This window comes from Rhinolophus ferrumequinum, chromosome 7, assembly GCF_004115265.2.
Source record: "Rhinolophus ferrumequinum isolate MPI-CBG mRhiFer1 chromosome 7, mRhiFer1_v1.p, whole genome shotgun sequence".
Taxonomy (NCBI): Eukaryota; Metazoa; Chordata; class Mammalia; order Chiroptera; family Rhinolophidae; genus Rhinolophus; species Rhinolophus ferrumequinum.
In genome coordinates, this window is record NC_046290.1 from 22905190 (window position 1) to 23193547 (window position 288358).

A 288358-nucleotide genomic window follows, 5' to 3' on the forward strand; every position below is an offset into this window, starting at 1 on the left:
GAGATTCTAGTGCTTGAAGCATGGACAGGGGGGCAAGAAAATATAAATGGTGTCCCCAGAACTGCTCTTGGGAGATTTTGTAATGCAGGAAAGAAGAGAAATGTAGCTTGAAGGGGAGACATTTCAATTTGCATAGTTCATTAGTTTGCAAAGTCCTTTTATGTCCATTACCTTACTCAAGTCCCAAGACAAATCAGCAGGTAGGAAGGGCAAGTATTGATATACCTGGGAACAAAATGAGATTCAAACGAGATTTTTAAGGCTTGCCCAAGGTCATCTATAGCAAATACGTGGAAGAACTGACTAGAATTCAGGTCATTTAGCTCTTAATCCAATGACTTTTCCACCGAGTCCAACCAGAGCATTCTAATGGGTTTGCAATACTTGCTTTGTTTTTGCTTTATTTTATTATTTATTTATTTGTTTGTTTATTATTAGTTTCAGGTGTACAAAACAACCTAATGGTTAGACATTTACATCCCCCACAAAGTGGTAACCCCAGCAGGTCGACTGCCCCTCTGACACGGTACACAGCTATTGCAATACCATTGACCATGTTCTCTATGCTGTACTTTACATCCTGTGAATATATGTATTTAAATTGTAGTTGACATTCAGTGTTATTTTGTATTAGTGGTATACAGGTCTACAGGTGAATTAGGTATCCAGCTCAGTGGTTAGGCATTTATATACTTTATGAAGTGACCCCCCCATAAGTCTAGTTGTTTGCTGTATTTGGATATTGGACACTGGAGGGCGTTGAGCGCCTTGTTGAGGGGTTTCGATCTTATCCATGGGACACGGGGGAGCCACTGAAAGGTTTTGTGCAAAGGAATGGCATGTTCAAGTCAAGGCCTGAGGGAGACAAAGCTGGCAGGGACGCACAGCATGTGCTAGTGAGACACCTCAGGGAGTAGACCTTTACGACATGGCTTCAAATTGGCTCACAGCTTAAATAAATATCGCATTGCACGCTGAGAAAATTATTTTCCTTTCAGTGCTGTGGACCCTCTTTTGTTTGTGTTAAGGAGAGACTCCCACTTTGCCTGTATCTTTTAGCAACACCCACACGCTCCCCCTCACCCCCCCCCCCCAATTCTCTATCTTCTCCCTTTTGAACAAAGAATTAGCCTCAGGCTGAGAACAGCTGCAAGCAACTGGATCTCTCTAGAACTGAGTTACATTGCTTTGTGTTCACTCTATTTCTATGACTACTTTCTAGTCCTGACAAGTAGTACTGATTCCTCATTTATTATAAGTATGGAAAGGTTTTGATCAAATACATCTAAGTGAACAAAGTCAAATTAAGGAAAAATATTAAGTCAATTCTAAGACAGTCGTTATACACATATGGGGGAAAAGTAAACATAATGAATGTGCATTCTAGTGACCAAAGTTTGGGAAATTCTTGTATCGGAGACAATTGCAATAGGAGTAATGAGGGTTTAGTCCACAACGGGATGATAGCAGTGGAAATGGAGAAGTCTCTGATAGGCAATTTTAAGGGAGTCAAAGGACGTGGGGTATTTTCTGCATCATTTCTCAGGATGCTTATGACTGCAATGACAGAAAACTTACATTGAAAAGGCTTGTGCAGCGCCGTGAATTTATCATCTCACGTACCAAGCAGCCCCAAGATAGGGTGACGTGGTTGGAGCAGTCCCATCATGACAAATGATGCTTCAGTGCAAGGAGAAAACCTCTTGTGGAGATGAAGAGCGAAGGATGAAGAGACCTTTCCTTGAAGGCACCTCCGCAAAAGATTTTACTTCAGGATTCATTGTCCTACAGTACATCCCACATCATGCATAAGCCAATCGCCACAAAGGGAAATCACGTGACCATAACTAACCTAGACTAATTAGGATTTATTCTCTGCACTAGTGATAGAGATCCTTCCCTGAAGGATGGATTTCTCAACAGCATAGAGGCTCTGTTAACAGAGATGGCTCGTAGGCGGTCACCTTTTACAACCTATACCGGTGCTTCTGAAATTCCTCACATTAACTCCTGAACAGAAGTGGGACGCTCTTGAGGCTTGTGGTTTTTTATTTTTCAAATTTTATTTGGCTCTTCTCTCCGTGTGTTGGATTAACGCAGAACGAAGTACTTCCGTTGCAAAATCAACTTCCGATTTAGTGACGCACATCGGGGGCGCAATGCGGAACGTCTGAGGAGACAAAGGAAAATGGAGCCACGATCCTCGGGGACTCAAGTGTGACTTCAAGGAAACGGACTAAACTAAGAATCCCCAAACTTGCGCTTATGGCATTTCTTGCATTTCCCTCATGGGTTGAGCTCCTTCCTCCCTAATGCTGTCCCCAGGCCATTTACCCCCCAGCCTCTTAAAATGTCTGGTATCATCAGGCTCTGCTCCTTTTTCTTTTTGTCACCTGCACGGTCCTTCCACTGTCTTCACTGAGGTCTTAGGTACCCACCTCCACTCCATTCCTACCGTCACCGAGGGTGACCTCAGTGTCTGTGTGTACCACCCAACAAACTAGCTTCTCAGTTTCTTGATGGCCACAACTCCCAGAACATACATCTTCGCTCCTCTTCATCCAGTCACACCCAAGGCCAGCGCCATGAGTCTCCTCTTCACTAGGAATAGTTCCAATTCTGATTCCCGTTACATGTGCCCTTCCCATGAAAACGTCAGTCTCCTCATCCCTCCACTGTCCTCGGATCTATCAGCACAATCAGATCTCTTCTACCCCAGCGTGGAGTGCATGGGTGATTAAACCACTCTCTCGTCTACCCCCTTACTTTGCTTGCATCTCCACTGTTCTGCTTCTGTACCCAAGCGCAACGTCCTGGCCCTGATCGAAGCTATAAGTGAACTGCTTTGCACCAACATAGGTAGTTGAGAAATGTTAAAGAAAATCAAGCTGCTGGGCAAACTGACACCACTGGATGTGCAGGTTCTCTAACTTCTGCTGGTCCCCTACATTTTTCTTGTTCTCTGTCAGCTTCCTTTCCCATACTAAACCTTTGTTATTCTCAATGTCTTTGCTTGACTCCTACGCATCTGACTCAATTTCATGGACAGTCTTGCTTCGTGCTTCTCAGAAGCTGTTAGACAATATCTTTTTATAAACTTGTTTGTTCCCACATCGGTTATTGTATCCTGGCCTGAAGGTTCAGAGAATGAGGTGTCTCTACTATTCAACTGCAATAATGTCATCTGTGCTCTTGACCTTGATACTTCCATCACCTTGACTCCAGGAAACATCCCCGCGTTCTCTTGCATCTTCAAATTCTCTTCGACCGCCCCTCCCGCAGTCTATAAGCAAGCAGGTTTCAGCTCTCACAGCCACCCAAATCCAAACCACACCAAAGAAAAATCTGTGGACTCCCCCGGGTCCCTTCTAGCTACCATACAAAGGCTATCCTCTTGTCCAAACTTTTTAAAAAGACTGGTTGATGCTTATTGGCCATCATTTTTCACTCTGCCATCCCTCTTCACGTCTTGACCCCCTGAGGCCTGGTTTCTGCCCTGACCCACCTTCTGATACCACTCTAGCTAGAGTTGCCAGTGACCTGCTTAGTGCAGAATCCAATGGCATGTTTCTCCCTTTGTCCTCCCTGGACTTCTCTGCTGCATTCGGCACTTTGGTCCATCCCTCTTCCTGACCCTCCCTACAGCCTTGTATCCATGACTCCACACTCTCCTAACTCTTGTCACACCTCTCCGCCCTTTGTTTTGTCACCAACTAAAGCACGTTTTCCTCCCCCTGCCCTTTAAATGTTGGTGCACAGGTTTCTAGACTCATCTCACTGCATTTTTCATCTAGACCCCCTGGCCCCCAGAGATGTCTTCAGTCACCACTTATATGGGGATGACTCCCGAATTGTGATCTTCCCCTCAATCCTTTCCTCTGAGCCACAGACTTGTCTGTAGAAATGGACGTCCGTAAACCCCTGAAATGGAGCATATTCAAAGCCGAACTCATTCTCACCCTCCGTCACCCAAGGTAGACGTGAGGGATTCGTCCTTGACTCCCCTGCATTCTTCATATCCGAGGCCTGTGCATTTATTTCACTTCCAGAGTCATTTTCAGAGCATCTCCTCTGTCACTACCACTACTGCTCAAGTTCAAACAGCATAATCAGCCCCCTGGACTCCCCGTCTCCAGTCTTGACTCCTCAGGCTTATCCTCTACAGAGGACATATTCAGAAATCAGACTGCCTGAGTTTGGATCCTGGTTCTGCCACTTACTAGCTGTGTGACTTGGGCAATTTACTTAACCTCTCTGTGTCTTTTTCTTCATCTGTAAAATAAGGATAACAATATTACTTACTTTATAGGCTTGTTGAGAACATTAAATGAGTCCTTACATACATAGAGTTTAGAACGGAGCCTGACAAGTAGTGAGGCTTCTTATTACCACTCACTGCGTCAAGCTGTATGCTCCAGCCACACTAGTGAGCGTGTAGCTCTTTGCATTCTGCCATATTTCTATGCATGCTTTGAGTGATTGTCTCATTGCTTAAGTCTCAGCTTAGCCAGAAAGCCTGGCCTAGGAGTCCCTTCTCATTCCCTCTATAATACGCTATTTCATAGCTATGGACGAGCTTACTATATGGTAATTTTCTGTTTGTATGTCTTTCTCTCCTGCCAGCTCCATGAAGGGAGAGACCAGGTCTTATCATTGCAACTGAGTATCCAGTATAGCAAGTGCTAATTAGCACTTAAGTGTTTGCCACATTACTAAGGAATAACTAAGCAAGTAAACTATTAATTGTTTTATATCTTTAGAAGTTGCCCATCTTAGGATTTTTAATCATTACTTTGTTTGATTTGTACAGAAAGATATTTGTGACCAGGATGAGGAAAAATCTCACCAAGTATGTCCCAGCAAAAGTGCTCGTATCAGTTTTGTGTGGTACAGTTTGATCTGGGCTGGGAGAGCTTTAAGCCTATTTGTTTCCAGGCTGAGGAGAAGTTGAGGAAAAGTTGCAGATACCAGAGAACACAGATGTTTCCTTGAGCAGAGGTGGGAGGAGTGTTGAGGGTCTAGAGCGGGTAGAAAATCTAGATCTGAGCAGGAGTGACACCTCATTCTCTGAAACTTCAGGAAAGGAGGCAAGAAATGGATGTGCGGACAGATGAATTTATATGGCGATCTTGCCTAATAGCTCCCATTTTCTCTGAGAAGTATAAGGCAAGAGTGTTCCCCAGATTAGAGTGAGATACAGGAATGGAGCAGGGAAGAATGACTGACATTTAAAATGGGAACGAAAGATGACAAACCACAAGATCAAATTAGGGGAGAAGCAGAAATGAAACTAAATCTTAAATCTCTGCCCCAGAGCCAGTCCCTGGTGAGGGATTTAGGGTTTGATGGCTTTACCAGCATTAGTAGCAGCCCATGCTCACGGGGCAGGGCCACACCATAGCCCTGACTTGGCTGTCGGGGGAACCGTTCTTGGCTTTCCCAGCAAGGGAGCACGGAGAGCTTGGTCTCCTGCGTCTCCCAACCTCAGGTGAAGGGCACTGGGAGTGGCTGATTTTGAATTCTGCATTAGGGACCGGACCGGGGTAGTTCCTCACCGCTCCTGCAGGGTCACCTGCGCCTACCAACCCCGTTAGGTTGCTCCTGGCTACAACGGCCACTCAGTTTTAGCAGGTTCAGGGGTCGCAAAGTCAGAGCCCAGGGCTCAGGTAAGAACACTAGGATTGCTCTTACAGGGGTTAGAATTAACTCACACATGAGACAAATTATTTACTGCATGACTGTTATGACTCTATTATGACCTATACTGTAAATCCTCTGGTTTATACATCTCGTGTATGCCTTGTGCCTCCTTAGCCTTTCTATCTAGTCCCCACAGAACTGCAATAACCAAACCATTTGAACACAGCGCCCCCTAGTGGCCAGAAGGCTTCATGGATACTTTCTTTTGAGAACACCTGCGAGCTATGCTTAGAGGAAGTGGGGCTTGGGTCTCTAAGAAAAGTGACCAGCATTGGGACATCAGGAAGATGCCTACATAAAGTGGTAGGTAAAGACCAACCTTTCTCTTACCTGGGAAAAAATGCCACCTCTGCCAATTATAAGCCCCATGTGTTTGCAGTCCTGGTGGATTTGATTTACTTCTTCACGGGGAAGAGGCTGGCGGCTCATCTGTAAATAAATTTAAAAAATATTCTTATTTGGTGTTTGAATAGTTAAAGACACTTCCAAGAGAAAAAATAAAAGCAACTCAAACAATGCTCTTCTCTCCCTCTTAACCCCTCTGTCTCCCTCTACAATTGAATAAAGGTATTAATTGCTTAACTGGATAGTTTTTTGGGGGCTATTAAATATTAATAATATTTATTATTGATAATATTCAATATTTGTTTTAATCCCAATTCATCCCAAATTCCCAAAGACAAAATGAAGTTGAATGCAGACAGCCAGTGAATCTTGGCTTTGCTAGGCTACCCTGGAGGCTTTGTTCTTTAATGGTTGAATTTGGAGTCTGCTTCATTTATGCAGAAATTCTCCTCAACTCTTCACTTTGTTTTGCTCGTGTGGGGAGCTCTTTCAAAGTCCAGGAAATGGCTCAGAAGTTGTACAAGGGTACAACAGCCAAGCTTCCCCTGAGCCCCAGCACGGCCTGGGCAGCTGGGGTGGGTCCATTTGTCCTTATTTTCCCTGTGTGAAGAATTTGCTTTCTCCCCCAAGACTCAGTCCTCCAGGGTTAGGAAAAGAAAGTGCTTGGGGAGCCAAGAGACTGTTTCAGGTCACTAGGAAGCTGAAGTTCGCCTGTACCTGTGGATCCAGACATGCCAGCTCCCCTGTGGTGACACTGGGCTGGGGGCTTGTGGGCTTTCTGTGTATCTCCTGTATTCTGAGTCTGTGAGTACAAGCTTCTCCCTCTCACTTAGTGGTTTCAAGTCTGACTGTGTGTCTACATTAGCCAGAAGATTTTTTAGACTGCAGGTGTTTGTGCCCCATGCCAGGCTTATCGGTTTGGAATATTTGCAGCAGGGCTTAGGCATCTGTATTTGTAAAACGCTGCTCAGGTAACTGGGCTGAGAACCACTGCTATGATCCTATCTTGAGCGCCCAGCGCTTTCACTGCAACTGGTCTCTGTTCTGGAGCACAGCTACCGTTGCTCTCCTAAGAGGGTCTAGGCTTTGCTTCTATGGAGGGGAGAGACAGTTTCCTCCTGACATGGATGGAAGGGTCACAGTAGAAACAATGGGAAGGATTTTAGAGAAATGGCAAAGAAACAATCAACAGCATCAGACATTAGAAATAAGGGGAAGAGACGGAGTCAGATTATTTTGTGGTATTGAGGGTGGGTAATTGGCAGAACAGTGAAGGGTAAGAAACAGAAGCAGTGAACTTGGGAGGAAGAACTGGTGTGGGGGGAAATGCTAAATTTAATTGTCATGTTGAGTTTGAGGTCACATTCCTCCCTGTTTACTTGGGAGATTGAAATCCATTCGCAAACAAACAAACAAACAAACAAAAAAACCCCCACAAAACCCTGTGGGTCGTTAACATCCTCACCCCAAACCATCACCCCAGCCTTTTTTCTGGCTCTTCTCTTTTATTTCTAATAGCTCTGTAGGCCACCATCTCCCTTCCTAAATAATTTCCTCCCTTCTCCATATCTGTAATTCTAAATATTCAGCCATCACTGATGTTCTTTGCCTAGTATGGCAAGAATAATAATACCAGTTCTCTTTTCCAAATGACCTCCCTCACCCGTCTAGAACTTTTGATGACCTGCTAGCGTTTTGTTTATACTCAACACGCTGGCTGGCCTGTGTGCTATCTCTCCCTGAGAATGAATGAAATGAGCTAGTGCAAATGCTTCCGACTTTAACTCCTGCTGTTTCACGAAGCCACAGACCAAACAGTAGCTCAAAACTTACCTTATCCTTCACCAGTTCTATTCCTACCATGAGGCCTTTGCCGCGGACGTCCCCGACAATTTCAAATTCATCCCGCAGTTTAGCAAACTTCAGCAACATATAGGTGCCAACTTCTTGACTGTTTTCCTGTAGATTTTCTTCTTTAATCACCTGTTGAGAGAAAGAACCCCCCCAAAAAATAAAGTTCTAAAATTCGTTAAGAAACATGGAGAAGTAAATATATATGACCTTCTTTACAGAAACTTGACCAGACAAATGGAACCTGAAGTCAAGTGTGGCCATATTGTGTCCTACAAAAAGTTTAGCTGCAAAGGGGAAAAAAGGCCGTGGTAGGGGGGATACTTTCCCCATACCATCCTCTTCAAGGGTGGGTAAGAATTTAGGAAAGAATAGAAGACATGTCTGAATGCAGGCTGCAACACAGATTCCGTAATCCTGAGGTTTAGTATTGCCTGGCTTTGCTAAGAACTAGGCTACAGTGGTGAATAAGACAAATGCTCCGAGGAAAGAAATGTCACAGATGTTTGTCCTACTGGGGCATGTTGGGCTTTGTGGGCTCCCAGACAGACAGGCTGTCATTGCCCACACGCCTCACTCTAGAGGGTCCTAGCCTCTTGAGCTGAGTGGAGCCCTGTGTGGGCCCAGAATCACGGCACCTGAAGACAAAAAAGGGTTTTCCCCTGGCACTCACAGCAGAGACCTGTGATTCTCAATAAGATACATGTAATGTACTACATTTCTATTTGGCTGATAATAATTGCACATCTCTAGTTTTGACCTTGATGTTTTTAAGATCTTTCCTGTTCACCTAAGTCCTCTCTACCGCCTTCTAAATTGGTTGAGGTGACATAGCACTTTAAAAAAAAAGTTGGCAATAGCTACAAAATGAAATAAATGACACATGTCTACCCACACTTTCTCATTTAATAATTTAATTATATTTGAAGGTACTTTTTAATTAGCAAGAGCAGCTTTTACTTACTTATTTTTTATTTAGAAATACTTTTAAATTTAAGTTTTTGAATAGATGAATCATGTGCCTGGTTCAAAAATCAGAAAGTATAATAGTGTTTGGAGGAGAATGATCTTTACTGACCCCTGCCTGCCAGCCTCCACGTCTCCCGCCCCACAAATAACTGCTGTGATTCGTTTCTTGAATAGCCTTCCAGAGAAACATTATACTTATTTAAGCAAACGCTATTATGCATATTAGCAAGGACATTTAAAAAATTATTTTCTACAAATAAAACCTCGGCAAAATCAATGGAGTGAGGCTGAACAATAGCTGAATTACCTAGCTGTAATAATGATGTAGCACTCAGTTTCTCTTTAGTCTTTTAACTTATGACAGTGCAAAAAAAAAAAAAAAAAAAAAAAGAATATATAAACAGAGCCAAAATTAAACTGAAATCAAGGGCAGCAGTTGATAACTATCCATAAAATACCCCTTAAATAACAAAGAAATTTCAGTGCTACTAGCTGGTTAGAGGAATTCTTACATTTCTCATGCATGTGAGGTTTACTATATATTTCTTATTCAGTAATTCAAGCACCAAAACCAGATCTTAAAAAAGGACAGGTGTCAGAATAATAACTGGACATCTAACTTAAATTCATGAACTAGAATTTACTCTCCTTTTTGATAATGTAATGATAGCGTTCTGATTGTGTTCTGATTGTGTTCTGATTGTGTGTGTGTGTGTGTGTGTGTGTGTGTGTGGCTTTGAAGTAGTCATTTTGCGACACGAGCGAGGTTCGTTTGGTTGCTGGGATGTACCTCGAGCACGGCTGATCCAATGGCACAAGCCATGGGGTTCCCTCCGAAGGTACTGAAGTGTAACAAGCATTTAGCCAAAGACTTGGCAACGTCTAGGGGGAGAAAATAAAGGTGGATAATGAGTGACAGACACATCATCTATAATCTCCCATCACATTTGGGTTCCATTTACTTTCATGTTGTAGGTGACATCATAGCCAATTCATTCTTCACTCACCAGATAATGGAATTTCTGGATGGAGTTTTGCCCTTCCCCCAATTCCTATGTGGTAGTCCTAACCCACAGTGTGAACGTATTTGGAGACAAGGCCTTTAGGAAAGCGTTAAGGTAAACGAGGTCATAAGGATGGTCCTAATCCAGCAGGACTGGTGTCCTCAGAAGAGGCCAGAGCTCTTTGTCTGTCTGCAGAAGAGAACATGCAAGGACACAGCACAAAGGCGGCCATCGGTAAAAGAGATCTCACCAGAAACTAATTCTTCTGGCACCTTGATCTTGGATTTCCAGCCTTTAGAACTGTGAGAAAATAAATGTCTGTGGTGTATGCGACCGAGCCTGTGGTATCTTGTTATGGTCGCCCTAACTGACTAATACAGTGGATAAGGAAAAATTGCTTATTTACTCAACGAGAAGTTTAATAAGAAAATCTTATGTGTTATGTGAACTGAAAAGTCCCTTAAAACTTGATTTATGGGAATTTACATGGAGACCTTCATTAGCTAAAATTCTATCTTTCTGTCTCTTGGGACTAAGAAGGAAATACATTAAAAAAATCACATCAAAAATTTAGTAACATAATTTCTGGATTGTCTTAGGGTTATATATTCAGTTAATTATACTTTACTTTCCATAGTACATCCATATTTTTGTACCTTTAATTATTCAGTAAAATACTGAGATATCACAAGGCACTTAAATATCTGTTAGCACCTCCAAAGTGTGGGAAACACTAATGAAACAGTTTTAAGATTTTCAACACTACATGGTTCATAAAAATGATTTTCTGTAAAACCTCACTAAAATGAAAAATTCAGTTAATTCTAATGTTCACTTCATAGAATGTTCTGACTAAGTGCGATAGTACTGTATTTGGCTGTTTTGTGGATAAGACATCAACAGAGAAAACTATCACTCTGGACCTTGAGTCTATATCTTCTTGGTGTGGCAAGACCAAGTAAAAGATTCTTTCCAGAATATGAATGGAAATTCCATGGAAATTTCAGGGTTGGCTTCAGGTTGGTTACGTGTTGGCAACGTGTGTTGGTCTTGTTTTTGTGGCACATTTCCTTTACCTCGTCAGTATGCTTGACCCTTGCTTTTCATTGTGGGGGCAGGAGAATTAGTCTTCCCTCCAGCAAGAACAAAAGGGCTGGCTTGCTTTCTTCTGCTCATGATGGGTCGGAGACAGTGATGGGAACTACACACACATTTCTGTCTGGAAGACAGACTGTTTCTCTTTTTCACTGCTTGCGAAATGCATGTGGAGCCCCCATCACTGTCCCCCACCCACACAAATTCCAATACCCATGGTTTTTTGTTTTGTTTTTTTACCATCGCTGATGCAGGAGGCTCAGAAGCAAACACAAATCACCCAGTAGTTCCTACCTGGAGTTGTCACAACTGCTGCCATGGGAAAGCCATTCGCAATCCCTTTAGCCATGGTGACAATGTCTGGCAGAACGCCGTGGGTTTGGAAGCCCCAGAAATGAGAGCCCAACCTTCCAAATCCTGTCTGCACCTGATGGAAGCAAATCCAAAATGATTGGAAATCTTTAAGAAATGCTGGTTTTTCTGACTCTCTGATCTCTTCACTTTCATCTTCCCCTTCTCCTTCTCAATGTCATCATCACAGCCACAGTCATTTCCGTCTTTGTACGATTATGGACGAAGCACTTTTTCTGTGCCTGGGCTTTTAGGCACCCAAAGCCATGTACTAGCTTTGTGTGATTCTGGATCTGCTTCTTAAGTCCTCTGAACCTATGTTAACTCTGTTAAATAGAAATATTAATAGCAATATATCTGTGAGGGCCATAGAAAGGATCATTATTATTAGCAATTATTAATAAGCATCTCCTGTGTGCAAGGCAGCAGGGGAGAAGAGTGGAGAGGCAGTGCCTGGCCAGCTGGCGGAGGCAAGGAGTTACAGTCAGTGGATCGGGGCTGTGGCACCTGCTGCCCGGCGCAGATAGGCTGGTCATACTCTTCCCTGGGACCTCCTCTTTCTCCCTGCGAGAGCCCCTTAACCCAGGCCTGAACTGAGTTGACCTCACTTGTACTGTGCATGCTGTTCCCTCTCCTTCCTGCTGCTTCATCTCACTAACTCCTCTTGTCCTTCGAAACACAATGTTTTCATCATTTGGTCTAAGAAGATTTTCCTGAGCCCCCGTAGGGCCCCTGCTCAAGGCAGCTAGACGTGCTGCCCTCAGAATCTCTCACCTTGGACTATTATCACCCGTGCACATGTCTGATGACAGGGCCAATATCTTGTTCCTCTCTCGATCTGCAACGACTAACAGAGTGCCTGATGACCATAGACGCTCAGTGTTTGCAGAGTGAACAAAGAAGTGGCAGAAGTGCCTAACTGAATAAAGCCACAGAAACATTTCCATGCAGATTTCTGCCAGAGCCTCTCTGGTGAAGGTCCCGTGATTTTTGGCTGGCTCTCAGCCCCTTGGTCTGTCTATCTATCTCTCTACACAGACACATGGCAGGTGGGGCACTGAGGTGTGAGCATTTGGAGCTGATTCTGAAATGTACTTGAAAGAGCAAGCTTCTTTCTCAGGCTTCCCTTTCACGCCCCCTGCTCTCTCCAGGGTGCTGCTGGAAAGGCGGATTTCAGGGGTTAGAATTAGATGATGGCAAACGATGTAGGAGAAGAGCTGAGACATGGGAGTCACACAGACCTGGCCTGGAATCCTGGGTCTCCTGATTCCTAGTTATGGGCCTCTGAGCGAGCTGATGAATTTGCCCAAATGAGATAATGTAGGAAGAGCTCATGGAAAAATCCATTCATTTTGTCTTCCTGCCTTCATTTTTTTACCCCATCTATCTAAGTATCATAAATAAATGGTAAAAAATCAGAAGGCTTGGATAATGCATAAAATTATGTAGGACAATAAACCATGTTTGGTCACCTGGGAAGTATCAGTTTTATAGACTCTTTCAGTAGAACAGAGAGGACTCATTCTAAGGTTCATAAGCTCAGATGTCTTCAAGGGTAAGGAGCATATCCTAGTAGAGGTGGGCCGGGTCTACGACGGTGACCAGGGCTGAGGACCACGGGTGTGCACGCCCTGCCTACAAGCAGTCAATTTCAAGTCTAACCCTAGTCCATGCCAGACCAGACTAGCAAAGACTGGCTTCCCACTTGGCCCCACAGGCAGCCAATTTTCTATCTTTGGTTCCAAAGCCCTCGTTTTAAAGAAGAGAAAAGCAAGGCTAGCTGATTCCGATGACTTGTGTAAGATCACGTGGAGGCAGCACTGGTCCTGCACTCAGGTTTTCCATCCTCTGCTCCCTCTTTTTGTGCCACCCTTTGCCTTTCTACACAACTGTTCTGTCATTGAGAGGCAGCTTGGCCAGTGGCTAGTGTGGCCTTGAGCCCGGGTTTGAGTTCTGGCTCTGTCCCTACTAACTGCAGGTGATTTACGCATCTTGGACTTAAATTCACTTCTCTATAAAATGGGAATAATATCAATGGTACTTACCTTCTAGAACGGTAAGGAGAATTAACAGTTAATTACATGCAGAGCAATATGAACAGTGCCTGCCACATAGTAAGTGCTCAGAAAGTTCCAGCTAGTTTTAGCTTTATCTAGTCGTTAGGACCACCCTCCTGAAGGTCACTTTGTGTTAGTTTCCAATTACGTTCTTGAAAGTGACAAAACCATATACCTTAGAAAATTCTGAAATCCATATTTTCTTTGAATTCTGTCTACCTTCCCTCTAATTAGTGCAACTGCGGCACCTTCACTCTGTGCTGATTCCGAAGGTTAAAGTTTATTTTTCTCACTGATGTAGTTCATTGTAAACTGAGTGAATATACTTTTCTTCTTTTTAAATAACAGACTAACTTTCTTCAGCTAGGACTTTTTGATTAGTTCATGTTCCCTAAATTTGTACCAGCAGGTTGGGGAAGGGAGGATGGGCTTGGAGGGGGAGCTGGCCCACACTTCCCCGTGCAGTGCACTGGGGGTTGTCCAGTGCCCCTGGGATAACAGAGACATGGCTGTACATGAAGACACTGCAGGTGGGAGGGGAGCGGGGAGAGCCCCATGTCTGCCATGGGGATGTTTCGTTGAGGAAAACTGTTCAGGCAAAGACGGCAGGACTGAAACTGGTGTGACACATAGAAATGCTCCCGCTGTTCTTTGTGGGTCTAACCGTGGTTAGAATCGTGATGAATGGGCCGTGATGAATGAGTTGGGAGCATTCTGGGGGCCTGACCATCATTCTCTGGCCTTTGATCCCCATTCCTATGCTCAGCAGGCAAAAAGCTTTCTTTGGTACATGCTATTTTGAGGTGTGATCAATACATGGATCCCTTTTTAAAAACACACAAGCTACAGCTCACAGAACCAGGGAATTTTATTCCTTTTAAAGTCACCCCTGTGGTGGTATTGTAGGCTTCTTCCAACAATGCTGACTGAATTCAAGCTATTTTAGAGTATTTTGGAAGCATTTTTTGGAATATCTGCAATGGTGGTGCTCTTCTAACTTAGAGGCTAATTTTTTTTTCTTTTTAAATATTATCTCCAAACAAATTTTGTTATTAAGGCGAGATGAATGCTGCCAGGTTGGATAATACTATTTTGGCAAAAATGACTTGATGAAAACTTGGTTGTGAGATTAAATTTCCTATGTGGTTTTTAAGCTGTTCCTGACGTACCCCCACGTAGGAACTTGAAAATTATGTTGAGCCGTGGAAGCATCACCTATGCCTGTTAGCACCTTATTTGATAGACTTCAATTTGCATGTTTAAGTTCTGCTGCATGTACTTGTTAAACAGACCAACTAACCCACTAACAATCTAACCAGCCAACTAGCAAAAGCTTCATTGACTTACACCCACCCACATCTTGAAATTTCCACACTAGGTGTTTTCTGTCTGGAATACGGAGAATCGTTTAAAGAGGCTTCTGCCTGTGCCTTTCCTGTTGCTGCTGCATCTCATCCCACCTATTCCATGGCCACTCACTTCGTCCGCGATGCACACGCCTCCCCGCTCTCTCACCAGCTCGAAGGCTTCCTTCAAAAACCCTTTCGGGTACTGAACAAATCCATTCACCCCCTGCAAAGGAACACACCAAGAATACCTATAATAATAGCACAGGCTTTTGAAAGTATTCAAACAAGGAAGGCCGGTTATCATCATTACCATTAATAATACTAGCAGTTTTTAAAAGTCTCTAGAACGGTTTCAACTATGGGTGACAAGAGAGGTCATCACTCTTATGCCATGTCTTCTGAGAAAAGGATGCACATGTGTTATTATATTTTTTTTCCTGAGATTAGAAAAAAAAAGTAGATTAAGGGGACTTAGCAAGATTATACAAAGGCTCCCCCTGACAGTGGGAGTATTATGCAACTAAAAATCATTGGGGATTCCCTTTGTTTAGAATTTTAGGAGTTCAAAACTTTCATGTGCATGTATTTATCTGTTCAGTCTGGGAATGCAGGAGATGGGTATTTTTTTTTTTTTTAAAGGTCAATTGAAAATCAAGGGCTCTTTTTTTTTTTCCCCAAGGCGACCAAGAGAATGAATTTGGAGAGGGATGCAGCAATGGTTACTTAAATCATTTTAAAATTCTCTAGAATGTATGAATTAAAATCTGATCATTTAAAACTCAGCTCAGTTAACATCTCAGGCTAATATATACCCACTTGAATTGGCTCTGCAAAAAACCCAGCGATTGATTTGGCCACCGAAGTGTTCAGAGTATCTTTGAACTGTTCAATGTACTGGTCTTTAGCTTGGCAGCAGTCTGCAAATAACAAACAAGCAAATAAACAAACAAATTTGAGGATGTGAGAATGGTATCCAGAAGAATGGGGAAAAAAGATAGAAAAAAGGAAATAGGATGAGTAAATTGACTAGAGTCTTTCAAAATACTGTAAACCAAGATATGAGGATATAGATTTCTGAAAGAGGGACTTTCTGTCAGAATGACTTGTATTGTGATTCAAGCAGCCACACTAGGACAGCCACAAGGACAGAAACAAACCACTTCAGTTGTTTCATCTGGGGAAGAAATAACCCCGAAGTATCATTGAGTCTGTTTCACCTAAGGACATGCATCCTCTCAATTGGATAAATTTAATTCAAATGTAATTGGGGTATGCATTTAATTTTTTTGAAAATAACTCTATTTACCTTGTATTGCTACTTAAGCTGGTATAAAATTTTTAAGTTACAAAGTGTCTCAGTCTTTAGAGTTAGCACACATGTTTGTAGAATGATTAAAATTCAGTCTATGGAGGAATGTACTAGAGCCAGATGAACATCTACTGTAGCAAAGGAGAGGAAACTTTCTCCTCTGGAATAGCAAAGGTCCCAGGTTGACGGTATCCACATAGGACCGAACCCTCAGAATTTTTATCCACACCTGTAATTTGGTTCTAAAGAGCACCACAGAGTCTTTGAACTTCAACCTATATCCATGGACAGCAGAAGGGGTCAAGAGGGAGATGTGGATGTGATGGAAGCCCCCAGTCCCGGGAACAGTGAAAGCTGTCTGGAGAGAGTCACCACCTACCATCTTAATGCTTGCATAGAGCATGGCTGTAGCTCTGTCTCCTGAAGACTAGAGATAAGGAATAGAAAGCGTCCGTCATCACCATCAAGACTGAAGCATGAATCTATTTTATTCTTCAGCTTTTTATTTAAAAATGGGAAAAATAAGACCTGGCCCCAAACATATTTTTAGACTACAAGTGATATTTGGGAAAGCTTGTTTGACAGAGATACCTGATATCTTTGGTTAGCTAGAGCTGGGGGTTGGGGTGTGAAGACGGAAGTAATGAAGTCTATTAAGCCCACAAAGCACATTTTTAGCATCAGTTACATTAGTTGCTGGGCAGGATAAAGTAGACAAATATATCTATGCCTCTAGAGATCGAAATTTCCTATTTTTATTAAGAAAGGAAGAGAAAATGGCCTAGGATGACCTTAAAGAATGGATTTGACACGTTCAAAAGGTATAATTTGGAAAGTTAGCAAGCCCATTTGCAACTAGAAAAATCAAAGAGTGGAGCAAAATCAACCCCAATGGCTTAAATTTGGACAAAACCAAACCAAGAGAAGCTTTTGCTTGAACCAGTGCTGGACCTTTCATGTTTTTTTTTCTTTCACTGCCCACACGTTCAGTGATCAGAGGGGTCTTCCACAGTTATCAGCTTTTTATTTCCTGTCGCATTTACTTCATTGGCTCAGTGCTGTAACTCCAGGTCAGGTTGCCTCTGGAGAGAGACATGGTGTCACCATGACAACACCAAGCCGGTAGAGAGTGTATGCTCTGCCGGGTGCTACCCAAGCGACAGAGTGGAGATGGAGAGTTCTATTTTAGCTGGCATAGAAAGAGTTAAGCAGAGTGAGGAGTCAAGAGAGGAAAAAAATATTTCAGGAAAAGGAAATTTGTCTTGCGAAAGGTGAAGAAGAATGACATGGTGGCCATGGGTTTGAAAATTAATCTGGGGAACGTAATTTAGTGGTTACCAGAGGGTAAGGGGGTTGGGGGGTGGGAGATGAGGGTAAGGGGGATCAAATATATGGTGATGGAAGGGGAACTGACTCTGGGTGGTGAACACACAGTGTAATTTATGGATGATGTGATACAGAATTGCACACCTGAAATCTATGTAATTTTACTAACAATTGTCACCCCAATAAATTTAAAAAATAAAATTAAAAAAAAAAAAAAAAAGAATGACATGGTCGGTACCACGTCCGGGACATTGTGGATGCAATGGGGGTTGAGAGGTGAATTTCATCTGAAATCCAGGGCCTGGAATGAACACTTGGAAAGAAGGGAGATAAGGAAATCTACCACATTAACATCTATATTAGGCTCACAAAATGGACCTATGCCTCTGTGGGGGGTGACGACATAATTCTGAGGTGAAAAAGCTACCAAGGTTGGCACTCGAATGAACCCTAAGAGGAACTGAGAACTAGAACCTTCTATACTCAAAGTACTTTACATGTTGGAATGCCTTTGTAAACATATATGAATACATCTTTTCTCAGACCCTAAGAGTGTTAGAAGAGGATGAAGTTCCTTTTTGTATTCCAATTCTGTTTAAAGGTATGATATCGGTCTTATCTCTTAAAGATATGAGTTAAGAGAACAGCTGACTTCAGATATACCAAAGACAGCAGTTCAGAGAAGCAGAAATGAATGTCTGTCACTATCATTTAGCCTCCAGATGCCACTAGAGAGATGACTGTGGGGTTCTGGTATTTTCTAGTTGGCCTAAGACGGAGGAGAAGGTCTCAAAGTGGGAGGAGGCAGAGAGGATGGAGAGAGAAGGGGACACAAAGTAGGGAGGGAAGGAAATGACCATCTCTTGAGTGCTTCTGCCTACTAGGCTCTGTACTGGTGGTTTGCAGTCAGATCAAAGTCTGTGAGATACGCCCGACTGATTTTAGTTCTTGATACCACACATGTAAGATATACAGATACGGCTGCATTTGGTGTTGCTGTTATCCATCCTCCTCTACAAAAAGTTCTCTTGCCTTGATCTCTTGAGCCCTGGGATAAAGGGTCAGGGAGGCAGGTATAGCTACCTCCATTTGACAGATGAGAAAGTGGAAATGAAAGATGGATCTTTTGCTCATAGCTGAATCACAGCAGGGCTGGGAGTAGAATCCAGGTGTCCTGACTTCATGTGTTGACTCAGTCCTGGCCAACAGAACAGAAGTTATTTCTGAGCTGGGGTTCATCCTGCTGCCACATCAGTGTGAACAAGGTGTAATCCTAGGTTAGGAACACTGGCTTGGGGTCAAGTCCTCGCTCTCCTGCCTCCTAGGTGTGGACTTCAGTTTCCTCCTCTTTAAGAGGGAGAGTTTGAAGGACAGCATTAAACTTCCTTATGGTTTTAAGTTCTGTGACCATGACATCTTGTTCCAAGGCTCATTCTTTCATCCTCCTACCTCCATGTTCTATTACCCACCTGGATTTGAAGATGACTGAATTTTCTTCCTTGCAAAGTGATTTTTAAGACTTCTATTTGTATTCTTTCTCTTCACCTAGTGATGCTACTATTCCATTCAAGATCTTTTGGCTAGAGCATCTAGTTCTTTTCCTTCAGCACTACTTAGGAGCAGCTATTCAAAAGGTTCTGAACTGTGGTAAAAAACATGAGGCGGGACTGAGCAAAAAACAGATGCTGTTTCCATGCCTTCTCTCCCTCATGTTAAGAACAGATAAAGAATGCAAATAAAAATGTGATGGATAAATGGAAGGTTTCCTTGTGAGAATGCCTTCCAAACTTTTGCAAGATGTCAGCAGCCTTCAGAAATGGCCTTGTGTTTTGACAGCATCTTTCAAAACATCTCATTTTGGCTGGCATTCTGCGCCCTAGGGGAGCCTCTTGACTGGAGTTTTGAGATTTCTGGAAGTATTGTTTTCCCTCTCCCCTCCTTCCATTGATATTGGTAAATAATTCCACCAACGTTGTTTTCTTTTCAGATCGATTGCAGAGTTACTGCTAATAGAGCTATAGAGCTTCTTTAATCACCAGGTGACAAGTCTGTTTTTAGCTTAGCTCTGACAGCATGAGGTGCTTTTCCCAACAGCCAAATAGCACAGTAGTAGGCATGAGAAATGATTCAACGAGGGGTTGCTTTCTAGTTTTGTTTCCTTTGGCTTTTTCCTTTCCCACTTCTTAAAATCTGTTCACTCAGGAATGGTTCAGCCTTTCTCCAAGTTCCTCATCCCTCCTGACCTTCCACCATGGACCGCCCTCCCTGCCCCATGGGACCTGGTGCACAGCTGCATTTCCTAATTGTTTGCACTGGAGAATCTCGGCAGTGACTTCCTCCCCAAGGGCCATGGAAAACATCTGGGCACATTGTCTGCAAATGGCAAAAGAAGAAGTTGGGCACAACGTGAACACAAGACAGCCAAACTGGGGGATTATGGTACCAATCAAGGCAAGAGGATTTCTTAATTTGATATTGATTTTCCTCCCTTGCTCCTTCCCCACTTAAGATAAAAACCTGTTATTCTGCTTTGAAGAGATAATTTTTTTTTTCTTAGAAAAAGTTATGTGGGCATTCTACAAAGGAAACTGATTTCAGTGTCTGCCTAGAAACAACTTGCTTAAGGGTTTGAAAGAATAAGACTAATTAGGTATCTGATTCTGATGCTGAAAAGGTGGGTACAGCATGTGAGAAGAGAAGCTGAGTACAAGGGTAACTCTAGAAGTTTTATGAATTCAAGGCTCTGAGAGCTAATTTCAATGCATTTATTTGCAGTTTACTTGATTTTATTTAAAAGTAATAAACAAAAACCTCTATTATTAATTTTTACTCAGACTCTGAAGGTTCTTCTAAGAAACATTCCTCCCAAATGGTCTTGAATACAATTAAGTCAAATTGAGCCTCTGATTAATGACAGGCTTTATATTAGTTTCTAATCCTAATGCCTGGAGCATCTGATCAATTATTCCATATACCCAGCAGCCTTTAAATCTCAAAACTCACTGATTGGCAGCCTAGCCCACTGGGCAGTTTCGTCTTGAAGGACATTATGTTTGACAAGCCAAGTGTGTAAGGACTGCAGCCATGGTAGGCACCTCTGCAGACAAAAACAGTGGGAGGACAGAGTTAAGTTCATTGTTCTTTGATCAATGGCCTGTGGAACACAGGGTAGGACAAAAGAGAACATTCATGAAGGCCCTGGAGATAAAATGAGCACCATTTACATGCAACTCCAGTGGTTTCTAAGAAATTTTCTAAGCCCATGTCAGGTGAATATATTTATTTATCTTTCCTACTGGTGTCATAGATTTGAAGTCGTGAAAGGAATTTTGGGGGCCATTTAGCCAGGAACTCTGACCTTAGCACCTACCCTACTCTGTTACTCTGAAGTGGTGAGACTCATCTTTCAGCCACATGCCAGAAATGATATATTTGATGAGTATTTGTCTTCAAAGGAGTTACCTTGAGAAGCCAAATATTCCCGTGATGCAGCTGTAGCTTAATACTTCTGGGTACACCCCTCTTTACATGTCTTATAGCTACCATATGTGGCATATAAGAGACAGGTTTTGTTTCATTTTGAAACTGAAAGTCATATTTAGTATAAATCGTTCTAAACACCAGTCTTGGCTTAAAATGAGTTTGGGCAATTTCCCAGATGAAAACAGCCCAAACTGCAGATTTAGGACTATGTATTAAGACTACGCAGTGGAATTGTCATATATCTTATAAGAGAGAAGACACAAGCACATGTGGAACCCCAGCAGCACAATGACTCTTTTGAATAGATTGATACTTATCTGGACATACGTCATCTGGAATGTTTATTTATCGTGTTTCCCTGAAAATAAGACCAGGTCTTATATTACTTATATTACTTATAAGTATATAAGACCAGGTCTTATATTACTTATATTACTTATAAGTAAAATAAGACCAGGTCTTATATTACTTATATATATTACTTATATTACTGCTCCAAAAGATATATTAGGGTTTACGTTCAGGGGATGTCCTCCTGAAAAATCATGCAAGGGCTTATTTTCCAGTAAGGTCTTATTTTCAGGGAAACACGTTAGGTAAAAGAATCACAATTCTTTATAGCCATATTTTATTGATAACAAATGTTTGCTCAGCCCTGTAGTCATTTCATGTGTTTTTTATACATAACGTGTAGTATTGGATGTGCTGTGGTAATCAAATCTTGTGGAAATCTTATCCTCTTTAGAATCCAGACAGAAATCATGGCCAGACAAGTGAACACATGGGATGATTTCTTCATTCCATCAACTTTTACTATAACTCACTACTGTCTTTTACATAAACCTTATTAGAAGAGTGTTTCAATGTGCTATATAAAATTACCCAAGAGAGGCAACTGTAAGCAAAATTCATAGTTTTCTATTATTTTAATGCTTATAATTTAGCCGTCATTGGTTTATAATTGCTATATTAAATTCTCAATTCTCAAAAGTCACCCAAAAGGAGCAGAAATATACAGGTTTAGATAGGCATCCTCTGAACTTAAAAAGAATAAAAGATGAAAAATGGGTGCAGCCGGCACTGTGAAATCGGTATGTGGCTCCTTATCACAAGCAGATGCTAAACTGGGCCCAGTGTCATATGGTCATCATGCGCTTCTGTGAGTGAAGAACCGTCATTTACCATATGTTGTAGTCAGTACCACTCCTGAAAAGTTAAAAAGCTGTCACACGACCTTTGATTGCATAGGAAATCTATGACATAACTAGGACTCCAAGAAGTTTGTTACCCTAGTCAGGGACCACGACCTCGGAGCAGGTCAGTTTGGATCAGGTTATTTCATCATATAATTCATTTGACTGATCCTGTCTTAAAACCAAAAATTAGAAACATGACCCTGGGAAATGCCCCTCCCTGGTATATTTTAAAGATAGGCATTTAGTATGGGGGTAAGCCACTGTTATGAAAACTGAATATTCCAAGGTGTGGTTACCTGAAAGAAATGATGTCTGTGTTATTTGAGTGAGCTCTGGCCATCAGCATGGCTAAGTCATTGGCTTCCGAGCCACTGTTCACGAAGAAAATGACCTGAGGGAAAAGGAAGACGCATGGCCTCATGTTTTAATTTATTTCCTTATTAGCTAATCGATTCAGAATTGTTAAGGACTGTATGTCCCAACCTCTGATTATTATTTTTTTTCTTTTCCCATTTTTTTTTATTGCTTTCAGGTACACAAAACAATATAATAGTTAGACATTTATCTTTTATATCCCTCACACAGTGACCACCCCCCTCCCTCCATCCACTACCTCTCTGACATCGCACACAACCATTACATTTCCACTGTCTTTATACCTAATGCTGTACTCCGCTTCTTGTAAAAAAATAAAAATAATATATATATATATATATATATATATATATATATATATATATATATATATATATAACAAGCCTCTGACCATTAAGGAGAGTTGCAGTCACTCCAGCAGTCCCATCATTTAATTCCCATCTTAATCCTATCCCTCTTCATTGGGTAGCTGCTAAGTGTTAGACATACAAAAATGGGTAAGTTGTGAAACATTCTGGACTTTCATTGGCTTTCCTTGATGCTCTGCTACATGCGAAGATGGGGAGACTTCTGAGGTGTACACAGTGGTTAGTGGTCACGTAGATGTGAGAACAAAGTGTCTTAGTTCCTGAACATAAACCTCCCCTTCTGAAGGCTTGAAACAGGCCGGCTCCCTGGTCCTGCAGCCCCAGAGGATATCCCAGCCTGTCTGTTCAGTGTGTGTACATGCTGATAAAACAAGAAAACAAACCAAAAATGTTGCTCATCTTGGCCAAAAGGAAGGGGAGATCGGGAGGGTACTGGGTTCTCCGGACTCGGGACCGGCCGGCAGGTATAATGCCCTTGCTGACTTCCTTGCTTCTGCTCTTCCATGAATATGACTGGGCTGAACTGAGGTTGCAGCTATTCCAACTGTTTTCATCTCTTCTAGATAATATAGTAAATAGAATATCTAGATAATGTAGTAAAATAATGGTAATAGCTAACACAACGGACTGTTCTAGGTATTACATATATATTAACTCATTGAATCCCTAAATGCAAATCTTGACCAACATTTTAACATCTCAATTCGGTTAAAAAATTCAATCATTTCAGAGGCAGAAAAAAATCTCATTTAGCAAAAATATCTAAATGCCTTTAGACTAAATGAACTGGGTGATATATTAATTTTTATTTTAAAATGGCTCCACTCTTTGTCAAAGAAGAAATGCAAATGACTTTGCAGAGGGGCTATGAAGCAAAGAGAAAAAAACCTCTTGAGGAACATAAAGGAGGGAATCAGGAGAGTGGGGGCTCCTGCCAAGTGATTTCTGCAAAGATTTGGTGGTGAGGAGAACGACCAATGACAGGCAGAGCTGGTGAAGTGAGTATTGGCTGGTTTCACCAGCAATTCGTAAATTCCTTTCTTCTTGATTGCTTTCAAATATGAGGATTACCTCACTATTTCAGTTGTTCAGTGCACAGACCAAATTCCCTGCCCACGTTCCTACTTCCCAGGACAGCACCCCTGGGATCACGATGTGACGCCTGTCCTTTTCATCCTGGAGCTTTTTTACCTTTAGAGGCTCAGGAAGAAGTGCTGAAAGCTTCTCTGCGTATTCATGGATTGGAGGGTGGACGAAGAAGGCACTTGTGTGCCACAGGCGGCCAAGCTGCTTTTGTGCCACTGCGTTTACCTTCCTGGGTAAACAGAAGAGCAGAGTTACCCACATTGCTGGTGGGCATGTCTTTTCCAACACACACGCTGTTCATTGAACCCAAATATATGGCTATTCCTCAAAGAGTTTCAAGAGGCTGATTTCATCCACACAGGAGAAAGAACTCTGACCACCAGAGGTGTCTGGCAATGGAATATGTTGCTCAAAAGATAATAATTACCTCACCAAGAGAAGTGTTTAAAAGGAGACTAAATGATTATCTCTTAGGGATTTTAGAAAAGAAATTCCTAGTTTAGAAGGGAGTTTGGACTTAGGATCTCTTCTAACCAGGTTTTCTTATTAACCACACTTTCAATAGTTTGGAAAATAATGTGACTCATTGTAAGCCTGTGTGTTCTAGATCCATCAAGCACGTGTATACAAGACAAGATCAATACTTTTTCCTTCGAAGGCGAGCCCCATTTCTGGGTCTTAGTGGTCAGTGTGGAACATTTTGTAACTTCATTATGAAACCACATTCTGAGAAAGAAGGTTCATGTTGGGGGACAGTGGGAACTCGGGGTAAATAGATATGTGGGAACTGACTAGGAATGCCTTGAAAAGACAGATCAAGATGTTTGATCTTGATTTAAAGGACAGCAATGACTAACATTTGGTACACAGCAGTCCGTTTGTTATTAATACCTGTCACTTCGAAAAGATCAGTTCAGTGGTTAAACAATTTTGAGAAATGCTAGCTCACATAGGTTGTCTTACGCCAGTACTTTGTAGTACCTTTCATAGTCTTATGTGCACTGTTGCTCCCCAGGAGGGAGATTTAGTTTAAAGTGTTTCCCACACTTATTTTTTCACAGGACTCTTTACTAATGGATCTTTCCTTTGATCAGTGTTCCATAGAACTCACTTTAGAAAATTGTGAAATATCAATAAACTCTTAAACAGAAGAGATACTTGACAAAAGCATTATTTAGTGAAATAAATCTGAGAGCCACATGAGGGTGGAGTGCAGGGGAAGACTGGTAATGGTGAGGCCAGCTACGAGGGCAGGGTGGCCGTCTAGGCAAGGAAGGAGGAGACCCCCTAGGAGGCTGTGTTAGTGGGAATTAGTGAGAGGGACTAGTAGGAGAGGCATTTCAAGGGAGGGAAAACCAGACTTTGGTTGACTATAGGAAATGAAAGGCAAGGAAGAGTCAAAGATGATGTCAACTCTCTTGCCCGTGATATCGGGAAAAGTCCCGGATAAGTTGAGAAATACAGCTAGTTGTTTAGCTACCCAGCTCCTACGTAGCAGAGAATTTCTGCAGAGTAGATAGCTCCCTTGTGCTGCTTGAGTAAATGAACAGTTGGCTAGAAACAGTATTGTGGAGCACATGGTGGATTTGGTCTTGATGATGTCGACTGTCAGCTGAGGGTGGGATGTTATGGGGTGGGGAGGGGAGTGTTCTGGAAACTGTGCGAAATATGGGACATCTTAATGCCCACTCTAGGTTTACTAGAGTTATTATCATAGCTTGGTTTGGGGCCACGCCTGAAGAAATAGAGTTGGGTAAGGCTGCGGAAAATATAGCAACTAGTAACCAGATGTCGGGAGATGGGATGGGGCCTATTCTGTGAAGGGAAATAATAGCCACAAAGGGGATATAGAAAGAAGAGCAGGGGGGCTAAGGAAAGAGCCTGGGAGACCCAGAGCTAGGGCTCAGAGGGACTAGCTGCAGGGTCAGAGGGAGATCAGGTGGACAAAGGTCGTGAAGCCAGTCAGAGCGGTCGATTAACCAGGGCAATGTCCAACTTTATTGGGAGGCTTCAATGAGAATGTTCAAAAATTTCTCCTTTTTTTTTTTTTTTTACTTCTTTCAGGTGGGTGTTTCCTATGTTTTAAATTACACTTGAAATTTATTCTGCATGTTCCTCAGGACCTTGCATGGGGCTAGTGCTTCCTGAAGACAGAAATGGGAAGGGGAAAGTTATGGGAGGAGAAGGTGAGGGCTGGACCCTGGAGGTAAAATTCACCCCTCACCACCTCACAGTTGCTTGTAGAGAATACCCTTTGCCCCTACTTTGACAGAAGGGCCCAAACCTATTCAATTTACTTAGACTTGCTGCTTAATTTTCGTCCCACTTAATGTCCATTTTATTGGCTAGATTACTAAAGGCAAGAGAAAAACAGACATTAAAATGAGATGGCTGCACTGAAACCAGGACCACAGAAGGACCTGCTGAGGGCATTGGCGTGAACGGGTTGATGACCAAGGTAGCAGAGGATCTCAGGATGAACAGGTCCATCCTAATGTAAATTCTCAGCCATGGTTACATCTTCCTCTTCTCATTCTTTCCTTCCTCATCCATCAGTCAGAGTAGGTGATGAAGATCCTTTGGCTAGAAGTGATTTCTCATCTCTTGTCATCCCCACCCCCCACACTCGCCCCTGAATTCTCTGAGAATCTCCCGTCTTCCTCTTCTTTCTGCCTTTTCCTCAGTGCGTTTCCTCTCTGTGGAAAGCTGTTACTAGTGAGGAGAAACACCCAGAAATGCAATACTCCATTCAGATGGTACATGCCATATTTCAGGTGCAATGAGAATGACTAAATCGTGTGTTGTTAAGAAAATGAAAAAACACAGTGTTAAGAATTTTTTGTTGTCGTCGTTACCCAGGAAGTAGCAAGGAGCATGTCAACCGTAAACTAGTATACGCCGAAGGAGAGAGAATTTTTAACCAGGGTTCTGAATCACTAACATGATCATTAGCCTGTTTTCCATATATTCTGGAGTGAGAAAAGCCCAGAATTTTAAGGATACTCACGGGTGGCAGTGACCGACACTGACAGTTACGATCCCAGAAAAGAAATCCAGGTATCTCTTTCCCTCATAATCAAATAGCCACTCCATGTGACCCTGGTGGAGCAATAAAGGCTCTGAAAAATACGGCATCAGTATCGGGGATAGATGTTGCTTGTGGATCTCCAGGACACGGTCATAGGCGAGGGACTGTGGACGACAACATTTCAGTATTGAAAATCTTGCCTTTCCTTGTCTCTACATTTCTTATGACAGCCAGTCACCAGAGCAGTGCCTCATGTCTCTACGGGCCGAGGGTGAGGCCCCTGTGCTATGCTCACACGTGCATGTGTTTGCTCGGTTTCTTCCTCGCAGGATATGAAGGTCCTTCGTCTCACATTGGGGTAATTGCTAATGCGGCCCTCGGATCCCTTTCTAGATCAAATGTGAAGGAGGGGACTGAAAATTTCTACCTCTCAATGGAAAGCCTTGGCTTTGAGTTGATTTTTGCTGTGAAAAACAAAACAAAACAACTTTGGAAGTAAATGTCTGAAGTAAATGTCAGTTTTTATTCTTTCTTGCAGTTTTTTTTTTTTTTTAGAATAAAAAATACAGTGTGGGTGGTGTTCGTGTCTTTATCAAACTTCTCTCCTACACTTCTCTTTGTGGGTCCCTCCTGACCACCTATTAATTCTACAATTTCTACCCTCTGAATATTATTACATGTAAAATAAAAAGCTTGGAAAGAGAGAGAGAAAAAAATACTTATTAGCTCGACAGCAAAATGATGACTTTATGTTTTTTTAGTGGAGAACTCCGGAACATCAGATCATGCATTGCCATAGGAGACCGTCAAAATCAGAACATTTTTTTTTTTAATTTTCTTTTTTCAACTTTTTAAAATTTTATTTTTAGTGTGTTTTTTCAGGACCCATCAGCTCCAAGTCAAGTAGTTGTTTCAATCTAGTTGTGGAGGGTGCAGCTCACTGGCCCATGTGGGGATCGGACCAGCAACCTTGTTGTGAAGAGTACTGCACTCTAACCAACTGAGCTAACTGGCCACCCCCAGAACAACATTTTTTAAAGTTAATGTGTCCTGTCACATTTTGTGATATATGTATTTGTGTATCTGTATATCTATATCTCTGTTCCTGGGATACATATATTGTGCTTTTCCTGCATTCTTTGTCTCTCTGTCTCTGCCTCTGTCTCTGTCTTTCTCTCACACACATGCACACCAATTCGTACAATAGCATTGAATGGAGTTAGAGGGTTCAGATGCTCCCAGTGACTTACAAGGATAGATTCTCTGGGAGGGGATGGCTCAGTGGCAGGCAGGGCCATTTGTGGGTCTTTTTGAGGAAACGATTAATTGAGCCCTTTAAGGAAGAACCACCTCTTTGGGGTTTTTCTAAAGCTCTGACTCTTACCTGGTATCTTTCGGGTGTGAAGTCACATGGAGGCATTCTGGGTTTTGTATGAAGACTGAGCTTGGCTACAGATGTCCAGAAAGCACCTGGTAAAAGCGAAGTGAGTTAGGATCCTCAACTAAACATCACACAGGCCCATTTGTAAAAATCACTCATGGTTACCCAAATCAAAGGCCTTAGGCATTTTCATTTCTTAGTTAAAAAAAAAAATCATTTCAGTCATCCTTTAGTTTGGATTTAAAAGCTGAGTTTTCTGGAGGAACAAAAGGGTTTTGTTCCTCGAATCTAGTCAGGAAAGGCATGGAGGGTGTTGGGAGAAGTTATGGTTTCCCCACCACAGTCCATCACAAGTTTGGGGAGCTCCTCCCCCATCCCCAATGTCAACGACATGTCTCTTTCAGTTGACCAAACTTCTTCCAGTGCCATGAGTTGCTGGAATAGATCCTCTTTGTAAATAGAGGTGCTTTCTGATCTTTGGGTTGCCCAACGCCTGAATCCCAGTACTCTCCCAGTTCCCGGTACTGGGTTGACTGTTAATAAACAAGAAATGAATGGCCATTGACTATCCTTGTAAGAATCAGGAGAGATAAGTACTAGGCAATGTATTATATTAACAAATGAATACTGCATTCAAATACATCTGAAAGACAAGCCTTCCTCCAAAACACAACAATACAAAGAGCATGATGTCACAAGACCATGACAAAGCAAAGATAAGCTGACCCAGAGGATCATTAAATATTTGGAGCTAGAAGGGACCTTAGATTTGTGTATGTCAAAATGCTCATTTTATAGATGAGGAAACCAGCCTAAAGTGGTTAAGTTAATTTGTGCAAGGTCCCCAAGCTAGTTAGCTGCATGCAGAACAAGAATAAAACTCCAAGTTTCTGATCCCCAGCCTAGTACTTTTTCACTCATTCATTGGCCACCTTCACCTTCCCCTGCCAGCACATATTCTGATCTCTCTATGGCATTGCAATGGAATAATAGAGCCAGAGATCAGAGCTGGAAGAGATGGCTAGAGACTTTTTAAGTACTCTTGGAAAAGAATGCTGCTAATTTTGAAGTCAGAGATAATTTTGCAGGTGGAGAGAGCTGAGAAAATGATGTCTCTTATTCAGCACAAAGGTTTGAATTCCTGGATGAAATGTTGGTATTTTGTGTGGTTATGAAGTCACAGTCCTGAGAAACACAATGAACAATTTTGTTTTTAAAGGAAGCTGAAAAGTAACAGCTCTAAATATGTTTTCTTTCAAAGAGATCTCATTCACTTTTCTGCTCTAAAGAATCACAAATGTCATTAATTTGTTCTTCCTTTAAAAGCAAGTGGCTTTTTGCTCTCCATGTGCAAAAATGACCAAAAAGTGATAACTTAAGTTTTCTGAGAATTTCACGTTTTGAAAAGCTTTTCACTGTGTCCCTCTACATTAGTTACACTTCTGAGATGGAAAAAAAAATTCTGAATGTGTTTCTAAGAATTCAAATTCCCTTCACTCTTTCAGGCTCCTTTTCCTATCTGCAAAATTGGAGTTGCCCATTGAGAAGGCCGTAAGCTCTCTTGACTTCAAGGTTATGAGAATTATGAGAGTAGGCTGGAGGGGGAAGAGAATTGGAAAGAAAGATTTGATAAAGGAAAGCCTGGATTTGAAATAGTCAAGGCAGACTCATTCATTCATTGGTTCATTCATTCATTCATCCATTAACTCAACTGAGGAATATGATGGTGGAATAGGGCTCCAAATAAAATACATAAAATCCTGTTCTCAGGAAGGAAGGAAGGAAGAAAAGAAGGGAAGGAGGAAGGAAAGAAGGAAGAAAAAAAGGAAGACAGCAGGCAAGTAGGAAAAATAATTAGTCAATAAGTAAAATAAGTCTAGATAACAGCTGAAAAGTCTATTGCCTTTCGTACCTCCCATCTCACTAAACAACCCAAACTTAAAAATAATAGTAATAATAATAATTGATGGCTAAAAAAGAAACAAAAATACTTTGGTTTTCATTATTTGCTAGGAAAAAAATAAAATCTAAATATATAGATAATTGTCTGCATTCTTTTTTAAAATTATATATATGTAAATATATATAAATACAAATATACATATATATTTAATTATAGTTGACATTCAATATATTCAGCTTCAGCTTCAGGTGTACAGTGCAGTGATCAGGCATCTACACTTTCCATGAAGTGGTCTCCCTAATAAAACATGTGCCCACCTGACACCCTACAAAATCTTTGCAACATTATTGATTTTATTCCCCAAACTGTCCTTCATATCCCCGTGGCATTATTGTGGCTATTAATTTGTACTTTTTAATCCCTTTACCTTCTCTCTCAACCCCACCCATCCAGCAGACATCACTTTTTCTCTATATCTCTGAGACTACTTCTGTTTAGTTTGTTCATTTATTCTGTTGTTTAGATTCCATATACCGTGTTTCCTGAAAATAAGACCTAGCCGGACCATCAGCTCTAATGCATCTTTTGGAGCAAAAATTAATATAAGATTGGGTATTATATTGTATTATATTATACCCAATCTTATATTAAAATAAGACTGGGTCTCTTATTAGTTTTTGCTCCAAAAGATGCATTAGAGCTGATGGTCTGTTTAGGTCTTATTTTTGGGGAAACATGGTATAAATGAGATCACATGGTATTTGTCTTTCTCCAAGTGACTTATTTCACTTAGCAAAATGTTCTCTAGGTCCATCCATATCGTTGCAAATGGTAAGATTTCATTTTTCTTTATAGCCGAGTAATGCTCCATTGTATAAATGTACTACAGTTTTTCAATCCAGTCATCTACCGCTAGGCATTTCAGTTGTTTCCATGTCTTGGCTATTGTGCATAGTGCTGCAATAAATATACGGGTACATATATTTTTTTCGAATTAGTATTTTGGATTTCTCTGCATAGATACCCAGGAGTAGAATTGCAGGGTCATGAGGTAGTTCCATTTTCAATTTTTTGAGATACCTCCATGCTGTTTTCCATAGTGGCTGCACCAATCTGCAGTCTCACCAACAGTGCACGAGGGTTCCCTTTTCTCCACATCCGCGCCAGCACTTGTTGTTTATTGATTTATTGATGATAGCCATTCTGGCCAGAGTGAGGTGTTATCTCATTGTGGTTTTTATTTGCATTTCCTTTAATGGTTAGTGATGTTGAACACTTTTTCATATGTCTGTTGGCCATCTGTATATCCTCTTTAGAGAAATGTCTCTTCACGTCCTCTGCCCGTTTTTTAATTGGGTTGTTTGTTTTTTTGGTGTTGAGTTGTATGAGTTTTTTTTTATATATAAATTTTGGATATTAACCCCTTATCTGATGTATCATTGACAAATATCTTCTCCCATTCAGTAGGATGCCTTTTTGTTTTATTGATGGTTTCCTTGGCTGTGAAAGAAATTTTTAGTTTGATGTAACTCCATATGTTTATTTTTTCTTTAGTTTCTCTTGCCCAAGGGGATATATTAGTAAAAATATTATTAAGGGTAATATCTTCAAATTTACTACCTATATTTTCTTCTAGGAGTTTTATGGTTTTGGATCTTACGTTTAAGACTTTAATCCATTTTGAGTTTATTCTCGTCTATGGTGTAAGGAGGTGGTCCAGCTTCAGTTTTTCCCATGTGTCTGTCCAGTTTTCCCAGCATCATTCATTAAATAGACTGTCTTTACCCCAATGTAAATTCTTGCTTCTATTGTCATTGATGAAATGACCATATAGGTATGGATTTAGTTCTGGGCTCTCTATTCTGTTCCATTGTATCTGCTATATATGTATCTGCTTCTTTGCTAATACCATGCTGTTTTGATTACTACAGGCTTATATTATGATTTGATGTCAGGTAGCATGATACCTCCCACTTTGTTCTTATTTCTCAAGATTGCTGTGGCTATTTGGGATTTTTATGGTTCCACCTAAATTTTAAGATTATATGTTCTAGTTCTGTGAAAAATGTCATTGGTAATTTGATAAGGATTGTGTTGAATCTATATATTGCTTTAGGCAGTATGGACATTTTAACTATATTAATTTTTCCTATCCATGAATTGCCTGCATTCTTTATTCAAAATAGCTTATGTTTTGAGAATGACATAAGTGTTCAGTGTTAATAAAACTTCTCTTGGGTTCTTGGAAATTGTGTGTGTGCATGTACACACATGCCTGTTTGCGTATGCATGCATGGGGGCTGTGTGTGTATGGGGGGAGACAGACCCAAAAGGAGTGGGGGAAGCGATAACTGAGATTTGAGTTAATAAAACTGAATCCCAGGTCTACTTCTGTATAGGCATTTTTTGTTTCTTTTTTTTTTTTTTTATCATTTTAATCGTCTGATGTTGCCTTTTTGGGCTGCTAAACACAGATGACAACTAATGATTTTCATCCAATTTACCAATGTCCACTTCAAGTCACCTGGACAACTCAACTTAAAAGTGACATTTAATTTGGGGAACCCCACCACTCTTACATAATAAATGCCAAGTGGGTAAGTAAATTTAGTTTTCCAACTGCATAATTCTCACAGAGCTCCACAGCAAGTAACCTTAACTTTTTCTTCTTTCCCTCCAAATCAATCAAAAAGTGAAAACTTGTTGGGTGATTAGTGAGAGAAATCGACTTTTGTGACGTTTGAAAATTCTAGGGAAAATTCTCTTTGTAATGATAAAGATTTTTCTAATATCCACAACCAGCTTTCAACACGGAGAAGGCATTTATCAAGGGCTTCCTTACTCATAAAAAAAACAAGGTTATAAAGTATTTGAAAATACACAATGGACGCAGTTAATGGAACATTAAGGAGATTTACTGAAATGCTTTACTTCTGCCTAGCATATTAGGCAACTTTAAAAAAGTTTGTCACTTTGGTTATCTCATTTGATACTTAGCATAGTCAAGGCTTTAGGAAGATTTTATCTTTCACCTTAGAGCTGAGGCTGAGATAGATTAAATGTGAGGTGTTTGCAGTTTTGAGGGTCTCCCAGAGGGTTAGGGGCTTGACATGCCACCTCATGGAGGCCTGTTGAGACAAAGGTGAGGTCTGGATAAGCGAGGGGCAGTGGTTAGTTAGGGAGAAATTTTTTCTCATCTGCACCCCGCTGGGCTGGAGCTGCCAGCTCCCAGACGTGGCGGGCAGCTTTTTTTCTTCATAAACTGTTCCGCAGTCAGCATGGTTAGAGAACTTTTATAGTTGCTATTCAGTATCAGCCGATCCCCCATCACAATTAATAGGACTCTAGTCTCTGTGGGGAACCACTTCTGCCAAACCATGTGTTCTGAGAGACAGGATAACCCCATCAGGGCTGCCAGGGTAAGGACAGGAAACCTATGATGGATGAATGAGATGTCCTTTCCTTAGGGCTTGAAGTCTCCTGAGGGCCCAAGAATACAACCGGATGGAGAGAATAGCTGGCAGCCTTTATCAGAACCATGACACGCTTACGAAGGATTTGCTGCCCAGCCTTCCCTCCTGTCTCTTCATGCCCAATCCTGCCCACCTCCTCACTCTTCTGTTGATTCTTTCCACCTTCCCTCCATAGACTTCCAATAAACAATCTTTTGCTTTAAGTCAACCAGGCCCAGTTGCTGTTGTTCACAAGTGAGAACTCTGCCTGATCCTGAGGCTGGCAGGTCGTCCTTCCTTTTGGCACTTTTGGGAGCAGGCCCTCTCTGAGGTCACCCCTCCTGGCCCTTGGCAAGGGTTAAATCAGTTTTGAGGCTCCTGCGAAGACTTCCTGGAGCAGTGTGGGCAGGAGACGTCCCTTCAGGGCTAATTTTAATGTTTTTCTCAGAAAAAGGGTTGCAGAAATCATGGGAAGCTTCTCAGGGACATGGGCTTTATTTGCCATCACCCGCAGCCCTGTGCACCCCTCCTTGTGGGCGAGAAGGCAGATGATAGGAAAATGGTACATTCGAGCACATACCACTCCTTCCTGGAAATGTTATACATTTATCAATTATTAGCTGCTTAGTAAGAAAGAAGGCACCGCTGAGATATTTTCTTTGCTCTTTTATACTGAAAATAAATTGCTTCTATAACTTGGCATACATATTTAGCCCTAAATGATTGTGCATACAAATATAGGCAAGGTTGAATATTTTATGTACTCATATATCATCCAGTGTATAGGTTGGTGTTATACAAGGATTGTGATGCATTTATATTTGTGTATCCGACAATACTTAACATCTGGTGATCTCCCTATCTAACATACCCCTGCCTCCTCCTCCCTCCATTTTATCTTTCTACCCCTTCACCCTTTGGCTTTATTCACGACATGTATCTCTACTGGATTTTTTTTTTAACTTATTTTTTTACCTGTTTATGCTCAGTCTCTCTCTGGGATACATAAGCAGTAGTTTTACTTTGCTTACTGTGGCTCTGCTTATGGTATAGGTGCACAGTATGTGCTCAAATACATTTTTTTAAAATAATTTTTTATTAATTACAATTGACATACAATATTATACTAGTTTCAGGTGTACAACATAGTAATTAGACATTTATACAACTTATGAAGTGATCACCCTGATAAGTCTAGTATCCATCTGACACCATACATTGTTATTAAAATTATTATCGACTGTATTCCCTGTGCTGTACTTTACATCCCTATGACTACTGTGTAACAACCAATTTATACTTCTTAATCCCTTCATCTTTTTCATTCATCCCTGCAACCCCTCTTCCATCTCACAACCATCAAAATGTTCTCTGTATTTATGAGACTGTGTTTTGTTTGTTCATGTATTTTGTTTTTTAAATTCCTCATATAAGTGAAGTCATGTGATATTTGTCCCTCTTTGTCTGACTTATTTCACTTAGCATAATACCCTGTAGGTCCATCCATGTTATTGCAGATGGCAAGATTTCATTCTTTTTTATAGTTGAGTAATATTCGATTGTATATATGTACCACTTCTTTATCCATTCATTCATTGATGGACACTTAGATTACTCCCATATCTTGGCTATTGTAAATAATGCTACAATGAACATATGGATGCCTGTATTTTTTTTGAATTAGTGCTTTAAATTTCTTCAGATAAATACCCAGCAGTGAGATTACTGGGTCCTTCATTGTTTCTTGTTATAGCCTTTATTTGTTAAGTATTGCTACCCCAGCATTTTATTTTCCATTTCCATTTTCATGAAATATCTTTTACCCATACTTTTAATTTCAGTCTGTGTATTTTTTTTAATTTATCTGAAGTGAGTGTCTTGTAGGCAGTATGTGTAATGGACCTGTTTTCTTATCCATTCAACAACACTATGATTTTTTTCTTTTTCTAGAATGCTCTTTATTTGGACATTCACAGGACATGTTCACAAGTATTTGTTTGAAGTTATGTGCAAAACTCATTCTCTCACTTTCCACCTGCTCTGCTTTTCCTTTGTACCTATGTACCTTAAAACCTACAGTTCTCAGTTATTGTGAACATGCAGACAATGTTTTAGGGACCTACATGGAGCATCTGCTTCCAAATATGGAGTAAGAGTCTAGGGACAAAGTCACTAAGACATTGAAACTCACAGGGGACCAAGGCAGAGAAAGGCGACAAAATCAGTTCATGAATTTGGGACTGTGAGCTTCCAGGGGAACAAAGAACACGCTAAAAAACATTGTTTGGATTCTTCCTGTTTGAGAAAAATACAATGAGCCCTGAATATATGTTTCTATATTTAGCACTGTCTATAAGTCACTAAAGATCATTCTGTCTTTTGATTGGAGCATTTAATCCCTTTACCTTTAAAATAATTGTTGATAGATATGTAGTTATTGCCATTTTATTATTTATTTTTGAAATCTTTCTTTTTCTTTGTCTTTTTTTTTTTTTTTTTTGTCTTAAAGAAGTCCCTCTAACAATCCTTGTAATACTGGTTTGGTGATGATGAACTCCTTTAGCTTCTTCTTGTCTAGGAAGTTCTTTATCTGTCCTTTGATTCTAAGTGATAGCTTTGCTAGGTAGAGTAATCTTGGTTGTATGTCCTAACTTTTCATCACTTTAAATATTTCCCGCCAATCCCTTCTGGGTTTCTGTTGAGAAATCAGCTGATAGTCTTCTGTGAGCTCCCTTGTAGGTAACTAACTGCTTTTCTCTTGCTGCTTTTAAGATTTTTTCTTTGTCTTTAACTCTTGGCATTTTAATTATGATGTGTCTCAGTGTGGGCCTGTTTGGGTTCATCTTGTTTGGGACTCTGAGTTTCCTGGCCTTGTATGTCTATTTCCTCTGCTAATTTAGGAAAGTTTCCATCATTATTTTTAAAATCTTTATTAAATTTATTGGGGTGACATTGGTCAGCAAAATTATATAGGTTTCAAGTGTACAATTCTACAATACATCATCTATATATTACCTTGTGTGTTCACCACCCAGAGTCAGTTCTTCCATTACCATATACTTGACCCCCTTTATCCTCTTCTACCACCCCCACCTCCCCTTACTCACTGGCAAACACTAAACTGTTGTCTGTGCCTATGATTTTTTGTTTGTTTGTTTAGTTCTTTTGTTACTTTCAGTTTTATATGGTACATAAGAGTATAAGTGAAATTTTTCTGTCTGACTTATTTCTGTCTGACTTATTTCACTTAGCATGATAATCTCAAAATCCATCCATGTTGTTGCAAATGGCAGTATTATATCTTTTCTTATAGTTGAATAATATTCCATTGTATGTATGTACCACATCTTCTTTATCCAATAATCTATCGAAGGACACTTTATTTCCATGTATTGGCCACCATTAATAATGTGGCAATGAACATAGGGGCACAAATATCTTTATGGATAAATGTTTTCAAATTTTTGGTAGGTATCCAGATGAGATATTGCTGGGTTGTATGATAATTCTATTCTTAATTTTTTTGAGGAACTTCCATACTGTTTTCCATAGTGGCTGTAACTTGGGTAACAACAATAAGTACCTTGTTGGTAACTGAGGGGATGGTTCCATCTCGTGGGGGCACGGTGGAAATGTGTGAGGATGCCTTATGTCTTTTAAAGTAGTCAGCCATAAATATCTCTACATTGCATTGAATACTTTACTTTGAATTGCTTTTCTTTTATTTCTTCTTTGTATTACAGCTAAGATATCATGCTGCTTTTATTTTGAAAATGTATATAGTCAGGTTTTATTATCCATGAATTTTATTTTGGGACAAAAAGGGACATTGGAAAATACTGGACATGAGGGGGGGCATTGGATCTGACAGGATGAGAACGGCTGGGTTAGATGACCTGTCTCTAAGACCCCATCCAGGTCTAACTTTCCAAAATTCCAGAACATAGTCCTTTCCCCTCACTGACCCTCCACTGACCCATGACTCCCTAGTTTCCACTCACCGCTCAGAGAAGGGTACTTCGTTTGGATCCTGAGAGAGGAAGTCTCCAGGCGCAAAGTTCTAGGCAAATGTCTCCAGGCTAGAGTCATGTCTCTTAGTCAGGAGGCAAATCTCTCTGGAAGCAGTTCGGAGGAAGGGCTCCAACTGCTCACCCACCAGCTGGACTTTGAAATTAGGATGGAAGGGGAGGAGCTCTAGAGGGGATCCTGGAATGGTTACTGCCACCACTTTAACAAACGCAGAGCTTCCAGGGCTGGCAACAGTGCCTTAAGGGAAGAGAAAGAAAAAGGGAGTGGGGTAACGGAAGGAGGGAGAAAGGAAAGAGAAAAAAGGCAGGCAGGCAAAGTGAAGGTCTTCTGGACTAGTTTGGTTAATTTTGTGTTCCATCAGGGTCTCATTGGTGTGGGTTTCTCTGCAGGAGGGTGGGGATGGGTTTGGGGGAAAGGTCAGGAATTGAGAAGGAGGCATGTGAATAGAGAGAGAGAAGGGGAATATGTAAGAAGTGAATGGATAAAAAAATTGGTATTGGTATTGGGGCATCTTAGAGAAAGGGAAGAGGGATTATTGGAGAAGGGGGCACTCCAAAGGGAAGGAGAGGGCCACCAAATAGCTAGGCAAAGCTCTAGATGCTGTGCATCCCCTTAGTTGTCTGAATGAGGCAAGAAGTTGAGAGCTGAGGAGTTAGGGCACTTTATTTTTATTACATTTTAATTTCTTAAATTCCCAGTTGTCATTCCTGCCTCCCCCTCCTCTAATCTCCATAAGCAGCTGTTTAGTCTGTTTAATACATATCTTTTTGTTAGTATATATTCGTGTAAAATGTGTATTGTTAGGGGTGAATGCATTTTTCATTTATACGTACGTATCCTATTTTTCCCACTCAGAGCTGTGCTTCTAAGATCCATCCAGGTTGCTCTGACTATATCTTTTCCAGATTTCCAACTGCTGCCAGCAGGAGTCAATGTGCCTTTGCATGACTGTGCTGAAGGGGGACAGTGACAAAGGCAATTGGAGCTGGGGGATACAGGGCGTATGGGTCAGTACCATACAAGGGGGACAGTTAACTTGGTCACATCCTCCACCAACATCTGGGAAACAACCTTTTACCCCAAATACCCACAGGAGGCAAGGGTACCAGCTAAGCCCAGAAAGTGTTCTAAGTTCGATGCAAATTGTCCCATGTTGTGTGGGCTCCCAGCTCCCAGCCCATTCTGCTGTGGGGAGTGGTTATGTGATCTGACTGGGGACAACCCATGTCAGTGAGACCAGGGATGACACAGCCTCTTACGGGGTGTCCAATCTGTCATGGCCTGAGGTGAGAAAATATTGAGTTCCTGAAGTTTGGCATGTGTTCTTCACCTCCATGGGGCTATGATCAAATTTGTCCTTGTAACTGTGGGCGGCCAGCTTCTGTGACTTGAGATTTTTCTGGAGCTGTAAGTTCAGAGATTGTGATGGTGCGAGGCACCCAGTGACATCAGTGGCTGCCTAGGGTGGGGACTGCAAAGCACTGCATTCTGAATAACTGCAACGTGAAAAATGGGGTCTTTTTCTTGAAAAAGAAAAAACTTTTTGTTCTGATTGCCATAACAATACATAGTTTTTATGAAAACAAACTGAAGTCTGGAAAAGCATAATCAAGAAAGTTAAAATCACAATAAATCTGACCATTATATTTTAGTAAAGACTCTTTCAGAAGTCTTTTTACGTGTGTATACCTGTGTATATACATGCCATTTTACAAACTGCTTAGTAATCCAGCTTTTCAAGCGAAAAATATAGATCTGAGTAATCTTTCCTAATTTTTTCATAATATTCCATTATATATTTTATTTAATTTTGGAAAGTTCTTGGCCATTACAACTTGAAATCTTTCTTCTTTTCTGTTTTTTTCTTCTTTTATTTCAATCACACATATATTACACCCCTTTTGAAATTGTTTCACTGTTCTTGAAGGTTCTCTTATGTTTTACTCCCTCTTTGTTCTCATTGCAGTTTCGTTTTGGAAGTTTCTGTTACCTATCTTCAAGCTCACTGATTCTTTCCTCAGCCTGTCCAGTCTACTGATGAGCTCATCAAAGACATTCCTCATTTCTATCACAATGTTTTTGATTTCTAGCATTTCCTTTGGACTCATTCTTAGCGTTGCCGTCTCTCGGCTCACATTATCCATTTAGTATCACATAATGCCTACTTTTTCCATTACAGTCCTTAACATTATCATAGTTCTTTGAAATCGGAGGGTTCTAGTATCTGTGTCATGTCTGAGTCTGGTTCTGATGCTTGCTTTGTTTCTTCAGACTGTGTTTTTTTCGCTGTCATTTTAGAATCCTTTGCAACCTTTTGATGAAAGCTGGACCCGAATTTACTGTTGAGGTAAATTCGTCTTTGGTGTGAGGTTTTATATTAATCGAGCTGGGAGTTGGATGTGTTTAATGTTTGCTGTAGCTGCAGGTGCCAGAGGATTCAGATGTCTTTAGCTCCTTCGCTTTTGTGTCCTCTGGTGTCTTAAGGCTTCCCTAAGAACTTCTTAAATAGACTCAGCGTCTGGCAGCTTCTTCCGCTGTAATCCATTTTAGTACCCTGGAGCCGTAAACTCTGAGGAGATCTAGGTCTTTCAGTGGGCCTGTGTCTCTTGGCTGTGACCTTCACAAATGTTTCTCCAGTAGTATAACTTTAAAAAAAATAAAAAAAAGATCCTACCCTCAATTCCCTCCTTTGGCTTCAGGTTTTCCAGTCTGTTTTCTTGAATCCCTTATCCCTGTTGAGTATGTTGTTTTTATTTTTCCCTCCCTTAGATGAGACAGGAAGACTAGAGGGGACTTTGGGGATAATGTCTTTCACGGAGCTGATATAGGGCCCTGGCAAAGTCATTTCCCCCAAATAATAACCTTTTTTTTTTTTTTTTAAAACAGGACTTTATTGGGTAACAGTGTGTACTTCCAGGACTTTTTCCAAGTCAAGTTGTTGTCCTTTGAGTCTTAGTTGTGGAGGGCACCGCTCAGCTTCAGGTCCAGTTGCCATTGTTAGTTGCAGGGGGCGCAGCCCACCATCCCTTGCAGGAGTCGAACCAGCAACCTTGTGGTTGAGAGCCCATTGGCCCATGTGGGAATCAAACCAGCAGCCATCGGCGTTAGGAGCATGGAGTTCCAACTGCCTGAACCACTGGGCCGGTCCTATATCTTTGTTAAAATGAAGGCTCTGAGCACATTTCCTAATAATTAGTTGTCCCCTTCCCCTGCCAGAGCTCCTCGCCATGAAAACCTGATGATATTCCTCTAAGTAAGGCCCATAAAGTTTGGGGTTCTCCAGAGGCTGTGGCAACCAGGGAGTTTCTCATTCTCACACTAGTCTACACCAGTCGTCCAGCACTTTGTCAAAATTACTGTTTAAATGTTCTTACCAGTTGTGGCTCTGGTGGCTTTAGCTCCAGGTTAAGCAGGTCTTGGCTGTGACTCAGGATTTGCCTGCATCTCCAGATTTTTCTGATAGGTTCAAGAAAAGCCCATTGATTTCAGTTTGTGCAGCTTCTTCTTGTAAAAATGGGAGTGACAACTTCTAACCTCTTTGCATGTTGAAGATAAAGCTGGAAGTCCCCATATATTTCATTTAATAAGTCCTTATTGATGGACAGCTATATTTTCTCCAACAGCCTAGGACATAGACTTTTGTACACTGTCCTAATTATGTTTTTCTTTGGATAAATTCCTTGAAGAGGGATTTCTAAGTTAAAAGGCATGTATGTACGTTTTAAATGCACTCCAGTATGATGACATCAATTTATAATTCAATGAATATTGCACAAAACTATTTTCTAAGATATTGGGTCTTTTGACCTTTTTAGAATTCCCATGATATTCTACTGAATCTTTACACCGGGATGGGAGGAAATTTAGCTTCCCCCAAGATCGTCATTCTCAGTCTAGGAGCCACCTGAAATATCAACCTAAGATCCTACCTTAAGTTCACAGATAACATTCCTGTTAAACAGATATTATTTGTCAGTGAGAAGGGGCTTTCAGAGACATCTACTCTGGATCTTTTTCTTCTCTCCTCATCAAACAGATCAGGTGTAATTTTCTCCATTTTACAGAAAAGTCGAGATGAGGAGCTACCCCAGTGTACAGTGTGGTATAAATAGGAGGCGCAGTACACCAGTCTCTTGCTATTTCTATTTCCCAGATAATGAATTACTTTGAAGGTACAGAATACATTTCACCAGGTTATTTCACCACAGGGACTTGGACTGAACTCATCGCCCTGTCTTTTCTCTGAAACTTACTTTTTGTTGTTGATGCAACATGTTTTATTTATTTATTTATTTATTTATTTATTTATTTATTTATTTTTTAAGGAGGGCGCAACTCACAGTGGCCCATGTGGGGATTGAACCGGCAACCTTGGTGTTATTAGCACCATGCTCTAACAAACTGAGCTAACCCTCTTATTTATCAGTTCTTCTGGTAAAGTCTAGCTCAAGGAATAGCTTTTCAGGACTATCTAAATACTGAAATCCACAGAATTGTCGTTTTTCTGTGAATTTGGTTGCAGTGTATCTTTAAAAAAGATAATTGGCAAGTGAGGAATCATGGAAATTCTGTTGTCATGTTAATGATTATAGAGGAGGATTTTTGTTTTTTTGCTTTTTTGGTTTTTTTTTTTTTAAACACAGGTTCGTCAATGATTTATCAGTTGAGTCCTGGGTATAACTGAACTTTGCTTTTTGCTCCCAGCTCTGCTGCCAGTAATAGAGCAGAATCTTGTAAGAGTTACTGAGAATAAATAACAGTTTTACCGAAGTGATCCTGTCCCTTTACTAACTCATTTAGAAGTCATGGAATTGAGGAAATGGAAAATGTTTACGAGGATTTCAGATGAACCCTACTTTCCATGAAACTGCTTGTTACGGGCATTGTCCTCCACAGGGAAAGCACCGTAAAGGGTGGCATGTGCAGGGTGTTCAGACCAAGGTGCAGGGATGGCAGGGGTGTTAGAAGAGAATAACTGCATAGAGATGTGCCTCAGGTACTGTAACTCTGTAATCAGTTTCATGCAGGCCTGATTTTCTTGAAAAATGGTGCAAAGTCCTTTCATTTATTTATTAGGACAAACTGTTTGGACAAGGCTCACCTGGAGTTAATAGACTTAATATTTTTCAAAAGTTAGTCTGGTGAGACCTGGGGGCACATGGGTTACCCAGCCTCCCCACTGCACTGTCGTCCTCAGGAGGGAGAAAGCATGTCCCTAATGCTGACTGTATCCTAGCACAGTGCCTGGCACACAATGCGTAACAAATGTTGTTTCATAATGGATGTGGTTGTATGACTGACAGTTAACTTAACTAGGACAGATTTGTATTTAAAAGGAGGCTCATGAATATCCAAGTCAGCCTCTTTTTGGTAGAATGTATGGCAGAAATATTTTTGTGCATAGTCTCCTCTGTTACCAGTTGGACTTCTCTAGTTGTTCACGCCCTTGAATTTCACAACCAAAGCACATTGTTTCTTCCAATTTCAGCAGGATGAGATTCCTTAGAATTTGGCTCCAGGATTGTTCCCATATGGGGAAAGAATTGCCCCTAAACTTGGGCCCTCAGATACAACAAATTATCTGACTAGGATCTTTAATTATATCTTGTTCCTATAATAATTATTGCTATAAAATTGGCTGATTTAAATTGCAAATTGCAAAGACATTTAGATTGCCAAAAAAAAAAAAATGAAGGAAAGGTACACCAGATGAGAGCAATGTAACTGATTTATCATCTAAACGAAAAATTTGTAAATAGAATGAGAAAACAAAATCTAACTACAGTAGTCCCCCTTCATTAAAAGAGGGATATGTTTATTACAAGATCCCCAGTGGATACCTGAAACCACAGATAGTATTGAAACTTATGTATAGTCTATGTTTATTTTCTCCAATACATACACACCTATGATAAAATTTAATTTATAAATTAGCACAGTAAGAGATTAATGACAATAACTAATAATAAAAGAGAACAGTTGTAACAATTATAGAAGTTATGTGAATGTGGTCTCTCTCCCTCTCTGATAACCAATCTGATAACCTAGACTGTTACTAAATGACTAACAAATAGGTAGTGTATATATACTGCATGGGTACGGTGGACAAAGGGATAATTCATGTCTCAGGCGGGTTGGAGAGGGATTGCGTGAGATTTCATCATGTTACTCAGAATGGTGTACAATTTAAAACGTGAATTGTTTATTTCTGGAATTTTACATTTAATATTTCAGACTGCTGTTGACTGCATGTAACTGAAACTGTAGAAAGCGGAACCATGGGTAAAGGAGGACTATTGTATATGCTGTGTGTAGAAGACACACTTAAAACATAATGACATAGAGCAGTTGAAAATAAAGGAATGGAAAGAGACTCATTAGAGAATTACCAACCATTAGAACGAAAGCTAGTGTAGTAATATTAATATAAAAAAATAGATCTTGAGACAAAAAGAATCATTAAGGATAAAGGGGATCATATTTACAATGCAAGGGATAATTCATTAGGAAGACTGAACACTTAAATTTATATACACCTAATAATAGAGCCTCAAAATATATAAAACAAGAATTGATAGAATTATGAGGAGAAAGAGGAATTTCCATAACCCTAGGAAAAGATTTGAATTTCCTTACAAATCACCTCAGAAAATTATATCTCAAGTAGCAAAAAAGATAAATCTCATAAATGCAAAAATCTTAAATAAAATTTTAGCAAATTGAATGCTGTAAAGTTTGCAAAAAATATATTATAATAAAAAAGAATCCATCCCAAGAATTTGAGGTTAATGTAACAAAGCATTTTCTCTAAATGAATTCTGTGTAATAATTTACATAATAACTGAATAACAGAGAAAAGCCACATCATCATATCAATAGATGTAGAAAAAATTTAGAGGACATTTAATACCAATTCAAGATAAAAAGTTACTAGCAAACTAGGAATAGAAAGGAATTTCCTTAACATTACTAAGGGTATCTGTAAAAACCTCCAGGAAACATTATACGTAATGGTGAACATTTAGAAGCATTCTCTTTAAAGTCAGGAACAAGAAAGAATGTAATGACTACTACTCTGCTTCTATTCAACATTGTACTGGAAATTCAACCCCAAGAAATCGATCAAGAAAAAGTAGTAAGAAGAATAGGGACCAGAAAGCAAGAACCAAAGTTGTTACATTTTAATCATATAATTGTAAAAATGGAAAATCTAAGAAAATCTACAAATTATAAGAACTAATAATTGAGTTCAATGAGGTTTTAGGATACAGGATCAATATTAAAAAATCAATAGTATCTACATACAAGCAAGAACCACTTAGAATAAGATAATTTTTAGAAAGATACCATAGCAACACAAATTAGATGGTGCCTAGGAATGAATCTAATAAAACACACTAATGGCATAAAGCTTTATGAAAGACTAAAGTAAATAAAGTGATATACCATGTTCACGATTAGAAAGACATGATATTATAAAGATGTAGCTTCTCCCAGAAGTACATATAAATTCAATTAACAGTGAGTTAATTCCCAGTACAAATTTTTAGGAAAGTTGGTAGGCCTATCCCAAAATTCATATGATGAATTTTCTAGCCAAGAATGACTAGAATAATTTTGAAGAAGGTACTGAGGTACGGGAATTAACTTACCAGAAAGCAGGACTGCATAGAATTAGGGTACCATCAGGGCAGTGATAGATAAACAGACCACTGAACTGGAATAGAAGCCCAGACATTGGATTCAGGCATATGCAGAAACTTGGACGATGACAAAGATGGCTAAAAAGATAAGCAGGAAAAGGATGAGTTCTTCAGATACAGAACGGATTCCTTAGGACAATGAAAATTCAAATAGCAACAATATATCATTTTACGATCAGCAAATTCTCAAAAAATTAAAATGTCTGACAGGTAATGATTAAGGAGGGAATGGAAACTCCTACATGAGGACAATTGCTTTGGGGAGCAATTTATCAGTATTGAGGAAATGTTGAGATATGTGTTCTATACGATCCGACAATTCCACCTCTCAATGTATATCCTCGAGAAAACTTTGCAAATACTCAAAAAGTGAGACTTGCACAAGAATGTTCATTGCAGAGTCATTTATAATAGTGGAAATGGAGAGTTGATCTATGGAGGGGTTAACAAATAATATGCGTATATGGGTACAACTGCACCTAGCAGATAAAACCAATACATTAGAATTTTTGAATCTCAAAACTCCAATGCAGAATGAAAAGAAATCAAGGTGCATAATAATAAATGCTGTTATCTATGTAAAATTCATAAACACCCAGAATAATTATATATGTTGTTTATGGATACATATATATGAGGTAAATGTATTTTTTAAATGCCAGGAAAGATATATAAAGGCTACCTGATTATGGTTACCACTGGAGAGAAAGATAGAAAATTTGGTTATTGAGGGATGTAAAATACTGCATCTATGATATTTTATTTATCTAAAAATAAAGGTATGGAACAGATGGTAAACTGTATGGTATAATGTTAATATTTGTGAAATTTGGGTGTTGGTAAAGGGAGCTTTGTTATAGTATTCTCTGTAGTTTTCAAGTGTGTATGAAATATCTTATGCAAGACATAAAAAATCGTAAATGAAAGATGAAGTCACAGCTGGAGATTTAAGTGAAGGCGGAAGGTAATTCTAGGTAGGAAGATGTGAACAAAATAAAGTGTGAATCCTTAGCAGTGAGTTATATGGCTTAAGCCTCATTTGAGAAAGTTAATTGTGTATCAGATTTGGAAAGTCTCTTTTTGATTGTTCTTGGTTGTTCCCAGAAGGCCCAAGGAAGTTCTGTGTGCTTCTAATCATGTTTGCGTTTTTAAGGCTCGGGTCTGGCAAATAAATAAAGACTAGGGGAAAGAAGAGATGTAGAACTAAGTTGGCCTGCAAGCAAGATGTCAGTTTTGATTTAGAATGAGTAGGAAAATAAAATTAGAGAGTGTGTTGAAAGACAAGCACAAAAAATGTGTGCCTGAAAAAAATGCCTCGGAGGAGTGTTCTAAAACAAATATTTTAGTATATGTCAGTGCATTTTATTTCCAGAAAAACTTAGAACGTTATTCTTTCCTTCTTTTAAACAATACACCCTAATAAGTTTGTTGAAGCAAAGAAAAAATTTCTCCAAGTTACATTTTTTTCAAGGAATACATGTTTCATATGTACATTCAAAGAACCTCCAAAAACCATTGCTCAGGGAGTAATTTATTAATTCAATTTAAATGAAGCATTGCTACCATTGCAAAAGCAGTTGTTTGAAAAAGAATTGAAAAATGCATCGTGAGGTTACATGGTTCAGTAACAACATCAGTATTGATTATGTGAAGTAAAACTATCAGCAAATGCCATTTAAGCTCATCTTGTCATTTTTTAATAACGTATGGAACGAATGAGTGTCACCCCTAAAAATGTACCTGTGACATTTACAAACTCTTTCAAACACATTTACCAATACAGTAATAAAAATTCCTGAGCTTCCTTTTCGTATACCAGTGTTCACCAACAGACACTTATGTGGTGTTTTACTTGCTTTATGTCTCTAGCCTTGTCTTAAAAAATATTTTATCACATTCATAAAAATATCTATGCTTCCAGTCAGTTTGCAAGCTCACGTTTTAATGTGACCCTGATCATAACAAGAGAAAAATACTTAACAGGACATTAACATGGGCAGTTGGAGTTTAGGGGGGGGGTGGGGGTTTGGTGGGGGAGGTTGTAGAGAGAATTCCCGTTTAGCATATATTTTGCAATATCCATCAGAAGCTCAGTTTCATCTGCATGGTTTGGAGAGTACTCCCAGAGGAAAATCTGCAAGAATCTGCCTCTGTGGTAAGGTCCCTGGGGCTGGGCTTTTCAATAGCCCCATTTCCTATACTCCCCTCCAGTCTCATCCTCCTCCCCGCCCCCAAGATTTCAAGGTTTTTACTAAATGGAAGTCCTATCTCCCAACCCCTAAAAAAATAGGGGAGATTTATAATGTATGAAACTTGGCTGGTAAGTCATAGGAAGTGGATGGGGTTAAAGTTTCAAATGCGATCCTGGCACGATGTGGCAGTATATAATTTCTGTTTTCTTTCAGAAAAGCACATGCAATGATTTTGGAAAACTAGCTGCATATTTGTACTTCTCTAGCTCCTCATAAATTATATGAATGTAGTGTCTGGTAACTGACACTCCCAATTTTGGAGCTTAAAAGTAAAAGTGTGCCCAAGTGTTAAAGGCGGATGGCACTAATGTAAGCACGGGAGACTCAGTGTTTCATGGACAGAAGCCAAGTTTTAGAGCATGACCCGTAAGAAATTTCTCATTGTCTGAAAAACATGGCATTAGAGAATTAGGAGGCAGAGACTTTGTAAAGCAAAACCCCATACCATTTCATAATTGTGTAATACAAGCATGAACAGTAGGGGAAGATTTCTAGCTCTAGATCAATTAAAAGTAAAAGGTTACCATTTTACACATAATCTGATGGATTTTGTCAAAAATGATGTTGTTCGTAACATGGATGATTTATACTGTTCAAAATAATCCCTTTATTATTTTTTAATGGTTTGGTCTTTCCTTTATTTCACAATATTTAAATGAGCTTCTCTGATTTGATCCCCCTATTCATGGTTCCATCTCATTTTTGTTTTAGCAGCTTTTCATGTAAAAGGGATGAGTAAAGGAGGGAAATTATGTTTGCAATCATATAGAAGGGTGAAGATAAAGGAGGAAAATAGTTTTGGTCCAATTTACGTAAACAATTTCTGGATTATAGATCCTTTTGCAGCAAAAATTCTTCAAGAAAGTTGCTTCAGCAACACACGTTATTCTGCTCATTTCCATGTCAAAAAAAAAAAAAATAGAGGAAGGGTAGGCAAGGAAAATAAACATTTATTGAGCCAGGCACTGAGCTGGGAATTTTCAACATGAATAGAAACATAATGACCATGTTATAGTGGGATATCTAAGATCTTGTTTGGCAAGCATTGTTTTTGGTGTGCAGTAAAAATGAAAATATTAGCAGAATAGCAGTTAGCATACTCTTCCATACTATTGACAAAGACTTAACTGTCCATATTGTCCCCTCAAAATGAAAGGAGTCAAATGAATAAACCCCTGGAAAACAGAAAGGATGATATGCAATAATCAAAGATTTACAGAATTAAAAATGCAAGACAAATCAGATGACTATACTCTTAAGACTAAAAAGAAAAAAAAATCAGCATTACAATAAGTACATGTAAAAATGAGTTTTAAAAATCAAAACAAGATCATTTCTGATACATGATCAATTGTTCACATACCATAATATATTTGATGGCTAAAATCAAATAAGGGAAAGATTTATTTCTAGGGAGGTTTAGGGAAAACAAATTGTGAGAGATAATATCATCATGACTTTCAGCATCCACCTTGAGGTGCTTTACAATTAGGAAAAAATCTGCACCCTGGTTTTTTGGGTTTTCATTGGTGACTATGTACTCTTTCTGATCCTTATTCCTCATCATTTTTATTAAATGTAAAAATGGTCATTGAGACAACCTAGCATAAACCTGCAAAGTGGTGAATTAGAAGGTGTATTCTCATGTAAAAAACAAAACAAAACAAAACAAAAAACATCCAACAACTTAGTGTAACAATCACTTCAAATTTCCCACTTACTGTGCAAGAATTTTCTTGTCTTTTCCTAGGGAAGAGAAAAAGCAGAGGTAGTGGTAGCTTTGAAAATATGTAACCTTATGCTATTACATATTACATAACCTTACATATTACATAGTCTTGACTTCAATATGGCTTTACAGAAGACACAGATCACCCAGCAGGTTAGTTCTAGATTGCTTTGGTTTCCACATGAAACTCTTACATTTTTAAAAATGAATGATCAAACACAAAAGCAAACCTCAGAATGCAAATAACACTCAAAAAGTATCAAAGGTTACATGAAGCAAAGCTGAAGGATTGACTTTTAAACACTTGTTGGTTGTACTTTAAATACATGACAGACCAGATCAGCTGTACAACGGCACATTACATACTTCTAGACAAAGATTAAGAAGAATTAGTACATTCACATATTTCCTTTATATGATTACATATTTTCTTTAGTTTTGTTTTACAGATATAGACACAATCATATTGAAACTACATATGGATAGATGTAAGTCATTAAATAATTATTTCATTTGTCTTACAATGAAATGCGATGAGTTTCACAATATGAGGATTATATAGTTCAATGAGTCATATATAGTTTTTGAACCACATAAAGTGATATAATATAAAATATAATAGTTACTTTAAAGTCAGGAATATCACACGGCAAATACAACAAATATGCCACTGAAAAAAGTTGTGAAAGCATGAGATGTGACATCTTTCATTCTAAACAACAAGCAGCTTTGAAGAAAGGACATTAGGGCATAAAGGGGAGGTAGTTACTTTGAAAAACTCAAAAGCATTTAATCAGAAATTTTATAGAACAAATTATTTCTCAGAGGTATCTCTGCCATGTAGTTTTTCAATTTCAGATACCATAACAAAAAGGTTTTTTTTCCCTAGGACTTGTGATATTTGCATGAAAAACTCAGACTAGACTGTATTTTGAACTTTATCCAGGTGAAGCATAATTTGACCACAAATTATTAAAGATGATTTTTGGCATTACTACTTCAGTAACCGAAGTTTGGAGAGTAAATTGTTTTTCTTCTTTTTAATCAGAAGGAGGTGAAAATTGACTAATACACTAAGACTACCTAAGGTTCTCTCCATTCATTGACCACAACAACATAAATGGGATATGTTTTTCTACTTGACACGTCCCAATTCTTCCTGACTTGAAATCAGAACATAAATCAAAGGAATCAAGGTGGACAAAACAGTGGTGTTTTGAGTTTACAGGTAAGAGATGTACAAAACTCACAGTACCATATGCCCACCACTGTCCAATAAAATTTAGGTTTAGCAGGCTACTTTCCACATTTTGTGGAATCCTGAGATGCCCAAACCTCTGGAAATGTCCTATTTTCCATCTTTTTCCTTTCATTGAAATAGATACCATGAGGGTCTCAGATCAAAACTCACCTTCCTGGAAAGCACAAGTCTGGGGAGAGAGCTCTTCTTTGATTTGCAGATGGTATATGTGCTAATCATGGAACACATCCAGGCCATAATTATAAATAGAATTTCTGGCGAGATCATGTGCTCTCAAGCAATTATTTTGTAATTTTAAGTTTCTGTTTAAGGCCTGCAAGACAGAGTCATCAATGTTGCTTGGATTTATTAATAGCCTTTGAATTTATTAATGAATGAATTGAACTGGAATCACGAAACATGGAAATCTCTGAATTAGGTAACTTGGGACCCTCAAACTGGGCCTTGATATCTGTGTGGCTGATTTAACATTTGATTCAATCTTTTGCAGGGCCATAATCATTGTTTAAGAATAATTTAGTTTCTTGCACGTCCTATGGTTGCTATAGCACATGATTAACTCTTAGGAAAAATATATGCCCTGGAGTGAGAGAATTAACAGCCTGTAAGTATGCACAGCTGTTATAAGAAGAAGAAAAGGAGGAGCAAGGATGTTGCATCTCTCTGACTTGGAGGAACGGATCTCTGGTTTTCTCTCCAGCACTGTTACAACCACACGCTGCACTACTTCAGTTTAAGGGCACATCAGCAGTGCTTTCCAGAGTGCGCTCGGGCCTTTGACCAGAACCTCTGGATTTTGCTTAGTTCATGAGAAATCAAAGATGGTTAGAGCTGTAAGAATTCTTAGAAGGATTTCAGGCCAACTCACTTATTTCACAGGTGAGGAAACTGGTGGCTAAAGTTTAAAGGACTTGCATAGTCACATAGCCCGGTTAGCAGCAGCAATGCGACCTCGACCTGGAAATTGAGTGCTCAGCCCACTGCCCTCGCAATGATACTATGGTGCTGAAGCTGAAAAGGCAGAGAAAGACATTTTTTCACTGAAGTACACAAGACTTTTATCAAGGGCAAAGCTATGTTAGCAACACTGGAGATGGTAATCCAGAGTCATTTACATTTTCTTGTATGAGTACAAAGTTCTGTGTGTGCATTGTCTTTTTCGAAAAGGCCCAGGCATGCAATTCAAAGCCATTCAAAAGTGCATCGGTATGTTTTTACGTTGAGAGATGGGGTAGCAGGCTGAGCTCAAAATCCTAGCTAGAGTCAATTTCTTTTCAGACAAAGTAAGTTACACTATTCACATCTGCTCTGTGGTAATTCAATAAAACACTGAATTTAAAAATCTGCTGCACAGTTGCTGGTTGGACCTTAGACCATTTCATCATTCTCTTCTGGCTTCTCCATTCATTCACACGCAAAAAAGTAAAATTTACTTTCCAATCAACACACTTGTCTTATAAAAAGGAAACTTTTTTTTTATATGAAAGTAAAGAAAGGCACTTTGTAAAATGTGTACAAATCTGTTTCTTTCTTGTCTATTCTAAGGACATAGGAAAGTTACCAAAGGCAGGGCCAAGTCTTTCTGCAGTGGGTTTCGAGAAAGAGCCAGATTTGCCCCCAGCCTCGGGTTGCTCGTGAACTTACACGGTTCTCTGATTCAGCTGGGTCACTACAGGACAAGGAGTCAAATTCCTTGGTCTTGTACACACGCTGAGGGATTGACCCACTTTGGACCGAACCGGTGAAAGCAAGTTTTTAGTACATACCTGCCTGTCAGGATGGGCCTTAGGCACTTAGATGAATGAAAAGTGTGTCAAAGGTCGTGACACAGCTTATAGTGACTTGTATTCATTTTGAGGTGCCTACTACCCATTGTAAAAACTGAGCAGAGAACATTTTGCACTTTAGGTCATAAGCTTCCATAAATCACCTTTTGGCTACCTCATTTCTGTGTGCTTTGTAATTTGAATATTTAGGTGTTTGTTTACAAAAATGTGAGTTTTTGTAATTCAGAGCATAAGGGTCTTTAAACCAACTGTGCAATGCTGGTTCATAATACAGGAGAGAAAAAAAACCTAGAATCAGCAGCTAGATATAAGAAAAGAGATTTGGGGCTGTCGGATTCAGGAAGGAGTAAGCATGGCTTGATTCAGCAAAAGATCATCTTTCTAAAAATTAGAGCCACTTTCAATATGTCTTCAAAAAACAACAACCTTATGCTTCTTCTCTCTACATATATATTTGCATATAATCTTGGACTATGATTCTGTATCTACATCATTTATAAAATGCATGTGCAATATGTTAGGGCTACCTGGAACTGATGATTTCAAAGTGAAATGCAGTAAGCACATTACTGAAGAGTACTTGTATTTCTATGATGAAGAGCAGTTATTTATCAGCTTCATTAAGATACAGGGTGTTGGTTAGATTATCTTGGCTGGAAAATACTCAGTGAGTCATGGAATTAAACAGTTGGATTTTAAAAGGACATTAGAGATTATTTGGCCCAAATTTTCCTTTAGAGGAAATTGAGGCCCAGAGAAGAGGGATTGATATAAGGCGACATAGTTAGGACTAGAACTTGGGGCTCTTGAACCCCTAAAATGCATCCTTCCGTTTGACTGGCTGTCTCCTTGATACGAAATAATTCTAGACCCTGAAAAAAACTTAATTCAAATATAGAGTCTTTATTAACCATAGAATTATAGTCTTGGCTTTACTTAAGGAGTGGCTAATTGGTGTTTTTTAGGAATTTACTTCAAGTTGAATCATAATTTTTTTCATATATGCCAAATTAGACATAAAAATAGATTATTCTTAAATTTTCGAACTATCAGAGTGATAGACATCTTGGCGAAGAATGGACTCTTTTGGAAAAACATCAGTCTGTATTGGCTTTGAAGGGCACAGTCTTTGCTCACTGCTGTTCAAGCTGGACTATGTCTCCAACCCTCTTGGAAGTTGCGTGTACATTTGCAGCTCATTATCTACCGTTATGTGGCTCTTGCACTACTAATAGATTTAAAAAGGTATGCCTTCTTCTTACATACAATGTTGTTCAGTGCAAGTCAAACAGACTTGACCCATTCTTTCCAAGAGAGGAATTTCCATGCACTAAACTAACCTTTAGTGGGAGTGACCATCTAGGGCAGTGCTTCTCAAACTTCATTGTGCATGTGTATCATCTGCTCTTAGTAAAATGAAGATTCTGATTCTGTAAGTCTGGCGCCTGGGGGCTGAGATTCTGCATTTCCAAGCAGTGCTCAGGTGGCGCCATTATAACTGGTCCTCAGACCAGATTTTGAGTAACAGGAATCTAGGGAATTGAATGAACTTGGACAACTTTCCCAAATATTTCCCTTACTCTTAAGATGTTTATATATTGGGAGAATAGAGCCTCAGATCTATTACTTTTGCAATCCTGGAAGCCCTGGCAATGTGTTCACTTTCAAACCTCAGGCTACCTCTGAGTCTAATTGCTGTCAACATGGGCTTATTGGGGTGGAATATTTAACTCACAGAGGTGAACTCAAATTCTCTATGTCCAGCTAGTGCGTGGATGTGGAAGATGGATTTGCCATCAGGTCAAATGAAAAATAGAGAAAGGCATTTCCATGAGTCATGGATGCTGTCTTTAAAGTAGAGATGCAGGCTTTTGATGGCTCCTGGGAGCCTGCCCTTGGAACTGACTTGGAGATTCTTACCGTGTTTCCCAAAAAATAAGACCTAGCTGGACAATCAGCTCTAATGCATCTTTTGGAGCAGAAATTAATATAAGACCCAGACTTATTTTACTATAAGACCGGGTCTTATATTAACTTTTGCTCCAAAAGACACATTAGAGCTGATTGTCTGGCCTGGTCTTATTTTCGGGGAAACACAGTTCTACTATTGCCTGCCCTTTGTAGCTGTTCCCACCACTCCACAGATCCTAGGTTTCTTAGAACTTTTATTTGGACAATTTGACATGAGTGTTGTCTCTGCCTCTGCCAAGATTTTGCAAGTGGATCTACTCCAGAGAGATATAACTCCTGGCTTTGCTTAAAATTTCTTTGTTGCCCAAGATTGCTCAGAAAAACAAGGCAAAACAAAAACCCTCTTGCTAAAACAGTATGTTAGAGGTCACCCCTCTCCTTCTTCATAGTGGCTTCATGAATATTCACACAGAGTAGAAGCTCCAAAGTAGCCCTAAATTGCAGGAGAAGTAATTTCTGGTCTGCAGAGAGCTCTAAAACTCTAGGTTGGTGGTGGTTGTTTAACGTATCCCAGAGGTAAAAGAATCAGATAAACTATACCACACTGTGGTGGAAATTAAATATTGCCATCCAGTTCATACTCCTCAGTGGGGTGTGGGTTAGTATGGCATTTGACTCCACAAACAGGGACTGCATACAGCTACTATGTACTGTAAATACTCATTATAGCCTCATAGCAGAAAGTACTGTACCCACTGAATACGTAAACAGCTGTACTGGGAACATAGAAAATAGTCTTTTATTTTATCTAAGTGATAGAAAAATAGTCTTCAAAATACACTGTTAAACGTATGGGTTTGTATTAAAGTAGAATTTGTATGTACAGTAAGGCAGTATCTCCATTAACATGCTGCTGTGATGATCTTTTAAATTAAAGTTAGTCTTTTGGGATTTTGTTTTCACTAAGGGAAGTCCAGGGTATAAAATAAATTATCTATCATTCTGAAGTGAAGCAGGAGAACATTTTAGAAGTATTTACCACATGAAACTCATTTGCCTCTTGTGTAAGAAAATTCCACTTTCCAAAACTATATTCTCTAGAGGCTTTAGAATGAAATAGGTTTTTCTGGGGGGTGGGTGGATGGGTGGTGGTGGGGATATCTATGTTTAACAAATCCAAACTATTTTAAGAAAAAAAATGGAGGCATCATTTTTACTTGCATATCAGCAGTATATCACTAAGGTAATAGGAACTGATGTAAACAATTTGTCAGGTGTTCTGGAATGCATTCTTTTTAAAAATGTAGTTGGTGAATCCTAATAAAATGGAAGAGGAGTGCAAAGGTGAAGCAATTGGTTTTCATGGCATTTGTCTCATATCCATCACTTTCCTGTGGTGAACTATTTTAACTATTTCATTTCCTTCTGTCACAGAACAAACCATGAAAGCCTTTTTCAGAAGATACGATAAACCTATCGGCTCTGTCCCTCAGGAGACTAAGCACAGTGCTTTTATTTCACGGAACACGTAACTTTATAACTAACAACAAAAAGTGAATCTGCAAATCACAGTTAGGAAACAAAATCATTTGTTCTGGAATCAGCTGTTGGAGAAAGAGGCAACGGGTTGAAAATGGAGCATGAAAAGGAGTGAAGCGTGAGTTTTAGTAGTGTCATTCTAACCGCATTTTTGCACAGTCTCTAGTAGAGTGCGTTTCAGGTACTCTTTAGTGTTACCCGAAAAAAACAAAATCACATTTTAGCCTATCATTCCATGAATCAAGCTATCCCTGAAAGGAGTGCTTAAAACACGCGGGATCCAGGTAGTCCAACCCACCCGTTTGGAGTTTGCAGTTGCTTGGTGTTGCAGTGAAAGAGGCCAGGTCTTTCTCAGCTTGATTCTGTTGAAGGGATGATGGAGCCCCTGTGGCTGGTTCTTCAAACAAAGCCAGGTTTTGAGGGCAGGGACCCTGCACTAACACCAGGATGTGGTTATCCATCACCCTGGACACTTTAGCGTACTCCTTACTGGTTTCCAGAGTGCTGGGCTTCTCTGTCTGGTTGCTGTTCTCCTTCTGTTTGGGGAGCAATGATAGAGCTCCATCTTTGTTGATCTTGTGAATCTCCACATAATCCAAGAGTTTGGCAGAAATAAAGGGGGTTTCCTCCTGGGGCAGCAGCCAGGCAGTGTCTGGGTCAGTCTGGGAATGAGAGCTTTCAACCTCTCTCTGCTCGCCTGCCTTTTCCTCCCCTCCAGTCTCAGTGGTTTTCGAGGATGTTAAAGCATGTGTGTCTGTCTTGTCCACCAAAGTGCCCGATACACCTGCTGTGCCCATGGCCAGCTTACACACGTCACTAATGTTGTGGTAAGAAGACCTGGGGTTGTGCTGCCTGGGGGGCTGTGGTAAAAGCCATGTTGATTTGGATCCACTGGCATGGAAATAAGGCATTTTGCCTTCCAAGCCTGTGTTCTGGGGCTCCCAGGTATGGGTACCATTTGTTTCAGGACTCTCTGGCTTCTCAATGCCTTCAGAAGTGTGGAACGGGAAGGGATTTGCCCAGGGTTCCTCGCACTTTTCAGACAAAAGGGATGGGCTGTCACAACTGCCCTGGCCAGAGTCACTGTCGAGATCCAGGTGTGTGCGCTTCACCCCTTGACTCGGGTATTTTTTGGAATGGGCTGGCATCAGGTGCCGGTCCTCACTGTCGATGACTTCTAGAAACTCCACTAGCAGATCCTCACAGTCAGAAGAAGGAGGGAAGTCCTGGCATCCTAGGGCACTCAGTAGTTCTTCAGACTTGCCCTTCTATCAAATGGAGAGATGGCTGTTAGCTTCATAGCATCTCTAATCAGCATCACACCCTAGCCTGCTGTGTTCATGACCCTGAGCAGGTTGGATGTGGTAACCGTCTAGCAGAATTTCCCAAACTTTAGACACTTGTGTACCCGGCCATCTTTAATCACTTCCTAGACTACTACTCATCTAATGGTTTTCTTAAGTCAATTCGTGATGTTAACTTAGCTTCTCTCTAAGCAATAATATGACGACTTTAATGGGCAAGTAGTATGTGCACAGATAATAAACATAAAATCATTAAATAAGAAAAGTTGGTGAAATATCTAAAATCACAGTGCTCATACGCACTTTCACCACTTTGGGGTTCACTGGCTCTGAGATCTGGTTGCTGGTCGCTTACTTTCTAGAGTCCGGAAGTAGTACGTTGCTTCTCATCTTTTCTTTCTCCTCTTCCTACTTCTCCCTTCTTCTCCCTCCCTTGTCCTCCTATCCTGTTTTTACCTTTCCTTCTACTCCATTTCCTCACCCTCTTCTCCTTTCTCCTTCTCTTCCTGCTAACGCACATTCTCTCCCTCTCCTGCTATTCCTCTCCCTTCTCCTTCTCATCTCGATTCTTCTCCTTCTCTCTCCTTCCTCCTGCCTTCTCTTTCTTTCCACTCTTCTTCCTGATCCTCTGACTTTGGTCAGGTACTGGTGCCTAAACTTTGGCTTTATCACTTATTAAAGGGTATTGGCTTGGGACAAGCTGCTCAATGATCCTCAGTTTCTCCATTTGTAAAATGAGAATAACAGTACCATATAAGGGTTCTTTTGAGAGTTGGAGTTAATGTGATTGAGGAAAAAAAAGAACATTTTTTTGACACACAAAAAAGTTTATCATTAAGTTTCTGTGGTTACAATGTCAAATAGATAGTAGTTAATTTAGTTAGCTGAGATGTTCACTCTGGTTCTATAAAGGTCAGTGCTAAAGACTGGAGAGTGGAGTGAGAGCACTGTACTAGGAGCTCAAATTCTGGGGTGCTAGTCCCTGCTCTGATATTTGCAAAGTGAATGCAGTCAAGGCAAATTCTCTGGGACCCACTTCTCACGTTCTTGGGCTGTTAGCCTTACAGTGGCTGAGTAAAGTGATGCAATACAAAGGTAATTGCTTTTATATATATATCAGTATTAAGGTCAAATTGAAACTATATATTTCAACCTGCAGAAAAATTTAAAATGTCCTAACCCCTCTTTTTATTCGAAACACTTAAATTTAATTTCCACTTGAATCAGACTAACTGGGCCCTGGCAAACACCAGCCCCATGGTCCTGATCCAGGCTCAACAGAATGCTCAAACAGAGCAAAACTTGCAACAGGATATTCTGTTACAGCCTTATGTGAAGAACATTCAAGCAAACGCTTTTACCAAAGTATGATAGAGGGAGTCATAGTAGGTCCCTCTTTTGGATTAAACAAAATATTTACCCTCTTTCTAAATTGATTATTTGTACAAAATGTTTACATATGTGCTTATGGATAGACTTGGTAAATCTAGCTATGTGTTTTCATGTTTCCTTGGCTTTCTTTCTTTTCCCTCTGACTTTTAGTGTCTGATAATAAACACACATCTTTCTGTAAACACACATGCTAAGAAGGAGGTAAGGATGACTGAGCCGGCCAGGCTGAACTGATGGAGACTGTGTGTGCATATGTGAAGGTAAGTATTACAAAGCAGTGAGTCATAATACCTTTTCCACCTCTGGCACTTACCTCCAGCAGATGAGTATCAAATCCTTTAATTTTGGGCCCAGGAACTGGTGGAAGGATGCAGGTCACCATGCTATAAAATAATTTGTGAGATAGGATAAATGACTCATCTCATTGAGTAATTTCCGAAAGGTTAGTGTTATCTCTAAATAGTTGTTGCCTGGACTCTATAGGAGTCCTGGGGCTATAAGAAACTGACAGTCAATGGTGAAGACAACTAATAATTTTAGAGGCCAACATCAAAATTAGCTCTGGCTAACTGAGGAGGCGATTTTGAAACTAGTGAATTCGTTGGACTATTTACTTCTCTTGATTTTAGGTGCTCTTGACAGATTTTTACTATTTCCCAACTGTCAGCTGCAGTTTGATGCAAAGAGCACCAGCTTCAAATGAGTGCATTTTGCAACTTTTGGTAGCATTGATAGAAGATTTTTTAAGGGGTGTATGCACTGCTCTAATCGCTAAATGAGGTGCTTATCTTCCATCATCTCTGTATTGTTTGTTTGTTTCTTTCTTTCTTTCTTTTTTTTTTTTTTACCATCATCCCTGACCACCATGATTGGGAGGAAGGTTGACAGACAATGAAGTACCTGTAGCCTTTCAAAACCACTACCCAGACCATAATCAAACCGATGACAGCAGAAAGAACAGCTACAAAGATCCACACAGTAGTATCTTTCATGGTGAAATCTAAAAAGCAAACAGCCAGAAAGCTTTGATCACATACAGCATCATTAAATACAAACGGACTAACAAAAACTAATGAATAAAACTTTGAACATAAATTCCCCCCCCGCCTACACTTCTTTTGATTTGAACAGCAATCTAAACTAGCATTAACGATGGGTTTAATTTTTCTAATATTCTTAAATTTTAAAATATTGTATATATTTACACTTTTCAAAATCCTTTTACATGTTATTTTATTTGATACTCAGAGGAAATTCAAGGTCACATGGTCCATTGGAGTAATAAAAATATAAGTTAACATTTATTAAGTTCTTACTAAAGGCCATCAATGGTGTTAAGGTCTTTACATACTTCGCCCTGTACGTGAAGATGAGACTCAGAGAGTGATTTACCCACTGGCATGTAACTATAAAGTTGCAGTCTTGGATTTGAATCCAGGTGTTTGCCTCTAGATTCTGTGCTTTTACTTAGGAAGGGCCAGGGCTGGATAAGATGCATGTAAGTCTTATAACCCACAATTCAGTGTTCTTTCCAGTATGCCAAGCCAGTGCAAGCCTTGATATTCGGGCCAGGCAAGTTGTCACAGCACTAGGCTTCACCATGTGGTTCTGGATAAGACTTCTAACTTCACTGAACTTGTTTCCTCACTTTTAATTCCTAACGGTAATTATATTGTCTCTGAATACCTGAGGGTTGGGAGGGCCACACAAGGTAAGGACTTTGTAAACCGGAAAAGTACTTTAGAAATGCAAGATGAATCATTCTCTTGTAGAATACAAGCCACCATTTTTTATTAGTTTCACAACAAGTCTACTACACATCTAACACTGTACATAGCTATTATAATACCATTGACTATATTCTCTATGCTGTACTTTATATCCTGTGACTACACACACACACACACACACACACACACACACACACACACACACACAAACACATTTAAGTTATAGTGACATTCCATATTATTTTTTATTAGTTTCAGGTGTACAGCATAGTGGTTAGGCATTTATATAATTTATGAAATGATCCCCCCAATAAGTCGTGTACCCATTTGACACCATACATAATTTTTACAATATTGACTATATTCCCCATACTGCATTTCACATCCCTGTGACTGTTCTGTAACTACCGATAAATCACCTTTCTCACCCATCCCAACCCCTTCCTATCTAGCAACCATCAGTTTGTTCTCTTTATCTATGAGTCTATTTTTGTTTTGTTTATTCATTTATTCTGTTCTTTAGATTCCACATATAAGTGAGATATGATAGTGTTTGTCTTTCTCAGTCTGACTTATTTCACCTACCTAATATCCTCTAGGTTCATCCATGTTGTTGCAAATGGTAAGATTTCATTCTTTTTCATGGCAGAGTAATACTCCATTATATATGTACCACATTTCTTTATCCAATTATCTATTGATGAGCATTTCGGTTGCTGCCATATCTTAGAAACCACCATTTAACTACAGTTAGGATTGAGTGAGTGCCTCTTACATACTGTGCTTTGGACATGTAATCGATATCAGAGCCTTAAAATCAGTTTAGTTCATGCCTTTGAAATGGGATATCACCTTACCAATTCTGGGAGAACTAGATGATGACCTTGATTAAATGATATGGATGAGGCAGATGGGGAGGGCAGAATGACCATCAAGCACTCTGAGATACACCAAGCCCATGTCTGCAGCTTAATTTTAGAAACTGGTCCTCACTAACAGTGACCCAGAGAGCACTGCTACACTTCCAAATGTCTTAGTGCTGGATAGAGAGATGATAAACCCACCTCTACTCGTTCTTCTGACTTAGGCTCAAAATAGTTTCTCTGTTAGTAGTTCAAACATGCAAATTTACTAAATTCATTCTGTTTTAAAAATATTTAAGAACATAAGCCAAAAGTAGCCAAGACACTTACCATTAGGTATCTGGATGGAGCTCTCTGGGCCCCACTTACTCCAGAATCCATGGTCTGGCTTGCAGCGAACCTGGACAACATATTTATGTCCTGGATATAAGCTGAGAATCTTAAACTGAGTTTGTTGTCCAGCGAAATGAGTCTAGGAGGAACAAGAAAAACAGAAGTCACTCTGATCTGTGTTCTGAAGAAAGAGACGTTTCCCTTAGATAATAAACTATTGGAGGAGGGAGGCCAGACAATCAGACCCAGTAGATACTAGCTTTCACCATTCCACCCCCTCAGCCCATCCCTTTCTCTCTAAAACACTGCTCACACAAAAATTAACAAGTTCCCTATCTCTCCATTTGTAACTCTATTTCGGAAAGACAAATATTCTGCTCTCTAATACTTACCTTCTAAATTCTACTTTATGGAAGGTAACCAGTTAATAAAATTGGGAAATTATTATTTTGTAAACCCTAATGAAATAATTGATTCAAGGATTATTGTTTGCTATAAAGCATAGATGGAAGAGAACTGGCACTCATGTATGTTGACACAATGGTGCACAAATTAAACGTGACTTTACAATCAAGGGACCAGATTGTGAGCTCCCTACTCCAGTCGTCAATTTTATCATAATTTATGGTAGGTCAATTAGATGGTTTATGTCTCCTGATATGACGCAATATGAAGCATATAATATCACTTTTAAAGTATTCTTGCCCAAAATTGTTCAACCTCAATCTAATCAAGTCTTCAGATCTAATGTCTGGTTACAGGAAATATGGAGGCAGAGAAATCAGCTAAAAGACCTCACAAAGAACCAACCAGACAAATGCAAAAGTTAGGACCTTCTATGGGAAAAGTGGCCCAGTCTTCTGATCACGATGAGAATAAAGGGATATTGTAACAACTAGTCACAATGTGTGGTCTTAGAGTGGATTCTGGTTTTGAAAAACTAGCTGTTAAAGGTATATATATTTTTAAAGCAATTGGGGAATTAAAATATGGACTGGCTATTTAAATGATATTAAAGTATTCTAATTAATTTTCTATGAATGATCCTATTATTTAGGTTATGTTGGGAAATGTTTCCTTTTTAAAAGAGACATATACTAAAGTATTTAAAAGTGGAATATTATAATATCTATAATTTACCATACTGTTTCTTTACATTGAAGTATTTAAAAGTGAATAAAAATGCTGTTGGCAGTTGACGGGTTACACTGAGATTCTTTTTCCTCCCACGTAGTGCTGTTTAAGTAGTCTCATAGGTGTCTAGATCTAAGATACACTGAGGGATTGGAAACCTGATGGAAGAGACTGTTCAGTGCAAGGAAGGGAGAGATGTGAAGATGCACCCCCATCAATTCTAACGCAGGGGAGAAGACCTGTTCACATCTGGGTGGGTCACATCAGCATCAGAAGGGCAACATAGTGGCCTAATAATTAGGAAAAGTGACATGTTCTCAGTTTCCAGGGCTTCCTCTTTGCCAAAGGATAGGGTTTCTTTCAAAAGTTTCTGGTTAACTCACCTCCCACTCAGCTGCTTTCTCAGGTTTTAATCGAATTTCATACTGGAGTATGAGCCAACCAGTTCTTAAGTCAACCAGGGTGGGTGGAAACCATTTTATCCACAGATACAGTTTTTGGTCTTCTGGCTGTTTTAATTCCAAAGTCAGGTTCACAGGAGGGTTTGGTTCAACTGCAGATAGAAAGAAAATCCATATTTAGTAAAAGAGGTATTTGAACACAGAACAATGTGACTTACCATTTCACTCCACCATGGTTATGACACACCTTGTATTTGGTATCAGGTGTTGATCAGCAGGGTTGGGATAAGGTCGAAGCAAGGGAGATATGTAGGGTGCAAAATTTAAGGAGACACTAATGGCCAAAAAGCACATGTAAGATCCTCAACGTCATTAGCCATTCAGGAAATGCAAATCAAACTTATACTAAGATACCATTTCACACCCATTAGGGTGGTTGGAATTCAAAAAATGAAAAATAACAAGGGAGAATGTTGGAGAAATGGAGACCTTCATACATTGCTGGTGAGAATGTAAAATGGTACAGATGCTATGGAAAACAGTCTGGAAGTTACTCAAAAACTTAAGCATAAAATTACCATGTCACCCATCAATTTCATGCCTTAGCCAACGTACCCAAAAGAAATGACAGCAGGTGTTCAAATAACTCGTACATGAATGTTTGTAGTAGTACCATTCACAATAACCCATAAGTGTAAACGACACAAATATCCATCAATTGATGACTGGATAAACAATATCCACATAAGGGAACATTATTCGGCCACAAAGAGGAAGTAAGTACGTACTGATACATGCTACCACGTGGACGAATCTTAAGAACATTATGTTAAGGGAAAGAAGCCAGACACAAAAGGCCATACACTGTATAATTCCATATATGTGAAATGTCCAGAATAGGCAAATTTATAAAGAATAAAGCAGATTAGTGGACGCTCTGGGGCTGCAGTCAGGGAAAAAATCTGGAGTGACTACCTAATGGGGATGGCGTGTCCTTTGGAGGGAGGAAAGTGTTCTGTAACTAGATGGGGGTGATGATTGCGCAGCGTTGTGAATGAGCTCGTACCCCTGAATTACGTACTTTACAATGGTGAATTTATGTTATGTGTATTGTACCACAATAAAAATACTTAAGGAGGCACTAACTCTTAGGTTCCGTCAAATGCAGGCCTGTGGGCACTTCCTTCAGTGTGAGGTGCCCGGAGCGCTGGCTTGCCTAAGCCTCGTCTCAGTCTGGGTTGTCTAATACTTTCTCTGTTCATCTAGTACCTCCTCAAATCAGTCTCCACACCAGGTGGCATAGGGAGAGCGTCGCTATCGTGTACTTGGCATCACAACCTACCATTACCTATAAAATGAACTTGAGAAAATTTGCCACTAATCTTCCTGCTTATACGTTACTAAGGAAGTACCAAGGAAAGATGATTGTACATGTACTTATTAAACAAACATCGGTTCTTTAATATAAGTTTGAAGTTAAACACAATACTGAGAAATTGTGTGCCTCTCATCAAAAAAATATTGTACAAAAAGGCATGTAAAATGTTCAGGATGAATCCTTTTAAGCAGTTTCTCAACCTCAGCATTATTTGTTTTTGGACCAGGTAATTCTTTGTTGTGGGGGCTGTCCTGATCACTGTGGGATGCTTAGCAGGATCTCTGGCCTCTACTCATTAGATGCCAGTAATACCTCCCTGTCCCCACTCCCTGGACTGCGATAATCAAAACTGTCTCCTGCCATTGTCAAATACCCTGTGGGAGGCAAAATAGTCCCTGTTGAGAATCATAGCTTTCAACTGTCTTTAACATAGACATTAGTCGATGACGACAACAACAACAAAGTCTGTTTCGGAGACATTATTGCCAATGTTGTGTTTTCGTACTATAGGTTATCACTGGATGAGAGTGAGGCTGATGGGAAATGTACTGCAGTTAACACTGAGATTTAAATGCACTTCCATGGCCTGTCGCTAACACTGTATGTGTCAGGGTTATATGAGCACTTCTTTTATTAGTTTGAAAAATATAGTACAACGTATACTTTCACCAGAGAATTTGTCTTCCAGAATCAATGCGAGTTTGATGCCCTCATTGATTTCACTTTTTAAACATACTACTCTACTTTAGTGATCCCGTTTTTTTTTTTTGTGGATAACATTCATTATAGCAGTTGCTCATTTTAGAACTTTTCTTGCTTTCACTGTTTTGCTCTCTAATACTAAATAGTTTCATGTTTGAGGGCAAGACATTTCAAGAAAGAGCCCATGAAGAAGAAATTATTTGACATTTAGCATCTTAAAGACTTCATATCTCAAGTAAATTTATATGACTGGAATTTATTTTATTCCTACTTGTCAGTGGGGTTACCTTTTCGATTTTCTTAAATTCAGTTCAAATTCAGTTTTCACCCCTCCACTCATTGCAATGATTTGCTGGGGGAGAAAATATTCAAATGTGGACTAGTGGTGTTGGAAGCTTTTTAAGGGTCAGCCACTGATAACATGACAATGAGATGATATGCAAGTGAGTTTTTGAGAATCTTAGCCTCGTTTTCCTTGTTGGGTGGTGTTAGGTAAATCGGGAAGACTGGGGTGAACTTGAATCTAATTAGCTGCTCTCTAGATTATTCTCGAAGATGAGGCTGAGCCCAGTCCTGGGCAAGGCATCTCTTGTCCTAACATGCCCTTGGTCATCCTTGCTGAACTGTACAGGCCACTACAGTGATGCTTACTTGCCCTGCAGCTCGATGTCGATCATGCAAAGCCAGAAACAACTCTCAGGCTGACTGTGTTTTACTTTGCTAATGAGATCGCCCAACATTCTACTTATGATCTTGGCCTGCAGCCTGCTGTCCATGGAGCACTATTTACTCTCCAAATTCTCTATTTTTTTTAAAAATAGCTACAGTTGCTAAGAATATGCACGTTGGGAATAGAATTTGGGGCAAAGCACCTAGAGCTGGTCCTGTGGGTGTAACAGCAGATGAACTCCCTCTAAGAGCTGCTACTCCATGCAGCAGTTCTGTCCTGCAGGGGGAGAGCGAAAAGAAATCTCAGCTGTCAAGGGAGAAGGAGACATTCGTTGCAGGAGGACGGATGGATTGGTAAGGGAAGCATAACTAGAACCTGCCTGCTGGGTGCAAGGGGATGGGAAGAAGGGTCAAGGAAAAGCATAGAAACCCAAGGACCCTAAATGCCAGTCTTCCTGCCATAAATGACTCAATAAATATTAGTTTAAAATACTCAGTTGACAAGGATATTGTGAATTTTCCCCTTCTTCTTTTTGGTCATCCATCAATAAGCCAAGAAGACTCAAACTGAACTTGACTGTTGGTAGAGCCATAATGCAGTAACAAATTCCTCACCCACCGCTCTTCCCCTTACCTATGTAAGTCACATCCACGTAGCGTGGATCTGAGGCACTGCTTCCCATCTGGTTCGTGGCGTTTATTACAATGATGTATACTGTCCAAATGGAGGTGTGCTTCTTGTTAAAGTAACAGGAGTTGGGGCCACCGGTTTTGTAGTCTGGACACTCGTAGATGTCTGTTTCTCTGCAATGAGTAATAAATATTTTAGGAGTGAATAAGAAAGTAGTAAAAAGAGTCTAATTTTTTCTTAATAGGTAGATCAGTACCATTGGATTCTGGGGATCAGAGCTACAGAGTAGCTTCCCAAGCTTCTGTCCTTGTCTGTATTAGCTGGGCGTGAAACAGAAGAGAATGATGGGGAAAGGGATGGAAATGTCACTTCAGAGCTTTACTGACTCTGCTTCTCACCAACCCTTCCTGTGTAGAGCTTTTTTGTGGGCTTTGTGATATATACCCCCTGTCAATAAACACTTGCACTTTCAATAGCCAAGGCACCACTATACCCAAGGTACTGTCATTGGGTCATCTCAGGAAACAGGGACTTTTCCCCACACATAAGCACCAAGGGCCCATGCATGAAGCAGCTTTTATCGCACATATATATTGAAGTACATTTCATTAAAAAAAAGGTTAAAGAGAATAAAACCTGATGTCAGCATATTTCAGATTGCACTAAGTCAGCAACAGAGTGATGTGACAGTGAAGGGTGATATTTCAGGCCCAAGTGGCTCATTAGCCTGCTCACATTAGACTTGGGGGCCTCAACACAAGACCCACTGCACAGGTGTGGAGGTGTATTCCATTTGGGTTGCCAGTTTGAGCTCCTGAAATCTGTTTACTTGACACCCCTCTGGGTCCCAGGAGGCTGACAGCTTGTGTACAACCAAGTACAGGCTCTGGGAAGTGGGCCAGCTATTGCTACCAGTAAAAATTCTCTTCACTGAGGAAGGATATAGCTTTCTCTGGATTTCCGGGAAAGTCTCATTGAAGTGTAACAAAATCCTCACTCAGAGATGACCTCTTTTAGTCTGCATTGCAACCTTAGCTCCAAATATGCCCTCTGTGAGATCACAGATCTTGGATCAGCCATTTCCTAAGGAAAAATCCTCACCTTCCTTTCCTTATAGGGCTCTTTATTGTCTTGGACATGAAACAAGTTTGATAAGTTACTGTACCATGATTGTCAAGGATTACATGACAATCTTTATGGCGCAAAAGTAACAATTACTGAAAAAAAATATAAATAGCACAAGGTTTATAGATAAGCATCTAAAATTAACTAGCATTTAGTAAACACTCATATGTGTCCTTGGGCTGCAACTTAAGTTTGGGACAAGCAATTGGAAACATTGCTGCAGTGGTCCCCCCTTATTCATGGGGGATATGTTCTAAGACCCAAAGTAGATGCCTGAAATCACAGACAGCACTGAACCCGACATCTACTCTGTTTTTTCCTATACACACACACCTATGATAAAGTTTAATTTATAAATTAGGCACAGGAAGAGATTAACAGCAATAATAATAACATAGAATAGTTACGACAGTGTACTATCATACAAGTTACGTGAATGTGAGCTCTCTCTCTCAAAATGCCTCGTTGTACTATACTCACCCTTCTTGTGATGCTGTGAGATGATGCAATGCCTATGTGATGAGAAGAAGTGAAGTGAATGACGCAGGTATTGTGACAGAGTATCAGGCTACTATAAGGGCGACTTGAACACAAGCACTTTGGTACCAAGACAATGGATCTGATAGCCAGCTACTAAGTGACTAATGGGCAGGTGGCTCATACAGGGAGGACAAAGGGGTGACTCATGTGCCGGGTGGGATGAAGCAGGACAGTGTGAAATGTTATCATGTTTCTCAGAATGGCATGGCATTTAAAACTTATGAATTGTTTGTTTCTGAAATTTTCCATTTAATATTTTTGGACTGTGGTTGATTGCAGGTAAGTGAAACCATGAAAAGCAAAACTGCGGCTAATGGGGAACAATTTATTGTATTGCTGTGGTGATGAATGAGCTTATGCACAGTGGGAGAGTTCCTTAAGGATGTTAACCGGAGAATGTGGACATGGATATTTGAGTCCCTTCCCCCAGAAGTATGAGCCTTATTAGTGTCAATCCGGGAAGTCTGGTCATTCTAACTCACAGCCAGTGTTGCTTTGGCCTGGAGAGTGAGAACACTCGTGTGGGGTTTGACAGGAGAGAAGAGAAGTTTTTACCCTTCCTTGTGGTAAGTCAGTGTGTAATTGGTAGGAAGTCCTCCATCTGTCCCAGGCTTCCACCAGCAGGTGAAGGTTTCCTTTTCGGGAGAGCGGCATTTAAAAATCTCAGGTTTTCCAGGAGGTGACTGTCCTAGAAAAAGCCAGAAGACACTGGAGTCAATATTAAGGTCCATTCAACCATGAGATCATTCTGCTGGTGACAGAAGCAGACTGATGGGAACATGACAGTGATGAAGTCTTGGGGGGAGTCGGCCTAGAGGTGGGGTGCTCAGAAATGCTAAAGTGTTAGCATCTAGCAACCCTCCTCTGTGGGCTGCCCTGATTCGGCAGGATGGAGAGAGGAAGAAAAGAAGAGAGAGAGAGAGAGAGAGAGAGAGAGAGAGAGAGAGAGCACTTTGTGGGGGTGTGTGTGTATGCACTGTGAGACGAAGATACCAGTAACATAGGATCAAGTGACTAACTGTAAAATTTCAAAAAAGAGTGAACATCAAGAGTAAGATGGATACATATGGACAAGAGTGTGTGGCCCCTCTGTAATCCCATGAAGTCTATAAAGCGGATACCCACCCACAACATAAGGGCAACTGTGAAATGAATTCTCCCCCTTTGCTGATACAATACTCTGGCACTTCTGCACTTTGCTCACTGATCCACATCTTTCTGCCATTCGCACACAATTGACTCAATCGCTGATCTTTTGGTCTTTCATTGTATCACTGATGCTCCTCCTTCAGCTGCTTCCGTTCCCTCTCCCCCATCCTCTCCTGTCTTTTCTTCTTCATTTTTCCTTAATGCCATTCAACTTTGACCTATGACCCAGTTTCACACTATAACTCCCCCTTGTGCCCACCTCCATTTCTGAATCTTGGTTTTTAATCCCCTTTTCTCTTACATGTCTCCCTCTCTCCTTGGGTCTCTATGTGGTGAGGGGCAAAGGACTTCTTTCTAATTCTATGTCCCTTTTTGGGGGTAGGAGGCATGGTAAGAAGTGGGGGGAAGGGTAGCTGCTCTCCCGGTTGAGGGTTGCTATTATTATCTAAGAGCCGCATCCAGTTCCAGCTGGAAGGTAGAGGCCTAGAAAAGGTGATGTAGGAGATACGATGTCAAGGGAACGGAATGTTTTAGTTGCCTAATCCCCAAAGCCCTTGGTGAGCTGGCCCCTCTCCTCTTCCTTATCTGTCAGGACCCTGGGAGTCTGCGGGGTGGCTGCGGGCTCGGGAGCCACGCCCACGCACACAGACAGCCCCACTCAGGCCCTTGGGCTGCGGTGGCTTCCCGAGCACTTAATTCAGGGAGTGAGGGGCAGAGAGGAGAGCGGTCACGTGTTGGTCTCAGCCACTCGGGGGGGTTCTCTTTCTTTTCTCTCGCACTTGTCCTGCCGCCCGTCGTGCTGGCTCCTGGGCCAGAACTTCTAGCTAAGCAGCAGATCAGAAAGAGCAAGTCTGGAGGAGAGCACGTTTGGGAAGAGGGGGCACTAGGCGAAACTGGTCAGAGAGAAGAATGTAATGGACTGGTAGGATCGTGCACAGGCGGGGGCCGAGGACGCCAGGCTGACAGTTGGCGCTGGGGTTGAGCTACAATCCAGTTCCCAGCCCCACAAAAAGCAGTCCCTGCCAGCCAGCCTGGAACTCGCTCTGCCAATATTTGTAACACTGCTTGTCCTCTAGGGAAAATTTCCTCAGGATAATTTCACAGGTGGAAGCAAGGGATTTGTTTCTGTTTTTGTTTTTGTCCTGGCTGGGAGGAGTGTGTGAAGAAGCAAGAAGAGTTTATTGAAATAAACCCCAAGCCCTATGGCTCAATGATGAGCATATTCAGAAGCTAGTTAAGGCAGTTGTTGATCGTTTGCGTATTTAAAGTTCCCCAGCGGATTCTACTGATCTCTGCTTCCCTTTTTCTCTCTCGCTGAAAGCTTATCTCCGTCCCATTTCACTGGTTATTAGTAGCACTTTTAGGAAACTCAATAGAGGACAATAAATGTGTGGAATTACAATTAGTCATATGTTCTTTTCCCCCACTTTAGAGAAGACAGTTAAAATTAATGGGCTGTCTCACTATCCCTATGGAGTGCACACAAACATGGGGACAGCTTCCCAGGTGCCATACACACAGCGACACACATACACCCACATACAGCCCACGTCAGAAACACACACCCACACAGAGAGATACATACACAGCTGCATACTTAGAGATGTACACACTGGTACACACTCAGAAATACGCACATACAGGGAGGTTCACACACAGATGGGAACTCACACAGGTACACACAGAGAAGCATTTGCAATCCGGCACATGTGGAGAAGTTGATACACACACCGGTATATCCAGAAGTACACACACCCAGAAAAATTGCAAGGGTAGGCACACAGAAATGTACGTATAAGCTCACAGTCTAGCGTAGCTGTGAGCTTCACTTCTTCCATTACCACAGGTAATAGAGTTGGCTGTATCCGTTTCCCACCGTGTAACAGCAATCCCTTTTATCTCTTAACAGTTTTTCAAAGATTTTTCACATACATTATTTCATTTGAGGTGGAGGAAACATCACTGTCCTCACTTGGAAAATGTGGAAATCCACAGAAATTAGGTAATTGGCTCAAGGTTACCAGCTAGGAACTCACAGAACCTAGACTGAAACTCTGGTTTCGTCGTTTGTAGAGCTGTTTCATTGCACTCCCAGAATGAGGTGGAAGTCAGAACCCAGTGACAAGCTTTTGCATTAATTGCCTTAATTAATTTGCATTAATTTTTGCATTAGTTTTAATGCCAAATATATTGCAAATAACCGAATAGCAGCAAATGACATGGGCATTTTCATTTCTCATAACTGCGTTGGAAGAGGACCGTGATATACTCTCCACCCTCTCAGTAAACACCCCAGGATTTGAATTAAAGAGAAGTGTCTCTTACTTACCATTCAGAAGATTGGTGTTGAGAAAAAGCAGCAAAATGAAAACAAATGTGGATGCCACATTTTCCTTCATGTTGGCTTCCTTCTCTTTCTATAGGAGGTCAGAGGTTCCCTAGAAGAGAAGGCACCAGACCACTTTTTTGAAATGACAGTCCAGTCAGGCACATGCACCACTTTATTCTGGGTGTTTGCAACTGATTCTTGCTCCTTGCTTAATGTGAATGACAAAACAGGAGGAAAGGAATGTAGGAAAATGTAACATGTTTGGATGGCTTGGCTCAGAAGCATAGATGCACACATGCTGGGAAAAATTCCACCACCAGAGGTCATCAGATGACAACGTTCAAGGGAACTGTGTTACAGTCGGCTCCTTTGCACACAACCCAAAGAAAAACTGTTCTCTTTCCAGCCAACAGTCACCTAATAATATATCACCCATTTTATGTGATATAGATTGTATGCCCGACCAGAGAACTCTTCCAGGAGGGCTTTGATCCACCAGCCAAAAGTAAACCAGGCTGAAAACAGTATACTCAGTACGACTCCAACCTGGCCTCATTGATGCCACTAAGATAGAGGGCCTTCCCCTGGAGGTTCAGGCTGAGAAGTTTCTAGAAATCTCCTGGGCTATAAGCATGGCCGTGAACTATATAGTGAACTCTAGTGAACCTCCATGTGGTTTATTTCTCCCCTTTGGAAAAGCCCCATAAACAAGAAATGACAAGCCCCAGTAATAATTCAAATCCCTTAGGTTCAGTGTTAAGTAAATTTTGAAACTGCAGGCGTTGAGAGTTTTGAGCAACTTATTATTAATACTGTATTTTTTTTACCCTTGGAACAACTTTCAAAGCCTCTAAATGTCCTTCTAAGAAAAAAGGATTTTTAAAGATATTTGAAAGGGGCTAACTCATTTGTCTTGTTAGACTCCAAATGACTCTCAGAAAACAATAGATTTAATGAACGAAGTATAAATTCTTGGAAACACATGGAGTACATTTTCCTTTAAATTTTACAGTTTTTCTTTTTTCTTTTTAATCAAGGGAAGAACATCCAGGGTCAAGGTTGCTCATCCTGGGACATTTGAAATAACTGAGTGTTATTTGATGAGCCCCGAAAAGGCCAGCCTTCGCCCATTCCTCTTGGTCAGAGTTCCCCATCTGCCAGTTGGACAACATCTAGTGGGCTTCTTGAAGGCTTTGTTCACCTGCTCCTAGCCCTCTGAGACATACTCAGAACTAGAAGTCGTAGTGACAGTAGAGATATGAGGCACATATGTACCACCACGTTGGGCTCCTGTGAGGTAGCCAGGGTGCTGTTCTTTTGGGTACCTTCTAGTCACTCTTCCAGGATTCCTTCCGAATGTCCTCCCAGGTTGTACATTCTAAACCACCAGCTCCATGTAACCCTCAGGATCATCTCATTTAAATCAAGTTGTTAAAGGCTCATAATGGGTTTAAAATCACGCCTACCACCTATGGAGCACTACGGACTGGCCACAGAGCTAAGTATCCGAATCATTTAAATTTTTTTTTTTTTAATTAAAGTTTATTGGGGTGACAATTGTTAGTAAAGTTACTTAGATTTCAGGTGTACAATTCTGTATTACATCATCTATATATCACATTATGTGCTCACCACCCAGAGTCAGTTCTCCTTCCATCACCATATATTTGACCCCATATACCCTCATCTCCCACCCCCCTTCCCCCTTCCCCTCTGGTAACCACTAAACTATTGTCTGTCTATGAGTTTTTGTTTCTTCATTTGTTTGTCATTTAAATTTCATTTAGCCCACACAACAGCCCCACGAGTCGCACAGGTTCTCATCATCCCCTTTTAACACACAAGGAAACTGAAAGGCAGAGCAGTTTAGTAAGGTCATCAGGAGAGAGAAATATGGCAAATCTGAGCACATATGAAGAAGCATCCCAATTTGTGGACAGTCTGTGATCCATGGTGCAATTATCCCTCCTTTTATGGGGGGGGGGGCAGTGGAGACAACAGAGACCCAAGGTGAGCAGCATGCCAGGTCTTGGGCAGGCATGGAGTCAGGAGAGTCAGAGCTCAGAGAGGTCACCTCAGCTACACGCCCTACTTTTGCCTCAGCATCTCGAACACTTTGCTCCCACTAACCCACCTTCATTAGGTCCGTATAGCCCCGGAAGAGTTCTTTACCCTGGAGATCTGGTGATCTCAGCCTGGCTTGGGGATAGAAATGCCACCCTCTAGCTGAAGAATTTCTATAATATCCTTTTATTGAGATTTCCCTGCTCTTTTGGGCATGGCATCAAAATGCTTGCGATCTACACGCTATAAATCACCCCTTTTGGGCGAGGTCAGCTGCTCTCCAGACATCTCTACTGAATCAGGGCTCCATGTGTTTTGCAAAGGAATGCCTGGATGGGGAGCAGGGTGGGGACAGGCAAGAGCAGATATTGTCATCATCTCTTATACTTTCTGGTGCGCTGGTCCAGGCTCAAAGACACTCTCCTACATAAAGTTTTCCTATAACAATGTTTTCAGGAAGTATTTTATTGACTAAAACAAAACCATTTCCCCTGGGATTTGCTAAGATACCATGTGAGCTTTCTGATGCCAGGGAATTAAACATACGCATAGCATTGTCATTACTGTATTTCCATAATGATTTCCCAATTCATCCCGCATCTTACTACCCAGCAGGACAAACACAGATAAGTAACCTTCAGAGGGAAAGATTAATCACAGTTGCTCACTCCTAAGGGAGCTGTATTGAGTGTTAACCCTGATTACAGACTGTGCTTTTCCCAGCATTAGGCATACCTCCCGCTGTCACTGACCATTGTTAATGGTTGACAACACTAAGCAGAGGATACATTGGTTTTCGTCTCTCTGAGTCCACTCCCCCATTTCAAGCAGGATCTCGATCAAGTTTATTCACCCCACTTGGGGCTGGAACACACAAACAGGGTCCATAGCCTATTTTTAACGATGGTTTTTAGCGATGGTTATAGCAAATGGCTCCGAATATTTTGAGTCCAATTAGAAAAAAGTCAGCCCCATACCTCCCTCCGCCCAAGGACAATTATCTTGGCTTCACTCCTCTCTAGCTCTCTGGATGTGACTGTGGTTATGGAAAGGCAAGATATGGAATGAAAGAGCAGGTCTGCATCAAGTGAGTCCATGACCTTGCTTCTGAATCTTCAAAGACTCTCTCATCTTTATGCTCCTCCCATTGTGTTTCCCGCCATGCCGTCCTACTCTTGTATGAGCCCACAAAACCCCTTCTTCCTCATTTTGCTCTGCATCAATGCTGAGTTTGTTCCATCCCTCTCTTTCGAAAAGCTTTCCTTCAATACCTTCTTCCATTAAGCCAAGTCCCTGCACACAAGCCAACAGTTGAGAAAGAAGTCTGGCAATTTTTTTGCTCTGGCAACTTGCTTTTCTGAGAAACAAGAGGCGCTGTCCCTGGATGGAAAATCAGGGCCGAGTCCCATAGCCTGTACTGATCACACTGTCCATGGTAGAAAGGGCGTGCCATAGGAGAGAAGGCAGTGTGGCTTCCTTAGAGGTAAAAATAAGACATCTGAGAGTCCACTCTCTACACATCTGCATATTCTGATGCACCCAGCACTTGAGCCAATCTTAAATGCCAGTGATCTCAGCTCTGCCATTCTGGTATTAGGTGATCTCTAAAATAAGTACAGTCCCTACCTGGTGCTGCCACATTTGCCATGGTTCTACTTAACTATCCCAAGGTCCTACTCAAACTTTTGAGTCATATCACTGAGTCTACAAATGGCACTAGTATGCTAGGCAGGGATTCTGAGAACCTACCTATCTCTTATAAGCCTGATTCAATCCAAGATCTGCATTTCTTTAAAGACTGTCACACGTAAGACATGCACAAATCATAAATATTCTGCTCAACGAATTATCACAAGGTGGATATGTTCATGTTACAATGAGGTCAAGAAACAGAACACTAATAGCACTTGGCGTCTCTTCACAATCGCTACCCACCCCTCCCCTGTAGGAACCACTCTTCTGACTTCTAACACAACAGATTGGTTTTGCCTACATTGGGACTTTATATAAATAGAATCATACAATGTGTATTTTTTTCCACTGTGTGTCTCTGGCTTCTTTCATTCCACATTGTGGTATGATTCATCCTTGTTGTTACATGTAGTTTTACAAAATTCATTTTTACTTCCTTTCGTTCATTTTCATTCATATTACTTTGAATGAAAGACCATCATTTATTTATTCATTCTACTCTTGATGGACATTTGCCAGTTTTGGGCAAACTTTGGATTTTGCTAAGGCTGATGAAGGCTCAGATGGTAGGGAAGCCCTGCATCCCCACAGACACTTTGTGCTCTTCTCCAACTTCAGTTCCCTACCATAAATGGTCAGGACACTGCCTGCCATATCTCCTGATTATTAATCCAAATCAAATTTCAAATGCTTCTCTTGTCCTAAAAATGCAAAAAGTCTCCTTTCTTGTGACAAAATTTAAGTACATCCACCTATTGTTTCAAATGTTACGAACTGTGTGAGGTGCTTCCTTGGGGGTCTGCTGGGTTGGGGTCCTTTGCCCACTAGGTCTCCTTACCTGCTGCTCCACTTGGGTTAGATGGCTTGTGGCTAGAATAACAGGGAGAAAACCCCACATGGACCCTGTGGTTTCCAGGAGTCTGGCTTGTCTTTCCAATATGGAATGCCAACATTTAGTTTGGAAAACAGAGGACATAATCTGCTCAGGGTGGGAGAACAGCAGGAGGAATTAGCAATTTTATACCAGGCTCAAGGGGAAGGGCTTTATACAAGCTCTGCACAAAGTCAGTCATCAAATGACTGCTTGTAGAATGAATAAGTGAATCCACGAAGCCCTAAAGATGAAAAAACAGAACAAGACTCTAAGATACGGGATGAAATTCTGCATATAGGAGAACACATCCTATGCTAGCGTTATCAACCCTAGACTTGGAGCCAGCTTAGTATTGTCTTTTGCAGGAGAATTGAAGAGGTTTTAAGAGAGTATGACAGCCGATCTTTGATGCAGACATTGAAAATTGGGCATGTAGTGCTAAGAAAACTCTGACCCGAGGGTGGGGAGATAAAAGTTCCAGCTCTTCATGTGATGTGTGCAAACGTGTGCCCCGAGTAATGAGAGGTTTCTCTGTTCATAGCCAGAGCGCACACTTACACATTTGTCTGTGAACTTGAATAGCACGACCCTTGCTCAGGTGATCATCATTATTATTATTTTTTAATCACTGCAATTTTCCAGTTTACATTTTATTGCTTCTCAGTAATAAAGTTTCCATCTTGTTCCCTGTTTTGATAGATCCTTTGGTGGGAAACATCTGGAAATTTCCACAGGGCAATCACTTCTATATAAAATGACCATCACTTTAGAGCCCAACACCACAGTCAGAACATGGCTGTATGAAAGTTATTTGAAAGAGTATAGAGGCTGATATTACGCCTGCCTCAGATGCCAGACACCCCTTCTACCTCCTCTGCCACGAACCCCTGAGATTCTCCTGAGGGAAGGACTTTTGGAAGACTCTGCTCTGTGAGGAAGCATCCTAGAGGAGGGATGGTACGGTGCATGACGATGGCTGCATGCTGTAAAAGGCAGATGATTAGCAGAGGCAGCGTTGGTCCAGATTGGGGCTGACTCATAAGGGGACTTCAATAGGATAATCTCCTGGCTGCCGGTATAGTCAGTAAATTGTCACCCTGTGATTCTTGTGCCTTTACACTGGCGTCACTTTAATACAATAGGACGCTGAGTGCTTCCCCGTGACTAAACGTATCACTTCCAAATCTTCCAAATCTCATCACACCATCTCCACTTACTTGCATAGCATCCCAGCAGCATCTCTGATCTGACAGAGGCTGGTTTTCCCTCAGCCTGCTTGGCTTGAAGGCAAGAGTAGGACCTGGGGGAGTTGCAATTCTCCCTGCAAGGGCACACTTCAGACAGTGGTGGAAAATACACAGTGGTTTAATTTTCAGTGAAACTAGTCCCTCATGAACTCATCAATCAGTAACAATTAGAAAACATCCATAAATTGTAGTTTACAAAGCTGTTGCACAGACATCCACTTAGGTTTTCAATTAGGACCACTTAGAATCAATTAGCTTCACGGTAGAACCACATGGGAAACTTCTTACAAATACTGACTCCTGTGCCTGTCCCTAGAGATTCTGATGAATTGGTTCAGAGCTGGGGCCACTGACAATTGTCACTGAAAAAGAAAGCCCTTGAGATGATTCCAGTGGAAAGCCAGGGAACCACTGGCTGGCATGATGTCACCTATCAGATATTGCCTCTGCTGGGAGGCTCCATCTGACAGAAGACGGAACTGAGGCTCAGAGAAGGAAGTAACTGGCTCTGTCTACCATCACACAGTGCAGGCACACTCGGGAATCCTGTCTTTAGACTCGAAGACTTGCCTCAAATTAGCCACATCAAAGATAAAATGACAAAACTTTTATTCAGAGGGTGATCCACAGTTTATAAAGCACTTTCGCATCATCACCACCTTTTATTCCTACAATAATCCTGTGCAGCAGGCAGGAAAGCTATTCTTGTTGCTAATACTACTTCTACTACATCATTGCTTGCATTTCAAAGATGAGGAAACTGAAGCTCAAAGCGTTTCACACTTTCTCACGTACTCACTCACTCACTGCTCAGTAATTCTATTAGCTCTGTCTGCTTTCCTATCTGGCTCACTTCTTTGTCAACCAAAATATGCTCAGCCTCATCCTACGCGGGCACACAGACATGCCAGTACCACCAGCATGGATCAATCCCCTTCCTCTCACCCCACACCCCAGAACAATGGGAACAACTGCAGTCACAGGACCCCTGCGTGTTCCCAACCAGAAAAACAATCCATTGGCCATTTAAAAAGAAGATTGTGGTTGTGCGCCTCCTGTTCTGCAGGAGGTCCTTTGATGGAAGTGGCAGTGACTGCAGCCAAGAGAGGGAGGAAAAATAAGAGCAGAGTTCAACCAGAAGATCAGCCTGAGTTATATCAGGGGAGATCGGGGTCTGGGCCAAGTATACAGAATAAGGAATCTTTTATTTATTTATCTGTAGGTCTCACTGGGATAGCTAAATCTGCTTGAGCATTCATTTGTGCATTCATCATATATTTATATCTCTCACCTCTCTCAGTCCATCGCTCAAGTGCCACCTCCCCAGCAGGCCTTCATTGACCACCATCACCAAATTCAATCCATGTCCAGCAGTGCTCCACATTCCACATTCCCCGTGTCCCACCTGACGGTTCTCCACAGCACTTCCTATCATCTGACCTATGATACTTTTTCCTAATTTCTCTGTTGGTGGTATGTCTCCTTCACTGGACTGTAAGCTCCATGAGAAAAGAGATTATGCAGGACCATGCCTGAAACAGTGGCCTATAACCTAATGATCTTACAACGTTCAGTTTTGTGTACATTCTGGAAAACATACTTGTCATGTCTTACCAAAATAATATCTGCTCCTTCCAGAGGCTATTGCTCTTTTTGCTCGCCCCAAAAACAGCATATCAGCAACCAGCAGCTCAGTAGTGATAGAATCCTCCCATTTCTCTTCCCTTTATGTTTAAGCATAGGGATTTTGGTGCTAGATTATCTGGGTTGGAATCTTGTTTCTGCCACTTACTAGATGTGTAACCACAGGCAAATAACTTCTTTGTACCTCAGTTTTCTCATCTGTAAAATGGGAATAATGCTAGGACCAACTTCACAGGGCTATGCTGAGAGTTAAATGAGTTAGTATTTGTAATGAGCTTAAAACAATGCCAATCTTATAATGAGGACTAGACAAATGTTTGCCAAAATCCCTCCATTCCCCCATTGTGGACTGCTTCTCCCGCTAACTCTCTCCAACCCAAGAACTTCAATGGAGGTGTTGGGGGTGGGAGCTGACTGCATTATTGTCCCCAACTATTTGCTCCCTCCCACTCATAGGATTAATATCCTTCTCAATTTGGCTTTAGAGACAGAAATTAATTTTGATATTACCACAAGAACAGTATTATTTGAAAGAGAAGTTTACTAATACCCACAGTTCTGTTAATTGCTAATTTATTAACAAGTCAAAATACAAATCGCTTGGGATGCTTTTCATGGGTGTGCCTAAGCAGAGGGGCTATCGATACCTGGATTTCTGGAGTGCATTTCTGAATTTCCTTGATGGTGTCAAAGACCCCATTAGAATCCCCACCTTTTCTTCAAAGCTCTGTGAATGTGCCAAGTACACAGAGCCCACGTGGGCCCAGGGGGCCAGTATGGGAAGAGCAACAGACAGTGACTTTAATTTCACATCCTGTGCAGTTCAGGAGATTTCCTGCTTAATAGAAGTCTTTTGAGCACACAGTAGTACTTACTTGCTTCCAGAATTCCAGGTGTGATAGCCTCCAATAGGCACCCTAGTTCTCACTCTCTGCCTACCTGGAGGCTACATGCAGCCCTAAGTTACTTCATGTATTAACAAGAGCAAGGATCTTATGGGTAGACAGGTAGCATATTTCACAGCAGACAATTGCCGGGCATCTCTGTCATCCCCTCCAAAGTGCCTCTCCCTGTCAGTTGCCATATCTTGCTCCTCTGTCTTCCTTCCACACCTCCCGAAAGTCCCCTCTATAATTCCAAGGAAATCTACTCTTAGATTTGGCTTCCATATCTCGTTCACTAAAAATGCCAGGCTAATTTTTAGAGAAATTATAACCATCTACCGTTCCCCAAAGTATACCCCGTGGAGGTCATGGCTCCCTTTCTGTGCAGGAATAATACTTATAGCTGCTAGAAATATGTGATTTCTCAATATTGTTTCAGAAGTAATAGTATTGAAACATGGCCACCCAACCGAAAGCCCAGTTGCCTCTTCATCCTCAGTTTCAGCTTTCCTTCCTTCAGGTAGGGACTTCCTTGGGTCCCCAAAAGTGGAGGATGCTCTGCCTACAGAGGACCCAGGACCTGACCCTATTATAGAACTGATAATGAATCCTGATCCATTTTTCTTTCTTTCCCCACCCTCCCAGGCTAGAAGCGTATTGATGTCAAGAACCATGTTGATTATTTTTTTCTTCTATATTCCTCATACTTAACACAAAGCTTAATGCATAGAAGGTACTCAATAAATGATTTTGAATAAATGAAATTTATTGGGTGTCAGTTGCATTTAGAGGGAAGTTGGTAAAAATTTTATTCTCTAAAAAGCTGTTAATCATTGGAATAAGTGGTTGAAAGAAGTAATGCCTTGTCTATCTTGGGTGGTTTAAATACTGATAATAATGGCAATGTATATTTTAATAGGATTTTCAATTTTCAAAGTATATTCATAGAAAACATATTTTACTATATTCTTTTCCCAACCCTTTTCCCAACTCTATGATTTCATTGAGTTTGCAAACACTTCTGGCTGTTCAGTGGTTGAGGTAGGGCTGGTACCTTGCCTTTTGAGTATAAATTCTTACAACCTTTCTAGAGCTAATACTTATTAAAAGCCTGAAGAATGTAGATGCACTTTGAATTGGACAATACACTTCTAGAAATTTATTCCAAGTGAACAGACATGTGCAAAAAACAATTCTGTGCAAAAAAGAATCCCTCAGTGTTATTCATAAAAAGAAGATGTTGAAAAAAAAAATCTAAAAAATCAAATCATAAAGAATTATTGAACTAGATCATGTATGGATGCACAATGAAATCTTACTTAACCTTTAAAACAATGTAACACAAAATTTTAATGCTATTGAAACATGTGAAAAGGAAAAAGAAAACTGGATACAGAAAATAGATGTGTTTGACCTCAATTCTAATATATGTACCTCAATACGTGCACAGAAAAAAGACTGAAAAATATATATACACCAATATATTAGCAGTGGTTACCTCTGGGAGGATGATTCTAAAATTGAAAAAATATATATTACCTTTGTAATGAAATAAAATAAAATATTACTGAAATACCTAAATAAGTTTATTACTTTTGTAATTGGTGGGGGCGGGCGGAGGGACGGAATCCTCATACAAATTTTGCCACCACAAAAACAATCAGTGAATGAAAGCCTAGCATTTCACGGTGTAAATACATGGAAAAGTTCCCCACTAGTGCGGAATGCAAAAATTGCTTGTTTGTGTTGTAGCGAAATTCTCAGCAGCTGCTGACAGCCAAGCACCCTGTGTTAATTAGTGTGGCTGAGCAAACACTCTGCCTCTCAACAGTGCGTGATATCCCACAGCCTGCTCACTTGTTTTTAAGAATTGCCTCCACTTCTCCGAATTCCTTTCTGTGTCAGTCTTAGCATTATTTAAAATACCCAGGGGCAGCTAGCCATTATTTGCTGTTAAGTCTCTGGCAAGTGGGTGACAGCCAATTTCATGGAAAAACTCCTTTTTCAGAGCTTCAGGGAAGGATGGGGTCATCTTATTACACGGTTTAAGAAACTCACAGAGTTCTCTCTGAGAAGCTGTTTTACTCCGGCCCCTCAGCTCTGTTCATCCTTGGTATGCAAACAAGAGGACCTGAGAGTTCAAAGCGTGGTAAAGAGAGGAAGCTGCGGGTTCCAGGAGTCCGAGCGTCTCTGCCACATCTTGAAACCACCACCAGTCCCGACGTCCCTCTCTCTCCCCTCATTTTGCTTCATCTTGTACCAACACATCCTGTCTCTACCAGATTTAATCATCACCCTTTCTCACTCGTGTACAATATGTTCTTTCAAACTTGGTTGTTCATTCAAAACTTCTGAGCTACGTATCCAGAAAGATAATTACTTGTCTCTCTTACTGGCTTACAGTCACTCTTTTTTTTTTTTTTACTCAGCTCCCCTCAGAAGCCCTCTCTTAGCAGAAAAACCACTTGTCCAATTAAAAAATGTAATGGCTAGGATCCTCAGTTAGGCAGGGTCTGGTAAAGCAATAAATACTCCCAGTGCAGAGTCCTGCATGACAATGGGGAGAAGAACAGGAAACCAAGATTCACCCCTTTTTAATGCATTTTCAGAAAAAGTCAGGGTCGACCTATTTTAGTGGCTGGAACATCCATCCATCCATCCATCCATCCATCCATCCATCCATCCATCCATCCATCCTCCATCCATCCATCCGTTTTACAACAAATGTCCACCGAGTATCTATGATGCACCAGGCGGGGACAGAGCCCCGAGAACATAGTATTGTGCTAAAACAACCTTCCGAGTACTGAGTCTGGTGTTGAAGAAAGAAGCTAGTAAAAAGCTTAAAGGTAAACGACACAAGTATGAAGAAGGAACTCTGCAGGTGTCCTGAGAGCCAATAGCAGGCAGATCTGACCTGGTCAAGGAGGGAGGAGGCCTCCCTGGGAATGAGGAGTGGAAAGCACCCCTCTCTGTATTCACAGCCCTGCGTATAACGGCATGGCAGGCGATGCTGGTGGCTTCGCCAACACCCGCTTTCCCTTTTGTTTTTGCTCATAGAGCTCGGTTTTGTCAGCTATCAGCTGTCTAATCCCAGGGGATGAGGCGGTATCAGTCTAAGGTAACCATGGTAACCTCATTTCCTGTTTGTCTGTGATTGGTTTAGGAGTGGTTATACAACTGCCCAACTCTGTCCCCACTCTCCAGTTCTGTCCACTGAGACATAGCAGAAGTTTTCTGGGGTCAGCTGGGAACTATTTTTCTCCTTGGTGAAAAAAAAAAAAAGAGTGGGGAGGAGAAGTCTCCTGCAAGAGGAAAGAGTCTGGGTCGTGGTGGTATTGTGATATTGTGAATGGCTCAATCAAACCTGGAACTAGTTTTCTCAGGACTTGGGTGTGTGTTATATGCCCACTGGTGGATCCACCTTTAGCCAGGCATCAGACCTTGGGGGGATTTCATCCAAGTGTAGTATGGACAGGTCAGTGGTCGAATTGATGAAACGGGTATGTTACCGATTCTAGTGGCTTAGAAGTAGAGAATGGCGGACATTGGCCGAGAAGTACCAGGATGTGACTGTAAAGCAAAGGAACGAAGTAGTGCGTTGCTAGGGTTATTGCTTTATTGGGCACATTTAAAGTAACCATTTTGTTTTTGTCACTCTTCTCACTATTACTTTATCTATTTGATTAGCCTTCTGATTTTTCTTTTCCGTTCTCTGGACAATGGATGATTTAGTACTAGATAGAGCTTACTGGTGAAATCCCAGTACTCTTCCTATCTGTGTATTTATGTGCATGCTATGTAAAGGAAATATGGAATCTGATCTGTTACTTAGCCATGTATGTAAATGGCTCCCACACGGTGAGAAAGTCTATCAAATTTGAGAATAAGTTATAAATATTTGGCTAAAACTGTTGGAAGTCCTATAAATGGACTAATTTGATCCAGTTTTCTGGATACATGATCCTTTTCTAGCCAACAAAAGCCACTGACATGTTCTGGGGTCTGCTACTGTAGATTCAGAGTTTTGGGAGCCAGGAAAGCAGTGTCTTCTGGTGTCTTGCGCACAGGAAAACAGATTCAGTAGCTCTGGTGCCTAGGCTGCTGTGAGCGCCATTTCCTCTTTGCCATTTTTAGATTCTAGCTTTTGTGGGAAAAGTCATCTCGTTCAAACCATGGGTCACTTTGTCCTTTTGCTCAGCAGCTCTCAGGAGTCACTTGGTAATTAAAAATCCATGAGACTGTTAGGGGCTCATGGCGTGGAGTTGGATGTAAACTGAGGTTGCAGCATGATCTGAAGGGAGGTCACACCTTTGGAGCTGATACGCTGAGGGATCTGAACAGAGACAACGTAACACCCATCCCCTAAGAGAGGTGGCTCTGCCATTTATCCGTCAAATTGACTTTGGCACATCTCTTCCTCTTTCTAAACTTGAAATTTTTTCTGATAGAAAGCATCAAGAGGGTCTCATCTGCTTTCCTCAGCCAGTTATTGGGAGGATGAGATGAATTAATACTGTGACAATGCTCCACATTACGGCAAGTGCTACGCAAGTGTGAACCAGAGTTATTAGTAAGGGGTGACCATTGCTCCTCAGATCCTCTATGTCCCTCAGGCTCTCTGATTCCAAATGGAGAAGGTGTTCTTTTTCCCCTGAATGTCTTTTGAATGTCTTGGGTGTTCCCAAACTCCCAAGGGTGGGCTCTTGGATACTGATAGGCTGCCATGCGCTACCAGGATGATGATTTCCTTTTGGCTGGGAGCCCAGTGACTCCTGTGTGTGAATGAGGCTCTGAGCCCCTCTCAGCGCAGGATTCAGAGGAGGGTTTCTTGCTTCTTAAGCCGCTCACAGGTCCTAGGGGCCACACAATGGAGGAAATAGGACCCAAAACCAACCCCAGTCACTGCTTTATTTGCAGGTGTGAACATAAAGAGCTTTGGGGTGGGTGAATGCATGTTTGCTCAGCGCTGAGCCCTTGGCAAAGCATACAAAGTTTGCCTTTGGCCTTGTTTCACTTTCTCTTTGGAATTCTCTTCTCTCTTTCCCTACAGAGCTGGTGATTTTAGGCTCCCCACACTTTCCAGAACTCTCTATTGCCAGTACCAGCTTCAGTCTAGAGGAGAGCTGCATAATAGAACTTTCTATGGTGATAGAAATATTCTGTATCTACACTGCCCAATATGGTAGCCACAGCCACAAGTGGCTATTGACCACTTGAAATGTGGCCAGTGTGACTGAAAGACTGAATTTTTACCATTGTTTAATTTCAATTAATTTATATTAAAATTGCCACATGTGGCTAGTGGCTGGTGTATTGGGCTGTGCAGATCTGTGCAGTTCAATACCACAATCGTTTCAGTCTCTCCACGGCAATCAGAATTAACCAGTCCTGTGTCCCAATTCCAAAGCCCTCTTCTTAGAGACGTATCAACAAGATAATCTGATAAGCAAATTCCTATCCATAAATTAACATCTTATCTCTCTTAGGTAAGTTCCTAAGTTTTGAGCAATGCCATACTTTAGTCAAAGCAGAGGCTCAAATGATAGGAATTTGAAGGACTCTGGCAGGCAAGTATGGCGGATGAAAAGATTAAGAGCACAGAGTTTTAGACTCACTTCAAAGCACACTCTATGGATGGCACATCTTCCCCAGTGCCTGGGGCTGCTTCTAAGTTCTTCCCAGGCTTTTGCAGTCTGGGGAGAGTTAAGGTCAGAGATGTGCAGATAGGAGCCTGGGAGGTGGGGGTGGGAGGGCTAGAAATGGGAGAGCTGGAATGGGAAGAACCCAAAGGATGCCCAGCTCTTATAAAAGAACATGGCGTGCCAGTCAGAGTGTTATTCTGTTTCACCCTGGGGAGAGGTGCCAGGGAGAGGTTGTTAGGGAGTAATTGTTACCATTGGGACAGGATTAAAGGATTAACAGTTGAGTCCAAGAGCCCAGAAACCAGACAGAAGGCCACAGAATGGACTGTGGCGCTTTTTGGCAGAGTCTCAGACAGGAATTGTATTTCTACTCTTAATTCTAATTCCCCCTAATTTTAGGGAGTTTGTTTTCTTCTGAATTCTTTTATGAACATTGCTTTCTAGATATTCTTTTCACCCTGAAACTGAGCTGCGTTCCTGTTTCCTTGGACGACTGTGTAACAGCTCTCAAGTTCTTGCCTGTGTTTTCACAGATACCCACTGGCGTCAGAAGCAGTCTTACAAACCAAAGACTAGGTTGCATAAATGGTAGGAGGTAATGGGGGGTGGAGCTCTTGAACAGGGATCAACTGGAGACATAAGAGGCACACATGGAGATGAGCAGGAAGAGCATATACCCACCCTAGAGATTTTACTCTTAGAGCCTTCGCTTGCTTATTAAATCTGCTAAATAAGCAGATCTGCTATCACCACCTACCTGCTCTTCATTCTTTGAGGAATGAAAAAATGGATTTCTAGTTACGCCACTGCCTAGAATGCATGCTGCCTGTGGTTTTAAAAACATCAAATTTTATGAAGCAAATTGGAGACTAAGTCTCAAATCTTTTGTTCCATAATGTAGTTTATAAATAAGAATACAGACAAATGAAAAATCACAGCCAGATCCCACTGGTGCTTTGCAGCACACTTCAGATTACACAGTTCTTTTCTGAACCTCTTTGAACTCGTGAAGGGAAGGTCTGCTCAAGGATTTAGCATTACCCTGTTCTCTCTTGTTTGCCTTTCTTTCTAGGAAATCTCAGGAGGCATTTGGCATCAAGGGGCAGAAACCCAGAAAGGAGAAAGAAACTCAGAGAAGCCAGTCATCTGGCTGGGTTGATTCATCGGTTGCAATGTCACCAAGTACTTCTGGGCAGGGCTATTATGCCACAAGGTCCTGTCGTGCCAAATTATGGCATCCTTTCTGCAAGTACATCCTTTCTGCAAGTACTTGTAATGTTTGCTCTGAACACTCTCAATTTCCGTCCATTTGCATAAAAAATAAAAGTTCTTGTTGAACTATGTTTCTCCGTGAAAGTGATTTTGCCCCCCCACCATCTCCACCCCCAGGGGATTTGGTAATGTCTGGAAACATGATTTTATTGTCAGTACTAGGGGGGAACTTTTGTCCTCCCTGGAACCTTAGGCAATGTCTGAAGACGTTGGTTGTTACAAGAGGGATGCGGTGGTGTCCTACTGGCATTTAGTGGGTAGAGACCAGAGATACTACCAAGCATCCTACAATGCACAGAACAGCTCCCATAAAAAAGAATTATGTGGCCCTGAATGTCAACAGTACTAAAGTTGAGAAACTCTGGCCCAAAGAGAAAGCTCAGGCTTGGTTCTTGACACTGAAATGTCAGATAGCCCTCAAGGGACTATCACTTTTTCAATATTGGAAGAATAGTAAATACTATGAGGTGGCCTCAGGAACTACTAGTTTAATTTTGGCTCGAATTCTCTTCTACCGATGACCTAGTCGGTTTCCTATCTTCATGAATCCTCAACTTCCTCTGAAGAAAAGGACGTACATTCTCAGGGTTACACATGTCAGGTTGGTCGCAGCTGGTCTAAATCCCATTTTACGGTGGTAGATATGGAGGCAAGCTCTGACACTTGATTTCTTTATCTGTAAAACGGAGTCATAATACATCATGACCTATCTGTGCACTGGGGCTGGCATTCCAGGAAGGTAGAATAGGGGCTTGGTGTTTGAGCTGGCATGAAGGTGGAATGTGTGAGGTAAGTGGTAATAGGCTATTGTAGGTGGGGAGAGGAAACCAACAGTTTGCAAGAATCAAGTTCAGCGGTCTTAGGTCTATAAAGTGATTTTCCTTGCCAATAGTAGGTAGGGAAGAGCCTGAGCCCATCGTCTATGAGTCTTTCCATAAAATCTGTCAATGGGTTGGGAGGGAGGAGACTTATAACAGCAACAATATTAGGGGACTGAAGGGGGCACAGAAAGCTATGGCAAGAATTTATGTAGAGCTGCTTGGGAAACTATAAGCAAATAGTATTTCTTTTTCTGATTTTAAAATTAACATAACCATTGTTGAAAAATCTCTCAAGTACAGAAAAATATAAGCAGAAAATAAAAATATCCCATACTTGCACCACTAGGTGATATCAGCTATTAATAGTTTGGTATTTTCTTTGAGAAAAACAGAGAAAGGTTTTCTGAGCAGGACAGGCTGGGAGATTGAAAGGTCTTGGAGAAGAGCAGAATGCGACAATGTGGATATTGACTGGTTTGGAATTCTTCTCTTCTGTGAGTCAAGATAGTTGAGTCCCCACCTTTGCCTGGATGAAAGGCACAGTAGGACAGATGGGTGGTCTTACAGAGAAGCCCATGATCAAGTTCCCCGTACCTTCAGGGTTCATTTGGAAAGCATCCTTAGCGTTCTCCTCCATGAATAGAAGAGTTCTTTAGCTGAAAGAGGAAATGACTCATTTCAGTTCAACGATGACAAAACAGGAGACGCCATTTCTGACTCACTTTGTAGCACTAGTGTGACTGAAATTACTGCATTTCAGTGGCAGGCATAAGACAGCTCTAGTTTATTGAAATTAGTTTCCTGGCAACTTCCTTATGAAGACATTTCAAAGTTATTGAAAAGTTGTAAAAAGAATAAAAAAGGAAATCCCATAGACCCTTCACCCAAATACCCTAATTGTTAGTATTTTACCACATTTGATTTATCATTCTATTTCTTTGCTGTATACAGAAATTATTAATTTTTCCTGAATCCTTTGGGAATGATTCAGGAAAAATCATGAGGCCTCTTAAATATTTCAGCCTGGTTTCTTAAGAACAAGGGAATTCTCTTTCATAAATACAGTGTAATGATTAAAATCAGATAATTAACATTGATATATTACTTTATCTGATATGCCAATCTTACTCCAATGTTGCCAGTCATTCAAATTGGGATTAGATTTTATGAAATTTTGTCCTGGAGAACTTGAATGAAATTTCTTGACAAATCCTGACATAGCCATGGCTGAATTGGGAATTTGGCCACCCCAACTCAAAGTACAAGTTTGATTCTATCTCATGGGTTCATATGAGCCCTGGCAGAGGACTGCTTTTCAAAATGTGAATAACTTTGGGTGAGGACAGCGCTATTCGCTGGGTGGTTGGTTTGGGGCTTATATCCGTTTGGCTGAACCCATCAGGAATCTTGGTTCCCACCTTGCTCTTTCCAATGTACCTGGCTCTAGGTTTTGTATAAGCCATTTTAAACTCTGGGGACTGACTGACCTGGGTCTGTGAGGCATGAGGTGACAATTGCTGATAGCATAGATCTGAGTTAGAACAAAGATGACTTCAGTACTTGAATACAAAATGGGCTCGTATGTCTGCAGTTACTTTTAAAACTTTGTTTTGATACATGGACAGCAATTCCTAATTTAGTGCCCAAGTTTGTTTTGCACATTCCATGCAGAAACAAATAATCTAAATAGAGAAGCAGAACAAACGATGCTTTCAAATAATGTCTATGTCTTAAAAAATCCAGAATCCAGATTTTCCCTTGAGGAATAGAGGCTAATTTTCTCTATACTCAGCTGAGTCAACTGGTGGAGGAGGAAGCGGCAGGCAGGAAGCTGAGGGTTGCTCCCAGGGCCTCCATGCCATTGAGAATGTCTCACACAACACTCCACTTTCTCAACGGTTCCTCTACTGGCATAATGAATGGAGAGCCCAGACGTCTTTGCAACGAAAGCCTATGAGATTGAGGAGGGCCACTTGAGGGTAAGACAGCTAGCCCCAAGGGAACGCGGTGTCTGGCGAATCCAGAGCTTGTAACACAAATGTCTGGGCAGCTTTCTCAGAAACCACCAATTTTTCTCCATAGAATGCAGTGATGCTGAATTTTACATTTTAAAAACTCTGAACATTACAGAATGTATTTTCGATTCTGAGAATCATTTCAGGACTTAAAGCCCTCTCTTTGATAATGTCCTAGCTCTGTTCAGAACAACTCCTGCTCTGCTCTCTATCTCCTTAATAAAATTCAGATTCGTTTTACACTCTTGCGGGGATACCTGAGGAGTCAGCAGAGGCTGGGGAAGGGTCCTGAGGGAGGGGAGCACAGGATGAGGGCTGCATTGGGGGTGGAAAGTCTGGAATGCAGAGTGGCAGCAGGGAGAACTCTGGGGCAGGAGGACATACTCATAAAGGAGATCATGGTCCTTTCGCTCATTTCTGTAGTTCAACAAACATTGAGTGACAGGCCTTGGGCTCACTTCATTCATCCATCTGTTTATTCATTTGGCATTTAAAAAATGCTTGGCACACCATTTAGCTCTTGTCATTCTCTGCCCCAAATCCTGCACCTACTTTTGGTCCCACTCTGTGCCCTGTGGGGCTGACTTCTGTGGCTCTCTTGCCCTCCAGCTTTGTGTTGGGTTCCACCCATGGTAGGCAGAGGGTGGGAGAGAAGCACATCAGAGTAAGTGGTATCCTCCCTCCCTGCCTTCCTCGTGGTTTGGTTCTGGCAGCAGTTGTGTCTCAACTACTGCAGCTCCAGTTGGGCAGCCCCTCTTCCATGGCTCCAGATATCACAGTGTCCCAGCAAAATTGTTCTCTCCCCAATTGTGTTTTATGCAGAGAGGGTAGTGACAAATTCCCTTGTCAGTTCTCTCAACCCTGCCCACAGGTGTGTGTAAATGGTGTCTTTATTATATTCTCTTAAAAATCCTACCTGAGTATGTCATCTTCTTCCTATCTGACCCTGACTGACACAACCCTTGAATATATTAGGTTGGTGCAAGAGTAATTTCGGTTTTTGCCTTTATTTTTAACCTTTTAAACCGCAATTATTTTTGCACTAACCTAATATTACTGAGTTGTTTTTGGATTGCTCTGGACAGGCTGGAAAGATATAAACTTTTGTACATAGTTTCCAACACCAGGCTCACCAATGCAGGGTGAGGAGGCACAGCTTAACAGAATTTCCTGGGGACAGAAAATACTTAGAGATTTGGTCCTTTATACACTCAAGTACTATGAGTCAGTCAAACACCAACCTGATGATCTCTGGTCATGTAACTGCAGAACCAACTCAAACTGTCCCTATCTTGTTTCTTACAAGATACCATGTTGTCTTTCAGAAACAACAGAACAAAATTACAAGTCATGCAGCCAAAGCACGTGCAGAGGAGAAAATGTTGTAAATTACACCCAGAACTGAACTTTCTCTCTGCCACGGAGCCAAAGGACTGGGACATGACCAGACCCTGAAGGCTAGAACCCTTTCAGAAGTGAAGGGTCCGTTGTCCAGGAAGATCTGGTGCTGAAGCCTCTTACCATATCTTACCATAAATGGTCAAATCCTAAAAACACTCCAATTGCAATTTGCCCTACCAGCACTTCCGCATACCAGCCTGTTCCCCCTAACCCCGTAAAACTCGTCCCAAACTCTTGATCAGAGAGGCAGATTTGAGCCTTGCCTCCTGTCTCCTTGCTGGAGACAAGGAGATGAAGTTTTTTCTTTTCTCGAAAGCCAGTGCCACAGTATTGGCTTCTATGCACATCGGGCAGTATGGTGTCCAGAGCAAGAGGCAATAGTGCTACTCCATTCTGCCCCCATTAGCTGCCGCTCAGAGTTGTAGACTCAGTGCTGGACTTCCCACTTTAAGAGAAGACACGCTAGTTGTCTTTACGTGTTCCAAGGTCTGTCATAGAGAGCAGAGGCCAAAACACTTTTCTTTAAGGGTCAAATAGCAAATATTTTTGACTTTGTGAGCCAAACGTTCTCTGTTGCAACTGCTCTGCTATTGTAGAAAAGCAGCCACCAGTAACATATAAATGAATTGGCTTGGAAGTGTTCCAATCAAGTTTATTTACAAACGTAAACGGTGGGCTGGATTTGGCCTGCTGGCTTTACTCTGCTGACATAGGGGAAAAATGGATTTGTTCTGGGTGTGTTCAGACGGCAGAAGTTGGATCAATGTGTAGAAATCATAGAGAGGTATATTAGTGCTAATTTTAAGGAAGCTCTTTCTACTGGTGATAACTGTTCCTAAATAGAATGAGCTGTTTCAGGAGATAGTGGGTTTCTTGTCATCATAAGAGTTCAAAGAAAGACTGAGTGCTGTAGAAGAACTTTCTGCAAAGCATAGGGAGGAAATCAGATAATGTGGGAGGTAACAATGCTCATACTTATGCATACTCAGCTAGTACTACAAGCATAGTAGTTTATGTTCCTAGAGGGTAAGGGAGTGTGTCACATCAATCCTTGCAGCCTGCCCACTCCTAAAAGCCTAGTTCAGTGTTTTAAACATGGGGTGACCAATACATATGTTGTCGGTTTGGCTCCTTAAGTAAAATCTTGCTGACAGATTAATTAAGTTAATGTGTCTTTAGTATAGTCATCACTACTAGTCATATTAAATTGGTTCCATTATTTCTAATAAGCTTCAACATTTGAGGATATTCACTGAAAACAATAGACATAATAGCGAACATTGATCAAGTTCTGAAAACATGCCAGCTGTGTGTGCTAAGAACTCTACGTGCACGATCTTATTTAATTCTCCCTCCAGACCTATGAGGTAAGTACTATTATTATCCCCATTTTATTGATGAAGAAATTGAAATTCAGAACAGTCTCATAGCTGAGAAGTGGCATAACCAAAACTCGAACTGGGATATCTATGCCAAAGGTTGTGGTCCAGCCACAACTCTATTATGCTTTTCATTCATTCATTCATTCATTCATTCATTCATTCATTCATTCAATAGTGAATTGTTTATGCACTATTCAACGAACACTGACTGGTTGCCTGCTAGTTGACAAGTACTATTTCAGGTACTGAAGATAGAGCTGTGAATACGAACAGTCCAAGTTTATGCTCCGGAGGAACTCACACTGTAGGTGGAACAGAGTGGGGGTAGGTATACGATTGACAATGAGAAGATATCAAATGGTAATTCATCAGAAGACACAGATTGAAAAGATAATAACTATTTCTTGTCCACACTGGAACTTCAGGTATAATTCTAATTAGTGAATTTACCAAAGCTCTTCCTTGTTTACTTGGGACATTGGCCCAAGTTTAGTCTTCAGTCTTGACAAATTGTCAGATACTCAGGGGTTTCAGGAGAAGCTTCAAGAATTCTGGCAACTAACACAGATCATATCTAGCAACTTGAAGCCCTCAAAGTGAAAACAGCCCGATAAAGCACTCAGGAATCACTCTTCACGGGCAAGTCTAATCTGAGCGTCAGCAAACTGGAAGGCCAGAATCAACAGATGAAATGGGGTGGAAAGAGTCAGTTCAGTTAACACAAAAATAAAGAAGAAAACAACCCTTTTTCTCTTTTTCTTGGAACATAAAAATATAAAGAGCCTAAGCCTATCTCCCAGCCCTAAATATTAAAAATCAGCATTTATAACAAATGCTACAATATGAAGGATGTCTGACCCGCTATAAGACACAGGCAAACACACCAAATTGGGGCAAGGGAGTGGAGGGAATCAGTGGGAAATTATAAAACCTTCACTGAGATTGAAATTGACAGGGTGGGAACCAGAGCGCTAAGAGTTAAATAGGCTAAAGCAAAATAAATTGTCAAGTCCAACAGGCAAGTCCTGAATGGGAGACAGAGCCCCAAGGGCAAGGGCTAAGGAAAGTTCAGAGGAGGAAGTGAAAGAATCCAGGACTTCTGCATCTTTTTGGGTGCCAATAACAAGGGGTTTGGAGTGGATGGCCTAGTTAAAGGCACAGGATAGGAAACAGACAAATAGTCGTAACAAGTTTGCAGTTCCAGAATTCCTTTCATTAGTAGATTGAAAAGTGATTTTTAGGTTAGTGAGTCCTTAGAGCATCAGGATACTCTTATTTAGAAAAATGGCTGGAAAACAGAGAAAGGCAATAATTAGTTAACACTTTCTGACGACCAGACACTGTTTCTAAGCACGTTAATGCATCGTCTCATTTAATGTTGACAAGTACATTTTGAGAATTAAGTTCTTTAACAGAGACCAAAATGATGAAAAACATAATGACATTTGGAGGGAAACTATAAAACGTCATCATTGGAAACAAGTACTAGTCATTCATTCCTTTGTTTACACATATATTTCTTCAGCCACTAATTATGGAACACCTAATATGTGCTGGGTACTATTTAGGGTCTGTGCATGGATGATTTTATTGATTTTGTTGTTCAACAGAAAGGCAGTAGAGTGGGCAAGGGATTGAGAGTTGGAAAATCTGGTTTTGTTTCTAGCTTTGCCCCTAACTGATTCTGTGTTCCTTGGACATGACACTTTTCTTCTCTGTTTAATGTCCTCTAGTGTAAAACAAGGAGCGTGAGGGATTTTAGAACTTAACATTAAAATATTCAGTGGCTTTATAGTACATTACAATCTATGATGAATATTCACTTATATTCTATCATTATACTCTCCCACTCCCATTAGGTAAATAATATTTATTCTGAAGCTTTAAAAGTGGCAATTTGTCCAGGCTTGAACCAAATTTCTCTACTATTTCCAGTAGAACCCTCTGGCTTCTGTGTAGAGTTTATGCATAATTTCCAGAAGTATTATAAGAGAACTGGGCGCAAAAAAGAAGAGATCTAGGAGACACAGAAGACAAGGAGAAGTTGAGAGTAGAAAGGAAGATGTGCCAACTCTTAGGGGCTTTGTGTCTAGTCTCGGAAACCATTCAAGCCTGTTGTGATCACTGAGAAAGTGATCCAAAGGCGCAAGAAGAGAAATCCTCTAACTGGAGGAAATTATATGGAGGCAAATTTGAGTTCAATAAGAAGTAGACAAGTGCCTCACTGAACATTCCACTTGCCCATTACTGGGTAGAATTATAATGACTGGGTCATGTTATAAGTCAGAAGGCCTGGACTCAAGAGGAAGAATAATTTTTTTAATGGTGATTATGCCCCGAAACCCTGGAGGGGTTAGAGACTTGGATCAGGACTGGAAGACCAGTAAAGGGACTTGCAACTCTGAAATGCTATGATTTTTGGAGACTGGAGGCTGACAATGTAAGCTGTAGTCTATAACCTACTCCAGAGTTTAGATATTCCTGCCATCACTGGCTGGGAAAACGCAAGGCCCTTTTCCAACTACTGATACTCAGGCCAAATTCTCAATTTATTTCTTTCTAAGAAGTTCCTTGTATGACTCCTTGGCAGAATATCCAGCCCGACCTCCTGGTCTTGGCATTTCTGACCTCCCATTCTTGACAGATATCCAGGATGGGAACTTCTCTGGAGGCCAGCGTTGAAAACAAAGCTGGACCAAACTCATTGAAACTCTAGTCCTGCCAGTACATAGGTTCACGAGGTTACCCTTGCGTTTGTCCAGTGCCCTTATTTTACAAAGTGTTTTCCACCTGCTAACTTTATGGGTCAGTCGATATTCTCTGAGAGTAATAACTTTTACAAGAAAGGTATATGGAAGTGCTTTGGAACAGCGAAACACTGGGAAAGGTTAGAAGTTTTATCATTATCATCACCTGCCCAAAGTCACAGTATAGCAGAGCCATATGTAAATCAGAATACTTCAGATCCTTTTGGGAATGAGGAGACAGTAAATGAAGAGTACTACTGATAATTTAAAGAGAACCAAAGTCCAGTTCTCCTTGATTGACTCGCAGGGAAGGGTCGCGTTTAGAGCTGAATTTTGCAAACATGACAGCACCAAACTGGGACCACTTAAAAGCAGAGTGGTCGTTCCAGTCTACTGAATAACCACAGTGGAATGTGAGTCTGCATAAATTGACCAATGAGCATCTTGACCAGGGCACCCATGGGGATGAGGTGGCCACTAGGACGGGACCTGAGAAAAGTAGCTTTCTGCTGATTTTGGCTCAGAGACCACAAGTTGTAAATCTACCTTCCTGGAGAAGTTTGTAGCTTCTACAAGCTGCGTTACAATCTACAAATTGGGTTACAATCCAAATTAAAAGGACAATTAAAAACAACCTCCCAATGATGAAAACACATTGTCCAAAATTCTCAAGAAATGGTTTAAAAAAATAATCCCCAGGTGATTGCAATGCTAAGAACATTCTTAAAATATTACCTTTATTCTGATGTCTAAATCCCCATGAGGGAGTTTATGAAAAGATTCTTTAAGCATGTGAAACCACTAATACTGTAAGTGGGGAAAGAACACACTCTTTTAATTAAAACAGCAGATTGTTTGGATTGTAGGCATCTGAATGGAGAACACCTTTTTACCTAGAAACATAAGAGAAGAAATATTTCTTGGTTTTAGTATCCAAGGCTTAGGATTATTTAGGATTAGTAGCCAAAATTGTTCCTATTTTACATTGCATAATCCGGGAGACTGTGTATAGGGGAATACTCGGAAAATCTGTTTTAGTTTTCCTGTTATTTCAGCCAGTCGGGGACCATCTAAATGCCATTTGTCTCTGGCCCTTGAACAGTTTTCTTCACATCTTGTGGCAATACAGCTAATACTAATAACCCCGTGGAGTAGCAAATAACTAGCATATGTCAGTGCTGACACTTCTGTTTTTTAATCCAATTGTTTGTTTGACTATCAGATGTTGCCTTTTTTCAGGGTAGTTGAACTTGGAAAATGAGAAAGTGTGCTTGTATTTACTCTTTTGTTCCCAAGGCTATTTTAAAAGTGCTGTTGGTGGGTGATGGTGATGGTAATGGCAACATCTTAAACCATTAAGTTGAGAACTGATATATCAACCTGAGCGCAATAGACTAATTCCCTAGTTGACGGAGACGAGTCAGTGTACCTTCTTTAGCCTGAGAGTGGCACGGTGAATTTCTTTAGTTCCCATTAACTAAGGGGTCTGGCTCCCCAGAACCAGGAGGACATAGTGTCTAACCAGATGACTTGCTTTACTTTGAGATTCTTTAAGCCCATAATTGTTCCACCAGCTTCGTCACAGGCCCTTACTTGTGTTTGCTCCTCATAGGTTTTGGTGACATCATTTTCCAAAGTGTCCCCACTGCATCAATCATTCATTTTTCTTAAAACAAATTTGTGTGTGTTAATTTGGCTATATACTGGCTAGGATGATTCATTGCATGTAAGCAGCATGGTCCAGTGGCTTAAGTTTAAAGGATTTTGAACCAGACCAAATCATATGTATATGATTTGTGCCACTTTCTAGCCATGTGACCTTGAGGAAGACACATAAGTTCCTTGAGACTCATTTTCTCCAGCTGAAAAGTAGGAATGCCTTTAGCTTCCTCAATGGATTGTTGTAAGGATTCCATGCAAAGCCTCCAGGAAATAGCAAAGTAATTAACGCATGCTGATGATATTAACAGTTCACATTGATTGCACATTTGTGATGTGCTAATAATTAGGGGAATCCTGAAAGCATCTTTAGGAAACAGGAACTATTATCATCTTCACTTTGCTGATGAGAAAAAGAGAGACAGCTTAAGGACTTGCTCAACATCCCAAAGATAGGAAACAGCCATGCCAGGACTCCAGAGCCCTCAGCCTGGCCACTACTCCTCATGAAAGAAGAGTGGTCAGCAAATGATTTGCCACCTTGAGTAAGCACGGCTTGGATACGGATCCCAGGGTGATAGCTAAGACCAGTGGAACCCTCTCTTCTCCCTGTCCCTCCTCTTTCCCATGCTTCCTCATTCATACCTCAGCCAGAAGCAAGGAAAGACAAAAGGTGACACAACATACAGGACAGCGCAGCCAGCAGATACCTAGCAGACCAGCTATAGAGCTCAGCTGTGAACTTGTTGGCTGAACACACAAAGGCAGGTGTTACACTCCATGTGCATGACATTAAAAAAAATTCGTATGTTGTGAAGTTATTTCATTAGAAAGGAGGAGTGAACACTCTTAAATATAGATCTACTCTATATAGATAATTGAAAAACACAAATATAAATATCATGACCTTATTATGCTATTATCATTAGGTCATTCCACAAACATCCATTCTCTGCATACTTAAATAGAAACGACTTTTGCTACCAATCCTAAATTCCCTTAAATCTAAGCTATTACATCAGAAACTGTATTAACAACTCATACCTATAGCTAAAAAGGTATTCAACTCAGATTGCAGAGGTTATGGCAATTTGCTCTTATGATTAAAATGCTAGTGTGTTGTCCATCAACTGATGACTGAATAAACAAAATGTGGTACATCCTTAGTATGGAATCTTGTTTGGCAAGAGAAAAGAATAAAGTACTGATACGTGCTACAACATGGACAAACCTCAAAAACATTATCCTCATTGAAAGAAGCCAGTCACAAAAGACCACATATACTGTAGTATGATTCCATTTATATGAATTGTTCAGAAAAGGCAAATCTACAGAGACAGAAAGTAGATTAATGCTGCTAGAGGTGGGGAGTAGGGAAACACGAAAATGGGGACTAACCGTTAATGTGCACTAATTTCCTTCTTGGGGTGATGAAATGTTTTAAAATTAGACTATGATGATAGTTGCACAATTGTGTAAATGTACTAAAACCACCGTAAATATACTTTAAAACAAGTGGAGTTTATGGTATGTAAATTACCTCACAATAAAACTGTTTAAAAAATGTTAGTATGTTATTTCCCTGACTTACTTGCATAAATGATACCAGATACTCTTTCATGTTCAGCAGCCCTCATTTTGAGCAGCACGCTTTTTGAATAAACAATGATGAATAGGAAAGCATTTATTCCCCTGTCCCCTGCCTCTACCCCACAGGAGCCTTGATAATTAATCTTGTCCTCACTCTTTACCTGTAAAATATTCAACTGCTGGGAAGTCAGAGTCCAGAAAAAAACTGGATCGATTTCTTTCTGTCTTTCGCTCTCGCTCTCGCTCTCGCTCTTCCTTCCTTCCTTCCTTCCTTCCTTCCTTCCTTCCTTCCTTCCTTCCTTCCTTCCTTCCTGTCAGAGAAATCTTTTATTAGGATTTTTGCTCTAATCTTTTTTTTAGGATTTTTATCTTCTAGATCTCGTGTCCTTTGCCCCAGGAGTCTTACTTCCTGTAGTAGCAGTCCGTAATGCCCTCCAATGCCCTGGAGGTTGTAGGTTTGAAGTACTTTATTTCCATTCTGATCACATAATATTTTGGACTCCCATATATTCCTAATTTATAACGTCTCCTTCATCCACCTAATTTCTATTTATTCTTTTTTTAATTAAATGTATTGGGGTAACATTGGTTAATAAAATTATATAGGTTTCAAGTCTACAATTCTACAGTACATCATCTATATATTGCATTGCGTGTTCACCTTCCAAAGTCAAATTTCCTTCTATCACCATATATATCTGATCACTTTACCCTCTTCTTCCTCCCCCCTTCCCCTTACTCTCTGGTAACCACCAATCTGTTGTCTGTGTCTATGAGGTTTTGTTTGTTTGTCGCTTTCAATATGGTTTTCAACTTTTTCTGTGTGGCTTATTTTGCTTAGCATGATAATCTCAATATCCATCCATGTCGCAAATGGCAGTATTTCATCTTGTCTTATGACTGAGTAGTATTCCATTGTGTATTTGTACCATAATGAGATGATACCGCACACCAGTTAGAATAGCTGTCATCAACAACACAAGTAATAACAAATGTTGGAGAGGCTGTGGAGAAAAAGGAACCCCAAACACTGCTGGTGGGAATGTAAATTGGGGCAGCCACTATGGAAAACAGTATGAAAATGAAAAATGAAGAATAGAATCACCATCTGACCCAGAAATCCCTCTTCTGGGTATCTACCCCATAAATCTGAAAATATTTATCTGTAAAGATATAGGTACCCTTATGTCCATTACAGCTTTATTCACAGTAGCCCATACATGGAAACAACCAAAGTGTTCCTTAATAGATGATTGGATAAAGAAGATGTGGTACATATACACAGTGGAACATTCTCCATTTCTTAAGTACAACTTTCAGGTCAAACCTTCAAATCTGCCTTCATCTTTGTCCCCTTCCTTGTATTCTCTTTTTGTCCCTTCGAAAACCTCGTCGCCAAGGACCCAGTGTTCCAAGTCAGGGCTCACCCGGAACAGATCCTCTGTGGCTCCAGATTGCAAAGGGAATCAGAGCCAATCATTAATGAATACAAAGCATTATAGACAGAAACTGGTGGGGGAAAGAAAAAGATGGTGTCCCAGTCTTTTCCTTCTGGATGGCAGTGGTGGAAATACAGGCAGCTTTTTTTTTTTTCTTTCGTTTTTTCAATACGTTTGCGCTACAATAGCAGTTAGACTGGAACTGGGGTGCCAATGGAGAGAACTCTGAAAAATTATGATTGGCATTTAGGCATTAAGAGAAAAAAGCTCTTTTCTTAGTGTTCTTGATTTGCTCCATTTACTGTACAAGCAAATAACTGGACGGCAAAATTGTATCCTTTGAATGGAAATCCCAATCCAGTTTCTAAATATTGAGAGAGTCTTGTTCTCCACTCGTCCTTCCTGTCTGCCTAAACGAGCTGCCAGGAGATGAGCCACGGCGAGGCTGTGCACCTCTGACCAAACCCTTTCTCTACATTGTGAGTCTCTGGTCCAATCAGGTTAGGAAGGATTTATACACAAAGATCAGGTATCAGCTATGGCAAATGGGGAGTTGGGGCTCAACTGGTTTTAAGATAGGAGGGGGCCCTAAAATCTGGAAGGAGTCCAATATCTTGAATAAATCCACTCCCTCTATCATTCGGTCATTCTTTCATCATCTAAATATGTCTCGATCATTTTACCCACTGTTGTTTTTTCACCCCTTTGACAATTATTTCCCCTTCCTTTTTTTCCTTTTCCCTTTACCACCCATCCTCTGCCAGTGACAGTATTGTACTCCACTTTCCCCGTACCTACCCCAGAAGGCAGGTAAAGTGCCAAAGCAGTGGGGTGAGAGTGAGCACAGAATCCACAGCTTGGATTCTACAAACACACTTTCACTGTCCCCTCACCTTCCAGAGGACCTGACCCTCACCCAGAGAGAGAGAGAGAGAGAAAAGAGAGTTTGTGGCACCAGGAAATCTGCCCAGAATCCAAGAAGCCCTGCGACTTACTCCGGGCAAGCCACAGGCTAGGCAGTTTGGATGCTTGCTTCAGAATGCAGTGGGTGACAGCCCAGAGCTTGCTAGATTTACCAAGGGGCCTGGTAGGGTTTGTTTCTGGCTCTGAACATCCTCAATGACCAGTCTGTGCAGCTGTGATGAACACCAAGCTGTTTGCTGATGACACCTTGGGAAGCTGACTCTTTAGGGAGATGAATATGTACCTTGTGATATACAGGCCCTTACTGTCCCTTCCCCCATTGGAAAAATTAATAACAATAACAATTGGATAACTTTCTTATGATGGTGGTTGGATTTGTTTGATTTGGCTTGAATTGGTTTCCAGCTTACCTGCAACAGAATCAAAATGGCTAGATTCAAAAGCAGCTGTGATTTCAGCAAAGCAGAACAAATGAGCCAGGCAGAGGGGGAAGGATGGAGGAGGTAAGGGCAACATAGCAAGGGCAAGCTCCAGGGTGTGAGCCATGAATCCTGAGCAGCCCTTAGCACTGCCAGCTTGAATCTACACTGCCATCTCAGGTTGGCAGCATCCTGTCACTGGGAGTCTGTGGAGCATGTCTCACAGGATAGCATATGTGTTTCTGAAGGAGCTGGCTTAGGCCATGGAGCTTGGGCTGTTCTCTCCATCCTTCTTGCCAAAAATCACTTTCCAGACAGAAGTGGATTTTTCAGCTCTAAAATTGTGTAAATTCAGTAACCTAACCACAATAGATAACACAAATGGAAACCTTCTCATAATGTCATTTGTTTTGGTGTTATGAGTAGAATCATGTCCCCTCAAAAAGAGATGTTAAAGTCCCCCATATACTCGGCATGTGACCTTATTTGGAAATAGGATCACTGAAGATGGAATTAGTTAAGATGACATCATACTGGTAAGGTAGAACCTAACTCACTGTGACAGGTGTCCTTATAAGAAGTAGAGAAGAGACACACAGGGAGAATGACATGTGATGACATAGGCAGATGCAGCTGCAAGCCAAGGAATGCCAAGGACTGACAGCCATCACTCGAAGCTAGAAAGAGGCAAGGATCAATGCCATCCAGACCCTGAGAGGGAATATGGCACTGTTGACACCTTGATCCCAGATTTGTAGCCTCCAGAACTGTGAGATAATACATTTCTGTTGTTTTAAGCCACCAGCTGTGGAACTTCGTTAAGGCAGCCCTAAGAAACTAACACCAGCGGTTTGTGTCCGAGCAGGCTGGGTGTGCTTTCATAAACACTGTTCTGTGACCGATTCATACTCTTTTTATGAGCAAACTTAAAATTTGATAGCATTTTTAATCAGTGTAAATAGCACATGTCCTGTTCTAGCACAGTACCATGTCTTCTTCCAGTGGGACAGTTGTCAATGTCCTCTAAGAAGCCAGGGATGGTGTTCTGAGTTTGAGGTCTTGTGAAGTTTCATTTAAAGGAGAGTTCTAACCACTAGAACGAGCCTTAAGAATAATTAAGGAGACTCAGATACTGGACAGATGCAAAAACTCCACAGGATACATGGAGCCAAAAGCATGTTTGTACTTTTGGTACTTCCCTAGCAGGAGTGGAAGGAGGTATGGAACAGAGCTAATTATACAAACTCACCTTTCAACCCTCATTCTAGTTTGATGTTATCATTGGTATGTATCCCCAACAAAGTCATTAAAACCTCTCAGGGCTTCCACATTCATCGGGGGAAGTTGTTTTCAGCTCACCAATCTATCCATCTAACATGGAAGAAGGAAAATGTAAATAAACTCAACCTCCACATCCCAGATCTTCAGGAAAAGCTTTTTGCGGCTTATAATGCTTCTAGTCTTTTGGCTTTGTGTCCAGAACACTCAAGACCATCAACATCTGTGTACTCCAGGCACCTGACTCCTTTTTCTAGCATATACATTCCATTTTCAGAAAGGTTGCCAGCACAAAAGGCATCTTGTGAGATCTGGATATATTCTTTTATTTCATTATTTTTAAAAAAGCAAATCCTAGACATCATGTTATTTTACCCCTTCTTATTGCAGAGTGTATATCTAGCAATTGTGACCATATTCTTACATAACCATAGTGTTATTTCATATCTAAAAGAATTAATAAGAATTCCTTGGTATCATCTGATATGGATCTGGTTATATTTTTGCAATTCCATATAGGAAACAAATTGGTGAATTAGACTCTAAATTATTTAGTTGGAGGCAACCTTAGATAATCAACTTCTATTACTATCTACTCAAGACAGAAAGCTACATGTCCTATTTTTTTTTATCTCATAGAACGCTAGTGTGTAATGACGGATTTTGGCCACCACCCAGTTCAACTACTCAAGAGACAGGGACCCTGAGGATTTGAAAAATCATGTAACACGCATGGTAGAATTAGGGACCCATTCTTCTGATCCCCATTCCATTATAACCTGTCTCTTTAGGAATGGAGATGCCATAGGCTTTCTTCGTAGTCAAAACTATTATTTAATTCCAACATTATCACCTCAGGCTCAGGAAACTCCCAATGAACTGCACTATAAGCTTGTTTGCTTAAGAAAGGGGACAAGCAAGAGCGTGCGATCAGCCCCATCCACTTGGCCTCCCATTTGAAACTTGTGTCCTCTCTGGAGGCACCAGCACAGAGGTCTAGGACTCCTAGAAATCCAGTGAGAAAACCATTTTCTGACACAATTCTGTCTTTCTATTGGTTCATATCCAGAGGGTACCAAAAAAAAATGTATAAACATTTTAAGAAAGGAAAAGTGCATTAAAATTGTTAATACTCATTAAAATTGTAATATATACTGATAACAAAAGCTGAATACAAGTCACGTTTGACTTCTGCAATGACAAGAGGTGCTCAAAATGGTTACCATCAGGGTCCATACACTTCTGATTACGGTGAACTACTGCTTGAGTAACGTTGACCAAACTTTCCACTTGCAAACATTTTTTTGGTACCCCTGGTATTTCAAAACACTCTCCTTCAACAAAGATACAGTTATCTGATTCATCTATGCATTTGAGTGCATACCATGAAAGACTATCCTCTGACTTCAAAGAAGCATACAATCACTAAACAACAAGGCACAACAAGAAAAGAGACATGGAAACAGCTACTGTAATGTGTCAGCTCCTTTAATGGAAAAACACATTCTTTAGTGGGAGTCATCCAGGAGGAAACATTTTGAAATATTAAAGGGGTAAAATATTAAAATGTTTAATCCCATTTTATAGACTAAAAATCACCATTTATACTTGCTCACATACATTTACGGAGAGAGTAAAGTTTGAAAAAAGTGTTTAAAAATTTAATAGTCTAATGTAGGCTGGGCTAGGCATAAACCTTTGGCTTGTGGCTTAGAACTATTTGAAACTGTTCTGACAAAAACTATAAAGGCTGTGTGTGTATCTAAAAGCTGAAGACCAGAGAAGTGCCTTTTAAAAGATATCACGGTAGTGTGTTTTGCAAGATGAAAAGAGTTGTGGAGATTGATTGCACAACAGTGTGAACGTATGTAACACTACTGAACTGTACATTTTAAAACGGTTAAGATGGTACATTTTATATTATGTGCATTTTACCACAATTGAAAAAAGAGAAGCTATCGTGGTATCCACATGATGTCTCATTGAGTAGATGGGCAGCCAGGAAGTTCCATATTTACGATTTGTTTGCTGTTTTGTTGGGGAAGGAGTGGAAGAGGATTAGGAGTTGATGGAAAATAGGACACCTCTTTAAAATGGATGTATATTTTGGTATTGTTAGTCATTTGCAAGGCATAATTCAGTGAGATAAAAAAATTGTAGTTGAGAAAAACATCCTGTGTAGAGAATCAAAAGGAAAATATCTAGGTACTTACTCTTATTTCCTATTTTCAAAGACTTAAACTTCATTCTGTTTAGGATATAATATGACACCAGACCAAAATAATTGTATGATTTAGAGCAGGATCCGGGGTCATTCAGGAATTCTTAAAAGTACACTGTTACTGTTGGAGGTTGCTGTATTTCAACTCATTTGAGAAGCTATCAATTATTTTGTTTACTACCATTATTTTATTTACAAACAAGAAAAAAGAATTCCAATTAAATCACGATCTGTCCCCAATTCAAAGATGTATCCCAATTTCAAAGATAAGAAAACTTATTAAAGAAAGCTTATCTTAGAATTGAAGATGTATGGTTAAGAAGGATAAACCATGATACTTTATTAATAAAGTTAGTCAGGTAGGAACATAAAAATAAAAAGCGATTTCCTTAGACGACCACAGATATATGTACATGCCTCAAATGTTAAAAGAGGTTAAAGTAATGAAACAAAATACCTGTTATAGTCTAACCTTTGTTATGTCATAGGATAATTTGGATTTTAGAGGTTTTTAATGGAAATGATGATTCAAAGTTAGGTCTTGCCAACACCAATTTGGAAACTGGATATTACATATATATTTTTTATCTTGGTAGCCCATTAATTTTCCAAATAATTTTGGACATACTTGTATTGCATTTCCAAAAACATATGGAGTGAAGAATAAACTGGAGAATTAAAACCAATGAAAAAAATGCATAGAAATTGAAATATCATTTAAAAATTAGTAAAGCAGAAAAAATAAAAGCACTGACAAAAAATTTAAATTGGTGAAAATTAAACCATGAATATTAAATATGAAACTTAAAAAAAACACAAAAAACTGTAAGCATAGATACATGAATCTTTTGTGGTAATCTCAAGCTTATAAGAAAATTAAACTAAGTAAAAAGCTCCATCCCAAACTGTGAGCATTATAGTTACTCAAGATTTGAGTGAAAAGAAATAATACACTATTCGGTGTGTTATAGACTGGAAGAACCAGATGCAACTCTTTAAGGAACTACTTTTGATTCTTTACACTAACAGGGTGGTGGGTGGCTCCTTATTAGTTCTATTCAATGTAATAAATGAAGAGAAAGGTCTTCTGAACCTCTATTATGCCTGAAGCTTTTCACTTCAGGCAATACTTTTTTCAACGTCTATAATAATCCTTTTGAAAAGTTGTACGAGATTTGAACAACCTTCAAAGTCTATATCCACCTGCCAATTTTATAATCAATTGTACTGTGGCATTTAGGATTATACAGTTATCATTCATAGGACTCATTCATTCCTGAGGAAACACAATAGGTAATAACTTGAACGCTTCTTTGCCTGGTTGTCTCATCCTTGGATTATAATATGAATAATTCAACTCCTTTCAACAAAAGTGAACACTTATTCCAGTAAATGTCGCTTTTCTGGGGACTGGAAAGAATATATGCAAAGTACAGTCCTGTCTTTGATGGACTTAAGCTTTATTATGTGGGGTGGGGGAGGGATAAAAACTACATGCAACGACTATAATGGCGAGCAGAAAAACATGAGGGCTGCCCTTTAGCTGGGATGTACTGCTGCAGCCTGCTGGCCAGCATCTGCTCTGATTGGTCAGTGGCTAAGACAGACCTGTTTTAAAATATTTTGAATACTACATCTGACTACCCAAATGATGCAATTTGCTTATCCAATATCCTTTCTCCCTTTCTTATGAACACAGCCCTCATTCTGTTCAGTGCATCAGTGTACCCAACCAAAGAGAAGAGAATTTCCCAGCCACCGCTACACCTAGGGTGGCCATGTGACACAGTTTTGACCAATGAGATTTAAGCAAATGCTACTAAGAACTTCTGGGAAAGCTTTGTCAAAGAAAGCTGGCTCATCGAGCCCTTGACTTTTGCCCCTTTTGCTGTCCCTTCTTCTTGCTTAGAGCACAGACTTAAAGCTGGAGAGGGAGCAGCTGTCTTGGGAACATGGGTGGCTAAGAAGAAAGATTGAAGGAACGTGGGTCTCTGAGGCCATTGTCTGGTTACTTCATCAACCATAGATATCCTACCTTTGGACTCCTTAATACCTGAGAAAAAGAAAACCCCTAATTTGCTTCAGTTCCTGGTCAGTCAGATTTGAGGTGACATACAGCCTAATACGATTCTAACAGATACACCATGCTCAGGCTGAAAATTGGGAAATGCCACACGAAGCCATGGAGATTAGGAAAACATTATGAAAAGGGCAGGACTTAAAAAGGTAGAATTTCAGAAGTGGAAGGAACCAGAAAAATTATTTTGTTCAAAATCCTTATGAAGATGAAAAGACTGAGGCTGTGTAAAGTTCAGTTATTTGTCCAAGATCTCACAGCTGGTTACTAGCAAAGTGAAGCTGGATTGATTCTATTGCTATCTTGAAACACAATAGCATCCATGAAAAATTACAGAATGTGTGTTAATTGGAGTGCATGAGTATCCATTTCAGATGTATGTAGAAACATATACTGAGAAAAGGCTAATAATTCAACAAAATTTTTGTGATGAAACCAGATGTCCTCCTTGACTCCTTAGTTCCAATCCTCTGCTTCCCCACACTCCAAGACTGATAAATTTGACCTTCTAAATCTATCCATTAGGGAGCCGTCCACCCCCATTCCCTAGTCAGGTGCCATAGCTCTGGACTGTTCTATGATCCTACACTTTGTTCATTATAACACCCATTACATTGTGTGTTTATTTTCTCTTTACTGGTGCATATGCCTGTCATTCCATAAGGACAAGGGTCTGTCCACTGTGTGATTAGGTACTGTCCAGCACTTTGTGGTTACTCAGTAACTATTCATAGCTCATACTTGGACTTGGAAAAAATGGCAATACCTTATAATGTTCATTGTTTTCATTGGGTGTGTAAGTGTTTAAGCACAAGCAATTTGTGGAAGCTTATACCAACCTGTGGGAAATCTCTTCAGAAGCAAATGGGCTGGCAAAAAAAAAAAAATCTAGAAATCCAGATATCTTTCATAGAGATTGGCACACACAGTTTCAGGATTAAGGCCGCTAGGAGCCTAGGTTGAATTGAACATCACAGAATTTAGGCTTTGGAAGTAGATTTTTCAGGTGAGTTTACACATGGGTGTTCCAAGTATACCTAGAATTTTAGTGGAAATCACAAGGCAATCTGGGAAGGGGATGCTGAAGTTACATTGGGTTCTCAAGAAATGGATAGAAAAGGAAGGCTGGTATTGGTTCTAGTGGCTTGTCTTACAGCCAAAACAAGGGAGAAGGTTGCACAATTATCTAGTACATCTAATAGTGAGCACATTTGGGTAATTGAAGAAATAGTCTGGATTTCCAGTGTGAGCAGGGGCACTCCTGAAAGCACGTATTATTTACCCAATGCTTCTCAATGAAATTTAAGAGAAAATGACTTGGAACCCTTCCTTACATCCTGAATGCTAAGCAAGGAACAACTGTAAAATTCCCCTCCTAAGCAAGTTCTAAATTCTTTGGTGCAAGATGTTTGTTTACTTGTGCAAATTAGGAATTGATAGTCACTTTTAACCAGTGGGGCGTCTTATGGTGGTGGAGTTGCAGAATTTTCAATTACGAAGGCAGTTTAGGATAATGTTTACGACTCAGGCGGTCTGGTTTTGACTCTTGATGCCACTTCTTACTTGCTATATGACATCAAGTGAGTTATTTAACTTCTCTGTGTCTCGGTTCCCTCATCTACAGGCTGAACTGATAATAGCACCCACCGAATAGGGCTACTGTGAAGACTAAGTATAATGCAATTCACGTAAAGTGCTTAAAAGAGTGCCTGGGACATAATTTCACTCAATAAACATAAACAATCATCACTTGACACATTTTAGCAGAGCTTCTGTACCCTGATGGTTTGACCTCACAAGGCTAAAGACAACAGAATGAAAAAGACCACACATGTAATAATTATTCAAATTGGGGATTTAGATCAGGGGTTGGTAAACTGTCTCTGTAAATAGCCAGATAGTAAATATTTTCAGCTTTGTGGGCCACAGGGTCTTTGTTGCAACTATAAAGCTTTGCTGCTGTCGTGTGAGAAAAGCCATTAACAAGATGTAAAAGAACAGGCATGGCTCTGATCCAAGAACACTTTATTTACAAAAACAGGACTAAAATTTTATTTATAAAGACAGATGGCAGGCGGAATTTGCCAAGCCCCTATTTAGATAATTATATACTACTTTTGTCTAGGAAGAGTTATCTTTTGGATATAGTAAGTAAATATTCTGTTTTCTTCCTGAAATTCTTTTCCTCCCCTATTTCCATGATTTGCCTCTACCTGACCACCTTTTGTAAATACTCGTTTACACACACATACACACACACCTGTGCCTGCGTACACACTATTTGTTTCCTTTACAGCACATATCACAAGTTCTAATACCTGGTATCCAGTAGCTCCCCCCTTACCCATGGTTTCACTTTCTATGGTTTCAGTCACCTGCAGTTAATCCATCTTCACAAGAAGGGTGAGTGCAGTACAGTAAGATATTTTGAGAGAGAGAGAGAGAGAGAGAGAGAGAGAGAGAGAGAGACAGAGAGAGAGAGACCACATTCACATAACATATAATATAGTGCTATAATTGTTCTATTTTATTATTTGTTATTGTTGTTAATCTCTTACTATGTCTGATTTATGGATTAAACGTTATCATAGGTATGCCTGTATAGGAAAAAACAGTGTATATAGGGTTCAGTACTATCTGTGTTTTCAGGCATCCACTGGGGGGTCTTGGAATGTATCTGCTGTGGGTAAGGAGGGACTAGACTACTGTATTTGTCTATTCACTTGTTTTCATTGTCCTCTTATCCGAAGGAAAACTTGAGGAGCATAGGACCCTTAATTCTCAGTGCCTGGCAACGACTGACTGATCCAAAGTAGCAGGTCAATACATAAATATTTGTTAAGTGAAAAAATGAAAGAATTACTAAAGGACTAAAAGGACTAAGACATTCTGATAGTTTAAATACTCATAAATTAAGTGCTACTCTCAGTAAAACACCCTTATGTAGTCACTTATTTCTAAGAAAACAGATCTACACATATGCTTGCAATATGCCAAGTCTATACACAGGGCTTTCTTCCCAAACTCAATGAGCCCAATCATGCTGTTTTTTCAGCTTATCAGTTTACTCGTTTACTCACAGCTGTTGATTGAAATCATGTGTTCTGGAGAGCTTTTGCGTTCTCTCATTATTAATCCATTTCTATTTAAGGCATCCATTTCATGTTAGTTTTGGTCTTTATGTGACAGATTTTGGAAGAGTTTGAAAAAAATAAAAATAAAAACAGTCTCTGAATCAGATACTTTCATCTTTCTCATTGTTCTTCTTATGTTTAAGATTTAGCATGGTGCCAGGCACATAGTAGGTACTTAATATATATTTGAAACTCAACAAATAAATAAGTCTTCATTGAGTTATTCTAGAACATTCTATAGAAGGAGTATGAGAAGGTGCTGTGTTGTCTGAAAACACAGGTCAGAACAGAGAAGGATGTACTAAATGTGTTGTGTGGGCACTGGAAAATGAGAATAGGAGGAATGCAAAATCAAATTTTGAGGTAATTTTGCCTTTGATTTTTGCAGCATTAACAAAAGACAGATTTCCAGGAATTAAAAAAAAATATATGGGCGTAATGGAATACCATATCTCTCAAATTGCCATATGCATATTATTTAGTAGCACCGGTTGGGCAAGTAGTGAATATATTAGGAGAACAGTGTTTATGTATGCCCTTTGTATTTATGATAAAACATCAGCCCTGACAAATCACCCAGAGTGAATACCAAGGTTGTGGAAAGGTAGTTCACACATCAGTCTGATCTAGCAGGTCCAGAAAATTGATTTCATGAATGTTATGCTGGTAACAGAGCACAGACTCTCTGATGGCACAGAAACACCTGCCTGTTTTCTTTTTTTCGTTTGTTTGTTTTGTTTTTTTCTAACAATTATTGCTGGAGCATCCAGTTGCCTGAGGATGATTTAATGAAAAAAACAAAATAAAGACAAGAAGAGAAATTTTGCTCTTTAGGGCCTGCCCTTTGTTTGATAGAATCATGGCAAGAAAAAGTGGACAACACTTAATTTCTATCAACTGAACATAGAATGACTGCCTTGCTTACTGGTTAAGGGAAGAAGTCCCTGCTCTAAAAAGCTCTTAGAACCTTAGGGTTGGATGAATCTGGATGCTGTCAATTTTTGTGGTATGACATATATTAGAGGGTGTTTTGAATGCTCCTTGAGCATTTCCATTGCTTCCTTTATGCACCTGCTCCACTTTGTACACACCAAAGTTGCAACTTAAAAAAATGTGTTTGCCTTGTCGATTATGAGCATTTTGAAGACAGGGGTCTTTTTTTTTTTTTTTTTTGAGTTTCAAGTGTACAAAACAATATAATAGTTACACATTTACACCCTTCACCAAGATATGGAAATAACCGAAATGCCCATTGAAGACAGAGATCTTAATTCACATTAGTATCTCCAAAACTTTGCTGAGTGCTGGCTAATGGCAGTCCCTCAACAAATGTTTGCTGACTGAATAAAACAATAAAGAAAAGCTTCATATTTTAAAACAAAATTCTTTTCTCTTTTCTTAGCATATTTTTCTTTACAAAACTGTGTAAAAAAAATGTAAGAAATAAGCCTACATTTCTATCGGTCAATGACTAAGGCAATTGAAGTTGAGATGGGAGAGTAAACCGTTCAGTCCGCACCACAGTGTACTCAATATTCTTTCTAAGTTTTATTTTACTGTGTAAGAACACTTAACATGAGATCTACCCTCTTAAAAATGTGTAAGTGTACAATACATTAATATTGACTATAGGTACAATGTTGTACAGCAGATCTCGAGAGTTTATTAATTTCACTAACTTATGTCCATTGATTAGTAACTCTCCAGTCCTCCTCTTCTCAGGCCTTGGTATCTACTACTTTTGGTACCATTCTACTTCTTGATTCTATGCATTTGACTATGTTAGATATCTAATATAAGTAGAATTACGAAATATTTATTTTTCTATCACTGGCTTATTTCACTTAGCATAATGTCCTCAAGGTTCATCAATGTTGTAGTATATTGCAGGATTTCCTTTTTAAATACCGAATAGCATTTTACTGTATGTATATACCACATTTTCTTTATCTATTGATATGTTGATAAACATTTAGGTTGTTTCCACATTGGCAGTTGTGAATATTGCTGCAAGGAACATGGAAGTGCTAATATCTCTTTAAGATCCTCATTTTTATTCTTTTGGATATATACCTAGAAGTGGTATTAGTGGCTCATATGAAATTCTACTTTTTAAAAATTTGAGGAATCTTCATATTGTTCTCCAGCAGCTGTACCATTTTGCATCCCACCAACAGTGTGCATGGTCCCAACTTCTCTATATCCTCAACATTTGCCTTTCCTTTTTTCTTTTTCTTTCTTTTTCTTTCTTTCTCTTTCTTTCTTTCTTTCTTTCTTTCTTTCTTTCTTTCTTTCTTTCTTTCTTTCTTTCTTTCTTTCTTTCTTTCTTTCTTTCTTTCTTTCCTTCCTTCCTTCCTTCCTTCCTTCCTTCCTTCCTTCCTTCCTTCCTTCCTTCCTTCCTTCCTTCCTTCCTTCTTTCCTTCCTTCTTTCCTTCCTTTCTTTTTTGATAACAGTCATGCTGATGAATATAAGGTAATATCACAATGTGATTTTGATTTACATTTCCCTGATGACTAGCAACATTAAGTATTTTCTCGTATACCTATTGGCCATTTGAATCCTTAGCCCATTTTTCAATCGAGTTATTAGATTGTTTTTTTGTTTGTTTGTTTTTATTTTTTTGCAATTGAGTTGTAGGAGTTCCTTCTAAATTTTGGATGTTAGCCCCTTATCAGATATATAGTTTGTAAATATTTTCTCCCATTCTATAACTTGCTCTGCTCTTTCATTCCATTAATTGTTTCCTTTGCTGGTCAGAAGTTTTTAGTTTGATGCAGTCCTGTTTGTTTACTTTTGCTTTTATTGCCTGTGCTTTTGGTGTCATATACATGAAATCATTGACAAGACCAATGTCATGAAGTATTTCCCCCATGTATCCTTTTAGTTATTTTACAGTTTCGGGTCTTACATGTAAATCTTTAATCCATTTTTTAATTCATTTTTATGTATGCTGCAAGATAAGAATCTAAATTCATTCTTTTGCACATAGATAATCATTTCTTCCCAGTATTATTTGTTGAAGAGTTTATCCTTTCCCCATTTTTGTATTCTTGGCTCCTTTGTCATAAATGAATTGACCATATATGTGTTGATTTATATCTGAACTCTCTATTTAGCTCTATTGGTCTATGTGTTTGTCTTTATGTCAGTACCATATTACTTTGATTACTGTAGCTTTGTGACATATTTTGAAATTAGGAAGTGTGATGCCTCTGGCTTTGTTCTTCTTTCTCAAGATTGATTTGACTATTCATGATCTTTTGTGGTTCCATATGAATTGTAGAATTGTTTTTTCTATTTCTATAAGAAATGCCATTGGCATTTTGATAGGGATTGCATTGAATCTATAGATTGGTTTGGGTAGTATGGACATTTTAACAATATTAAATCTTCCAATCTATAAATATGAAATGTCTTTCCATTTGTTTGTGTATCTTTTAATTTCTTTCATCAATAAATTAGTTTTTAGTATACAAGTCTTTCACCACCTTGGTTAAGTTTATTCCTAAGTATTGCATTCTTTTTGGTACTATTGTAAATAGGATTGTTTTCCAAATTTTCTTTTCAGATAATTTGTTGTTTGTGTATAGAAATGTAACTGATTTTTGTAGGTTGATTTTATATCCTGTAACTGTGCTGAATTGATTTATTCTAACAGCATTTATACGAAGACTTTAGGCTTATCTATATGTAAGATCATGTTGCATGCAAAAAGGGATAATTTTACTTCTTCTTTTCCAGTTTGTATGGCTTTTGTTACTTTTTCTTGCTTAATTTCTTTGGCTAGGACTTTTAGTTCTCTGTTGAATAGAAGTGGTGAGAGTGGGCATCTTTGTCTTTTTCCTCATTTTAGAGAGAAAGCTTTCAGTTTTTCACCTTTGAATATATTGTTAGCCATGGGCTTTTCATATATAGCCTGTATTATATTGAGTTACTTTCCTTCTAGTTCTAGTTTGTTAAAACTTTTCAATTACAAAAGGATGTTAAATTCTGTCAAATGCTTTTCCTGCTTCTATTGAGACAATCATGTGATTTTTATCCTTTTCTATTAATGTGGTATATCACATTATTTGATTTTGTATGTTGAACCATCCTTGTATCACAGTGATAAATCCCACTTGGTTATGGTATATGATACTTTTAAGGTTTGTTAGTATTTTATTGAGGATTTCTACGTCTATATTCATCAGGGATATTGGTCTGTAGTTTTCTTTCTTATGGTATCATTGGGTGGCTTTGATATTAGGATAATGATGGCCTCATAAAATGAGTTTGGAAGAGTTCCCTACCCTTCAAGTTTAAAAAAGAATCGGCATTAATTCTTCTTCAAATATTTGTTAGACTTCACCTATGAAGCTATCTGGTATGGAGCTTTTCTTTATTGAGAGGCTTTTGATTACTGATTCAATTGCCATACTAATTATAGATATGTTCACACTTTCTGTTTCTTCATGATTTATTCTTGGTACGTTGTATGTCTTTAGGAATTTATTTATTTTTTCTAGGTTATCCAGTTTGTTGGTATTTAATTGTTCATAGTAGTCTCTTATGATCCTTTGTATTTCTGTGGTATCAGTTGTAATGTTACTTTCATTTCTGATTTTATTTGAGTTCTCTCTTTTTTCCTTAATTAGTCTAGGTAAAGGTTTGTCAATTTTGTTTATCTTTTCCAAAAACCAACACATAACTTCACTGATTTTTTCCTATTTTTTTTATTTCTGCCCTAATCTTTGTTATTTTCTTCCTCCTGCTAAGTTTGGGCTTAGTTTGTTCTCCTTTTTCTAATAGATTGGTGCAAAAGTAATTGCAGTTTTTGCAATTATTTTTAACCTTTCAACCACAATTACTTTTGCACCAACGTAATAAATCCTTGTTATGTAAAGTTAGGTTGTTTATTTGAAATTTGTTCTTTTTTAATGTAGGCATTTTTTGCAAAAACTTCTCTCTTAGAACATACTCATTATTTACATGGACTTTTATGTTTCAAAGTCAGCTCATGTCCTTACAACCTGCATGCAATGAAAGCCTTATAACACTAGGTTAGCTCCTAACTGCTCTTGCCTTTTCTGGGCCAGAGTTTCATTTAGTTTCTTATTAATTTAAGATTTATTTATTTTATCTTATTTCATTTAAGATGTATTCATTTCTGTTTCATCACCAGAAGAGGAAAAACATTAGTGAATATCCAGCTTCACAGTCTTCACAGTGTTTTTGAGTATAGTTATTTTCTTCCTAATATATATCTCGTGGCAGTGTGCACATTGTTTTATTACATTGGAGATTAAGTTTCTCCCATTAAAGCCTTTACCTTCCTAAAGTCATTTTAATTTTGAAACTTTGGTCATATTCGATGCCTAATGCAGTCAACTCTTCATTACGAGAGCAAGAGAACCCAAATACTAAAAAGGACAGTTTTATAGCCAAGGTTACGGGTGAGTTCTAAGTCACTTTGAAATCTGGTTGACTCTTTGGACAAGTGAGTAAAATGTTCATCAGTGAAATAAAACAACTGAAACAGAGAAGGAAATAGTAGCTGCCCTTGGCTGGTTACTTTATCATTTACTTTTCCCAACTCTAATTAGTCTTAAGTACTACTCATGTTGAGTAAACATCTCATGATAATAATAATCAAAAGGAAGGGGAAAAGTCTTGCACAAATCAGTATGCTCAGTGAGGGTTACAAGGAATGAAATATTTTTCAAAATAGCCAATGCAGACTGTATTTCAATGCTGTTGAGTGAAGAGAGATTTTTTCCATAAATTAATTAGCTACCACTAATTGCTTTGAGCATGGGTAGGTATTCACAATAGATTGCATAAAATTTCCTTATGCTATTGGTGGTGTGATCTGATTGACAGAGAACCTCCGTAAATCCTTCATCATGATTTTTAAATCTAGGATGATGAAATCCTTACAGAGCCAGACCTGTTCAGTCACTGGCAGAGTCTGGTTCTCTCACCAAACTATAGGTCGATGTAGGCATTTGATACAACATATTTAGTACTAACTATTTGGAAGGGACAACACTAGGCACTAGGATGGGGGATATAATAGGGAGTATATGTAGATTAAATAAATGTGATGCTAGCCCTCAAGGAGACCACAGTGCAATGGGAAACAGATATGCAACAACTTAATTGCAATACAGCTTATAAGTATGTTTTTGAATGTAGTTATTTTCTTCATAACATGTATCACTTTGCAATGTGCACATTGTCTTATTATAATGTAGATTAGGTTTCTCCCTAAAAGCCTTTACATTCCCAAGAAGAGATGTACTTGAATAGAACCCTTCCATAATTAAACACTATTGTACTCAGTATGAGTGGCAACCTCATTTCCTAGTTGAGGGCTGGGGCACACCTCAATGTCTCCCCAGTGTGTATGCCATCATTATAATTCTTCCTGAGACTACAAAGTCAGGTACACATGCCAGGGTGGGGCAACACACATGCTGTCAATGGTTTACAAATGTGGAAATTTAATTCCTTTCTGCAGGAAAGGATGAGGCCTCAGAATATACAGACTTAGAGTGGTGAAATGCAACCCCAGTTCTTCTCTGAGAGTAGTGCTTCTGCCACCACAACTGTTTAATTAACCAGAGCAGTTTTTTTTTTTAAAGCAAATCCAGGTTATGCACTTATTTTGCACCCCCCTTCCACCCCAAAACTTTCTGAAATAAGACTTATTTTCACTCTTTTGGAAAAGAGTTGGAAAAGAAGAAAGGAAGAGGGAAGTGGAGATATCCAACTGGTCTAGGAACCAACCACCTCATCTCACACACACACACACACACACACACACACACACACCCTACTCCTATCCCTAAAATTCTAGGGACTCAGGATGGGAATGGCTATTGGAGAGAATAGTGGGGTGCTAAAACGAGCTGCAGCTCCTCCTTTCAACACTGCTCCATCTGCCAAGCCATTAAAAGTCAGTTCCTTTTGCGCCACCATGGGTCACTCATTCCTCGTATAGTTTTCTCTTTCAAATTTCTTATATGAACTCAGCTACAAAGTACAGTAAAGAGTTAATGCAAGATACAAATAAATGGAAGCATATACCATGCTCATGGACAGGAAGAATTAATTTAGTTAAAATGTCCATACTACCCAAAGCAATCTATAGATTCCATGCAATCCCTATCAAAATGCCAATGGCATTTTTCATAGAACTACATACAACAAATAATCCTAAAATTTATATAAAATCATATAAGATCCTGAAAAGCCATGGCAACCTTGAGGAAGAAGAATTGAGCTGGAGGTATCACGCTACTTGATATCAAACTATAATATAAGAACCATAGTAATCAAAACAGCATGGTATTGGCATAAAAACACATAAATCAATGGAATAGAATAGAGAGCCAAGAAATAAATTCATGCTTATATGGTCATTTAATCTATGACAAAGGAAGCAAGAATATACCTGGGGTAAAGACAATCTACACAATAAATGGTGCTGGGAAAAGCAGACAGATAACAAGCAAAAAAAAAAAAAAAAGTAAAAGAAAAAGAAGCTGAACCACCTTCTTACTCCACATACAAAAATAAACTCAAAATGGATTAAAGACTTAAATATAAAACCCCGAACCATAAAACTTCTGGAATAAACGAGGCAGTAAACTCTCACACATTACCCTAAGTAATATATTTACTGACATATCTCCTCAGGCAAAGGAAACAAAAGAAAAATTAAACAAATGGGACTATATCAAACTAAAAAGTTTTTGCACAGCAAAGGAAACCATCAACAAAACGAAAAGAAATCTTAATGAATGGGAGGAGATACTCACCAATGATATATCTGATAAGGGGTTAATATCCAAAAATCTATAAAAAATGCACAGAACTCAATATCAAACCCCCCAAAAAAATCCTATTAAAAAATGGCAGAGGACTGACATAGGCATTTCTCCAAAGAGGACATACAGATGGTAAATAGACATGAAAAGATGCTCAACGTCACTAATCATCAGAGAAATGCAAATAAAAACTGCAATGAAATATCACCTCACACCTGAAAGAATGGCGATTACCAATAAATCAACAAACAACAAGTGTTGGTGAGGATGTGGAGAAAAGGGAACCCTTGTGCACTGTTGGTGGAATTGCAAATTGGTGCAGTCACTATGGAAAACAGTATGGAGGCTCCTCAAAAAATTAAAACTAGAACTACCTTATGACCTAGCAATTCCACTACTGGGTATTTAGCTAAAGAAATCCAAAACACTACATAATTCAAAAAGATATATGCACCCCTATATTCACTGCAGCACTCTTTATAATATCCAAGATATAGAAACAACTGAAATGCCCACCAATGGATGGATTGGGTAAAAAAATTGTGGTTCATATATACAATGGAACATTACTCTGCCATAAAAAAGAACGAAATCTTACCATTTGTGACAACATGTATGGACCTAGAGGGTATTATGCTAAGTAAAATCAGTCAGACTGAGAAAGACAAATACTGTATGAGCTCACTTACATGTGGAATCTAAAGAGCAAAACAAACAAATAAAACAGGACCAGACCCATAGATACAAAGAACAAACTGATAGTTACTAGATGGAAGAGGGGTTCAGGGATGGGTGAGAAAGGTGAAGGGATTAGGAAGTACAAATTGGTAGTCACAAAAAAGTCATGGGGATGTAAAGTACAATAATATTGTAGAAAGTATGTATAGTGTCAGATGGGTACTAGATTTATCAGGGGGATCATTTCATAAGTTACATAAATGTCTAACCACTACACTGTACACCTGTAACTAATATAACCGTAATATTGAATATCAAATATAATTTTAAAAACTAGTCATGGGGATATATAGTACAGCATAGGTAATATAGTCAATAATATTCTAATAACTACGTACAGTGTCAGATGGGTAATAGACTTACTGGGGTTATTACTTTGTGAGGGATATAAATGTCTAATCACTATGTTGTTTGGTACACCTGAAACTAATAAACAAACAAACCACAAAGAGTTAATGCAGACTTGCTGGGAGCGCAGCCGCAGCTGGGTACATGATTGCTAAGGACTTTGATTTGTCCTGCTCCTAGGAGACCCACTTTTCTGCTGTCAGTTAAAGTATTGCTCAACTTTTTCTGAGATACAGTTTGTTCTACCGCACTGCTTCCAACTGTTCCTGAGTGACATTACTGCTTCTCTTCTCATTTCTGGAAGCATAAAATGCCTTCTCAATGTCACAGGAGTCTGCTATCATTCCCATTTCAGGAATTCCTAAGCCACAGTTTTAAAAAGCAGATTTCTCTCCTATGTTGAAAGGAAATGCAGAGGCAGTTTAACCATTTTTCACTCAGAGTTGATGTTGACAACAGAGAATTTATGTCTTGGAGGTAGAGTTTAACTGAGGCTGAATGGTAATGGGACTCGTGATAGCTTAAAGCTGTACATTGCACGATGTACTCAGGGTTAGTTGAGAAAAATGCTTTTGTAAAAATCAGGGCCAAAAATAAAAGATAAATTCCAAATCAGGAGAGGCAAACTTAAAACTGCCACAATTTAGAACAATCAGAATATAGGAGAAATTCAGAGCACTGTTGAACTTCCTTATACCTGGACAAGTATATTTTAATGCTCAAAAAGAACAATGAAACATGGCATAAAAGAAAAACAAAGATTTGTCAAACATATATGGTGCTTCTTCTGGAACCAGCCGTATAACAAATTTATCACAAGTGAGACTCGTCAATGAATTTACTATGGTAGACTTGGAAGAAAATTGCTTTTTAAAACTTTATGAGAACAATATGTAACAGACACGTTTATAATAAGATAGGGAAGCAACAGAGAATTAATCATAGGTTTAATTTTTCCACTCATTTTTAAAGGAATTAACTTGGAAAGATGTTTTAGTTAAATTCTTTAACTATATAAAAACTTAAGTTGGACAATTTTACAACTCACATTCTTTTCCTTAATAGAAAGCTAATTTGATATTAATTATCTAGAAAATTGTTTCAGTCTCAACTTCATTTTGTGTAATCTGTCTTGAAATGTAATCAACTATCCCATACATATTAACAATATTCCAGCCATTGAAGTTTGGGTTGAACTTCCAGGGTTTGGGTTTTTAAGAATTAGTGATCCTTTTTGTGATGCCAATAAAGGGAGCAGAAGGTTTGGCTCCTAGCCTCTCTTGAGAAGAAAAAAGGCTTAATGTCATGTGGGGCAGCTAGCCACTGCTTATTGCAAAATTACCATGTGAGCTGAGGAGGGGCAAGGATGGGAGAGAGTGGACTTTGAAGCTGGACAGATTTGGAATGGAATTCCAGCTTCACTGATGACTGCTCATTTGAACTTGGACAAGCTTTAGTCTTTAGGGGATTGCGGTGTTTCACTGGTAAGAGAAGAATAACAGCATTTACCAGATAGGATTATTGAGAGAATTAAATAAGATACTGTAGGTGAGCACAGGGCACCTAGTATGTGCCCAGTGAATACTAGTAGCCTTCCTTCTCTCAGAGCAGGGAGAGATCTTAGAAGCCACTTAGTTCAAACCTTGTTTAAAAGAGACAAATTTTAAAATTAACATTTTATAGGAATTTGATATTGCCAACAAGAGAATTCCAGTTTCAAATTTAAAACTGCAATTATTTGTATTTAAGCATGGAAAAGAAAGAAATTATAGGTAGCATGTATTTTGGGGGATTTTAAAAGTATACATACATGTAGAATTTTAAAGACATATACATAAGCATATACAGACATACGGAGTTTCTTTAATTTTTGAGGACTGGTGAACCTTCAAAAGTTTTAGAAGAATGTAAGAAGATAACCTTGAAAAGGACAATTTTGGCCTATAAAATCGTGCTTTGGATTCCAAAGCACCATATTAGTGAAATTGGTATTCTTTACCTACCATGATGTAACTGAAATTTTTGGAATTCAAAGTGTTGAGCTGTTTAGTAACTTTCCTTTTAGTATAATTATCATCCACTTTAGTTTATATCTGACTAACCTTAAAAGGCCTGACATTTTATTGAAAGGTAAAGTTATCAGAATACCTACTGTCAGTTTTATTTTGCTTGTGGTTTTGATAATATCTCTGTTTATTCCTTTTAACTCAGCCAAATATGGTATGCTATATCTGATGGCTAACTGGTTGACCTAGTTTGGAAGACCTTTAGAAGTATATAGTTTCTGTAAATTAAAACCTATGATATTAACAATAATCCTATAACTATCCAGTTTTCACCCAGCTCACATATGTGATACTGGGATAGAGTAACAGACAACTAAGTTTCTTATACAATTTCTGACAAGGGTTCTTGTCATCGTGGGTGCATTTCAAAAGTTAGGGGTCTCTGCTGAAAAGCTTTAACAATCCTGACTTATAATTTTGCCATCTACACATCTTAAAGATTTTTAAAAATGTAGTGTGTACCTCCAGTGATTTCCATTGTTTATATTTCTTATATTTGCCTTTAAATAAGAACTTTCCCTAAGTGCTCAATAATTTAGAAACCTCAGTGGAAAATTCCATAGTATAATTTTGGTACATAGAAAAACTAAGGGTAAGACTGATTTTTCTACCTACCCAAAGTAACCCAGGAAGACTGCTACCCAGCCAAAAATACAATATCCTTGCTCCAGTCTATCATACAGCTCATTTCTTGCTCCTCATTCTTTCTCACCAGGGAGTGAGGATTGTTCTGTGGTTTTCCATTAGAAACACAATTTTCTAATTGAAGGCCCAAAAACAAACTGGTTCCAAACAGAGCTCCTGCTGGTTTTCATTCCTTTCATTGTTGAAATGTATCTATGAGCTCTGCTTTTGGAAAATAGGAGTCCTCTGGCCAGACTTACCAACTGTTGCCAGTCTTGACATCAAAATTTCCTTTAAAACAGCAACAAATGGAATCATGCTGTCAGCCTAATGATGCATGATAACTCTAAACTGGATTAAAGCCATTTAATATAGCATACAGCTCATCGCCATGGCAGTGTCTGAGTAATAGTCACCATCTATATTTTTCTGTAAATATAGCTACATCCTCAATAGTCTGTCTTAAAATTAAAGACTTCAGAGTTGAAGATAGAAGATGCATATTGAAAGAAAAATGGTTTTGACTGACACTAGTATATGAAAATGATAAAAATCAATGACCGTGGGAAATAAGGACAGAAAAAAGTCTTATTTTATATGCTCTGGAAGGGATAAGACAGTGTAGAATCTGAGAGAGATATTCTCCTTCCCATCCCCCGCCCCCAGGAGTCAGTGATAAAGAACTAAATTTTGATTGGTTTCCTGGAGTAAAATTATATGTCTTTTGGTGCAGTTTAGTTCACTCCAGGAACTAGCTGCTGATGCATTGCACATAGCAGGCATCTAAACTGTATGTGTTAGATGGATGAAGGAATGAATGAACTGATTTGACAACGTACAAAAATCAGTACTGAAAGCAATTACAGGGGTTCATCACTCAGGCAATATCTCTGAGGCTGTGGTAAACATTGCCGTTTGCCAACATTTCCAGCTCTCTGCTTTCTGGGCACACAGGAAGACCTGCTGGCTTGCTCCGCTGAATTTAGGCATGGCTACAGGAGCCATGAAATGTGAGTAGAAGTGACCTAGGCCCCTTGCAGGTGGTGGCACCTAAGAGTCGGTGTGTGGTCTTCCCCTGAAGCAGTGGTTGTGGATCACAAGTTGATATGGAGAAGCTGCAAGATGGAAGCAGCATCTGGGATTGCTAAGCCAGCAGGAGGACATCTGCTTTGGAGAACTGCCTGGATCTACAGAAGACTTTGTATGAGCAAGAAATGTAGCCCTGTTGTTGGAAGCCAATGTGTGGAAGACTGTATCTTCTGAAGATCAAGATGGTTGTAGCATCTCCCATCCAACGTGGTCTTCTTCAGTGTGAATTGGCTGCATCTTCATCAAGAAGTAGGCCCCATTTCCCCTCCCCTTGGATCTGGGTGGCAGAAGTAATGGTGTGTGATGTCCGGTAAAGGTCAGAAAAAGCCAGGAAGCTTCTCTTGGAGCATCCATTTTCTTGCAACACTTACTCTCTGCTTGCTCCTTCTCAGAATCCAGCCACCACAGAGCCCAAGCCACACAGAGAGTTCACATGTCAGTGCCCTTGTCACGAGTCCCAGCTAGTTTAAGTCATCCCCGCTGGGCATCAAACATGTGAGTGAAGAAGCTTCCAGGTGATTTCAACCCCCAAGCCATTTGAGTGTTCCCAGCTGAGACCCCAGCCATTGCACAGCAGATACAGACATCACCATTGAGTTGCGTCTAATTTCCTAACCCACAGAATTGTGAGCGTAATAAAATGATTATTGTTTTACACCAAGGTGGGGTGGTTTGTCATAAAGCACCTGGTAGCTAGAACATACCGATGGAATTTGATTGTTACCTCACCATAATTAAGCCCATCCTAATACAAAGATGTTTTTGGAAAGCCAAAATCATAAATAACAAAGTAAGATGAAAAACAGTATTTTCAGTTTTTTTGGTAGTAGTGCTCTATGTGGTACCACCATTCTGGAGAGGTTATACAGGTGTCGTCATCTCTGTGGTCCATTCTCCTTAAGTATAAGCCACATTCCCAGTATTTCATTCACATGCAAGGTTTAATAAACTGAATATACTGGCTCACGGCAATTTTTATTGTTTCCTCCAGGCAAGATTTATTCTGAAATAAAGGACACAAATGGTACAATTTCCTCAAGGAAACAAACAGGACACTTAAACATATTAACACATGATAAAATGCTGTGAACTAAACTGGGAAGCTCATCTTGTGGGATGACAGGTTGAAGTTTCAGAAATAGTTGGCAGCTGAGCCATTCATATGTCAGATGTAAGTTTCAGATGTTGCCATGTCAGATGGGAGACTTATTAGTATATGTTGCTCCTCTCCTTCAAATCATTAGCAAAACAATTTTTTTAAAACAAAACTACTGCAACAGCTTAGGAGCTCACATCACATTACGTTTAGAAGCATAGGAGTGCCAGGAGTGGGACAGCATAGAAGAAAATGGCCAACAATGCACACAGCAATCATACTGATTGATTAGCTTAATTTTAAGGTTTCCTAGCCCTAGGGACGAATGGACACCACGAATGCATACTAGTGCAAGGATTGTCTGAGTAAGGTCTGTTTCACAGCTTCATAATGAAACTTTGGGGGCTAATTTGTGTTATTCATAATGTGTTGGGAGATATGTGTCCTAGAGAAAATATAAAATGTATATTGTTAGTTTGCAAAGAAGGCAAAATACATATTCCAACAAGGCATCAAACCAATCCACGGCGAGGAACCAACTATACACTGAAGACAATGATATAAATGATCATTTCATGTCATTCCCATCTCACAGCAACGAGACAAGCAGAATGGAGAGAGAAGTATATAAGGTTCCACAGACGAGAGCAATTTGTACTAAGTATCACACAATTAAGCAGAGGCAAGCTAGGGTATCGGAAAGCACTTACGGGACTTGGTATTAGCAAGACCTGGAATTAAATTGCAGCTCCTCTCCTAATTTGCTGATTGACCTTGCCTATCTGCGTCTCAGTTTCCTTACCTTTAATATAGGGATCATAATATCCATGGGGCACGGTAATTTTGAGGCGGGAAATGCATATAAAACACCTGGTATAGACTGAGCACTTAATAAAGGGTGTTTATCGTAATCATATTTTAATAAGAAAGATAATCCGGAGCACTCTAACAAAAAGCTACACACATTAACTTATGGATTACAAAATCTAGCACTCAGTCTGCTTCTTGGTCATTTACTGAGAGAGCTGCAATTTGGATTCAGGCCAAAGCTTTAGTTTGTCCTCTTGTCTTGCCCTTTCATTTTGTTCCTGAGGCCAACACATCTGAGATTTCCTCTCTCAGAAGATGAGTAATGACCAGTCTCAAATCTGCCTGTCCAGGTCTGTGGGTCAGTGATTCAGACCCCCCATACCTGAGGCCTTATTCTACACAAAAGGAACGTGCAAAGCTAGCCAGCCAGTCAATAGTAATTCCTTTCTGGACTATCATCAGTGACACTGAAATGATTGTTGTTATATAACAAGCAAATGGAGGAAGTGATTTGCAAGCCAGTTATTCACACACACACACAGACACTCACACACAGCAAGTGTGGGGACAGAGCCAAGAGAGCAGTTTCCAGGCTCTCGGCCTCACGTGGAAAGCTGCTGGCTCAGGTAGTAAATGGCCATCAACTGTGATTGGATGGCCATCAGCTGTTGCTAGTTGGCCGTCAGCTGTAACCAGTGAGCCATTGGCCACTAATATAACTGCCGTGGCTACGCTAGCAGCAAATGGGGACTAGCAAGAAGATGGTGGCTGAGCTAGCAAGCAGCGGAGTGTGGATTGTGGATTGCAGAGAAACAGATTGCTAACAAGTGAGATTGTTTGGCAGAGACAAGTGGACGGCGGGTTGCGGATAGTGTAGCTCCTGCCTCCAGTGTCTCCAACCTAGCCGCCAGTGAGAATATAGTGGTATGACTCCCCTATCTATGGCTCTGTGGTTGTTCCTTTTTGGCCTAGCCACATCCTGTGTTCTTATGTGGGGAGCAGGAGCAGAAACTCCACAGGCCGCCCTGCATGACAGCAAGTGTTGCATTCTAAGAAATTCTTTGATTTTGCTTAGGGTGAGTTGCTGGTTTGTCTTTCCTCCTCCCTTTTCTTCCTTATTTCTCTGCCAGCTGCCTCCCAATCATTTTGCCTTATTTTACACACACACACACACACACACACACACACACACCCCTATTTCTGCAGAGCTATGGGGAGCCAGCTGCCTTTTCCCCATGTGGTCCTCTGGTCCCAAGGATGATGGTTAGGTTCACTTGGTTAAGTCTGAAGCAAAATCCAAAAGCCAGTTGTCACACAGTTGCTCTACTACAGCAAAGCCTGTCGATGATGAGGTTACTTGCTTCCAGAGAGAGTGCTATGCTGACAGATTTCAAAATCAGTCACGCAGAGTTACGTATGATTCCTTGAATTGGTTTTGATAATCATTTTCGCAGATCCCAGAGGATTCATTGATACCTTCAAATAACTGCAATTCACCAAAATTGGATTCTAAAGTTTATGATTAAGTAAAATACATATGAATATATTTCCTACGCCAAATGGAAGAAACAGTGTCCAGGTGGAACGCTCATAGAATTAGACTGCTTCAGTTAAAAGGCCTCTTTGAAGTAAAGAAGTCCAGCTTCTTGGTGTACATTTGAGGAAGCAGAGACTCTGAGAACTAGCCCTGCAAGCTCAAGTAATTTAAGCGTTAGAAACTCTTGGAGGCTAGGAAAGTAATGTCTCGACCATTTTAGTGCCAAAATACTTCACAACATATTTAAAATTTTGCAGTTCATTAGTCTTATTCTGTCCTGATATTTTACTTATTTATTTATGTATTTATTCTTTGCCATCATCACAAAGGATTCAAGGTCATGTCCTTCAAATACGAAGAAAATATTACTACCAGCTTGTTTTTTGAACTATTTTCTTACTAGCAATGATAGATTTCCACTCTCTTGTCTGACTTGTGTGGTAATCAATTCCACTCATTTATGAAGCTGAGGAGACGCGTGTGGCCATGAAACAGAATGAAGCTAATGTGTGAACACACACAAAAGAACATGTCATTTGTATTAGAATATAACCAGTTGTGCTAAGTGGTTTTACCTCTCTGCTCACAGAAACCACAACTTAAATAAAATCATTATCTATTCGTAGGTAGTAAGAACAATGAACAAGAGTATAAATTATAATATGGGCAAGACCAAATATTTGTTTAACTAAACTTCTGCTTAAATGGAGGCCATTAGTGTTTAATACCACTTGCGATTTGGATACTGTTTTAGAATTGATGAAATGGGCAACAACCGTCCTCATTTTAAAGATGTGGAAACTGAGGCTTAAAAGGATTAAAAGATTTGCTAATAAGGGCCACTCCCAGGACTTGAAGCCAGGACAAAGGTCTCATTCCACTGTGACACAGTGATTTTAGATTTGAATAAAGGCAAATTGACTTACAAGGATGCTTCTAACTCAATATTAAAATGAAATTCAAACAAAAGATAATTTATGATTTTGCAAACCATTCTTTCCAGCTGTGAATAGTATACTCAAAGAAACGCACATGTATACATTTTTACACATTGCTTGCCTAGATAGAACAATATTAAGTTCATTTCTCTTCTTATTTAGAAACTTCTATTTTCATTCTACTTTTCTTTCAAAACATAAGTTTCCACTTCTCTATTCAAAACCTGCCAATGGTTTCCCATGTTGCCTAAAGTAAAAGTCAAACTTATTATAATGATCTACAGGACTCTTTAGTATCTGGCTTTCAGGCATCACTGAAAGTACCTCCTACCATTCACCACCCCCCTCCTTTTTGTCCCTCCAGCCACTGGTCTCCTGGATAATCCTGAAACATATCAAGCACGTTCCTACTTCAAGGCTTTGCACTTGCTATTCCTGCTGTCTACAACACCCCTCAAATATCGTCTCTCATCTTCTTTGGGTCTTCATTCAAAAATTACGATGTCAGTCAGTTTTTCCCCAGTTCTGCCCTTTGACCCAGGAAAGAAAGGCAACTGTCCTGGATCTCCCACTTGCAAGGGCCCTGCTTTCATTCATCCTTCTCCAATGGGGCAAGGAATATGCAGGACTACGGTGAGGTGTCTTTAGAGCCCACTCCCCTCCCCACTTCTAGACAACATTCTGAGTACCCAGAGTTCCCTGCCGCAATGGCCCTGAGCCTACTTCCAAGGCAGTGCTGTCAGCGGCACATTCTTAGTCCTGAGAGTGAGGCCCAAAAACAGCTGTTTAGAGGGTGTGTGAATGGAACTTGGACTTGTGGGCTGAAGGGTCCACACGCGTGTATTTGAGAGCCTTCGTGGTCCAGTATCTCGCTGGAGGTAGAGAGAACGAGTAGGAGGGACACTGGCTAGAGGCAGAGGTCTTCACTTTCTAGTGCAGAACTCTGAGGAGTCTGAGAATGCCAAATTTGAGCATGGCCTTCTAAGACGTAATAAAAATTTATTGCCAAGGTAGGAGAATGGTCCATATTTGATTTCACAGTTCTCAAATATTTAGACATAGAGCATGCAGTCCTTCATTTGCACGTTCCCCCATGCCCCACAAATATTAGCGGCATGTCTGGTTTTCCATGACCATCCTATTTATAATTGCTTTTCTTCCCATGGACACTCCATATCACCCCGCCCTCTTTTTATTTATCTCCATACCACTTATCACCATCTGACATACTATTTGCTTAGTGTGTCTCCTACATGGAGAATATAAAGTCCATTGAGGGCAGGAGTTATTTTCTGTTTTGTTCATTGCTATTTCCATAGCACCAAGAATAGTTCTTAGCACGAGAGACACTCAATAAACATTTGTTGAATGAATAAATGGTCAATGGCTTTTCTCTAGTGAGCACCTACCATTTTACATGCGTTATGTCATTTAAATCTAAATAATCTTATGAGCCGTTTATAATAAACCTTATCATCACTTCCATTTTACAGTGTAGTCTCAAGGGGTTAGAATAACTTCCCTGAGGTCACACAGATTCCAAGTAGAACTAAAATTTGCTTCCAAAGCTCATGTTCTTCCTACTGTATTGCCTTTGGAGATACAAAGATCCAAATACTAGGTTAGAAGATTTATGATGCAAGGATTTCTATTCCATTTGCCTGGTTGGCTGACTCTTTAAACTCAAGAGAACACTGAATTGACTAGAAAACTTGAAGAATGGTAAAATTTTTCTTTCAGTAATAGGAATTCATTTATTTCCTTTGTTTAGCTTGGACAGGTAGGGATGGCAATAAAGTATATTCCAGTTGGGCAAGTTCACACAAAGATGGCATTGGACTGAAAATATTTGGAAGGAGAATAAATATTTTCTACTATTCGGATGTGTTCAAGATGGGCTCCTCACACAGTGACTCAGGTTGGGGGTGAGGCAATATCAGTGGTCCATAAAATAGCCTGCACTTTGGAATCGAAGCAGAAATTGAAGGAAAAACACAACTTTGGTGGCTGGCTGTTTTCCAGCCTTAGGGTTTATTCATAACTGTTCCCATTTGGTTAGGAATATGAACACTTCATTCTTAGAGTGCCATGTGGACTATGCGATGAGATATCATGGAAGAACTACAGATGCTTAAATGAGGCTGTTTCTCTCCAAAGCATCCTCGAGTCTTGTGAGTGCTCTCTGTTTCCCAGAATGTTTCATTACATCTGTACCCAATCTAGCCCCTAATTCAAAGCCAATCTCGTGTTCCAAGAAATGTCTTGCCTGAGGGGACTGTCCCTGGATACATCAACGCCAAGCTGCCACTTTCCTGTAGACTGTCTTTTAAAGCTTTCCTGTTGAACCACAGTCCTTTGGGTAAAACTTTGGAAATCATAAATCTCTGAATTTAAAGGAAACTTCATTTCATTTTAGAAGCTGTTGAGTCCTTCCATGTCAGATTCATTTATTATTATACCACATAGAAATACCAATCTTCCTTATGATTCTTTTAAGACTTTTCCTCCCTGCCCGAGTTCCAGAAATAACATTCACTCATTCATTCTACAAATATGTGTTGTGAACTTGCTTTGTGCTCTATGTGGAACAAAAACCTAAAATAAAATGTAGTCACTACATCCACAGTGTTTACAGACAGATTCAATACGAAAAAAAGAAAAAAATACAACTGTTATCCAGGGACACCGATATATTAAGCTTTTTGGTGTAAAAGAAAGGATATGTTAGATGGCTTCAATCCAGCTTGCCTTTAAAATGTCAAAAACATTAATTTCTTCATTAATTAATGGAGAAAATGGAACTTTTATAAATGGAACTTTATGTAGCTGCCCTGAGAGCAATACCTTGGATCTGAAATAATAACTTCTTATCAGATCTGGGGGCACAATTCACTGTCAGTCCAGATTTGTATCAGCACAATTATCTTCTTGACTTCCTATGCAAGGCATGGGATTGGGAGGGGCGCTCATGAAAACTTCAGGGTGCTGAAGTGCGGACACTACCATATCCCGTCTGACTAACTACGTCCTGGTTGACGAGATGTCTCATCTGGGAGAGGCCTTGCCCCTGTTGCCTTAACAGAGCAGAGCTTTGTGGTTCTTAGGGGTTGCTTGTGCCATATCCAATGTCAGCTCAGAATATATAGATCAGGAAAGTGGGTAAAGGATCAAGCACGTCCACACTGGACAGGACCATGCACACGTTTCATTTTACTCATGAGTTTAGGGTCCAAAACCCTAATGTGTCTACTCTGAGTACACAGTCTCATCTCTTTAAAACCACTGGGAAGCCTGAAGAAGGTGAGAGAAGAACCAAAGGAGTGAAATCCTGACGATTTTATTCTCTATTTTGCTAGAGTCTATACATTTCACTTCTTGATAAGTCATCTGTTTTCATATTTGAACATTGCTTTGGGTGAGTTTTGGACATTGAAAAATAAGTTTTTCATATGTTCTAATACCTCTTTCTCAGCTGAGGAATCTACTGATTAATTTTCCATTAATATATTCATTAAAAATTAAATATTTTCTTGCTATGTACTTGTCGTGGTGTGATGCCTCTCTGTAAGCCAAATATTTGCTGGCTTCATACTTTGGGTATTCAGAGAACCCGTGGGTTGTGATGAAAATGATGGTCTTTTCATCTGAGTGAGGGCAGCCTGCTCTGAGGCAGTGATATCAGTACCAGCATCAAAGTCTTCGTGCTATTTAAATCCCCACAATAGCAGAGGAAGAACTAAGGAACTCTCTTAGCCCTGTTGCCTTGGACCCACAGCAAAAGTAATGAGCAACACCTTGAGCAAATATCACAGTCTGCTGCAATTACTGGATGTGCTACTTATGTGTTGCCTTCTGAGCTAGACCATGAGAATACTGAGAACAAGAGAGGGTCTTTTTCAATTCCTGTGTATTACTTCAGCTCACAACCTAGTGAAAGGAAGGCAAGAGGACCAGGGAATGAAGAAGGAATAAAGACATGTCCAGACATAACTGATGATTCACCAAGGAGCTTCTTATTTGCTTATTGTTTATGAAAACCACATTCTTGCTAAATACAAATGAATAATTTACTTGTGTAGTGCACAGCTTTTAGTTTTGTGTCTGTCCCACATTCTTTTATTTTGAGAACTTCCTCCTGCTCACTTCATACGATTCTAGTAAGACCAAACAGGTGAACTTGTGATCCAGGCTAGCCAGTCAGAACATGGCATCCCTTTGGACCACTGCTATGTCCAACAATGAGCATTTGACTCAGCAGGAACCGTTGGGGTCTTCTCTCAGAAACAGAAATAGATGCTGGAAGAGAAGCTCTTTCCTTTTGAGACTGTGACTTGCAAGGATCTTATGAGCCTGGAAAGGCTGGAACCCATATTTCTTTACACATGGAGACACCTTGTCAGAGCACAAAGCCAACAGAGTTGAAAGCAGAGAGAAAGGGGAGGACAGACGATGTTTGCTGTTTGAATACTGAATGCAATTATGTCTGAAGACCAAACCATAGTTTTATCAGACTTTTGAGCTAATGGTATTTATTTTTTTATGTATTTATTTTTGCTTGGGTCAGTTTGAATTGGGCTTACATCACTTACAACCAAATGGTAACCAGAAATATTACAATAGGCAACACTGTACTAGTATAAGTGATTCTAGTGAGGTATCATGATTGACAGCATTGCAAGAGCAATGTGAGGTGTTGGTCCTCAGGGCCTCATTCCCTATGGAAGGGTCAAGACTATAGTTCTAGTGACCGACCCACCTATAGCCCTTCTTTCTGTGGTGGTTCCAGCCAAAAGTTACTACTGTGGCAACTAACTGCTTTGTCATCATTCAGCCTTCTCTTGGCTTCCAGAAAAGCCTTCATGGACTCTCTTTTCTTCTGCGGGCATTCCAGGCAAGAAAAGGAAAAAAAGGAAATACATTTTTTTCCCCCTTAGCTCAGACCTATTGCCTTCATTCAAGTCAGAAAAACCACAGACCTGCTGCATCTATTTATTCTCAACTCAGAAAAAACTAGAGAGTGTTACCAGAGGGCTGTCCCCACTACTGATACAAATAAATAGTGTCAATAGGAGAGAAAGCCCTTGAATTTCAAGGGAATGTTTGGCTGTGCTGTTAAGAGAGCAAACAAACCAGGCCCGTCCAAGGAATGGGCCACCAGAACTCCTACTGACCCATGGAATCTGGCAAGTTCCTTGAGGCAGTTATTTACATATAAACCCAAGTATTTCCTTTCTTTGTAAACATGTACTCTGTGATCTTAGCAAGAAGTTTTGGGCATTTTCAGTATTCCCCACTAAACCCATGTTAACGTGCAACATTTATACTCTCTTTTGCCTCGTGTTATTAAATGCAACCCAAGCCACCAACATTCACCAATGACATAATTGGCACTTGTGGCTGGTTCTGTGATAGAAGAAATTCTCCCTGTCAGTCCTTTTCTAAGTGAGCCCTGTGACTTTAATCATACCTTTTATTAAATAAAGCACTTTAGAGATGAAACGCAAAAGTGACCTAATTTCACAGTCTAATGTGACACACCGTGCACAGAAAAAGGGAGTGAGATTTCAGGTTTTGGGGTGTGATGTGGAGCCAGAGAGGATGGACATTATCCAGGATTTAGAATCAGTTCTTGGCTGAGATCTCTTGGGCTGAGATGTGTGAATCTACAATAGAGGGAGGTAAACTAGTGCCCCTTGGGCCAAATTCAGCCCATCGGGATCTAAGAATGGTTTTCTACCAGTGGGTCTTGGGAGTCCTCTGGTCTGATTTGCACCCCCAGGCAGCAAAGCCCTGAGCCTTCTGCCAAGCCTGACAGAATGATGTGAGATTAGTTTTGCCTGAACCCTGGGACTCAACATATCCAGATGAACACCTCTTCCTGAGGAGGAGCCAGGATGTGAGATAACGATGAAGAAAACTGTGCATTTAGGCCACATAAAAGAAGGGCTTATCTGAACATGAACATGCATGAAGGAGTGAAGCTGGTGCTATCAGAGTCAAATTCGTGAGGCAAAGGGTCAGAAACATGGTAAATGCTACCCGAAGATGTATTTGACTATATGAAACATACGAGGTCTGACAATTAAGTTCGCTAATTTGTTGTACCGATGTTGCTAACCTTTTTTGATATCAGAGGGATTATGAATTTGTACCAACTGGACAGTTAAACAAGTTGACTATTTGGAAGTACTGAAAAGGCTGCATGAAAAAGTTAGACGACCTGAACTTTTTGCCAACAATTCATGGCTCTTGCATCACGACAATGCACCAGCTCACACAGCACTGTCTGTGAGGGAGTTTTTAGCCAGTAAACAAATAACTGTATTGGAACACCCTCCCTAGTCACCTGATCTGGCCCCCAATGACTTCTTTCTTTGCCCAAATATAAAGGAAATATTGAAAGGAAGACATCTTGATGACATTCAGGACATCAAGGGTAATACGATATCAGCTCTGATGGCCATTCCAGAAAAGAGTTCCAAAATTGCTTTGAATGGTATTTGTGCACTGGCATCGGTGCATAGCTTCTCAAGGGTAGTACTTCAAAGGTGACCTTAGTGATTTTCAGCAATGAGGTATGTAGCATTTTTTCTAGGATGAGTTCGCGAACTTAATTGTCTGACCTCGTATGTATTACTGAAATCTTTCATGTTAATTGAACCACAGATATTTATTATAACATCAAAGAAGGTTTATGTTAATTTCCTAATGCTCTTCAAGTGCCAGAGTTTCCTAACTTTCTAAACCTCAGGTTTCTCTGGCTCTAGAATTCCTGAGAAGTTCGTTCATTCATTCACGCCTGCACCAAATATTTACTGATCACTTACTATGTAGAAGCATTGTGCAAGGGATATTGTGTTGAATAGAAAGACTGGGTCACTGCTCAAATGCAAACCAGGTAAATGCAGACACATTGTCAGGAGATCCTGGCCATTCATGTGTTGCAAATATCTGGCTGGAAGCTCTGCTTATTGACGCAAAGGATTGAGGTAAAGCTAGATATATTTTGAGCATTTTATGCAGGAGCTAGGACATTTTTGCCTTGAAATAATTCTTTCAGACTGGGTATGAACTACTATCCAAGTCTCCTTGGCCACCTCCCTTAGTGGACTTTCTAAGTACATGATTATTACTCTAACACATAAAGCATGGAATGGAAACTTACACAACAACCAGTTTACTGATCTTTGGGGCTTACATTCTAGTGGGGGACACAGACAAGAAACAAGCAAACTGCTGATAAACACAATACTGCTAAACAATGGTAAATTCCAAAGAGAAAGTAACCAAGGTATCGAGACACCCAGTGAAGCCAAGGACATTTTACTGATGGATGGTCAGGAAAGAGCTCTGTGAGTGTGAACCATGTAAGTGGACACAAAAAGAATGCAGAGAAGCCAATTGCTTGAGATCCAGAGAAAAAACATTTTAGGCAGAGGACACAGCAAAGTGCAAAAAGCTCTGAACAGGGAAAGGCTTGGTTTGCTGCAGGTCCTCAAGAGACCAGCACAACTAGAGTAGCGTGAAGAAGAGTCTTATATAAGATTGGGGAGGCAGAGAGGGGCTGAATCACTGGTGTCTAGAAGTTTGAATTTTACCCAAAGTACATTGAGAAGCCACAAAAGTTTTAATCAATGATATATATATATATATATATATTTTTTTTTAGTAAAGATAATTTTGTGTGTTTGATAGAGTGGAGAGGGGAGAAAGAACGATAGAAGCAGTGGGACCAGGCTTCTGAAGGAAGCCATTGGAAGACAAAGTCCAGCTCAGGGATGATGGTGCCATGATTAGAGTGGATGTGCTGTGAGAATATATTTCAAGCATCATTAGATATTTATCACCTGGATTAAGTGAAGGGGGCTAAGTGAAGGGGGCGTAGATTTAGGCAGCTGGACAGTCAGCAAGAGAGCACAGTTCTTCCCATTCTTTGATTTCGATACATCCAGGCCATGGACCACTCAGAAGAGATGCACCTGGCTGTGCTAGATAGGTGGAGGGGGGTCCAGGATAATTGGGGAAGGGGACCTTGGAAGAAGGGGCTAAGGCATTTAGAGCAGAAATGGAGAAAACTTGGGGGTGGGCGGCATTCGATATTTGTCAACTGGAACAGAAAGTATTTCGACAGATTTAAGGTGTGGCCGTGAAGCTTCATGAATCTCAGCTTGCGTTGTAGGATACAGAAAGATGAGGGCCTGGGGGTACAACCATGGTTTCGAAATAAGCCCTGAGTTCCACCCACTCACTCTAGGAGCTTCTTTAAAGAAGCTTTAGTTCTTAAGAAAGTAAAAAAATTTTTTTTGTGTGTGTGATGCAAAGAATCTCACCTAAGTGTGTGTTTTGAAGCACCAAGATCTTAAACTAGAGCACAGCTGTATGACACATTCAATAAGTTATGTCCTTTTTGAAAGCAAACTTTTTTTTTTTTTTTTTTTTTTTTTTTTTTTTTTAACTACAGCAATCAGATTGTTCACAAGAGGGGCGGAGATGGCTCTGAGGAAAGAGCTCCTAAAATAACTAACCCAATGGGGAGGTAACAGCGCTCGCCACATGGTTTCAGAAAGTGTGGGCCTGCCCCTCCGCACTCATGAATCTTTACCTCAGAGGTGTCTTAAATGATCGAAGCAGGATATATATTCAGTCCCTGCTACAGTGACTGCAATCATGAGAGGGCTGTGAGCTTGGAGACCTGCGGTGTGGAAGGTCTTCCCTTTCCCCACTGCCCTCCTCTCATCCTGCTTCCTGCTCTCAACCACACAGATCGCATCCATGGCTTCTCTTTCCTCTGACGTCCAGGATGAGTTTGGCCCATGAGCCTTGAAGCTGAGGGAGGGAAGGAATGCAGTTGGGGTATTTATCCCCTTGCTGCCTTGCTATGAGGGCTCCTTGGGCTGACTGAAAGTCACTGCTTCCCTCCAAGTGGCCCTTTCTAGCCAACTCTCTCTCTGGAGGTGAGGTATGACCACGCTCACCCTGCCCCTTCAGGGGTAGGGTGGTTCTGCAGTTGCTGGCCCTCCGATGGAAGCCCCTGAGGTTTTGAGTACTCACACCTTTGTGAAGTGTCATTGTCAAGCCCTTCTCAGATTGTCCTGTTTCCTGTAGGGACCCTGCGCTGTGGAGACAACACCAAACTCGTCACAGTTCCTACAGCGACAATGTGAGGGCCTGCTCCTCACACCGATGGCTCCTGCTACTGCTGGCGAACAGTGCAGATTTGGTGTCTGCTTTTACCGCCAGATGTACTTTCCTTTCTAGGGTGGCTGATAGGACTTGATTTGTTCTGAGCAAAGCATTAACATTTTTATTTAAGCAGAAATGAGTTCTGGTTAAATAAATGGTTCTGTGGAAAAATGTAATAAATTCATTTTTGCTTTATCCTTGTAGATAAGAAGAAAGTTTCTGATACTTATGTATGAGGTTTAGAGTTTCTTTTCCTTCCTTCCTTCCTTCCTTCCTTCCTTCCTTCCTTCCTTCCTTCCTTCCTTCCTTCCTTCCTTCTTTCCTTCCCTCCCTCCCTCCTTACCACCCTTCTGTCTCTTCCTTCCTCTCTCTCTCTCTCTTTCTCTCACTCTCTTCCTCTCTCTTTTCTTCCTTTCCTCCCTCCTTTTCTTCTTTCTTTTTCTCATTTGTTTGTATGGTTTTTGTTTGTTGTTGAGATTGTTCTTAAGAGGGTCTCTAGAAAAATGAGCCTTCCCACCCTTTGCTCCCACACTTTTCTCCGCTTTTGTCTTTATTCTAACCTGCTACCCCTCTTCTCCCACTCCCTCCATCGCATCTGCGGTTTAATTTATAAGATCCCTAGGGACATCTTCATAGAGGTTGGCTGATGAAATTCATTACCTTTCAGAGGTGGGGTTCTTTTTATGAGAACCTCTTACAATCTAGAAATCCTTCACTGACTGTGGGACGGCAGGCAGAGAGAGCAGGCACGAGATCCATTTAGCACCTGCTTTTCTTATTCCTCAGCCCCCACCCTGTTCCCCAGGGAGAGCCATTCCAGCAAAAGAGGAAACCAAAACATGTCTGGATGCTATTCAGCTCAGTTCTAAGGGATTTGGCAGATCATTTAGGAGCTAAATGGCAAGAGTGGCCTGAATTCTGTGGCCCTTTATTTAAGGAAAAAAATTGGGAAACAAAATGCGGAAACTTGGCCTCCTCAAAAGCCTCTGGCAAGAGTGACCTTCCAGTTCAGAAGTTAAATTCTTCCCAGTTTCTCTTTTGCTTTTGGCTACTGAAACTTTCCTGCCTCTTACCCCTTCAAAAAGACATGTCACATCCAATTGAAACACTACTTCAACATATTGTGAAAGAAAGAAATTATTATTAATATGCATTACTTTTAAGGGTAGTTTTTAATTGTTCTTCATTTTCTATGTTGACAACATACCACTCTGGTTCCTTAATTTTCTGTGGTGAAAATGTGATTATTTGAAAAAACCCACAATTAAGTTGTTCATTCCTGTTGATGGGTAACTAAGTGTTTCTCCACATTTTTCTCCTAATAATGCTGCTGTAAACATTCTCTAGCTGGATGCCAGGCACAAATGCAGAGACATTGCCATTTTGCCCCAACCACCGTCACTTCCTGTCCTTCCATTTCATTTTCCAATAAACCCCTTTCCTCCGCTCCACGTCCAAGCCTCTCTGCTTGAGCTCCATGTCTTGGCCCCTGTTTTCTGATCAGGCCCTTGTTTCCATGACCTTTTTTGGGAACTGCCACCTTAACTTGAACCTTGGGAACTCTTCCGGGATGGGATTCTTGTCTGTGCCCTCCAACTTCAGACTGGAAATTATAGGTAAGAGCCTCACCTGGAGCACCACAGAGCCTGTGGGACTTGTTCTCCCTGGATTAGATCCTTCCTGGATCCTGTTTGACTAGATTGCAAGCTCAGAGAGGCAAGACAACCTCTGACTTAGTCAAGGATGTATGCTCAGCTCAGGTGCACGACCTGGCACATGGTATAATTTTAGAAGGAATTTTAAAGTTATTTTGTGACTTAGCAAAGAAATTTTCATTACTTTTTTATGTCAAATATTTTGTAGACATATCCTGATTAAAGACAGATAGGTGATAGATAGATAGATAGATAGATAGATAGATAGATAATAGATTGATCTGTGATAGGTCTAGTATCTAGTGACTTATGTAGAGTATACATGTGATGCTTCAACCTAAAGGAGAATCTGTTTAGCAAGGGGAAAAGGCCTTTTGTATGCTTTGCCTTCAGAGTTTCTGAGAACAAGTCTTCTAAGCATTAACATTTTAGAGGTTGTGCCATGACAATCTTTTCTACAAGTGATGCCGATCCTACTCTATGTGCTTTTCTCCTAGTATGAAGACAAGTCTCCTCAAACAAGACATTAGCTATTAGAAAGACTTCAAAAATTGCCACTGCTTTCTTTGTCTGACAAGAGAATACATTTTCTCAAGGAGCATCCTTCCACACTCACTTTCTTTTTGAAATATTACATGATCATTGCATACGAAGTAAGAGAATACTGAGAAACCAAAGGAAGAAAAAAGATTCATATCACCTTGAAATCCCATTAAACAGAGACAATTATTGTTAACATTTGGTAGCATATTCTTTGAGAATTTTTCCCATTGGGATATATATTTGTTATATATTATAATATATAAAGTATATTGCATATGTACGTCTATATTACAAATACACACACATACATGATCCCCATGCACATCTGCTTGACTGTTTTCATAAACCTAGTCTCTATGTGTACTGTCTCTTATTGTCACCTAGTTCTCTCCCAATCTTGACTTCTCCCAATTACAAATTTTTTCATAGCTTTCCCCCAAAAGAAGGACTAATTTTGCTACATACCAGTCTGTTTAAAAAACCCATCAATAATTCCCAATTTAACCTTTAACCTTTTTAATTTTTTAAATTAAGAAATAATTCACATACCATGAAATCCACCCTCTTAAAGTGTATAATTTAGTGGTTTTCGTGTGTTCTCAAAGTTGAGCATTCATCACCATAATGAATTTCAGAACATTTTAATCACCATCAAAAGTAAACCTGTAAACTGAGGGTTGCTAGATGGGCGGGGGGGGGGTGGGGATAAGGGGGAAGGTGAGGGGATTAGAAAACAGTCGGTAACTACAAGATGACCACGGGGTCTTGAAAATTAATTTGGGGAACGTAACGTTGTGGAGATTTTGTGGGGTGTCCGACGGACACGTGCCCCATTTGGGAGACCACCTCGGGGATGATGTGAATTCCTGATCACTGCGTTGTGCACCTGAAGCTGAATGATAATGAATGCCAACTATGATTTTATTTATATATATATATATATATATGTATATATATGTATGTATATACTTACAAGAAGCAGAGTACAGCATTAGGAATAGAGACAGTGGAAATATAATGGCTGTGTGCGATGTCAGAGGGATGGTGGATGAGGGGAGGGGGGTTCACACAGTGTGAGGGATATAAATGATAAATGTCTAAGTATTACTTTGTCTTGTGCACCTGAAACTAATAAAAAAAAAAGTAAACCTGTAATATCAACAAATCACTTCTTATTCCTCCCTCCCCCTAGCCCCTGGCAACCACTAGTCTACTTTTTGTCTCTATGGACTTACCTATCCTGGATATTTTATAAAAATGGAATCATTAAATACATGGTCTTATGTGATTGGACACTTCCACTGTGCATGTTTTTGAGGTTCACCTACGTCATAGTAGGTATCACTACTTCATTCTTTATATGGCTGAATGATATTCCATTGTATGGATTATCACATTTTGTTTACCCATTTACCCATTGATGGACACTTGATTTGTTTCCTCCTTTTGGACAGTGTGAATAGTGCTGCTATGAACATTCACATATACCAGTATTTGTTTGAGTGTCTGTTTTCAATTTTGGGGAGTATATAAACCTAGTATTGGAATTGCTGGGTCCTATGGTACTTTTATGTTTAACTTTTTGACCCTGCCCAGCTGTCTTCTGAGGTGGTCTCACCATTTTATATGTCCATCAGCAGAGTCTGAGGATTCTAAATTCTTCACATACTCACCCACACTTGTTATTACCTGTCCTTTTAATTATAGCCATCCTACTGGGTGTGCAGTGGTATCTCATTGTGGTTTTGATTTTGATTTTTCTAGTGAGTTATGATTTTGAGCATCTTTTCATGTACTCAGTCGCCATTTGGATATCTTTTTTTGAGAAATGTCTATTCAGAGTGTTTGCCTATTTTCTAATTGGGTTATTTGAGTTTATATTGTTCCAAGTTTACCCTTTTTCAATCCAGATTTCTGTCCCTTAGTTGTAAACTAAGCCTTCAGGAAAGATGATGTTAAGGAGTATTCCTCCACTCAGACCTTCTTTGTCTTCACACTTGCCCTTAGGAGCCAAATATACTTGGCTCTTATGTATCATAAACACCTGTCAAGATCCGGCATCCGTGCCGTTAGCTGTGGTTTACATTATTCGTAAGGCCTGAATGTAGTTACGTGGCCTATGAAGGAACCCGCTTACAACCAGAATACACATTGTTAAAATCTGGCTGCATGCACGAAATGCAAAATGTTCACTGTATGTTCCATAGGAAACGTTATAGAGAAGGAGTGATTTAGTTATTGATGTTAGCTATTATACTGTCTGACTTCACGTAAGTATAATGTAGCAGATGAACTCTAGCAAAGTTTGCTCTATGGTGAATTTAGTGCAAGTCCTATTATCCTACTGAATTATTTTATAAATGGAAATGTGGTCTGATAAAAACGATTTTTGTCTGTGATTATATTAAGACCACATTTTTTAACAGTGCACCAAAGCTTTGTAGAAATATATTTTTAAAAAAGTTATGTTTATGAAAAAAATTACAAAGTACTATTAATAATAACATATTGATTAAATAAAATTCAACAATAAAAGTACAAATATAATTAAGCCCTGGAAATTCTGACCGTGTATATATATATATATATATATATATATATATATATACACACACATATATATATATGTATATATACATGTATATATATGCATATATATGTGTGTGTGTGTGTATATATATATATATATATATATACTCATATCTCACTTTTATTAAAGTTTTGAGCTAGGAGTTCTTAAAGTGTGTACAACCTGGCTAAAGCTTTCAGCATTAATGAACCCTATTCTAACAATGATGTCATAGAAATTTCTGGGACCTTTGCAATGACTTTTTTAACCTTCCCTAATTTTTAATTCCTTTGCTAGTTTTCACTTTGTCCTCAGGACAAAGGTCTCAAGACTCTTCACACCTAATACATTCTATTCCTCACAGCTCACCTCCTCACAGCTCATCAATCCCAACCAGCCCCCTCCCACCATCTACTATTCAGGCTGGTGTCAAAAGCTCTCCTCTGACCACAGGAATGGTGTCTCTGTACCTTTGTACCACTACTGCCCACACAGTATCTAGCACATGGTGAGGGATCTGCAAATGTTTCCTGAGAAAATGGAAAGATACATTAGTCATGCTAATACTATCTTGGCTCCTCTGTTCATCCAAGTCTGTTAAAATTTTGCCCATCCTTTAATATTTACTTTCTCTATGCAGCTTCATCTGTGTACAATATTTTACTAGTTACAGGTCAAGTGAATAAGACAGATGTGGTAATAGCAGAGATAATGGATCTTACTCTCATGACACTTCTAGTCCAGTGTGGTAGGACGACACGCAAAAGAGCAGACAAACAGCTATCAATCACTGTGAGTGCCTGTGGAAGCCTGGGTGGATCACACAGTGACTTCAGATGGCACTCCTCTATGCTCCTTATTTTGACATTTACTGCAGAACATTCTGTACAGTTATTCATTTTTTTAATGAAAGTATGTGTCTCCTACCTCCTCAATTGAAGATTGGAAGTGGTTTTGAGAGCAGTGGCGTATGGTAGACGTTTAAAATATAACCTTGATTCATATGTCGTTGGGCAAAAATAATGAGCAGCACATTCGGGTCAGTCCTAAAATGTCCAATTCTCAAGGCTCCACAGGAGTGAAAACTTGCCTAATAGTCCACTGGGATATATAATTGAATGTCCAACAACCAGCTAACCTCTGCTGACAATATTTACATTGGAATTCCACTGGCCATTCTGTGTATTTAATCAAGGGTGATCTCATTAGGGGCTAAAATGTATCAGTCATGCTTAATAATCTGGCTTTGTTGTATATTAATTAGCCAGGTGTTGGAGTCTAGCTCTTAATTAGGCTAATAGAAGCGTGAGCCATACCCTCCAGCTGGTGAAGTAACAGTGAGAGAAAAAAATCATTTGGCACCGTTAATTTCAGTAAGATTGTGGGAGAGAAGTGCTGTGCGCTTATATTAATTTTGAATTATTTCATGTAACCATTAAGTTCAGAAGCATTTCTTGGCAGATGCCTATTAAGTGAGAGATGCCACTCAGACTGTGTTATTCTTCTAAAAGTGTCCTTTCCCCTCTTTTAATGAATTTAATAACACCAATTTGCAGTATTCAATTCTCATAACATCAGAACTCATTTCCAGATTAAGGGCAATTCTTTGTGAAGTAAGGAATAAAGTGGAGGATAAAATAATTCAACCCAGTAAATTCCTCTTTTTATGATTAAGGGGAAGAGATCCTAAAGCCTTCTTAAGCAGAAAGGTTCTTAGGGAAAGAGGTCTGTGGCAACTACATACCATGTTTCACCAAAAATAAGACCTAGCCGGACAATCAGCTCTAATGCGTCTTTTGGAGCAAAAGTTAATATAAGACCCGGTCTTATATTATATTATGTTAGATATGACCCGGTCTTACAGTAAAATAAGACCGGGTCTTATATTAATTTTTGCTCCAAAAGGTTCATTAGAGCTGATTGTCCGGCTAGGTCTTATTTTGGGGGAAACATGGTAGTCTCTGCACATGCAAATAGGAGGTAGACGTTGGCTGTGTTGCTCTTTTCCTTTGTCCACACACATATAAATGTTTCTCCAGATCTTCTTTCTGGAGATGTTTCATGGAGCCTGAAAACTGTTTTAAGGTCTTCAACTGTTGTGAGGTACAGTTGATAATATCACACATGGTTGAGAGTGGACTTTGAAGATGTCACACTACTTCTGACCCATGGTCTACCATCACCCACTGAATTTTTTGATGATATCTTTCTGCCTGGAAGAACCCAACATACTGGTTCATGATCTCATTCCAAGGGGTTTTGTGAGCATTCTTTACACATCAGTATGTAGAATCTTTGAGATAAACAAAGGCTTTGTGAAAAAAATTTTGCTAAATTTAATAATTATATGTGCTAGGTCAAATAAAGCACAACTCATAACTGTTGACCTAAAGAAACTGGGGCACCGATTCTGCCTGAGTCTAAGTCTCACGGTTAGTTGGCCAAACAGTGCCTCTTCAAGTTAAATGTTATTGTTGCCAGAAATATCTTTCCCTCCGTAAATTTATGTATTGTTCTATATAGTGCATAGATTTCCATGCAGATAGATTTTACTGCTAGTGTCATGAACAATAAAGGAAAGAGAAAGAAATAATGAAGAACAAGGTAATCAGAAAACTTCCATTTCACACTTGATTCTAGCTCTTCTTTCATCCCCACTCAAAATCAGAGGATAGGCATGAATATACCAGTTGGAAGAGTCCTAGGATGTGGATGATTAGCGCCTAGTACTGAGGCTCTGACTTGTGCCCTAGAGCACACTAATGAAGCAAAATAGTTCTTAGCAGTTTTCAATAATGTTGGTTTTCTAGATAATCCAAAGAGAAAAGAACCAATTTAAATGCCTGTTCTTGGCACGATCCAGTTTCCAAAGAGACCATCCAGAGTCCTCTGCGGTCTCGCTGCTGTATTTATTGGGCTTGTGAAAAATAAGCTGATCCTGTCATACCCAATTGATCATTTAGTGTTAGGACAGAGCTGCCTTATTTCACATAGAAAAAAAATGTTGTAACTCCCAGGACTGGAAAACACTTTGCTTAACAGCAGAAGCCCTCTGCTGTTTCCCCAGTGTCTATTTCATTTGGACAAATGAGCAGGCAGAAACTCAAGAACTGCTCACGTATTGTGTCTACCTGTCAGGTCAACCTTGCCTGCCCCTGACCTCCTCTCCTACAGGGCATAGTTCTACATGGCCAAAGTAGGGACTCAATCAGGCTGTTAGGTGAGATTGGGTGGCGGGAGTCGAAGCACTTTGCACATATTTATTCAATCTTCCAAGTAACACAAGTATTCCTGAGGGATTTATGAGGTGAGTCATCTGACTGTTACTGTTCAGTTTAGCATAGAACCACACATGTTATAAATGCTCAGCGAGCATATGTAAGAACTATTCCTTTTCAGAATGGATGTTCAGAATGGATGATATTCTGGCATGGTTTAGGCTAAAGTCCACCTCTGTAGTATATCAAACAAGAAAAGTTTGGTTCTGCATAAAACATTTTCAGGGAACTGTTTGAAGGACTTTAGAGAAACAACTGTTTAGGACATTATCAAGCACCTTAGGCTTTCAGATCCCTTTGGGCAGGAAATGAACTGACCTATGAGTCATTAGACTCACTCTTTAGGTTTGGATCTTCTTTCAAATTCAGAGGCCTCATTGATACAATAAGAAAGGACAAAATGAATTTCCATGTCCCTTCCGACCTAAATTCCAGGATGTTAATTTCCTGGTGCGTGTATATAGCCGGCAAATCCAACCTCCTAAGAGTTACCATCATTTAGAGGTATTTTGTACCATGAATGGAGTTCCCTTTAAATACTCCCCAAGTCAGGCCAGACTACCCATGTCCTTCTAAGGTAGTGTGTTTTTATTCTCCCCCAAACACCTGTGTAATTGAGACGTCAAATAGGAAAGTTTACTTTCCTAGAAAAGCCTTCCCAGTGAGTGCCCTGAGGGTTGAGACTTGGGTCTCTTCTAACTGAAATCACAGGCCCAGTGTTTGTCTGTTTCTCTGTCCGGGGCCCCGAGGAGGAATGAAACAGGGGCGAAGTCCTCATGGAAACGTGCTTCTAGGAAACACACAAGCTCTGTAGAAAGGTCTAGTCCTAGCTCATGGTGATTTGTTCGGTTGCTAATAATTAACTCTGGAACTTGTAGCCGAGGCAGTCACACTGGTGGAAGGCAGAAATTCTGTCTACAAACACACTGCTGGGAACTAGAGGTGGAGGGTGATTCAGGAACAAGAACAGGTGTCTCCCTTTGACCAGGTTTCCTAGTCGCTCTAAGACTAGCCTGTTGATTCCTTGTGGTGAGAGACTGACTGGCTGGAGCAAGAGGGGACTTGGGATTCTATTTTGCTGCATCTGTTTCTTTTCAGAATACTCAGAGCAGGATGAACGTTTTCCCAACCACATTGGTGCGTTATATTTCTACTAGTTGGTGCTGGTGTAATGAGTACAAATAACCTCACCTTGTGGTTCTCCCCAGCCTGACATTGACCTGATTGATGTTCATCAAGATTTGCTGTAAGGCTGGCTAGTGCAGCCTGACATCTTGACTGGGACTTACTCTAGACTCACCCTGGAGAGATCTTAGAGGATGTCTCTTTTTCACCTAGAGGGGGCCTTGATGCCTCAATTGAGGCCTCAGTTTACCCAGGAAGCAGCTCTCCCTCTCCTAAGGACCTGAGAGGTGTTGTTGCCACCTGGGACACCTGTGTTCTGGTTGGTCTAGTGCCCGTTAAGTGAGGGGTGATGGGAGGAGGAAGAGGGCAGAAGGGCCAGTATGAAAACCTCACTGAGAGGCAGCTGCCGTCTCACCCACCCTAGAGTGTAGCTCACTGACTCGTTTTGCTTTACCTTTGATTAAACAGTTTATTTCTAATGTCAGATATGTAAAATTTGCTTACTCAAAATCTCATTTACCCATTAAAAACTAGTTCACACTACGAAGATGAATGCCACTTGTCTGCGGCTATTTAGAGTACGTATTCTTGCTTGCTTGCTCACCCTTGTGATGGATGGATCGGTCTGCTCTTGAGAAGCAACCCCTTGCTCATGTTGAGGTCGATGCCAGCTTAAAACGGGGCACCCAAGGGGGCATGTGGCTGGAATTTTCTGCGGGTCATTGGAGGCAGCTGGTGTGTAGCAGAAAGAACACCAAACTAGTAGTATGAGTCGTAGCTCTTTTACTCAATAGCTGGGGATTTGGGCAAGCCGGTTCCCTGCTCTGTAAAATGCGTTTAAGAGTATCTACTTCAGAAGGTGGACCTTATGAGTGGTAAACATAAGTACTCTGACACTATTAACAGAGAAGGGATCACTGTTGTTAATACAATAGGTCCCCTCATTAACTCGATGGCTGGGAGCAGGTCACCTAACTTCTCGGCCTCAGGTTCCTTATCTACCAAATGGTGTGGAGTGGATTCCGAAGATCCCTTTTAGCATCAAGAGTGCATAACTTCCAGACTCTAAACCCCTCAAATAATGGCTGATGAAATTGAGCCCCCAAAGTTCCCATCACTTTGGGGCAGCAGAATCAGGGCAGGCATCTTCCCTCCCAGTCCAGGGTTTTCCTACAGGAACACAGGAAGCCCTCCTGTTTACCTGGTGAAAGCAGACGCGGGACTTAGAGGCCAAGAGGGATGAGGTGAACTTGCCTCGGCCTCGGAGGTCAGAAAGTTGATCTTCCCAAGATAAGGGTCAAAGGTTGTTATAGTAAGTCCATCCCCTCCAAACCACTCTGTGGACAACCGTCTTTCTGATACCTTCCTCAACGGAAACTATATATCCCTAATCATTTTTTCCTTAGCAGCTCAGCTTGACTTTGGCCTATTTTGTCAGTTATCCCCTCTCCCAGGCACATGCTTTCTCCTTCATCCCCTGCCACCATAGTCACCTCCAGGCAGCCCCTAAGAGCTATAGAGGGGTTTGCTAAGAAGCAGAACCTTGCAGTACGCAGAAAGCTCAACAAAGAGGCCACAGAGCCTTCCAGATCCAGCTCTGGCTGATTTCAGCAACTTGCCTTCTGATAGTTTCTCCTATTCCTCTTGACCTGGAATTCATTTGGGGCCACCTGCTTTGTTTAGCCACCCACACCAAAGGTCAACACACCTTATTTATTTTTTTAAAGGGCTGATTCAAAGTGAACAGAGATGAGCAAACACTTTTATTCACGTCAGCTGCTCCCCCGGGGAACCCAGGGACAACCCATCTAGGACATGCTTTAGTAAGCTTTATTTCCAAGGCCCATGTGGGAGAGCTACTGGCTGTGGAAAGCTTGCTTTTGTGGGTTCCTCAGGAAGACAGAAGATGGTGACTGATGCCCATGCTAACAAATGGCAGGCAGTTTGTTCCAGAATCTGTCTTCTTAACTACAGTAATACTACAGGTATTTGCCCATCTCCAAGTTCAGGGACCCAGCTGCCTGGCACATCTTCATAGCCTTTGTGGGAAGGATGTCTCCTCTTTGATTATAAGCAGAGACATAATTGTTCTAGCACAGGGTGGCAGAATAAGACGGGCTAGACTATGGCCTCACTAGGGAAAAATCGTGGACTACTAAGGGTTTCATTTATTCCTTTCTCTTTACTACAGGACAATGCCCAAATTAAGCTTTGTTTCAAACCAAAAGCATTCAACTGTTTAGACAAAACAGAATTCTTTTTCAATTCTGTAGTTAAGAAGACAGATTCTGGAACCAATTGCCTCAGCCTTCTCACTGCCCTCAAAGTCCATCCTGAGTTGGCTCTGCCTTCCTGTCTCAGGTCTCACCTCTCCCCAGGCTGAACAGTCAGGGTTCTGGCCATGTGATACCCTCATTTCCCAATTACCACCCCTTCTTCTCAGTGCCTTAGCTCTCTATTGGCTCCTTCTGTTAGGAACATGCTATCTAGTGTCTTCCTCCCAACTTCACCTTCAAGACTCATTCTGGCATCAAGTCCTTACAAATGCTTCCCAGACCAGCCCGTTTGGATTCCAGGCCTTCTCATGTAGACCCACTGCTCTAGTGTCTTTCAGAACCAAAGACTACATCATGTTTGCTATCACCATTATGGGTCCATGTGTCCGTGTCGCCCACAGGCTTCTTGGGGACAAGGATTACATGTCACCTATTTAAGTGTTGTTACAGCCTACCCTATAATTGGTGCTCAATCAACATTTGTTGAGAGAACACATGAATCAATAAATGACCCATAGTTTAATATTATGAATAGTGAGGGCGTGGCTCTGGGCTCTGTCATGAGTGTCCCTGGAAACTCAAGACTCCTTGTGAAAGAGCTAGTGCCAACCTGTGCCTGCCATTCTCAGCTCTGTGGCCCCCTCTCTCTCCCACCTCCTGGTTTCCTGGGGACCTTGGCCCCTTGCTGAAGTTTTACCTTTGTTATAAGTGGATGGTTAAAGGTGCTCCAATGTCTGTGACTGAGACACACAGAGTGGGGGGGAAGAAAGGGTGTAGACTCAAATAGAAGGAGGTAGGTCTAGAGCGTGTGCTAGAAAGCTAGGGAGAAAAACTGTAAGTGGGAAGAGGCAAGAGGGAAAGGATTTGTTGTAGCACTGTCTTCTTTTTCTCTCTACTATTACCACATGTTGGCCTTTGCCCTGCATGAAGTCCCCACATGAAAGCAAATGCAAATAAGCAAGAAGATCAGGTGAGAATTCAGTGCTAGTGAGCCCCAAATAGCAGACGCCCGAAGAAAACAGATTGTGGTGACACACAGACATGTTCTCATGAAAACTTTTGGCTATAGAAAGCTTAGGGGTAGTTCTCTGGGTGCCCATAGGTGTAAGAAATGCCCCAGACACTGGCCAGGCACAGCAGAAGCGGCCATGGGCTGATGTGTTAGGAGACGCCAGCTGTCCCCAAGGCTGATTCTATGCTGTGGTTTCAGCCTAACTCTCCCTTGTTTGCATTTCTGGTGACATGGAGGTGTTTGGGCTACTTTTGAGCTCCTGTGGTTGAAGGAACTCTCTGGCACCTTGGAAACACTCAGAATCAACACTGGGCCATTCTATCCACAGATATGTCCTCCTTCTTCAGGGATTGCCCTTCAGGGGGTTTCAAGGTGGGAAGGTAGTTCTTCCTTGCCCCACCCAATGCCCCCCACACACACCCTCTCTGTTTAATGAACTGTCCACAGTGGCCCTTGACTCCCCGAGTTATGTAACAGTCGGGACAAGGAGTGAAATGGGTGTCTCTGGGGGGCCTCACTGTTCAAATCAGCCATGGGCCAAGCAGCCTCCACATTCTTTCTCTGAGATAAGAAATTCTCAAGATCTCTCTACCCTCATGCTGATTGTGTAAATCATGTCAGCACAAGCATGGGTGAGATGGGAACAGATCACAAGTAAAATACCCTCATGGACTTACTGGGCTCATTGCACCGAGAGAAAGTGATGTGGGTACCAAGGAATGCCAGTGTCATGCCTTGGAGAGAACCTGACTTTAAGCAGTGACATTGCTCAAGGTGTGGATCTGGGCAATCAGCTCTTTTGCCTGGAGGATCATCCAGCCAGTGAATGCTAACTGGCGAATTTCTTTGATGCTGTAGTTTTTGAGCTGACTTACCAGCTCGCCTGAAGAGCGATCCCCCTTCCACCCAGACTGTTCGCTGGGCTCCAACAGCTCCCACATGTGGACTGTCACTGTTGTGGCACAGCGACAATCCACTGTGAGCATGTGGTAGGCACAGCTCATCTTCCTCTCATAGCTGTTTCTTAACACCCGGGTCACCCTGCTTGCTCTCCCTGTTCTACAGAAGTTGTGCGGGGTAATTCTGATGCCTTGGCATTAGGTTGAAGAAGGAGTGCATGGATAACCGGCTTCTAGCCTGTGGTGAACATGCCTTTTTATCTTGTATTGGTTGATTGGACTCCCCCCTGGTTTTCCTGCTTCCCTAAAAGTTGTCTCTGGTTCTGTCCACGTAATATGTCACAAGGCAGGTGCAGATGGCAGCAAGACATATGCCTTCTTGGTTGAGGAGGTGAGCATACCATGCAAGCTTTTACCCTTCCCGTGGCATGGAGGGTCTCAGCCCAGCAGGCAGCGGGGACCTGCCCGAGATGCCTGGCCACCTCAGGCGCTTCAGATCTTCTGGCATCTGGGCGAACTTGCTTTTTAGAAAAGGTTTGGAGGTTTAGTTGGCTCAACAAATATTTATTAGATATCTGTAATGTGTTGGACTCTCAGGGTGAAACTGACATATTGCTGCCCTAATGAGGTTTCTATCAGAGCAGGGAAGACCTGGGGAAAATAGGTGAGGAGCTGGCCTCTCCCACTGGGCATTGCTCTCAAGAGCCCTCCTTAGATCAATTCAGGCCTCTGCACCGACCTTTGTTTTTCCACTTATCCAAACCTTCCTCTTTCTTGCTTCTGTCACCTCCTGTGGCCCTTGCTGCTTTCTCTTCATCTATCCTTTCTATTGTTCCTGCATTTTATCTCACTGAGAAATCTGCCCAAATGGATTAACAAACTGTGGTATGTCCATACAATGGAGTATGATTCAGTGTTAAAAAGAAATGAACTATCAAGCTATGAAAAAATATGGAGGAAACTTACCAGCATGTTACTAAGTGAAAGAAGGCAATTTGAAAAGGCTACACAGTGTATAATTCCAATTATATGATATTGTGGAAAAGGCCAAACTATAGAGACAGTAAAAAGATCAGAGGTTGGCAGAGGTTTCGAGGAAATGCATGAGGGATGACTAGGTGAAACACAGGGCAGTTTTAGGGCAGTGAAACTATTCTGTATGATACTGTAATGGTGGCTACATGACATTTTGCATTTGTCAAAACTCACTGGATGTTACAACACAAAGAGTGAACTCTATGTAAACTCTGGACTCAAGAAAATACTAATGTACCCATATTGGTTCATCATTGTAATAAATGTACCACACTCATGTGAGATGTTAACATTATATAGAGGAATCTGTGGAGAGGAGTGGGGAGACATGGGAACTCTCTGTGCAATTTCTCTGTAAACCTAAGAATGCTCTGAAAAATGAAGTCTGTTAAAATTAAAACAAACAAACAAAAACCTCAGCCTTCATCCCCCATACTCCACCTTTCCCTGGAGCATGGGCTCCAGTGGCTCTTCACAGGTCTCTGGCTGGCCTCCCTCTACCTTTCTGCCTTCCAGTGAGATGTGGAGATGTTCCCAACTTCACACCAACGCAATACATCCTTGACTCCAGCGTCCCTGTTCCCACAATGACTGGTCTTTCATGGGACTATGCTGCTGTCTTATCACGCTGGCCTTTTGATCTTCACTCCATGCTAGGCCCATGCTTTCTCCCTGGAACACCCAGGGTCGAGTGTGGGCCTTCCTGTTGGTCTTTATGTTAACATGCCATCTCCTTGCCTGTCTCTTATTAAAACACAGACCTCTCCCTAAGACCTTTGTGCAATCATTGATATAGCTTAATCATACTCCCTACTCCCTACCCATTCCCAGACCCAGAAGAGAAAGGTGAAAGGAAAGAATCAAAGCTGATGAAGAAAGGTGAAAGTCACCAAAGTCCCTCACCTGTGGTCTTCCTGCCGTCTGTCACCCCTCTCATACTGCTGGCTGGCACCTGCCATGTCTTTGTTATGAATCTTAGAGGCACGTGGCCTGAGATCACGTCTTCCTCTACATTTCTACACTGACCAGGAGAACGTTGGGACTCTAACCAGTCATCTTTTTACAATCTGGGAAAAATACAACCCACTGTTAATAATTTATCTGTATATTAGAGCATGGAGACTTGCTATCATTGTTCAGTTATGGGGCTAGGGCAGGCAAGACAATCTCTTGCTGCAAAACATGAGGGCACACTGTTTCAGCTGGTTCCAAGGGTCAGAGCTTGGGGTTGGGGGAGGCTTGCTCGCATATTTGCTCACGTATGTCTATTAGGTTTGGTTGAGGGTGGGGTGTAGTGGAGAAGCCTTTAGTCTTTAACAGGCTTTAAGCAAAAAGGAAAAGTTGATTCTGAAGGAAAACACTAATTCTCAAGTTTCCAGAAAAAGCAGTCTATCAACTCCTGCGAATTATAGGCACTGAAAACGGCCAAGAGACCAATTCATTCTGAAACCATATTCAACAGTCCCGGACTGAGCCTGCATGCAATGGAAGGCCAGGCTGAGATGTTTGAGCTCAATTCTGTTGGCAACGAGGAGCTACTAAGTTTTCTGGGAAGTGACAGAGGTGTGGAAGGATAAAAGGAAAGAAAGTGAAGAGAGGAAATTAAATCGAGGAAAAGAAAAGGGACTGAAAGAATAGTGCTACTTTCCTAAAGGTCCTCAGTCACATGCTGTCTGCCTGCTCAGAAACTGAACACACATAGGGAAAGCAAGCTTAGGAGAGAAAGCACATTTGTGGATGTTTAAGGCCAATTAAGACTCAAAGGAATTCTCTCAAGCCTGACTCCCCCAAGGAGAAGCACCGCCTTGAACCCTTGCTCCTCATAACTTACCTCTCCTCCCACCAGGAGAAGCCAGTTAGGGGAGCACGCCTCCACAGTGGGGACGAGCTGGGAACCAGGGACATCTGCCCAGAGCACAGAACCCTCACTGACCATGAGGGTCTTGCCCTAGACTCTCAACTCCCCAGGCTTTGCAGTAGCGGTATCACCCACTTTGTGGCTCTAAAACCCTGGCACGTAGTAGGTACTCAGTAATGTGTGGTAAATAAATGGCCATATGGCATTTGAGTTGCAGCTGCAGAATAACCTCCTTCAAACTGCCTGTGCTTGGACGTCACAGCACCTCCTCCTTTGGTTGGGTTGAGGATTGTCTGCTGTGGAGGCAGCAGCAGGAAAGGCATAACTTTCTCTCCCACTTCCTCCCCCAGCACAAGAGGATGTCCAAAGCATAGTATACTGTCACACGCAGGGGAGAATGGCTTCAAGTTTTCTAAAGGAGACATGAGAACGTTGAGTGACATAAGTAGCAATTCCCTGTATCCTCGAGGAAAAGAAACAGGAAAGAAAAGAAGCCAAATGGGTTCTGCTTCTGAGTGCAGTGCCCATTGGGTTCTGACTGTCCATGATTCTGGCCACCAGAAAAGCTATTGCAATGGCATTTTGGAGAAGTCTTCTTATTCCTTTGAGGAGGTTGTCGATGACGGCCCTAGTTGGAGGTTCTTTCAAAATCATACTCTGAAATGTGAAACTCATTTGGCCTTGGCCCATTTTGCCTAAAGGTAAAGGAGAGAGAAATACTATCTGAAAGGGGGTTAGAAGGAAAGTGAATACAGTGAATCTCCCCTTATCCTCAGGTTCGCTTTCCATTGTTTCAGTTACCCATGGTCAACCGTGGTTCCAAAATACTAAATGGAAAATTTCAGAAATACACAGTTCAGCTATTGAGAATCCCCAACCATTTGCAGGATCATGGCTCAATGATCCAGGATCACCTGAAGCAAATGACCCTCCTTTTGATGTATGGTGAGAGGTCAAAAGTAGTGCAACGCTGTGTCACAATACCCACGTCATTCACCTCACTTCATTTCATCACGTAGGCATTTTATCATCTCACATCATCACAAAGAAGAAGGGTGAGTACAGTATAATAAGACATTTTGAGAGTAACACAGAGAGAGAGACAGAGAGAGCGGGGCCACATTCATGTAACTTTTATTACAGTGCATTTGTATAATAAACATTATTGTTGTTCATCTATTTTTGTGCCTAATTTATAAGTTAAACTTCATCATAGGTGTGTATGTATATAAAAAACAAAACAAGACAAAACGAAACAAAACATAGTACCAGTAGGGTTCTGTGCTATCTGCTGTTTCAGACAGCCATTGGGGTCTTGGAACACATCCCCTGTGGCGAAGGATAAAGGGGACTACCGTATAGGCAGAGGGTAGGCTGAGACGTCTGTGAGCAAAAGCAGAACGAAAGGGCATGTTAATAAGGCATGCCTCCTCAGAGAATTGTTTCTGCTGAAGTAATCTTCCTCAGTTTCCCAGGCTACCACATGAAGGTTGCTATAGGGAAGACAGGCTCAGAACTCTTGCCTGGGAGCCTGGGGAAGTGTGCCAAAGCCACTGGCAGGACGCTCAGTGTGGCTGCACATAAACTAAGAAAAAGCCAATCCAGACCTCCCCCAAGGGAATGGGTCTCAGTGGTGGGGCATGCAGGTCCCTGGGAACTACTTTCCTCTGACCCTCACATTTTTTGTAATCTAAGGTATGTCAATTTGCCAAGAACTTCAGCCATGAGGAGGAATATAAAGACAAGTAGGAAAGGAAGAGGGTGCTTTGTTATCGGACCTGGAAGGATTCGCAGGCTCATTGGAACTGTTTGCAGCTACAGTCATTTTTTTTTTTTCTTTTTCTTTTCTCTGTCTTTGAACATTAATCAGCCAGAGGGCCAACCCCTCCCCTTCTGGCTGCTTCCCCAGGTCTATCCAACTGCAAGACTTCCTCGGGAGGATTCCCCCACTGCTTAGTTCTGGGAGTGACCGTTTGGTTCCACTAGGGCTCAGGTGAACGATTAAGGCTCACCCGAATGTTGAGTGTCACTCTTACTGAGTTTGCTCACATGTCACCACTCATCAGCTCAACTTCTATGGTCTATCACTTGTGACCACAACTGCCAGTCCCTCATCATGCTCAGTTAGTCTTTGAGCTCAAGAGGACCTACAAGGCGTAAGTGTGAATGGAAACTGATGATAAATCAGCCAACTAAACTGGCACCATCCCCAAGAGAGCACCGCCTGTGGCTGAGACCGACCCTGCTGGAGAAACCTCTGTCACCACTGAGTGCTGCTCAGAGTATGCATCCTTAGTCATTTTGTGGGCTGGAGCAAAGCTCCCAGAAGGCCATGGTCAGAGTTCCCTTATCACATGGGGTTGCCACCTTGGCCCTGCAGAGTCCTCCTTGGGCATTCAGTGGCATGAGGACTGAGATTGGCAAGTTGAAGGAGCAACGTCCAACTGGATACGAGGGAAAACCAGCCTCTGATACCTGCCCTGATGAAGTGGAGAAGTCTGGGAGTGTTGCATGAGAGAGCCATTTCTCTAGCCAGCCCTTTAATCCTGCTTACACCGTCTTCCAGCCTCCCTTTGGATCCCCCAATGATGGAGCAGTATTTTAGGGAGCCCAGCTCACCTTCAGGGATTTACGAACGATGCTGACAAATTTTATCTCTTTCTGTAGACATCTCAGAGCCCCTCTGAGAATAGGAAGGTTGGGAAAAACCTTGTCCCAGAGAAGGATTCCCTTTTTCAAATGGTGCTGGCTCCAGTCCTATCAGAGTGTTGCTTAGTAACCTCATCCTACACCTGCCAAAGTAAACAAATAGAACACTTTATTATATCATGTCCTGGACCTTGGAACATCTGTCTAGTCCCTAGTGAAATTTCAAAGCTAGTAACTTTCAATGGGTTTCCTTGGCATTGGACAAGGTGTGTTTTGACGGGGATGCTTACAGATGTCTCTCTTTCATCACATGGTTATCAGCAGTTTCCACTTCTTCTTTGCCTCTCTCTTTTCTCAAAGAGAAGAGCCTGAATTCCTGACTCTAAAAATGGGCCATTTAATCTTATTTTATTTTTTGTTATTTGTGGTTAAGTAAGAGACACCAGTTTTCTAAACAGGAAAATATTTGAGCGGCTGAAAGAGTATTTTTTGTTTGGTTGTTTCCTGCTTTATTTTTATAACTAAATCCCACTCTTCAGTTTCTGTTCTCTCTTTCATCCCTTACCTTTTTTTAACATAAGAAAGTATGTAATATCTACCTGGTTTGGGTTCTAAAATCGGTCACTTGGACTGTGTTTCTAGCAGCTCTGAGGGCCGTGTCCTCAGTGAACGGCAGATACTCTCTACAGGTCACCTGTTAGCCCCTTGATCTGCTATGACAAGAAGCCTGAAACCTTCCCTGCAGCCAGCTGATCTGTCCCCGCTGAAGTCTTTGCTCCTAAATAACAACCACCACCATAATAACAATAGCAAAGATGAAACGAGCTGATTATGTGTCCTCTGCCTGTGCCAGGCTGCATTTCTGGTTCTTCAGAGCTGGTCACTAAGAAAGCAGGGTCCCTTGGCAGGAAGCTCCAGAGTTGAAGCAGAGTTGCTTTTCCTCAGAAGCAGGAAAAATAAGGGAAAACACATACACATATGGCTTTAAGCCCCCCAAATTGATCAAAAAGTTACTGGGGCTCATAGAATTTGTACATCAACAGGCTTTTCTTAAGTGTAAAGAAATGCTATAGGAGAAATGCAAGATCAACCCAGAGACAGAATTAAGTGCCTATCTTTTTTCTTTTCTCCTGCTGAGCCTGGCTGTGTAATTTATGGACATTTTCACTTTAAGATAGCTCAAATGTGAAAGAGGTTTTGATTGTGAGATAGACAACATATCTGGTTGGAAAACTATTTTCTGAAAGCAAGAGCTGTGATCTACTTTGGGGTCCTATAAGGCGAGGAATAATAATTTCTCCTCATCTCCTGTGATTAAGGTTACGATAGAAAGGTTCTCAAGGTATCATTTTTATAACTAAAAATTTACTTTCAGGAGGTGAAGTTTAGGGAAACTAACAAAAGTTCTCTGAAAGATTTTCCTTCAAAATTTGAAAAATAACAATATATTCTACCCCATTACGCGTTGTCCTTTATAGTTCTCTAAATAAAATCTGGTGATTACATGAGCAATGCAGTGACTACATAATCTATCTTGTTATTCCAAAAATGTGATTGTAGACCTGTAGGTGAGACGGAAAATTATTTTGTATATTTCAATTTCCACTACATTTTGTAGCTTCCTTATCCCCCATAAATTCCAAAGGTGTATTCCAAGGCATCAAAATTTCCAAAACTATTGTATTTATTATCACAACTAAACAGAACCCAGGACTGAATGAATATAAGAGAAACAAAGGCTTTGATAAATTGTCATCAGTTGGTCATAGCCTGGACCCTGCCCAAAGGGTGGGTGTGAGCTTTAGAAAATGCAGGATTTATTTCCTGCCAGCAAGGTCCTACATGCTTTGAGTGGTTCTGATGACTGGCAGAAAAGGAGGAGGAATGGTACTTTGAAACTGGCTGGTTGTTTAGGTGACAGAGAATGGATGACAGGGCAGGAAGACCAGTGTGACACTTACTAGCTCTGAGGTCCTGGGCAGTTCTCCCAGACCCTCAATTTCTTCCTTTGTAAAGTGGAACTCAAACTACTTCACAGCGTTACCGTGAGGGTTAGAAATAATACATATATTTAATGCATCGGTCCCCTAGGAGGCAGTTGGTAAATGACAGCTCTCCTGACAGTAATGACCTTTGACACAAGAGCAAATCAATTCTGTCAGGGCCACAAGCTGCCCAGGACCTTCCCTCTGAAAGTCCTATTTACTCTAGGATGAAAGAAGGTTGTTAGTCTTTCTCAGAATATCAACAACCTCAGGGCAATGACTAATCTGGTTTATTGACTGACAATTGCTTTACCCGGCAGCCAGTGAGAGGGTGCTCAGAAATATACTCCTTGTAAAGGACTTCTCAATTTCACTTAATGAGTTTTTATATTGTAAGGAAAGGGAGGTACATTCTTAAAGAACAAATCTCTTCCTAACCAAGTTGGTCTGGCAGCTGTGGAGGGAGTATGGCACCAAGGGAAGAGGCCAGAGTTTCTGGGAACTGTTTTGAGGAGTCACGACACTAGGGTTGTAGTTGTAGTTCCTACACTAAGGATGGTACCTTGCCTTTGTATGCTGCTCTCCGTCTTAGTGAGACCCTAGGCATATCTGGCCTGACTTGATCATTCTCTGTGAATTATCACGCCGAATAGTCCCAGCCCCATTTTATAATAATAAGTCAACAGTTCAAACAAAGGGTTAACAGATTTGCCTAAAGTCTCACAGATGAATAGAAGCAGGGTGAGAATTGAAACTCAGATATTTTATCCTTTTTGCTCAGGATTCTGTTCACAAAGCCCTGCTTTTCTTCTACTTAGCGGTATGGCACAATTCCATCACTCAACACCCAGGTCTGGAGATGGATTCAGTCTCTCTACCAACCTGTGAGCAAGTCACTTATGCTCTCTGAAACCCAGTTTCTTCTTTAAATAGGGATGATAATGACAGCCCTCAAAAATTTTGAAGAGTAGAAGGAATAATGCATATAGTTATTGGTATGTTATCAAGCACATAGCAAATGCTAAAAGTCAATTATTAATTTTACTACTGTTGTTGTTGTAATTTATTCTTCCAGGCTTTGATTCCCTCCATGGAACTGGGAAGGTAGCCATGGGGTAGAAGAAAGAGCACTAGACATGGTATCTGTCATTAGATCAGGGTCCACACCCTGGCCTGGCTGCTTATCAACCACGTGGCCATGGTGTGTCACTTCACTGTTTTGACTGAGTCTCTCCATCTCTGAAAAATGAAGTTAATAATATATACTTCCTAGAGTTGCTGTGACAATGGAATGAAAAGTAAATCCCTATAAGTACTCCACAAAGGAAAAGCAGTATATAGGAATGGGTAGAAATCCACTTATTGGAAACCTTTTCTACTTCTTTTGTTTTGACAATGAAGTATATTGCTAAAGAACCTTCAATCTCACAAGAGTGGCTAAAAACTCAGATCCCTCTTTTGGGACTCAGGGAAGCTGCATAAAATAGAGGTAGAAGTTCAGTCACTCACTTTCCTGGTGCCATCTTGAGAATCCACAACGAGAGTGACACAAGCATACCAAGCATTGCTTTGGAACAAGGAAGTAGGTGAAAGGGAGGAAGGCATAACTAGCTGGACAAGGAAAAAAAGGTAGAATTTTCACCAGAATTGGTATACGCCAAGTTTTGCAGGTTGTCTCAGCAGTGAAAGCAAAGGACAGCTGACACTGATGTGTGTTTGCCTAAGTTAATAGTTTGCAGGAAGACTGATGAGTGCTGCAAATGAATTTTTATGGCAAGAGATAAAGCCTGTGTTGGCTTGGAACACAGACAGGCCCTAGGGAGTGGGCTTATTCACTTGATTTAGTCTCTAACAAGATGCCTCAGGAACTTCAGCAGTTCTAAGAAGACCATCAGTTCTTAGGGAAATCATTGACTTGAGAAAACATGACCCAGTCTCTTACAAAACCAAGACCCTGAAAAATATGCAGTCAATCCTTGAGTGAGATTTCTTGTGCAAGAAAAGCCAAAGCAAAAAGAAGTTGATTCCTCAATAGAGCTCATATCCAAGTAGAGGACTTCAGATCTTTTCTTTTGGTTCTCCGGCACTGTCTAGCGAATCAATTATCCCTCCTGCTCAACATTGCAGCCGGAAAATGAACCAATTCTTTCAATCTAGCAGTTCCCTGCTATACAGCCTCCCTAAGACAACAAGAGCTGGATCTTGTTTTGCAAATCCCTTTGAGAAATTCATCTTTGGACCCAGGTGAGAGCTGATTTATGGAAGGAAGTCCTGTTTAGCTACCCATGCATTTGTACTTCTATCATATTACTACTGTAGTATTGCATTGTCTGAAATTTTCCCTTCTCTCGGGGTTCTTGGACTTATAGCTGGTTCATCAGATGTAATTTGTGCATAGTCTATTTTTGCTCTGACCTAAGAGATAGGGAAAGTTCTAGTATGACAATTCTGTTTAACATGTGCTTCTTAAATATTAGCCATGTGTGAGGAGGGGGAGTCTTGGATCAAAAACCATGCATTCTAGGGAAGCAAAACAAGATAAAATCTCTCCACAGAAAGTTATCCAAACGCCCCCCGGCCCCTCTCCTGAAGAAGTTTTCTTTATAATTAAAACCAACTAAAATGTTCACATATAAAATAAAGGACTCTATCCAAAGGCTACAGCCAACAGCATCAGAAATAGGAGGATGGGAGAGCCTAGGCCCAGTTGTTCCATCTACAATAAAATCATAGAAATAAATACCTCTCCGTGTTCTACCTTGTAACGATGGTCAGGAGATTTATGAAATGCTGTTAACGGTGTTTCCAACACACACGCACATGCACATGCACAGATATAAATCTATATATCTATATATCCAACATATATTAAAATTTTAGAGGTATAAAAATGAACATGAATATGACAAGTACTTCTAAACAGTGGACTGAATACCCTTTTCCATAGGGAATGAATAATATAAAGAAATACTAAGGTCTTTGTGCAGGCCAATGCTTGTACCTTATTTCATGATACTTTAGAGCTGGCAGAACCTTCAGAGGCCATTATAGTCAAGCCACAGACATCATGTCTTTATTCCACCTGAGCACCACCTTCCAAGAGTTATTCAATCTCTGCTCAGACACTTGTGGGGAAAGGGGAGTTCCTCCTGTGCATAATAGTTGCAGTATATCACGGAATTAGTTAATGGAAAGCTTTTTTTTATATTGGTACATATGTCCTGCTGTCACAATTCCCACTGTGCTGGTTCTGGCCTTAGGAGTAACTCCTACTCCTCTCAGATAGTAAATCTTTGATGTTGAACTCTCAGTAAATATTGATTCTTCATAAGTTATTGAAGAGTTATTGATACTAAAAACACAGTAGATGATTTGTAAAACAACACTATTTGGGTCATATTGTAGGAGTATATTTAACATTTGGCTTTCCAAGGGAAATATCCTACTCCTTTGGTAAGTGCAAAGTAAGAAGACAGCCCTAAGGACTGTTCAGATGCTATTAATATCAATGCAGGAAGAGAAAAACTTATACAACTGTTTGTCCTGCTTTGACTTCAGCTTACACTCCAATGTCTTTTTCATTCTCTCCATGAATATGTGAACAAAACCAAACAATCAATATTGATCAGGCACATAATATTTCTCTTAGATTTTTAGTTCTTAACTTTCCATGTCTTGGGTAGTAAAACAATTGCACCATTCGTAACATCTCAGAAGTCTCTGTTAATATCCTTTGAAGACCCTTCTGGCACGTCTCTGCCCTTACCAGGGCGAAGCTGCCCAGTTCCAGGTATCTGGTTTCAAGTAATCAGGAAGGGGTAAAGAAAAAGATATCTGAAGACATGAGTAGGGGATGTCCTTCATTCTTTGGCCCCATGACCTGATCATAGACACTAATCCCTGCAGTTCCCAATTTGGCCAGTTATGAAGTCTATTCTGGAAGGCAGCCCTTACTTGCTGACACTAGCATCAGTAGAACACAGACAAATGCTTAAAGATCTCTAGAACAAGAGAGCGTAAAGTGTTGTTAAGACTAGAGATGCTGGAGCCTGATAGCCTGGAATCACCTGATGGGTTGTGTGACTTTGGACAAGTTACTTAATTTCTTCACACTTCAGTTTCCTCATCTGTAATATAGAGATAATAAGAGAACTCACTGATTGCTTCTAACAGGTAATTTATATATTTCTATCACATAGTCTTTAGTCCAATTGAGTGTCATTGGTGGTACCTAGCATTTGGAGTGACAAGTGTAATCTAGCGGAGAAAATCACACCTATGAATCAGGCCTGACTTCAGGTCTTCTACTAGCTGTGACTCCCCAAGTCATTGGTCAAATCATCATATCCAAAGCACTTTATAATCTAATCCCAACTTACTTTTTTTCCACACTTGCTGTCACTTCCTACTTCTTCTTCCTGTGCTCTGCCCATCAGACTACTTGCAATAGACCAAAATATCAGGGACATGTGAATCCCTATAAGTTTGCATGTGCTATTTCTTGTATAGAATCTCCTCCTTACTATTCCTGCTTGTTCAATAAGTGCCCCACGCACGTCCATGACTGTATCACAGCTCTCTCCTCCACTAGACTGTATTCCTTGAAGGTAAAGAATGATTAACTTTTCATATTGGTGCTTAGCAAAGTATCCAGCACATGGTGGGTGCAAAAGAACTCTTTGTAAATGATTGAGACGATGAAATTAATACATTTCAGGTAAGTCTCTTAAGTACAGTGATCATAATGTGGCTCTTTTGTACTTTAGAAAAATAAATGAGGGCTCTGTTTGGAAGCAAATTAATGATAAAACATATACGAACAATGAAGCTCTCACTAAAGGCATGAGTGCAATACAGCCTTAGGACTTTCCTATACTCCTTTGAGAGCCTACAAAAACATTCAAATGTTTTATGTGTCCCTGAAAACGTCAGTGGAAATTCATCTGTTAATGGAGCATCTGTCTCCTGACAATCAAATGGGAGATGTTGTATAATGACCCCATTCTTGGCCTGATTCTTAAACATGTGATAAATCCATGATAGCTTCTCATTGTCATGGCAGATCCTGTGTCCGGGTAGATCCTGCTCCCAAAGGGCACTAGAGAGAGAAGAGGATCTGAGCCAACCACATCTTTCATCTGGCTCTGAAAGTTGCACCAATTACCTGGCCACCTTGTGATCTCAAATGCGCCTTTGTTTGAGAACGATTCTTTCAGAAAAACTGGACTGTCCTTTTCTTTAGGCAGTAAGAAACTGAGTGCATCCATGTGCTATAGAAGTTGGACTCCTGGCAAAATATGGTTAAAAAATCCAGTCCTTAAGGTACCAGCAAATGTGTGGTTATGCCAGAGGTGATAGTGTCCATGGAAGATGGCTTGCTCAGCAGGATATTTTGCTGAGTGTGTAACTAGTAAGACCCACTGGATGGAAGAAAATAGATAAGGAACCAAGATTTCTTGAGCTCCTACCATGGCCAGGAATCATATGTTGTGTCTGAAATTATAACAAGGAGGCAGATAGCATCCTGTTGTGCCAAAACTTTGGATCCAACACCATTCTTCCTATATGTGGTCCTAAGTATTGTGCACTGCTCATGGAGTAAGAAGGAGCAGAAAACTGCTGAATGATGGTCCAGTAGCTGTTAATACAGATCTGAAGGGGTCTGTGTTAATCTAACACAGCTTTGCTAATAACTCGTCAAATGTATGTGTAAAGAGAGCAATAATATGGAGCAAGCAAAGTATTAGTGGGACCAACTTATTTCTTGAATATAATTTCTAATAACAAAGCTCCTCTTTTCATCCAATGGACAAACATGGAAATTTTGAGTCTTTACCAAAAGATCAGAATTCCTATAGTAAATACCTTGGGCAGGTGGTTGATCTTTCTCTCCTTGGACTTTATTCTTTGTTTGGTATCCATGGTGTTGTAAGTCAAGATTGAGAAAGTCAAAATGGAATTTTTTTGATGGTCATGAAGAAAACAACAGCTTTTATTTTTATTGGTGGTGACAAGTAAAATCAAGGGCAGGAACATATGTGTTTCTTACGAACATTGTTTTAAGGGGCAATGTTTTCATGATACTTTAAGGAATATGTATTTTAAAGGCTAACCATGTGAAATTTTTCTCTTAAAAGATTTGAATTTAACTTTGTCGCCTTACTTCTGAATTGGAAAAGTAACTTTGGCTGAGTATATAACGTATACTTACATGCAATGATTGAATGTTTAGCTATATTTTGAATCTTACAACTAAGGTAGGCCCATTTCCTAAGGGAGAAGGATTGAGATTTTCATTGTATAAAACAGAGGATATCTCCAGGATGTCTCAAAAGCTGTGCTGAAGGCTCAGTCTTATTTTCTGGGTTAATTATTTAGTGTTATTCTTCAAAGACTCTCACTTCACCAATCTTATTACCCCCAAGGAACAATGGAATATAATATCAGACTCAAAGCTTTCCTGGTAGACAAAAAAGACAATCTTAAGAGAGAGAAAAAATGCATTTGTATGAGAGTCAAAAGATTTTTAAACAATATGGGAGACATCACAAATTCCAAAGATTGGACACACCAGTTCCACACATAACAATGGTAGAAGTAGGAGGAAGGTCTTGAATTACCCAAATGCAAGAAACCATGTCTTACACATCTCTGTATGTCTACTTTCTAGTACAGTGCCAGATACATCATAGGACCTCAAAGAGTAGTTGACTTGCAGAGATAATAATGCCATATCTTTTGAAACATACGACTAATCACCCTTTTAAGAAAGTAACAAAAATACGATTAACTAGCTTCCTGCCACCCTTTCTCCCCAGGACATTTGTTCATCTGTAAAAGGATTTCCCTGGTGAGACAGCACTTAAAAATGCTAAAGGCTGCTAGAGAGATCATCATGTATTTGAATTTATTTATGTATGTAAAATAGAGAAACATGTTAGTTGCTCTACAAACTTGGATGATTAAATGAGTAGTTTAGCCAAGATTCCTGGGGGAAATGTATAGAATAATACAATCTTAAAACTGGAAGAATTTAAGAAGACATTTATTAGGTTTTTGGAAAGAAGTTCCTATTTTTGACTACTTATAAAGTCATGGGGTGAAGGAGGGGCGAGAAGGAAAACTCTAGACGATACCTCAAACCAAAACCTGCAGTTATCCATGGCCAGAAACTTGAAGAAATGTCAGGATTATCATGACTCATACACTAATATTCAGAATTATAATTATTAACCGACATATGATTTCCTGCTGGAAACAAAAACAAACTGTTGGCTTTAAAGAAGGTAGGGAGACAGTTCATTCCTTTCCTAAAAACTGTCAGCTATCTGTCTGCTGAACGAAACCATTCTCAAACCAGCAGGGCATCACTTCTATATTCGTATAAAAATCTCAACCCCCAGAAAACAATGAAGCTGGATGTTACAAGAATGAGTAGAGGCACACTGAATCCTGGGACACATATCCAACAAGAAAAGCCTACGGGGGGAGAAAGGAAGAGCCTTAGAAGACAGGCACCCCAAAAATGATGAATTTTTATGTTCTCTGTTTTGAATGTAGGAGAACAGGCAGTGGGGGAAAGATCTTATCTCAATGCACAAAGCTACATCGGTCACATTCCTGTCAGAAGCTGATACTGAACTAGGACATGTCATTCTGCCCTCCAGATGTGGACCAGAAAACTTATAGCCTAGTACATATTAAACAGCTCCAGGAACACACTGCCCATGCGATGTGTTCACAAATATTGGGTCTAAGTAGATTGATTTTCATTCCTGGATGAGTAAGCATGAAAAAATAAATAGCATAGACAGTGGAAAAGGTGCATAAAACGGGAACTGAAATATCATCTTAAAGACAATTTTAGAAAACTGTTTCTCACCTTCAAATGATGTAGAAACAGGACACTGTGAAAAAAATAGTAACCATTATGAGATAAAAGGATGGAAGAAAAAGGGTGCTAGGTGAGATAAGGAGGGATTGTAAAGAAGCCAGCAAAGAAAGTATTAATAATACCATTAATATGTCCACTGAAGATAGTAAGAGGTACAACTAATGCTATAGGAAACCAAGTCAGACACTCCCTCAAGTATAGAAGCTCTACATGTATTCCCTAAAAGGATTAAACAAGAGGTGGTAGATACATAAAAGGGGGAATAGAATTAATGTGAATGTGTATTCGTGAAAAACAGACCAGCGATCACAGTGAGACAGCACTACATCTCACTAGTATAGTTAAAATAAAAGAGTGACAACACTGAATGTTAGTGGGTATATAGAGCAAACGAAACTCATAAATTGCTGATAGGGGTGGAAAATAGCACAATCACTTTGGAAAATTGTTGGCAGTTTCTTAACAGTTAAATGTAATCCCACCCTTTGACCTCAAAATTCCACCCTAGGTAATTATCCAAAAGAAATGAAAAATATGTCCACAACAAACCTAACAAGAATGTTAATAGCAGCATTACTTATAATAGCCACCAACTGGAAACAGTCCAGGTATCCACAAACAGGAAAATCAATTAACAAATTGTAGTGTATTCATATAATGGAATACTAAGCAGTAATAAGTAAAATTATTTACTGATACAAGCAACAACATGGACAAATCTCAAAAAACATGAGAAGGAAGTCTTACACATAACATTGTGTGACTCCCTTTATATGACATTCAGGATAGGCAGAACTAATCTAAGGTGATAGAAATCAGATCACTGGTTGCTTCTGGAATTGGGAATGCCTGGGAAGAGCATGAGGAAATTTTCTGGAATGATGGAAATGTTCTATATTTTAATAAGGATGTGGGTTACACACACACACACACACACAAACACACACACACACACACACACATACACACATATATATATATATAAATTTGGCAAAACTAATCAAACTATACATTTAGTTTCTGTATTTCATTGAATGTAACTTATATCTCTACAAAAGAGGCATTCACATTTTAAAAATATATTTTAAAAAGGAGAATAAATATAACCAAAGAAATATTCAAAATTATAAAGAAGTTTTTTAAAACATCTCAGTGCTAAAATATAAGATCTGACTCAGGAAACTGAAATGATTCAGCAAGTACTATGCAAAATCAGGAAAAAGAGCTCCACCCTAGATACATTAGGAGAAAATATTTGAATTACAGAGTAAAACCTATAGAAATCCAGGAAGAAAAAAGATTACTAAGAAACAAAACTATGATCTCAGATTTTTGTACCACATGACAAAATATGAAAGGCAAGAAAAACGGTAAGACAAAAATTTTATATGCAGACAAGTCATTCTTTATGTTGAAAGCCAAAAGAAACTTGGTTCAAGCTAACCAAGGCATTAAAAAAAATATATGACTGAAAATACCAAAATGGTGCAGTAGGTAAATGCTATGCTTACCTTCTCTCACGACTACATCAAAATTACAACTAATCTACAAAACAACCATCATTGAAAGTCACCTAAAATCTTGCCAAACTGAAGCTCTACAACTGAAAACATGCAGGAAAAGCCACCTCAAGACTGGTAGGAGGGGCAGAAACGCGGAACGGGTCACTTGAGTACGGCCATTAAAGGTCAGAAGGGATATTTCGGGTGTGGGGGACCCCCACCCCCCAGAAGAATGAGAGGTGCCAGCCCCACCCCATCCCAGGTTTCCAGTGCTGGGGAGAGAAGTCCCCATAATTTCCAGTTGTGAAAACCTGCGGAGATTGTTACTGAGTGAGACGGAGTGCTGCATTCCCATGCTCCGCTTAAAGGGACTGCATGCACACGGACTTACCCACCAATGGAATCACTCGCTCTGAGCTCCAGCGTAGGGGCATCAACTGGAAAGGTGGCAGGGACACATGGTGGGGACCTGAATTGTCTGTCTTGGGACGGGGCCTGCAGAGGCGGCTTTCTCCTAGACAGAGGAGCTGGCGAAGGCCACTTTTCCTTTGTTGAGCCCTGCGCCTTTTCCCGCTGTGCGGAAGCAGGTGGCCCGCACTTATAAGTCTCCGCCGTTTGTTCGCCACGCCCTGACAATTCAAGACACCACCCCATCCAACTTTCGGGCATACCCAAGCCGCTCCCAGTAGATTTTTCATATAAACCGCCTGCCTTAGCTCAAGCAGCAGACTTTCCTAGGATTTCTCAAGGTTCACAGAACCCAGACAAGCAGTATCTGCCTTGAGTGTGTCCTGTACCTCTGGCTGAGTAGCCCTAAGCCAGCACTAGCGGTAGCCAGCCTTGGTTCGCGGCTTGGCCTCTCAAGGCACATCCAAACATGGCATGGGCAGTCACCATCTGTGGATTTTTTTGTGGCTCCTGCTGGGTGGCCTGGGTAGGGCACAGGTTGTGGCAGAACTTGACCTATGGCGGATCCCCTCCAAAGTGGTCCTGAGGCTGGCGCCCCCAGTGGCCAGCTTCAAATCGAGCTGGAACATCACCCAGCCGCCTCCAAATACCACAAAACCAAGGGGTGGATTGAGTGGACACTAGAGTCCTGCGGAGGCAGATTCTGCTCTGTAGGGTCAGCCCCTGCACAACAACTCTTCCACTGTAGTCAAGGTCAGTCCTCACAACCAGTGAGCCCAAGGGTCAGCCCAATTATCAAACGATAATTGATATGCAATTATTAACCAAGGCTCAACTACTAGAGGAGGGCACACACCACCTACATGTGGCTCAGATGACCAGAAAGACTGTGCCACTGAGCCCCACAGTATATCTATTACATAAGTCCACTCTACTAAGACCAGAAGATATAGCAACCCTACCTAATACATAGAAACAAACACAGGGAGGCAGCCAAAATGGGGAGACAAATAAATATGTTTCAAATAAAAGAACAGAACAAAGCTCCAGGAAAAGAACTAAACAAAATGGAGATAAGCAATCTTTCAGATGCAGAGTTCCTAATACTGGTTATAAGGATCTCGGGGAGAACTTTAACAAAGAGATAGAAAACATAAAAATGGAGATAGAAAACATGAAAAAGAACCAGTCAGAAATAAAGAATACAATAATGGAAATAAAGAATATATTACAGGTAATCAACAGTATTAGATGAAGCAGAGGATCAAACCAGTGATGTAGAAAATAAGGTAGCAGAAAACAACCAACCAGAACACCAAAAAGAAAAAAGAATGCAAAAAACTGAGGAGAGTTTAAGGAGCCTCTGGGACAACATCAAGTGTACCAGCATTCGCATTATAGGGGTACCCAAAGGAGAAGAGAGAGAACAAGGAATTGAAAACCTATTTGAAGAAATAATGACAGAAAACTTCCCTAACCTGGTGAAGGAAATAGATATACAAGCTCAGGAAGAGCAGAGAGTCTCAAACAAGATGAACCCAAAGAGGCCCACACCAAGACACATCATAATTAGAATGCCAAAGCTTAAAGACAAAGACAGAAACTTAGAAGTAGCAAGAGAAAAGCAGTTAGTTACCTACAAGGGAGCCGCTATAAGACTGGCAGCTGCTTTCTCAACAGAAACTTTGCAGGCCAGAAGGGATTGGCAGGAAATATTCCAAGTGATGAAAACCACCTACAATCAAGATTACTCTACCTAGCAAAGCTATCATTTATATAGAATTGAAGGACAGATGAAGAGCTTCCAAGACAAGAAAAAGCTAAAGGAGTTCATCACCAAACCAGCGTTACAAGAAATCTTAGAGGGACTTATTTAAGATGGGAGGGGATTAGGTATGGGTGAAAATGGGAAGGGATTAAGAAGCACAAACTTGTTGTTACATAGTAGTCATGGGGATGTAGGGTACAGCATAAGGAATATAGTCAATAATATTGTAATAACTATGTATGGTACCACATAGTTATTAGATTTATCAGGGTGATGGGTGGGAATACGGTAGGGGGCAGGATGAAAAAATTGAAGGTATTAAGAAATACAAATTGGTAGTTACAAAACAGTCATCGGGATGTCAGGTATAGGAAATATAATCAATAATGTGGTAAAAATTATGTATAGTGCCAGGTGGTACTATACAGGTGGTACTAGTCAGGGAGATCACTTTCTAAATTACACAAATGTCTAACACTATTCTGTACACTTGAAACTAATATAAAATAATATTGGATGTCAACTCTAATTGAAAAATTTTTTAAATGTGGGAAAAGATCAATAATATTGTGATAGTGTGGTAGAGTGTCAGGTGATTGCTGGACTTATCATGTTGATCACTTTTTTAGCATATAATAAAATCAATAATGTGGTAATAACACTGTATAGACCTGGGTAGGTACTGTTGAATAACTAGGATGTACACCTTAAACTAATATAATATTATATGTTAGCTGTATTTTAATAAAAAACTTAAAAAAATACATATGACCTATTTTCCCTATTTATGATAATTCTTAAAGATATCCCTTAGCTGCCTCAGAGATTAACTAAAATTAGAAATAAAAAATAAGATATTTATAGTGTGAAACAACAATAACTATGGACACAAAAACCAGATAACCATAGGACTGCTTAGGAACGTATTGTAAATACGATTACATTGCTAAGTAGATAAAATAATTCATGAAAGAGAAGTCATGTAATATAAAATCTTTACTGATAGTAACCTGGATAAAACAGTTAAATTATTTTTCTAAATACCGAGAAAAGTGTTGGAAGGAAGAAAACTGGATTAAACTTTTCATCTGTAATGGGATTCTTCAAACATACCGTTGCATTCTAAATTTGATTAGAAAAGTAGATTGTTATGTCTTTGACTTTGGTAAGTATAAAACATAGGTAGAAGTGTTTTGAAAAATGTTAAGTACAATCACTTGTAGAAATAAAAAAAGATCACTATCTTCTAAATTATTAGAAATAATAATAGCAAAATCAAACTCCAATATGGCAAAAGATAGAGATAAGGGTGCACAAAATATTGCAAAAAGTAAGATCAAATTAATATAATTTTGACTGTCATACTGATGTAAATTTCCAAATAAGAGAAAAATACTTCTGTGGTCAAATGCATTTTAGAAATTCTGGGTTAAACTCAGTTGCACTAGTTTCATTACTACAGAACTCAGACTCTTAATATACTAATATAAATTATAAATCCCTGGGAGAGTGGATTTCATTTGTAGCATTTCCCAAGTTTATTTTATTTGCTCTCACAGAATATACTATGAAAAATGTTAGATGAAGAGGCATTCTTCTTAAAATTTATATTAAGACAGGATGCTCGTTATTTTCATTATTACTTAACAGAAGTTATAATCAATGCTGTAAGACATCAAATATAAATTAGATGCAACTATTGAAAGAAGGAAAATTATAATTTACAGACATCATGATTATGTTTACAAACTCCTAATCAACTAAAAACTCATAATTATAATGAGTTAAATAGTCAGATAGAAAGAAAATGTACACACATTATTAATTTTCCTGTCTTCTAGCAATATCAGAGAGAAGATATGGAAAAAAGATCCATTTATAATGAAAAACTAAAACTGTAAAATACATAAGAAGAGCCCTAACAAAAAATGTGTGGGACCTATATGAATAAAAATATATTATTTTGACAAGAAATATAAAATAAAATTAAAGCAAGTGGAAAGATGTTCAGTGCTTCTTGATGGACTTATTCAATATTTTTAAAAAATGCCATTTTCCCCCCACAACTGAGCTATAGTTTTAACCCTTTCCGAATCAAATTACCAATGGGAGAGCGTGTGTGTGTGTGTGTGTGTGTGTGTGTACACAAACATGTCTATATGCAACCATGAGTCACTTAACGACAGGGATATGTCCTGAGAAATGAGTCATTGACTATTTCATTATTGTGCCAACATCATAGAGAGCACTTTCACAAACCTGGATGGTATAGCCTAGGCTAGATGGTATAGCCTATTGTTCCTAGGCTATAAACCTGCATGTCGTGTTGCTGTATTGAATACTGTAGGCAATTGTAATGCAATGATAAGTATTTGTGTATCTAAACAGAAAATGTACAATAGTAATACGGTATAAAAGATAAAAAATGGTTCACCTGTATAGGGCACTTAACCATGAATGGAGGTTGCAGGACTGGAAGTTGCTTTGGGTGAGTCAGTGAGTGAGTGGTGAGTGAATGTGAAGGCCTAGGACATGACTGCACACGACTGCAGATCTGCACACTTAGACGACACTAAATTTATAAAAAGACAAAACAAAATATTTTTTCTTCAATAATAAGTTAACCTTAGCTTGCTGTAACATTTCACTTTCTAAACTTTTAAAAAAACTTTTTACTCTTTTGTAATAACACTTAGCTTAAAACACAAACACATTGTACAGGTGTACAAAATATTTTCTTTCTTCATATCTTTATGGTTAATATTTTTTCTATTTTTAAATTTTAAAAATGATTTTCTACTTGCAAACTTTGTTTTTGTTAGAAACTAAGACACAAACACACACGTTAGGCCTACACAGGGCCAGGATTACCAATATTGCGGTCTTCCACGTCTACATCTTGTCCCACTGGAAGGTCTTCAGGGGCCTTAACGTGCATGGAACTGTCATCTCCTATGACAACACTGCCTTCTTCTGGAATTCCTCCTGAAGGACCTGCCTGAGGCTCTTCTTGAGGAGGTATTACTCTTTTCAGAAATATATGGTTTGTTTTTTCATCACAGATTTGTTTGTAAGCAGATATTGTACCACGAATATTCCTCTCTATTTATAAAAATCTTTGGGTTTTTTATCCCAAAATCGTTGGGGTGCATGGTCTCAAACTTTGTAAGGAGCTTATTGAGGTCCTTTGCTAAAGCTTCTTCTAAACCCTTCACAATGAGTTTCCGTGGGGTTCTCATTCTTCCGTGGTTTTCTTTTCTCTTGCCTCTTCTTCAGCAATGTGTTCCTGTTCCACTTCTAACACCTCATTAGTCATTTCCTCAGGAACCACTTCTAGAAGCTCCTCAATGTCACCCTCATCCACACCCAGGTTAAAGTGTTTGCCATCTCAACCACAGCTTTGTTGATTTTTACAACCTCCTCATCCTTGGCAAATCCTTTGAAGTCATGAATGAACCTTTTGAGTGTCTTCTTCCTTTCACACACTCCTTGGTGACATAACCCCAAGCCCAAGCAAGGTTTTTGATGCAGTTATAGATGTTGTAATCCTTCCAGAATAGCATCAGTGTCTTCCTCAGTTGTATCAATAATCTTGGAAAAGGTCCTACTCCTGTAGTAGGGTCTTAAAAGCTGCTATAACTCCTTCATCCATTGGTTGGATCAAAGAGGTGGTGTTTGGGGGGACAAATACCACTTTGATATTGGGATGAAGATAATCAATAAAAAGGTGGTATTGGGAGCATTATTATCAACAAGCAAACTCTTGAAAGATATGTTATTCCCAAACAGTACTTCTCCTTGCTGGCATAGCAATTAAGGAGGGCATCTTAGAAGAGGAGCTGGGTCATTCATGACTTCTTATTGCTTCTGTAGTACATTGGTGGTGTGTACTTATTGATATTTTTGAAGGCCCTTCTCACTGTGTCAGATCACAAAGGGTTTCAATTTGTAGCCTATAATATTGTCCCCAAGACTGTTATGCTATCCTTAAAAGCCTTAAAACCTGACGCTGACTTGGTCTCCTTAAGGATGAGAGTCCTTTCAGGCATCTATTTTCAGAATAGAAAGATTTCATCCATATTGAATATTTGCTCTGGCAAGAGTTTTCCTCTATGGTCAGATTATATAGTTTCCAAAAATTCCTCAGCTGCCTTCACATCAGCACTCACAGACTCACCACTCACTTTCACATTATGTAATGAATAATGATTTTTGAATCATTTAAACCACCCAGAGCTAGTAGTAAATTCAACATCATATTCGGGCCCAGCCTTTGTTTCAACATTGCAAACAAGCTTTTTGCTTTGGCCATGATCATCATGGCGCTGAGAAGGATGTGCTCTGTGTGTGGTCTTCGGTCCAGATAATTGGAACTTTTTCCATGTCTGATATAGGCCCTTCTCAAATTTTTGTTAGTCGTGTTGCTTCAGAAGCAGATCTTTTAACAGCTTCAGTTTGTTATACAACTTTGTTCTTGTTTTTCAAGATCGTAGCTATGATGGATGGGACATGCCTGAGAGGCAAGCAATAACCATCACTGATCTTCTACCTTCATAGTCCTTCATCACTTTTAATTTCATTTCCAGGTCAATCACTTAATGTGGCCCCTACCTGGCAATGTTAGCAGTGGCTTTTGTACACTTAGGGGCCATGATGAACAAATCAACACAAGATTAAGTCAAGAGAATATAATGCAATCAAGTGACACGGTAAACAGGAGACGTATGAGGCTGCTGCCGGCGTAACACAGCACACTGTTTTACAGCAAACTGTTTTTTATAAGTAGAAAGAGTACACACTAAAATAATAAAAATATAGTATGGTATATACTATGTCTTATATAGTATTTTTATCTAACCCAGTAACATAGTTGTTTATTATCATTATCAAGTATTGTGTACTGTACATAATTATATGTGCTATAATTTTACATGACTGGCAGTGCAGTAGGTTTATTTATACCAGTTTCACTACTGACACATGATCAATGCATTGCTCTATGATTTTAGGATGGCTACAACATCACTAGGTGATAGGGATGTTTCAGCTCCACTATAATTTGATGGGACCATCATTGTATATGCAGACGAAAGTGTCATTATGCTGTTCATGGCTGTGTGTGTGTACACACACACACACACACACATATATGGCTGAAAAATGTATACGCATTTTAAGAAAGGAAAAAACTATTAAAATTGCAATACTCGAAAGATGAATACAAGTCACATTTGACTTCTGCAATTACAAGAGGCGATCAAAGTGGTTACCATCAGTATCCAGACACTTCTGATTACGGCGAACTACTGCTTGAGTAACGTTGACCAAAGTGTTAACATCTCTTAAAATGTGTACACATTTTTTGGCACCCTTGGTGTGTGTGTGTGTGTGTATCCCCACACATATATAGATATATCATATCTATATATGTGTATATATACTATACATATAGTATATATATATACTATACATATACATAAATATATACACATTCACATATATTTGCACATATACAGACACATATGTATAATATATGCACATAATTTTCTCTCTTTTCAAAATAATTTTAGAGTTTATCTAGGAGAACACATTGGCAAGAGTAGATAAATTGATTTTCAAAATGAAAAGGGATGAGAGGATACATCCTCTACCAGTTTAGTTTAAATGTTTTATAAAACTCAAAATAGGCATTGTGCTGGTGCAAGAATTGACATAACAATAAAACTAAATAAATCATTCTGCAGTAGATAGTATGACAGGCATAAAAAGTCAATATGACCATTAAGGTCTGACAAGTAATTTAGTGAATTAGCCACCGTGCGCTTACATTGGCAGCACTTACAAAGAGCTCAGTAAGGTTTCATAACCTTGGTATATCAGTGTCTACAGCTCTGTTCGTGTCAACATGTGGCAGTGTCTTGCTGACTGGCGTTCACTATTGTTATTGCGTGTTTTTGTGTGCCGTCATAAGAATGTCTGAGCTTGAATTAGAGCAACAAACAAACTTTAAGTTTCTTGTTACACTTGGCAAGAGTGGAAGTGAAACAGGGACACATTAGTCCAAGTTTATGGGGATAATGCCATGAAGAAAATGGCAGTGTACAAATGAATTAAACATTTTTCTGAGGAGAGCGAACACATCACTGATGAAGAGAGGTCAGGAAGGCCAGTAACAAGCAGAATTGACGAAAACATTGCAAAATTTCAATGAATTGTGCATCAAAATTGTCAGCTGACTGTGAGAAGCAGAGCAGACTAAGTAAACGTCAATAAAGAAACAGTTAGGAAAATCTTAACTGAAAATCTTGGCATGAGAATGGTGTGTGTAAAAATGGTCCGGAAGGAGCTCACAGATGAACAAAAGCAAAGGAGAGTAGAAGTTTGCCAAGACCTTTTAGAGAGTCATAATAATGTTTTGGGCCATGTTATTACTGGTGATGAAACACGTGTGTACCAATATGACCCTGAAACAAAGCTTCAGAGTGCACAACGGAAGTCAGCCAATTCTCCACGACCAAAAAAATTTCGTCGATCCAAATCAAGAGTCAAAACGATGTCACTAATTTTTTTTTGATATCAGAGGGATTATTCATTATCAATTTGTACCAATTAGACAACGAGTTAACCAAGTTTACTATTTGGAAGTGCTGAAAAGCTGTGTGAAAAAGTTAGACGACCTGAACTTTTTGCCAATAATTCATGGCTCTTTCATCATGACAATGCACCAGCTCACACAGCACTGGCTGTGAGGGAGTTTTTAGCCAGTAAACAAACAACTGTTTTGGAACACCCTCCCTATGCATCTGATCTGGCCCCCAATGGATTGTTTCTTTACCTGAAGATAAAGGAAATATTGAAAGGAAAACATTTGGATGACATTCAGGACATCAAGGGTAATACAATGATAGCTCTGATGGTCATTCCAGAAAAAGAGTTCCAAAATTGCTTTAAAGGGTGGACTAGGCACTGGCATCAGTGCATAGCTTCCCAAAGGGAATACTTCCGAAAGTGACCATAGTGACGTTCAGCAGTGAGGTATGTAGCACTTTTTCTAGGATGAGTTCTCAGACTTAATTGTCAGACCTCATATGTAACTGAAGCATTGCTTATGCAATGAAAAGGGATGAGTTAGTTAACACAGTCCCTGCCCATTGTCATTATGTCTCTCCTGGACTATTGCAACAGCCTCCCCAATGGTCCCCTGTTCATACTTTTGTCCACTTCTCCCTTCATCCCACATACGAGTATATACACTTCATGCTATAGGCACAGAAGACATTTAGCATTTGATTACTGAATATGAACATTTGCACATGCTGTTTCCTCTGCCCCAATTCACATTACCATTGTCTCTTCATTCTCAGCTAGGAAGTTGCTTTCTTCCAGATGCCTTCCTTTATCCCCATGTCTATATTAGATGCCTCACGCCACCTTGTACTCTCTCTTGCAAAGCTTATGATATGCTGTATTACAATGGACTGGGTTTTGTTTGACTGTTTTCTTCATTAGACTATAACTCTGAGAAAGTAAAGCCATCTATGTCTTATTTCCTGTTTTACCCCTTGTATCTTGCTTAGGGCCTAACACATAACACTCAAAAAGTATTTGTTGCGTAAATAGCTGAAAAGTAATCACAAAGGAAAAAATTGGTAAATCTTAAACAACAAAAACTTATGAATTTGTCAAAAATATTTTAAACAGAATTAAAAGATAATCATCAAATTGGGAAAATAACAAATATAGAAAATAGATTGATATCCTGAAAATATAGAGTTCATTTTTTAAAAAATTAAGAAATATTAAGAAAACTTAAGGAAATATTGAGAGTCAATATAAATCTTGATAAATTGACATGAAAAGGTAATTCATAAAAGAAGAAATATGGAGGTTGGTAAATGTGTGAAAACATTAATTATACCTGGCAATAAAAAAATGAAAATGAATATTATGTTAGCATTATCAAATTGGCATAATCAGTACATTCATGATGGAATGTTACGTAGGCTTAAAAAACAGGTTTTCAGAACTATTTATTGACATATACGTATATATAATTGACTATCATATAACACTAAGTTTAAAAAAAGGTTTTACAAAATGTATAAACAATATATTCCTAAATTTTTAAAGAATGAGGGGGAAAATTCACCATATATAAACAGTGATTTTTCTTTTCTGGATGGTGGAATTATGGGTGATAATATTTGCTTTATTCCATTCTATAATGCCAGGAAGATTATAAAAATTTTAAGCCTATATAAAAATCCATTTTTCTAACTTCTCACCAACTTCAGGAACCTACTCTATAATATACTAAATATCAAGCATTTATATTCTTAAACAAAATTACTTTCTTCCATCTCTTTTACGTGCCAAATAAAAATCAAACTGTTTAGACTCCATTGATCGAGAAAATAGTCTTCCCTTGAGCAAAATGAGTTTCCAGAGGTAGGTAAATAAAAAACCAAACCCTCAAAGACTGATAGGGTACTTAAGACCCACTGTTCAGAATTAACCACACTTGGAGGATAAACCAATTCGTTGGCTTATTACTGGAAATAATTCATGGAGATGGAAATACCAAGTAGACACTAAGGAAAATCATGTCGGTTGAGTTCCTAAACAAAAGTTAATTAAATCTTTCTTCCTTCTCAGAAGTATGTGCCTGAGATCCCAAAGTATTAAAACTCACTATTAGGTGTCAATCGAGCTGTGTGGTACAACATTCATTTCCACATGTTTTCGAAGGAAAACCTCTTAACTGTGTTATGGTACGTGGTCTTGGGCCACCTTTCAGTCTATCATTTAAAAGTCATACTAGAGTAGTTACTGGCCTTGCTTATCTTTCTTACCTACTGCCTTCACATGTGAATAAGTCTATAGGCATTTACTGTCACCTCCCACAATATTCTCCACAGAGTAATCTGAGTGGTTCTTTTTAAAAATACCAATCATGTCATGCTATCCCTCTCTTTCAAACACCCCAAAGACTTCCTATTGATCCTTGAGATCCTGTATGGCCTGGTCTCTCTCTCTCTCTCTCTCTCTCATTCTCCAGTTTTTTCCTCATATTTTGCTTTAACCTGGTTCTTCTATTCCCCGGCATTTAACATGCTCTCTCTTGCCTCGGCACCTTTATATGTGCTGTTCCTTTTGCTGAGAAAACTTCTTTCCCATTTTGATCTTAGGTCAGTCACCACTTTCTCAGGGTTGCTCTCTTAAGAAAATAATATGCCTCTCCTTTGTTGTCGTAACCATACTTACAAATGTACATGAATTTGATTGATATATGCTTCCTCATTATATTGTAAGCCGTCTATGGGCAGAGACCATTCTGCTCACTATTATTTCCCTAGCACCTAGCAGTTTCTAAGGGGTTTGGTAAATGATTGTTTAGTGAATTTTTTAGGATCACTCCCAATGATGATGATGACAAATGTTAATTGAACCTTTGCACAGGATTTTCAATGACTATATAGTCTCTGTAACTGACCTCGTTAAATTCGGGTAAACTTTTCCCACTGGCTCCGGAGGACAGAGGAAAGAATTCAGTGCAGAGGTAAATCTTCCCAGATTAGCAGTTAGTCCTGTCTGGGCAGCATAGTTCGTTCCAGAGTTAGTTAGCCCATTGTGCTAAATTATGTCCCAGATTTTCTCATCCCACAGAAGTGTAATTTGTGTAAAATCTTTGCATGGTTAGTATCCATCAGAGATGAACTCTTCACTCTAAATTACTTACTAGAGGATAATTCTTAGGCAAAACAGGATGCTGCTTTTGTTCTTACTCTTTCCAACACTCCAGAAAGTTTAACTGTGGTCACATCTAAGACTTAAAGGAATTATGGAATGCATGAGTAGTCAGTTCAAAATGTTTTGCAAGAGTCAGTGTTTTATTTACATGTAGTCCATTTTGCTCTTCCCATAACCCTCTGGGCTTTCCAGTTTCTTCCCTACTTTCACACTTTTTACTTTGTTTATTGCTTGCTGCACTCAAAAGGTACAACTGAGTATCATTAGGAAGAGATGATGGGGCCAACCTGTGACAATGTGTTCCAGTCTAGTCACTACACTTCAAGGGCTCACCAAGCCCAAGGAGACTTAGTGATGTAGGCACTAAATGATCAAAGAGATGAGGGAGAGAGGGTTATTTAAGGACAAATCATGAAGATCAGAACTATTTAGTCTGTAAAGATAAAAGCTATCTCAGGACATAGAATCAAGAAAGGTAGGGATGGAATAAACAGGCTTATTCCCCAAACTATAATTACGTAAAACCCCTCTGACCAGAAAGAGTTAAGGAAGGGAGAGAGGATTGGCTGCATTGTTCAATAGATGGTTAACTCAAGATACTTGTTACCTCAAGGTGTGTTTGTTATCGACTACAAATATTGACAGAATAAACAATGACTTTAAAAATTTCATATATGGCATGACAACAGATTCATGATATAATATTAATAACGTCTAAATATTAATAGATCAAACAAATGTTTAGATAAATTCATGTATGGCATGACAACAGATTCATAATGTATTATGTAATATTGACTAAATTATTAATAGGAAGTCTTAGAACAGGGGTCAGCAAAATATAACCCAGGGGCCAAATTTGGCCCATTGACTGTTTTTGATAATGAATTTTTGGAACATGCCACACTCATATATTTATGTATTGGCTACAGCTGTTTTTGTATGACAGGGCGGAGTTGCATAATTATGACAAAGGCTATATGGCTCACAAATCCTAAAATATTTACTGCCTTGTGCTTTACAGAAAAAGCTTGCTGATTCCAGTCTAGGACATGTTAGGAACATGCAAATGTTATCGTATTTGAGGTCCACATTAAGCAGGATGAAATGAATTCTTCTAGATAACATCCCTTGGTATGTGCAGAATTTAGGCAAGGGCAGTGATTTCTGATAATCTTATGGAGAACCTGAAAACAATGCACATTTACCAGTCATATTATTGCCATATCTTTTGGGGTTTGGTAATCAAGTTAAGCATGCTTCCTGAATATAAGGAAGATGATGAGAAAACAGGCTTCTGACTATAAGTATTTAGCTTTTGTTGATGCTTTTCAATTCTGGTGCCCCATTTACAAAGAATTATGGAATTGTTGAGAAATGAAATTCAGACATATCAAGTGATGTCATGAGTTTAGCTGGAACTGATATTAGGGCTTTTGATTTTTAGATAAAAATACTGCGCTTTCCTGTACACCAAATATATTAGCAGTGTTTTACCCACAAAGAAATCAAATTCGTAGTCTTCAGTAATAGTGACTTCTTTTTTTCCCCAGTGAAGTTCCCTGGTATGAAATCCATTTGTATACATGCATTATGATATGATGCTGGTAACCACAGCCCTCATACTGCCTAAATAGTTATATAATAGAATAATTTAGGGAGACTATTCCATTGTTTGGGCTTTTGTGTTCTGACTTTGCATAATGAAACCCATATTCTAGGACAAATTTTCACTCAGGGACAAATGCCTGGATCTAAATCTAAGTATGAGATTCATTAAGATATTTCATTTTTAACTGTCATCAACAATAATCAGTGTCATTCTCCCACTCCTACTGAATGTTTACCATTTGCTGGGCAAATTCACCCACAAAAAGAAATTCTCCATAGTATCCATTTCCCTATACAGAAGAAAGATTCCTGGAGAAGCTTAATGCTTTGCCACTGAATAATGCCCTAGCTGCTTGGATAATCACAGCTACCTGTCACACTGTACAAAATCATGCCCTATCTGAATTTCATTGTCTGCTTCCAAAGGAATATCAATGACAAGGTCCCAATCAATGGCCACTTTGTAAAGTAGGTTTCCATGAAATACCACTGTGGGGAGAAGTTGTTTTACATTTAAACATGTATTTGCCAAGCTCTTACATACACAGTCTCCTAATGACTCCGGTGAGAATCCATACGCATTCCTTGTGCTCCAATTGAAGATTCCCCTAAGTCACGTGTGATTTCTATTTTAAAAGAAACCCATGACTTTTTAAAGTGATTATACTTTGACTGCCTTAGATTTCAAATTATTCCCCATACAGTATTGATTCTCACCTTAACAACACAAGATATTTGGAGCCGGTGTTACTATTGCTCCTATCATTTTAGTCTCTTGTAGATTTTTACTTTGGATTCTTACTACACTGTTTGTGCACAAATGAAAGTTTTCTTTTTATACCACTAATCACAATTATGTTTAGGGAATTAGAAATAAATGGAAAGAACCAACACGAAACAGCCAAACATTACAAGCATCTAAACCTGACAGTGCCTTCTGGGGCAGTCCCCAGGGCTAGTGGCACGCAGCCATCCAAGTCTCAGGCCCCCTTCCTGTGGCCAATGGCAGCCAGGCATGTTGCTTTTGTAATTGTTTGACCTTGGAGTTGGGTTAGAGAATCACAAAACGCATATCGTTTCATCTCTCACAAGTGGAAACAGGCCTGGGGCCCAGTTCCTGCAGAGCCCAGCCCCTGGCCATTCAGGCCTTTGTCCAATCTGAGGCCAGTCTGACAGGCTCTCAGGCACAAGTGGGGAGCAGGGCTCTCACCAGCAATGTCATTGCTTTTTGCAGCACATTTCCAGCCCCCCAGCCCCACCCCTTGTGCTTGCCAACGGTGGTGATATATTTCTGAGTTTTTTTTTTCATTTGCTTTGGCTTTGCTACAGGAAGAACAGGTGCTTCTGCCTCCCCTCATTTCTCAGAATTGCACACTGCCCAACCGGCTCTGATTGCCTGCGGGCATCAAATGTAGGCCAAATGAAGAAGGTATACTCAGCTGACCCACTAGCTTCATCTCTCTTGAGGAGTTTTCCTGAATCCCTATCAGATTTGGTTCCAAAGGCTCATAGCCTAGTGCTCTAGTTAAGTATCTGGCAAGAGCAATGACTGTAAAAGTCCACCATTTGTGGCTGGGTGTACAAAGCACCAAATCAACAAACTATTATTATTCCAGAGCCTTTCCTCCATGTGTGACACACTGCTCAAACCATCCAAATGCATGGGGTCACAGAGGAAGCAATCAATCTCATTGTGAGGGCCAACTATAGCTGAGGTGCCTCTCACCCATTGTCATACTCCATCCTCAAAGTAGTTCTGGAATGCCGGCATTACTACCATCTCTGTTCTCACAAATAAGAAGACTATGGCTCAAGAGAAATTTAGCAAACTTTGTATGGGTCACACACCTTGTCAGTGGCACAGCCTTGAAGCCGATCAGCAAGAAGAAGGAAAATGCTGCCTTTGTATTCAGAGAAGGTAAATGCTATGATAAGGGCAGCCAACCAGAAGCACCATGTTGGTCTCCTGGTGAAATGCAAGAAGGGAGGGAAGTGGTTGAATTATGCGATGCATAAAAGGAGTTCTGAGAGTGTTACACACTCATTTATTCATGGTGAGCTCAGGCTCAACACTTACTCCATGCCCTTGGAGTTTTGCCTTGTTGACTGCATTCCTAGGTCTCCCCACTAAGTCATGAATTTTTTGATGATGATACTAGTGACTCCACAAGTACTGGTGGTACCAGTACTTGATGAATCGAGTACTCCTTTGGTGCCAATTGTTTTACATACCTTACCTGGTCTTATTCTCCCAGCAACCCTTGAAATCCTTACAGAACACAGAGCCCAAGCAGATTTAGGTCCCAGGACTCTCTCCCTAATATTTAACAACTCTATCTGCATTATTTGTAAAACAACCATTAAAAGCACATGCCCACTGATACCCAGAGGTGGGCATCTCATGTAATTTCATCTTCCCCTCTATACTTGGCAGATAGACCCTTCTCTAAAAATAGCGCTGTCCACCCTTTAATAACCACACTGAACAATACACTTGAGTTTAGAGAGGAAACTCCAGGATCAATAAAAATCAAGTGCTAGTAGGACTGGGAGGTCAGCAATAGAATGTAGGTTCTGGCGTCACAGAGTCCTAGCATCACAGATGTGACATAACTTAAAAAAGGACATCTAGCCCATATTCATACATTGTGTATTTTTGTAAAGACATGGGATATTTTTAATAATCTAATAAGAGAGATTGCTTATGGGGGCAATGGGTGGCTGGGGGATGGGAGAGGAAAGACGTATTTTTCACTGAGTACTCTTTTGTACCTTGAATTTTAAACCACGTACGAAAATAAATAAAAATTTTAAAGTCACAGATCTGAATACTTTTCAACGATGTCCTTTGAAAAGTAAAATTAGAAAAGTTTGCACAGAAAAAAAGAAAGAAAATTAAACTCTTCTAGTCAAAACACCAATGAGGCACATAGCTGCCATTGCTTTGATCTTTGAACGACTTGGTTTTAGGACATATTCACATTTGATAGGTAGTCGCCCTCACTTTCTGCTGAATATTTAATCAAAACTGTCCAATAAAGGAGGACTTTACCTTATTGGTTTGAAGTTGAATTTCTTTTCTTTTCTTTTTTTTAATTAATCTATTTGTGGGATTCTGAGCCATTTGGGGATATTCAAATACTTGAAATGGCCTTCCAACTTTCCTTAATTAAGGGATGTTTCACTGCGATCTTCCTAACTTAAATAAGATGATAGTCTAATGCAACTATAACTGTAGTTGTTTCCTTTGTAGTTTTGAATTTCAAAGGTAAGATCATCATAGGAAATATCTGACACTATATAACATTTAAAAATAACACTTTTATTGAAAATAAAACAGTTGGCTCAATAGATTGATGATTTGATTAGATAAATTCAACATTTCCAATGAAGGCTTGCCAATCACAAAAAAAATTATCGTATGACAATTGTAGAGGGAAAAAAACACATTGCTTCCTATTTAATTAAAATAGATAACAAGTTAAAACTTACAGCATAGGAGATGAATCATCACAATTACTGCTTTTACAGTAGTTGCTGAAGAATTCATTAATGGAGTTAAACAAGCCTTAATGAATTTCTTTATATAAACCTTAGTTCTGTTAAATTCATAGTTGTTACTACTACCATTAGGGAGGAGAGAAGGTCTGTTACTTTCACGCTGATTATTGAAAAACCAAGTAACTTGACAGAAAAATTTTCTGGAAGCAGATATACAGTGAAAGATAGAGCAGAGAGCATGAACTGTTGTGTTCCTTAAGCTTTTCTCACTACTAATAATAAAACTCTGGAGAGAATCTTCAATATTTTTAAGGCAAAAAAATGTGATTAACAAATGAATTAATGACTCTTTTTGTTGGTTTCTAATGGTCAGCCTCAAATGACCCTGGAGGGCAACTAGAATTTGCTGCACAGCTTACTGAATAACTTTGATTTCTTCAGTCCTTTGAGAATGGACAGGTAGGAGGGAATAACACAGGAACTATGAGTAGTGGTTAGAAGAGGGAGTGAGGAGAAGAGGGGAAAATTTCATTTCTGGTGTTGGCAACTTTGTCCAGCCAGCTCCCTAGGTGGGGCGTTTCCCCTCCTACCTTGGCAGATGGGGCAGGTGGCTTAGATGTGAGGCCTTCCCGGTGAAGGAATGAATCATCCAGCCTCTAAATTATATATATTTTATATATTGTTATATATTTCCCCACCACTCCCATTTCTGGAAGCCCTGCCCACGTTGAATTGCCTCCTAGTGGTGTCTTGAGGTTTTTCTGCAGGAGAAACAAGTCTACAGCTAAAGATAAGAGCTTTAGTTATACTGGAAAGAGTGAAAAGGAGATAGAGGAGAAGTGGCACCACTTTGATGACTAAGAACCTGGAGCTCTGCAGCCAGACTCAGTTCAAAACCTGGCTTTGTTCCTTACCAGCTATGTAATCTTGAGCAAATGATTGAACCCTCTTTTTCTTTTTCTTTTCTTTTTTTTTTTTTTTGCCTCAGTTCCTTCATTTATAAAATGATAATAATTGTTCTCATTCAAAGAGTGGCTGGGAGGATTAAATAAGCTAAAACATGAAATTCTTAAAACAATGCCTCGAATATAGTAAGTGCTCATAAAAAGCTTGCTCATGAAAAGTTAGCATTTATGTGGAGAAAGTGGCTAACTGCAAAAAGCCACATGTAAACGTCTGACAGCCTGAAGGACTCAGTAAATACAGCCAAAGTGTGAAATGCTCAGAAAAGAGATAAACTAGCAATGCGAATATGACATTTTCAGCACTTATGAAAAACACAGTAATCAAAAACAATAAAACCCGTCAGAATGGTCTTATGAGACAGGATGAAATTTTTATGGTGAGGAGGTTAAAAGCAGCAAACAGAAATTTCACCTTGGACAGGACTTTTTTGTTTTCTGCTTAAATAAGTTGAAGTCAGTCCCTCATGTTTCTAATAACACTGGATATTATTCCAATTTTGGTTCAAAACCAGTCGGGATTGGGTAAGAGCAACGATCTCAGACAGGGCTAGGTCCCCTGTCACTTTTACTGGCTCTATTCATCTGAAAGCCATGATGGCCGAACCTCCAAATTCACTGCGGGACCTAATGCTTCTACCCCACTGCTATTAATATCACCCCAGCTGATGCGTCCTCACCTCTTGCTGTTCTCCTGAACAGCCTCCCAAGTTCTCCCTCTGATTCCAGGCTACGATCCATTCTCCACACAGAAACCTGAGCAATCTCTAAAATGCAATGTAAAACGTCACTCACTTGCTTGAAATCTCCCAATGATTTCCTTAAAGTGACGCAAAATCCAAACTCCATCACCTGACCTCAGGCCCTCCGGCTGTTTTCCTACTGTCTATTACTTCCTCCCTAAGGTCCAGCCACACTGGTCTCCTTTTTTGTTTCCTGAACATGTCAAACCTTTTCCAATGTCAGGGCTTTTGCTTTTGCTGTTCCCTCTGCCTGGCCTTCTCTCCCTGACTTCTGCGTGGCTTTCTCTTCAACACTGATGTGCTAGCTCAAATCCCACCTCAGATAGAGCAACTCTGGTAAGCCTATTTAAAGCAGCCCTCGTTAGACTCCATTCCTTTTACCTCACTAATACCTCACTGTATTTTTCTTCATAGCACTAACATATTTGATTTTATTTGTTTCTTTTTCAATGAGGATATGCTTCCGCTCACTGGAATACAGACTGCATGAGAGCAAGAACTTCATCACTCTATCTCCAGCTCCTGTGACAGCCCTGATACATAGTAGACCCTCCATAAATAGTTGAGTAAATAAAACTTGCCAATGTCCACGACACTTGGCTAACAGCAGACCTTTATCCATCTTCTCCCTGCATTCTTAACAATTTCTTATCTTCTCTTAATCCTGCGATCTTAGGACTCCCGGAAGTACAGTGGTACATCATCCCTCCCGCCCAATTTAGTACAAAAACTTGGCTGCCTTTTGGTAGTAATACAACTTTCTGAGAAAAAGTGGGAGTTTTAGACTTAACTGGACCCTGGATAATTATTCTCAGATTGATTCTAGAATCATTTTCCATATCCTAGATTCTTTTATATTTGAGGTGACTTATAATGGCCCTTTCTAACCCCAAATTCATGACTCCCCCAGCCCAGTCTGATGCTGGAAGACTCTACAACCCAAAAGATTTCCTGGGACTGAGAGGGTTTTATACAACGTAGTTAGTTCTTGGCTAATTCACCTTGTAAAGTCTACACGGTGACTGGGGAATATTACTGTAATTATGTTTTTAATAAGGGTGTGTACAAGAATGGAGTTAATTGGCTTTAAAATGTCTGAGACAGGAAAGCAAGTGTTGGTTAACTAAAGATCAACATAGCAATCGGAGAATTTAATGTATGGGTGGTAGGGAAGCTTAACCTTTATCTTTCAATCTCATAATTATTAAGCTTCTGGCAACCTGATTTCCAAATTGTGCATACAGAAATTTTAATCACAAGGGCCCCTCTGAGTGTGAAGTTATTACATAGGCAGGAAATTTGGCATCATGCTAGAAATCATGCTCCCCAAAGAGTAGAGTGATAAAGTTGTTAACCAATAAAAATATATTTTGGGTGGTTCTCTGGGGTCCACGCCACGTAAAACAAGGCTAAAGAAGAAATAGAAATAAGTCATTAAGGTTTGGATCTTAGCTGAGCAGTGAGATCAACTCTCACTGATGCACGTAAGAATCACCTGGAGAACTGTAAATCAAGATGCCGAGGCTCCATTCTCAAAATCTTGATTCAGTGGGTTTATGGTTAGGGCCCTGGGCATCGGTATTTTTTAAAGCTTCTGAGATGATTCTCATGTGCAATCAGTATTGAGGACCATTGTTTTCCAGGCTTGCTTTTTGCTATAGCTAAAGATATTAGAAATTGTTCTTAATTCAGTCATGGATTGGGAAACAGAGAAAAAGAAAATGACCATTTTGGGATAGCGCAATATTGACCTATCTTTTTGTCCTAAAGAGGCTGTAGTGCCAAGACTCTAGCTTTTTCCCACTACCCTTCATAATGATCTCGCAACCTCACCACTGGTAATAAACCCAGACATTCCCAAGACAAAAAAAAATTCTTTTAAAATGCTACTGTAAAAATTGCTGGGCTTTGTTCTCTCTCTCTCTCTCTCTCTCTCTCTCTCTCTCTCTCTCTCTCTCTCTCTCTCAAGTGTGTAACAAAAATCAATATTCAGTGAATACAAGCTTCAGAGAAGAGAAATCAGAACAGCTTGAAAGCTCTGGGGCTAGGAAGCCTTCACTTCCCAGAGGTAGGAGTGGATGAGGCGTAGGTGCGCATGACGCATTGACGGAGCTTGAATGGAAGCTCCAAGTCGGTAGGGATGGCGCTCCTGGGACTGCTGTGGCGGCCAAAGGGCTGCTGACATTCATAGTCATAGTGTTGGCAGCTCGGCCAGACTAGTCATCTTTCACCTACTGGTCTATAACACTAATTCATTCATTGAAGAAATAACATTGCCAGGTACAGAGTATTCTGTAACAGGAGACTGGGCACTCTCTTTGGGAGCCAAATAAGATACGGGGAATTCAGTGGCTAAGAATTCTAATTCCACCTCTGTTGCCAGCAACACAAAGCCCAAGCCAAGTAATTAAACTCCATTTCCCAATTTGTAAAGTTGTAGAGGTGAGAGAAGATTACACATCATAACAAAATAGCTACTGTCGGGACTAATAGGCATGCTAATAAAGCCCTTTGCAATGATTACACAAAACCTGGTTGATATAAGCAGCTGTGAGATACCAATTGCCTCACACTTAGCTCAAGTTGACTAGAAGACACCCCAAAAGCATACAGAATACAGGCATGGGCAGCTGGTTACGCCTTTTAGTTACAACATGCAAGTCGATGGAATCACTACAAACAACATTATCTGTGAATTAAAAAGACTATATAGAAATATGGGTGTGTATAAAATTTCTACAAAGTAAAGACCACACATCTTGATTGTCCATTGAATTCTCTTTGAAATATTACCCTTTTAATTGAATTTTCCATGATTACGATACAAAGACCTTGTGTTTTTGCTCAATGATTATTCAACTCTGGCTTCACATTAGAATATTCTGGGGAATTAAAAAAAAAAAAAATGCTGACACCCAGTGTCCGTTCCTAAACTGATGACATGAAAATTCTGGAGAAGAGGTGGAGGCATCACTAGTTTTTAAAAGCTTTCTGAGTGATTCCAACTATTCTTTTTTCACATCACCGGAGACTCCATGCACAATTCCAATGCCATGCCACTTGTGCATTTCTCCTTACTTGGAGTGCCTTCTCTTCCTGTCTCCATTTATCTTTAGCTCTTACATCCATCAGTGGTCATCTCTTACCTTGTCTTTCTCAATGTACTTTGGGACTTAGGGCACCCTGTCTTCCGGAACCTCCAAACTCCACTTGTATCAGTCATGTAACGTACTTAGAAAACGTACATTATGTTACATTGCTCCTGGTGTTTTATGTTTATGCCCATCTTCCTAACTAGATAATATATTCCTCCAGAGCAAGGACCTGGCTTTCCCGTGGAGTCTGGCACAGACTTCTTGGCTTAGAAGATGCTAAAAAAATATGTGTTACTGTTGCTGTAGGTACACTAAAATTCATTCCTATCAGCTTCTTACTGCCATTTCCCTCCAGATTTAGATTTTAAGTGGAAATGAACAAATGCTACTTGTATAGTTCAAAGAGTATTTTGTATAGTGCTTCACTCTAGCTACAGGAAGGAAACTCTTCTCTGCAGGCAAAGGTTGGCAGAAGCAATCAGTTCTCAGGGTATCAGTGGTAACCAAGGCCCACATTTTTATAGCACATTTCTCCATTAGCATTTGATGTGGCATTATTTCATCAACTCTGAACTTACCATAGGATTGTTGGGGGAGGAAGGTGAGGGTCACACACAAACCAGTAATCAAAAGTAAAATCCAGGCTTCTAATATCCCAGGCCAGAGGCTTCCTCTAACAATACCAGAATCTGACTGCTCTTCCCTTTGGAAGATATGAAACTGCAGGAACAAACCACATATTTCCTTTTTTGACATACTCAAGGGCCATTTTAGTTAGTGGACAAAAGAAACCCAAATGGCCTTCTGTGATGTCCTTGGAGAAGCCTTTCTGGAAACTGGGACAGCATCTTATTCAAACTGTTTTAAGCAAAAGGACAGAGAGGAAGAAACATTTATCACCACGGTGAGATGACTTATTTAAAGAGCTCTGCACACAAACAAGAAGCCCTAGCTGACTCCTTGTCTGATTTTACAAAGTGCCGAGAATGATAGAAACATTGTCCTGGGAAGTGATTTTAAGGTAAAACTGTAAATCCAGATTCAAAACGACCCTTTGGTCATAGGATTGTTGAAGCTTCTTGAGATTTGCCTGAGTGAGAGGATGGGTGGTGACGAATGTAACCACTGAGTCTATTTCATCAAATCTAATAGTGACTTGATGAAATGGGCTGCAAAATATCACCAGCTCAGCAGAAGCATGAGGGTGGGGATGCGCGCAGAGGGGCCTCTTTGTCTTTTGTTTACTGCTTCGCTGAATAACAGAATTTTGGGAAAGATTTGAAATGGAGTCTGAGTCAAGACTAGAGAAAAAGTTTGTTAGGAAGAAGAAAAATTTCTCATCCTTTTTTGGGCAATGTATTAGTCTATAGCAGTGCTGTTAAATGGAAACACAATGTGAGCCACAAATGTGATTTAAATTTTTCTATTAACCACATTCAAAATTAAAAGGAAACAGGTGAAATTAATTTGAATAATATATTTCATCTAAACCAATATATCCAAAATATTATCATTTTAACATACAATCAATATTAAAAATTTTTGATACTAGCTCTTTGAAATCTAGGGTATGTTTCATACTTATGGCACATCTCAATTTGAACTACCATGTTTCCCCAAAAATAAGACTGGGTCTTATATTCATTTTGGTTCCAAAAGACGCATTAGGGCTTATGTTCAGGGGATGTCCTCCTGAAAAATCCTGCTAGGGCTTATTTTCTGGTTAGGTCTTATTTTCGGGGAAACAAGGTAGTCACATTTTAAGTACCCAATAGCCACATGTGGCTAGAGCTTGTATTGCATACTACAGGTATAGACACGCTAACTGGAATTTGGACTAGCAGTTAGAAATCATTGTCAGCATTTAGCTACCTGATATACTTTTAATATTTTCCTTCTGGTAGCTCTTTCACTATCCCCTGGAAGAGATTATGTCAAAGGCCCCACGTTTTGTTAGCAAAAAGTTTTGGGCTTTGAAGCAAAACAGGCTATGAGGTTCAAATTCCAGCTTTGTAACCCAGGGCTAGCTGCTTATCCCCTGTGAGTCCTGGCTTCTTCAACTATTAAATCAAGACAAAAATCGCTAACTCACCAGGATTGTTAAGAAGATTAAATAAGATCGGTATAAAGCACACAGCACAGCCTAGAATCATATAATGGGCACTCAAACCATAATTTCTCCTGTACAAAACCCATCTTGATTTCTATGAGGCCATGTCATTGTATTTCAGGCTCTACGGCTTCATGTATTCCACTTCCAGATGTTCCCTTGAGGTTTCTTCCGCTAATGCAGCCCTTTCCCCAGACCTTCATGGCCTGGCTCCCTCTTATTATGCAAGTTTAAGTTCAAGGGTGACCTTCTTATGTAAATCTTCTCTGGCTGCCTTATTTAAAGTTGCCTCCAAGCCCTGGTAGCACACACTATTCCTCAGCCTCTCTTTACTTTCTTCATAGCATTTATCAGTATCTGAAATTATTTAAGCATTGGTTCACCTGCCTCTTGCCTGCCCCACTCTCTCTAGCATAGAAGCTCCCTAACAGCTAGGACCTTGTCTGTCTTAATCAGAGCTCAAAAAGTATTTATTGAATGAATGAATGAATGCATGAATGAATGAACGAATGACTACTTAAACCAGGGAAGTAAATGTAAATGGTCCCTTGATTCTAAAGGCAGTAGGTAAAGGAAATTCCAGAGATCTTTTTTTAAAAATTAATTAAAGTTTATTAGGGTGACAATTGTTAGTAAAGTTATATAGGTTTCAGTTGTACAATTCCAGAGCTCTTTTTAACCTGAAAGAATCGCTCAGGAAGTCAATGACCCAGGGCCAGCCTCCCTTGCTGAGGTTTGGTATTTGATATCTTGAGTCTAACAGCAGGACTTGTAAAGGGTTGGGAAAATTATTCTCCACAAGTGATTTTATTGGTGTTGCCTATTAATATGTATCACATGCAAAGTACATGTTCACTTCAGTTAAAATCATCCAGAATATTTGGTTATTCCTGCTCTTTAGAAGAACTGGGACCCAGTTGGCATGATGCAACTTTTGATATAGGGATCTTGGCAGCACTGGGTATTAGAAAAACAGTGAGTGTCAAAGTCAGACAGACCGGGGCTTGGATCTCAGTTTTTGCCTTTTACTAACTCTGCAGACTGGGAAAGTTATGTAAATTTTTATAAGTCTCAGTTTTTTTATCTACAAAGTCATAAATGATAATGTATACCTTGTCGTGTTGCTATAAAAATTCACTGAGGTTATGTAGGAAAGCGTTTAAATAGCTTGAAGACTCAGTGAATAGTAGGTATCAGTATTATCTCTGCATGCAATGCCTTGCCAGAATATACTGATCCATCTTTGGAATGGCTACTTTGAGGGTAACCAGTTTCCTTTTAATGCTCTGATATTTCTTTCCCACATTTCTACATCATCCAACTTCTTGCACCTGAGGGGCCAGGATGAGAGAGAGAGAAAGAGAGAGAGAGAGAGAGAGAGAGAGAGAGAGAGCACTGAACTGGTTAAATGTATGTCAAGTGGGGACATTTCTCTCTACAGAGTTTCTGGTGTATCTGGAGATGGATGCAGGCCTGAGACCTCTCCAGTTTCCATGTCCAGCTGTTTGTAGCTATAGGCAGAGATCTAGCTGTTTTGTATTCAAGATTATGGACCAAAAGAGAACCGAGAGAAAGAGTTAAGAATCCATGCCAATCTGGACACATTTCACTTGCTGGCAACACAGAGTGCTTTACTTGACAAAGGTGAAACTAAACCCAACTCTTGTGTTCTAAACCCATTACTCATCTTTAAGAATATTTAGGCCAGAATTAATTTTACTCATTCTTCTGCTGGTGTAAGCCCCATAAGAGAGACAGTAAGCTACTCTAAAAAGCGTGAAAATATTTGACAGTTACTTAGAAGCTCAGATTAACATTAACAGTAGAAGTTTTTCATTGACTATAGAACCAGGCACTGTATAAACATTACTTTTGTTCTCCTAACAACTGTGCAAGAATGGCAGTACTGTTCCGCATTTTACAGACAGAAAGTGAAGCTCAGAGAAGTGACTTGCCAAGGTGTGAGAGCCAAGATTTGCAGCCCAGTCTATTGGGCCACAAGGCTCCATGTGTCCTCTGCCACATCTTGCTGGAGTTGCCAGTGGAAGACCCCATCGCACAAAACCAGAGTCCCTGGTCCCTTCAAGGCAAATTGCAGAGGTATAAAAGAAAGCCATTACTATTCTTACTATGCACTGGGAAGCAATTGGCACTTCCTTTCAAAACAAATTCTTCACATCACTGTCTGACATCCAGCTAGGTGACCTGATGAGTTCTCTTTGAGACAGACAGATCTTCTCTGCAGGTGGCTCTCTAGTGCTGTTTGTAAGAATGAAAACTCCAGGCGTGAGGGCTATCACTTTAGGAAATTCATTAAAAGACTTTATGAGGAAGGTTCCCTAGGAGGCAAAGATTGGTGAAGCCCTTGGGAAACAGTGCCCTAGGAGCTCACTCAGGAAAGGAGGGCTTTCCCCTTCAACAGCATGGCTGACTCCAGACCTTGGAGAAAGCTGTACATTACTCCCACAGTCAGCCCAGCTGCCAGCAGAGGTTGGCTGGATGGTCCTGATGCAGGTCTTCAAAGGGAAGGCTTTCTTTAGACAAAGAATGTTCACCTGGGGTTCAGGTGGAGTCTTTAGGGGGGTGTCTAGGAACCATCAGGAATTGCTTGCAAATTTTTATGTACATTCTATAAGAACACCCCCAGTTTTTCAGAACCACGGAAATTAAAATTTTCATCTGCTTCTTCCTTGCACTGTTCAGTGCTTTTACCCCATGTAGACACACATACATATTATATGCACACATGTTTAATGAGAGATATATATATTATATATGTAATATGTATTATATATTCATATATTATATAAATAACATATATATGTTATATATTATATATAATATAACACACACACACATATATATATATATATATATATATATATATATATATATATATATATATATATATAAATTCCCCTAAATGTTGCAAAGAAAACTGAGGCCCAGAGAACATAAGTGTCTTCCAAGATTGCACAGCCAGGGGCAGGGCTAGGATTAGCAGCACTCCGCTGACCAAGACGCAGGAGACTCATGTGGGAAATCTTTGCCAGACAACTTGATGAACGAAGACAAACTAATCCCTCCAGATTACCAATAATGTTTCGCAACCATTTTCAGGCCAAATTATAGAAAATCCTAAATTGCCTGTTATTAGGGTAACGTGGGCCGTTTCCCCGCGACATAGGTAGAGGTCACTAAAAGGCTCTTTTCCCACTCAATGAGTTAGAACTCCAGCCCGTGCTTTCTTTCCCCGTGCACAGCGCTCGGGCTCTCCCTTTACCGCAGTTTGCGTGACTTCTCTCCTCTCCTTTCCCTTCTGCTGCACACACTCCTCTCATCTCCTCTGCCCTCCAGCGGGTTCTCCTATCAGCTTCCTCTCTGGTTGGAGTTCCTCTGCCCAGGTCAATCCGCCTTCCGCCTGCTCTGGGGTCTGGGTGACAGCCCCGAGCTGCTTACCTGATATCACCGCCTCTGCCTTTGAGGGGAGCTGCGCCTTTCGGGTCAGCACAGGTAGCGCTAACTTTCCCCACCGGACACCGGGAGGCTTCCACTGTCGCTGCTGGAAAATCCTCAAGTCCGCTGTCATCGCATCACCTGTCTGAGCCCCATCGCCTCCCCGCCCCCCTTCTTTATTTTTTTTCAATTTGACGTAAATAATTTACATTATTGGAATCCCACAGTCATTCCAAAACTCGTTCTCAAGGGTGCATCTGAAGATGCCTTTTAAAAAGACAAATGTGTGCAGTTGTAAAATCTGGACGCGGGGAGCGTTTCTAGCTCCTCTGAGAAGGGATCTCAGTGCGGACTACGGTCAGAGCCCCTGCCTTCCCAGCCCCTCTGCCAGCTCCGGCTGCTTTCTGGCGATTTGCTGAGCAATCCGCGCCCGCGGCCGCCCTCGTTCCCCTCCCGCCCTTGGCCTCCAACCCGAAGCTCCGGCGCCTCGTGGCCGGCGCCGCTCTTGGTCGCACGCGTCCCCTGGCTACTCACTTTTGCCTGGGAGCAAAGTCTGCCATATCAGTCCGTGAGCACTTCCTGCAAAAGGACGCTGAGATCCACTGTGGTAAAGATGTTTCATGAATAGCGGGTAAAATCCAGAAAGAGCGAGTAAGACAGAAAGGGAAAGGGGCGGGGAAGCCCAGCCCAAAAGACACTGTCTCGAGATTTCAGCCTGGGCCCCACCGTCCCCAGCCCGGAGGTTTTGTGAGAAGAAGCTCAACTCAGTGCACTTGTTCACTCTTTCTTCATTAGAGGAGGAGTCAGTGTTGCAACATTTATATTCCTTGCTGGAAGCAAAACAGTGATTTTCTTCAGCAATGCAAAATGTCTAGAGCATGCAAGTTTTACAAGGTGAGGGAGGTAGTTGGGGAAGCTCGAATGCAGCAAAGATGTAGAGAAGCAATAACTGATTCTACCTAGATTGGTTTTGCATGATGAGAGTCACACATCTTTCATTAAGACGGTACCAAAAAATAGACAGACAAAACAGTAATAAAAACGTCTTAATAAATTCATTGACCTCAAAGATCATATTTCTCCTGGCAGCCGAGATGTAGAGTGCCTCCATGTTAAGTCTCTTTCCTTATTTCTGAATAACTTTGAACAGAGCTTGATAACAGTTGAAGGGGGCTCCAGGGATTTGAATCTCCCCTTCCTAAGAAGGAGGAGTCAGAGTGAAAAGGGCAAAAGAAAATAAAAGTCAGTGACCCAAGGAAATTTTGCTTTCTTTTTTGATACCCCAAAACCCAAACTTCTAGGGTGCTGTGTTTATTCTCTGCCACACAGAAACATTTGTTGTTTTCCACAGGTATAGAATTAATCTCTTCTAATAGGGCTTTATGTGGTTCTGAATTTTTTATTTTTATTTTTTGGTAATCACAAAACCATGCACAACTATCATGTTTTCTCTTGAGAATATGTGTGTGTGTGTGTGTGTGTGTATGTATATATGTACACAAACAGTAGTAGCTGATTGAATGAAATACTTATTAGTAAGCTGCTAGTGTCCGTCTGATGTTACTAATACTGCACACGAGTATTTCATAACTCAGAGGGGCACCAAGAAGGTACTTTAAACAAAGGCTATTGAGTTTGTTGACCCCAAGAAGAATACACCTGCCAAGAAAATATTCCTTGTGGTTAATTGTGTTCAAATTCATAATCAGTCTAGAGGCCATTGCTGACAGTGTCCTCTCATGCACTCTACACTTCAGGGGAAAGCCACAGACTGAGCCACAGCCTCATGTATGGAGCTGCTGCCACCTGAGCAGGCTTTTATAAAGCAGTTCCTAGATTTGTCTTTCAACCAATAAACTGAGAACTTCCCCATCCAATCAGAGTTACACAGCTATACCTCATTTGCATCTTTACTAACCAATCAGAGCAGCTTCATAAAGACCAATCAGAATGCATGATTCCAACCAATCAGGACAGTGATATTTGGACCAATCAGACTGTAAATTTGCATTCCTCATTTGCACAGATATGGACCAATCAGGGACTGGGGCAGAAACTACCTCTATGAAAGTGGGCCTCCCCTTTGTCTTGGGGGAAAGCACTTGCCCTTTATTCTGGAGGCTGCATCTTTCTGGTATGCAAACTGTTTTTAATGGAAGTTTCTCCTTTTTACTGCATCCCAGATTAGGGACTCCTGTTGGCGTTGGATTGGTGGCAGCAAACTTCTGTTGACAAATTTCAATAAAAAAATGTTATTGAAACACTAGGCTTTCCTTCCCTCTTTGGTTGATTGCCGCTCTGGAATAACTCAAATCACATTCAGCAGCAGCAGCCACTTGCCAAAACGTTGGAAGCCACTGAAAGTCCCAGCATGATTTGCTAGTCCTTTTGGACTGGAAGCCCAGAGGCACCTGCTTGCTTAATCACCTGATGCTTCCTGTTTAATAACATAGCCTTGTACAATTAAACTGTAGACTCCATCTGGTTCTCTTAGCTGATGGGAGATGCTTCTCTCATGTATATTTGCATTTACCCATGGGTGACCATGAAGATATGTAACCCCTTTTTATGGTCAAAACCCCTGGGCGACATGGGATCTTCAATGGCAAAATATTTCTATATGATCTTTACAAAGCAAAGGAACTCTCCATTTTTTGGAGTTTTTCTAATCAGACAATTTTAATCGCTGGTGAAAAATATCACTCTAGACGTCAGCGCTTGGAAGTTAGGAACTTTGCTTTTCCTCCATGTAGTTTCCAGTTAGCTGGAGGCAGCTCAACTCATCTGTTCTCATGGCTTCCAACAGATGAGAGATTGTTTTTGTTTGTTTGTTTTTGTTTTTTAAAATTTTATTGGGGAATATTGGGGAACAGTGTGTTTCTCCAGGGCCCATCAGCTCCAAGTCGTTGTCCTTCAATCTAGTTGTGGAGGGCGCAGCTCAGCTCCAAGTCCAGTCACCATTTTCAATCTTTAGTTGCAGGGGGCGAAGCCCACCATCCCAAGTGGGAATTGAACCAGTAACCTTGTTGTTGAGAGCCTGTGCTCTAACCAACTGAGCCATCCAGCCATCCCGAGAGATTGGTGTTTGAGTGATTGATGTGCATGTCACTGGGAGAGAGAGGCAAGGTTGGCTTTCTGCTCTGTTGTGCAGCACACAGGCCCGACCTAAGCCACCAGCATTCACTCTCAGTGGATTACCTCACTGCAGCTTTTCTGAGATGATGAAGGAAATCTGCTATAAACCTCAGCCTCCTTCCTCCACCCCAAAATTGTTTTGTCATTGCCTCTTTTTTTTGCACACTTTATATGTGTTCCCTTTATGTGTGTTCCTTTTATGTGTGTTCCTTTCTTGCATGTTTGTCTTGTCACTGTCTCCATGGCTAAGTTCCTCCTTTTTTCCAAGCTCCTCCTCCCACTGAGTCCTGGCCTCCATCCTTCCCTCTGCCTCCAAGACCTTGCTCCACGACCTGATGCAAAGGAAAGAAGAGCCCAGCTCTTGGCATGGGTTTGGGTTCTTACTATTTATTTGCCTTCCCTAACCTTCACTTGTCTCATTGTAAATTGGATGTAGTACTAAATGCCTCAATGATTAATAATAATAATAATAAATCACCAGTAAAGGGAATAATAATGGTGATAGATAGCATATGTAAAATGCCTCATGAATAACAGAAAGTCTAGAAACACGAAGTTCCCTTTTTCCCCATGAATATTTAATCTCTTCTATCCCATGGGCTCCTTCATCTCTCCCTACAATAACCTCAGCTCTTCCTCGACCCTGCTAACCCTTTTGGTGGCTTTACAATTTAATCCACTCCTTTCTTCACCTGTTACACTTGATGTACACGCCTCGACTTGCCTGTCTCACTGTGCTCTCAGTTGTTCTTACCCTTGGCTGCACACCACGATCATCTGAGGAGTGTTTCAAATGGACAGCCTGGGTGTCACTTGCAGAGCTAACTCAGGAGGTTTAAGATGGGGCATCCAACCAGTCAAAAAGTCCTGCAAAAACCTTTTTTCCCTTTCCACTGTTAATGCCTCAGTTCATGCCTCTTCCCCTCAGTAGTCCCCTGGCTTGCCTCCTTTTAACCAGCCTGTCTACCTTAAACTCAATGCGTCCGTAGTGAATCTTATTATAACACCCCCTGAATTTTAATTTTTTAATGGCGCCTACTTCCTATTGAATAAAGTTAAAACATATTTGTTCCTGCTGATTTTATTGGGTTTTAGAGTAGTAGATCAATAAAGATATACAGTGAGTTTGTATCCCACCTTCCTTTCTGGAAATGTTATTTCCCTTACCCCTCGCCTACTTGAAACTCGATTCATTCTTGATCTTCACATTCAATGTCACTTTCTTCTAAAAGCTTTCCATGATCACTCCAATGCTGAAGGCATTCTGCTTCTGTCCAATATATCCCTCTGTTCTACTTCCAAGGGTATTGTGGGGATATGAATTGATATGTGCAAGTGCATTTGGTGAATTATAAACCATGTGTAAATGTAGGGCAGCAATATTACTAGACAATGTTAAGTTTATTTCTAACTGTTTTATTCTTTTTGATACTATTTTAAATAGAATTGTTTTCTTAATTTCCTTTTGGGATAGCTTATTGTTAATATATAGAAATAAAACTGATTTTTATGTGTTGATTTTGTATCCTATAACTTTACTGAATTTGTTTACTAGTCCTAACAATTTTTTTGTAGCATCTTTAGGATTTTCTACACTTAAAATCATGTCATCTGCAGACAGATAATTTTACTTCTTTCTTTCTGATTTAGATGCCTTCTATTTCTTTTATTTGCCTAATTGAGGTGACTAGGATTTTCAGTACTATGTTGAATAGAAGTGAGAGTGGACATTCTTGCATTGTTCTTGATCTTAGAGAAAAAGCTTTCAGTTTTTCATTTTTGAATATGATGATCCTGTGAGATATTTCTATGTGAACTTTATTATGTTGAGATACTTTTCTTCTATTCCTAATTTGTTGAGAGTTTTTATCATGACAGGGTGTTGAATTTTGTCAAAGGCTTTTCTGTATTTGTTGAGATAATCATATGATTAATCCATCATTCTGTTAATGTAGTGTATTACATAAATTGATTTGCATATTTTGAACCATCCTTGAACCCTACAAATAAATCCCACTTGGTCGTGGTGTATGATCATTTTAATGTGCTGTTGAATTTGGTTTCGTAGTTTTTGTTGAGGATTTTTGCACCTTTGTTCATCAGGGATATTGGACTTTAGTTTCTTTTCTTGTAGTGTCTTTGTCTGGCTTTGGTATCAGGATAATGTTGGCCTCATAAAATGAGTTTGGCAAGGTTTCTTCCTCTTTAATTTTTGGAAGAGTTTGAGAAGGATTAATGTTAATTTTTAAATATTTGATAGAATTCACCAGTGAAGCTGTCCAGCCCGGACTTTTCTATGTTAGTGGATTTCTTTTATTCCTGATGCAATTTCCTTCCTCATTATTGATTTGTTCAGATTTTCTACTTTTTTCCATGATTCAGTCTGTGGAGGTTGTATGTTTCTAGGAATCTATCCATTTCTTCTAGGTTATTCATTGTTTTGGCATATAATTGTTCACAGTAGTGTTGTATGATCATTTTTATTTCTGTGGTATTAGATGTAATGCTCCTCTTTCAGAATTTCTAATATTATTTATTATTTTCTTAGTCTGGTTAACAATTTGTCAACTTCATTTATCTTTTAAAAAACCATGCTTAATTTTGTTGATTTTTTAAAAAATTTATTTATTGGGGTGACAATTGTTAGTAAAATTACATAGATTTCAGATGTACAATTCTGTATTACATCATCTTTAAATCCCGTTGTGTGTTCACCACCCAGAGTCAGTTCTTCTTCCATCACCATATATTTGATCCCCCTTACCCTCATCTCCCACCTTCTACCCCCTTACCCTCTGGTAACCACTAAACTATTGTCTGTGTCTATGAGTTTTTGTTTCTCATTTGTTTGTCTCATTCTTTAGTTGTTTTTGGTTTATATACCACATATCAGTGAAATCATATGGTTCTCTGCTTTTTCTGTCTGACTTATTTCGTTTAGCATTATATTCTCAAGATCCATCCATGTTGTCACAAATGTTCCTACATCATCTTTTCTTACCGCTGAATAGTATTCCATTGTGTATATATACCACAACTTCTTTATCCATTCATCTATCGAAGGACATTTTGGCTGTTTCCATGTCTTGGCCACCATAAACAAAGCTGCAATGAACATCGGAGCACACATGTCTTTATGTAAAATGTTTTCAGATTTTTTGGATAGATACCCAGGAAAGGGATTGCTGGGTCATATGGTAATTCTATTCGTAATTTTTTGAGGAACCTCCATATTGCCTTCCATAACGGCTCCACCAGTCTGCATTCCCTCCAACAGTGTATGAAGGTTCCTTTTTCTCCACAGCCTCTCCAACATTTTTTACTATTTGTCTTGTTGATGATAGCCATTCTGACTGGGGTGAGGTGATATCTCATTGTGGTTTTTATTTGCATTTTTCTGATGATTAGTGATGTTGAACATTTTTTCATATGTCTATTTGCTATTTGTATGTCCTCTTTGGAGAAATGTCTCTTCAGGTCGTCTGCCCATTTTTCAATTGGGTTGTTTGTTTTTTTGTTGTTGAGTTTCATGAGTTCCTTGTATATTTTGGATATTAGCCCCTTATCGGAGGCACTGTTTGCAAAAATCTTCTCCCATTTCAGTTGGTTGCCTCTTTATTTTGACGATGGTTTCTTTTGCTGTGCAGAAGCTTTTAAGTTTCATATAGTCCCATTCATTTATTTTAGTTTTACTTCCCTTGCCTTTGGAGTCAAATTCATAAAATGCTTTTTGAACCCAAGGTCCATAAGTTTAGTACCTATGTTTTCTTCTATGCGGTTTATTGTTTCAGGTCTTATGCTTAAGTCTTTGATCCATTTTGAATTAATTTTGGTACATGGTGACAGACAGCAGTCCCGTTTCATTCTTTTGCATGTGGCTATCCAATTCTGCCAGCACTATTTATTGAGGAGGCTGTCTTTTCTCCATTGTATGTTTTTAGCTTCTTTGTCAAAAATTATCTGTCCATATTCATGTGGTTTTATTTCTGGGTTCTCAGTTCTATTCTATTGGTCTATGTGTCTGTTTTTCTGCCAATACCATGCTGTTTTGATTATTGTAGCCCTGTAGTACCAGCTAAAGTCAGGGAGTGTGATACATCCAGTATTGTTCTTTTCTCTTAAGATTACTTTGGCTATTCGGGGTCTTTTGTGGTTCCAAACAAATCTGATGATTTTTTGTTCTATTTCTTTAAAAAATGCCATTGGGATTTTGATGGGGATTGCATTAAATCTGTATATTGCTTTGGGTAATATGGCCATTTTAACTATGTTGATTCTTCCAATCCATGAGCACGGAATGTCTTTCCATTTCTTTTTTGTGTGTTTGTTTTGTTTTTTCTTTTTTTTTTATTAGGGGAGAGCGCGAACGCAGTCCCCCACTACCACAAATTATGCAGTCGAGTTTCCCACATTTGGGGAAATCACAGGGGTCAGCACATCCAGAGTGCAATGGATAAGCCTCGCCCTGGGAAAACCACCTTCGTGATCATGGTATCTCCCCTGCCAGGTAAGTATGTCTTTCCATTTCTTTGTGTCTTCTTCAATTTCTTTTAAAAATGGCTTATAGTTTTCAGCATATAGGTCTTTCACATCCTTGGTTAAGTTTATTCCTAGGTATTTTATTCTTTTTGCTGCAATTGCAAAAGGAATTGTTTTTTGTATTTCTTTTTCTGAGATTTCATTGTTAGTATATAGGAATGCAATGGACTTTTGTACGTTGATTTTGTAGCCAGCTACTTTACTGTATTTGTTGATTGTTTCTAATAGCTTTTTGGTGGAGTTTTTAGGGTTTTCTATATATAGCATCATGTCATCTGCAAAGAGTGACAATTTAACTTCTTCATTCCCAATTTGGATGCCTTTTATTTCTTTCTCTTGTCTGATTGCTTGGCAAAGACTTCCAACACTATGTTCATTTTGTTGATTTTTAAAAATCTATTTTTCTCTTCTCTATTTCATTTATTTCTGCTCGAATCTCTATTATTTTCTTCCTTCTGCTAATTTTTGGTTTAGTTTTTTCTTCTTTTTCTGGTACTTTGAGGCTTAAGGTTAAGTTTCTTACAGATTTTTTAAAAAACATTTTGTAATGTAGGTGTTTATCACTATAAATTTCCTCTTGGTACTACTTTTGCTGTATTCCATAATTTTTATGTTATGTTTTCATTTTCGTTTGACTTAAGTAATTTTCTGATTTCCCTTTTGATATCTTTTTTGACCCAATGTTGTTCTGGAATATATTTTTAAATTTCTGCATACATGTGAATTTTCCAGTTTTCCTTCTATTCTTGATTCTAGTTTCATTCCATTGTACTAGAAAGATACTTGGTATGATTTTAATCGTCTTAAAAATTGTTAAGGCTAGTTTTGTAACCTAACATATGCTCTTTACTGGAAAATGTTTCTCCTGTGCTTGAGAAGAATGTTTATGCTTCTGCTGTTGGGTGGAATGTTCTATGTATGTTTGCAAGCTCTAGTTTGTCTATAGGTTTTTCTAGTTCTTTGTTTCTTTATTGGTCTTCTGTTTGGATGTACTAGCCATTATGGCAAATGGGTTATTGATGTCTTTTACTATTATTGTGTTATTGTCCATTTCTCCTTTCAGATCTGTTGATTTTGTTTTATATATTTAGGTGCTCTGTTGTGGGTGTATGTATATGTATAATTGTTATATCTTTTTGATGAATTGATATTGGTTTTTTTTTTTTACTTCTAGGGACAGTTTTTTAACTTAAAGTATATATTGCTGATATAAGTAAGCTTTCTTTCTTTTTTTCATCATTTGCATGGAATATCTTTTTCATCCCTTCACTTTCAGCCTATGCTTATCCTTAAGTCTAAAGTGAATCTGTTGCAGATATCATATAGTTGGGTCTTGTTTTTTTAATCCATTCAGTCATTCCATGTCCCTTGATTGAGGAGTTTAATCCAGTTACACTTAAAGTAATTACTGATAGAAAAGGATTTACTAAGGATTTACTATTGACATTTTGTTAACTATTTTTTTTTGTTAACTACTGTTTTTGGTTCTCGTGTTCCTCTTTGCTTCTCTTATTGTCTTCCTTTTGTATTTTGTTGATTTTTCTGTAGTAATATGCTTTGTTTTTTTCTTTTTGTTTATCTTCTATAGGTATTTTCTTTGTGGCTACTATGAGGCTTACATAAAACATCTTATACTTATTAGTTTATTTTAGGCTATCAACTTTACTTCTATTGCATATGAAAACTCTACACTTTGACTTCTTCCCACCAATAATTTATGCTACTGATGTGACACTTTACATCTCTTTATATAGTGTTTCTATTATCAAATATTTGTATTTGTAATTATTCTTAATACTTTTGTCTTAAACTTTTATATTAAAATCAAAAGTGATTTACATGCTACCATTGCAGCCTTACTGTATTGTATATGTTATTTTTACCAGTGGTTTTATACTTTCATTACTTTCTTATTGCTGTTTAGTGTCCTTTAATTTCGACTTGAAGAACTCATTTTACTATTGTGCAAATTGCTGACATTTAATTTAATTTATTAAGGTGAATATAAAATCAACCATTTTAAAGTATATAAATGGTGGCATTTAGTACATTCACAATGTTGTGCAACCATCACCTCTATCTAGTTCCAAAAGATTTCATCACCCCCAAAGGAGACCCTGTATACACCCATTAAACAGTCGCTGCCCATCCCTCTCTTCCCAGATTTGGAAACCACCAATCTGTTTTAGGTTTTTATGGATTTACTCATTCTGGTTTTTTCATATTAATGAAATCATACAATATGTTACATTTTGTGTCTGACTTTCTTCAGTAGCATACTTTTTTAAGTGTATCCATGTTGTAGGGTGTCTCATTACTTTATTCATTTTATGGCTGAATAGTATTCTATTGTACGGATGTGCCACATTTTGTTTATTCACTCATCCATCCATCAATGGGCATTAGAGTTATTTACAACTTTTAGCTATTGATGAAACTGTTTAGCTTTTGGCCCCTATTTTCTTTGTCTGCAAAGTGGGGATAATAATTGCTTTCAGTATCATTGTGAAGGCCGGAGCTAATTAATACATGTTATGTGTCTGGCTCAATAAATACAAGCTATTATGAATACTTTTTTTTTGGTGTGAGACCAGAGACAAAGAACTATTAAAGTAGGTCCTCAGTTGGTTTGCAGGAAAGATGAGTGTTCCTATGTTTTAAGCCATGAAAGATTTATCAGTTCCTTTCATCTTGCTCCATCTTCCTATCCATATTTGGGTTATAAATATAATTTTTTTAAGGTTTTCTGACTGTTGGGGTCATCTTTTAGTTATTATCTTTACCCATGTGCTTTCTTTGTTTCCTTTTAATTTTGTTCTTTTTTTCCCCATTCACCCATTAACAAATACCAGGCTCAGTATTAGGTGCTGGAATACAGCAGAAAAAGAGTTAGACTCAGTCTGAGATCTCCTCCGTGGTAGTATATTTTTGTATTATTCGTTATATGATGTACATGGCTGGGGGAGAAGGGACCTAAAACAAATAAATGAACCATAGATCAGGTGGTGATATATGCTAAAAAAGTAAAACAAAACAGAGAAAGGGGATAGAGAAGGTTCAAATTAAGTCTGAGGGTAACAGTGAACCTTTATTTTAATTGGGGAATATTGGGGAACAGTGTGTTTTTCCAGGGCCCATCAGCTCCAAGTTGTTGTCTTTCAATCTATAGTCGTGGGGGGCACAGCTCAGCTTCAAGTCCAGTCACCGTTTTCAATCTCAGTTGCACGGGGTGCAACCCACCATCCCATGCAGGAATTGAACCAGCAGCCTTGTTGTTGAGAGCTCCTCCTCTAACCAACTGAGCCATCTGACCGCCCCTCTGAAAGCTCAGAAGCAGCTTGTTCACTGACTTCAATCTAGTTGTGGAGGGCACAGCCCACTGGTCCATGTAGGAATCGAACTGGCAACCCTGTTGTTAAGAGCTCGTGCTCTAACCAGTTGAGCCATCCGGCCGTCCGTACCTCTTTGTTAATATAACTTGAGCAGAATCTTGAATGAGGACTATGAAGCTCATTTCTGGAATAAGGCTTTTCCTGGGAGGAAAGAGGGAAGCCATTGGAGTGTTGAGCAAAGTGACATGAACTGACCTTCATTTTAAATGGATCACCTTGCCTGCTGCCATGAAAATATACTATTGACAATTGTCATCTCTGTTTGTTTCAATCTTTGGTTCCTTCTGCCGAGATTTTTGCCTTGTGAGCCCTTTCTGAAAGTTCACTTTCTTGATAAAATCTTTCAGATTCAGCTTTGTAAGCTGAGGCCATCCCTTTCTCCTTACCCCACCTCTTAATTCCTTAGGGAAGAAGGAAAATACTACACAAAGAAAGCTTTCACCACTGAATTTTCACCATCTCAATAGCCTCAGGTGACAAGGACCTGTGGCTGGAGGCCATTGCTTCTTCCTTGTTCAAACTAAAGACTTCCCTGAACTTTGTCTTCATTGCTGCCTAAAGTGTGGGAAAAAGGGAGAGTCTTAGAGTCTTTTCTAGAGCAAGTCTGCCTTTCTGTCTTTGCTAATGTTCATTTTCATGACTAAATTTAGAAATAGGGAATGTTACTTTCTACTTTTGATAACATATGTCAAACTCAATAGATATCGAATTCTCCTGGGATTTTGGATTTGAAATTCTACACCCTAGTTCTCCCTCCCCAAGATCCCCTTACTTTCTCCCAAGGGCATTCCATCTACATTCAGGACAATGTGACACTGTTGGAAGAGCATTGGACTGCGAGCCAGAGGTGTGAGTCTTAGTCTGGACTCACTACCCAGTTTGTTAATGGAGAGGTGGCAGAGCACAGTGCTAATGAACAATATGAGCTCTTGAGCCAGACTAACTAGTTTGAGTGTCTGGCTCCACTACCTCCTGGTTATGTGTGTTGGGCAAATTACTTAACTTCTATCTTTTGTATTGTCCTCATCTATAAAATAGGAATAATAATTGTGTCTACCTCACAGGATTGCTTAAGTAGTAAATAAGATAATTGAAGTAAAAGCACTTAGAACAGCATTAGGCACTCAGTAACCTTTGCGGTTAGTATTATTATTGAGAAGTCAATCATTAAGTTATGTCCAAATGCTGGGAAGTGTATCATATGTGGAATGTCCTATAGACCTGATGATGTTTGGTGAGGAAAAACAAGGCAAGTAGGTTCGTTTCCTGCAGTCATATAAAGGACTGTCTCACGAAAGTGATGTATGTTCTGAGTTGCTTTGAGAGTTCTTCGGAGTTTGATTCAAAACAATGGAGAATTTATAATCAATAGAACCTGAGAATTGCAAGGATGATTTTGCAAAGCAGTGAGGTTTCCATCACTGAAAGAATTCAAGCAAAGATCAGTATAGAAGGGATTCCTCTCTCTAAAATGAATGTAAAAAGTAGGAAGAGACCCTTTCCCCATAACAACCTAAAAGTTACTTCTCAACTGCCTTCATACTCTTGCTGCTCTTTTGTCCCCACCTAAAAGAATGGCTGAGGGTTTTCCAAATGGGCATGATGGTAGTCAGAGCTGGTTGGGACATTTTTTAGATGAAGAAACTAATGCCGAAAGACAGTTGCATTGGGCCAGAAACAAGTTAAAATGTTCCGATCAGTTAATGATTGGGAATATGAAATCTCCAAGGGCATCCCTGAAGCCTGGCAGTAAGACAAAGTTGATAATGGGAAACCATGCAAGTCACTCTGAAAGCTTAGTTTAATAAAACCACAGATGAGTGTTGGTAGATGTTCTGAGATGTACACACACAGCCCCAGCCACCCCTGCTAGCTTCTCTGCCTGCCATTATCACATTTACTTATTTTAAATAAGAAGATATACTTTTGAATCAGGTTTCCAGATGTTACAATCCCCAGTCACTAACATATGGTCATAAAACAAAATGGTGGAGTGGAAAGTGTCTACTTAGATCTGCCTGTTTTATCTCTGATTTCCATTTCCACCTTTGCCTGGAACACCCCTCACCACTCCACTCTCCTCCCCGACCACCAGCCACGTGTCTTTCTCCCATACCTCCTTCAGACCTTCCCTCAAATAGCGCCTGTTTCTTATCAGCAAGGCCTTCCCTGATCTCCACATTTAAAATTACCTCCCATGACCCTCCCTATCCTCTTTCCTATTCATTTTATACTGTAGCACTTATTAACTTCTTTCATAGTTTGAGTCAACCCAGGAGTAAATTTTGTGCCCCAAATTGGAATGTAAGTGGTTTCTTGGGGAGATCCTTCATGGTTACCCTACTCAGTGGAGAAGAAGCTGAGCTACTTCTACACAAGCTTTCATTAGTCATTGGTTGTGGGCACTCAGGGACAGACTTAATTTCCTGCTTCTCTCAAAGTCAGCAAATACAAATAAGTCTTCTGTGATGACTTTGGATAAAGTCCCAAAGCAAAAAAAAAATGCAGACCTTGGCCCCTGAAATATAAGGGAGCTCACCGAAGTGATGATATGATATGATATTTAGGGATGTGGCTGGGGCACCAATATATGCTGCATCATCTGACATACCATACAGTTTATTGCGATAAATCATATATATGTGTGTGTGTGTGTGTGTGTGTGTGTGTGTGTGTGTGTGTGTGTGTATATCCCCTTCTGGAATGTAAGTTCTATGAGGGAAAGTACTTTTGTCTGTTTAGTTCTCTGCTGAACTTAGAGTAGTACCTGGCAACCTGGCACTTGTTGGTGTTTAATAAGTATTTGTTGAATGAATGAATGATCTAGATCAGAGATTTTAAGCTGTGGGTTGTGATGCATTTAGCAAGTCACAAAATGAACTTGATGTGTCATGACAAGCAATAAAGATAGAAAGGAGGAAGCATGTTGTAGGTGGTAAGGGTAAATATTGTTTTCTAAAATATTTCACTTCAGCAACTTGATATATAATTATTGAATTAAATGAAAATATATACATTAAATTTATATTGAGTCCTGAAGTAAAACAAATTTTTTATTCTAGGTTGTGGTCTTTGACAATCGCTGAACCATTTTCTCAGTTTAGAGACTACGAGATCGAGGACCAGAGAAGTGAAGGCTTTTCCAAGGAGGTCACAAAACTGAAAATTGGACCCGGGCAAAACAGGCCATGACATTACAGCACTTCTGTGAGTCTAGCAAATGTTAGACACTGGCGGCACAGTTTATGAGCTGGAGGCCTCCAGCCAGGTCTCTCCTCGGAGCCAAAGGAAACCTGATCCTTTGTAAACATCTGAAAAGCCAAGTCACAAAAACTATGAGGCTCTGGCGTCCTGAGGGTGGCTGAGAGGCTGGCTGGGCTACCAAAGGCTGCAGTAACAGCATCTACCTGCCAGTTCCCTGCTCTCAGTACATCAGGATTGGCTTGTTTTGCTATTTGCATATCGGCAGGAAACACAGTCTTCCTAGCTAACCTGGTCTGCTAGCTATTTTCAATTCTGTAAAAAAAAAAGAAAAAAGAAAAAAAGAAATTGACACTAGGGAGTCCTGTTAAAAGTGATTTTCTTAAGCATTATCTTTATTATTTAATTCCATTGATTTCAGCTTGGAAGCCAAGAACTTTCTCTGAGCCTGACTCTCTTCTTGCTTGTCCTGTATTCTTTTCATCTTTTGTATTTCCTACATGGAAAGAAGTAAGTGTAGGGCATTTTCCTGGCTTCAGAGCTTCAGGGCTATGCTTCTGAGAGAACAGGGCTTCTAATTATACAGCTAGAAGTTGTTATGTAGATTTCCTCCATAACCCAAGGTTCTTTGCTAGAGCCAAAGAAAAGGTGGCTGATCCTGAAGACAAACAGCTGTTAAACACACCAGTGCTCTGTTTGCTGCTGCCTGTCTTTAACTTCCTGTCATCAAGAAATACTTCCCAGGTGGGGAAACAGGCACAGTGGCTCTCCGTTGGATTGCATCTAAAAGCAGGGTATGGCTTTGGGTAGGGTCTGGTTTAAGCAAAAACCAAATCAAAACAAAACAGAAAAACCCCATCAGTTTGCAGGGACCAGAGGGGTCAAGATGGGCTATTTGGGAAGTGAAAGTACACTCCCCAAACGCTGTTTTCTTCTAGATAGTACAAACATATTAACCTTCAATGTTTATAAGTAAGGGTGGGGGGCTAGCAAGAAGATGTTGGCTGAGCTAGCAAGTGTGGATTGCAGTTAGCACCGCAGATTGCAGCTAGCAAGTGGAGTTGGTTGGTTGGCAGAAAAGCGGACGGCAGATTGCAGATCGTGTGGCTCCTGCCTCCTGTGTCTCCAACCCAGCCACCAGTGAGACTATAGAGGTATGACTTCCCTATCTATGGCTCTGTGCATGTTCCTTTTTGGCCTCCTGCATTCTTATGTGGGGAGCGGGACCAGAGACCCCGCATGCCACCCTGCATGACATAGATTCTCTCTGTCCAACATATAGTACATTGAACAAGCTGCTTCCTTGCAGAGTGAGAAAAGCCACCAGCAGTGCTGAGTGAAACCGAGCCACAGCTGGGACACTTGGCAGGCTGGATGCTTCACCAGGTCCTGCCAAAGAAACCATGGCCAGCCACTTCTCCCAGTCCTTCTCAGGCCCTCCCCCACACTTGTGGGGTTCCTTTGTTGGCTACAATCATGAAATCAACTCTTGGTCCTATGGGAGTGTCGTGCGGGGTGTCAGACGGGGTCTCTGGTCCCACTCCCCACATAGGAACGCAGGACATGGTGAGGCCAAAAAGGAACACCCACGGAGCCATAGGTAGGGGAGTCATACCACTATACTCTCACTGGCGGCTGGGTTGGAGACACAGGAACCAGGAGCAACACAATTCTCAACCCTCACTGTGCCGCTTGCAGACTCAGCCACCATCTTCTTGCTAGCTTCCCCCTTTTTTTGCTAGCCTAGCCACGGCAGTTATATTAGTGCCCAATGGCTCACTGGTTACAGCTGACGGCCAACTAGCCACAGCTGATGGCCATTTGATCACAGTCGATGGCCATTTACTACCTGAGCCAGCACCTTTCTATGTGAGGCCGAGAGCCTGGAAACTGCTTTTTGGGGCTCTGTCCCCACAGGAGGAACAGGGAGAGAATAGACTCATTTCTACCTTGGGATTTACAACTGGGGAAAGAGATCAGCTGCGCAAATGGCAGAGCACCTTCCCTTTTGTCCCCTTCACCTTTCTCCTGCCCCTCGATGACTAATGACAGAAGTCATATGTGCCACGTTTTCTCACACAGGCAGCATGTGGCTGCCAAGGCAAACACATCACTCTGCACCTGGACTGAAAGGCAAACAACATCACCGGTTGTTTATATGATAAGGCAGACCTTAGTTCTGTCCATGGAGATTCATGACACCCATCTTACACTGCACTCAGGATAAAGTGGTTTGTTTTTGTGTAGTTGTACCACCTGCCTCCTCTAACGCAGCATTTAAACGTGTAAACATTGATTGATGCTCTCAGGCCCAGTGTATATTACTCCTTTGCTTGAGTCAGTTGGCATATTCTGTTCCTGAATTACAAAGGCAACAGGAGTTTACATTCTTATTGCGAAGTGAGATTGCTCATAAAATTGTCCTGCTGTTTACTCATGTCGTAAACATTTTTCTTAAAAGGGGACTACAGTCATGTTCATCAACTACACAAGTCTTCCAAGAAATGATACTTTTCGTAATGTTAACTCTCTAACACTGCTATTGCAATTTTGGCAATTGCATAGTTCCAGTTTTAATGTCTGATACAATGTCCTTTCATGTATTCGTATGCATAAAACAGAGGCCTAAAATGGCAGCCTTAGCAGTGAAATTGAATGTAGCTCATAGACTTTTTTTCAAAAATTGAGAGAGTTTACCATAAAATTTATATTTGCAACTTTTCTTGAAAAACACTGTCTCTGTGGAACTCACATTCCCACCTGTTAATAGTCCACTTTCACTGAGCTGTGACCTACCTTCTCCAGTTCAGGCCAGTCTCCTGTGCTCCCTGCCCTCTCCCTGACCCTGAAGCTTCATGTCAGTTGCTATTTATTGTTCTACTTGCATTGTTTTTCTTAGACTAGAAATAGAGTTTTCTGTGCCAGGTTGCTATTAAAAATGAGAAAACAAAAGTTGAACCCCACGATAGAGCCCCATGTTTCTAGGGAAACACATGGAAAGATCATAATTGTTCAATGGAAGGTTATTTTTTTATACCCAGACTTGCTTCACTCATTCAGGTTGTCTTTTGACTGCTGTGTGTATGTGCGATTGCGACCCCTGGTATATCCTGATTCCAACACCTTCCCCGCACATTCTGAAAAGCCAGCTCTCTTGCTATAGCTTGTCTTCTGTCTTACCTTCAGTTCTCTACCTCATTCCTTTTATAACGCCTCCAAGAAACTCATGTCAAATGATTTGAGAAAATAAGAGACCAACTGATAAGATTAGAATTCACCATGGTCATCAGAAAAGGATAAAAATGAAATTAAGAGATAATAGGAGATGTGTGGGTTTTTTCCTTGCTGCTGATTGGTTCGAGAAATAAAGTGACTATAATTTAAACAATCAGTGTTTTCATCACATATAGGTAAAATTTGCATTAATTTTCTTCAAGATGCACATATAAAATTCTGCAAAGATACCCAAGATGGTGACCATGAATACCCTTTATTTTTATTAAAGCCTCGCATTAGGGGTTTTAGGAAAGTGCTTTGAGGCAGAAAACAGTTTCCAAAACAAAGCCACGATACGTCAGATTCAGAAACTAGTTTTCTTTCTGTTAGTAAAAAGCCAATAGAAGACGAGAGACTGGAACACAGATATAAGGGTATTGAAAAAGGCGATCTTTCATTAAATGTTGCCTCAGTATCTACTACCGCGCCAGGAGAATTTTATAAATCCCTGAGGTACTGCAGAGCACCCGCTGCAGTGAATACCAGGGACCTATAATCCTTCCTTACCACCGTCCCAGTAAAGAGCGCCTTAGTAGGCAAAGCACTTCAAAATTAGAAAAGCCCTTTCTGTGTTAGAAAGGTGTGACTCATCCAGAATGAGCCATGGGAAAAAAAAAGTGTTTTTTAGGACAGATAAGCTGTAAGAAAATGAACTGTCGCTGTGGATGATTCAGGAAAGGAGGGAGCTTAGAATTTCAAGGAAGGAATCCATCTGTTTTGGATTTAAAATGAAAGTTATTTTGCAAGAATTTATATTCAAGCTGGCATGTGAGGGAAATAGGGGCCAGGGAGAGTTTTAGAGGTAAATAGCTAAGAGGGGGAATACTTCCTGGATTTTAGGGCAAGAAAGAAACCCACACATACACGATCATTTAATATTTGTCATATTTTCTTTATCTCTCCTTCTGTGTGTGTGTATACATATATAAACATATATGCACATCTCTCTCCCTCTCCCTGTGTATATATAGATAATATACATATTATATATAAGTTATAACACACTTATATATTATATATATAATATGTATATTATATATACAGAGAAAGGGAGAGAGCTATGCATATATGTATATACATATATGCTTATACACACAGAGATAAAGCATATACATATATAGCACTATTTTATCACTCACAGAAACACTTGATAGAAAGTGGCAGGTAGCACAAGACTACATCCGTCATGCTTTAGCATGCAGCATTGAGGAACATGGACATTCTCCTATATAACCAAGATTCATTTAAGGTCTTGCATTTGATTGTCATGTCTCTTTATTCTAGAACGCTCACCCTGCCTTCCATGCCTCTGCATTCAATCTGTTGTAATATGATACTTTGAAGTACATGAAGAAGAGCTAGCTTCATAGATACATATAGTTGGAAAGGGAATTTTAATAGTTTAAATACTTTAAGAACTTACTCAGATAATTATGGATATTCTTTTAAACAATACAGAAACTCAACAAGTAGCAGTTCCTTCAAAGTGAGCTACAATGTGAAATCTGAAACCATATCAGGGACCTTTTGGGAGTCTGTTGCATCAGAATCCATTGCTGTATGTTGTACTTCTAGAGTGGGTTTTTCATGGATGCATGATTCTGTGACATCATGCATGGGTCATTTCAAAAGTATTGGTTCACTGAGCTATCGCGGTCTTCCAAATGGTGACACTCTTCATTATGTAATATCAAAAAAAAATCACATTACTTGATACCATTAAGTCTTTAAGTACTGCAGAGCTGTCAAGCTCACAGTGATGAATTTTCTCAATTTCTAATTTCTCTGGAAAACTCAAATTTTTATCATTGGCAACAAATTCTGTCAGTTGTTTTCCTTGATACAATAGGCTGATGTTATTCATTTCTGAGATAATGTCTGTCAAATACCCAAGTCTGAATAATCATAGTTTGTCATTTTTTTTCTTTCAAGTAACACTGGTATTCTCTGGGGGGGAAAAGCAGTTGGTTTAGCTTGCAAGTCAACCAATCACAGTCATATTTTTCCTCTCACCACCATTATACTTGTGTATGAGGGAAAGTGTTTATGTGAACTTCCCATTTTATCACATAGTATAAAAGATTTGTACTCAAGGTTTGCAATTTCGTAAAATTAATAAATTTTACTGCTTCATTAAGGATATTCATTTTTTTACATTAAAGTTTATTGGGGTGACAATGGTTAGTTAGTAAAGTTACATAGGTTGCAGGTGTACAATTCTGTAACACATCATGTATATATCACCTTGTATGTTCTTAGGTAAAACTGGCTGTTTTGATTTTTATCTCGTGTACCCATGCCTCTAAAGAAGACCACGGCGGCTAACACCGTGTGGGCCATGTCTTGACTTACAATAAAGTGTCAGCAGTTTTACCTACTATGGCTTGCATCAGTGCAACTATCAACACCGTGATAAAGGCACATTATTATTATTAGGCTACTCTTACTACAAAAATAATTTTGACCTTGTAGTCCTAGCTCTGAAAGGGTCTTAGGTATCCCCAGAGGTCCATGGAGAATCACTGTGTTCAAGGCTACGGGTCAATTCAGTTTTAATTCTGCTGGTATGCTTTCTGCGAGGTCTCAGGGAGAATACTGACTAAATTATCTGAAACTTAGTCTTGAGGAGCTAAAAATCCGGTGGAGAACACAGACATGTATACCACTAGGTAAAAACCACGCTAAACACTGGGCAGTGCGGAGGCTGAGGAGGGAGCAATTCTTTGGAGTTGGGGAGGTCAGGGAAGCCTTCTCAAAAAGATCATTTGTCCCAGGCCATGCAAACCACATTCGATTTCCATGTTCCAAGCAGAGACATGGCCCCTGCACATACGTAAGTCTCTGAACCCTTAAGGAATGGCAAGGCGCCTGGGATGGCTGGTTGACAGGGTGCCTCAGAGAAGCGGTGCCATGAAACTGGGACGTTAGGTGGCGGCTGGTTTGAGAGGACCCTTGTGGGGACAGAGCCAGGAGTGCAGTTTCCAGGCTCTCGGCCTCCTGTGGGAAGGTGCTGGCTCAGGTAGTAAATGGCCATCGACTGTGATCAAATGGCCATCAGCTGTGGCTAGTTGGCCGTCAGCTGTAACCAGTGAGCCGTTGGCCACTAATATAACTGCTGTGGCTACGCTAGCAGCAAATGGGGGCTAGCAAGAAGATGGTGGCTGAGTTAGCAAGAGCAGATTGCAGTTAGCACGGCGGATTGCAGTTAGCAAGTGAGGTTGGTTGGCAGAGAAGCGGATGGCGGATTGAGGATTGTGTGGCTCCTGCTTCCTGTGTCTCCAACCCAGCCGCCGGTGAGACTATAGTGGTATGACTCCCCTATCTATGGCTCCGTGGGTGTTCCTTTTTGGCCTCACCATATCCTGCGTTCTTATGTGGGGAGCGGGACTAGAGACCCCACCTGAAACCCCGCGTAACAACCCTGAAGTCTTTGGGAAGGCATAGCCTTTTCATGTCCCACTGAGCAGACACATTAATTTAGCCCAGAGCAGTGGTTCACAAAATGTGGTCCTAAGCCAGTAGCGTCAGCATCACCCCTGAACTTGAGAAATACAGATTCTCAGACCCCACCAAGATCTGCTGAATCAGAAATTCTGAGGGTGGGGCCCAGCAATCTGTGTCTCAATAAGTTTTTCTTGTTAAGATTCTGATGCCTGCTAAAGTTCAGGAACAACTGACCGAGAGTCCAGAGTGCTTTTCTTTAAAGAGAAGTCCCACCTGCAGTAGAATCACCTGTGGGGGGGGTGTTATATGTGTGCTACACCTGTGTATCCCTGGGCCCTACCTCAGAGCTACAGAATGAGAACCTCTGAAATGCAGCCCAGGAACCTGGATGTTTGCAAGCTAGCCAGGTGATTCTGATTACAGAATGAGCATCACTGACTTAATAGAGACAAGGCTGGAGGAAAACTTCCTAATTGTTACCAAATATTGCATTTTGGTAGAAGGAATTTTGGAAAAAGAAATAAGAACTTAACTTTTCACCCAATTTCCATTGCAAGTCACTATCTACTGTTTTTCCCCCAAAATAAGACCTAGCCGGACCATCAGCTCTAATGCATCTTTTGGAGCAAAAATTAATGTAAGACCCGGTTTATATTATATTACATTACATTACATTATAGTATATTAAAGACCTGGTCTTATAGTAAAATAAGACCTAGTCTTATATTAATTTTTGCTCAAAAAGATGCATTAGAGCTGATTGTCCGACTAGGTCTTATTTTTGGGGAAACACGGTATTTACTTGCATTTTTACAGGGTCAAAAGTGAACCACAAAGTCTACAGATTCACCAAGTGGATCCACCATTCTTTTCAGAAGGCTTTTTGTATATTCATGATCTTTACAACTTGTGTGGAGTTGGGAAGTGGGAGCATAGTAGGTGATTATATATACAATAATTGCAAAGCACAATAAGATTTTTTCTGCCAGAAGAGACTACCAGAATGAAGGCACACATTATAATTATCTAATGAAAGTTTTATCTCCTAGTAGTTACTAAGAGCATCTAGTTTTGTTTTACTCTAGCTAAGTATATATTAAGAGACACCCACAACTTAATTCCTTGAAAGAGTTAGTTACTCTAATCAGATGTGTTATTTTCTTAATCTCTACAGTAAACTTCGGTTAGATATAATGTAGCTGGATGTCAAGTTGGCAGTAATTTGCCAGGCACTTAAAAATTATAAAGTATCCCCCATAGATCTGTGGGAGGTAAAGGAAAATGCATTGAGGGGATTTAGTTGACATGTATGAGCCTAAAAAGGGAACACTAATCTAGGGTATTTGACCAGCAAAGACTCTTGAAGACTTTCTGTGCAACTGTATATGAATGGGACAGGAGGGGGTAGAACCAGGAGAAGGGCAGAGCTTAAGAACGAAGGTATATTTGAAATTTGCAGTTTTTTTAACCTTTCTTTTTCCAAAAGGAAAAAAAAAGCCATTTTTAAATATGCTTTTATATATAAATCTTATAAACAAAATAAGAATAGAAAAGATTAGTTATTCTGTTGTACTTGGCTAGTGTCTTAGTTTGAAAGTGGCTGAACTTTTGTTCTCTAAGTTTTGTAAAGTACTTTTAGGGTAAATATTACCCTAAAATCAGAAAAATGCAGTACTGCGTACTTAATTCTGAGTTCTCTCCCTGCTCTATGTACCAGAGACCATCCAAATACAAAGTTTTCTGTGATTAGGTAAACTTAAAAGACATTCATTTTTCATTTGGAGGAAAGTTTCACATAGCCAGAACAGTTTTTTAAAAGTTCCAGCAAGCTGAATTAAATTTAGATTTTTAATGTAGGTCTCCCACAATCTTGAGAAAAGGTGGGGTTGAAGGAAAAGTAAAGTGGTTTTCAGAGCCCACCTGAAGGCACTTCAATCAGAGTCTATGCTCCTTATGGATACTCTCTAGTCCCATTTGCACTGGGACATTGGTTTCTGAGGTGCTTGACAGAAAATGAAACTGCCCTGCCTGATTCACAGATGTCGCAAGCACCTGCAGAAAGGCCGAAGCTGGCCCCAGCACAGGGCATGTGCTGCCTAAACACACTAAAACTGGTCAAAGGGCAGAGATGGGTCGGAAAGCATAGTTCTTGGCCTTTCATCTAAAAGAAAAGTCTGCCCATGATAATTTAGAGACACGTACTCTTTTAAGGAATCATGAGGAAGAACTTGCTTCTGTATTAACTGAGGAAAGCAAATTCCAGCGCACTGGGACTTGAGGTCTTCTCTGCTTTAGAACTGTCCCCGTCGGTAAGATTGGCCATGTCTCTCAAGTGGAAAGAAATGCCGTTTCTGCTGATGGGCAATTGTAGCCTCCCCACCGTTCACTATCCGTCTGGAAGGAGCAGTTTCAGTAAGCAGATGACTGATGTGGCTTTCCTGCCAAAACCTGCAGTGCTCGAATGAGCAGCCCCTTAATATTTTATATCGTTATGAATACCCTCTTTCAAAGTGATCTCAAGTTTATTGTGACTCTTCCATGTGTGAAGTACTGTGTATGCTGGAGCCAGTGGAAGGCTCCAAGGAAAAAGAGCTCTTGCTCCCATCCCTCAGAAAAGGACAAACAAATATGCAAACATTTTTAATACAGAGCAGATCCCGATAGGTGCCATAATGGAGGTGGAGAAACAATATCTCACAAAAAAGTGCATAAACACAAGCACGAAGTACACGTACACACTCATGCACATGTACACTGAGAGGAACGCACATTTCTAAAGCAAGTCTCGTTAATTCACATTATATATATCACCAGTTCTTTTATCAGTTTATAGGAGAGGGAGGCACATTCTTTCAGTGAATATCTGCTTTTTTTTAGCATAGTTGAAAGCATGTTCAGGAGATTTATTTATTATTCTACACTAGAGAAATACCAACAATAACGACAACTAGAGAAATACCATTTAAAAACTTGGACCGATTTTATCACACAGTTTTATGATCATTTAAAAACAGTGTTCGCCAAATCCAGATCTGAATACTCCTTGTCAATGCAGAAGAGATAAATGCATAATATAAATGGACTTAGTGAATGTGAAACATTTAACGAAACGTGATGTACCAGTGGAATCTAATGATGTCCGCCTGAAGGTGGGAGCAAGGTGAACAGGGGAGATATTTGGGGCAGTTTTTCAGAGCTTGTGGTGGGTGTCAGAAGAGATCCCGTAAGACTGATACATTCTCAATAACAACAACTTCACCAAATACTCACAGAAGGCCTTCCATTGTAGTGCATTATGTTGGGAATACACAAGTCACAAATGACATGTGCCCTCCAGGACCTCCCAATACATTGGGAAAACAGATCAAAATGTGCCAAAGGACAGATGAATGATATAGAAGAGAAAAATCCCCAGGGGTCTAGAGGGAAGAGAGTTTCCCAGGAGCAGGAAGGGTGGGAGGGCCTGGGAGGAGGCTTCTAGGAGAAGATGGGCTTTGAGTTGGGCCTTCAGCATCAGGTAGGATGAGACGGGCAGAGAGGAGGCCAGCATTCCAGGTAGAGGAAGTATTTCTCTCTATACACTCACATTCATACCATGTTTTGCATCCAATTTCAGAGGAGGTTATGAATCCCGTACAGTCCCATGGACCTTCTGGGAGTCCACAGACCTGAGGTCAAGATGCTTGGCTCTATCTAGTGTATATGAAATTGCAATACTGTGTGCTAGTTGGGCCAAATAGGATTCCTTTTTCTGTTTTTTTTTTTAACCAGTAAAGTAGGAAGCAGCACATAACACTTGGTAGTTAGGAGAAAAACCCTTCTGTCACCCAAATTACTTAATTATAAAAGCAAATTACTCGTGTAAAAACATGCTTTTGTATGTACCCTATTTCCTTCCCCATTGCTTGTTTCTGAATGTTTAATTTTGTGTGTTTGAAAGTAATGAAAGTTTACAATATGGTCCTTTCTGGATATAAAGAGAAGCACTTGAAAATTCTTTCAAAACAGGATCTGATGAAAACCACATGAAAAGTGACCAGCCTTGCTGCATTTAAAAGAATATGTCATAATCCCTACGGATTTTCTCTTCTTCAAAAACTGATTGCCATCTTCCAGTTTTGTTCTGGGTTGTGTAAAGGTCCCTATGAGCAGATAACTAAGCTTAGGTATGCTTAGTAATATGCTTAGTAATATGATGAACACACTTACAGGCTTTATATAACCAGTCGTGTCACAGTGGGATGGCAGGACATCCAGGCTACTTCTCCATTTACAGCTGGAGAAACAGGAACTCAGCCTTTTGGGAGGAGTATTACCCATGGTACCTCTGCAGAGCGGCTAGAGAGCTCTGACTTACTTCTGATCTTGGGCTCTAGCCATGGCTTCCTACTCCCCACACAGTGATTTGGCCAGAGAGGCAATATTCCCTCAGGAAATAAGACAGATTCTCAAAACATTTTCTGGGGACACCCAACTAATGGATGAGAAGAAAGTCACCTGCAGGATAACCTCCCATGGGGACTCATGGTAATGTAGTTTTTCTTTTTCTCGGCAGTAGCACAGATAAGAGTTTATGGGCTATTTGAGGTGTCACGTAGTTATTATTTCATTCCTCTCCCTCCCACTGATATGGATCATAATCACCTTCTTGAGAATCCTCACTAAGCAATACATCAGTATTTATGACAGTACTTACGTCATTGTATGCATCCCAGAGATATGGGGTGATACAGTGATTTGGGGTTCTGGGACTCCATTGGATGTAATATCATTAGATACTTAATTCTAATAATCTTGAATGGAGAAATAAAAGAATGTTACAAAATAAGCCTATCCAGACCTGCACATCTAGGAGGCCTGTACATCTACTCCTACCTCTGTCACCAGCTAACTGTGTGACAGTGGGTCTAATTTAATCTGTGCCTCATTTTCCTCCTTCATAAAATTAGGGAACTAGACTAGATGACCTCAAAACTCGCCTCTCTATAACCTTGTGAGTTTATAAATTCACACAAAGATCTTTTTTTCTTTTACAGCGTTTGTTTTCCATAATTATTAAAGGATTTTTTTTTCAATGAAGAAACTTCCCAATACTAAATTTTAATTCACTTAATTTTCCCACAAAGCATTCTGACCATCACTTTTCAGAAAGGCTACAATGAAAATAAAATGAACTCCAGAAGACTGTTGCTCTGTGGAATATACAGAGATTAAATAAGGGAATACACATAAAATGCTTCACACGTCTCAAGTACTTAATAAATTCTCAATAAATGGAAACAATAAATGTTATTGCATATACCAGCTGATGGGGATAGATAAAACGTTAAACAACACAGATGAGAACTACTGAGCCATAGCAATTCCCAAGTTGACCCATGTGGCTTTAAAGCTTGATGAGCAAATGTTCATGATCCAAAGGTGCCCTCTTCCCTTTGTTCCTACCCCATTATGGACTAGGGAACAGCCCCATGGGTGGAGTGAGTCTAAGGTACTGCGTCAAGGGACATAACACTCTCGTGCTATGATTTGCCAAAAAATCATATAGATGGAGAATTGCTTTTACTCAACAAAGTCCATTCCAGGCTTATGGTCTTCGGTCTTCTCTGCTGTTCAGAGTACTGGGACACTGGGTTTGCCTAACATGATGTGATTACCCTCTCATCAAGTTATTTACTTGTGTTTATTTAATTCCTTTTAAGAGCTAAGAAATAACTATAACGTGCAGCAAATATTGCTGGGAAGTTCCCTGGGTTCATTCCGGTTAACCCTTCTGTACTTACTAGATGCAAGCTGTACAAAAAATAAAGTGATTCCCCCTTTTCCCATATTTAGAAAAACCTTAATTTGGGCACATCAACAACCGAAAACTTCACAGTGAAAAATGATTAATGCGCTCAGTGACCAAGTTAAGCAGGTAAGCCTTGGTCTACTGTTGGGTTCAGTATTCTATTTAGGTTTTAGAAAGATCACAACAGCAAATTTACCCTTTCTTCCCTGGTGGGATAATCATTAAAGAATCTTCCTAGCCTTTAAAATACACTGACTAACACATAAGAAAACACTAGTTTTTCATCTTCCCCTCCCTTAACATATGCACACATTTGGCCACATATAATGGAATTCAGTTCCTAGGAGCAACCTAATTCAATTAGATGTAAGACTGTGGATGTGCAGAAGGGCCATGAACTGTGGGGGCACAAAATGAATCAAGACAAGAAAAAATATGTAACTAATAAATGCAATATAATACATTCTTTCAGTCAAACATTTATTTATAAATTTCTATTGCATTCTTACTACAAACTGTTTTCTGTGCTAGGTGTTGGCAATACAAAAATTAAAAACATAGTCCTGACTCTATTATCACAAATATTAAAGATAATAAGATAAAATGCCTCAGAATCTTAGGGAGAAGAAAGAGTGCAAAAAAATAGAATTTTTGTTTTTTAAAGGCAGGCTGCTTGCTGACAAGGGAAATAAAATTATAAAGGTGTTAATGTAAAAATTATGTCCAAGGCCACAGATGTTGAAAATAAAAGCAAGAACCATCATTTTTATGAAAAAATAATTTTGGTTATATTTGTTCTTCAGTAGAAGATATAATTATTTTAAAAATCAATTAAATGTAAAAGAGCTATGGGCAATAGTTACTGGTTGTGCCACAAACTCAGTAAAGGAAGGACATAACAAGCGGAAATGAGAAAGCAACAAAAGTACTTGTAAATCTTCGCATAGTTCTTTGCAATGAGAGGAGTATTCAAATAAATTTTCATCATGGTAACAAATAGGGGTGTTTGGTGGTGGGAGAGAAAAACTGGACTGAGGACAATTAAGCCAAATAGACATCCTTCTTTTAAAAAACAATTAACAATTTAGAGGATTAAATCTTCTGTAAAGGTTTTAGACATAAAGAAAGCCAAGAGATACACTCAGAATCCCTGTGAGAAGAGGCTCTTGAAACTCTCTCCCAATTTTCCTGTCATATTCTGCCCTGACTGGAAAAGCCAGTTCCATTGGATCCTACCACGATTGTACCTACTTAATACTAGACAAAATCTAATTCGAACACGGTATATCGAGAAGGAAAAAACTCAATTAAGAGAGATAATTAGTTTCTGGTACAAATGTAGTTTTGTTTCAGACCATTCCGAGAGTGACAACAACAGTCTGACGTGCCTGGTCTTGCCCAGTAGCTTGCACAATGTGCCTCTGTAAATCTCTTTTCCTATCCAAATAGAAAACTGTGAGATTCAGCAGACCTCATGGTTCTTGGCCTCTCACTGTCTTATATAAATATGTTGGCATCAGCAATGGGAAAAGCTAATGAAGTCTTTATCCATCTCTCAGGCCAGAATGGAATTATTATTATTTTTTCATTATAGAATTGTTGAGTGTTTTATTATTTCTTTGCACTGGAGAAATAATATGTCAACTGCTAATTTTGCCCTAAATCCACAACTCAGGATCTCTGTCTTTTCCAAGAGCAGGAGTTACATATTTAGAAGCATGCTTGTGAGCCCTGGTGAAGGTTCTCCCTTTATTTATCTTGATGAGGAAAAGTGGCTCAAGTGACCACAAGAATTAGGAATAACCTGGATTGGAGAAAACATAACGAACAAATTGTTGTCTGGGCCCCGAAATTGCACTTTGACTTTCAAAAATGACTGTAATAATATTCCATCAAAATTGGTTTGTGTCTTCTAGGCTTAATGTGGTTGGAACATGAAACACAGAAGATCACAATCCTACCACACACCCAGGATATTTTGGTCATTAAGCTCTCTATGGTTTATATTTGGAAAGATCATAATTGACTCTTAAAATGATCGCATTGGTATCGTCATTGAAATGGATTTAAAATGAAAAGAAAGATCATACTTTTGTCAAAATCTAATCTTTAGGCTTAATATAGACCCCCTCATATGGACCTTTCTATGGTGATATATATTTTTTTTTTATTAAGGTGATGGTTCTAAGAGTGTTCCAGAGAACTCTTAAGGGAGTTGACCACTTTAGTAGTGAGGTAGTTACCTTGGTATACCTCACTTATGTCAGATGCTATTTACAAAATCTGGATTTAAAATAAATAGAAACAGAGAACATTATGTACTTTATAAAAGACTCCATTGTATTATCATATTACATATTAATTTCCTCTTATGTGTTAAAATATAATTTAGACTTTCAGAATAAATCTATAGTTTAAAACTTGATGTACCAGAAACCAACTAATTCGGACTTTAACTGTTTATTTTTTCTCTATAAACTACTGTTGTAACAAGAAGCAAATCACTATAACAAAACGTTGATTTCTGGGATTTATTTACTTATATATTTGATCACATTATTTGTATATTTATTTACATATTTACAAAGTAGATTGGTTTATGCCCAATCATCCTCCTTCCCCTAATTTCCTTCTTCCCTTCCTCTTCTAAGCTCATAAATATTTACTGAACACCAGTTGTGTCCCAACCCCACGCTACATGCCAGCAATACAATAGTAAACAAGTTAGGTCAGGCTCCAGGCACGACGGAGGTTACGATCTACTGGGAATATAAACGAACAAGCAGGGAATTCCAGTACAGTCTAGGGATAAAGGAGATAAATCTTGCTCACATTTGGAGGTGCGAATACACTCTTTGGAAAGAATACAATAAAGGAGATAAATCTTACATTTGGTGGTGCGAATACACTTTTTGGAAAGAATACAGTCTTTGAGCACTTGTAGAACTGAGATACAGTTGAGAGGACAGTTTAGACCAGGGGTGTCCAAACTTTTTTCAACGTTTTTTACCAAGGACCATATGCGGTAAAATACACAAACAGCCGGGCCACTCACTCGAGGTGAAGTACGTATTGCCTCACCTGGTTTATTTAAGTAAACTAAATATATTTGTGGAATTTGCAGTGGGCCAATTAACAATGGATTGCGGACTGAAGTTGTCCTGCTGGCCGCAGTTTTGACACCCCTGGTTTAGAGAGTAGCAAGGGAAGGGTACAAGGAGACAAGAAGACTAACTGATTAGAAGGATATTAACAGTTATCCAAGCTAGGGATGATATGACCTTGAACTGCAGGGGTGACAGCGGGGATGGGGCTTAGTAGTTGCTTTCCAAAGATATTTGAAAGGTAGTATCATTAGGTGGCTATAAAGAATGAGTTTGTGAGTGTGAGTGTGTGTGTGTGTGTGTGTATTGAATTATAGAGAAAGAGGGAGAAGGAGGAGTCAAACATGGTTATAGAATTTCAGGTCTTGACAACTATGAGGATGTGATGATGCTTGAAATACAGAATACAGGAGGAGAGGCAGGTGTAGGGTGAGATTATGAATTCAATTTAGGGAGAAATTAAATTAAAATGACTAGTAGACAGTTGGCTATATGATTCTGAAAATGAGAAGAGAGATCTTGTTGGAGATGCAGAACTGGGTCATCAGCATGAAAAATGATTATTAAAGCTGTGAGAGTAAGAGAGGCTCTTGAGAAACATGTGCGAGTAAGAGAAGAATTTAGCTGATACCTGTCCATTCTGCTCATCAATGGATCAGTGTATCAATAGTCATGTATACAATCAGCTGACAGCGTTCTCCTCTTGTGACCTCTTCTCATCTGTAAAGATTTCCGATTGTGATTTCTTGTAAGACCTTTCAAAGAATATTGCAGGGGGAGCTGCTTTGGAGAACCATCTGGATGCTCAGGTGCACACAGAGTTCTGGCTCCATTAATGATTGGCTCGAGCCACCCAAAAAGTGTGTTCACCCATTTCTTCACTGAGTTTGTTCTTGGGTTTCACAGAGGTGTAGACAGTTGTGGAAAACGATTTGGATATAGGTTGCTTTAAAAGCTGTCACTTTCCCTGTACACAATTATGTCAGTTACAGTCACATAACAGGTCAAACTGGGAAGAGAAGGTAGGATCATATCTACCTCCAATCCATATAGAACTGTGCATCCCTTTTTAATAGAAATTCTCTCTCGTAGTCTGCTGACCTTCAGTACAAAGTGCCAGACTTATCATTTTAAACCAGACATTGATTTGTTCTAGAAAAAAGCTAATGGCAGATATGTATGTGTATGATGGTGAGTCTCTGTTTAAGAAGGTTCAGGAAGGGAACAGCATTTGATAACTATTAAACCAAGCAAGTTTAGGGGGGAATACCAAGATGGCGCAGTAGGTAAATGCTGTGCTTACTTTCTCTCACGGATCACATTAAAATTACAAGTAATCTACAAAACAACCATCATTGAGAATCACCTAAAATCTTGCTGAACCGAAGTTCTACAACAAAACACATGCAGAAGAAACCACCTCAAGACTGGTAGGAGGGGCAGAGATGTGGAACAAGCTGGTCCCACACCCGCATGTGACCATTAAAGATAGGGAGGGATATTTCAGCTGTGGAGGTCTTCCCCAAAGGAGCGACAGGTCCCAGCCCTACCCCAGCCCAGAGTTCCAGTGCTGGGAAGTCCCCATAATTTCTGGTTGTGAAAACCAGGGGAGATTGTAGCTGAGATAGACTGAGTGCGGCTGCATGCCCAGGTGCTCTGCTTAAATGGACTGCATGCATGTGTGCACACATGGACTTACCAACCAACAGAATCACTCTCTCTGAACTCCAGCACTGGGGCAATAGCTGGAAAGGTGGCAGGAACATATGGTGGGGACCTGAGTTGTCTGGCTTGGGACAGGGGCTGCAGAGGTAGCTTTCTCCTGGATGGAAGAGCTGGCAGAGGCCATTGTTTCTTTGTTGAGACCTTCCATTTCCCAGAACGTGGACACAGGTGGCCACCACATCTGAGTCTCTGTCGTTCGTTTGCCATGCTCTGGTGATTTGAGGTCCCACCCCCGCCCCAAATTTTGGGCACACCCAAGCCACTTCCATGGCTTTTCTGTACCAACTGCCTGCCTTAGCTCAAGCAGCAGACTTTCCTAGGGTCTCTCAAAGGTTCATGGAACCCACATAAGCTGCATCTGCCTTGAGTGTGTCCTGTACTTCTGGCTGATCAGCCCTAAGCTTGGCATGAGTGGCAGCCAACCTTGGTTCATGGCTTGGCCTCCCAAGGCACATCCAAGTACGGCACTAGTGGCAGCCATCTGCGGATTTCTTTGTGGCTCCTGCCAGGTGGTCCTGGGTGAGGCACAGACTGTGGCTAAACTTGACTAATAATGTATCCCCTCCAAAGTGGTCCTGGGGCTGGCACCCACAGTGGTCAGCTTCAAAATGAGCTGGAGCATCACCCAGCTGCCTCCAAGAACGACACACACAAGGGGCAGATTGGGCAGTCACCAGAGTCCTGCTGAGGCAGATCCTGCTCTGTAGGATCAGCCCCTGCCCAACAACTCTTTCACCAAAGTCAAGGCCAGTCCTCACAACCAGGGAGCCCAAGGGTCAGTTAATGCCATTGATATGCAATTATCAACCAAGACTCGACTATAAGAAGAGGGAATACACAATCCACACAAGGGACATACCTTGAGTGCATGGCTTAGGTGACTAGAAAGACTGCACCACTGAGCCCCACAGCACACCTATTACATAAGGCCACTCTACTAAGACCAGAAGACATAGCAGCCCTACCTAATACACAGAAACAAACACAGGGAGGCAGCCAAAATGGGGAGACAAGGAAATATATCCCAAATAAAAGAACAGAACAAAGCTCCAGATAAAGAGCTAAACAAAATGGAGACAAGCAATCTGTTTGATGCAGAGTTCCAAACACTGGTTATAAGCATGCTCACTGATCTCAGGGAGAACTTCAACAAAGAGATAGGAAACATAAAAATGGAGATAGAAAACATGGAAAAGGACCAGTCAGAAATAAAGAATACAATAACAGAAATGAAGAATATATTAGAGGGAATCAACAGTAGATTAGATGAAACAGAGGATCAAACCAGTGATGTAAAAAATAAGATAGCAGAAAACACCCAAACAGAACAGCAAAAAGGAAAAAGAATGCAAAAAACTAAGGAGAATTTAAGGGGCTCCTGGGACAACATGAAGGTACCAACATTCACATTATAGGGGTACCAGAAGGAGAAGAAAGAGAGCAAGAAATTGAAAACCTGTTTGAAGAAATAATGACAGAAAACTTCCCTAACCTGGTGATGGAAACAGATATACAAGCCCAGGAAGTGCAGAGAGTCCCAAACAAGATGACCCCAAAGAGGCCAGCACCAAGACATATCATAATTAAAATGCCAAATGTTAGAGACAAAGACAGAATCTTAAAAGTAGTAAGAGAAAAACAGTTATTTACCTACAAGGGAGCCGCCATAAGAATGTCAGCTGATTTCTCAACAGAAAATTTGCAGGTCAGAAGGGATAGGCAGGAAATATGCAAAGTGATGTAAAGCAAGTACCTACAATGAAGATTACTCTGCCCAGCAAAGCTATCATTTGGAATTGAAAGACAGATAGAGCTTCCCAGACAAGAAAAAGCTAAAGGAGTTCATCATCACCAAACTAGTATTACAAGAAATCTTAGAGGGACTTATTTAACATAAAAGAGGATTAGGTGAAAAGGGTGAAAAGGGGAAGGAATTAAGAAGTACAAATTGGTTGTTACACAGTCGTCATGGGGATGTAGGGTATAGCATAGGCAATGTAGTGAATAATATTGTATGAACTATGTATGGTGCCAGATAGGTATTAGATTTATCAGGGTGATAGATGAGAAGGTTGGGGCCAAGGTGAAAAAGTTGCAGGGAGTAAGAAATACAAATTGGTAGTTACGAAATAGTCATGGGGATGTCAAGTATAGGGAATAAAATCAATAATATGGTAAAAAGTATGTATAGTGCCAGGTGGTACTAGTCAGGGGAATCACTTCCTAAATTATATAAATGTCTAACCACTATGCTGTACACCTGAAATTAATATAAAATATTAAATGTCAACTCTAATTGAAAATTTTAAAAAGGGGGAAACAATCAATAATATTGTGACAGCGTGGTACAGTGTCAGATGGTTGCTGGACTTATCATGGTGATCACTTCTTTAGCACAGGGAATAAAATAAAAAGTATGGTAATAACACTGTATAGAGCTAGGTGGGTACTGTTGAATAACTAGGATGTACACCTGAAACTAGTATAATATTGTATGCTAGCTGTATTTTAATGAAAAAATCTTTTAAAAAATATATTGGTGTTAAAAAAAGAACAAGCACTTTTATACTGAATAGTAATTAAAATTATCTATCTTTGCTTTTTGAAAAAAACCTATGTGCTTTTTAAGGACACTTAAAAACGATTGAAAGGAAGAAGAGGGACCATTAGGAACACACCTGATATCAACCAGAACAAAGGACAGCCATCTACATTTCATGAAATTTCCAGACAAATTCCAGGTGAAGTCTACAATGATTCCTTTGGAAATTTTGTTCAAACCAGAGTTTGGAAATTATTCATTTTGAGGAAAATGCCTTTAAAATAATGTAAGCACTATGGCAAAGCTATATAGTTTGGGCTGGTAAAATAAGTATTCAAAGGTATTCAAAATAAGTATTCAACAGATAAGGACATTGAAAGTACAAGCATGTGATGAAATGCTTTGGGGATAACTAAAAGCAAAGAGGAAAAAACACAGGAAAATTGTTTATGCCAGAAAAATGATCCAAAAACTAGGATTCTACTTGCACGGGAGTGAACATCAACACTTGTTACATTGCCTGTTGAATTCCTGTCTAAGGATTAAAGAACTTTATACACATACAATATAGTGTTCTGAGGGTTCTTGAGTATGTATTTAAAATCTTGCAAAGAGCACAGATGAGAAACACTACACAAACAAAGCACTTTTATTGTTTTATCTAATCATGGCTAAAACTCACCAAAGAGGCATCTTTCCACATGAAGGCACTTGAACATCAAAGAAAGAAAGACAAGTGCTTCGCATAACTGACACATCTTAAATTTTCCTCTTTCGTGTATTTTTGATGGTTAAGAGTTTTTTCTTTTACAACTCCTTGGGTTCAAAACAATTAAAGAATGTTTTCTCCATACTAAACTGGTTTGTCCCAAAGTCACAGGACAGGATTCAACTTTTTCCTTCATGTCTGTATGATGCAACAGCACACTCCTTTGGAGCTGTGGAGGGAATGCATTGTATTGCCCAGATCATTCTCAGGTATATTCAAAGCACTCAGATTTCTGTGTGGGGATATTAACAGTGGAATGAAAAACAGAAGAGTTCAGGGGATCTTAGTGCAGACCTAAAATGTTACTGTTATAATGACCAAAATTTCCAGCGCTTTAATTTGCAATTTGGCCAGTTGTAGGAGCCTAATGCAGAATCAAGGATGGACCTGTTGCCTACTAGCTATTGGGCATAAAGGGATTCATCAGTAATAACCTTGACTGCTACCAGGCCATGTTAACAATGTTCTTCCAGGGCAGGTATGTGTACTGGCTGATGGTCTCAGTTCAGGTTCCAAACAGAAAGGGACTCCTTCTAAGAGTTTACACAAAGGAGTGGAAAATCCAAAGAGAATATGCCACCAAAGAGAATGTGCCAGCAAAGAGGGCCCAGGTAGAAAACATTTAGAATAGAGAAGAGGCAGAGAGCTACAGTACCACATGCAGATTTCCACTAACCAGTAAAGGCAGCCTTTTCCAGAATGACCTGGAGGAAATACTGTTGAATGTCAACTGTAATTGAAAAAAAATGAACTTCTGCAGAAATTATTGATGAGTGCTCTTCAACCACGTTGAAGTTCCAAGGGTGATTTTAAGGTCTCTGAAGCAAGAACTGGATGTCCCCAAAAGATGGCTAAGGTCATGGGGAGGGGAGAGGGAAGGGGACTAGGAGAGAGTTGAGAACGTCCAGAAGACAGGTTCTTCTCTTTGACACAGAGGATAAGGGATATCACTAGATTCTTTGGAGAAAGAAGAGGAAATTGATATAAAACACCCTTAAATCGTTATAATTCTCGTTTGTAAGTGTAGCTCTCCATAGAGAGTATGGTCCAGGCATTCTCACAAATCTATTAAGATCCTGTTTAAATGCCAGGACACACGAACTGGGTGGTCTCTCCCCAATTAGTCAAAGGAGATTATGGTGACCAGTGAGGACAAAACCCACTTATGAAATTCTGTGTTAATGAGATATGCTATAACTGAAAGAGCTACCATGTTTCCCCGAAAATAAGACCTAGCCGGACCGTCAGCTCTCATGCGTCTTTTGGAGCAAAAATTAATATAAGACCCGGTCTTATTTTACTACAATATGAGACCGGGTCTTATATAGTATAATATAGTATAATATAATATAATATAAAATAATATAATATAATATAATATAATATAATAATATAATATATTATATTATAATATAATATAATATCAGGCCAGGTCTTATATTAATTTGTGTTCCAAAAGACGCACTAGAGCTGATGGTCCGGCTAGGTCTTATTTTCGGGGAAACATGGTACATGTTTCAGCAAAGTTCTTCTCTTTTCTCATCTGTAAAATAAATATGGAAAATAGTCCTCACTTCATATGAGTATTTTGTAGACAAATGAGAAAATGCACATGAAGCCTAGGAAACAGTGGGTGCTTAATAAATGTTATGATTATTTGCCATCACCTCTCGCACATGTGTGTCTGTGTGTTCTCCTATGCATCAGCACACAAACTATAACCCTGCTTTTAAAAACCAAGAGTCTTGGAAGAGAAAATAGGGGTCAGAGTGAAAGCAGTGTGCATTTGCAACTGGTTTTGAAAACAGAAGGGATAATCTTTCTTTTCCCAACGTATAATAGATATTATTACCTTCTTTCAGTGATCCATAAAGATAGATACAAAGATAAACTGGCTATACATTTTTTTCCATTTTGAAGAAAAACTTTCTATCTTTGAATCGTCTCTGATTAACTTGTGAAAAAAAAGCACGTTTTATTCCCTTAACGTGTATTTTGCATTTATAGTGATTCTATCTAATGCCAAACTAACAACATAAAAGAGTTAGTAAACATATCTGTGAGAGAATTCAACTCTAAGAGTCATATCCTGGTTATGTTAGCAGTAATAAGACATTATCCGGAGAATATTACTCACATCACACATGACTCTTAAAAGGCTATGCCCATTTTGTAGCAGGAAAACTTGGTAGCAATTTGAATGGAGTTAAGATGGAGATGTTTTGTATTCCTCCCTCTGTCTCCTGGCATTTTACCTATACTGATGCCTACTGGTAAAATCATTTCTTTGCCCCTATAACAACTGAGTATGATTCGGTCTTACATCATCAGTTTTCACTGAGATTGCGTCTATTATTTTCTAATGGTTCGTCTTTTCTGTCTCTCTATCAAGCGTAATGTCAGGTTACATTGGAAATTTAGAAACAATTACAGTCTATATGCTCCCCACGAAAGTGGCTTGGGAAAAAGGCTAGGGGTACAGAGGCGGTAGCTCCTTTGTTCTAAGAAATGGTTTCTCTCATCAGTTTCCTTTAACACTGAGAACTGGTCAGTGGTTGCTCAGGGTATAGTAAGTTAATGTTGGCAGGACTGTTCCTGATAGCACAGTACTGCTACCCAACATACTCCACCTGTCTTATGCAAATACCTGCTGGCAATGCAGAGTTTGAAAATGTTGCTGGCAGCCATTGCCAGGTGTGACTCAAAAGAACAGTCTAATTGCTGTTCACGGACAATGATTTGACATGGGCAACAGTAAATGCTGAAGCAGTTTGAAGGTGTCAGGCAGTTTCCTGTGTGTATAATTGAATAGCCAAAGACCCAAGCATTCAACTTGTGTTGAAGGCAACAGAGGATGCTGAGTTCACAGCCTTTGCCTGGTTTTTCAGCTGGGTAAGGAAGTTAGCCAGGTTACTTAATTTAAAGGTACAGCAGGTGGCAAAAAGAATTTCAGCAGAACTCTACAAAACCAGCTTTACCAAGAGTGATCATTTATTCAGCCTACAATCAACCTGTTTGTTTTTCTCACTGTGAGTTTCACAAAGTTTTCTGCATTTCTTTCAAGATTTCTACAGAATTTTACAGTGTTTAATTAAAAGAGCATGGCTGTGGTGTACATACTCACAGGTTGCCAGGCATAAAGAGGGTTTGACTCATTCTAGTGGAACAAAAAGTATTTGATTCTTGTGCTGCAGAGTCTTGCCTAAGCAAAAGTAAATGGAGGTAAATACAATAATGGGCTTTTGACTTTCAAGGACAGACCATTCCCAGCTCCTGTTGTTAAACGCTATCATGCAAGGTCTCAGCTCCCGCTCCCCGCACAAGAACACCGGATATGGTGAGCCCAAAAAGGAATGCCAATGGAGCCACAGATACGGGAGTCATAGCCCTATATTTTCGCTAGCGGCTGGGTTGGAGACACAGGAAGCAAGAGCCGCAAACTGCCATCAGCTTCTCTGCCAACCAACCACCCCCATCGCGTGGCCACGGCAGTTGCATTAGTGGCTAATGGCTAACCGGTAACAGCTGATGGCCACCCAGCCCCAGCGAATGGCCATCTGATTACAGCTGCTGGCCATCTAATAACCAAGCCAGCACCCTTCTGCATGGGGCTAAAAGCCTGAAAACTGCTCTCTGGGACTCTGTCCCCACAAAGATGTTCTAAGGAAACATCATAATAAAACAAAACAATAATAATAATGAACATTAATTGATTTCTCACTAAGATTCAGAAGAAATGCTAAGCACCTCAATGCACTGAATCATTTAAACCTTATAGCATGTCGGGGTACTTTTATTATCCTCATTTCATATATGAGAAAACAGGCTGGCAAGATATGGGGAAGGAAAATAAAGTTAAGTTTGCCTACAGCCTATACACTTAACCACTAACTATACTGCCTGAACACCCCAGAGAAAGCTCTAGAGGACTGTGCAGATGGTACAGGTAACCATTCCAGCATCCTGGCTGAGTCTTGCTGAAGAGCCATGGTAATTGTTAGCAATAATTCAATACCAATATTTTCTCAGCATCCAATGAAATCATCACCCCCTTGAGATTATAGTTGAGAGAGCAATGATTTATCTTTCCTCAGATTTAAATGTGCTAGATGTGCACACACAGCTGTTTTTATCAAAAAGGAAAAATAGTGAAGAAAAATGTAATGGATGAGAGTCATGAGACTTAGATTTTAGACTCACTTTTTCTACTAATCAACTGTGTATATTTGGACAAGTCACTCTATTATTTTTTTTTAACCTTCGTTTCTGTTACATTTGTCTGTAGGACAGGATAAGACTACCCATGATTGTAAATTTACTTGGCCAGAGAAATTACATGAATGTCTACTTCTAAAAACTCGATAGGAATTTGAGGACATAGGAATTTATCCAGCTTACCCTGTGGAGTTTGCTCAAGTCTGGCCACATTAGACTTCAAATTCTCCAGGGCAGGGTCTACACATGTTTAATTATTTTTTGGAAACATATGAGAGGCAGTCTTTTTAGCAATGTTATTGGATAATGACAGAAATAAATTGTAGGGGTAGAGGGCAGTAGAGCATATATGAAACAATGATTTTAGACATTGGACACAGGCAGCACTTGACAGTAATTCCTGAAAAAGGAAAACAAATGAGATGAACTGAGGGGACATGGTCCCAGAGAGCAGGTTCCAGATGGCCATCAGCTGTAACCAGTTAGCCATTAGCCAGTAATATAACTGCCGTGGCAAAGCTAGCAAGTGTGGATTGCAGCTAGCAGGTTGGGTGGTTGGTTGGCAGAGAGGCGTGGATTGCAGTTAGCAAGTGAGGTTGGTTGGCAGGAAAGCGGACAGCAGTTTGCAAATCATGTGGCTCCTGCTTCCTTTGTCTCCAACCCAGCCGCCAGCGAGAATATAGTAGTGTGACTTCTTTATCTATGACTCCACTGGTGTTCCTTTTTGGCCTCACCATATCCTGTGTTCTTGTGTGGGGAGTGGGACCAGAGTCCCTGCATGACACATGGCACAGCGAGCAGGCTGTGGTGTCAGCTGAAACTCTCCAAAAGGCGGTGGAGCAGTTTGTGCATATGAGCGCTCAGTCTAGGGAAGCCCGTGAGGAGCGGTGCCAGGAGCAGGAAATGCACTCTGCTTGGGAGAAATGTGACCCCTCGATGAATTGGTGGTTCTCTCTAGCCTCCAGATGGCACGCCACCCTGTTGGCTGTGGCAGGCGTCACCTTCCTTTTGGTGGTCCGCTGCTGCCGTGGGCACCTAGAGTTGTGAACATCTGACACGGAGGCCATCACCCACTTGGACACCTGGCACAGCGAGCAGGATTCCGGCCAGGTAGGAATGGTGTCTGACTCTGGGCAGGAGGACAGGTGGCCCCTACACAGTGTGTGGTACCCGGTGGCCACTGTTCTCAGAAGTTGGCCCCCCTAGAAGGGGTGGGAGGACATGGATGGCTCTCCGGCTCGGGTGGAAAGGGCCCTGCAGGCTCTAGTTGAGCAGTTGCTGGAGGAAGCGAAGGTCGCTGCGGCTGAGTGGGCTGGGAAGTGCTTGCAGGGGCAGCCCAGATGCAGGAGTTGTGGTCCCAGGAGGAAACACTTGCTGAGTCCTTGGTGGAGGATACAGGTGAGGTCATGATCGTCCCTCACCCCCAGGTTGGGGAGGACTTGGAGGCCTCACCCTGCGGAGAGGGCACACATTGTGAGGCCAACACACAGCCCTGGCGAATGATTGTGGACTATGGGGCATTGCCTTCCATCCCTGATTTGATGGACTGCTTGCCTGTTTGCTTGGGAACGTACCACCATGTAAGTGGAACTGGTGGATGTTTGCTTCCTGTGTCTCGCCAGGCTGCCAGCAAGACTGGTGCAGGAAGACCCCTTGTTGGGGTACAGGCAGATGTTTACTTCCTATGTCACGACCAGCTGCCATTGAGAATATGTGAGAACTCTGGCTGTGCCCAGGAAGGTTGGCTGTGCCCATAAAGACTGGTGATACCCTGAGAAACCCTGGCTGTGCCCAGAAAATAAGTGGACATTGAGGGACACCCCCTGGGACATTACTTGAACTGGACTGAAATATTTTCTCAAGAGTTGGGTTCCTGACACAGGGTCCCTTGTGGAAGACGCTTGTCACATAGATTGTGAGGCGAGACCCTGGGGGTCGAGTGTGGGGACAGAGTCCCAGAGAGCAGTTTCCAGGCTCTCAGCCTCACGTGGAAAGGTGCTGGCTCCGGTATCAGATGGCCATCAGCTGTAACCAGTTAGCCATTAGCTAGTAATATAACTGCTGTGGCTAAGCTAGGAAGCGCGGATTGCAACTAGCAGGTTGGGTTGGTTGGTTGGCAGAGAAGCAGTTGGCGAATTGCGGATCGTGTGGCTCCTGCTTCCTGTGTCTCCAACCCAGTCACCAGCGAGAATGTAGTGGTATGACTCCCTTATCTGTGGCTCTGTGGGTGTTCCTTTTTGGCCTCACCAGATCCTGTGTTCTGGTACGGGGAGTGGGACCAGAGTCCCTGCATGACATAAACCTGTGGTCACCCCAGCTTACTCTCTAGAGAGTGTTTCCGGGACACCAGGCCAAACTTAAAGAGACCACTGTCATCTCCTTAAGTCAAAGTGAAAGAATTGTGACTCCAAGGAGGCCAAGATGGCTAGAATTTGTAGGCAAAGTACTAGAGAGTAGAGCATTAAGGAGAAGTGAGGAGATGTGGTAGGAGTGAGAGGGAGAGAGTGAGAGAGCGAGAGCGAGAGAGAACACACTACTGTAAAGACTTCCATTCAAGTCTTTGGTTAAGTATTGATCAATGCACACATGTGAGGAAACTACAAAGAGAGAACCACAGGGAAGGAGCAGGGGAATAATTGGAATAATCACTGTGGCTCTTACAGGGCTGGGAATAGTTCATGTTCCCTTTAGCCAAAGTAAAAACACCTCCTCACACATGAGGCATCAAGTATCATCCTGAGAAGGGTATTACCTCTGTTGTGGGATCTTTTGGCTTGCCTATGAAAGTTTAAAGGAAAACATTGAAAGGATAAAATTGTTTCTGTGTAAATAAACTGAGTATAAGAGCAAAGTATCAAAGTATTTTAAATAAATGCAACAAAATCCAGCACCCAAAGTTTAAAATTTACAATGTCTGGTAACCATTATCCAATCAAAAATTACCCAGCAAGCAAAGAAGCAGGGGAATATGACCCACAATCAGGAGAAAAACTGGTCAGTATAAATAGAACCAGAAATGACAGAAATGATAGAATTAGGAAGCAAGGATGTTAAAACAGCTATTGTAACTCATATTCAAGAAGTTAAAGGAGCTATGAATGTTATGGAGGAGGAAAAACGAATGGTATAGAAAACACCTGAACTGAACATGCAGAGACAAAATATATAATACGTAAAATGGAATTTACATTGGGTAAGATTAACAGGGGGTTAGACCCTGCAAAAGAAAAGATTAGTAAACTTGAAGACAAAGTAATAGAAACTATCCAAACTGAAAGACTGGGGAAAAAAATGAGCATCAGTGTATCAGTATGCTGGGCAATATAAAGCAGTCTAATATATTTTTTAATGGAGTCCCAGCAGGAGAGAAGTGTGTGTGTGTGTGTGTGTGTGTGTGTGTGTGTGTGTGTGTGTGTGTGATTAGCACATTCCTTCCTTTTGTGATTGCTCAGCAGCACATTTAAGAGGATGCTTTTAATTTTTTTCCCAGCATTTTAGTTTCCATCAGGAGGGTCACTCAGACTATCTAATCTGCTGTATTACTGGAAACAGGTGTCTACTATGAAACTTTAAATTATTTAGTATATTCTCAGTCATGTAATATTTAATTTATACCTATAGTGGCCCATTAGGTAGAGTCAGGGAGAATTAGATATGTGATGCTTGAAATAAAACTTAATGAGGAATATGAAAATGATCATATATCTTCAACTGCACTTCAAGATGAATTTTAGTAGTTCTATAAATTACATTAATTTGGTTAAGTAGTATAGAGACATAATATCTCTAATATTTCAAAAATCTACATTAAAGGGGGAAATATAATACATTTGATTTGAATTTTCATTCAATGGTTGCAAATATTATCCATACCTTTAATGAGTTATGTACAAAAGCTTGATTAAAAAATCTTTAGGTTATTATTTTATCTAGTCATTTGAAATAAAATATAGACATATAAAAATCCATTTAATTTTTTGTAAAACAAAAAAATAATTCAAGGTTATAGTAGCATTTTTTTCTCAAATTTAATGTAATTAAACAGCTAAACTTTCATCTACATTTTATACTTAATGTCAAAACCAAATATAATATAATATCCTTTAAAATGAATTTGTCCATCAATCATGTATTTCTCTTAACTGGTTTAAAGCACAGTAAGCCAGATGCATCTATTACTTGTGAAAGTCATGTTTAATGTCATATATTATCAAGGTCAATCTGTTGATCTTCATGTTTAAAGTCTAGAATATTTTTGTTTAATCACATTTAATAATTTTCATTGCAAGAAGACAAATGATTGGCACAGGTCACAGGATTGTGGAGAACAGTGAAAGCATTCTGAGGCCTGCAAGCAGAGAGAAACACTGCTGCTCTGGAGGACCCCTGTCTGCACAGATGAGAGCTTTTCTCGGACAGAGTCAGAAATTAAGAAGCAGGGAAGGTGAATGCATTGAATCAGGAGCAGCAGGGGAGCAGGACGTCTCTGAGTCATCACAAATGTGGGCAGTGAAACTGTCTTCGCTCCCCCAGGAACAATGAGATAACTCAGGTTCTAGAACTGCACTGACTGCACTCAATCTCAGACTGTCTTGTTCCCCAAAGACTTTATTTTTCATGCAGGGAGAGGGGGACTGAGACCAGCTTCTGGCATGCTTGTCCTTCTTCTTTCTACTCTTCACAATAGAAACCATTACTTATTTTTCCCCCCAGACTTATTGAGACATAATTGACATATAACACTGTGTAAATCTGAGTCAATGTGTTCATTTGATACACTTGCACATTGCAAAATGATTGCCACTGTAGCATTAGCTACCACCTCATCATGTACCATGATTACCATTTTTGTGTGTGTGTGGTGGGAACAATTAAGATGGGCCCTTTTAGCAATTTTCAAATATATGATACAGTATTATTAACTATAACCACAAGGCCGCACATTAGAGTTCCAGAGTTTATTCATCTCTTAACTTCGACCAATATCTCCCCACTTCCTCCATTCCCTAACCCCTGGCAACCAACACTCTACTCTCTGTTTCTATGAGTTTGGCATGTTTAGAGTCCAAATATAAGTGAGGTTATACAGTATTTGTGTTTCTCTGTTCTACTTATTTCGTGTATCATATGCCCTTAATGTTAGACCCCCATTACTTTAACCCAAATATGTCTAAGTTTTTCCTTTTTTTTTTTTGTAAATCTAAGAAAAGCCTAGCAGAGACTAGAAGAACAGAGTCTATACAAAAATTTAAAGAAGCTCAGACAGAAAAAAAAAAACGTAAACAGGCTTGCTTGTAGCATGTATTGTTAATGCATTCCTAATACATCGCTTAGCCAAAAGGAAGGGCATTTCTTCAGGAATATTCGGCCCTCAGCATGAAATGGGCAGCCATTATATACTCGGACAACGAAGTTCTCTTCTTAAGCCAAAAAGGTATTTAGATAAGACCCGAAAGGAAAGGAAAGGTCTTTTAAGTCTTCCAACCCAACAGCATAGTGCATTGAAATCATGTTCGGATATCTGTAAACAATACAGATTTACTAAAACTTATCAACACTGTCATTTACATACAGTCTGGTAGAGCTGCCCATGTGAACTTCTTTCACCTGTTTCCAAATTTTCTACCAAATGTTCAGGTGTTCACCAATCTAAAGGTGAGCCATGGCTCATGGGACACGATACGTTTTCAAAGGCCTAGTCTGTGCTTTTAGGAGAGTTAGGGAAAATAAGGAAAAGAGAGTTTCCTTCTTTGAAAAAGGGTTACTGTTTAAGCTTTTTCTCTACTCCTTCCTCTATTACATCAGATGTAAAGACACATTCTTCTTTGTGCCAACAGAAGGTATAGCTTTAGGACAGACTGTCACGAATATTTAGTGAAGTCAATCAGAAAAGCTAGTATAACAAGTTTCTTCTATTATTTTTCAGTGCCTCTAAATAGATTTTTCAACTTTTAACTGCTAGAACTGCTTCTTAACTATTACAGGAAATCAAGAATTTGGTCAGCAACAATGTCTCCCCGCAGACAGTGCGCAGGATCTCGTTGCTAGGACTGGGTCCTTACATTAACCAAAACTATTTGTGCTTATCAAACAAGAAAAGTAAGAAAATGCCTCGAGTCAAATTGGCTGTATACTACCTTTGTGATAGGGTGAGACTTAGGTACCAGGTGTTCGTAGTCTCTCACCTGAGAAAACAAAAGTTCCTAACAGGTGTTAGAAACCCAGGGTCTAGACCAGTGCTGTTTAATAGAAATATCATGTGAACTCCATGTGCAATTTTACATTTTCTAGAAGCGCCATATAACATAATCTAAAAAGAAACAGGAGAATTTAATTTTAATAATATATTTCATTTAATCTAATATATCCAAAACAGCATTTCAACATGTAATCAATATAAACATATAAATACAATGGTTTATACTCTTGTTTTCTCTAAGTCTTCAAATTCCGCTGTGTATTTTACACTTACAGCATACCTCCTTTCTGACTGGCCACAATTCCAGTGTTCAATAGTCACATGTGGCTTGGTGGCCACCATATTAGACAGTGTAATCTAATCCCGAGTTCGCAATTTCTCTGCCTCTGATTCTAGAGGAATCTTGATAGTCAAGTTTTCACTCCAATTCACTGCAAGAATACAACCTGTCCCTCTGATGTAAGCAATGACTTTCCAGCTCAGATGAAGGCAAAGTACTTTTAAGACTAGAGAACCATGAGGTAAACTAAGCCAATAAGCCTGAACCATTTCAGTATGAAAGGTATGAGAAACCCATAGCCAAGGGGCAGAGTAAACAGTCACACAATTCGCTTTGGAGCTGTAATCTTTGGAGCTTTTGGCATGCCCCTCCCCAGCCTCCTGACTCTACCTGCCCGAACCTCTGTGCTTAGATAACCATGTAGCCAGCAACACTTGCATAGTCTCTTTGGGGCTCTCTACTTTGTGTGACTGTAAGATTTGAGCACTCTTGAATCCCTGTTTTTTTGGCTATATATTTTTTCACTATCTCAGATTACAATTTCAACTCTTAGTGATTCTTGGCTTCTTGGTTCAGGTTCCTAGCATCCTGAGGCAGTCTCTGACCAATTCCCATAGGACGTACATTAGTACAGAGCACCCAAATTATCTGGCCAGATTGGTATAACACAGTAGACAAATGAGGATAACCATGTTTATTAGGTTTAGCAGCCTGAAAGCTTTTAAGTTAATATAGTGCTGGCTTAAACAAGATAGAAGTTCATTTATTTTTCTTGTGCAACGTCCACAAGTAGGTGGTTTAGGACTGGTAGAATGTCTGTGTTCCGTGAGAGTGTCAGAAACTGTTTGGTTGTGCAGCCTTCTCTAGGGTGTTGACTTTGTCCACATGTTCTGACATGACTTAGCACCAGGATTATGTTCCTGAGCAGCCTGGAAGCAGGGAGAGGAAATGGGAAGATTTCTTATCCTTCAAAGAAACCAGTTGGAAGTTGCTTTCATAATTTCTTCCCACATTCCTTTGGCCAGATTTTAGTAACATGGTTACTTAGCTACATAGAAAGATGAGATAAGTGGTCTTTATTCTAGGAGAACTTATGTCCAGCTAAAAATTGAGAGTTACTACTCTGAGAGAAAAGAGAAGAATGGATATTAAGGGAAAACTAGCTGCCTCTGTCTTATGTAAGGAAATGTATTCTGCCATAGGTTAACTGCTGATACAACGTGTATAGAATTTTTCAATAACTTATGTCAGTAACCTTCTCATAGAGCTGGGGAAATTAACAAAGAAATGCAAGACAGATATGAAAGCAGTGGTTCCTTATGATCCACTGGAGTTTGAATGGGTGGGATAAAGAAGATCTAAAATGAAGACCACAGAAGCATAAGAAAAATTTCCTTGACCATGAAATGACACAGCAGTGGATTAACAGTCAACTATTTGTTCTTGCTCCTTTGACCTGCCTGAGTTAAGCTTTTTTTCATGATACCTAGTGGTATCATTCAACTAGGTATTCTATTACGTTACATCCAGTGATACTTATAAATCATTGTTACCACCATAAGCATAGTGAGAAGAGAGGTAAGTGAGAACATGGTTATAGAAGAGAGAAGAGGGAGGAAGGTGGTAGATGTGAATAGTTGAAAGAAAATATATGAAAACTTTTCACCTTAAGAAAAAAAATGTGTCAGACTCTGTTGAATTAGAGACTAATACTTCATGGGAGGAGTACTATGGTAGAACATTCCTGAATAATGTTCCCATGTTGTGTTGTTGTCTGTCTCACAGTAGCATTGCTTGTTGCTCCATCTCTGACACCCTTTGGTGAACTGTCACATGAAAGGGCCGGAATGAGAGATGTTCTTCCATGAAGAAGGGACCACAAATGCACTTCCCTGCCCTCTTTCCCTGAGTTCTGTGCACCTCTTGGCTGCAATTACTACTTTTTATTTTTTTAACGGAAGGAATGCCTGTCTTCCCTAATGGAAGTTACTGCCAGGAAAAAGTGACCTCCTTAGGGACTGGTGCCAGAAATGGGTCCTGAGGGCCCCCTTCACCAGAGTGGGCTCTCCCCATCAGCTATTAGGCCTGCCTGAGTGGCTCTCCTCCCTCTCCTCCTGCAGCAGCCTGTGGTTGCCATGGCACTGTTGGACTCTCTCCACTTCTGGTCAGATTGATTCCACAGCAGTGTCAGAGATAACAGCTTCTGTGGCCACCTTGCCAAGGCTGACACCCTTCAAAGCAGCTCCTCTCCTTTTCTAGATGTAATGAGTTGGAAAGATGCCCACAGTTCTCTTCCATAGTTGTTTTCTTCCTAAATTGCATTTAATAGCCTTTGCTATGTTGCTCTGCCCATCTGCTGACCATCTTGGCTTACACCAAGATTTGGCCCTCTGATAATGAAGGAAGCCAAAAATAGCAGTTGAGAAGCATGGGCTTTGATGTTTTCTTGTGCACTGCCCCAGATTGTAGATAGAAGGGAGCCCCGCATAACGTGGCTCTGTTCGTTATATTACTTAAATACCCACTCAGAAAGCAAAACCTTCCTTCACATTGTCCTTCTGTCCCTGGTGTGTGACACAGCTATGGAACTTAGAAAGGCTCAACACATATATTTTAATGTAAAAAACATTTTGGACATCAGTCTCCCCCAAATATATTTGGAAGCTTTCTTAATTTCATCCATTAACCTCTGGAAAATCTCTTTCCCCACCCCACTCCACTCCACACCTGTTATTTAAACATCATTTAGTGAGATGAAGTCAGCTATTAGTTTAGCTAAATTCTATTCATACATTTCTAACGAACACATGAGCTCATTTGGAGTATTTTTTATTTAGGTTGTGTATTGTCTCAATCTGAATATTATGACTCTGTTTAGCACAACTCCATAAAAAGGGAGACTTAAAGATTCACAGCATTGCCTCTGGAATCAGTTGACTTGTGTGTGTGGCTTGTCAGTTTCGGTGGAAGGGATCGCATCCTCCAGATTGCAAATTCAGACAGAGAGAGAGAGAGAGAGAGATTAGATGATATATTTACCTTTCCAAGGGACATAAGTCATCAGCTTTGACCTATTCTTAAAGAACAAGTTGTCCTGGGATTGCAAAACTAAAATATATTGGTTAAGTTAATAATAAATTCCGACGACTGAGCTGGATGAGGCTACTTATTTATTGCCAGGTAAAATGTAAGTTACTCAGTCACCACATTCCTCTCAACTAAATCATTAGATCATCAGAAGTTGAAATGGAACTCTTTCTTCAATTAGAAAAGCATTTTATGTTGCTGGCAATGTTTGGAACCACTCCTCCGTATAGCAATCTTATTACTTAATAAAGTATAAATCAATGTAGATGTTTTATTAAGCCCAAGGACCCGTAAATCCAAATTGATATTTTTTTCATTATGTTTTGCATTTTTCAGGCAGTTTTTGCATTTGTAATTTTCTGCCTTTTCACATTTTGCCTCTTTACTCCAGGGAGGATAGCGTGGAAAGATGTAGCATGGAGCTGTCAGTGGGGAGAAATGGGCTCCACACTATTGGTGCACAGTGTGGCCCTCAACACTTGGCCTTACCAGGTGTCAGGGGCAGTAAGCCTGGTGTAAGGTTGATGGGACCATACTATACCTGGCGATCTGCCCTTTGCTTGCTGTGTGACCTTAGGGAAATCACTTCACCTTTCTGAGCCTGTTTGCTTTTGCATTTAAGTTTTGCAAGTCAAGTCCAGAAAACAACAATAAGTAAGGCAGGAGGGTAAGTATAAATACACAATTCAAGGTGAGAAACAAGTCAGATTCATGAACTTCGATCAAGGCAGGAAGAACAGAAGAAGAAACAATCCAGACAGGGAAAAGTTTACATCGCATAAGACAATGTGCCAGAAGTCAGGAAACTTACGGAAAAAGGTGTTGGAATGTAGACTGAGCATCTCAGCACAAAATGAAATTGAGCCAAAGAATACTGGAACCAAGGCCGGGCCTGATTATTGAGCAGGAGACCCAGCAGCCTGAATGACGCCAAGCAGGCTGCTGTAATCCAATGGCTGGAAGGGACCTTGGTAAAATCTAGACTTTGTCATCTTAAATAAAGTTTTTGTTTCTATAAAGATGTGTGGATTTCTATGACTTAAACAAGAGGGTTTTCCCCCTTCAGTATATTATAATTTGGGGACTGCTTTGTCTCCCCTTTGGATTGTTCTTCACAGGCAGATGAGACACTGAAGTAAGTTTCAAGTTACTCAAGGAGACATAGAGTATAGGACAAGAAAGTTAGGTTTGGTAAACATTGATATGGGCTTTTTACATATACCACTAATTAAAGGAATGAATACAATCCCTTCAAATGTTAAGAGATCCTTTTATAAAGGGCATGGTAACCCACCAGGATCTAACTTGTAAATCTGTTCATTTACATATCTGGCGAAGTGTTACGTATCAACATGTGCTCACTCAGAACATTTAGTCACCATTTCAAAGAGTAAACTGTGCAAAAGATCAGAGTTCTGAAGTACGAAACTCCACCTCACTGATCTTTACAATAAACGTCTTCCTTTTGGGAACACTCAAAAACTGTGTTTGTTCTTTGCTGAAGGCTTTCAAACTTGCTCTCTGGAGTTAGCCCAACTCCAGCAGAGAGTGGAAAAAATGCTCCAGGATTTTCTAGTGATTGAGAAAGGGAAACATTTTTGGACCCAAAATCTGAGGGTTTTTTTTTTTTTTTTTTTTTTGGCAATGGAAAGCTCACAGACGTTTTGAGCACCTATTTCACAATTAGCAAAGTGAGGGAAGCAAGATCATAATTCTAGGGGGGAAGGAAGGTAGTTTAAATAAGAACCAGTTTCAGCAATATCAGTGAAGAAGTGATGCAGCACTAGCCCAGACCTTTAACCCACAAGCCCTCCGCAGAACGTACGAGAGGGTGTCCTAATTCAGACAGAAAAATGTCATTCAAAAGGCATAGGAAAGCCACACAGCTGAGAACCAATCAAATAGATTTAGCCAGTTTACATAATGTTGGGACACTTTTCCCCACAGCTGATAGACTCAAAACTAGGCATTGCTAGACAGAGTCTTATTCCATTAGCCCTCGTGTGACATTTTCAGCTTTGAAATACCTCTAGTTCAAAAGGCCAAATGGGCTATTTCATGAGACTCCTTTGTGTTGTCCAATATGGTAGCCAAATTTAAGTTAATTAAAATAACATAAAATTAAAAACTCAGTTGTTTAGTAACACTAGCCACATTTCAAATGCTCAAAAGTCACATGTGGTTAGTGGCTACTGCACTGGACAAGGCAGATACAGAATATTTCTATCGTCATAGATGATTCAATTGGACAGTGAGTCTAGTTTAATGGCCACATGACATCTGAGCACATTCTAGAGTTGGAGTCTCATTATTAAAAAAATGTGTGGGCTTTGGTGGGATCTTCATCATTAATACATGCAATTGTGAAGACTCAGTCCACTGGGCTTGGATTAGTAAATCTGTCATGTCAGTTAACTTTCTGAGGAACAAGCTATCAAAACTCAGAACCAGATGACCTATGCTCATTAAGTGGATGCAAAATGAATCAACACGTTCTAGGGTAAAAGTTGCAAAAAGTACCATGCATGTAATTGCGATTAAAAACCAACCTAAATTTTAAATACTTGAAGCTCTGTAGGATAAACGCATTGATGGCTATTGTCTTGAATTAGAGACTGTTAAAGGACGGAAGCAGTGCTTTTTCTCCTTTATTTGGTTACCCTATGTGCTGGCACTACAAATAGAGATCATTAATCCGTATTGGACATGCCTCTTTTTGTCTTAGATGACAGGCCAGCTCAGATTTCCTTCCTTTTCTCTATCATTGACTATTTTATTTGACAAGAAGAAAATTGTGAATAAAGAAGTGTTAGGGGCACAAATGGCATAGTTTATGGTTACTGGCATTTTTAATTAACAAAAACAGAAACATGGGAAGAAGTTTCTTTTTTTAACTCTTTTTTATTAGTGATACAGTCTGTTTTCATTAGAGAATTATTTCATAAAATCACAAGGAAGCTTAGCAATGATCGTTTATGTATACCCAAGTTTCTTTTCAGTAAACAGCCTAGAATCGCAGAAAGATTCCACTGACAGACTCCAGATTATTGGCCTCTGGTTAACAGCTGCTTTGGCTATAGAGGTGGTAAATTTGACTTGGATGACTAGAGATTTTAAGCTAAAACAGAGCTCAGAGGATTAAAAATTAGAGGCTCAGGGTAATGCTTCTCATCTAGGGAAATCATAAATTAGTGGGCACCTGGCGCTGCCAGGTTGTTAAAGAATTATTGCAAGATTCAGGAGCAGATTTTCAACAGCAAAACTTTTCCTGAGAATCAGTTTAGTTAGCTGCAATGAGGATTCACCAGGGAGACATGGCGGTGGACGAGTCATGCTCCGTGTTTGGCTTTTCGATAAAGAGAAATCTGGCACTGAAAAATGTTTCAGACACTTTGTTTGGGTGCTTGTCATCTGTGGAGGGGAAGGTATGGAAACTTTTGTTCTTTAAATAGTAGAAGCATCGAGAGGAATTTATTGAGGTGATTTCATTTTAGCAGATGACACATTTAAAGTGATTTTGATTGTCTTTATTTTTATCTCAATCCCAGTTTAATATCTTGACAAGAGGTATATCAACAAAATCAGTGAATCACAATCATTTAGTTGTGTGTTTGTGTGTGATTCAATCCTTAAAGACAAGCCTTGTGGGGCAATCTCTATAGCTAATCAGATTGGAAGTCTTTTCTAGCACATATCCTTGGAATAAGATCTTATATCTTATTTGAATTGATTAAAGAAATTCTTGAACTTTTACTTTGAAAAGATATGACATTACTTTGGAGCATATGGATTAAGGGAAATAAATGATAAGGCATCAACTTTCAGTCATTTAAGACCAGGAAAGACCTACTGGCTGAAAACAATACATACTTATTATTTTATATTTCTATGAGTTAGGCATTAGGGAGAAGCTCAGTTGCTTGGTTCTGCTTCAAGGCCTCTCATGAGATTGTGATTGAGATATTGGCCAAGACTGCAGTCATCCAAGGCTAGACTGGGTAAGAGGATCGTCTTCCATGCTCATCCCTATGGCTGTTGGCAGGACTTCTCATTCCTCACTAGCTGTTGGCCTCAGTTGCTCTTCACATCTGGGCCCATCCATAAAGAACTTTCAGTGTCCTCACAAAATGGTAGCTAGCTTCTCCTAGAGCAAGCAATCCAAGAGAAAGAGTGTGAGGCAGAAGTCACAAGGTTTTTAATGACCTATCTCTCCTGTCATATCCTATTGGTCGATATGGGAAATAGGTACACGGATGGAAAACACCAGGATGTGAGGATCATTGGAGCCATGCTGAAGGCCCTGGCTACCACAGAAGGAACGATCTAGAGAAATGATTTTAATAGATGTGGGGCAGTCCAAAATATTTGAGTAAAAGACTGACTTAAGAAATGAAGAGTCAATTTTTCATATTCCCAGGGAACATATGAATGTATTGAAAATTTCCCTGTACCTAAACTAATAGATTTGTAAATGTTATCATTCTGTTATCATTCTCATAAGAATGATGATGTAAGAAATAGTCATACGAGTATATGTCAGTGTTATGTAGAAGGGAGATACTTCACAATTTTCCTTTAAAAATCTGTGCGTAAAGACAGTTCAGGGACCTCTCATTCAGGGAGTTGGCATGTGCTAGCTGTAAGCAATAATTAGTCTATTCGAATCCAGGGTATTTGCTTTACTTTGAATGACTTTTTCTTTACAGATCCCTTGAAGACTGAGTATTTGAGTACTTCAGCAGCATCTCAGGTTGAGGAGATTGACTTTTTATGGTCTCTTAGGTCTCTTTCAAAAAATTCACACAGTACGGGGATGGCAGTGAACTGCATAAAACCAGATGTCTTGCTCCAAGTGAAGAGTTATGTCATTTGATTCATAAATGTCCAGAACCATTGTCATAATTTCCAATGCTGTAAAATTAGGTGGATATAAATTCCAAGCAATCAGTTATATACATAAAATAAGCAAAAATCAAATGTAGGCATGAAATACTAACCCAGTGCAATTTACCTCGTATTTTCACCTATCACTTATTTATTGGAAGATACATCCTGATCTATTACTTTATTACACATTGTCTTGAATACATCCAGCATGAGGCCCCGAGACCCACATATACACATATTCGGGGACTCCTTCTGTCTCAACATGGTAGATTTTTCACGTCTGAGGTCTAGATGCAATCTACTGGTGATTATAGGGTATCAAACCAGATCTGAGTCCTACTCTAACCCTCAGAGCACTTTACTTTTCCCTACATTTGTGTCATCCTTGCTGAGAATTTGCATGGGCCCCTCTGCTTTCTTTAGTCTTCACATATTTTCTGAGAAAACTACCTGATACTTGGCAGTGGTAGCTGCTTAATAGAAGACTTTCATTGGGAACATATTTAACATTCCTAATCTAATTCCTTTGTCAGTTTGGGGGACAAAGAGATGTTTTTATCTTCAATTGACCAAATGAGAAACCGAGGCAAAAGAAATTAGAAGAGCCAGTCTATCTTGGTTCTGTGGAACTACCAGGAAGACAGCTCAACTACTGAGTTGCTTTAGAGGAGACCACGCTACCCACTAATCACCACTTTGCCCCAAGAATAGTGATTCTACTTTCTTATTTACTACAGAATCAGCTTCAAGTTGAAACTTTTATAACCACAGCTCAAAACAACGAGTACCTTAGAAAGCTTGCTAAGTTCAAGAGAGGCATCAGCATCTCCTAACAGGAGGAACTGAGAGTTCACCTGACAAGTCTCTCTAGGCCATTCTTGGAAAGCCCCAGGCTCAGAACACTTTAAATTCAGAATCTTAAGCACTAAACCATGAAGGGGAACAATTTTGAATTTTTCAGGAGCACAAATGTACCAGAAATAAGTAGGGTCAGGAAACTGTTAGATCAGAAAACCCCCAAAACCCCAAATGCCTAAAAATAAGAAGAAGTCCTGTAGAATTGAAGAAACGATGTAGAAGTAATTGGGGACATTCGGATTATATTTGTTGCTATGTGGTTTGGATATTCTCTGTACATCCTCCAGCTGCTGTGATGAACAAAACAAAATTTGCTTTTATTTATATTTTCGCTGACTTCCAACTGAAAGGAAAACCTAACCTGATATTCCTCAAAACTGCTCTGAGTGAACAGTTGTCTCATCCAGATCTTTGCATGGTTTAATTCTAGATGAGTACCTTAGCTATTGCTGAAAGCGATACCCACGTGAAGAAAAGATTTGCCACGTGAAGAAAATACTTTGCATGTCGTCCTTATTAAAGCTTTCTGCAATGACAAGATGGTGTTGTGGAATGACTTTTTAAACTGTTCTTCCAAGCAACAGCCAATATTTAATTAGGCTTCAGCTAACAGACTTTAAGTTAATTGAAGACCAACGGCTCAGCTGTGGCTAATTGTTAGAGTATGTTGACCTGGGAGCATCCCAGTACAGTGAGTGCTATCCTTTGTAGTTGTGCTGTGGGTGGCTAAGATGACCCAGACAGGCCTGTTTGTCCCTGCGTGGAAACACCCAAATCACCTGTTTGGCGTAATGAATCTCCCCATCGTACTACCCGAGGTTACCCCTTCAGAGTACAAGCTAAACTGAAAACCTGGACTGAAAACCTGGAATTTTACTATCAAATGAATCGATAATAGCTTTTATTTGTGAAAAAGCAGGCTTACATCTATTATGCTGGAATGCCTAAGAAAACTTATCACATGAGAGCTGGAAAGGAAAGGACCTCAGAGATTGTTCCAATGCCCACAGTTGGATATGAACAAATAAAGGACTAGAGAAGAGGAATGACTTGCCCAGGGCCACCCAGATTTTAGAACTGGGGCTAAAACCCAGATTTTTAAATTTTGAGTCTTTGGCTTGTGTCCCCCTTTTGCCCTCTCCCACTTGATAAATTATGTTAAATTTGCCAGTTAATGCTCCTTCAGTTCAGGAGGTAGAAAGGATTTATGCTAGGAGGTAAGCGTATCATGAATATTTCTGACAAGCTGGCATGTTGGGCCTCCTAACCCTTGACAGCACATGTGGCCCGTCTCCTGCCACTCCTGCCACTTCCACATGAAGCTCAGTGCCTGTGACAGCAGAATCCGCAGACTGGCGACAGGGGTTAGGCCTGTCATTGTCCATGGGCAGGTGTCCTGCAGACAGAGATCAGGGCCTGACATGTGGGAAGGGACCGTGAAAGACCTTGTAGCATAATGCAACGAAATAAAGGGACAACTCGCATTGTTGCCTGAAAATCGTGCTTCTAACTACTTCAGTCTTCTCAAGGTTTCCCTCTCCATGTACTCAAGGACAAACTCTGACTTTTTATTTTCAGTCATTTTTTTCTGCCATGAACAGGTTCTCCTCGCTCTCTTCCCCACTTCCCTCTGTCCATTCCCTTGTAGTCATTTACCTTGGCTTCTTGGTGTGTCTGTCTTTAAGTTCCTACTTCCTTCTTTATGATTCAAAATCTTCTCCATTCGTAGCTTAAAACCAACTAATTTTCTGATCTTCATAGGTTGGTAGGATGATTAAGTGAGTTGAAATATGTAAACAACTTGAGAAGAATGTCTGATATATAATAAACACTCTCTAAAGGGTAGCTGTTTTGTCCCTTATTATTATTCTATTTTCTTACCTTTCTCATGTTCTGCCAAAGGTTCTATTTTAACAAACTCTTACTATCTCCTGTTGCTCAGTTCTTCATTCCACTTAGAATTCTCCCTCTGTATTTATCTTCTCTTGTAAACCTGACGTAGCTGGGGGTAAGCTGCTTTTCTAAGAGGTCTTTTACCTCCTTGATGGGAAAGTGAAAGAATATGACTGTAAGATACTATTTCAATAATTCTCATTATACATACCCCCCATAAAGCTATATTTTATAATAGCTGTGTTGTAGGAATTCAGTACTCTATTCAACAATGTTATTACTATAACCATCAATTTTAGCCCTCTTTTGAAATTTTAAGAGTTTATAAAATATTTCTAAAGTCCTTAAAAGTTTAATTCTTAAAAAAGTGTAAATTTTTGGGAAAAAACAAGACATTCAGAACAAAAATTTAATAAAAATGGAATAATCAAAATGAATAATGACATTTTTAGTTTAAAAAATTATATATATATATATATATATATATATATATATATAAAATAATCATAGAGGGTCTCTTCAAATATTTACCATAATGGGAAGATAGGCTAATTGTCAGTTATCCTAACAACTGGTGACGTAATAAACATTTAAAAAAAAATCTTCATGAAAATTAAGTGTATCTTTAATAAAGAGATAATTGGCATTAAAAGAAGAAATTTATGATTTGGGGTAAATGTGAGAACAAAACAGAACAAATAGCTGATGTACATGCCAAATACATTTAGTTGAGTAGTAACAATTCACAGTAATTTTATTTTCATTAGCTCTAGTTTGCCAGGCTACAAGTATATTACTGGAAATGGGATAAATGTTTTATGTAGATTGCCAGCGGCTGATTAAAGACAGGAGTCTGTGTGTACTTTCTGCCACAAAGAGTTTCAGTTGAGACCAGAATAGAAATGGCATGGTTTACAATTTCACAACATTTATTTTCAAAAGTAATGCAATTTCCTTTTCCAGACTGCAAAGAAAAACAAAACAAAATGGTGCTACTTTTCTTGAAACACTTTTGCCACCTGTCTTTAACTCTCGATTGCTAGCAATGTTTTAGATTCTTAATTAGTGTCCAGAAGAAAATGATGTAGGCCACTAAATCAAAGAATAAATGGTTTTATTTGATATAAAATTATTATGACCAATCGGAATGGGAAGTTTGTTAAAGATGCCTGGATGAAAGTTTCAAAAAAAAAGAAACTCAAGAGAATCTGGAAAGAAATGAGGAAACATACTGTAATTCCATGTGTCATTACAAGTTTGGCCCTGGTCCAGTCTTCTAGAAGGGAGATTTTAATACGGTTGAAGCTGAGGTGTTTTTCTGGAAATAAGACTCAAAGACTGCATCTATTAAGTGCTCTGTGGTCATACTGATGCCATTTGGTGATTTCTACCCTCCTGATGGATTTACAGAGGATTTAAAAAAAAAACCCGTTTGTAATATGACAAAGATAAGCATTGCAGCCAAATCTTTTGATTCAACTGTGGGCCAATTGGAATATTATAATAATTCCTATGCCTTTGACACAGAAACTTTGTTTGGTTTCTTGTGAGATCTATTTCAGTGTTGAAAGAAATTTTATTTAGAAATTGTGATAGATTTTATTTCAAAACATTAATTTAGCCCTTTCTGCCTCACTGAACAAAACTCTAGGTTACTTTACTAACCAAAATATCCTAAACTTCTCTTTGGGAAGGTTATATTGATCTTGGTGGAAATGTATGTGTGTCAACTTAGATCAGACTGCTTGGTTGAATTTGGGTTCCACTTTTCTTTATGACTTGGATGCATTAGTTAACTTCTCCGTGTCTCACTTTTCTCATCTATCAACTGCCTAACCCCAGGTAAGTATTAAGAAAGACGATATTTGCAAAGCAGTGACACAGTGCCTGGCATGCAGCAAGTGCTACATAAATGTCACGGGAGATGGTAATGATATGGGGCCTTCAATAAACTCTCAGTAACTGTGTTTCCCTCAAAATAAGACCTCACCAGAAAAGAAGCCCTAGCATGATTTTTCAGGATGACATCCCCTGAACGTAAGCCCTAGTGCATTCTTTGGAGCAAACTTTAATATAAGACCCGGTCTTATTTTCGGGGAAACACAGTAGTACCTGCCCTATGCCTCACTTATGAAAGTGCTTCATCATGCAGTGTGTCAATTGGTCACTTAGCTGTTTCTCTTCAGACTGTAGGCTCCACGGATGTAGGGATCATGGATATCTTGTGTCTTGATTGATCACCAATTGATCCCAGCTCCTATTACCTTGTTTGGAATATAGTAGGTTCTGATGAATAATTGCTACATGGTAGTTTAGGGAAGCAGATACTCATTGTGGGACTCTGGGAAAGTTACCCGATGTCTTTGAGACACACGTCTGTCAGTTGTAAAATGGGCATAAGAGATTTGAGGATTTGAGATAACTATTGTGAAAGTGCTTTGTAAAGTTTATGGGTTTTTTTTTTGTTGTTTGTTTTTTACAAAGGTAGGGGATGGTTAATAAAGGGAAATGTGGTAAAGTAAAAATAGATAGTCATGATTCACTTCTAGGTGATATAATTTCCTAGTAATAACCAACTTCTGCTTAGTCCTAAAGCTTAATCTTATTATGGCCCAGTACACAGTGATTTGTCAGAAGACTTACCAACCTCAAAAATAATGGCTTTCTAGACCTTACAAAGCTCTAGAATTCCCAAATTGGGGATATCAAGATGCAGATTACTCTGAAGAACAACTCAAGACCATCTAGAGCATCCACTGATCAACGTCTGAGAACCTATGGCTTGTGCACAGGCTATTTGGAGTTCTCAAGTGACAGACATTTGTTAGGCCTGTCAGTGGATGTTTTCACACAATGGATCCACTGGACAGATGTCATCTCATCCTTCTAGTCATTCTTTCTCCTGGGAAGCTCTATGCCCATGGCGGGATAGCCAGAATTGTACAGGCCTTTTTTATTCCATTCCCAATTCCCTTTGGCAAGACAGACAGACTGACTCTCCACCTCCTTAGCTGTACTCCTCTCCAGTGATATGTACAATCACTGGGTATTATAAAGTCACTGACTGTTACAAAATACTATCATTGTGAGGCCATGGTCTACATTAAACACAAGAATAAAATGGAAAATCTTAATTAGAAACAAAAGTTCCAGTTAAAATAAAAGATGTTAGCTCTTCTAGACAACATAATATTTTAACACTGTTCTCCCTGACATTTAATTTCACAGAATTTATTCTTTGCACGGTCTACAAGGAGAGGCATAGACAATGCATAGTGCCAATAGTATAGAGTAGTCTCACAGCAAGCAGTAAAGAGTTGTCCAATAAAATAAGCATTTCATAAAAACAAAACAAAACAAAACAAAAACGGACTTACTTTAACACTTGACAGTAACCCACTTAAATGTCCGATTGAAGCAATGACACGATATCGAGGCACTTACATAGCACCTTTGATACTAACTACAGGAGAAAAATACAGTGGTATATATCTTGAAATGCTACATAAGCTACAGCAATCTACTAAAATTTATTCTTGATGATACTTTTTTTTTGGTAAACTTTGACAAGAGCATTTTGATTCAAAAAAGTGAAGAAAAATCTTTCAACTTCTGGTAAAAAAAAAAATGTCTCTTAGAGATGAAATTTAAAATACAAATCACAGTCTCCTTACTGGATAAAGCATATAATTTTCCTCCTTAGGTGCGTGGATTTAAAACAGCTGCCAAGCCTACTTAATTATGGGCCCTTAGAGTCAAAATAGAAATGACGGATTTTCATTTTGATAGCAACCACATTGAGTGTTTATTTAGCAAGTGTGGGTAATTATTCCAGTGCTTATTTGAAAATTTTCTACGGAATTGGTTGCATTTTGTTCATGAAAGGCTGTGATCTCAATACTCCGCATTTCAGGGCCTCTCTTTCCTCCCTCACCTCCCCCCGCCCCTTTTTAATGAGACTTTTCTCAGAATTTAAACAGCGATTTCTTGCCTACTGGTACATAACCACTAATTCCATCTCCAGAGAAAGAGCTGTATTAAAGTGTTGATGGACAAGCATTTTTATGTTTCAGGGCAGAGGTCTGAAAACAAAATGCCCCAGTCATCAACTCAGGGGGTCACTTGTAAGGCCGACATTTCTCATTGCCGTTCTTTAGTCCTTTCCCGGGGAGCACTGAGGCCACAGCAATTGTTTTCAAAGGAGGCCATTAGTTTACTACAATAAAGTGAAGGGAGGGAGGTGCCCACACTCTACCGGCTGATCTGAATTGGTTTCTGGAGCAAGGGATAAGGCAGAACTTCAAGGTCCTAAATTCAAAGTTATACAAATATCAACTTTCTGCTATGATAGCACTTGAATATTTTAGAAGCATTTTCGTATCATTTATCTGGTTTGAGCAATACAATAATAACGAAAGGTAGGTAGGAAAGACATTCTCGTTTCTATTTTAATTGATGAAAAACTGAGTCTTAGGGATGTTAAGTGCTTTGTTGAAATCAAACCCCTACAGCACGTCGGGTGCTAGAATCCAAGGCTCAGGACTCCTAGTTCAGTGCTCTTGTCAGTGTAGCCATAGTTTCTGGTATGTCGATGGGATGGAATGGAACCTAGGAGCAACAGAAGAAAGAAGGCTCACAAGGGCCTCGTTTAGGGTGGCCAGATAAAATACAAAAGGCCTAGTTAAATTTGAGTTTTATATAAATAATCAATCCATTTTTTAACAGAAGCATATTTTATGAACTATTTGGGACATACTTATACTAAAAGATTATGCGTTGTTGATCTGCAGTCCAAATTTAACTGGGCATCTTATATTTTATTTGCGAAATCTGGCAGTCCTATCCGTTTCCCTTTCTGATGGGGTAACCCAGGTTAAAAGCTGACAGTGCCAACACCGGTGCAGTATAACCTAGTGTTATGGGTTGAATTTTGCACCTCCAGACCTCCCTCCCCCTCCAGCCCAAGAAGAAGACATACTGGAGTCCTGACTCCTATTACCTCAGAATGTGACCTTTTTTGAAATAGGATCTTTACAAAGTTAAGATGAGGTCATCAGGGTGGGTCCTAATCCTGTATGACTGGTGTCCTTATACAAAGGGACAATTTGGACACAGAGACAGACCTACATAGAGGGATGAAGATGTGAAGCTCCATGAGGAGAAGCTAGCCACGTGACTGGTTATGCATCTACAATCTAAGGAACACCAAGAATTGCTAGCCAATACCAGCAGCTAAAGGCGGCAAGGAAGCCTTCTCCCCTAGAGCCTTTAGAGCAGGGCTGTCCAAACTTTTTTCAACGTTTTTTACCAGGGTCATATGCGGTAAAATACACAAACAGCCGGGCCACTCACTCGAGGTGAAGTACGTATTGCCTCACCTGGTTTATTTAAGTAAACTAAATATACTTTTGGAATTTGTTGCGGGCCAATTAACAATGGATTGCGGACCGCAATTGGCCTGCGGGCCGCAGTTTGGACACCCCTGCTTTAGAGGGAACGTCGCCCTGCCAACACTTTGATTTCAGTCCTCTAGCCTCCCAAACTGTGACATAATTTCTGTTATTTTAAGCCACCAGTTTTTGGTACGTTATCATGGCAGCCCAGAGAAACAAATATACCTAGTAGAAGGTGGCGTATACTTTATACCTCTTACTTTCACATTCTTACAGGCTGGAAATTCTGAGGTGCTCCTTGCACATACTATATATCTTTTCACTTGGGAACCTATTTGAATGCCGTAAAGGTCCATGCTGCGTGGTAAGCACGGCAGCCATGCAGAATCACTATGATTTTATATGAATTGTTCCATCCAAGGCCTTACTGAGACTTCTGGTTCTCCTCCCTTTCTTTCCCGAAATATGAATCATTCCCCTCCCATCTGAGAACATACCACAATGTGCAGATGACAGATTAACTGGAGAGAATTACTAATGAATTGGTTTGAATCTTGGTCACAAGTCTGATCAAATTCTCCTCCCTGATTCTAATAGTTCTCATAATATTTGTTATCTTGGAATGGTGTCATCAGAGACACAAGAAGATATGAAATATGGCAGCAGAAACCAGCATGGGTCGAGATATATCTGGCCTAAAGACACACATGTAGCTTCACTCCTGTTCTGTTGTGAGGCAATCAGGCCAAATTCCAAAGAGCTGTGGCACTGTGTAGTGCTCCAGTAGCCAAGTAACGACTTGGATAACTTTGTTCATTAAAGGATTGCTTCTTTGTTTTCTTCTCCAGTGACACTTAATAGACGGGGAGCATCTGTTGAAGTTAACGCGTGGCAAGAAACCAAACAGGCATATTCACTTTTTGATGCCCCTTGTCCTCTTGTCACCTCAGAATCACAAATTGACAAACATATGAAACCCAACATTTTACTAAACCTATATGAACACAATAATGACTAGGGATATGATCCTAGAAGACTGCTAAGTGCCATAGAGTCACTATCCTATGATTGACTCTAAAACTACAGAGACTTGCTCAGAGGGGCAAGCTTCCTACTAAGGTATTAAGCCTTCTTGATGTGCCTCCATGAATGTACAGCCCATGCCCTTGATTTTGCTTTTGATTTTGTACTTCTTCTGTTGTTCTGCACCACTTTTTCATCTTTCTGATGTCAGCTTGACCGTCACTTCCTCAGAGACCTTTCTGAACACACTTCTTTTTCCATTGCTTTCCTTTGTTGCCCTGTTTTTTTCTTCTCAGTGTAGTTATTACTTGTAAAATTCTCATATATTTACTACATGTTTATTGTGATCTTTCTCCATTAGAATACAAAGCTGCATGAAAGCACCTAGCTGGGCCTTCATCCGTATTTGTTGAATGACTGAATGGGTGAATGAAGGAATGAGTAACTAGTTCTGTGACTGTGGTCAACACTCAGTCATATTATCTGGAAGTTTGGGACAAAACTTGATCTCAAAGGATGTTATGAGAATTAAATGAGGTAATGATTCTAAAGATGAGAACCTTTATCATTTATCTCTTTTAATTCTTATAAGAAATTCTGGAGTTAAGAACTAAAATACCACACTAATTTTACAAAAAGAAAACAAAGTCTCAGTGAGACTAATTAATTTGCCAAAAGCTGTCAGTATTTGAACCAAGTGTTCTAGATTCTGAAAGTCTTAAGCTGGTTTTTCAAACTACTGACACGCTATACAGATAAACTCAACATCAAAAATCTCAAGGATGTCCAAATGTGGATTTTGTTTCTTCTATCCACGTCCTTGCCTAATTTAAGTTTTGTCTAAGTATACAACTTCTGGAGATTGGAATAAATTAGAGCAATTCAAGAACTTGGGATCAGCAACATTTATAAGGAAAAGTGGAAAGAGAACACAACAAGCTTTATTTTATGAAGAAAATGCTATTAGCTGATATTTAAACGTATCTTGAAATTTCGCAAAACCTGCCAAATTTGCGGGAGTTAGGTAGGGGATATAGGTAAAGGGAAAATGGCACTGTGCAATTTTAGAAGATGTGACATGATCACTGAAAGTCCATCCTAGTAACAGCCTATAGATGGAGCAGAACCAATGACACGAATCCGCCAGAATTAGTATTTGGGAAACAGTGAGAAAGGAAAATGTTCCTCCTACTCCTCGCTAATGATTGAAAACATTTTCAACAATGAAGGTCACTCAGTGCTCTGAACTGGAAACTTATATAGTGATAATGAAGAGATACTTCAATTTCTCTCTCTCTCTCTCTCTCTCTCTCACACACACACACACACACACACACACACACACACACATATGCATATTTCCTCTTCCTATGTTCTTAAAAATCTGTCACAGAAAAGGAGATAGAGAAAGTGAAGCAACAGGAGATAGAGGAAAAGAGCTTTAGTAAATTAGGTAACAAGCCGAAGACAGATATTTTTGGCTCTTAAAAATTTTGTTTCCTTCTTTGTTAATATTTTCATTTCTGGAGTGTTTTAGTCGCTGAAAAACATTAACATAGCATATGGCTTAGTGAGGAATAAACAGAGAAGATCTAGAAAGCACTGGGCAAGTCATTAGCTGCTATATAAGTAGAAAAGAATACTCGTGATAGCTTTCCGTATCCTATCTAAGCTTCAGTATCGTACAATAACAGTGATATTGATCTAGGGAGGGCTGAGAATTTGACAAACTGAAAATAGAAAAAAAAAAACTGTGTATGATTTTGTAAACGTTTGGCTTTATTCTAAAGTTAAAGGAAAACACTGCCTTTGATCTCTATCTGAAACAAAACATTTGTTGAAGATTCTTATTCTTGGCAAAGCACCTCCACCGGTTTTTTTAAAGGACTAATTGAGAGCTGATGCACATTCCCCAACATCAGTTAACACTTTCATCACATTGATTTTAATATTTAAATATAAAGAAATAGAGAACAAAGGATTTAAATTTTCTCTAAAATAAGCTATGTAAAAAATAAGAAGCAATGAGTTAGTCAAAAGGCTATAAAATTAGGGTTTTTTAATTTAAAAAATTGTTCACTTCTCATGAATTTTAGAGGAGGAAAAATAAGCTCCATATATTTGAGATATTAATATTTTGTGACCTGTAATGGAAAAAGCACATTGAACTCCATTCATTCATTCACTCATTCATTCAGTCTATCTTTGTACTCCTGTCGTGTTCACAAAAGGGTTGGATGTGTACTAAGGCCATACAATGAGCTATGTCTTCAACGTCTAAGAGGAAAAGTGCCCTTTTTTCATGATTCATATTGGCCTCCTTATTGTTGCTTGAAACTCCAGGCATGTTCCCACCCCAGGGTCTTTGCATTTGCAGAAGGTACATCCTCTTCCTGAAGATTCACATGCCTCACCGTCTCACCTTTAGGTCTTTTGTGAGGCATTCCTTGACCAGGCAATGAAAACATTTCCATGCCTGCTCAACTTATGTCCTATTTTCATAAATTTCCCTCGCCCCCTCCTGATTTCTTTATTCTGCAGTACTCTTGTCACTTAACATATCAAAGATTCCATTTCTTTTTGAAAAAAAATTGTCTAAATTTCAGAGGCACGGATTTTTGTCTGGTTTGTTCACTGCAGACCATAAATATTTGTCCAGTGATTGAATGAATGAACATGTAAAATATATTCTATGTTAGTGTGAAAATATCAGACTGGGATATTAAGAGTTACAATCGGATTGGGGCAGGGATTGACAATATTTCATAGGAACCATCTTGAAGGACAAGTTTCTATACAATACGGTGTCTGATTTCAGCTCTCCAAGCAAGCAACATTCTGTCCATCAAAAAGGCCTAAAATCTCCCTCCTTTGACAGTATAGACAGAAGGAGGCCATTCTAAGAACATCCAGATTAGACAGACTACAGGGCCCCAGCACTGTGTGGCCATTTTTGCAGTTGCTAAATCATTAAAAAAAAACAAACCTAAAAATCAAAAAGATGAAGAAGCCAAGATCCCATACCTGTTAGCCAGACTGCCCAAGGCCAGAGCAAAATGAGACACCCATAAGAGGAACTAGTCTATATAGGAACTCTTTCCTTAGTTGCCCAAGTCATCCACTGTTCTTTGGTGAGGAGGATAAAAACTGATATAACACTTTTTAAACGTTTATAATTTTATGTATTTTAAAGATTTAATTAACACCTACTTTATAGAGTTGTCTGATAATAAAACAAGGTAATTTAAGTAATGGGTTTATTACAGTGGCTAGCACTTACTGTGGCTATTATTTTATTATATACAACGTTGTAAGGTATATGAGGTCGATCAATTAAGTTCGTGAACTCATCCTAGAAAAAGTGCTACATACCTCTTTGCTGAATGTCACTATGGTCACCTTCACAGTACTCGCCTTGGGAAGCTGTGCACCAATGCCAGCTCCTAGTCCACCCTTTAAAGCAATTTAGAACTCTTTTTCTGGAATGGCCATCAGAGCTGTCGTCATATTACCCTTGATGTCCTGAATGTCATCCAAATGTCTTCTTTTCAATATTTCCTTTATCTTCACGTAAAGAAAGAAGTCATTGGGGGCCAGATCAGATGAATAGAGAGGGTGTTCCAATACAGTTATTTGTTTACTGGCTAAAAACTCCCTCAAGGACAGTGCCATGTGAGCTGGTTCATTGTCGTGATGCAGGAGCCATGAATTGTTGGCAAAAAGTTCAGGTCGTCTAACTTTTTCACTCAGCCTTTTTAGCACTTCCAAATAGTCAACTTGGTTAACTGTCCAGTTGGCACAAATTCATCACGAATAATCCCTCTGATATCAAAGAAGTTTAGCAACATTTTGCAACAAGTTCTTAATTGTCTGACCTCATATAATATGTCAGGAATAGTCATGGAAAATCTTGAAAAGGCGAAAAGTAAAAGAAAGATTACTGGATGTCCCATCTAATGTAGCTTCCCAGGTTATCTGTGACAGTCATTGTCAGCTATTGAACAACTTGTAAAGTGCGTATAGAAAATGGTAATAGTGCAAATTATTCTTGTCAATAGAAATGCAAATGATTTGTGCCCAGTGGACATCCAATTGATTAATACCCAATTGATAATGGCCAGTTGTGCATCTGTTAAAGAATTCATCCTAGCATTTCTAATTTCCTATGTATGTGTCTGCTCTTTGGATTCCCCTTTGATTAGTTTGTGACTTATGATTCTTATTAATTGTTTAAACTAAATCTTTGACATGTGTTCGTTTTATATTTATGAGGATTATGATTTCATTTTTTCAATATCCTTTAACAAATATATAGTTCTTGTTATAAACTATGAACTTAATCATAATCAGTAAGTCATTTTGTTATTTTTCTCAATGTTCTAGGTGTGTGTATTTCTTTTAATAAATATTCAGAGTGTGTTTATTTGTGTTACATTAATTTATGTTAATAAAAATTACTCAGTACTCAGTTTAAAAATAAACAAATAGAAAGGTAATGGTAGGAGGGGATGTCAAGTAGATGTGTTGATAGGGGGATGACAAAGGAAGAAGGAATGGAAGAAACCAAGATTGTGAAAGACTTGGTATGGCAGACTGAGGAGACTGGATTGGGTTCTGAAGAGTCTGGACTCCATTTTAAGAATAAGGACACCATTGCAGAGATCTTATTAATTTAAAGATATTGAAGCTCTCTCTAGTATATTCTATTATATTCTTCTTTCTGAGCAAACCAGGCCCCATGAATTTGGTATTTATATCTTTTTTTTTCTACTGCAAAAATTTATTTCTGATATTTTATCCACATGTTTCTTGAACAATATACATAAACACAAGAATACATACTGCAGCATTTTTTCTTAGAACAAAATCCTGGAAACAACCAAAAAAGCATCAAAAACTAGTAAAATAAATTATGGCATATTTATATAGCATACTATCATATACCATAAAGAGTAACACAGATTACACACAGTAATGTAAAAAGAGATCTAAGATTTGATATTAACTGACAAAAGCAAGATGCAAAACATCACATTTAGTATTATCCCGTGGGGGTGAGGGAGGGGTATTTTAAGGGATACTCTATATTTTTGTGTAGAAGAGGAAACTTTCTAAAAGGATACACACCAAAAAATCTTAAGAATAGTTGACTCTGGAAGCGGAATTGCAGGCCTTCTGTGTGGTTTTAATTTTTTACCAAAAGCATGTATGACTTTTATAAGTAAAAACATCTAGTTAATCTTTTTAACTTCTCTAAGGTAGGGAACATTTCTTGGATGGCAGATGATCTGTGCTCTCTAATTATATTTGTATCTTAAAGCCTATTGTAAGTTGCCCCACAGATGAGAGTCAAGCTCTCCAGTACTTTGTCCCTCCTGATTTCGTGCCAACAACTGATACACTATTATTAATCGGCATATTAGGTTGGTGCAAAAGTAACTGCGGTTTTGCAATTATTTTTAACCTTCTAAACCGCAATGATTTGCACCAACCTAATAGGTTTGTGATGGGGAAAGAGAGATACTCGGATTGTGTGGATCAGACATCACGGAGGGAGTTAAAAGTCAGATGCCCAGAGCAGGGAAGTACAGATTGGACTATCTCAGAACTAGTTGCTTAGCGGCTCTGGTTGTCTACTCTTTTTTTTATAAAGAGGAACCAAAAGCCAATATAACATTCTTTGAAGAGTTATAGTTTTAGGGTCTTGACTAACACCTACCTCATATTAAACAAGATAAATAAAATAATTAAATGAGATCGTTTAAGTTAAGAGCTTACCCCAGTGGCTAGCCCCCTTTATGGCCACCATTTTGTTAGCCACATCTCTTCCCATTCTTCCTTACAGAAATTTGTTCTCATAAGTCTTTTCTCTGTTTGACTGTCTCACAAGTTACACCAGCAAGATACACACACATGATTCATATTGAAGGGAAAGATTTTGAAAAATTTGCCATTAATTAGTTTTATAAGTTTCCACCAGAATCAGTGTACTCCATAAAATTCGTCCATCCACAGCGCAGTGACATTGCAAGGGAATGATACAGTTCACTCTGACTTTTAGGGCACAGATTCAATCACATAGTTTGCTTAATCTGAATGCATTTTTATCTCAATGACCTTCTAGGATCAAGGCTTGGAAATGTCTGCACTGCTCTTAAAACTGTGGTTTTGTAATGTGTAACTGTGTTTTTTGATTAAAATCAGTGATTTGATTTGAAATGGAAGGCACATGACAAACTCCACATGGCATAAAGCTTCCAGGGCTTCTGCAGTCAATAGTAACCTCCTCCATGTGTTAGGCCTGGGTGAGCCATCTATCTGCTAAATTAGAGTGGTACCTCGGTTTTCGAACAGTAATCCTTTCCAGAAGACCATTCGAGTTCTGAAATGTTTGAAATTCAAGGCACGGTTTCCCCATAGAAAGTAATGCAAAATGGATTAATCCATTCCAGACCTTTAAAATCAATCCCTAACACTGCAAATTTAGCATGAATTTTACTATCTAATGATACCATAGATCCATAAAATTTATGGCGTTTGTAAACCTAAATGTTCGTCAATGGAGACATTTGAAAACCAAGATACCACTGTACTCTCACCTCCCAGTTTTAACAAACTAAGACTCAGGTACTATAGCTGTCAAGCATTTTGTGTACTTTGAAGGAGAACTCTAGAAACATTCCTGAGATGAATATCTGACTCTTCAGAAGTTGGCCACCTAAACAAAGTGTTCTGTAGGAACATGAAAAAGTAGCAGGGTGATCGGTTGACAAGTAAAAACAAAGAAGACACAGAATCTCTGGAATCTTATTGAAGCAATGAGACTAAAAGAATCTTCCAGCAGAAAAAGAATGTGGGCCATGGCCATTCAAGTTTCATCCTGTCTATGGAGTACCTTTGCCAATAGAGATAGCCCATCAGTGGAGGTGTAATGAGACCAGGAGACAGCATCTTGGGTCATAGTGTCATGACTTAAATTTATATGAGGTCTGACAATTAAGTTCACAAACTTGCCATGTCTGGTTACATGGGCAGCACTGTACAAACAGCTCGGTAAGGTTTCATAACCTTGGTATGTCAGTGTCTCACAGCTGTATTCGAGTCGATGTGTGGGGGTGTCTTGCTGAGTGGCATTGTTGTTGTTGTGTGTTTTTGTGTGCTGTCGCAAGAATATCTGAGCTTGAATTAGAGCAATGAACAAACATTAAATTTCTTGTTAAACTTCGCAAGAGTGGAAGTAAAATCGGAGACATGTTAGTCCAAGTTTATGGGGATAATGCCATGAAGAAAATGGCAGTGTACAAATGGATTGAACATTTTTCTGAGGGGAGAGAACACATCACTGATGAATAGAGGTCAGGGAGGCCAGTAACGAGCAGAACTGATGAAAACGTTGCAAAAATTTGTCAAATTGTGCATCAAAATCAACCGCTGACTGTGAGAAGCATAGCAGACCAAGTAAACATCGGTAGAGAAACAGTTGGGAAAATCTTAACTGAAAATCTTGGCATGAGAATGGTGTGTGCAAAAATGGTCCGGAAGGAGCTCACCGATGAACAAAAGCAAAGGAGAGTAGAAGTTTGCCAAGAACAGTTGGAGAGGCAAGACGATGTTTTGGGCCATGTTATCACTGGTGGTGAAACATGTGTTACCAATACGACCTTGAAACAAAGCGTCAAAGTGCACAATGGAAGTCAGCCAATTCTCCATGACCAAAAAAGTTCTGTCAGTCCAAATCAAGAGTCAAAAACAATGTTGCTAACCTTTTTTGATATCAGAGGGATTATTCACAATGAATTTTTACCAACTGAACAAATAGGTAAACAGGTTGACAATTTGGAGGTGCTGAAAGGCTGCGTGAAAAATGTAGACGAAAATAACCTGAACTTTTTGTCAACAATTCATGGCTCTTGCACTTCAACAATGCACCAGTTCATAAGGCACTGTCTGTGAAGAAGTGTTTAGCCAGTAAACAAATAAATGTATTGGAACACCCTCCCTACTCACCTGATCTGGTCCCCAATGACTTCTTTCTTTACCTGAAGATAAAGGAAATATTGAAAGGAAGACATTTGGATGACATTCAGGACATCAAGGGTAATAACGATGACAGCTCTGATAGCCATTCCAGAAAAAGAGTTCCAAAATTGCTTTGAAGGGTGGACTAGGCGCTGGCGTTGGTGCATAGCTTCCTAAGGTGAGTACTTCGAAGGTGACCGCAGTGATATTTGGCAATGAGGTATGTAGCACTTTTTCTAGGATGAGTACACGAACTTGTCAGACCTTGACTTTTATCTCTAAAGTTAAACCATATATCTAATTCCACTATGTCAGCAACTTAAAAAGCAGCTATATAATTCTAGTATAAATTGATCCATTGATCCAAGAATAACAGTAACAAACATTTACCTAACATTCTCATTTCTTCTTTCTTATAAATCTTTCAATAACCCCATGAGACAGCCCTTATTATTTCCAATTTATATCTGAAGTTACTGATATTTGGGAACTTAAATAATTTGTCCAAAGGTAGTCACCACGCTCAGGAAATAACAGAACTAGGATTCAAACCCAGGTGGCCCAAATCCAGAGCTCATGGCTTGATCACTATTCTCTAATTCCACTAACTTTGGGGGACATTTTTACCACCAGATGTTATAAAACCATGTCTAAACATTTAAAATATAATACCCCCAGATAAATCATATACATTAAACACAAGAGAAAGAACACTTAACCTATCCTCTAAAATCTTTTCCCTCAGTCCATGTAGAGGCTATATTTCAATGGAAAGTGCACAAGAAAGAATCCAGACTCACATTTCAACAAAAATTACCCTAGTAAGTGCTCAGAATTCTCAATGGCAGTGTCTAAATACAGCAGTGTCAAGCAGGGTCTCACCTCCCGGTCCCCACACAAGAACGCAGAATATGTGAGGCCGAAAAGGAACACCAACGGAGCCATGGATAGGGAGTCATACCACTATATTCTCACTGGCAGCTGGGTTGGAGACACAGGAAGTAGGATCCACACGATCCGCAATCCACCATCCACGCTTGCAAACCACACTTGCTAGCCATAATTTGCCATACGCTTCTCTGACAACCAACCAACCCCCTAGCGTAGCCACGGCAGTTATATTAGTGGCTAATGGCTAACTGGTTACAGCTGATGGCCACCCAGCCACAGCAGATGGCCATCTGATTACAGCTGCTGGCCATCTAATAACCGAGCCAGCACCTTTCCACGTGAGGCTGAGAGCCTGGAAACTGCTCTCTGGGACTTTGTCCCCACAAGCAGTTTGATACTAATAGTTAATTTACTGAACATCTCCTGAGAGCAAGCCATTGTCTCAAGCATTCTACATGCATCGACACAATAAATATTCATAAAATCTTTCTGAAGTGGCCATGCTATTGTCCCCATTTTACAGATGATGAACTTGAGGCACATAGCTCACGCTGGCAGTTTGAGGCACAACTTAGATCAGACACCCACGGTGTGGCTCCAGACCACTATGCTATGCTCCCTTTAAGAATCTTGAGTGCTGTTACTTTCCCCTAAATCGCCATTAGCAACAGTTTTTCACAGCCTAATCATATGCTCAATATTTATGTCTGTGTGTATAATTCTTCCTGGTCTCTGCCAAGAGGTCTCCCATACGTCATATGTTATCGGATATAACATCCCTATAAGGAAGCAGCACTATTGCCAGAGTCCCTGTTTCACAGATAAAGAAAACACAAAGGCAGAAAGAGTAAGTCACTTGCTAAAGCTGAAAAAAGGCACGAATGAGAATTAGAAACCAAGTCAGCTAGCTCCCTGTCTGCGGCATATACCCGTATTGCTTGAATGTAGCTCATAGTAGTTGTTCTGAGTTCACATATGTCTAATTTTTAAAACAATCATACCCTAATTCAGGAAAACTGCCTCACTGCCAATAGCTGGAGCAAGAAAACTACACAGAGCTGGTTGCACGTAACAATTACAAAGGAAACAAAAATGCCTTGGTCTAAGTTAAGAACACTCTATGAATGACTTACAGATGAATGAAGAAAGGGTGGGTCTATTTACTGGGTTAATTTTCAGTTCTACTAGGGAAGTGTTTCCCAAATTTCAGTCATTTACCTGCCCACCTTTGTGATTTTTGCTTTATCAATATATCACCTAGGCTACTTTACATAATATATTTTTCAATAAACTTACTAATTTTGTTTAGCCTAAGCAAAAAAAAATCTGAAATTATAGGTTTGGTATGTGAGTTATATTTTTCAGATATGCATTAAAATAAATACAGAATTATAAAAACGATTCATCTGTAAACCACCTAACATCGTCTTGTATAAAAACGAATATTTATTGAGCACTTACTAGTGCCAGGTACGCTTTAAAGGGCTTTATATATATCAACCACTTATTCTCATAACAACACTATAAGTAGGTATTTTATTATCCCCGTTTTACAGATGAGGAAACTGAAGCACAAAAAGTTTCTATAATCTGTATAAGAACACAGAGCTGATCAATAGCAGAGCTAGAGTTATGAATCCAGCTGGTTTGGCCTCAGAGTCCGGGCTTTCAACAACTAGTGGACTTCATTTTGGATAATGTTAGATTATGTGGAGGAAAAAAAAACTTCCGGAATTTTTGTGTAGCATCTTTGGTCAACATCTGACTCTAAAAACCCAGGTTCCTACTTAACAAATGACAGAAGCAGAGTTTCCATGATGAGGTGTGTAAGGAAAAAGATTTTTTATGACTATAAAACTCTAAACTGATTGATGCTGGAGGAAAGGATGGAGACTTGCTAGTCTAAGTCCATTACCCAAGAATGGACCATTAACCTGAAGTCAAGGAATAAGGAGAAGTTTGAGGCTGACCTGATAAAGGAGAGCATGGCCATGGAGAAACAGACTATATAAATTCAAGGTTTCTTGCATCTTGTCATGCTTTTAATCTTTATTTGTTCAGATGTTAAAAACAAAGCTCCCTTTCTTCTTGATAAAGTTCAGTGAGCTAGAGGGAAATATTTAATTGCACAAAATTTAATATAGAAAACTAGTGGGAATTCATTATGAATGAATCAAATCAGGGACAGACTGGGAGAATCAAAGGTAATAAAATACTCCATAAACATAAAATTGAACCTTAGCTGAAAGGCAGGAGAATTAAGGTTTAGCTAGTTCTTTTGCCTTCTGGTGGGGTGAGGGGCAAGGACATTGGCCACTGAATTTTTAGAGCGGTATTAGGATTCTCCATGGGTATTTGAGAGCCATAATAAAGGTAAACTTCTGCTACCTTTCCCTCCCAACGTCCATGTCGTAATAAACCTAAGCATGATTCTCATTTGCATTCTAGACAGCGAAACTGGAACAAATACTGAGTAGGGGAATTCCCAAAATGTCACCTCTGAAACTAGCATTCTGTTTCTACCTATTAATGTCTTCACAGAGTTATCCCTATATCCATAATCTACGTGTATGCATGTTATTTATATGTGTGTACGTGTGCATCATGTAATTTTCAAGGACTGAAACATTAAGGAATTTAATTTAATCACTGCAATGACCTCTTCTTGTTAAAATTATCTCCATTTCCTAAACAGGAAAATAGGCTAAGGAGGTTTAATAACTTGCCGTCAGCAAGCAAATGGTAGAGTTGTGATTTGAATCTCGGTCTGTGAGACTGATTAAAGACAACCACAAACTCTTTTTCACCCCTTTAAGCATTGAGAGGTGGAGTTTAATTTCCCTTCCTTGAATTTGGGCTAGTCTTAGTGACTTTGCTGATACACAGAATGCAGTGGAAGTTATGTTCTGGAATATTTGAGACTTGGTCATGAGAATGCTTTGAGGCTTCAGCGTGGACCTCTGGGAAACCTTGCCCTCAGGAAATTTCCTCTCAGAACACTCCCTCTTGGAAGTCAGTCGTCATGCTTTGAGGAAGCCCAAGTGGCCCCACGGAAAGGCTTATATGGAATTTAACTGTGGCCCGCAGCTGACAGTCCTGGTTGAGCTCCCAGCCAACAGCCAACGCCGAACTGTGAGTAATGTCATTGATTCGTCCTGAGTGACTCCTCGCCCAGTTGAGGTTCACACGATTGGAGCCCTGGCTTATATCTGATTGCAGCCCTAGCTAATATCTGATTGCAGCCGTACCTCATATCATGTGAGATACTGCATGTTCATAGGGCTGTCGTAACAAAGTACCATAAATTGGGTGGCTTAAAAGAATAGACATTTGTTCTTTCACAGTTCTTGAGGTTAGGAGTATAAAATCAAGTTGTCAGAGGGTCCATGATCCCTTGAATGCTCTAGAGAAGAATCCCTCCTTGCCTTTTCCAAATTCCAGTGGCCCTCAGTGTTCCTTGGTTTGTGGCAGCATAACTCTAATATCTGCCTACCTCGGTCTTCACATGGCTTTATTTTGTGTGTGTCTCCTCTCCTCATAAGGACTCTAGTCATTAGATTTAGGGCTCACTCTAAATCCAAGATGATTTCATCTTGAGATTTTTAAACTAATTACATCAGCAAACACACTATTTCCAATAGAGTTACATACAAACGTTCTATGTGGACATTAAGTTTTATTGGGGGGGGCACTATTAAATTCACTACAGGTGCAAGTAAGAACTATATAGTTGAGCTCTTTCTGAAATTCATTCACAAAATCATAGTCATAATAAAATGGCTGTTTGAAGCCGCTGTTTTGCAGCAAGAGAATACCACCATCTCTTTCCACTTTACTATACCTCTTCACAGAACCTGCAATACGAAGACTTGCAACACATATTACAGACCGTTATTTTAAAAATTATACTCTATGTTTGCAAACACTTTTATTCTTTATCTCACAGAAAATTAGATTTGTGAACTACAAAACACAGTACCTCACACATGATGGGCATCAATATATTAGTTCTTCGTATTATTAACAGTGCTAGACCCCAAAAGACGTATTTGAATGTGTCTTCTCAAGTAGAAAATCTTAATCCTGTCTCTATACACTTGAGCTAAGTCTCTAAATGTAAAAAATGTTTTTTTTTTCTTTATATTTGCTCTCTATAATTTCTTGGGGCTACTCTAAAAATTCAGCCTCGTCGTTGGCATGGAGTAGGAAAACACATCCTGAACAAAGAAAGGATTTAGCTAACTTGGCATCAGTCATCCATGTGCTACCAGTTTTGTCAGAAGAAAAGCATCTTTGGTTTGTGTGTATTTGGAGGTGTAGATGTGTGTTTAGATGTGCACACATTGCATTACAATCAATAATACAGTCATAGGTCAGCGAGTGTGTTCTTTCTTACAGTGTGCTAATTAAGGCAGAGGTGGAAAATCATCAGTCTACTGCTTGTATGTGTCTTGGACTTGATATATCCAGTGGGCTGATCTAAAATCTAACCTATTGTCCTGCTTATTGTTTTTGGACATATCAAATAATTTCCCAAACCTAATGGCTAAATCATTAAGAACAGAGCATCTGAAGGGTTAGGGCTAACGAGCAGTTAGAGAACTGAGAACAATGATTATACTGCTTATTTCAAGTCATAGAAAATAAAGGGCAAACATTTTCTAAAGCCACAACCCAAGTGAAGAGCCAGGTCTGGCAAAAGTCTAGTAACATTTAAGAAATTGCTCTATCGGGCCGGCCTGGTGGCTCAGGCAGTTGGAGCTCTGTGCTCCTAACTCCGAAGGCTGCCAGTTCGATTCCCACATGGGTCAGTGGGCTCTCAACCACAAGGTTGCCAGTTCAACTCCTTGAGTCTCGCAAGGGATGGTGGGCTCTGCCCCCTGCAACTAAGATTGAACATGGCACCTTGAGCTGAGCTGCCTCCCGGATGGCTCAGTTGGTTGGAGCACGTCCTCTCAACCACAAAGGTTGCTGGTTTGACTCCTGCAAGGGATGGTGGGCTGTGCCGCCTGCAACTAGCAACTGCAACTGGATCTGAGCTGTGCCCTCCACAACTAAGATTGAAAGGACAACAACTTGACTTGGATAAAAGTCCTAGAAGTACACACTGTTCCCCAATAAAAGTCCTGTTCCCCTTCCCCAATAAAAAATCTTAAAAAAAAAAAAGAAAAAGAAATTGCTCTATCATCTCCCTCTTGTCCAGCTTCTCTTTAATTCTCTCTGTATATGTCTCCCTTTGCTTCTCAGTGCAGTGTCTCCCCTTTCCATTTTTCTTACCCTATTCCATTCTTGGTCTGTTAACTTTTTCCTAGTGACTTTTGTCCTTTCCATTTTTCATTTTAACAACAGTGGCAATTCACAAGCAATTTCAGTATTTTAAAAATGTGTATAATATTTACCAAATGACTGTTTTTAAATTCTTCAATGGTTATCTCAAACAGACATGTAAAATCACTGAACTAAATTACATGATTATTTACTTCTCTATGTTCGATAATTCTGATAATTTATTTTTGCTTCAGGTCTACTACTTGTATAATGTTTTAGATTATATGCTTAATTATACCTTAGGTTATAAAAAAAATTTCCAGTACAAGAGGACACGAATACCATATCCTTTCTAGAACAAGTTTAATTATTATTAATTTGGGAAGACTTGTTTTGAATTAGTTAAGGGCCTGAATTAAACATATGTATTTTTTTCATGAAGTTTTAAATGTTTACCTCAGAAAATTGTAATAGGCCAACACTTTCACTTAGTAGACATATTTAGAAACCTAATTTGTAGAAATGATAATGTGCATGAGGGTGTATAATAGAGTATAAAGAATAAAGTTTTACTTATCAGAAACTTTTCTCAAATTTCTCAAGAGAAAGATGTTCAGAATGAAAGAATTACGATTTCCAGTGTAGCCTTATATGCTGAAAGATTAGGAGTAAATGTAGGGAGGATGGCGCTGCCGGGTCCTCTGACTGTCCTAGAGTGACCCTGTATGGCCTTTAAATATTAGCAGTGTATAAGAAGTTACTTGCAGCAGAGAGGTGAGGCTGGCATAGTGGAAGCTGTCTAGCTCCATGACATAAGTGGAAAAACAAAAGGCACAACAGTAAAATAAAATGAAACCTACAAAGACTGAAGTCATTAAAGGAATTCAAGGCAGATACAAATGTGAGAAAATAATAGGAAGGCCTAATGCTTATCATGTGAGATAAACACCATGTTTTATGGTACAGAAACCCATCTGTAATGATCTATTATCCTAAGAGAGGAAGTCTTCAGGATAATCCTTCAGATTCTTTTTATCTCAGTATTAAAAAGTACGGCTTATATGTAAATCCTGGTTTGACTTTTTTTTTTTTTTTTTTTTTTTAGGAAGAAATGGATTAGTCAGCCAAACCTCACTAATTTATGCCACACATTCAGATTAGGTCTGAATTTAGGTTTGTCTTTTCACTAAAAACAAAGACATTTCCATGAATATTTATCACAAAAACAAAATCAAAAGGTGATTAAATCACTAACTGAAAAAACTGGTCTTCTTTGCATTCAAAGAATTTCTATACGCACACAAAAATAATCCCAATCTACATGCCCCGTGTGTGTGTGCAATAAATATTGGTTAAATTAAATTCGCTAAAATTTATAATACATGTAAGCTGCATACTGAGTTGTAGAAAAAAATCCCAGAAGTTCCTTATTTCACATAATTATGAGATCAACTCAATTATACCGCGGAAGAGACTGAATATTCAGAAAACTTTTCCCGAAATTTTGTTTTCTTTTGTGAAAATATACAGCTTCCATTATAGTACACAAAAGAGACCTCTTCCCTAGCCCACAACTTAGAGTGTGCCTCAGGGAAGCTGTCCTTAGAAAGAATAATCCAGAAGATGGTAACAAAGTGAAAAAGAGTAAGCTTCAAACTCAAAATGTCCAAAACTCAATTTGTCATTTCTTTCCCCTCCCTTTCTTCCCAATCTGGCTATTGCATCGAGTCTACCCTTCAAACAGGCCAGGATGCAAGAAGTCTCAAAATAAGCTTCTTGGTTCATACACAAGTGAATCACAAAATACTTTTCTTCCCTTAGTTTCATCCATTTCCATGACTTAGAGTCTCATCCTTTCATACATGATGCTTCAGACATATTCCTTCAGTCTGCTTTCATCATCTGTCAGTCAAATCTACCTCCTTTTTAAATTCTTGATTTCATCATATCATTCCCTACAACCTTCAGTGGCTCCCTATTTCCCAGCTCATTAAGTCTTAGTTGTCTGCATGGTTTGGAGGAATCTCCATTGTGTTTACATGTACAACATTTCTGTTGCATTTATTACTTCTCCTCAGTTTGGAATCCTATATATTAGTAAGGCCGATCATCCTCCTTTTTTACAAACACTTATAGTTCTACCTCCCTGGTATATCTTAGATCATTTTATTCCAAGAAAAACTCAACCATTTCTGCCTCCTTGTACCTTGCCTTCAAAGACAAACTCAAGTCCTGCCTTTCTGCCTGATCCTTCTACCTCTTCCACGGCTTCTTTGGTCTCCCCCTTTCCACACAGTTTAGTCCTCCACTGTATTTAGTCCAACTTAGTCCTATATTGCTTCAGGTATGATCATTTTATTTCTTCAAGTGAACTCAAGTTTCTTGAATTTAAACAATTCTGCAAGAAAGTCTTCTGCAATTACACCTTCTACCTCCAATTTAGATTAGGCCCCCAAATTATGTACCCCCATGACACCCTCTGCTTTTCCATAGCAATACTCACCACACTTGCAACTGTTTGTCTATTTCCCTACTGGGCCGTGAACTCTGTTTATGGTAGCAATCTAATCTGTCCAACTTGCGTACCATTGTAGCCCAAGGATCATTGTGTCCCATAGGACCTGGCCCTGGCACACAGCAGTTGCTTCAAAACATCTTTTGACTTATTATTAATCTGAAGGCAAGGACTCCTGCTCAGGTTTTGTTTTGTTTTGTCTTTTTGTATTCCCCAAAATAGTTGCTAATGCATAACTTTTAAAAATTATAAAACCTTACCTTTAAACATGAGAAAATGATTGATAGTTGTGTTTATTTTTCATGTAACCGGGCGGGGGGAGGGAAGGGTGGTTGTTCAAGCTCACTTTGAGAAGAAAATTATAAACATTAATTAAAAACAAATCTCCTTAGTAAATCACAGTGGAAAACAAGCCAACAAACCCTGAGGGATCTTGACTCACCTGAGGTGGGGCCTGAACCTTCCCAAGCCTGGGGGTGTAAAGGCAGATATTGACAGGTCCTCTTCCCTGTGATTTCCAGAAGAGACCATGTTCTTCTGATCCTTAGCTGAGCACTGAGTCTTAGGGTAAGGGTGAGGGCAGGTCATGAATACTGCAGTGAGGACTTCTAACATGGCCAGCACCTGTAACTTCAACCTATGAATCCTTCTGTGCCTGGAACCTGTCACTTAAAATACTAGCACAAGAGACAACAGCGCCTCATTTGTGGCTGGAATCCTTCAGATACCCCCGGGGCTGAGTTTAATGTTTCTTCCAGATTCTTATCCTAGTAACACAGCCTGGGTACAAGATGAGTTAACTGCCCAATTCTGGAGTTCCCTCTTGCAAAATCTGAGTTTTCATGTCTTTATTATTAAAGTGACTTGTAGCTCTTCATTTTTTCTACAGTCTTTTTGTTAACTCAAATCTTTGGAATCATATTGCAGGGTCCCTACTTCAGAACTCTTTGATTTAAACTATGTGTATATAGAGGGAGGGAAGGGGAAAAGATTCAGTTTCTTGAGGTCCTTCTGATTCTAATCTCTCCTTTCATTCTCCTTGATCTTCCTAAATTTCTGAGCAGGAGTTTCAACATGAAGTCATGGTTAGCCTTGCGGCTCCTTGGATATCTGTGTATGCAACCATCTAAAATTATGTGGGTAGATTGTCTGTAGTTTTCATTGGTTTCTCAAAGGAACTAATGACCCTAAAATATTAAGAACTATTGCTCTATAGGTTCCTATGCTATCCTCAGGCCCCATCCCTCGCTAATCTTCTTTTCTCATCTTTTCTTCGTGATCGAAGGATTCAACCCTAACAAAAAAACTTATGCTTTGGTACCTGATATAAAATAGGTTCATTTGTTCATTGGTTCAACAGATAAAGAATTCCTACTATGTGCTAGGAACTCTTCTTGGCACTGGAGATACAACATAAAACAAAATGGCTACAAGACGCTTTGTTTGCTGCATTCTTACTCTGTGTAAAGAACATTGTTAAGTGATTACCTCCTTTAATCCTCATAACAAAACTACGTAATAGGTGCCATTATTATCCTTTTATAGATGAGAAAACTGAGGCAGTAAATAATCTATGTTCTCACAGTTCAAAAGTAATGGTTCCAGGGGCTGGAAGCATCTCTTTAAGGGACCTCTTCAAATTATTTGAGGAATACAGTGGAAGTCTGAAGTCAAGAAGTCCCAAAACCCCAGTCCATGAGAATGATCAACAAAACCATTCAATACAGCCTGGGTGTCTGTTGATGGATTAATAGATAAAGAGTAGGCCTATATATACAATATAGGTCTATATATACAATAGAATATTGCTCGGCCATGAATGGGAATGGGTTCTTGCCATCTGTGGTGGTGTGGCTGGACTTGGAGGGTATTGTGCTGAGTGGAGTATGTCAGACAGAGAAAGACAGAGGCAACGTGATTTAATTTATATGTGGAATCTAAAGAACAAAACAAGTGAACGATATATGGTGTTAGATGGGTCCTAGATTTATCAGGGAGATAGATGGAAAGGAGTTGGGGGGCAGGATAAAAAAGGTAAAGAGATTAAGAAGGACAAACTGGTAGTTACAAAATAGTCATGGGGATGTAAAGTAGAGAATATATAGTCAATAGTATGATAATAACTATGTATAGTGCCAGGTGGGTACTAGACTAATCAAGGGGATCACTTCTCAAATTGCATAAATGTCTAACCACTATGCTGTACACCTGAAATTAATATAAAATAACATTGACTGTCAAAATACATACATACATACATACATACATATGTACATACATAAAATGTAAAAGTTTTCAAAAAAGAAAGCAACACCATTCAACAAAATATTTTTTGTACCTGGTTTATGCAAGGCATGTGGGATACAACCCTGAATAGTGTATGGTCCTTCCCCCAAAGTTCAGGAGGTTAGGGGACTCCGGTTCTTACCTGACAACGGAGAACTGAGGTAGTATGGCAGGATGGCAAAAGTTCTTTCTGGTCAAAATTTGAGGCGCATATGGTAGGCAGAAAAAGGTGAAATGTGGGATTTGGGGATAGAAAGCCTTATTTGTGAGCCTTTGGGACCTGTATGGAAATTGCAGACATGTCATCTTTGGTCAATTTCTTTCTCTGCCCTTATATTCATGGACTCCCTGATCACTTATAAGCTCTCTTTCATTTTCCCACCTCCCAGTGTAGATTTCATCTTTACTTACTGGAGAATAACAGGTCCTACTAGTACAACAACAGCTGATTAAATCAGCAGCAGTATTTTTAGCCAAACTTCATTAAAGACTTAACTAAACAAGGCCAAACTGTGTTAGTCATAACATCGGAATAAAACTGCAGATACCCTTTTCATTCATTTTAATAAAATCTATTTACATCTATTTACAATTTTCTCTGTGTACTCAGAAACGATCATTTCTGCAGCTTAGTCATAAAACCACTTGGCTGAATGTCTACGTGTTCAAATAAGCTTAAACTCTTATAACCACCTATAATGAGTTTCTTCTTTTTTGTCCTCTTCTTCCTCCTTCTTCTTCTCCTTTTTGTCACAGACATCTCCCATCTGTATTTTTCTTCCTACTAGTACAACAGTAGGAAGTTTCCTACTGTACTTCCTACTAGTAGAACAGTTTCCAGAGATTTAAGATTTTGTATATTTATTTATTGGTTGGATTTCTTTTAGATCCGTAAAAATATTTAAAATAATCATTGCTTTCTTTGAAAGCCTTTTACCAAGAGTCATCTGAGAAGTTTGGTGATTTGATAACTAGACAAAGAGGACCTAGGATGGTGACACATGAGCAATCCGATTTTGGATATACAGTATTGGATTATTTGAAAATTAACTTTATCCATTTTTTCTTTTTAATGTGGCTACCAAAATTTTTAAAATTATATATGTGGTTACATTACATTTCTATTGGACAGTGCTGATCTCCACAGATCAATTTCTTTTCCATCAGTAAGCATAGCAGAACGAAAGAATATCAACTTGAGGCAGAGGTAGGTATGCTATTTACCGACTGAATACATATTAATGTTTGTTCAGGCAGTACATGGGGACTACCAATACGTGTAAAATTGTAGGTACGTATTACAGACTAAATTAACAGAAAAATTTTAAGTCATTTGTAGTCACAGATAATATTGAAATAATGAACATTAGTTCAGTATCTCTGGGAGGTTTTTGTACTGGGCACTAGTTTCACATTGTTTTTCTTCCACTGGAAACACTGAGTTATACACTCCTACATACTGTTTTGCAAAAATAATTCTGAGAGGGGCTGAAGCCTTGACTTTGCCCAGTACTGGCCTCTCTTAAAACTCACACATCTTTCATTATTGATCTCATGAGATGCAACCAGTGAGAGAAAGCCAATTCCAGACTGCCAATAGACATTTTCAATTTTTTATGTTCTATGCCCACATCACAAATCCACACTGGCAATCATATGAGCTCACAGAGCTAATGTACTCTAGATGCTCTCTTTATGAACATATCCCAGTAACATATTAATCTACAAACCAATATTTCTGTACAATTTCCTTGTGTTCTAGAAAAATTGACTTCTTGACCATGTCTAGGATTTTTTTTTTCACTCACAGTTAACTGTATATGAGCTAGAACAGGTCTAATCTGATGCTAATAGGGTACATTATATACACCATACATGTCGGTGTACGTAGATACACATACATGCCACAAAATACCCAGGAACATTAGGCATTCCTGACTAACCTATAGACATTTATTTATTCCCCATCATTTGACCAGCATTACCGTAGGCATGTGGGCTTGCATGATGGCCTTTGCTTTAAAATAGTTTCTAAGTTGCTTGGACTCTAAATTTCATTTATGCCAATGCTGAAGTAAAGGGTATTTTCCTGCTCCTTCTCTGTCTCTTACCTCTAAGCTGACCTGGCTCCCCTGGTGTCTCAGCTCGGGGAAAGAAGGGCATGGCTACTGGACAAACAAAGGAGGCTTTGGAAGTCAAAGCCTTAGGTCCAGCAGTGGTACCGTAGGTGGCAGCAAACTCATCTTGGACAAATATCCCAAGAGTTGTTACAGCCCACTGTTCAAAGTTCCTGAGTCTGACACCTGCGGTGGAACCCTAGTTCCACTTATTAGTTGGGTGATCTTGGGCACGTTACTTACCTAATTTCAGACTTAGTTTCTTCCTTTGAAAAATGAGGATAATTATAATTCTTATCTGTCATAGTTGTTATAAGGATTAAATGAAGTGATACCTATACATCTCTTAGTTTGGCACACAGTCAGTGTTCATTAAATAAAAACTGTTATTACACCAGTTATTAAATACTGAGATAATGTATGCACCAATTGGTTTTAAGAAAACAACAGAAATTCCGCTACATCACTGTTCTGTCCAGGCTTGGCTCTGCCTTATCACCAAGTATTCATCTTAGATTTCACATTACAAGGGCTGCCCTTTGAAAGTTTTTTTTTCCCAACCTGTGAAACTTATGGTCCTTTACCTTCTTTCTTCTTTTTCTCCTACTCTTCCTCCTCCTTCGTCTTTTTCCTCCTCTTATTTTTTAAAATATAAATACAGATGACAACATTGAGTTTATAGTTCAGTAATTCACTTAAGAAAATAATTAAACACTAACACCTTACTTACTTTACTTGCTTTGAACATTGATTTCAATATTATAAAGAATTCTCTCGGAAAATACAATTAGAGTGCACACATAACATCTTCAAAAATAAGTACCAAATATTCCATAGCTCTGTGGCGTTGTATGTACATATGTGTTACCTAGTAAATAAACATATCAGGATGCCCCTCAATATTATACAATAGGATGGCTTTGTTATGCGTTCAAGTGTATTTTCAATATCAAGGATATTAATTAAGGATTTTAAAATATTCAGGATACCCTCCCCTCAGTCTTGCACCAATCCACCCAGATTCTTCTAGACCTCTTTAAATAATAAGGTCAATTACTATGATGTCCTGGCAGTAAGTAAAACAGAAAAAGGGTACCAGTAATTAGCCATTATTTTAAACAAGAATTTACCAAATTAGCTTGATTTACAGTTACTTTAGAATATGTTTTTTAGGTTGAGGCCAGTGATTGCCATATAATAACATGATTGGTAAGCATGGCTATATTTTACACTATAAATAATTTAGCACACAAAAAACACATATGTACACATTTAACATTAAAAGGCATATTTATCTAACATTAACTTTATATGGGCTACTTCCTTGGCTGGGTTTTTTCTTACCATTTTCACCATCAGAAGTGATCACCTCTAAGAATATTTAGAATAAAACTATTATCAAGTTTTCCCAGTTGAGTGTTTTACAGTCAGTACATTCTTTTTTACTCCAAATGCTGAAAGCAGAAAAATGACTCTAGAACCATTCTAAATTTAGTTGGACAGTCAGCTCTCTAACAGATATCTTTATATGATCTTTCAACTGATCAGTGTGACCCACTGACACCTCATTAGAATGTCGTCACTAAATGCCATATGGTTGCATCTGATGTTTTTCAAATGCACCAGGAATACCTAAATTTCAAATTAAGTTCCCTTCCAACAACATTATTTCCTAAGAGGACTTATCATAGTTTTGACAGTTACTACAACCAACAGAAAACTTTCCAAGGTTTTTTAGAATCACCTCACCCTTCAAGCTTCACATGCTCCAGGATCTAATTAAGAGCCTTTGTCACTGACATTCATTATTGTTCAGCTTCAGCTTCAGGTGTACAGTGCAGTGATCAGGCATCTACATCATCCCCGAGGTGGTCTCCATATACAGTTACAAGAAATGGAGTACAGCACTAGGAATAGAGGCAGTGGAAATGTGATATCTGTATGCGATGTCAGAGGGGTAGTAGATGGGGGAGGTTATCACTGTGTGAGGGATATAAATGATAAATGTTTAACTATTATATTGTTTTGTACACCTGAAACTAATAAAAAAATTTAAAAAAAGAGCCTTTGTCATTTCTCAGGGCACTTGGGTGCAGAATATTTTGAAGGAGGAGAATGAAATATGAAGAGGCAAATCCTTGACATTTGAAAAGCAAACAGCTTCATTTGGCGAGATGACAGTGGGCTGTTTCTCCTTTGAGTGACTGTTTCTCTGTAATGTTGGAAATGTTAACATGGGGCCAAGAACCTGGATCATACAGTGAGTGGATAGTTGCCACCGACAAGTGGAGCTGTTGTGGTATCAGCAGCGCTATTCATAGGAGCAACAACACAATTTTTGCCATTTCCTGGTGCTGCTTTCAAATGTCTACTGTCTTAGATACAATCCAGAGCAAAATAGTGTAGCATAGTGGCCTCTAAGGCAGGCTATCAAACATGTAATCTCCAACCCCCCAAATGGCAAAAAGACATCCCACAATCTGGGGTGAAAGATGGGATATAACCTAGCCGCATGGAGTAGATCTGGTGGCAAAGACTCTGGGGGGCTGGGGGGGGAGAGAGAGAGAGAGAGAGAGAGAGAGAGAGAGAGAGAGAGAGAGAGAGAGAGAGAGAGAGAGAGAGAAACAGCAGTGCTACAGGCAGGAGGTGTGTACTAAAGCCTTGGCTCAGTTTGGTGAAGAGCAGGCTGGCACTGAGCTCAAGGAGATGGAACAGAGAACAGTGGAGGGTACCAGTAATCGCCGAGTCACTGAATCAGCCAGATGTGACCTGATCCTCTTTGTCTGCCAGTGTCATGCTACTCTCAAAAAACACAGAAAACTGGGAGGACAAATAGTGAGCCTGTGCTGGGAAGATGACAACAGAATTATCCGAGGGAAAAGGGAGAAGAAAGCAAATATTGAAAGAATGATAATAGACACAGCCCACGGCAGATACCTGCCGACCTGCAGACAGACAGTACATGCTGAAAGCATGCAAATGACAATTACCTCTAATGACAGAACTAAGCACATACACTCTTAAATTGCCTAACTCTTCTTCCCCAGTCACCCAGTCAAATCTCTCATTTCTGCTGAGTTCTTGGACCCTCCATTTGCTTGGGTAGCTCTTAGAATTTAGAAGTGTAGAACCTTCCCTCTCTTAAACTTCCTTTGCCTGGTTTGAATTCAGTCCATTTCCACATCTTCCATTTTTGCTTTCTGATATATATTTTTGGAACACCAGTGGGCACTAGACTTATCAGGGGGATCACTTTGTGGGTTGTATGGATGTCTAACCACTGTGCTGTGCACCTGAAACTAATGTAATCTTGAATGTCAACTGTAATTAAAAAGAAAAAATGAAAATTACTTGTTGAATAAATCTTTTGAAGCAATATGCCTATATGAGGGTAGGCTTATCTTAAAGAAAAGGTGAGAACATAGACCATAACAGAAAGGTATGACGTGCCCTTAAAAGAATAGATATTCTAGATACTTAGATCCACATGGAGCAGAGAAAACAGGACGTTCTCTTTGCCACGGACATTTGATCTTGGACTTGGCATTTACTACCGATGCCTTAGCAAAGGGCATCCAAGGTTACTTATTCCCAACATGCAACCGTCTTCAGTGAGCATTACAAAACAGAACTGATTCTGCAGTACGTTGAACAAAATAATCTAACCTTTGTTTCTCAATCCTCTGGTGATAGTCACATTGAACAGCCATCTCCCTGTTTACTTTATTTCCCTCGAAATATCAAGACCTGAACTGATGATACAAATACACTGGTCACTGGAAATTGGTGCCACTTTATGTCAGAGCTTCTTAAACTGGTATCCATGGATGGTCACTGATGGTCCTGTGAACACTTTAATATTGTCTACAAAATGTTGGATGCATGTGCATTATGTTTTCTGAAGAGAGGTCTTTATGACAAAAGTCAGAAGTTCCCCAAAGGAATTCGTGGCCCCATAACAGGTGAAGCATCATTGCTCAATTGAAACTAGTGAATTGTCCTCTTGCTGATAACTATTTATTAGATGGATATGGTGCTTTGTCATACTTTTACTGTGTCCCACATTCCTGACTCAGTGCTAGGTGTAATGAAAGATGCAAAGACTTGCAAATCAGGTTCTTATAAATTTGATTAATAAAATGATCTCCTTTGGGTTTGGCCTTCTTCAGATAAGCTGGTAATTACATTTCTGGTCTGTAAGGCAGAAACTTAATTTTCTTCCCCAATCTACAGAACCTGAGGTCTCATGTTCGTGTGTTCCCCTCCCAGGGGTATGGCTGCACTACTAAACCACAATGCTGAGTTCCTGCGTATGGGCTGTCCTTCATATATTCCGATGCTAGGACCAACTGTCCACCTACTTCTTTGAATGAAATCAGATTTACCTTTAACTATCCACAACCTCATCAAGTCACCTGTGGATCGAGGGCATCTAAGAGCAAGGTGGCTAACTGCATTTAGAAGTAAGGTCAATTGCCAAGAATTAGAAAAGACTGACTCACCCCCATGAAATGGAATCTATAGATTTAGCCCACGACTACCACATGCTGGCATGAGCATTGAGATAACTGTGGTTTTCAGTACCCCTGCTGCTATACTTCTATGGCAGATTTCACAACCAGAGTTACACATTTTCCCTTTGGTTAAAGTTACTAATTTTGAAATTATTAGATCTGAGGAGCCCAATTCCTTCTTTACCTCTATCACTAAATTATATTTTCATCACCACTCAATAGCACTGTATTTATTCCAGTGTAATAACAACACTACAGTTAAGTAACATTGCAAGCGTTACCACCTATAGGCAGAAAATGTGTTGCTCTTATTTTTTATGATAAGGATAGGACTAGAAAGAAAGATTTTTATTATAATTTCAACAACCTCCCATCTTCAAGTTTACCATCCTAATACCCAAACCTTAATTTTTCATTCTTCTCTCCCCCCTCCTTTCTTGAGAATAAATATTCTTAACTGTATAAGCTAATCTAAAAGAATTTCACTTTATTATATTCCTTAGGAATACCACCATTATTTTGTCATTTGATTAAAGTTATGGATTTTTTTCATTTAAATTTTCTGTGCTGCAAAAAATATATAAATGAAAGAACTGATTTGTCAGAGCTCTTTTACCATGTTACATACCTCTTACTGTGAAATCTCTCATTTCAGTATGTTGTAGCAGAAAAATGGAAAAAATAAAAAATTTGAATGAAGAAGGAGGCATTTTGTCTACATTTCCAGTGACAAAAAAGGAGACAAGCAAAAAAGTCTCCACTTGGTTTATGCTCAAACAGCTCTTTCCTTTGAAAAACATGTTTCCATTGGGAACAACTTAAGGATTTTGTGTCTGGCTTTCTCATAAAAATATTAAAGATCCCAAATTAGTTCACCTTGTACCCTTTGGTGGGTTTAGAGATTAGATAAACATATGCCAATTAATGCCATTTTGTTGAGTTTTAAAATTTCTATGGACATTTCGTACAATATCTCTGTTGCTGGTATAAAAACTAAAATTTCAAAAATTCCTTGTTACTGGACAAAAAAGCCAAATCCTCTTTAACGTTTACCAAGTTAAGGAATCTGACTATAGGAAAATAGTCCATTTTTCTGTTTTTTGAACACATTCTCTCTAGGAGAATTTTTGCCCACATCAGTTAAATCTCAGTCTTCCATGGAATAAAAGATTCCAGGAAGAATAATCAATGTGTCTTGGAGCAGCCTGACTGACTATAAATTTTAGCTGAAGCAGAGTGGTATAATAGAAAAATGTGAACTTTAAAGCTATGAAGGTCAATTTAACTTCTAATTTCACTGCCTCGCAGTTATGTGACTTTGGAAGAGTTACTTATCTTTCCTGACCCTCAATTTTTCAACAGAAAAATTTGAGCAATAAAATAAACCTCTCTAGATCATTTTAATGATGAAAATAACACATACAACTTGTTTAATACAATGTGAAACTGTTATAACAGTTTCAAAGGCTGAATTGTACCCTCCCAACATTCATATGTTGAAGCACTAACCCACAGTGCCCCAAAATGTGTCTATATTGGAGAAGTGACTTTAAAGAGGTGATTAAGATAAAAATGAGGTCAGATGAGTAGGCCCTAATCCAATATGACTGGTGGATTCTTCCATATAAGAAGAGGCAATTAGGAAGACATGGGTGCAAACAGAGGAAAGACTATGTGAAGACACAGAGAGAAAGTAGCCAGGTACAAGACACCTTGATCTTGGACTTCGAGTCTCCAGAACTGTGAGACAATAAATTTTTGTTGTTTTAGCCCCCCACCCTGTGGTATTTTGTTGTTGCAATTCTAGCAAACTAGTTCAGGCTTATAATAGACTCTTGATGGATGAGAGTTATTATTGTTAGCTTTCCATTGAGACACCAGATATAAATGTCTAATCTAAGTAAACAGGGCTGGGTCAGAGCTGATGGTAAACAACCATCCACTGAATGAATTACAGGGGATACACAGCAAAGTATGAATTCTTGAAAGTATCCCCAGCCAGCACACCACAGTACTAGAAATTCCCAGTTTATTTAGGTTAAAACACTAAAGGTTTTTTTGAAGATGCACATCAAGCCATTATACTCCATTAATGTCTTTAGACAAATAATTTATAAGATTGTAGCTAGTTTTAGAAGCCATGATCTTGGAAACTTAATATTCGAGAAAGTAACTTTTCAAAAGGGAGAGGACATTGGGCACTGTGAATGAGGAAACTTCTCCATAGAATTGCCAAAGAAATAACAAAGAGACGGTGCTCCGTGGTCCCTGAGTTCCAAAGGGACACCCCCGAAAAATGAAGGTGCTGACAAAGGGACACTGAAGACAAATTTTCTCAAACCATAGATTGCCTATAGAGGAGATCTGTTTGCCCCTAGAAGAAAGGATTTGTGTGTGTGTGTGTGCTCTCATACAATTTCCTCTGTAGAATAGAAGTCACACAGAACAATGAGTTATATTTCTAGTCAGACATTGAAGGTTAAATGACATTTCACTGGGCTACTAGTAAGACATTCCTGAGGATAAAGACGAGTTTATAGGAGGTTAAGAAGGGAATTGAAGAAGGAAATGAGGAAATAAATTAAAAATAGGAAAACAACGCAGTCTAGCCACAAGATAATAGAGTCAAAGGAAAACCTAAATGCAGAAGAAATCACAGACTCAGAAAGCTCAAAATATTTCTTAAAAAGCCTGTTATCACTGTAATCCACTTCGTCCCCACGTCTAACGTCAATTCCAATCTGTGCAACTTAAAATTTTCTCACCTCGGAGAGTATTATTTAATGTCTTTCTCTTAATAACTCTTCATGAACCTTAACCATTCTGTGACCTGGAGGAAGCTAAAACAAAATGAAGAAGAAAAATAAAATGAGAAAGAAATTAAAGTGAGAAAATAAAAGACCTTACTGAAAGCAGAGAACTTTTATTTGACTGGGAGTCAACACTGAGGCCAAACAGTTACTGGTTTGGTTGGGTTGTCAAGAAATAGTAAAATCTGAAATTTTAAACTGGAAGGAAACTTAGAGACATCAATTTCCTCATTTACAAAATGATGGGGTTGGACTCCTTGAATCTCATGTCCATTCCAGCCATATTATTTTTGTGATTCTGTAACATAGTAACTTCCTTTAAATTTTTCTGCTTATCAGGTATTAGCAAAGATTGTAATGACCAACTGAGGATAAAATTAAATGACGCGAAGCATATAATTCTAAACTATAAAAATGACTCAGTATAAGTCAGATCATCTTCCAAATAATACGTTCAGTGTTCTCTATTTGGCTTTTATTTTCCATACGACCAGCCCAAAATTTAGGTGTGAGGTCATTTCTTGGACAACAACTTCTTTTAAGTTTAGTTCACTGAATCTGAGTCTCATTTAAAATTTTCTCTTTGTTGCCCACTTGATGACAGTTCCAACATATTCACCAATGACACCTTCTTCATCTGCTACAGGCTATGGAACCAAAGATGTCATGAAGCAAACAACTGTGATCGTCCTGATAGAAAAAAGACTTTCCATTCCAGTAAAATATCTAAGATGCTGCTTTGTCAACTGGTGATAAAAATAAATTCTCAGCAATAGCACATGCATTATTGTAAAATGCCTATGACAAAAAATATCTCAAACACAGTAGCTTGCTTTAAAAAATAATAAAAAGTGAGTTAGAGGGGCAGCCGGATGGCTCAGTTGGTTAGAGTGTGAGCTCTTAACAACAAGGTTGCCGGGCCAACGGCTTGAACCAGAGTTGGGGGGGTGGGAGGAAAACAAACAAACAAGAAACCCAAAAAACAGGGTTGCCAGTTCAATTCCCTCATGGGACGGTGGGCTACACTCCCGCAACTAAATTGGAGGACAATGGCTTGACTTGGAGTTGATGGGTCTTGGAAAAACACAGTTTCCCAATATTCCCCAATAAATTTTTTTTTTTAAAGTGAGTTAGAAAAATAAAAACAACAAAATACATGAACAGATACATGAACTCATAAAGGTCACTGGGGCTTACACCTCCAGTTCTCCTGTGTTTTGTTGGAAATGAAGCTAGGACTGTGGTGGCTTTAAATAATTGCTTAGGACGACTGTATGTCACCTGAGATAGAGACTCATTTCAATCAAGCCTAGTTCGCGTGTTTCCTGAGGGCAAGAGCCACTTCTGGTTTATATTTGTGTCTTCAATGGAATTTCACATACAACATAACAGGATTTTGTACACAAGAGTAGAATACATGAAATAAAGAACTATTCTTGTGAACTGGGGGATATTTTGGAAGCATTAGAAATTTATCTCACTAGAGCTGATTTATAATGGGTTATTTTCCTTGGGGAGTTTTTGCCTTATACTGGCCTGGAATACAAATGCCAGTAGAAGAGAATGAATTAAAAATGGACTTGGAAAAGGGGATAAATGTAATTCAAATAGCATTAAAATTAACATATTGCGGTATCATTTTTTATATGAAATATGCTGTGAAGTGTAAAACAGTTCCAGTAAACAATAAGAATTAAACAAGTACGGTTGGGAAACTCATTTGGTTTGTTATTACACATTTGCATCTGAGGTTACGCAATCATATGTACTATATCCATGATCAGCTAATGAAGCTTAATTGAAAGGGGGGTTTATTATGTCCTTTTTATGAGTGGGTCGCTTGGCCTGCCCTCTCCATTTCTTGTTTTCGAGCCCAGGAAAGTTGAACATGCAGCACTGAGGGTGATAAGTTACTGGCCCAGTTTTAAGAAGGGTGTATTCAAGAGTAGTCACAAGCCTTTCCAGGGCATTGCAGGCCAGGTGCAGATTGAATTATGATCTGTTTCTTGCTACTGCAACCTTAGTGTGACATATGAACTTGAAAGATGATATTGTTCCTTATCACTATCCTGCATAAGAGGAAAACATTCAGCAAACATATGAAAATTATTTTCCAGGTCTCCTGGGGTTTCCAGTCTGTGTCATGGAAGGGGACTCTACATAATTTACTCCTCTTCAATGTGTAGCAATCACAACATTCAAAACATGCATGTTATATGCTCTGCTTTTGTACGAATGCAGTTGTACAAATGCAAATGTCATTGAAATCAACAATCTAGTTAAAAAACAAAACAAAACAAAACCTTACCATTTAATCCATCAAACTAGAATAAGGATTCACTTGCTTGAATAATTCAAGTGTGACATTTAAATCAGGCACATTATGAACAGTTTTCCCTCCCTGCAGAGGGGCACGTGCACCTGGAAGAACAGATGGATCTTGTTGCTTCCTGATAAGGTCAGAGAAGCTTAGGTAGAAGGTAGTTACGCTTCACACTCATTGGTTTTGCCTCTGGAGCCACAAGGCTGTTACCATGACTACAAAACCGCAGTTGCTACAGCATCCACAGGCTCATCTGATGTCAAGGCTTCCAGGTGGCCTAGCACAAAAGCTATTACTTTATGTTGTTTTCAAAAAGTCATAGTAGTACAGAGACAACATCATTCCAGGTAAACAAAGTTTCCTATACATTTCTATGTAGGCAGACACTGTTCTTCAAAGTGGGAGTAAATGGTCTAAACAGATCCATTTTCCCCAATTGGCTCATCAGAGAAATAAATTAGAGTTGAAGGGAGAAAAATATGCACAACCAGTATGGAAATATTGCTTACCTACCATTTTCTAAATGTAGATTTTAAATGTATGGAGAATTTAACAGAACCTCACACAAATCTGTAAATCATTTATATTGGCAAGCGACAGCAGCCAAATCGCTGTTTGGTAAGAAGGAAACGCAATGTTACAAAGCAGAAAACAGAGAAATCAGAATCAGAAAACCAGGAAGGCAACTCATCCACCGTCTTGCCTCTAGACTAGCTATTATCAATTCTTTTCTATTTATTGGTTTAGTTCAGCTTTATTGAGGTATGACTGACAAATAATCATTGTCAAATATTGATTGACAAATATACAGAGAGTGCCAAAAAAATTGTACACACATTTTAAGAAAGGAAAAAACTGTATTAAAATTATAGTACTCAATATATACCGAAAGCAAAAGATGAATACAAGTCATGTGTATACATTTTTTTTGGCACCCCCGGTATAAATCAGGTATATTTAAGGTATACAGTGGGATGTTTTTCCGTATG

General features: G+C 39.7%; 2 protein-coding genes and 1 non-coding gene across 8 annotated transcripts; all 3 read right to left on the reverse strand.

The window, feature by feature from the left end:
* Window positions 1-416: 416 nt before the first annotated feature.
* Window positions 417-37779, reverse strand: AGXT2 (alanine--glyoxylate aminotransferase 2). 2 transcript variants are annotated; one of them, XM_033111009.1, is made up of 14 exons: window positions 37630-37779; window positions 28277-28362; window positions 26872-27056; window positions 23970-24093; window positions 22332-22426; window positions 20360-20453; window positions 19636-19729; window positions 15538-15638; window positions 14852-14944; window positions 11259-11391; window positions 9656-9747; window positions 7879-8028; window positions 6031-6129; window positions 418-2170 (listed from the first exon to the last, which is right to left on the reverse strand). In XM_033111009.1, the coding sequence occupies exons 1-14, from the start codon at window positions 37715-37717 to the stop codon at window positions 2063-2065; spliced, it is 1542 nt and encodes a 513-aa protein (XP_032966900.1). In that variant the 5' UTR covers window positions 37718-37779; the 3' UTR covers window positions 418-2062. The 2 variants fall into 2 exon arrangements, with proteins under 2 accessions (XP_032966901.1, XP_032966900.1); XM_033111010.1 differs by lacking the exons at window positions 9656-9747; window positions 11259-11391 and having other exon boundaries at window positions 417-2170.
* Window positions 37780-54438: 16659 nt separating this feature from the next.
* PRLR (prolactin receptor) lies at window positions 54439-194646 on the reverse strand. 5 transcript variants are annotated; one of them, XM_033110514.1, is made up of 11 exons: window positions 194408-194646; window positions 193877-193976; window positions 88257-88318; window positions 71520-71628; window positions 68597-68729; window positions 66380-66549; window positions 62979-63148; window positions 61459-61600; window positions 59436-59535; window positions 58849-58918; window positions 54439-57107 (listed from the first exon to the last, which is right to left on the reverse strand). In XM_033110514.1, the coding sequence occupies exons 4-11, from the start codon at window positions 71587-71589 to the stop codon at window positions 56085-56087; spliced, it is 1878 nt and encodes a 625-aa protein (XP_032966405.1). In that variant the 5' UTR covers window positions 71590-71628; window positions 88257-88318; window positions 193877-193976; window positions 194408-194646; the 3' UTR covers window positions 54439-56084. The 5 variants fall into 5 exon arrangements, with proteins under 5 accessions (XP_032966405.1, XP_032966403.1, XP_032966404.1 ...); XM_033110512.1 differs by lacking the exon at window positions 193877-193976; XM_033110513.1 differs by lacking the exon at window positions 194408-194646 and having other exon boundaries at window positions 193877-194239.
* Window positions 194647-201359: 6713 nt separating this feature from the next.
* LOC117025377 (U1 spliceosomal RNA) lies at window positions 201360-201523 on the reverse strand. Its single transcript, XR_004423590.1, has one exon. It is a non-coding gene; the product is annotated as a U1 spliceosomal RNA (small nuclear RNA).
* Window positions 201524-288358: the final 86835 nt, after the last annotated feature.

Excerpts from the sequence above, each read along its gene's own strand:
- AGXT2 (XM_033111009.1), bottom strand. The coding sequence starts at position 37,717 with ATGACTCTAGCCTGGAGACATTTGCCTAGAACTTTGCGCCTGGAGACT. Across the intron at positions 14,945-15,537 it reads TTTTTGCAGAGCCAATTCAA|GGGGTGAATGGATTTGTTCA; the intron begins GTGGGTATATAT and ends GTTCCTTTGCAG. Across the intron at positions 6,130-7,878 it reads TAGAACTGGTGAAGGATAAG|ATGAGCCGCCAGCCTCTTCC; the intron begins GTAAGTTTTGAG and ends ATTTATTTACAG.
- PRLR (XM_033110516.1), bottom strand. The coding sequence starts at position 71,589 with ATGAAGGAAAATGTGGCATCCACATTTGTTTTCATTTTGCTGCTTTTT. Across the intron at positions 63,149-66,379 it reads CGTGGATGTGACTTACATAG|TTGAACCAAACCCTCCTGTG; the intron begins GTAAGGGGAAGA and ends TTCTATCTGCAG. Across the intron at positions 59,536-61,458 it reads CTCCATCCAGATACCTAATG|ATTTCACCATGAAAGATACT; the intron begins GTAAGTGTCTTG and ends TTTGCTTTTTAG.